General features: G+C 41.1%; 4 protein-coding genes across 8 annotated transcripts; 2 read left to right on the forward strand and 2 right to left on the reverse strand.

Moving 5' to 3' along the window:
- The first annotated feature begins 1036 nt into the window (after positions 1–1036).
- LOC139443971 (potassium channel subfamily K member 12-like) lies at positions 1037–60696 on the forward strand. Its single transcript, XM_071224860.1, has 2 exons — positions 1037–2072; positions 58788–60696. Exons 1-2 carry the CDS (start codon positions 1733–1735, stop codon positions 59663–59665), a joined length of 1218 nt encoding a protein of 405 aa, XP_071080961.1. The 5' UTR covers positions 1037–1732; the 3' UTR covers positions 59666–60696.
- Positions 60697–87545: 26849 nt separating this feature from the next.
- Positions 87546–95069, reverse strand: LOC139442974 (F-box only protein 2-like). The gene is made up of 6 exons (XM_071223899.1): positions 94949–95069; positions 92906–93235; positions 91475–91579; positions 90100–90229; positions 89178–89310; positions 87546–88533 (listed from the first exon to the last, which is right to left on the reverse strand). Exons 2-6 carry the CDS (start codon positions 93159–93161, stop codon positions 88336–88338), a joined length of 822 nt encoding a protein of 273 aa, XP_071080000.1. The 5' UTR covers positions 93162–93235; positions 94949–95069; the 3' UTR covers positions 87546–88335.
- A 489-nt stretch (positions 95070–95558) lies between these two features.
- On the forward strand, positions 95559–124373 carry LOC139442845 (protein farnesyltransferase subunit beta-like). Its single transcript, XM_071223746.1, has 13 exons — positions 95559–95674; positions 101276–101343; positions 102411–102486; positions 102963–103054; positions 104910–104959; positions 105304–105406; positions 106061–106144; positions 106746–106832; positions 109055–109184; positions 112848–112980; positions 113334–113445; positions 117654–117768; positions 118563–124373. Exons 1-13 carry the CDS (start codon positions 95573–95575, stop codon positions 118671–118673), a joined length of 1263 nt encoding a protein of 420 aa, XP_071079847.1. The 5' UTR covers positions 95559–95572; the 3' UTR covers positions 118674–124373.
- Positions 124374–128565: 4192 nt separating this feature from the next.
- LOC139444370 (protein max-like) lies at positions 128566–149293 on the reverse strand. Of its 5 annotated transcripts, none has more exons than XM_071225323.1 (6): positions 149179–149292; positions 148986–149063; positions 141890–142018; positions 139407–139427; positions 133701–133824; positions 128566–132578 (listed from the first exon to the last, which is right to left on the reverse strand). In XM_071225323.1, the coding sequence occupies exons 1-6, from the start codon at positions 149215–149217 to the stop codon at positions 132409–132411; spliced, it is 561 nt and encodes a 186-aa protein (XP_071081424.1). In that variant the 5' UTR covers positions 149218–149292; the 3' UTR covers positions 128566–132408. The 5 variants fall into 5 exon arrangements, with proteins under 5 accessions (XP_071081424.1, XP_071081426.1, XP_071081427.1 ...); XM_071225325.1 differs by having other exon boundaries at positions 141905–142018; positions 149179–149290; XM_071225326.1 differs by lacking the exon at positions 139407–139427 and having other exon boundaries at positions 149179–149293.
- Positions 149294–216286: the final 66993 nt, after the last annotated feature.

Consider the following 216286-nt stretch of genomic DNA (forward strand, 5'->3'; position numbering starts at 1 on the left):
AAAGTCTCTTCCGGTCAAATGAGTATCCTATTGGAGCCAGAGATAGACGACGATTTTGACGGAATCAGTCGTGCAGCCCGTAACTGCCGTTCAAAATATCCCGTGTTAACCTTTTCGAGGCTGCATGAAATGAAAACACATTTCGACTGCCACTTCCCTGATCTGGTAAGCGACAGCCTGATTGGTCGGATGAAAGGTCGTTCTGACGTGGCCTGTATTGGGATTTCCTCAGGTCTTTGTTTAGCGATAGCGAGAACTAAGATCTGTGTTTAATGAGATTGGTTTTTACGGATACATTTCCATAAACGAAAAAAAAAATTTGAAGTCTTTTCTTAAGTCCGTGATAGTTTTGTACGGGCTGTGCACTTTGTGTTTACGGCCTGGACATTTTTCTGATCCTTTCTCTGATTAGGTTGAATCATGCAGCTTCATACGGCAGAAAGTCAGTGTGACTAACAGGGAGTCTCTCACTTGCACAGCCTTCTTTTCATTTCCAATCAAGATTCCTGACAATTCCTGACAAACATATGGCCATTCCAGCAATGTTTAGGACAGGTTAGCAATCTATATATCTATCTATCTATCGTCAACCCACCCACCAATCCATCCATCCATCAGCCCACTCATCCATCCATCTGTTCAATTTAGTTATCTATCTTGCGCTTTACAATTGCAAATCCCAGCATTAACAGCATAGTGTAATTTGTTTTTCTGTGAGATTATCACATTAGCATTGACCCTTTGTGCCCTGGGTGGCACTGCTCCTCACGGATAACGCGCATCTGCTGTGACGGCCATCAAATGTTTATATTTTGATTGTATTCATCCCATGGCAATGTTTGCGTAATTACATGCCCTGCGCCGACACCAAAAGTAGCCGGTGTTCAATGATGGGAGTTATTGTCGCACATGTTGCTGTGTGCCGTTGATCAGGCAGTCAGTCAGGCAGGCCGCCAGTGAGCCTGATGCCAGGCGATGCTGCTTCACTCGCTCAGCCTGCCAGATATTGACGATAATGCACAGTTGTACGTATCGAGTCCCTGTGTAGTGACAACTGACAGAACCCGGGCGATGCCGAGTCATAAAGTCGGGATCTGTTGCTGGCTCAGGCATATCTCGAACGCAAGTAAAACTTGTCGTCAGTGTGATAGAGAGACGGCTAAGGCAAATGTCCATCAGTGATACGCCGAGGAATTGTCATGAGGAGAAGCAGAGGACCAGAGAAGATGAAATATACGGAGACGGGGATAATTGAGAGGGGGAGTTTGACAGTCTCTTGAGAGGTCCATGACGTGATTAGGGCAGTGACGTTCTGGAAGCGGGTCAGGATGAGAAACGGGTGTTTCACAGGTAACGGTGCCAACTGGAGTACGTGTTTGCCTTCAACAGGGTAAGGTTTAACCGGACATCTGACATGTCTTAATGAACTCGACCCTATAGTCATTCTATGCGGTGTACTAAACAATCGACACTATTGCTTCTGAGAGTACTAATGCAATGTGGACAAGGACTAGTTGACATGGCCTGGGTCACTACATTCAGTTGTGATGCGATGGACAAGGCTAATATATTCTACCTGACAACACAGCTATCATCAAATGTTGATCTTCTGACACCTATGTTTGTTTGTGTTGACATCACGACCGTGTGACGTCATCCCCCGTGGTGAGATCCAGGGTGTGAGTCAGCACCTGTGGGGGTGGAGTGGGTATCAGTCCGGGGTTGAGGCAGGATGAGCCGGCCAGGGAGAAGGGGGTGCTGCGCTCTCCTCCACCTCCGAGAAGACAACGCCCGTTTTGTCCTGCTGTTCATAGTGATGGGTATTTACATGTTGGCGGGTGCTGGGATATTCATGTTGTTGGAGGCAGAGAACGAGACCAAGGAGAGAAAGCACTACCAGGATGCTGTGGATACCTTCTTGAGCCAGTACCCCGAAGTAAACCGGTCCCGACTACAGGCACTCCTGGATCTGCATGGAAGGGCGGAGACCGCTGGTATAGTTGGGGACAAGCGTCCTCGCTGGGACTTCCCAGGGGCTTTCTATTTCGTTGGCACAGTCGTCTCAACCATAGGTAAGACTAGAAAGTTAAATAATATTGATTTTCCGTTATATATCTCACGCACACACACCCAATGACGGGTGTTATCTGAATGCTTAGGCTACCATGTGCACCACCAAACAACCAACCAATCTACCCCCACCTTTCCAAATTCCTAGACTCGCCCCTGCATCTCTGATTGCTGTCACGGAGTACGCCCGACTACAATGACAATGTAGATGCGTATTGAACTTTTCTCTCACCACAAAGACCACTGAAGACAAAGTGACCCAATCACAGCTGCTGCCGATACTGCAGTGCCAATGTCACAGTGCCAATGTCACATCTGCTACATATACTATGGTAATTTCGTTATATATAGATATTTGGCATACATATTCTCAGATACACATACATACTTGTATAAGAAATATATACCTTTGCCAATGGTATACTCGGATGACAAATACACACATTTACCACTGACACACTACACCACTGCGTATCATACCCTCTACATACTCTGTCCTACCAAACGTGTACAACAGACCTCCTACATGCCCTGCCACTATCCAACTTGTACAACATACACCCTACATACTCTACCGCTATCCAACTTGGACAACATAACCCTACATACCCTGCCACTATCCAACTTGTACAACATACACCCTACATACCCTACCGCTATCCAACTTGTACAACATACACCCTACATGCCCTGCCACTAACAAACTTGCACAACATACACCCTACAAGCCCTGCCACAATCCAACTTGTACATCATACACCCTACATACGTTACCGCTATCCAATTTGTACAACATACACCCTACATGCCCTGTCCCTATTCAACTTGTACATCATACACCCTACATACGTTACCGCTATCCAACTTGCATAACATACACCCTACATGCCCTGTCACTATCCAACTTGTACAACATACACCCTACATGCCCTGCCACTATCCAGCTTGTACATCATACACCCTACATACGTTACCGCTATCCAATTTGCACAACATACACCCTACATGCCCTGCCACTATTCAACCTGTACATCATACACCCTACATACGTTACCGCTATCCAACTTGCATAACATACACTCTACATACACTACCACTATTCAACTTGTACAACAGACTTCCTACATACCCCGCCTGACCATTATCCAACGTGTTGAACAGACTTCCTACATATCCGACCACAATCCAACGTGTTACAGCATACTTCCTTCATGTCCCATTGTACAACAAACCGCCTTCATACTCCACCCTGCCACTATTCAACTTGTACAACAGACTTCCTACGTGCTCTACCCTACCGCTATCCAACTTGCACAACATACACCCTACATGCCCTGTCACTATCCAACTTGTACATCACACACCCTACATACGTTACCGCTATCCAACTTGCACAACATACACCCTACATACACTGCCACTATCCAGCTTGTACAACAAACCGCCTTCATACTCCACCCTGCCACTATTCAACTTGTACAACAGACTTCCTACGTGCTCTACCCTACCGCTATCCAACTTGCACAACATACACCCTACATGCCCTGCCACTATCCAACTTGTAGAACACACACCCTACATGCCCTGCCACTATCCAACTTGCACATCATACACCCTACATGCCCTGCCACTATCCAACTTGTACATCATACACCCTACATGCCCTGCCACTATCCGACTTGTACAACATACACCCTACATGCCCTGCCACTATCCAACTTGTAGAACATACACCCTACATGCCCTGCCACTATCCAACTTGCACAACATACACCTTACATGCCCTGCCACTATCCAACTTGTACAACATACACCCTACATGCCCTGCCACTATCCGACTTGTACAACATACACCCTACATGCCCTGCCACTATCCAACTTGCACATCATACACCCTACATGCCCTGCCACTATCCAACTTGTACATCATACACCCTATATGCCCTGCCACTATCCGACTTGTACAACATACACCCTACATGCCCTGCCACTATCCAACTTGTAGAACATACACCCTACATGCCCTGCCACTATCCAACTTGCACATCATACACCCTACATGCCCTGCCACTATCCAACTTGTACAACATACACCCTACATGCCCTGCCACTATCCGACTTGTACAACATACACCCTACATGCCCTGCCACTATCCAACTTGCACAACATACACCTTACATGCCCTGCCACTATCCGACTTGTACAACATACACCCTACATGCCCTGCCACTATCCAACTTGTACATCATACACCCTACATACGTTACCGCTATCCAACTTGTACAACAGACTTCCTACATACCCCGCCTGACCATTATCCAACGTGTTAAACAGACTTCCTACATATCCGACCACAATCCAACGTGTTACAGCATACTTCCTTCATGTCCCATTGTACAACAAACCGCCTTCATACTCCACCCTGCCACTATTCAACTTGTACAGCAGACTTCCTACGTGCTCTACCCTACCGCTATCCAACTTGCACAACATACACCCTACATGCCCTGTCACTATCCAACTTGTACATCACACACCCTACATACGTTACCGCTATCCAACTTGCACAACATACACCCTACATACACTGCCACTATCCAGCTTGTACAACAAACCGCCTTCATACTCCACCTTGCCACTATTCAACTTGTACAACAGACTTCCTACGTGCTCTACCCTACCGCTATCCAACTTGCACAACATACACCCTACATGCCCTGCCACTATCCAACTTGCACATCATACACCCTACATGCCCTGCCACTATCCAACTTGTACATCATACACCCTACATGCCCTGCCACTATCCGACTTGTACAACATACACCCTACATGCCCTGCCACTATCCAACTTGCACAACATACACCCTACATGCCCTGCCACTATCCGACTTGTACAACATACACCCTACATGCCCTGCCACTATCCAACTTGTACAACATACACCCTACATGCCCTGCCACTATCCAACTTGTACATCATACACCCTACATACCCTGCCACTATCCAACTTGCACATCATACACCCTACATACACTACCACTATTCAACTTGTACAACAGACTTCCTACATACCCCGCCTGACCATTATCCAACGTGTTGAACAGACTTCCTACATATCCAACCACAATCCAACGTGTACAGCATACTTCCTTCACGTCCCACCCGACCACTATCCAACGTGTAGAAAACAGACTTCCTACATACCTTACCACTATCCAACTTGGTCAAGAGACACACGCGATTAATTCATACAGGAAATGAAGACGCTGCTTATTATTCCCGGTGGTCATTTCAGTCCGGGCTATAAAAGCCACACTTTGTCCATAAGTACTCCCGCGTCCCCAAGGACAGTATGTTGCCATAGCAGCAACATATTAACGTTCTTTCCTTGTTGAAACGAATGAGATTGTTCCTCCTATTTGTTGTTCGTTAACAGCTATAAAACACACACAATGAAATCTACTAATTCTGAGTAAGTAAGTATCTCCTAAATATTTCTGCAGTGAGCGAGACGTCAAGGGATTGGTGCATTGGTAAAATGATCTTGTTCTTGTTACGAAGACTCCTAAGTGATATAATGGCAGCAAATGTCCGTGCTTGTTTATATTCTATTTGCTTCATAAGACTTGCAAATGATATGCCGAAACCTTATCATATTGGCGTGATCGACTGTTGGTAGTTACCATACCATTTCAGAGGATCACTCTCCTTATCTCCCTGACACACAACATTCAATATTCTGCTGCCTGACGGATCTATGCTTGGTGATTGTAACCTTAATTTGCGCTGACAGTGCGATGCTAATATTATATCTTTGAACAATTTTTTAAGGATATCATATGGGACGGATCAAATATTTATAATCAATAATAAGTCAGTTGAAGTATTTAATAGCGTTGTGTGCAAGCCGGTTTTCCCCAATAGTGCGGCCGTAATGTAACTGTAACATTGCTGACAACAGCACCGCCGTAATGTAACTGTATCATTCCTGACAACAGCACCGCCGTAATGTAACTTTAACATTCCTGACAACAGCACCGCCGTAATGTAACTGTAACATTGCTGACAACAGCACCGCCGTAATGTAACTGTAACATTGCTGACAACAGCACCACCGTAATGTAACTGTATCATTCCTGACAACAGCACCGCTGTAATGTAACTGTAACATTGCTGACAACAGACCCGCCGTAATGTAACTGTATCATTCCTGACAACAGCACCGCTGTAATGTAACTGTAACATTCCTGACAACAGACCCGCCGTAATGTAACTGTAACATTGCTGACAACCACACCGCTGTAATGTAACTGTAACATTGCTGACAACAGCACCGCCGTAATGTAACTGTAACATTGCTGACAACAGCACCGCTGTAATGTAACTGTATCATTCCTGACAACAGCACCGCCGTAATGTAACTGTAACATTCCTGACAACAGCACCGCCGTAATGTAACTGTATCATTCCTGACAACAGACCCGCTGTAATGTAACTGTAACATTGCTGACAACAGCACCGCTGTAATGTAACTGTAACATTGCTGACAACAGCACCGCCGTAATGTAACTGTATCATTGCTGACAACAGCACCGCTGTAATGTAACTGTATCATTCCTGACAACAGCACCGCCGTAATGTAACTGTAACATTGCTGACAACAGCACCGCCGTAATGTAACTGTAACATTGCTGACAACAGCACCGCCGTAATGTAACTGTAACATTGCTGACAACAGCACCTCCGTGTTAGAGCTTTAACATTTCTGACAACAGCACCGCCGTGATAGAGCTTTAACACTGCTGACAACAGCACCGCCGTGATATAGCTTTAACATTGCTGACCAAAGCACCGCCGTGATAGAGCTTTAACATTGCTAACATCAGCACCACCGTGATAGAGCTTTAACATTGCTGACATCAGCACCGCCGTGATCGAGCTTTAACATTGCTGACATCAGCACTGCCGTGATAGAGCTTTAACATTGCTGACATCAGCACCGCCATGATAGAGCTTTAATTTTCCTGACAACAGTAACGCCGTGATATAACTGCAACATTGCTGACAACAGCACCATCGTGATATAGCTTTAAGATGGCTGACAACAGACCCGCCGTGATCGAGCTTTAACATTGCTGACAACAGCACCGCCGTGATAGAGCTTTGACATTGCTGACAACAGCACCGCCGTGATCGAGCTTTGACATTGCTGACAACAGACCGGCCGTGATAGAGCTTTGACATTCCTGACATCAGCACTGCCGTGATAGAGCTTTGACATTCCTGACATCAGCACTGCCGTGATAAAGCTTTAACATCGCTGACAACACACCCGCCGTGATACAGCTTTAACATTGCTGACATCAGCACCGCCGCGATCGAGCTTTGACATTGCTGACAACAGCACCGCCGTGATAGAGCTTTGGCATTGCTGACAACAGCTCCGCCGTGATAGAGCTTTGACATTCCTGACAACAGCACCGCCGTGATAGAGCTTTGACATTGCTGACAACAGACCCGCCGTGATCGAGCTTTAACATTGCTGACAACAGCTCCGCCGTGATCGAGCTTTGACATTGCTTACAACAGCACCACCGTGATAGAGCTTTGACATGCCAGACATCAGCACCACCTTGATCGAGCTTTAACATTGCTGACATCAGCACCGGCGTGATCGAGCTTTAACATTGCTGACAACAGCACCATCGTGATAGAGCTTTAACATTGCTGACATCAGCACCGCCGTGATAGAGCTTTAATTTTCCTGACAACAGTAACGCCGTGATATAAGTGTAACATTGCCGACAACAGCACCGCCGTGATATAACTGCAACATTGCTGACAACAGCACCATCGTGATATAGCTTTAACATGGCTGACAACGGCACCGCCGTGATCGAGCTTTAACATTGCTGACAACAGAACCGAGGTGATAGGGCTTTAACATTGCTGACAACAGCACCGCTGTGATAGAGCTTGGACATTGCTGACAACAGACCCGCCGTGATCGAGCTTTAACATTGCTGACAACAGACCCGCCGTGATAGAGCTTTGACATTGCTGACAACAGCACCGCCGTGATAGAGCTTTGACATTGCTGACAACAGCACCACCGTGATCGAGCTTTGACATTGCTGACAACAGACCGGCCGTGATAGAGCTTTGACATTCCTGACATCAGCACCGCCGTGATAGAGCTTTGACATTCCTGACATCAGCACTGCCGTGATAGAGCTTTGACATTCCTGACATCAGCACCGCCGTGATAGAGCTTTAACATTGCTGACATCAGCACCGCCGTGATAGAGCTTTAACATTGCTGACATCAGCACCGCCGTGATAGAGCTTTAACATTGCTGACAACAGACCCGCCGTGATCGAGCTTTGACATTCCTGACAACAGCACCGCCGTGATCGAGCTTTGACATTGCTGACAACAGACCCGCCGTGATATAGCTTTAACATTGCTGACAACAGCACCGCCGTGATAGAGCTTTGACATTCCTGACAACAGCACCGCCGTGATCGAGCTTTAACATTGCTGACAACAGCACCGCAGTGATAGAGCTTTAACATGGCTGACAACAGACGGATCATTCACCTATTAGTAAAAAAATGATATTTTCTGTACTTCATTGAATAAAGTAGTTTTTCATAAAATTTTAGAATTATCTAAATACAGCCAGAGCGTTAAGTTCGTGGAAACTCGTGCCAAAGTTTGTCAACTATGGGAGAACGACCTTCCCGCAATTCCGTACGTTAATACGCCTGCTCAGTCCTGTATTTTTATGACGCCGATGAGGAAATAGTCTATACACTTTGTAATTGCAAATAACCAGAATATACAACAGTTTACTGTGTATGGTTCTGTTTGATTACATGACCACACACTTAATGATGATCTATAATGAATAAATCTTCCTGACTGATATTGTGTCGGTGAAACTGAAACTGGCCAGGGTCGTCGACCGCTACCAAAACGCGGCGAGCGTCCTGCTATATTTGCTGACTCTGACCTCTGACCTCTAACTTGTGCCAGAACCAACGGAGTAGGGTAAACAATCAACAACCATCAGGGGTGTACCAGCTCAAATATCGTATGAAATATCGACTGAATAAGTACCATTTTGTACTATGCAAGAAAAGGACCTGACGTGACCTTGACCTGACGTGACCTTGACCTGACGTGACCTTGTTTGTACTTGTTTGACTTGCAACTGTGACAGCCGACCTGCTTGCATACGAACATTGTCAATTGAGTTGTGTGGAAATATCACGTTTAATTTCATATTACGTGATGCAATACCGTTTTGAGAAATTTATTGTTTGAAATTATGTTGTTCAAAAGAGAATGTAACAAATCGGCTGAAGCACTGGTATTCCTTGGCAAGGTGCCAGATGCGAGGGAGTGACTGCAAAACACTTCATGTTGACGAGTAACCTCTGTATAATAATTTTGAATTATATGTTTTCTTATTGAATGGCCCGTGCAACAACAGTTGGATTCACACCAAGCTCACAACACTGAGGCCGTTAAGAGAACGTAGCTTTGCTTCTTTGGTGATTTGTGAGTAGCACATGCCTATGGTAGACATGACATGGCCCGTGTTGGCTTACATTCTGCCGACCACAGCTCCACCATGTTTCAATATTGTTTTTAAGTATAACAGATGAATACTAAAAAAGTATTCCATCCTCATCTTTGTTCATGAATAAATGCATCTAAATCCGAGCGCGTTATATTTACGTTAAACTCTGGTTATGACAATGTACGTAGTGTTCGTGTGTCTTGTATATTTAAGAATTAACTTCAACAATGTTTGGCGTTTATGGATGTTTAAATGTAAACAGCGGTGTGAAGGAGGAAATGAGTGTCAACCAAGCGAAGAACCTACTCGTGAACATCCGGGGTAGAATAGGTCTTCAGCATCCCATGCTTGCCGTAAAAGGCGACTATGCTTGTCGTAAGAGGCGACTAACGTGAACGGGTGGTCAGGCTTGCTGACCTGGTTGATGCACGCTGTCGTATCCCAATTGCGTGGATCGATGCTCATGATATAAATCACTGGAATGTCTGGTCTAGACTCACTCGATTATTTACAGACCAACGTCAGATAGCTTGAATATTGCTGAGTGGGACATTAAACAAACAAACAAACAAACAAACGAAGTAGTGCCCTATGAAATCGGCACAGGCTCGGTTTTTCAAGGGAAGGCTCTCTGAACGACCATTGCATCGAGTGTATTTGCAGTGTGTTGTCCTTGGCTTGGATGAAGTCAGCTTGCTTGCAAAAGGAAAGCAGAAGACTTTCTGTTTGCTGCTCAGGGCCTGTTACTTTCCGCTCGAAAAACTGTGGTTTTGAATCAATATGTAAACATGAAACGTAGATTATACAATGGTTTAATAAGACTGTCCAACACATTGTTAATGGATGCACTGCTTTGGCTCAAACACACTATCTTTGGCAACTTGATTACGTGGCTCGATCCTTTTATAACCGTCTTTGCCATGTTTGTGCCTCTAACGCACCCAAGCCAACAAACCTGATCTTGTTCTTTTTCATAAATCCAGTGAAATCATTTATGTCATCGAAGTCGCTGTCCCTTCGAACACAGATGTGATTGACAAGATCCAGAAAATCATGGCAAATATGCGGACCTCCCTTACAAAATGTCACGCTTGAACCACATGTACGGAGCTGTTCGACTCCCCATTGTTCTCGGTGCATTAGGTTTGGTACCTCCCAATCTGTTGACTGACATTGGGAGAGTACCCGGGTTTGCTACCAGGAATACAGCCCTTCCAAAATCTGGGTAATGCAGAAGTGTGGGGAGTTTTCACATTCTCCGATAATCTGTGGGTCGGTTCGACTTGTCAGCGACTCCTGGGAGAAGTCCCATTCGCTCTCTGGACTGCTTGTAGAGGGGACAAGGACCCTGAACTGATGATGAGCCTAACCAGCCTGGCTGTGCCAGGATCCATACTCAAATATTATGCCCAAAGACAAGAGACGAGAGTTCAGTGGAAAGCTGTAGAGTAGTTAGGACATTCACAGAGATTTGGGGGTAGATTGTTCCATTCAGTGGAAAGGGAGAAAGTTCTTTGTCCATAACTGGAGAGATATGAACAGATATGTGGATTCAGGTCAGAGTGTTCGGATTGTATATTGGGGCAGATTGAGAGTAACATTGGTATGCAAGGCAGAGGTGTTTGAAGATGATTCCTTCTTTTAATGGGCGACAGAGAAGACCTCTGATGATAGGGGTGATGTGGTTGGACGAGCAGATATATGATGGATATGTTGTGATCGTCTGAGGAGAATTTTTACGTTCAGAACTCCATAAACTCAAAAACAAATTGCAGTCAGTTCTTATAAATAAATACGTCTATTAGTATAGCTTCACAGGCTGCTTATTTAAATTATTGACACACAACTGTAGACACCGATACGTTCAGAACTCAGGAACTAGTAGTCCATTAGTGGGCGTGGCCTATTATGCTTTTAAATACAAGCAATCAAATTCCAACTTCATTTGTAATTTGAGCTGTAATTGCGTCGTAACATCTCTTAAATATGTTGTTTATTATTCACACATAACGAAATTGCCGGGTTATGTCACACTTTATCCTTGTCATGCGAAAGCTAATACGGAACTGCCGCTTTGTCTTGTTACAGAGTCAGTTTTAAATCCTAGATTTATATTCTTCAGATTTTTTAAAGTATTGTTATCCCTAGTTACCGTAGTATATCAGTTGATTTGGCGTTAAATGTTTGAAATAACAATGACTGGTGGTTCGTGATGTCAGTAGAGAGATTGTATCATGTGGTCCCGTACTTTTTCAGTCGAATAATTGACTTCCGTTTGCGTGTGTTTGTGACGGGTATAACTGTTTGGGCAGGATGCGTTCATTTTTCTTGCGAACACATGGTATCATCACGTCTAGTCCTGTGGTATATAATGTTTATTTGCAACGCTAGTGCTCTGTCTATTGATGTGGCTGCACGTTTTATGTGATCTGTTGATTTTGATTTTTAAAACTGTGTGTTCATTGTGCGTAAGTTTGTTGTGTAAACAGGTGAACGTATAGAATGAGCTGCGTATTTAGGTGTTCATTATTCAAATAAATGATGCGTATCAAGACGTCCATTTTTCATGTAAGTGATACGTATCAAGACGTTCATTATTCATATACGTGATGCGTATCAAGATGTTCATTGTTCATATAAGAGATGCGTAGTGACATGCTTATTATTCTTTTAAGTGATGCGTATCAAGACGTTCATTATTCATGTAAGTGATGCGTATCAAGACGTTCATTATTTATATAAGTGATTCGTATCAAGACGTTCAGTATTCATGTAAGTGATGCGTATCAAGACGTTCATAATTCATATAAGTGATGCGGATCAAGACGTTCATTATTCATATAAGTGATGCGTATTGACATGTTCATTATTCATGTTAGTGATGGGTATCAAGACGTTCATTATTCATATAAGTGATGCGTATGAAGACGTTCATTATTCATATAAGTGATGCGTATGAAGACGTTCATTATTCATATAAGTGATGCGTATTGACATGTTCATTATTCATATTAGTGATGCGTATCAAGACGTTCATTATTCATATAAGTGATGAGTAGTGACATGTTCATTATTCATATAAGTGATGCGTAGTGACATGTTCATTATTCATATAAGTGATGTGTAGTGACATGTTCATTATTCATATAAGTGATGTGTAGTGACATGTTCATTATTCATGTAAGTGATGCGTAGTGACATGTTCATTATTCATGTAACATAAATTCTTTCCGTCAGTCTTCCCCATGTCCCCAGGAACTCTCTGTCCTTTCCCAAACGGTTGTTTGTGTGGAAGTCAAGGCAAGTCCTGGAGCAATTTGTATTTTTACGATCGAAATATATAGCTTTGGGCACGTAAAGTATCTTTCGTCAACTCCATTATAACCATGCGTATGATATTGACTTTTGTAAAGCGTCAGAAACAACATTTGTCAGTTCGATATTAACATGTCATGTTTACGATGGTATTTGAAGTTGATAGCTGCTATTATGTTCGTCTCAGTTACAATTTAGGTGATAACGAGATGTGTCTTTTAATATACATGTATCAAGTTAACATGTAGCCTACACATAAACATTAGAAGGATGCAGGTAATGGCATAGTAGACCACCCATTTCAATCCATATTCCAATGTCCTCCATGAGATGAACACTTATGTGTGGCTAATATACAAAAGTAACATGTTGGTATAGACTATTACCAAAGGAGCGACCTATTGTGCTGGGACCCACTGTGGTGCCAGCCAATATGCATTTGGTAGACAAAGAACTCATATAATTGTTATGGCATATGTCACAGGTTGCGATAACACAACATAATGTGTTATATTAGCGGGGAGCCGACAAACACAGCGTGTTTACAGTCTAGCATGTCGCTTTCAGTTCATACTGTAACAGATTGCAAGAACACGTGATGTCATATGTCTTTGACCGAATGATGTCTTCCCATTTATTACCCTTCCTCCACCCCCCTTTTGTTAATGTCACTAGATGTTCTGGCCCATAACTTGACTGACTGGTTTGTTTACAAACTGTTGTGGGGCGTCACAATTTTGTCTTTCAAATTGTGTGAGTGTCGGTTGCTTCCAACATCTGGTGTCATCACTGATTTTCAGTGATCCTTTCATAAAATTTTCACCGCTATGTTGCCTTTTTTGCAGCCGTCAGAAACAACAGAAAAGAAAGATGTTGTGGAAACCTGTCTATATTCAGATACACACAATATACAAATACATTTCAAAGTGCTAACTATTCATTACTCAGCAACTGAGTTAAATCACTAGAATGTTATTAATGCTCACTGTTTAGTACTGGAGTATTATTCTCAAACCCACATCACCTAAATCTACAATCATGTACAGAATCAAGATATATCTCATATATATATTTACATTTTACATTCCTATACAAACGAAAAGATATTTCATCCAACCATTTTGACAAATATATCAATTAATCGATACGTTGCTTTAAAAATGTACACTGGGTATTAGGTTAAACAGACTATAGATTTATCCAAAACCATGCTGAAACAAAGGGTGTTTTACATGTGAATATATAACCAATTTTACAGCATTAATACAGCACTGAAAATATTAAGTTTGTAATTATTTTAACCAGTATCATATTCTCCTAATATATCTAGGTCAGTGCAATACATGTGTTTGACACATAATAACCTATCAGTCAGTGTAGTTTGAGAAAGAGTATCCTTTCAGTCAGTGTAGTTTAAGAAAGGATATCCTTTCAGTCAGTGTAGTTTAAGAAAGGATATCCTTTCAGTCAGTGTAGTTTAAGTAAGGATATCCTTTCAGTGTAGTCTGAGAAAGAATATCCTTTCAGTCAGTGTAGTTTAAGAAAGGATATCCTTTCAGTCAGTGTATTTTAAGTGAGGATATCCTTTCAGTCAGTGTAGTTTAAGAAAGGATATCCTTTCAGTCAGTGTAGTTTAAGTAAGGATATCCTTTCAGTCAGTGTAAGTAAGGATATCCTTTCGGTCAGTGTAGTTTAAGAAAGGATATCCTTTCAGTCAGTGTAAGTAAGGATATCCTTTCGGTCAGTGTAGTTTAAGAAAGGATATCCTTTCAATCAGTGCAGTTTAAGAAAGGATATTCTTTCAGTCAGCGTGGTTTATGAAAGGATATCCTTTCAGTCAGCGTGGTTTAAGAAAGGATATCCTTTCAGTCAGTGTAGTTTAAGTAAGGATACCCTTTCAATCAGTGTAGTTTAAGAAAGGATATCCTTTCAGTCATTGTAGTTTAAGAAAGGATATCCTTTCAGTCAGTGTATTTTGAGAAAGAATATCCTTTCAGTCAGTGTAGTTTAAGAAAGGATATCCTTTCAGTCATTGTATTTTAAGTGAGGATATCCTTTCAGTCAGTGTAGTTTAAGAAAGGATATCCTTTCAGTCAGTGTAGTTTAAGTAAGGATATCCTTTCAGTCAGTGTAGTTTAAGAAAGGATATCCTTTCAATCAGTGCAGTTTAAGGAAGGATATTCTTTCAGTCAGCGTGGTTTATGAAAGGATATCCTTTCAGTCAGCGTGGTTTAAGAAAGGATATCCTTTCAGTCAGTGTAGTTTAAGTAAGGATATCCTTTCAATCAGTGTAGTTTAAGAAAGGATATCCTTTCAGTCAGTGCAGTTTAAGAAAGGATATTCTTTCAGTCAGCGTGAATTAAGAAAGGATATGCTTTCAGTCAGTGTAGTTTGAGACGGAATTGCCTTTCAGTCATTGTAGTTTTTGACAGAATATCTTTTCAGGAAAGAGCTAAACAATCAATCTTCAGAACGTCCAGCAAGTCTCCGGAACGATTTACTTCTTATTGGACATTACCATGGGGACAAGTCATTATTTCGTTTAGAGTAACCATTTAGAACCTCACGTGAACCAAATCAATTGCAAACGCATAACGTCGCTTTCAAATCTGTCTGGTGAACAGTTAAGCCATCAAACATTATCATTACTATATGATTTGCCCACGAAAACATCAGTGCCATTAGGTATAATGTAATAGAGAACAGACTGATTAAGATGTAACTACTTATCGCTGGTCTCAAGAGACTGGCTAGTGTAACATTGCGCCAATACGTTGGACCTGAAATATTGGGTGCTTCTTGGGGTGGACATGTTAGAATGTCGATGTGGGTACCTCATAAATTCGTTCAATTTGCAGAAGAGAATGTATTCTTTCGGAACGGTTATATTGTAACTGCACGAGTGCTGGATCGATTATGTTCGGTGTAGGAGACGGATGTATATTCGACCAGTTTTTTACTTTATAAATTGCCAAATTGTGTACGCTGGTGCAGCGTATTTGTACATAGTATGTTTAGATACATAGCACAGCCCAATTTTAACGTTTTTGGATATTATCTAATGTGGGTATTATGATGGACAGAATGGTATGTTGTCCATACAAATATAGTTCAGATTAATCGAAGAGGTTAAACACTTGGTAACTTCACTAGAGTGGAAATAAATGTATATTAAGTGAATCCTAGCCCTCATCTTCGTGGATGTTGACGCAGGATGTTGTTTGACGCGGACGCTGGCGTCGGTGCGATGACAACGGCTTGACACTGTGCTTCGCTGTTGTCAGTGGACAGTGCGGTCACTATTCCGACCCCGACAAGACTCTCACTCCTTATCGACCACTCTCTAATATGATTTACCCCTTAGAGTATTGATATTGTGCTTTCGGAGGAGCAGAGCACATGGTCAACCGCTCTAGGACAGTTTGTATTAGCCCTCCAACTCAGCACACGTGCTTGTAGCTACTTACGTAAAATATTCATGACAATTGGACAACGCTTTCCCGACAACTGCCCAGTTATGTATTTAGTCAACACGAGATGGTGCAGCAAGATCAATACTCAGAAAGCAGACTGCAATGGAGGTGTTTTGTGTCTAGGCGAAGTGAGTTAGGATAACAATCTTCGTCCAGTTCGTGTTACTGGGTCGTTCATGTGTGAGACCAGTCGTCGACCTGCGCGTCATGTGTGCCTTGAATAGCTGGTGTGTTGAACCACTCGGGCAGCAGGATTCCTGGCTCCACACAACACAGTCAGTAGATCTTGTGCATAGCATACATAATACAAACATATTGGTCACTCTGCTTTGCCACACTGGATCAAGATTTCTTCGGTATCCTGATTTTTCGGAAGATGTAAAGAAGATTGCTTAACCTTCTATAAGTGTTACATGTACAAAGTAGTATATGCCAATGCCATTTTCCCCTTCATCAATCTGTAGCCACTCTCCGACAACATCGGTCATTTGATATCTGGCGACTTGTTTCGAATCGTAGACAAGAATCAATGCCAGGCCCCACAGCACCAAGTAACCTGTTTCAGAGACTGAAAAATCACACCTTTCAAAATATAGAACATAGAGGTGAAGACACTATTGTTGCAGATACTGTAGCCACTTTTTGAAATCATTTACTAAGTTGATGATTGCTCAGGTTCCTCGTGTTCCCACCTGCGGGGTTAATTGTAGAACTAGCCTGCCGTCTTTTGTATATAGGAGTGTGTGAGTATTTTGTCAGCACTATTCCAGCAATATCAGCAGGAATTGGCTTCACAGGTTGTACAAACGTTGGGAATCGTACCTGGGCCTTCGGCGTGACGAGCGCGAACTTTAACCACGAGGCTACCCCGTCGCCCTAGTATATATGGGTGAGTCCACTATGTTGTATGCCGGTTTTGCACAACGTAGAACATACTGGTGATGGTCCTGTCAGACAGTCAGAACTTCTGCAGCAGAACCGTCTCCGTGGTTTAGTGGACAGAGCGTCTTCCCCGAGAGCGGAAGTTCGGGGGTTTCGATCCCCGGCTCCTCATAGTACGTTAAAAGATGGTACTTGTTGTTACCTAATATGTCTCTCGGGGATAAAACAATGACTGGTCACTTTGGAGTCAGTATACTATGTCTGAGTAGGTTATCCATGCCATGGGTGGTCGGGTAGCCCAGTGGTTAAAGTCAAGTCCCTGCTGCAAATGGGAGCAAGGAGATCTACTTTAAAAACCATTATCGTTCTATCGGCATCCCCATCAGCAGAGTAGATGCTGATTGATTCGGGCCCAGATAAAATCATGAAGATACAACCTTTTGAACTTACAAGACACGTAGATCGTGTTAGAAATCTCTAATCAGTATTTTCCAGATCAACACGGGATGGGACAGTATTTTCCTACTAACGATGTTAATACTGATCAGTTATCTAATTATGTTAAGGACTTGTCGGTGAGATGTCTGAGTAGTGGTCAGCTGACAATGACCAGTGTGTGGAAAGTGACAAGATCGATCACACCAGGATAAGCGTCCGGACAACCCCAGCGTGTGACTGTCGTCGTGAAGTAATTAAACTGTAGCTTTTACCATCTACGACCAACCCCGCATCACCACGCCCCAGGTCCATACACTGTGTTAAGTTACTATACTCTAAGTTACTCTGTATGGCAAAAATGTTATAAAAAAACGTTGTACACCACAAAAGCAGTACTGACCTATTCTATTTCAAAAGGAATTGAAAAGGAAGTATACCTTTGGATGCATGATGGAAATCTGTGGCATACATTTTACTTTCTGTTCGCCCCCTTGACCGAGTATGTCGCTGTTGTGTTGCTGAATGTGATAGAACATCAAACAGCATGTGCAACAGGCCGCCCACCATACGACGATAATAATGATCGTATCTAGCAAAAGGCGCCAATACACACCAATTAATAGTATATAATTATGCCAATCAAATACAAGTAATATAACAATCACAAGGAGTATTGTTATTAATTATATGCAACTTCTAAATGCCTACAAAAAATCTTCGTCATCCTCTGGGGGTAGCGTGTGGTCTTTGAGAGAATTGAATCTGTTCTGCGGGAATCTATCAAGAACCCATCACGCGATGCGCTACCATCAGTATATTTGTTTTTGTTCAAATTCGTACTTCATATCTAGTATCTCCAGTCACATCCCATATAGCATGCTTGTGCAAGGCATGTACCCCGTTAGAATTTGTCCTCATTTCGATAAACGACTAACGGCATCGGGTGGATGCATGTCATCGTATCCCAATTGCGTAGATCGATGCTCATGATTTTAATCACTGGGGTGTGGTCCAGACTCGATTAAATACAAGGCGTCGCCATACAGCTGGAATATTGCTGAATGTGGCTTTAGACAAACAAACAAACAGGTACCTTGTTTTTTCAACGGAATCGACACAATATCAGACCAGTCTAGCGGTTGTCGATATAAGAATTTAAAAGCGTATTGGAAGCGGCGGAGCACTTTGAATGTGGAAACTACTACAGATTGAAAACGGGAATCCATTTATTCACAGCCTCCCCTGTAACAGATGCAGAAGCCGAACAATGGATACTTTGCCTGTGATGCGACACGTTCTGTAACTGAGACCTGACGCAGGAGTTTGTTCGCCGCATGCATTGATCACTCTGCTATAACCGCCCTGTATACACTCAAATCGCATATACTATGGGTAAATATGGATATGTTATTCTTATATGTGTATATTGGTATGTTAACATGGCGTGCATACTGGATGTGATGGGTATATCTGTATACGGCTATGCTGGATATGGCATGAGAATATGAACTGTAAATATATAACGCTAACGCCAGAGAATAACCAGACTCGACTCTCCGACGAAACAAATTCCAAAATAGCAGAGGAAATTACACAAATCAGTGATGACACCAGTGATGACACCAGTGATGACATGAGGATATCATGCTCTGGTGATATTAGAATATCATGCCCTACTTATATTAGAATATCATGCCCTACTGATATTAGTATGTCATGCCCAACTGATATTAGTATGTCATGCCCTACTGATATTAGTATGTCATGCCCTACTGATATTAGTATGTCATGCCCTACTGATATTAGCATGTCATGCTTTCCTGATATCCAGTCTTAGTGTTGTTCTGTATCTCGTCATATCCATATTTGAAGCACCAAAAGTGTATCAATATGCCGTTTCCTTGGCAACAGATTACAGGTGAATACTATACCAGCATAAGGCAAACATCTGACTTAATTCAACAAAGATTCACTTTATTGCAGCATCTGATTATGCAATGATATATGGAGCGTACCACAAATTCAGATTTCAATTAGGGAGGGTAAATACAGGTAGGGATGTGTGCAGGAGAGTCGAAATAGTCAAAGGCAGATGTTGTTCAACAATATTATTACTTCATGGTTTACAAAATATTAGCAATAAATGGAGTAACATTTGTCATTCTAATACATGACCAGAGTGTTTAAGACGGCCATGTAATTTGACCATAATGTCATTTGGTCTTACTATAGAAGTAGCAAGGTGTATGAATGGTGTTGATGTCAGTTGTAAGAGGAAGTACACACTGGAAGCAGGCAATGCACGTTTGAAGCATGAAAAGCGACAAAACTCTTTTCCTAATCATAAGAAATCTCTGCTAAAAGCAGATTACATTTACGATTCCGACTTTATCATCAGCATGCGTTTATGAATCACCATCAAATATTAGGGAGTCCAGGTCTTCTAAAACACTTGCAAAGGCAAGTCAATTGTTCACTTGAAAACACACGTGAACATCTCAATATCTAGATATATAACAGATGAGGCAGTTTCTCTGGTCGCACGTATTTCTAGTTCAGGTGGGTAAATCAGGAAAGCAATGGAAGTGGTTATTTGATGGTCGTGGAACGATGTCAGATCATCGGTATACCTGAAGCGTAAGTTAAACATTTTGGTCAAATTCCCTTGTTTTGACTGCCAATCCGAGTAGAAATTCTGATTCATGTGCATAAAGAAACAGATGAGCAAAGGAGCCCACGGGGAATCCTACTTCTTTCCTAAATGCCCTATTGCAAAAGTTAAGACATGTTGTTTCCTTGAGGAAGTCCCTTTTCTCAGTAAATTTCAAGTGACAAGTGCCTTCACTTTATTTTTTACAAATTATTCTGAAATTTTGACGCTAGAGATGTAAGTAGCTCTATGGTCAAAACGTTTAGTGACAAATGTCACATGGATCAAGGAATGAAGCTTTCACTGAAGTTTGTCTTGTGGTCTAGTGGTGTACACAGTTTAAAAGTCAAATGTTTTCACATACATTGTAATTGGACTTTGTTCTTTTCTGAGATTGCAAAATGTCCAGGACATCCTTTGAGCTTTTGAGAATCTTCATAATATTAATTCCTCTTGTCTCAAGTACTTTCAGGGAATATAAAGAAAGTCCTTTTTTGGTCATATTAAGGATTATGGTTAATCTGTGAGACCGGGATTTGAAGGCACTTCTGCTGGACCATCATTGTACGGTTTTATGGAAATTTGAAATCCAGGACAAAAGATGAATTGATATTTCTTGACACGGTTGTAAAGTACAGCAGGGTATTGTGATTCAATGCATACCCTCGGGTTCAAGGTGGACAAACAAAGTTTCCATGCTGCTAACAGCAAGTGAAATTCAGGTTCAATGGAAACAAATGGTAGAGAAACGTTAAGACATTTGCCAGTGGATCGTGGTAGCGTGGATTCAGAAAATATTGTTGCGCTTCACACAACGAATTTTACATGTGCCCTTGTGTTGGCCTGTGTTACGCCATGTACGTTTACTGTTCAGTACTTTTGATAGCAATATCTGATTATCTCAACTTGAAGGGTCCGGTCACAAAACTATCAGAGGACGTTGTCTGATTATCCTAACCTAGAGGATCAGTTCACACCACCATCAGAGAACAATATCTGATTATCCTAACGTAAAGGATCGGTTCACGTCACCACCAGGGTAAATTTTGTCCTCCTCATATCTTAAAGGATGGGGCTTGTCCCTGCATCACTGTATGTATGTACGCTAGTGATCAGACTGCCGGTTGACACATCTGGACGATTTCCTCAGGGGAGCAAGCAAACACGAGGTGACCGAAACAGAAATTAAGGGTTATTCCGTTAACCAAATCAAATCAAAGCAACTAATCTCAGATTTATCGAGTAGAACACAATCAAACCAACATCTAATAACTGGGGTGTAAAATTTGTCTGGCTGCGGCGGCCCCAGGGACAAGGCCAAGCTCCAGGCTCCAAAACCGTCACCCTAAAACTTAGTCAATCTGCAAGTGAAGCATTTGCTTGGAAAACAAAAACATTTAAAGGCTTCCTCGGTAATTAAACAAGCATAACCCATTGTTGTTTATATTGTTCTCTGACGACTCATCCGTTAGTGTTTGTATCTGCTGTTAATAAACAAATGGTTAAAACGAGCCCTTTCTCGTCAGTTTGGCTCATATATGATTGTTGAATGTGTCAACACGATCGATTTTTACCCCTTGATAGGTGATGCCTGACATTGCCCTCCAGCACATGGCCTCAGAGACTGACCCTAACAGTGCCGACTATAATAATAGAAATCAATCATTTCCCTGGCTTCTTATTACGACCAAATCATGACTCGCCTCCTCTAGCTACAGGTTGGGTAGAACACCATATGTTGATACATTACCTTAGCGTCACGAGTAGCAATGCAAAATAACCAGGCTATCTATGTCCTCAATGACCCCACTGAGACACTGGTGTGGCTATAATACTCGTCGCTGCAGCCAGAGAGCTATCGCGATGGTTGAGTGTCTTGTAGTGGCTGTTCACTCTGCACTGCAAATACATGGCAAGTGTTCTAGCAACGGCGTTTTAGAGAAGCAGATGGATCTCAGGTTTAACTACAGTACACTGGCACTTGACATAGCTTCTGGCAATTTGACACAAAGTGCGCTTGTGTTCATCCAGTCCTTATTTACAGCCACTTGCTGGTTGTGTTGGCGACCAGGAAGGAATTATTGAGTGGGACGAGAACAGATCCGGTCCGGGTCTAATGAGAAATATTCCACCGGGCATGCCAGGGTTGACGTGACAACTTGACAGGTGGTGACATGTCCAGTTATCGCCATGTTAAACACCTACCCGATATACCCCTTTACGCTAAAGCCGAGTAGACGTTGCAGCAGGCTTCTGTAGACATTAGTAGACGTTGCAGCAGGCTTCTGTAGACAGTATAACTGAACAGGTTATGCCAGAGTTCTTGGTAATTGTCCACATATAGAATTCCACGTTTAGAACTGTTATTTTCCGCTGCTTTGTCCAAGACTATTCAACAACGGCCGATGTGCTATTATGTCTTTATATAGAATTATTTTCCTGTAGCCTCGTTAGGCAAAGTGGCACTCGCATGCCGCTTTAAACACATGAAACTAACTATACTACTCAACATTTGCTCAGGACCACACCTTTAACTGAAAGTGACTATGTTGGTCCTTAACAAATGTTGACTGGTATTCAAGCATATGCTGATAGAATGGGACGCAGACATCTGAAAGAGAATGCCATCCCTCGCTCTACACTCGAAATATGACCAGTCACGCCATAGAAATGTCTGGTGAACGTGCTAAATGTGATATTCCAGTGACGTTGTTCTACCCGTAGGACAGAATGATATGGAAAGTGTGTATCCCTCGGTTATCTAAGCAGGGAAGGTATCATTATTAAGATAAACGCGCTGTGGTTATTCGATAATGAAATCTCCATCACACTCGCTTGTCAGTGCTGACTTCATTCTCTGGGACGATTTTCTTTCCAGCGATCTTGGTTAATTCATTTCAAGGAGCCAAAGAAATTTCTGTTTTCAAATTACTTCAACAAGAACGGTTATTCCCCTAATTTCTACTATATTCAAGCATTTGATGGAAAATGTTATAAAAACAAGTCCATTTGAAAACACTTAATCCTCTTACTTGAATCCCTAAGTTGTTAGCGTCAAAAACTGTTTGAAGAAAGTAAATAATTTATCAAAATGCCTTCCTCCAAGTAGATCTCTGCGCTTAACCGGTGTTTGTTGGAAGCATTCGGGGCGCCGATTCTATTCCATTACTCGGCCGCAACGTCATCTCTCCAGCTTATCAAGCGGTCGCCATATTGGGATCAATCAAGCACTTGACGCACGCCATTCAGCGCTTTAAGGCAGATCCACACTATTACTATCTCCGCCTCTCCCTCCCTGCAACAGATGGCGTCTGTATAGATACCTGCGTATTGAAAACGGTTTGCATTATGATCAGGTTGTCACTAAAATACTCGAGTAAATATATTCTTGATGCAAATGGCGTTACAATGTTTCAGCTGATTTCAAATGTCTGAACGTCTGATTGAGCAGTGTGTTGTGTATGTCTAGTGGCAGACAAGCTGGGAATGAAAGCAGTGTGTTGTGAATGTCTTGTGGCAGGCAAGCTGGGAATGTAAGCAGCGTGTTGTGTATGTCTTGTGGCAGGCAAGCTTGGAATGTAAGCAGTGTGTTGTGTATGTCTTGTGGCAGGCAAGCTGGGAATGTAAGCAGCGTGTTGTGTATGTCTTGTGGCAGGCAAGCTGGGAATGTAAGCAGCGTGTTGTGTATGTCTTGTGGCAGGCAAGCTGGGAATGTAAGCAGTGTGTTGTGTATGTCTACTGGCAGACAAGCTGGGAATGTAAGCAGCGTGTTGTGTATGTCTTGTGGCAGACAAGCTGGGAATGTAAGCAGTGTGTTGTGAATGTCTTGTGGCAGACAAGCTGGGAATGTAAGCAGTGTGTTGTGTATGTCTTGTGGCAGACAAGCTGGCAATGTAAGCAGTGTGTTGTGTATGTCTTGTGGCAGACAAGCTGGGAATGTAAGCAGTGTGTTGTGTATTTCTTGTGGCAGACAAGCTGGGAATGTAAGCAGTGTGTTGTGTATGTCTTGTGGCAGACAAGCTGGGAATGTAAGCAGTGTGTTGTGTATGTCTTGTGGCAGACAAGCTGGCAATGTAAGCAGTGTGTTGTATATGTCTTGTGGCAGACAAGCTGGGGATGTAAGCAGCGTGTTGTGAATGTCTTGTTGCAGACAAGCTGGGAATGTAAGCAGTGTGTTGTGTATGTCTTGTGGCAGACAAGCTGGGAATGAAAGCAGCGTGTTGTGTATATCTTGTGGCAGACAAGCTGACAATGTAAGCAGTGTGTTGTGTATGTCTTGTGGCAGACAAACTGGGGATGTAAGCAGCGTGTTGTGAATGTCTTGTGGCAGACAAGCTGGGAATGTAAGGAGTGTGTTGTGTGTGTCCTTTGGCAGACAAGCTGGGAATGTAAGCAGTATTTCTTAAGCAGTGTGTTTTGGTTAAATATTTGGCTACCGCAGCCAGATCAAATCTGAAGTGGTTATTTGTGAAATACTTCTCCTTTCACGACTTACTTCAGGTATTCACAGAATAATTGCGTCAGATTAAACGTTGGACCGTCTTGCCCTCTCGGCAATGACAGGACAATTACTAACAGACCGGAAACAAATATAGGTCCCCGAAGGCAAGGAGTCATCTTCATTTGACCCTGAGATAGGATACTAGCTTGTCAGTAACATAGTTTCCCCCTTCAAATCAAAACACTACAATACATAAAACAGAAAGATATGCAATGAATTCACAGATCCACTGAATGTTATTGTTCAGACCTTAATAAACTTTCAACCGGTTAAGCTACAAACTGGCGCTCTGCATTTTATTTCCATTGGAAGAAGGGAAATGGCTCACTTGGGGCGGGACGTGACACCTTGTTGTACGCTGCACAGTCGTGGCAGTTGACTTTGATTAAATGGTATCACGTCAAGCAAATTGTTTTCAATATAAAGCTGGCTCAAGAGAAATGAAAACCAACCTGCCAGAAGCCCATCGATGAAGCTTTTCAGCGTAGTGAGCCTGTTGGAAAGATGCAGATGTATTAAGTGGATTAGCCTGGATTGCTTCGATACTCGGCGAAAAAAAATAATCTTGGGTCGCTTTCTCCTTTCTAATGAATCCACTGTAACGATCCGCGTCCTCCACCTCCTCGAGAGTCGAAGTTCACTCGATGGTGTCCAAGTCGTCTACGGCGCCGCAATTCTCTATGCAGAGTTGCGTCCTTTGTGCGCGACAGAAACCTATGATGGTGGGTTCGAATCCCGATTATGTTCCTAGGTTTGTCAGCACCATACCCGTGTTCGTGGGTTTCACCAAGTGGTAAACGTCTGAGACCTGCATCACTTCGGGATTCCCCACACCATAAGCTGACACGCTGTGATCATTTGAAATTTGTAAACAAGGGAATTGATCCAGGTTGTTCTATTGTAGGAAAGACTTGCAGACTTGGCAGCTCATGGTGTAAATTCAGTTACTGGTAACTGCCAAGACTCATTATACTGCTACCAGCCTCTATTATTGGCAATAATAACCTAACATTATATGTAAGCATCACTACATTGATTGTTTGATCAAAGAACTTAGTAGAAGTGGCACATCAAATAATGCAACATATTGCTTCAGTATGTTAAGTGAGAAAGAAATCTGAAAAAACATACATCGGTACTATCAACTTTTATCTTGACTCTAAATCCTAAAGACATATCTATTCCTCTTTGTACTGAATCACAAAGCGCCATATAAATCCGATATATTGCTGGGTCCAGCACATGTGCAAAAAAAACCTGTCTCAAAGATTAACCATAATCCTTAACACAATCAAGGAAGAACGCTTATTATATTTACAGAAAGTTTTTGGAAGTGGACATGTGGAATTAATACTGTTCAAAGCGGTGTTAAACCCATCTCACTCGCTCACTCACTCCCTTCGAGAGTCTCACTATGTGACGATCTATGCTCCTCCATCCCCAGAGTCGAAGCCCTCTAGGTGGCGATTTACATTCTCCACATGAGTCGAAGCTCACTTAGTTGCAATCCATCCTTCTTCATTCCCATGAGAGTCGAAGCTTTCTTGGTGGCGATTTACGCTCGCCATGTTCACGAGAGTCGGAACTAACTTGATGGCGATGTATGCTTCTCTACTGGAGTCAAAGCTCACCAGGTGGCAATCTATGTTCTCCTCTATGGGGTAAATTTAGAGATGCATTGTTTAACTGTGTTGTATTAGTGTCAAAATAAAAATGCGTTTAGAACTAGCACCGACTGTGCTCTGACAGAAAATCAATATAAAATTACACCATCAGAAGGAAAGGACGAAGATGGAGGAGCGTCTGATTGCTAAACAGGGCTGGAGATTGGAGTCTCTCAACATGTTCTCTCAGAATGTCGATCCAATTTTAAATACAACCGCCACTCAGACATATTAAAACTCTATTACTCAAACATTTCTGTATGTATCATGAAACTTTGCATTAATTATGGTATGCTGAGTAACATAAGCTATATTTTGACATATACGATTTTGTTACATCTCTATGTGACGCCCCTATGTGACACCTCTATTTGACATCCCCATGTGACACACGTGACACCCCTATGTGACACCTCTATTTGACATCCCGATGTGGACCGCCTCCGTGGTCTAATGGTAGAGGGTCCGCCCGGAGAGCGGAAGGTCCGGGGTTCAATCCCCGGCCGCGTCATACCAAAAGACGTTAAAAGATGGTACTTGTTGTAATCCTGTCTGGTGCTCGGCATTAACAAGGCTAAAACAAGGACTGGTCGGCTCGGAGTCAGTATACTGTGTCTGAGTGGGGTATTCATTTTAAACTGCGGCATGGTATCTCAGTGAGCTAGCACTATAAATCGGCATCAGTCCGGACTAGTAGCCACACACACATACACGTGCATGCACGTCGCTATATAAGTGCAATAATCTTGGACGCAACGTTAAACCCCATTTCACCTCACCTCACCCCGATGTTACACATGTAACGTCCCTATGTGACGCCCCTATGTGACACTCCTATGTGACACCTCTATTTGACACCCTGATGTGACACATGTGACACCTCTATGTGACACCCCTATGTGACACCTCTATTTGACACCCCTAAGTGACACCTCTATTTGACACCCCGATGTGATACATGTGACACCCCTATGTGACACCTCCATTTGACACCACGACGTGACACCCCTATGTAACACCCCTAAGTGACACCTCTTTTTGACACCCCGATATAACACCTCATTTGACACCCCGATGTGAGACCCCTGTAAGACACCTCTGTGTGACACCCCGATGAGACACCTCTATTTGACACCCCGATGTGACACATGTGAAAACCTCTTTGTGACACCCCTGTTTGACTCCTCTGTGTGACACCCCGATGTGACACCTCTATGCGACTCCTCTATGTGACACCCCTGTGTGACACCCCGATGTGACACCTCTATGTGACACCTCTATGCGATTCCTCTATGTGACACACCTGTGTGACACATGTTATTGGCACAATACTCAGACACGTTGCAAGTTTCCTGATAACATTTAACATCCAGTGGGCACGTGGTGTGCGCAATGACACAATACTCTCTGAGAAACGTACGTTGTAACAAATTTATTCACATGGTAATTTGTTGTTATTCAAAATCCTTTATCCTTGTTACCACAGGTAATGACCGCAGAAACCCCAACGTAAGTTATGCTTGCGAGGGGCATGACGTACCTTCATTGGTGAAGGCTACAAAGGTACACTTTGCACAAAGACAAAGACACCTGGGTCATACTTATGACGTAATATCCGGAACGTGAAATATACTGAACCACAAAAGAAACGTCACCCCAAGTAACATTGCATAAAGGTTGTCATTTAGAAATCTGTTTAATATTTTGCAAAGTTTCTAAAGTTTAACATTACCTTGTCCGGAAAAATGAAATTTGATGATAAAAAACGAAGCAGATAACAATAAAACTGATCGCCCAAACGCATAGCGGCAACGGCCGTCGTAACACGATGCATGTGAGTTCCGTGCAAATTGAAATGCACATGCGTTCCCCCATCACTTGCCCCATAAAGATCCACCCAGATCGGATAACATTCATTCGTTATTGAATTGCTACCACATGCCAAGATTGAAACGAGAACGAGAGACGTTATTGTATCTCAACAGCAGATGGCAGAGAGAGAGAGAGAGCCTGGCGATGCCGTGGGGAACGTTTTAGGATGATTGTGTTGTTGAGAGACACGTGGGGTGGTCCGAGCATCATGGTGTGGGGTGCAATTGGTCTTGCACAGAGGCGGGCCCTGTGGTCTTCCAGAACATCGGTCCAGAGAGAGGCAATGGCGTCACAGCAGTACACAGCAGTCAATGGCGGTACATTGATCAAGTCTTGAGACCACACGCCATACCTCATTTGGCACGTCGCCGGAACCACCTGTTTCAGCATGATAACGCCCGTGCCCACATCGCGAGAGCAACGAGAGACTTCCTCCAGCAGAATGGCATCAGAACCATGCAGTGGTCTACCCTCAGTCCCGATTGAAATCCCATTGAACACCGGTGGTACGAGATTCAAAGACGGCTGAATGACGTCCGACCAAGGCCGAAAACTGAAGCTGAACTGTGTCAGGCGTTCTTCAGAGTGTGGTCTCATGTGCCTATGGCCTTCATCAACCGCCTCATCCATTCCATGTATCGACGTTGCACGGCAGTCAGCAATGCACATGGCGAACACACGAGATACTGACTTGTGATGCCATTTTCTCAGAGACTTGTGTTGTGTTTCACTTTAAGAAAATTTGACACTTTAATTTCAACCTTGATGATCAGTTTTGCCAAGTTTCATCTTTTTAATAAGTCTCAAAGTATGTTTAAAGTGTTTGGACAAATATTATTTCTCATATATCTATCCATGGTGACGTTTCTTTTGCGGTTCAGTATAGTTCACATTTGTATGACTTTGCTGATTTTTTTTGGTAGTTTTTATTCAGCCAGTTATGAGTGTATCATGCTAAACTATAGGAGTGAGTGAGTGAATATTGTTCAACGCCGCATCAGCGATAGTACGGTTATTTGCGACGTAATAACTTAGCGATCGGAACTTAAAACAGTTAAATGTTGAAATATGGTTAATACGTGATATCTTGTATTCACACAGTTTTAACCCACAACACCTGAAGGAAAACGGACAAAATATAAATATTTTTATAAGGCATTAAAATCAATACCGACGTGTCAGCCCACAAGCAGCGTACATGAATCTTGAGACTCTTCATTAGTCATGCATTATGGTCGTCCATGTTGTAATCCAATTACTCGTCTCTATATGTATGGCGAGCCGAGCTGCTCTCACACACTGCCCCATCTCGTGACACACTGACCTATCTGGAAACGACCGAACATAATCCCTGACAGCCTTGTCACAGCCCCAAAGAGCTGCGTATTTTCGTTCTGTAATGTTATGTATGTATACGAGGGTTGACTGATAAGTTCTGAGCCTCACACAGAAGGAATTACGTAATAGTGAATTTTGTGGTTTGGACATGACATGACGTCATAGAGGTATATTCGTAAAAAAACACTTGAGTCGGTTGAGCCAAAGGTTTCGCCGTGACAGGTCAGGAAATTAACCACGGGTCCGTGACATTTGGAAAATGGACAAACTTGAGGAATGGGCAATAATCAAATACTAACCATGTATAAACGAGCTTTTTAAAAGATTAAAAGCCATCCATGATATGATATGAAAACAACATTAGGGAAGGATGCCCTTTTCTACGCCACCCTAAAGAGATGGGCAGCTGAGTTTGAGATTAGCAGTGAGAGCCTTGAACAGGACGCCCCATCCTGGGAGGTCTGTGACGTCAGCACCAGAAATAATCCAGATAATCCACGATATGGTGATGACAAACCGCTGACTATCTGAGCATCATATTGTTAGTTCAGTAGACATTTCCAAGAGAGAGTACATTTCATGAAGGAAAAGTAAAAGAAAGAGGAGTACATTATATTATCACCGAAACTTTTGCAATGAAAAAAGTATGAACTCGTTGGGTACCAAAGCTTCTGATTACAGAAAACGCACCAGGCACAACCTGTCTCGTTATAACCAGTTCTGTCTGAAGCTGATCCAAAAAGGTTCTTGCAACGATTTGTAACTATTGGTGAAATATTGGTTTCCCACTTCCAGTCCAAACACCAATCAAACAGTCCATCAAAACAATGGAATCAAAGAAGGCAGATATTGCCCTAATAACTGGAAAAATTATAACCTACGTGGTCTGGAATGCAGAATGTGTCATCATGGAGGACTATCTTCTATAAGGCAATGCAACACACGGAGGCAAGTGCGAGATGAAGTAAAGACAAAAGACAGGCTGTTGCCGAAACAATTTCCACTCGAACGATAACGTCATAGCGGCTGTGAATAACTTTTGGGACAGTCAAGTGGAGGACTTCTACTACAAAATTAGGATAACATTCCCCAAACATCGTTGGAAAACGTGTATCAATGTGGAATGGGCTCATGTTGAAAATAATTGATTTTATTGTCTACAGGCTACGTGTTTTTACTGTGTGAGGTTCAGAACGTATCAATGAACCCCCGAGTACCAGAGAAACGGCGTACTCGCGTTAATTACTCAGTTATACATGGAACCAGAGAGGCGGGTACTTACGTTGATTTTTATATATAGCCCGTGAGCAACAGCGTACTGACGTTAACTACTTTGTTTTTATAAACAACCCCAGAGAAACAGCGCACTTTCGTTAAATGATATGTTGTTATACTAGTATGTAGCCTAGAGAAACAGCGAAACTCACGTACTAATGTTGATTACCCCATTGATATGTATTGCCTCAGAGAAACAGCGTACTAAAGTTAATAACCCCATTGTTTTATATTGCCTCGGAGAAACAGCGTATTCAAGTTAATTACTCCGTTGTTATAAACTATATTGCCTCAGAGAAACAGCGTACTCACGTTAATTACCCCATTGTTTTATATTGCCTCAGAGAAACAGCGTATTCAAGTTAATTATTCTGTTGGTATATATTGCCTCAGAGAAACAGCGTACTCACGTACTAATGTTGTTTACCCCATTGATATATATTGCCTCAGAGAAACAGCGTACTCAAGTTAATAACGCCACTGATATATATATAAATAAATATATATATCTATAAATAAATATATATATATATATATATATATATATATATATATATATATATATATTGCCTCAGAGAAACTGTGTAGTCAATTTAATAACCCCATTGTTTTATATTGCCTCAGAGAAACAGCGTATTCAAGTTAATTACTCTGTTGTTATATATTGCCTCAGAGAAACAACGTACTCACGTTAATTACCCCATTGATATATATTGCCTTAGAGAAACAGCGTATTCAAGTTAATTACTCTGTTGTTATATATTGCCTCAGAGAAACAGCGTACTCACGTTCTAATGTTGATTACCCCATTGATATATATTGCCTCAGAGAATCATCGTCAAAGGCCCACAGTGTGGCTATGTATGTTAGAGAACTGGGACAGTCTGTACATATCGTCTCAGACCCAGGGATGGGTAATGCGGGGACGGTAGAACTGTAAACAGATGCTGTCGTCACAATCACATATGTTTGTAGTCCTGCTGTCACCGACTTGCCCTGTATCTGCCGTGCCTAGGACCAGAGGAATCTGGACACAAGTATTCACCAGGAAGTAATAAAACACTCTCATGGACTCGCCATGTCCTGCTGCAGACAGTCTCACACCAGAAGACAGATGAGCGTGACCAGCAGCCTCTTTACGTCCTCCAAACCAATTACCACTACATCCAGGGGCGGCAAGCGTCCCCTCACCTTTCAGTTACAACGCTTGCTCGGCGAACAAATTAACCTGCACCTACCCCGACTGGAGACAGCGCAGGACGTGGTGATGGTGTGGAGGACGTTTGGCTGGATACGTACAGCGACTGTTCTCACTGGGATAATTGTATCAACGCGCAAAACGGATCACACGATACTCTGTATAAATGTTATATGTCGACGTAGTTAAAACTGTTTGTACTACGTCGTAATATTATACTGCTTAAATGACTAACACCAGAAGAAAGAGAACGATGTCTCCTGAAAGTAATTAGTTCCGACATATGGAATTAATTCAGAGATTTAAATACGTTATTACGCCACGGAACGTCACTGCTTATTATGTGTTGCATCTCCAAATGTACACTGACAGCCATCAACGGCATCTCAGAGCGTAGCGGCGTTTCTGTTTTCAAACTGCCATACGGGCCTGTTTCCCTCTTTGTTGAATAACAAATAGGATGGGTATTTCTGTTCAGTTCGAACTAAGTTTCACTGCGTGTTAAGACATTGAACTAAACGGCGTCAAACTGTCGGACATGAAAATGGTTCTAAATTTGTGTCACTAAACGCGTGGAGCGGATTATCAGTTGATCGTTTGGGATTAATTTGGCGATCATTGACAGGTGATATCATAAAGGTGTTGAAAAGGTGAAATTTCAGGTGAAAAAGTAAATTCACAGATCATTACGGAAAAGTGTTGACTATCACTGTCAGTATGGGTAAGGAGTCAAGCTGCGGCGATGCAGTTAGAAACATAACTTTCAAGTTTAAAGTTCCCGAATGATGATTAACAATGGCTCTGTGTGCACGGGGCATACTCCGTGGATGCTGCGTGGGTGTGTTTACATCATTTCTAAAATACGGCATTTGGAAAAACGTATGAACAAGCCACTGACCTCATGTGTCAGAATCATATATTTCGTTTAATTTTCTTCTTATTTAATAAAAAAACATTTGTTTATGGCCCCTCCATGTTTGTGGCCGTGGTGATGAAATGCGATAGATGTTTATGCTTTGAGGGAATGATTAATGCAACCGCGATACAAGTTACACAAATGTTTATGCTTATACATTAGCACATCAGAATACACCACCTTGCTACCTTACGGAGCTTGTAGCACATCAGAATACGCTCCATTGCTACCTTAAGCTTGTAGCACGTCAGAATACACCCTGCTACCTTACGGAGCTTGTAGCACATCAGAATACGCTCCATTGCTACCTTAAGCTTGTAGCACGTCAGAATACACCCTGCTACCTTACGGTGCTTGTAACACATCATAATACACCCCCTTGCTACACTAAGGAGCTTGTAGCACATCAGAATACGCCCTGCTACCTTAAGCTTGTAGCACCTCAGAATACACCCCCTTGCTACACTACGGAGCCTGTAGCACATCAGAATACATCTCTTGCTACTTTACAGAGCTTGTAGCATATCAGAATACACCCCATTGCTACTTTACAGAGCTTGTAGCATATCAGAATACACCCCCTTGCTACATTACAGAGCTTGTAGCATATCAGAATACACCCCATTGCTACTTACCGAGCTTTAAGCACAGCACACTACACAGTGCTACTTTACAGAGCTTGTAGCACATCAGAATACATCCCTTGCTACTTTACAGAGCTTGTAGCATATCAGAATACACCCCATTTCTACTTTACAGAGCTTGTAGCATATCAGAATACACCCCATTGCTACTTACCGAGCTTTAAGCACAGCACAATACACAGTGCTACTTTACAGAGCTTCTAGCATATCAGAATACACCCCCTTGCTACCTTAAGCTTGTAGCACATCGGAATACACCCCCTTGCTACTTTACGGAGCCTGTAGCACATCAGAACACACCGCCTTGCTAAATTACGGAGCTTGTAGCACACTACGGAGTTTGTAGCACATCAGAATACATCCTGGTACCGTAAGGAGCTTGTAGCACATCAGAATACACCCTGGTACCGTAAGGAGCTTGTAGCACATCAGAATACACCCCCTTGCTACACTACGGAGCTTGTAGTACATCAGAATACGCCCTGCTACCTTACGGAGCTTGTAGCACATCAGAATACACCCTATTGCTTAACTACGGAGCTTGTAGCACATCAGAACACACCCTGCTACCTTAAGCTTGCAGCACATCAGAATACACCCCTTTGCTACCTTAGGTTTGTAGCACATCAGAATACACCCCTTTGCTACCTTAGCTTTGTAGCACATCAGAATACACCCCTTTGCTACCTTAGGTTTGTAGCACATCAGAATACACCCCTTTGCTACCTTAGCTTTGTAGCACATCAGAATACACCCCTTTGCTACCTTAGGTTTGTAGCACATCAGAATACACCCCTTTGCTACCTTAGGTTTGTAGCACATCAGAATACACCCCTTTGCTATCTTAGGTTTGTAGCACATCAGAATACACCCTGCCACCTTAAGCTTGCAGCACATCAGAATACACCCCTTTGCTACCTTAGGTTTGTAGCACATCAGAATACGCCCTGCCACCTTAAGCTTGTAGCACATCAGAATACACCCTGCCACCTTAAGCTTGCAGCACATCAGAATACGCCCTGCCACCTTAAGCTTGTAGCACATCAGAATACGCCCTGCCACCTTAAGCTTGCAGCACATCAGAATACGCCCTGCCACCTTAAGCTTGTAGCACATCAGAATACACCCTGCCACCTTAAGCTTGCAGCACATCAGAATACACCCCTTTGCTACCTTAGGCTTGTAGCACATCAGAATACACCCTGCTACCTTAAGCTTGTAGCACATCAGAATACACCCCATTGCTACCTTAAGCTTGTAGCACATCAGAATACACCCCCTTTCCACCTTACAAGGTTTTTAGCATTTCAGAATAACCCCCTTGCTACTTTAATGTGCTTGTAGCACATTAGTATACTCCCTGTTGCTACTTAACAGTCTAATTGGCTACACCAATCATACGTTCGGTTGAACATGTACATTTCGTCCTTACATCTGGGGCCTTGTCATTGCGATATCCCCTTATTTGTCTGATGATGCGGAGACCATTCACCGGGCACTTTGTACTTGTTATTTGCAATAGCTGTGTCCTCAGTGCCTGTTTAATCCTTCAGACCACTGCTGACAAATAGACGCGCACTAACAAAAGGGTTATTTGGTGGAAGCAAGTCGTCATCTGTAAACTGTAGTTGTGCTTTTCAGGTTACTGAGCCGAGAATGAAATTGACTGACTCATTCGTGCAGTGTTAAGTACTTAATTACAGCTACTCAGCTTCCAGTGGTATCCATCATACAAATCAGGAACCCATAGATGAGTAGCCATCATAGTTGTTCTTGGAGAGGTGCACTGGCCGTGAGACCTGCTCCAGTGCCGGTTTGAACCTCTTCCCTTGGCATGTACCTGCGGTGATCCGCGTGGCAGCAGTACAAGGAGTACAGGAAACATCTCCATTTCATCTGCTTCATCCGTTTACAATGTAACATAAGTGTTTTGTAGGGCTGCGGTAAATGTACTACATGTGAACTTCTTTAAGAGGCATTGGAGAAGCTGGAGTGCTAAGTGGGGAAAAGGTACCAGTATGTGAATGAATAAAATCTTTATTACAGAATTTGTTCATCCATATATCTTATCCTTACTCACATATATGCCTATCAGTCAATTGGTATTGTTATACCACTTTAAGAATGTTTTAATTTCATTGTGGATCCATATCACGTGAGGAAACAATAAATTTCAATGCTGAACCAATGAAATTTCAATGAAACCTGACCCGTAAAGGTCGATATCGACCTCCAACACTGACTCGTCACATTATCGCTATTGATCTGTCACCTAATTAATACTGACTTCGTCTGCAAAGCAACTGACGTCTGCGAGTTCCAATACACGATCTTTCTGAAAATTCCGACTGAATTGTGACTGAATTATGACTGTAATGAAACTAAGCTTTATATGAATGATTTTCGGTAAAAAGCAACAACTGATTACTCTCAACGAGATCCTTATGCAAAAACACGGAGCTGAGGACCCGGTCCATCAGGTGGACTGCCTCGGTCCGGTTAGGCTACCCACGGGTCAAGCCCTTGTGCCCTTGTTTTCGCATGAGTTCATACATGCTGTCCGTATAACATTTTCTTATCGATCTTTTACATGATCTTGTCCTTTTTATCGTGGTAGAATCTCTTATTTCTCATGTGACGTCTCCTTGGATACAACTGTGATCTACAACCATGATCACGAGGCTGTACATCGAGAAATAATAATCACTAATAGAACTCAGGAATACAGATAACGCATTTCAAAATGATGTCCGATGCAATTCCATTTGTACCATATGTGCCCGTGTTTTTTCGGGTGAACTATTGACTTACCTTTGCGTGTATTTGTTGCGGATGCGGTGCAGGATACGATCACCTTTTCGCGAACACCTGGTATTATCACAATTAATTTGATAGTGATTCATAAACACATGCCACCGTTTTGTTTGTTTGTTGTTTAACGTGGCTCTCAGCAATATTCAAGCTATATGACCAACGGTCTGTAAATAATCAAGCCTGGACCAGACAGTCAAGTAATCATCGATCTATGCATATGGGATACGATAACACACATTAACCAAGTCAGCGAACCTGACCACCCGATCCCATTAATCGTCCGTACGACAAACAAGGGATGCTGAAGACTGCTCATCTATCTGGTAGTTGTGTGTAATGTGTTAGTCTGTCTTACAGACCCTGGTACAAATGTATCAAATACAGCCCAAGCAAGCCTAGATTTCTGCAGTATCTGAAAATGAAGAGAGCCTCGGGAGTCCTTTTTATTCAATTTATATTAAGATAAATTAACAACTATTTTTTTCTGTACGATATGTTCATTTCAGAGACAAGATGTTAGTCTATGCAATGTGTGTACCCCCCTTGTAGTCTGGTGTGTGGTTTCGTGACCGTGTCTCGAAAATGGCTGAACAAGTCAGTATTACTAGTGGTGTCCAATCCTGTCAGTTGTCTGTGTATGCCTTACTTCCTAGGACCGGTAACATGACCAACAAAACACCGTTCACTGCTGTGGTGCCCTTCTGGATAACGACGTGTCATGTATCCCTGGCAGAGGTCTCCAACGGAGTATTTGCACTGGAAGTACCCTTGCTGCATCTCGCTGTTCAAAGATCAACATTCAATTAACATTGCTCTTTATCTGTTTCAAGATTTTTATCTTTGCTGCGTTATATTGAATTGAAATATAGCGTCGTCCAGGCTCGGCGGCAGTTGTTGAACGATTGACGTTGCTAAGATTGAGGATGACATTGTCCCTGTGCAGTACCCAGAAGAAACAGAAAACGTTTTTAAGAAATCTGTTATCCCATATATTGTTAGGAAGACACTAAGACTTCTGGCTTACAGACTTGTGATGGCATGCTGGTGTCAGTCAGGCTGTGATCATGAAAAGTGGAAATTTCGTCGTTTGAAACGGAAGAAGGCGTTAGAAACGTCTTTCACATCCATTCTTCACGCAGAATCTGCATATTTGATGTTTATTGATTGTTGAAAGTACAAACAAAAGTTTATCATGTATTTTATGTTCAGCATCCGTAGTGTGGTGTAGTTAAACATGCAAGTATAAGTTAAACATGTCAAGCCGTGGTAATGCCGACGGCACTGTGCGAATTTTAATGATCATTTCTGGCATTCTACAGAATAAAGTATCATACGTCGTTGGAGATGAGTGCAATAAGTGGTGGTCGAGTTGTCAGCTTTCCGATTGTTCATGAAGTTTAACACAGATCGACGGTATCATTATCTGATTGGATTGATGTCTCCTTATTTGTAAACCTACACGTGGTGGTTCCTGGCTCCTATAGACTTAGTCTGCAACTGACGCCATGTGATTCTGTCTGTTGTTGGTTTGATCTACCAGCCCGTAATCGCCACCACCAGGGCAGTGATACAAACAGAGAAATGAACTGTCGTCTCGGCTGACGTTGTGTGTTGTGGGCACACCAGATGGGAAAGAACAGGGGCAGAGAACTGGCCTGATGCCACCTATTAGAAACTTCTATAAGAAAGCTACATAGGGAGGGCTGTAGAAAGGCAGTTTTAAATGAGCGACATCAATTTGCCATTTCAATTTAAAAGCCAATTCTACTCAGAGCAGAGGGAAGTTACCCTGAATCAGATTACGTCCCAATGAAAACAACAGAATAGACGTGGAGAAGGGGTCGTGGTGATCTGCCACAGTGCCCTCACTGTACCAAAGAAAATGGCGTATGGATACATACAATAGACACTTACTTACAGACAAAATGACAAAACACATATCCATAATGATAAGAAAGCTCTGCTAAAAGTTAACTGTTCACATGAAAAAAAAACCGGGAACATATGGTAAAAATAGGGAATTGCATCGGACATATTTTTTGTCACTGATTTGCGTCAAAGTTTCCACATATGTACATAAAACGTTTTGAAACACCCTGATACACACACGTGTACCTCTCCAGTTAGTTCATGTTGAGAAAGGAGTGACTTCCCACTACACCCGGGCATTACTTACAGTCAGTTGTGACATGTAAACACCAAGGGATGGAGCTGAAGGAATATTGCTCGACATAAAAGGAGCATTTACTTTTGGAAAGTTGAAGTCATCCCTCTTGTCATATGCTGCGTTTTTTCACTCAATGCAAAGACGAAGTGGTCTCACTGTTCTTCTTTATTTCTAGGTCAGGTGGGTAAATCAGTGGAGAGGAATTGGCTACCTGATGGTTATTGAACGATATCGAGATCATGGATATACTTAAGGCTTCAGTTAAACGTCTTTTGACTTTGCCAACCCGAGCAGAAATTCTGATTCCTATGCATAAAGAAACAGGTCAGCAAGAAGGGGAGCACACTTGGTGTTCATGGGGTGGCCTACCTTGCATAAATGTCTTACCACCAAATTTACACGTTATCAATGAGAAAGTCCAGCATTTCACATATTGTTTCCTCAGGACACTTCAGATGGCATTTGCTTTCATTTTTGACAAACTGACCTGAACCTCTGAAGATAGATAATTAACTATATCTATTGTCACCAGGTTTTGTAAGCGAAGCCCCATGGATCAGGGAATGAAGTTTTTCCTGACGTTTGTCATGTGGGGTAGATGTGGGTACAGAGTTTAAAAAATCAAATGTTTTGACAGAATTGATCCTGTTTTTTTATCTGAGATTATAAAATGTCAAGCAAAACCTTTGAGCTTTTCAGAATCCACATTGTATTAATTCCACTTGTCCACTCCCAAATGCTTTCTGTAAATATAATAAGCGTCCTTCCTTGATTGTGTTAAGGATTATGGTTAATCTTTGAGACAGGGATTTGGTGGCACATGTGCTGGACCCAGCAATATATCGGATTTATATGAAGCTTTGTAATTCAGTACAAAGAGGAATAGACATGTCTTCAGGTTTTAGAGTCAAGTCAAAAGTTGATAGTACCGATGAATGTTATTTTTTCAGATTTCTTCCTCAGTTCAGATACTGGGCTTAATACGTGGCAGGGACAGAATGGGTTTGTTCCATTTCTGTTTCCGCTGTTTCAGTTTGTGCATTCTGCCATTTACAACAACACGCACTGACTTAATCCTCTCTGAAAGACATTCAACGGGTTCTTCTTTCTCTTGGTCAAGTTATTGGCATATGCTTCGACAGTATCCATAATGATTTTGATGTTCTGATCCCAATTCGCAGGAGGCTGCTCACGATATTTTGATCCATATTTGAAAAGCAGACGAAGGTTTTTATTGCCAATAATAGAGAAGTCATCTGTGTCTATATGACCTGCAGGCTGGTAGCAGTATAATGAGTCTTGGCAGTTACAAGTAACTGAATTTACACCATGAGCTGCCAAGTCTGCAAGTCTTTCCTACAATAGAACAACCTGGATCAATTCCCTTGTTTGCAAATTTCAAATGATCACAGCGTGTCAGCTTATGGTGTGGGGAATCCCGAAGTAATGCAGGTCTCAGAAGTTTACCACTTGGTGAAACCCACGAGCACGGGTATGGTGCTGACAAACCTAGAAACATAATCGGGGCGAACTGGTTTCCATTCAGTAATTAACTCAACCTGGTTCTTTGAAACCTTAAGACAATAAGATGGAATATCCCCTCACTGCCTACCTCCACGTCTTCGAACTTCAAGTTCAAGATATAGCACGATGGATGCTTGATATGCTGTATCACAAATCCATCATGGTTTAAAAAATAACGCCTACGGCACGTTAACCCTATCTGCCAAAAACCCAAAATCTATTCAAATTGCAATTTTCTGTTAACGCTACGTGTAAGCATGACGATGTTAACACCTGATAAAAAGGCATAGTAGGGGAAAATAATGACATTGCTTCACTGGCTGTACGTATCGTTTGTCACAAAAATGTCAATAAGGTTTAGATCAAAACTAAATATACTCAGCGCAACTATTAAAGGGTCACTCATATATATATTGATGGTGAAATAAAAGCCGTCTGTTGAAAACAAGAAATATATGTATATAAACATATTCCAAGTCGATGATGAGCGTTTTGACATTATTACGGGTATCAATATGTGAACAAGCGTAACTGATAAAAATTGTAAGATGGTAAACAAAGCAACAAAATCCTTTCAATATTCATAACACACCACTGCTAAACACACAAAGGTGAGCGTATCCTGCCCAACTGGTGGCACCTGTCACAAACACATGCAGAGGCAAGCCAACTGACCAAAGTGGTCGTACATTTTGTACTTAAGGGCACGAGGGCAGTGTTTAAGGGCAGGAACTTCCACAACTGTATGTGCAACTCATCTTCCCGAGGCAAAGGAGTTAACTGACTATAAAAGTCCAGTTTCCACCCTTGCCGAACTAGGCTGGTATTATGGAGTAACATTTTGGCTGGACTAACGAGTCGATGCATAGTCCAATCAAGATCGCGCACCGAAATCGAAATCCGGTTCGTAAACTGTCGTGCAGATTTCGGTCGATTGCAAGATTTGCAAAGCATGTGCATCGCCAACTCGTTGTCAGCAGATATTTTCCAAATCTTTTCATGTTTTTAATTAAGGTGCTCACGAGATTTGACGCATTTCGCGATGTAAGACCCCTTTTATCACAATATAGATCTTGATCATTGATCAGATCGTCCTGACTGGGCGCCACCATTTTGTGTGAATCAAACGCAAGCGATACAAGAGGTGGAATCTGATTGGTCCATAGGAGAGGCTTTGAAGAAACATAACTGGTAATAGCCACTGGTGGCGCTTCGATCGAGCCCAGTTATTCCAGCCTAGTTCGGCAAGGGTGGAAACTGGACTTTTAAAGTCAGTTAACTCTCTTGCCTCGAGAAGATGTGTGCAACTCGATGTATGGATACATTGTTTCCATCGTAACGGTTTCAACGGTAGCAGATGATAATAGACACTTGAAAAAATGTTGATTTTTTGAGAATTGAAAATGTTGCTCCTGACAGGCAGCAGCACTCTTTAACGCCACTCAGAGGGTAATTGACTGTGACAGCAGGGTCGCAACTGGTGCTTTGCTAACTCTTCCCTGCGTGGCAAGTTTCAGACATAGCATAATTTAAGGGATGGGCATTTAATGCCGGTCTCGCTGGGCAATTTGTCCACCACTGACCAAGTTACAGTTGGAATCAACATCATTGGACGTCAATTACGGTCTCAGATGAGAGCGGATTCAACATATTCTTCAATGGTGGGCGTAGGCGAATACAGACGGCGCGATGAACGTTTGAGAATGCTGTAGTTGTGGTTGTGCTTCAATGATAGTTTGTGGCGGCATTATAGCTACTGCAAGGACACAGTAACACCTTGTTGTTGGGAATATCACTGCACAACGATGAGATACTGACCACGTGTGCTGCCATTTTTAAGGATGATGCATCGCAATAAAGGCGTCCCGATCACCCACCGATGAAATGTGACCAAAGTCTTTCTTCCGCGACAAGGCATACGCAGGACGGATGGTCTTGCTTGCTCACAAGTTTCAGCCCATTTGGAATGAATGACGCCCCCTGGAATGGGCTCAGGCGTCATGTGACCCTGTGCCACTGATAGAAGCACACCGGAACTACGTCGCCTGACGCCTGGAGAACCGTTGTCGGCTGTAGCCAGGATATTCAGTCTTCCTTGGACCAACATCTCTTGACTTGGTATCGATACCAATTGCGCGGTACGTCACGTCGCCGAAGCAGGTAACCCCGTGTAACAACGGCTGTCCAGGGTCGCTTTGTAGGGCAACGTCATTTGTGGCAAAGGTGTACAGCATCCCCTACGGCTTCAGATCCAGGATTGCGGAGGATCTGGCCAGAAAGGGCGGAACTGCCTTCGTGATGTTGATCGCGGAGCCAAACAAAGGAAACGTTTCAGTACCCCTGCCTCCGACAAGGTGCACATGCAAAAGTAACTTACTGCAATTGGTTTGTATTGTCGGCCGTCGCTCGGTCTACCAAGGCTCAACGCACGTGTAAATCGTGCACAGTTCAGCACAGTGTTCAAAAATAAAATGTATGTTAAATATTGTTGATGAGTGAGTGAGTGAGTATGGTTTTACGACGCTTTTAGCAATATTCCAGCAATATCACGGCGGAGGACACCAGAAATGGGCTTCACAGATGATGAAATTGATGAAATAAACTGAATGTGTGAGTGTGGTTTTACGTCGCTTTTAGCAACATTCCAGCTTCACACATTGTACCCGTGTCGGGAATCGAACCCGGGTCTTCGGGGTGACGAGCGGACGCTTTAACCACTAGGCTACCCGACCGCCCCTATTGTTGATGAAATAAACTGAATGTGTGAGTGTGGTTTTACGTCGCTTTTAGCAACATTCCAGCTTCACACATTGTAACCATGTGGGGAATCGAACCTGGACCTTCGGCGTGACGAGCAAACGCTTTAACCACTAAGCTACCCTGCCGCCCCTGATGAAATATAGAAAAGTACGTTTAGATCATCACAGAAGTATATTTCAGGCCCACCTAAAAACAAATACACATAGCAAGTGCGGACATTATACCACACACGAATACAAAAATACATAAATAACAAACACAAATAAATTTTCTGTTTTCATCTGAACATAGTAAGTTATGTGACAAACGTTCATTACTAGTGTCCCAAGTTGGGGATTTAAGCTAAGATAGTTCCAGAAACACACGTACACACGCACGCACACATAATCGCAATGTACGTACATTCTTCAATGTTGACTAGAGGATCCTGATTCATAAAAAGAAACACTATGTGAAAACCTTTTGCCTATGCCTTACTGGGGTTGAAGCAAGATGCTTATTTGATGTTTTTCACAGCTCACTGTCCAAATGGCCGGATACACAGGGAGCACGATCTGTCCTTAATGTCTGTCACACTTCTCCTCGTTAATTCTGTCAATGGCAAGTCACGCAAACACTCACAACATTTGAGGTCATAAATTGCTGTTCAAAGATTTTAGCTATTCCCCCGACGGTATGTTTTATGCTATTGACAGGGACATTACACTATAAATCATAGGAAAATGTTTTCGAAATGTGCTTGCTATTAAACTACAGATTAAATGAACATAAAATACAATTATTAAACACGCCATTTTCAATTTAGGTCCACGTTTGTCTGTGGCAACTCCTTTATTTGTTTAGGAACTTGTCCATTAAGGTAAAAAGGGAAACGTGAGTGATTTGCAAGCCTCTCTATAAAGTATTTTTTGTGTTCACGTGAGTTATACAATTTGAGAGCGAAGAACGATGTGGATTTTCAGAATATCAACAAAAAGTTATAGTTTCAATGACAGCTTTAGACGGCTGAACTGACTTGAAACTTTACTGCCACGCTCCGTCCTCCTGCACTACCACATTCTGCTCCATCACCATCACCACTACCACCACCACCATCGCCACCACCACCATCGCCATCACCACTACAACCACCACCACTGAAACAACCACCACCACCACTGAGACAAACACCATCACCATCACCACTACCACTACTGACACAACCACCACCACCACTGACACAACCACCACCACTGACACAACCACCATCACCATCACCACTACCACTACCACTACCACTACCACTACCACTACCACCACCACCATCGCCACCACCACCACCACCACTGACACAAACACCATCACCATCACCACTACCACTACTGACACAACTACTACCACTACTGACACAACCACCACCACCACTGACACAACCACCACCACTGACACAACCACCATCACCACTACCACTACCACTACCACTACCACTACCACCACCACCATCGCCACCACCACCACCACTGACACAACCACCATCACCATCACCACTACCACTACCACTACCACCACCACCACTGACACAACCATCATCACCATCACCACTACCACTACCACTACCACTACCACTACCACTACCACTACCACCACCACCACTGACACAACCACCACCACCATCACCACTACCACTACCACTGACACAACCACCACCACCATCGCCACCACCACCACTGACACAACCACCACCACCATCGCCACCACTGACACCACCACCACCACCATCGCCACCACCACCACTGACACAACCACCACCACCATCGCCACCACCACCACTGACACAACCGCCACCATCATCGCCACCACCACCACCATCACCACCACCACTATCACCACCACCACCACCACCACCACCACTGCCATAACCACCACCACCACCACCACCATCACCACCACCACCATCACCACTACCACCACCACCACCACCACCACCATCACCATCACCACTACAACCACCACCACCACCACTACCACCACCCCCAACACCAACACCCCCACCACCACTGACACTACCACCACCACCAACAACACCACCACTGACACTACCACCACCACCACCGCTACCACCAACACCACCATCACCACCACCACCACCGCTACCACTACCACCACATCACCACTACCATCACCACCACCACCATCACCATCACCATCACCACCACCACCATCACCATCACCATCACCACTACCATCACCATCACCATCACCACCACCACCACCACCATCACCATCACCACCACCACCATCACTACTACAACAACCACCACCACCACCGCTGCCATAACCGCAACCACCATCAACACTGACACTATCACTACCACCGCTACCACTACCACCACCATCACCACCATCACCACTACCATCACCACCACCACCATCACCATCACCATCACCACCACCACCATCACCACTACCATCACCACCACCACCATCACCACTACCATCACCACCACCACTACCGCTGCCATAACCGCAACCACCATCACCACCATCACCACCACCACCATCACCACCCCCACCACCGCTGCCATAACCGCAACCACCATCAACACTGACACTATCACTACCACCGCTACCACTACCACCACCATCACCACTACCACCACCACCACCACCACCATCACCACTACCACCACCACCACCACCACCATCACCACCACCACCATCACCACTACCACCACCACCACCGCTGCCACCACCACCATCACTACTACAACAACCACCACTGACACTACCACCACTACCACCGCTACCACTACCACCACCATCACCACTACCACCACCACCACAACCACCACCACTACCACCACCACCATCACTACTACAACAACCACCACTGACACTACCACCACTACCACCACCATCACCACCACCACTACCACCACCACCATCACCACTACCACCACCACCACTGACACTACCACCACCATCACCACTACCACCACCATCAATGCTGACACTACCACCACCATCACCACTACCACCGCCACCATCACTGCCATAACCACAACCACCATCACCGCTACCACCACCATCACCGACACTACCACCACAATCTTCCTCCCCATATACCATTTCCCCAAAAACACACCCTCCACAAAAACCAGGACAACAACCTCGATCACCACCCAAGGATGCTAATTATGGTTTTGACCAAACAACTTCATCAGTGGTGCCCTTCCTAAAAGGGCAGAAGAAACATAATTTGTCGGACATCTTCTTTCAACAAAACGCTGTGCAAATATTTCGGTCAATATTTCCTGGTTCAACGTTAGAAACAGCACGTCTCTAACAGGAAACGAAATATTGAACATTCTTTAACATGTTTGAGTTAGTGAAACCTAAGTATAAATGTTTGCCTTGTATCGATCAAATGCTAAAGAGAAGTAATAGCGATGTTAATTGATTGACCTAGGTATTTGCATTTCTTAGGATGTCCGACCTGGTGTTGGCCAAACTTGTCTTGCATGAACAGGCGCCTTATATCGACACGCACATTAGCAATAATAATATTAGCAAGTTTTGGCTGATTTTTTTAACCTCATGATTTATCAGAGGAACACATTGCTGCTATAGTGTTTTGCTACAGAAGTGGCATCTAATTAATCCCCTTCTACACTGGGGAATAACAACGTCTATGCTACTAACACTCTATGAAGGTTCATACTCCAATGAACTCAAACAGAGTGAAAATTCTTACATTTTTTATATCATTATTTTTACCTCGAAGGATGTAGATCTACACACAATTTTATTTAGTAGTGTGACTACATGTTTACACTGACAGCCACACAACAGCCAGCTGTATCGCGGCATGAAGTAGTTCCTCAAAAGGAGAAGTGACGTGAGCGTATGTGTGCTCACAGCGTTCTACAGTGACGTCTTTGTAGTTTGTTTACAACGAATATATTCAAGTAATATCATCATTAGTAGAGAAAGTCTGTTAATAACTACCTCAGTAGGTGGCCCACAGTGACAGCGCGTCGTAATACATTTATATCAGAAACAAGACGTCAAAATGGCCGACACCATAAACGTGACGGGAGAGGTTTTTGAAGTTGTGGCAATTACAAGTGTCCGTCATCATTGCTCAGTTGGCCTATCATTGAAATGTGATTATAAAGATGTTTTAAATAGATACTAAGGTAAATTCATGGATTTACTGAAGACTGCCCCTGTCAGTCTAGATACGGATAGAGTCGATACGATAGTTTGGATATAAATGTCTTCGTTTTGTTCAGAAGGATCGGTCGTAGCGAGAATGCAGTCAAACTCTCCTACTTTGCTAAACGTATGCTGACACGCAGCGGTCAAAGGTAAAGGGTTCAGATTCCGTTTGTATCCGTGCAAGGGAATTCCCAGGGGTTTTCCCAGAAATGTGGAAGTTTTCGGTATTCATATATGACTCAAGAGACTACACAATATAGTAGGCAGCCCTCACTTTGAGGAAGGAATTGGGAGTGCCAAAGGTTTCAGCACACTGGGTTCCAAGGCTAACTCCTAATGAAAAAGGCCCCGGGTTCATCATATCATGAGAATTTAGAAGAAGACCAAGTTGATTTTGTTGAGCGACTTGTAACACTGGATGAGTCTTGGGTTCACCACTGTCACTCAGAGACTAAACAATAGTCAAAGCAGTCGAAACTTCTAACGTCTCCATCTCCAAGTCAGCTCGTATCAGCTGGCACGGGGATTCCAAAACAATCCTACTGGTGAACAACCTCCCGAAAGGTCAAACCATAAGTTGCCAATACTATGGTAATGTTATCAAGGCTAACAGTTGAGGAATATTCACTAAAGGTGTGTTCCATCATGACAATGCACCTGTTCATACGTCTGTTGTCCCCATGACCAGGGTACACAGTGTGTATATAGGACAAGCCAAGACACCACGGTACACAGTGTATTAGACTAGCCTTGCCACCACTTTACACAGTGTATATAAGATAAGCCCAGCCACCACGGTACATAGTGTTTATAAGATAAGACCAGTCACCACGGTACACAGTGTATATAAGATAAGACCAGCCACCACGGTACACTGTGTATATAGGATAAGCCAGCCACCACGGTACACTGTGTATATAAGATAAGCCCAGCAACCACAGTACACTGTGTATATAGGATAAGCCAGTCACCACGGTACACAGTGTATATAAGATAAGCCCAGCCACCACGGTACACAGTGTATATAAGATAAGCCCAGCAACCACGGTACACAGTGTATTATATAAGATAAGCCTAGCAACCACGGTACACAGTGTATATAAGATAAGACCAGCCACCACGGTACATAGTGTATATAAGATAAGACCAGCCACCACGGTACACAGTGTATATAAGATAAGCCAGCCACCTCGGTACATAGTGTATATAAGATAAGCCTAGCCACCACGGTACACAGTGTATATAAGATAAGACCAGCCACCACGGTACATAGTGTATATAAGATAAGCCCAGCCACCACGGTACACTGTGTATATAAGATAAGCCAGCCACCTCGGTACATAGTGTATATAAGATAAGCCTAGCCACCACGGTACACAGTGTATATAAGATAAGCCAGCCACCACGGTACATAGTGTATCTAAGATAAGCCCAGCAACCACGGTACACTGTGTATATAAGATAAGACCAGCCACCACGGTACATAGTGTATATAAGATAAGACCAGCCACCACGGTACACTGTGTATATAAGATAAGCCCAGCCACCACTTTACACAGTGTATTATATAAGAAAAGCCCAGTCACCACGGTACACAGTGTATATGAAATAAGCCCAGCCACCACGGTACACTATGTATATAAGATAAGCCCAGCAATCACGGTACATAGTGTATATAAGACAAGCCTAGCCACCACGGTACACTGTGTATATAAGATAAGCCCAGCAAAAACGGTACACTGTGTATATAAGATAAGACCAGCCACAATGGTACATAGTGTATATAAGATAAGCCCAGCAACCACGGTACACTGTGTATATAAGATAAGCCCAGCCACCACGGTACATAGTGTATATAAGATAAGACCAGCCACCACGGTACACTGTGTATATAAGATAAGCCCAGCCACCACGGTACACAGTGTATATAAGATAAGACCAGCCACCACGGTACACTGTGTATATAAGATTAGCCCAGCAACCACGGTACACAGTGTATATAAGAAAAGCCCAGTCACCACGGTACACTGTGTATATAAGATAAGCCAGTCACCACGGTACACTGTGTATATAAGATAAGCCCAGCAACCACGGTACATAGTGTATATAAGATAAGCCAGTCACCACGGTACACTGTGTATATAAGATAAGACCAGCCACAACGGTACATAGTGTATATAAGATAAGCCCAGCAACCACGGTACACTGTGTATATAAGATAAGCCCAGCAACCACGGTACACAGTGTATATAAGATAAGACCAGCCACCACGGTACATAGTGTATATAAGATAAGACCAGCAACCACGGTACACTGTGTATATAAGATAAGCCCAGCAACCACGGTACACAGTGTGCACATAGATAGGCGGGTGGCAGGGCTCATCAAGTATGTTTGGACCGACAGGCCACTCATAAAACATAGCCATTAGTCAGAAAGGTGACCTTCGGATAATTATGGCACAGGCAGTAAACGATCTCTGGAAGCCTGGCAGCATCTATGATTGCAGGACATGGTGAACATGTTACAACTGTTAAAATCTCCTAGAAATGACGACTTTCAGCAGCAGGACTTGTCGATTTAGGTTCAGTCTTTTCTTAATGTTTTTTTAGACAGGGACACCTACATGTATAATCACATAGATCTCCCGTGAAGTAATCTGGTGAGATTGAGGATTTTGGAATAAAATGGTATTGCTTCCTTTTCACGTGTAGTGCCAACACCGTTCCAGTTTCGAAAGCGGTTGACACTATGTATGTAATACTTAGAATGTCTTCACTGGACTTTTTTTTACAATTTTACGCTTTAAAATCATTGTTTAGGATAAAAAAACATTGCCCATTAGTCCTCTATATTTATACAAAATGTATTTGAATATAGAGTAAATTAACTTTTGTTAGTTGCTTGCTTTAATTTATTTATTTTAGTTTTTTTATGATATTATTTCATTTTGGAGTACACAAACAATAAGTTTACAGAAATAGTTCACGTACAATCTTAAATACATACAAGTTACAAAGTATATCTATGGGTGATAACAAACTATTCCAGTGTCATATTGTTGAATTGTGCAAGTTCGTTGGTTTAAACGAATAGGTGGTGACAGAGAGACGAAAGTTCATGAACTGTGTGTATTTACATATGATATATTTCTGTCGATGTAATATGAATCGGTTATTTCTTGTTTGATGTGTGGGAAATTTGGTATGGAGTCGGAAATGTTTGATTTGAATATGTTTTGCTTTGTTTCAGTTATAACATGATTTAATACATCATTTCGTTTTTGTTGATATCCTAATAAAATTGTCAATTTTGAAAATTCTAGTTCTATTCCAGTTTTGTCTTTGATCCATTTTGTAAGGACGTTCCAGATATGTTTTACAATTTTGCACTCAAAGAACATGTGCACTGAGGTTTGTTTTTCTCGTTTACAAAAATTGCAAAGAAATGATTCTGCATGTACAGTAACTCGTTTGTTGGTATAGTTCTATGAATAATTCTGTATTTCAACCATTTTTGTTTTTAGGACACATTATATCTGTGGGGGTTACGATAAATCGTTTGCCAATCTTTTCCCGTCATGTTAAGGCCAAGATCTAGTTGAATGTATTTTTGGGATATCATGTTGTTGGATACTTTATTTAATATATCATAAAACACCCTACACCTCCCCCCCCCCCCCCCCCCCCCCCCCCTCTCTCTCTCTACTAGGTTTTCAAGGACATATGGTATTAAGGGCAGATGTAACTTAGATGTTAGGGCTATACTCTAACGCTTCAGATATTGTTTTATTGCTTGGATAAGACTAGAATATTCCAGAAAATGTGTTTTACAGTCCTATACATGTTTTAGGTCTATAAGATCTAGAAAATTTCCCTTCTCGTCTATCAAATCATTTACAAGCTTAATACCTTTTCCCGAGTAATGTTTATAATATACCGGAGTGTTCCCGATTCTTATATTCGTATTTTGCCATAAAGGTTGTGATAATATATCTTTTTCCTCTTTGCTAGAATTTCCTTTTTTTCTATTAAGTTTCCCCATGCACACAGAACATCTTTCCAGAATGCATTGGTCCTATCATTAATAACCTTTACCGATATATAGAATTGGCATTTTTTGCAGAAAATCAATTTGTGTTAGAGCTGTATTATTAATCAAAAGAGTGGTTAGTTTAGAGTGTGGATGTGAATGGAACAAACGTTTAATCTAAGATATCTTTTGAGCATTGATTGTATTTTTAATATCAGGCACTCTTATACCTCCGTCATCATAAGGTTTCATCATAGTATTTCTACTGATTTTGTCTGGTTAATTTTCCATATAAAACGAAAACTCAGTGTTTCGAGTTCTTTTATAAACGTTACACTTGGATTAGGTAGGGCTGAGAAAAGGTGGGTTAGTTTAGGTAAAATAAGACTTTTGAGTACAGTTATTCTACCCAATGGAGTTCATGATGATTTTTAAACTTTTAAGTTTGTCGTTGTAATTTCTTTTTACCATTTCTGCCAAATTGTGAGTAAAAATAATACCGAGAAGAGTAAAACTTTTTCTTGACCAATCTAAATTCCAACTTTTGCACATAGTTTTATGAGAGAAGCGTTGTATATTAGCTTTTATTTTTTGCTTTTGGGCTGTGAGCTACAATGCAATGCCGTGGCACCGTATGACTTGAATAGTAACTATTACAGGACCATTCCATGGGACGTCAACGAATATTGTTGTCATGATTGGAAGACTGTCATATACAACGTGCATATTAGTACTTAATTAAGTAGAACTGCTTTCCGTGTGTTGCTTTAAACATATTTATGGGAAGTGAACGGGACTGGGGACAAGTTCTTCAAACTTATATCATCCTCTCCCCGTTTGTACAGTGGTGAACTAGTATTAGTTTGTTTGTTGTTAAACGCTGCTCTCAGCAATATTCCAGCTATATGACGGCGGTCTGTAAGTAATCGAGTCTGGACCAGACAATCTAGTGATTGATATCGTGAGCATCGATACACGCAATTGGGATACGATGATATACAACAGCCAAGTTAGCGAGCCTGACCACCCGATCCCGTTAGTCGCCTTTTACACCAAGCATGGTCGCCTTTTACACCAAGCATAGTCGCCTTTTACACCAACAATAGTCGCCTTTTACACCAAGCATAGTCGCCTTTTACACCAAGCATAGTCGCCTTTTACGGCCAGCATGGGGGAACTAGTGATGAAGTTCAACATTGACAGTGATGTATAACAAGAGGGATGGCTTCAACAGTAAAGCCTCCCTTTATGTCGAGCAATATACAACAGCTGCTCTAGCCTCTGGTGTCATGTTCGAGGCACAGTCGAGTATGCTCCTTCATAGGGCGTCATGCGAGTCTTGTTTACAAGTTCAAATGACCAGTTCACTTCCAAGACCTTAGTGAAGCTTTCTGAAACGTGTATGGTAGACATGTGTATGGTTTTATCGTATGAACAATGTTTTAAATGTGTTGTTCACCTTTTCGCGAACACCTGGTATCATCACTATTTCATAGTGATTCATTACACAGGCTAATGATATGGTCGGAAACGTACAATGAACTCTTTTTAGCAGATATTTCTAATGATTATGGAAAGGGTTCTGACACAGTTAGTCACAAACATGATATGGCGTTGGCGACAGGACTTGGCCTGGATTGAGACATTGTAGTGTTTACTTCAAGGGTTCTTTATGTCTGTAAAATGTTCTTTGATGAAGTTTGCTTTCGTGACAATGGATGTCCTCTATAGTTAAATGGAACCTCAGTACGCTGTGCAATATGATCCATTGTTGTGTTCGTAGTCGTGGGAAGATTCTATGTTAGTAGGGACGTGGTGTCTCCAAAGTGGTGATATCTATTACCTGCGTCACCTTCCCACTACACTAAGATGACATAGCTTAAAGACTGTTGAACGTTGTGTACAACGAAACTCATTCCTCCACTCAAAGAACATTTCCGGTAGGGCTGGGACGAGTATAAATGTACTACGTAGGAACACACCCCCCTATAACCCGACCCTACCCGCGTACCCACTGTAGGTCTCAGGAGATGTCTCAAAATGTCCGATTGGGAACATTTGTAGCATAGCCCTGGCAAAATGTATTAAGATACATGTGTTAAACAATCTGGTCATTCATGGGTGGTGATAGATATATCATTATCCCCACGGCATATAATGCAGGGGGATATAGCGATCAGCCAGTCTGTCTGTCCGTCCGTCTGTCTGTCCGTCCGTAATCATTTCCTTTTCCGGGGCAGAATTCCAAAACCATTCAGTGTATTTGATCGAAACTTGGCAGATCTATCAGGCACATACTGAAGTGGTGCCTTTTGATATTTTGGGATTTTTCTAATTTTTATTTTTTTAAATTTCTATGGAATGAAATTGGACATAGACTCAATTGGGGATGGGGTTCGTTTCCGGGCCAGAATTCCAAAACCATTCAGTGTATTTGATCGAAACTTGGCAGATCTATCAGGCACATACTGAAGTGGTGCCTTTTGATATTTTGGTATTTTTCTAATTGTTATTTTTATGGAATGAAGTTGGACATAGACTCAATTGGGGTTGGGGTTCGTTTCCGGGGCAGAATTCGAAAACCATTCAGTGTATTTGATCGAAACTTGGTAAAGCTATCAGGCACTTACCGAAGTGGTGCCTTTTGATATTATTTTTTTTTACGAATTTTTCTTTTTTACAATTTTTATGGAAAGAAATTGGACTTAGACTCCATTGGGGAACGGATTCGTTTCCGGGGCAGAATTCGAAAACCATTCAGTGGGTAAACAATGTATGCTTCTTAAAGAACATTCAACTGTTGACTCATTACATACAGAATTGCACATTTACTAGTGGTTATTTTACAGACAGCTGCCGGGGGGATATGTCATCTTTCTGATGACTCTTGTTCACAATACAGATGATCCTCCTGCTTGCGTCGAAAAGAATGTACGTGCGTTTTAAGTTTCAATTTACATGAATGGGGTGTAAATGAAGATTACAAACTGACATAAAAGAGTGATTTTCTCGTCCAACGGCGTCTCCCCCGGGAACTCGGTCAGATATCGCGTTATCATGAGCTGTCAACACGACTTTATACACAGATCGGGGGATTAATTAACCGAGTATGAAACCCGTTGTCGTCAATCAATACCCATTAGAAGCCGTCTCCCACTGAAGCTTATATGCCTTCTGTAACGCGGCGCACGCTCTGACCACATGTCCTGGTCACTTTGCGCTCCGGTTCTTCTGTAGAGCGAGGGTCGTGATTGCCTTCTACTTGCTTTCTGATTGCATTACCGTGGAGTTACTCGGACGAAGCTCTTTCGTGATACAGATGACTTTAACGTAGATCGAAATACTCACAAGCTAAAATACTCACAAGCTATCTCTACTGATACCGTCACATCGCTGTGTTCTATCTCTACTGATACCGTCACATCACTGTGTTGTATCTCTACTGATACCGTCACATCGCTGTGTTCTATCTCTACTGATACCGTCACATCGCTGTGTTCTATCTCTACTGATACCGTCACATCACTGTGTTGTATCTCTACTGATACCGTCACATCGCTGTGTTCTATCTCTACTGATACCGTCACATCGCTGTGTTCTATCTCTACTGATACCGTCACATCACTGTGTTGTATCTCTACTGATACCGTCACATCACTGTGTTGTATCTCTACTGATACCGTCACATCACTGTGTTGTATCTCTACTGATACCGTCACATCACTGTGTTGTATCTCTACTGATACCGTCACATCACTGTGTTGTATCTCTACTGATACCGTCACATCGCTGTGTTCTATCTCTACTGATACCGTCACATCGCTGTGTTCTATCTCTACTGATACCGTCACATCGCTGTGTTGTATCTCTACTGATACCGTCACATCACTGTGTTGTATCTCTACTGATACCGTCACATCAATGTGTTCTATCTCTACTGATACCGTCACATCAATGTGTTCTATCTCTGCTGATACCGTCACATCGCTGTGTTCTATCTCTACTGATACCGTCACATTGCTGTGTTCTGTCTCTACTGATACCGTCACATCACTGTGTTGTATCTCTACTGATACCGTCACATCACTGCGTTCTATCTCTACTGATACCGTCACATCGCTGTGTTGTATCTCTACTGATACCGTCACATCGCTGTGTTCTGTCTCTACTGATACCGTCACATCACTGTGTTGTATCTCTACTGATACCGTCACATCGCTGTGTTGTATCTCTACTGATACCGTCACATCGCTGTGTTCTGTTTCTACTGATACCGTCACGACACTGTGTTCTAGCTGTAGTGATAACGTCACGACACTGTGTTCTATGTGTAGTGATGCTGTTACAACGCTGTGTTCTATGTGTAGTGATACTGTTACAACGCTGTGTTCTATGTGTAGTGATACTGTTACAACGCTGTGTTCTATGTGTAGTGATAGCGTCACGACACTGTGTTCTAGCTGTATTTATACCATCAAAACGCTCTGTTTCATCTGTAGTGATAACGCCACGACACTGTGTTCTAGCTGTAGTGATAACGCCACGACACTGTGTTCTAGCTGTAGTGATAGCGTCACGACACTGTGTTCTAGCTGTAGTGATAGCGCCACGACACTGTGTTCTAGCTGTAGTGATAGCGTCACGACACTGTGTTCTAGCTGTAGTGATAGCGTCACGACACTGTGTTCTAGCTGTAGTGATAGCGTCACGACACTGTGTTCTAGCTGTAGTGATAGCGTCACGACACTGTGTTCTAGCTGTAGTGATACCGCCACGACACTGTGTTCTAGCTGTAGTGATAGCGTCACGACACTGTGTTCTAGCTGTAGTGATAGCGTCACGACACTGTGTTCTAGCTGTAGTGATAGCGTCACGACACTGTGTTCTAGCTGTAGTGATAGCGTCACGACACTGTGTTCTAGCTGTAGTGATAGCGTCACGACACTGTGTTCTAGCTGTAGTGATAGCGTCACGACACTGTGTTCTAGCTGTAGTGATAGCGTCACGACACTGTGTTCTAGCTGTAGTGATACCGCCACGACACTGTGTTCTAGCTGTAGTGATACCGTCACGACACTGTGTTCTAGCTGTAGTGATAGCGTCACGACACTGTGTTCTAGCTGTAGTGATACCGCCACGACACTGTGTTCTAGCTGTAGTGATAGCGTCACGACACTGTGTTCTAGCTGTAGTGATAGCGTCACGACACTGTGTTCTAGCTGTAGTGATAGCGTCACGACACTGTGTTCTAGCTGTAGTGATAACGCCACGACACTGTGTTCTAGCTGTAGTGATAGCGTCACGACACTGTGTTCTAGCTGTAGTGATACCGCCACGACACTGTGTTCTAGCTGTAGTGATAGCGTCACGACACTGTGTTCTAGCTGTAGTGATAGCGTCACGACACTGTGTTCTAGCTGTAGTGATAGCGTCACGACACTGTGTTCTAGCTGTAGTGATAGCGTCACGACACTGTGTTCTAGCTGTAGTGATAGCGTCACGACACTGTGTTCTAGCTGTAGTGATACCGCCACGACACTGTGTTCTAGCTGTAGTGATAGCGTCACGACACTGTGTTCTAGCTGTAGTGATACCGCCACGACACTATGTTCCAGCTGTAGTGATACCATCAAAACGCTCTGTTTCTGTAGTGATAACGCCCTTACGCTGAATTGTATCCCTAATTGTTTCCTTATGTCAGATGATACAAACATAACATTACGTCATGACGCGAACCCTATAAGGTCTATTTCGGATGTTACAAACCATATACGGTCTAAATCGGATGATACGAACGATCTACAATTTATATTAGATGACACAAACCCTATAAAGTCTACCTATGATGATACATACTCTCTAAGGTCTATCTCTGATGATACAGACTCCCTGAGGTCTATCTCTGATGATACAGACTCCCTGAGGTCGATCCCTGATGATACAGACTCCCTGAGGTCTATCTTTGTTGATACAGACTCCCTGAGGTCGATCCCTGATGATACAGACTCCCTGAGGTCTATCTTTGTTGATACAGACTCCCTGAGGTCGATTCCTGATGATACAGACTCCCTAAGTCTATCTTTGTTGATACAGACTCCTTGAGGTCGATCCCTGATGATACAGACTCCCTGAGGTCTATCTTTGATGCTCGTCACATGGCTGAAAAATTGCCGATGTGACGTAAAGCATTAACTCACTCACTCACCCACTATCTCTGATGATACAGACTCCCTGAGGTCTCTCTGATGATACAGACTCCCTGAGGTCTCTCTGATGATACAGACTCACTGAGGTCTATCTTTGATGATACATACTCCCCGAGGACTCTTTGATGATACAGACTCACTGAGGTCTATCTCTGATGATACAGACTCCCCGAGGTCTATCTCTGATGATACAGACTCCCCGAGGTCTCTCTGATGATACAGACTCCCTGAGGTCTCTCTGATGATACAGATTCCTTGAGGTCTATCTCTGATGATACAGACTCCCTGAGGTCTCTCTGATGATACAGACTCACTGAGGTCTCTCTGATGATACAGACTCCCTGAGGTCTATCTCTGATGATACAGACTCCCTAAGATCTATCTCTGATGATACAGACTCTCTGAGATCTATCTCTGATGATACAGACTCACTGAGGTCTCTTTGATGATACAGACTCACTGAGGTCTATATTTGATGATACAGACTCCCCGAGGTCTATATTTGATGATACATACTCCCTGAGGTCTATCTCTGATGATACAAACCCTATGAGGTCTGTCTCTGATGATGCAAACCTATGAGGTCTATCTCTGATGATACATACCCAATCAGATCTATCTCTGATGATACAAACATTTGAGGTCTATCTCCGATGATGCAAACCCCATGAGGTCTATCTCTGATGATACACCCCCCCCCCCCCAATCAGATCTATCTCTGATGATACAAACCCTATGAGGTCTATCTCTGATGATACAAACCCTGTCAGGTCTATCTCTGATGATACATACCCAATCAGATCTATCTCTGATGATACTAACCCAATCAGATCTATCTCTGATGATACAAACCCAATCAGATCTATCTCTGATGATACAAACCCTATAAGGTCTATATCTGATGATACAAACCGTATCATATCTATCTCTGATGATACGTGTTTAGTGAATTAGGGCCTGACAGTATATATTGTTGCAGCTCAATAACGCAAGCCGAAGACGTTGACGACCTACCGTTGGTGCTACCTGTCGACATACTCGTGTTAAAAACATCAGACTTGTTCCAAAACATACAGTCGGGCATTTCGCAATTAAAATAGTTTTTGGTCATTACATCCGCATGGATCACTAAAGGCTTCAATGAAACAGACGGGGTTGCCACGATACAGTAACTTTCCGTAAAGGCCGAACAGTCTCGATATGCTCACATTTGTTACCGTGAATGCTTTGACTCTATTGTTTTGTATGTTGCAGGATTCGGGATGACAACCCCACAGACTGTTCCCGGGAAGGTCGTGCTCATATTCTACGGATTTTTCGGTTGTGCGGGAGCTATATTGTTCTTCAATTTGTTCCTGGAGAGAATCATCACGTTCCTAGCCTACATACTGCGAGCTATACATGAGCGTGAGTTGAAACGGAAAGGTCTCATGAACGACTCACGGGACTCCAAGGACCGACGATCGTCACAGATATCCGAGGATGAAAATCTTGATTCATGGAAACCTTCTGTCTACTGGGTCATGCTTATTCTACTGTTGGGGGCGGGGATTGTCGCCTGTTGTGCCTCGGCTATGTACTATCCCGTGGAAGATTGGTCTTATTTTGAGGCTATGTACTTCTGTTTTGTGACCTTTGCTACTATAGGATTCGGTGATTATGTAGTAAGCCAAAAAGCCAACTACGTGAATGTCCACTTCTACCGTTTAGGCAACTTCATTTTCATTGTGATTGGGTGTTGTTGCATATACAGTTTATTCAATGTGACTTCGATTGTGATAAAACAGTTTCTAAACTGGTTGTTGCGCAGGTTGAACTGCCAGTGTCAGGTCCGAAAACCGACTAGAACCCGTCGTAATGCAATCACCCCAGGACACTTACACCGTGGGACTAAGCCCCCTCCAGTAACTGTGGCAGACCCGGATGGGGACAGTGACTCGGAATACAGACGTAACTCGGGGGAAATGATATCAATGAGGGATTTCTTGCAGGCCAACAAGATATCTTTGGCAATGATGCAAAAACAGTTATGGGAAACCTCGCAGCGAGGCGGGAACAGTTCCAGCGGGTTCCAAGGCGGTGTGGGGCCTCTAGCAATTCTCAACCGGAAGTTGGGACAGGATGAAATTTGATCCCGGTGTATGACGGGAAATGTAATTTTCCATCCCTCAGTGCCCTATTTATAAGTGTGACAGTTACATACATGCATATATATGCATACTTTTTTTTTTTAATTTAAACTTTTGTTAATCACGACCACTGTTTGTATTGAGTTTTGCTGTCACAAGTGCCATACATCATTCTTGCGTTGGCGCTCCTTGGGAAGTGTGATGCAACAAGCACATTGTCGGAGCAGACTGTTGATTAATTTCTTCACATTCATATTAGTCGTTCCCCCATTTCTTATTGCAACACAATAACCACAATGTACATACACATAGTTGACGTAAGTGCAACACAATATAACGCAATTATAAAACTTATCCCTTGATTGGGTCTCAACTTTTCTAATCCTAATTTCAATATGGTCGCCACGGTAATTTATGCAAGTGTCCGTGTGGAATTAGGTATGTAGAAACTCTGTGGTGGGTCTGAAGACATATTTTGACGTTTCTATCCGTTAATATCCTTTTCCTTCTCACATCCGATTTATTGTATTACTGTGTTATCATATAATGGTCATTTCTAGAGTCATTAGTTATAACCAAGTTGTTTCTACATCCAGTTATACAACATCTCTCCAGAGGCAAGGGGAGTTAACTGACTTTTATAGTTAGTTAACGCCCTTGCCTCGGGAAGATGGTTATACAACATCAAAAGGTCAAGTTTCAAGATGATTCATTAAACACACCACTTTCCCTGCAGTTAAAATAGTTTATAGACTATGAGGATTATTTAAAACGAATTACTACTAAACACATACACGATATGCAGATCCAAAAATTGAGAATTAGAACTTAGAATTAAGTGTACCTCGCAAGCAAAGAAAATGTAAGCTTGTCATACTTGTGTCATCAGTCTAATATATTGTTAGTATGTCCAGCTTATCATCATATGAGAAAGATGTATCTCACTAATATATTCAAGTCCCAGGATTAACATTGTTCATCAATTATTGTCATCCAATAAAAACTATGTGTATCACTAAGTTTCTCTTCTATGCAAACGGGAACGTAAGGTAAGGTAAGCCGTAACAAACTCTCTTTGTAATTAAAACTTATATGGCTTATCTTGCAAATGTCCAATAAAGCCTGTTGCATATATATAACGAAATAAATAGAATACAATAGACGTATGTATCTGAATCTTTATGAGTAAGATATTCCCATTGGTTGGGATTCCGATCTCCAACATGGCCGCCACGGAAGCCATGTTGAGAAGGACGTTTTGGGTCATCGATATGTTTACATATTTATGTGCAAATTATGTTCATCGTAAGTCTATGTTAAAACATGGAAGTTAGCATCATCCTCGTGCTTTCGTTGTAGCAGCGTAGTCATTTTAATAATATAATTTGGACTATTACATCGCAGTTTTTGAAGATATCTTTGCTAAGTTTTGTATGAGGCTGGTCTGAACATACATGTGCCATTTCTAAATATCTATATATGCTTGTTGTTGGTCTCATTTTCACCACGGAATTTACTGTAGACGTTTTAATTTTCTACAACCACTGGATTAAAGAATCTGAAGCTACACATGGCAGATGGTCTCGACACTCATCTAGAACTGATCCATTCAGTGTGCATGTGTTATGTAGTGGAATGCATCCTATTGCATCCTACACAACAATGCGGTTTCAAATAGCGAAGTAGGAAAAGGGCCCGTTTTGCCCATTGGAAATGTCAAATGTAAGAAACTTTGAAAAATGAGTATGGAAATTATGAGACTGTCAGTGGCGGACTCATAGCTTATGTCTTTCTTACACAATTCTGTAACGTTTTGCTCATGTCCAAAATATTAGAATACCAATTCCTGAAATCCTCTGAAATTAGCCCTTCCGATACATTTTAGCATCACCTATAAATGTGTTTAAATAAGTAAAAACAAAATGGAAGTGGTACTTAATAGAAGTTTCATTTTCTTTCGAATGAATACATCTGATAGCTATAAAGATTTGTAGAGGCTTTGCTAATTTCTTTATTATTACCGATCACGTAGTCCAATAGTGGCCTGTATCAAACTTAGTCCCTTATCTCTAACATTTCGTACACCAGGGCCCTGTTCCTCAAAGCGATCTTAGCGCTAAGGTGATCGTAAGTCCCATACTTTAACATAGGCTTACAATCATAGTAGCGCTAAGATCGCTTTGAGGAACGGGCCCAAGAACCATTAAATTCCCCTAGCTTTCACGACCCTGTTCTAACGTTCTAATACGAAAGTTTTCTCATTGAAAAGAATGATTTATTCGATTTTCACTCTTTTTATCTTCTGAAAGCTGAGCAACATGAGAAATATTCTGTGATACCACACGTTTCCAGGTCTTAGTAGTTATACAGCTGCATGTCGACACATCTGTCTGAATTTCGAACATGGGTCTGCACCATAGGTAACATATACATGATAGCATCTGCACAGTAAAGGCTGAAAACACCGAAACAGGCTAACCGAACGCTCCAACGCAGCCTACATACACAAAGAGGATGTACTGCGTGAACAACATGCATCCTCGCCTGTGTGTGAAATCATCTGTCTCAGACACCGTGACTTCCGGGTTAGAAATGGTCTAACAACCCATACTTGTCTCCTCCAGTGAAGATCCGGCTTAGAATTGGTCTTCAACAACCCACCCATGCTTGTCTAACCCCGTGAAGATCCAGATTAGAATCGGTCTTCAACAACCCATGCTTGTCTTCCCCCGCGAAGATCCAGGTAATAATCGGTCTTCACCAACCTATAATTATCGTAAGAGACGACTAACGGGATCGGATGGCCAGGCTCACTGACTTGGTTGATGAATGTCATCGTATCCCAGTTGTGTAGATCGATGCTAATGATGTCAGTCACTGCACTGTCTGGTCCAGACCGCCGCCATACAAGTCTTTGTCTTTGACGGGATGACACTCAGGGGAGTCACATCTATAGACGACTAACTTGTTATTTACTGCGTGTGGGATTAATGGATATACTGAAATAGACAATAATGAGCAATGGCATCCAAAGAAGACATGAAGGGTTGCCCACATTTCCCTTAATCAGGTGGCCATACAACGCCCAACCGTCCACAGTTTTCTATCGTCATGACTCCTACTAATAAGCCGTATAATACAGCCATGCTGCTGCCACGGACGAAGCCTTGTTACCGGCAAGCTATCACCATAACTCTGAAAGGTTTCCAGCTTTCATGTATGCTCCCTGGCTTTGAGGGATGTGCGTTGCAACAGCTCGTCCACACCATGTCCACATGTTGTGATAAGAAATGCCAACTCGTACCGCACCTCTGTAAATGCTTCCCGTCGCTGACAGACAAATCAGTTTCTTGTCTCATTCCATCTTGAGCCCTCGTGACCTTTCTTTAACTACGGTGCAATTGACATCTCAAGGATTATCAGTACTCGTTGAAAATTTGCTTTGTCCTCATTTGCAGCGTGTTTCTTAACGACGTCCCCGTTCCATTTGCCGCAATCACCAAAATTTGAATTTTCGCTGAAATCCGTGCTATGATCATTACTGCCGCGCTGCGACCTCATTCCCCATAATGTGGTTATCCGGACAATCAAGCCGCTGGCAGTACTGATTCCTGTTTATTTGGCTACTTAGTCACAGAGCGTACAGAAGACATTTGGACAAATACGTTTTTCTGAATAATAGCACTTCCTGGAGTAGCTGGAAAATATAGCCCAATTAACGCAGTGAGTAGTTTAACACGTGGTCTAACTTTTTGTCCTAATGGGACACTATAATAGACGGGAAGGGACACACTCACGTTTCACACATGCTGTAATGACATAATATGGTGGAAGTTTCCCCATTTTGGCACTGGTTTTCCAAACATTCACAGTGGTTCATAATACTAAAACGAATTTAAGGACCATCCGATTGTTTGTTATTACTATAGTTAATCTGTCGTGGCAGATGGCATGTATTATTATTAATATACAGTTTCATCTCATGACAGACTAACTATAGTTATATGCAGGAATCGGTGATCCTTAACTTCTCTTGAGTAGTATATACAGATTTGCTACCAGAACACTCTGATTTTGTATTAATACATAAAGGGAGAGTACGACGACACAAAAATATACTTTCAAGGTTATTCAGACTTAGAGTGTGTGTAGTTATTGTCAACATGTGGCGAATGTAAGGCCCGTCTTGGGCACGAATGTAGAGCAGACAGGTTGTTCATTGACGCGCATACATGTACTCATCTCCCCGAGACAAGGGAGTTAACTGACTATAAAAGTCCAGTTTCCACCCTTGCCGAACTAGGCTGGTATTATGGAGTAACATTTTGCCTGGACTAACGAGTCTATGCATAGTCCAATCAAAATCGCGCACCGAAATCGAAATCCGGTACGTAAAGTGTAATGCAGATTTCGGTCGACTGCAGGATTTGCAAAGCATGTGCACCGCTGACTCGTTGACAACAGATATTTTCTACATCTTTATATGTTTTTAATCAAGGTGCTCACGTGATTTGATGCACTTCGCGATGTAAGACTCGTTTTATCACAATATAGATCTGGATTATCGATCAGATCGTCTTGACTGGGCGCCACCGTTTTGTTTGAAGCAATGCAAGTGATACGAGAGGTTGAATCTGATTGGTCAATAGGAGAGGCATAGAAAGGACATAACTCGTAATAGCCACTGGTGGCGCTACGGTCGATCCCAGGAATTCCAGCCTAGTTCGGCAAGGGTGGAAACTGGACTTTTAAAGTCAGTTAACTCTCTTGCCTCGGGAAGATGACATGTACCAGGATGCTTACTGTTTCCATTTCCACCATCCTGAAAGTGAAAATGTGGGATGCTTAACATTACTTTCTGCAATCACATCTTGTACAATAATGGTGAATGTTTCCTGACTAAAAGGTGTATCTGAACTGAGATTTGTACAGCATTTTGTATTAAACTAATTTCGTAATATGTTTGTCTCATGTCTTCCATGATGATGTCATTACCCACATGCAGTCATTACCCACATACAGTCATTACCCACATACAGTCATTACCCACATGCAGTCATTACCCACATACAGTCATTACCCACATACAGTCATTACCCACATACAGTCATTACCCACATACAGTCATTACCCACATGCTGTCATTACCCACATACAGTCATTACCCACATACAGTCATTACCCACATGATGTCATTACCCACATGCTGTCATTACCCACATGATGTCACTACCCACATACTGTCATTACCCACATGATGTCATTACCCACATGCTGTCATTGTCCACATGCTGCCACTACCTACATGTCATTACCTACATGCTGTCATTACCCACATGCTGTCACTACCTACATGCTGTCATTACCCACATGCTGTCACTACCTACATGCTGTCATTACCCACATGCTGTCATTACCCACATGCTGTCATTACCCACATGCTGTCATTACCTACATGCTGTCATTGTCCACATGCTGCCACTACCTACATGTCATTACCTACATGCTGTCATTAACCACATGATGTCACTACCTACATGCTGTCATTACCCACATGCTGTCATTACCCACATGCTGTCACTACCTACATGCTGTCATTACCCACATGCTGTCATTACCCACATACAGTCATTACCCACATACAGTCATTACCCACATGCTGTCATTACCCACATACAGTCATTACCCACATGCTGTCATTACCCACATGCTGTCATTACCCACATGCTGTCATTGTCCACATGCTGCCACTACCTACATGTCATTACCTACATGCTGTCATTAACCACATGATGTCACTACCCACATGTCACTACCTACATGCTGTCACTACCCACATGTCAGTACCTACATGCTGTCACTACCCACATGGCATTACCTACATGCTGTCACTACCCACATGTCATTACCGACATGCTGTCATTACCTACATGCTGTCACTACCCACATGTCATTACCGACATGCTGTCATTACCGACATGCTGTCATTACCTACATGCTGTCACTACTCACATGCTGTCACTACTCACATACTGTCATTACCCACATGCAGTCATTACCCACATACAGTCATTACCCACATACAGTCATTACCCACATGCTGTCATTACCCACATACAGTCATTACCCACATACAGTCATTACCCACATGCTGTCATTACCCACATACAGTCATTACCCACATGCTGTCATTACCCACATGCTGTCATTACCCACATGCTGTCATTACCCACATGCTGTCATTGTCCACATGCTGCCACTACCTACATGTCATTACCGACATGCTGTCATTACCGACATGCTGTCTCTACCCCCATGTCATTACCTACACGCTGTCATTACCCACATGCTGTCATTACCTACATGCTGTCACTACTCACATACTGTCATTACCCACATACTGTCATTACCCACATACAGTCATTACCCACATGCTGTCATTACCCACATGCAGTCATTACCCACATGCTGTCATTACCCTTATGCTGTCATTACCCACATGCTGTCATTACCCACATACAGTCATTACCCACATGCTGTCATTACCCACATGCAGTCATTACCCACATACAGTCATTACCCACATACAGTCATTACCCACATGCTGTCATTACCCACATACAGTCATTACCCACATACAGTCATTACCCACATGCTGTCATTACCCACATACAGTCATTACCCACATGCTGTCATTACCCACATGCTGTCATTACCCACATGCTGTCATTACCCACATGCTGTCATTGTCCACATGCTGCCACTACCTACATGTCATTACCGACATGCTGTCATTACCGACATGCTGTCTCTACCCCCATGTCATTACCTACACGCTGTCATTACCCACATGCTGTCATTACCTACATGCTGTCACTACTCACATACTGTCATTACCCACATACTGTCATTACCCACATACAGTCATTACCCACATGCTGTCATTACCCACATGCAGTCATTACCCACATGCTGTCATTACCCTTATGCTGTCATTACCCACATGCTGTCATTACCCACATACAGTCATTACCCACATGCTGTCATTACCCACATGCAGTCATTACCCACATGCTGTCATTACCCACATGCAGTCATTACCCACATGCTGTCATTACCCACATGCTGTCACTACTCACATGCTGTCACTACTCACATGATGTCATTACCCTTATGCTGTCATTACCCACATGCTGTCATTACCCACATACAGTCATTACCCACATGCTGTCATTACCCACATGCAGTCATTACCCACATGCTGTCATTACCCACATGCTGTCATTACCCACATGCTGTCACTACCCACATGCTGTCATTGTCCACATGCTGTCACTACCTACATGTCATAACCCACATGCTGTCACTACTGACATGCTGTCACTACCCACATGCTGTCACTACCTACATGTCATTACCCGCATGATGTCATTACCCACATGCTGTCACTACCCACATGCTGTCACTACCCACATGCTGTCATTACCCACATGCTGTCATTAACCACATGCTGTCACTATCCACATGCTGTCATTAACCACATGCTGTCACTACCTACATGCTGTCACTACCCACATGCTGTCACTACCCACATGCTGTCACTACCCACATGCTGTCATTAACCACATGATGTCACTACCCACATGCTGTCCGGAAGATTCTCTCATGAACAGGCATCAGCTCAGAAATGAGAGAGTTAGTTTAACGCCGCTGTGAACAGTATTCCAGTTATATTATACATCAAAATCATTATAATTATTAGTTAGTGCATCAGACTGACTTTACGAAAGGCGTGTCACAAATGTTCTACTTCCTGAACAAGAGTCATTAGTGAATGTGCCACACGCTCTTTATAGCTCGTTTACTTTCGGCCCATATGAATCAGACATGATATAAAAATAATAATTACTCCGCACAATGGTAAACACAGGATATAATTGGAATTGTTTAACATTGATGATATTTCAGTCATTAAGTTCGGTTCGAAAGGGGGACAACATCAATGTGCCATTATTCACTCATCGAATGGAAATGTTACACGCATGTCTCCAGGGAACAGTAGCAACTCACCGCAGTGTAATTCAAGTAAATCATCCCATGGGCACCTTCTTATCAATTTCAATTTTCGTGTCATGGACAGGGTTGTCGCTGGCCCTGCTCCCGTTGGTGTAGTGAAGGAACAAGAGATGCAAGTGCAACAATCCTGAACAGGCCAGACTATAAAACCAGCACTAGTCCGCACGCACGCACGCACGCTATGTAAGTCAAATAATCTAAATCCCATGTCCCGTGTAAATCTCACCAGTAACGTTATCTGCATCGGCCACCGTTGCTACCTGGAGCGGTGAAGAAATACCCTATGCATTAACAGGTAAACGATTTGGGAAGTCGAGAGGATAACAATTCAAAGATAAGTAGAACGGCGCTTTTGAAGGCCAACGCAAGCATGAGAGATGACAGCTACGTCTCCACCACCGGTGCTCTAGTATAAGAGTAGCAACGGGTCTTTGCATCTATATGTGGTGAGGTGTCGGGTAGTGGGTGGGACTGCTTTGCAGCCAGCTATACAAAACAACATTCGACTCAGTGACCGAAGTAAACCCACCCCACAAAGGCGTGGTGTCTCAGGAACACTTGCTTCAATTATTATGGGTGTTTTTTTTTTATCTAAAGGGGTCATTGATTGTCTTCCCTGGGGAAAAGCACAATAGAGACTAACAGAATTTGCCAATCGACATCAGGAGAAGCATTCCTTTGGTCAATTTGCCTGAATCTCATGTAGCGTGGCCGGGGCGGCACGGTGTGGTGATGGCGGGAATCAAAGCGCCCCCGGGATTCCTCAGTCTGTCTTCACACCACACAATGTATGTAAATCCTATCATGTAGAACTGATGCATTTACTCATTGATAGATCCTATAAACACATTGTGGGAGCGGGATACAATGTCTCATCTGTCAGCGCTCATCAGCAGACCGCGCCATTTCAAGCCGGTCATGCTGCCAGCCGTTAGGCGCTGATCATACAGAAATACTAAATCTGAACCAAAGAACGTGTCCCGACCACCAATGTGTGGGGAGGTTCTCCTTCTCTGAAGCGGTGACTGGTTACACTATATTCCAATGTTTCATACATTTTCATTCCGCGTCTCCAAAAGATTCCGAAGTATCGTTCTGTCTGTATTCACAATATATCCACTCGTTAACACCAGTTGAGCTAAAGGTGGTTTATCTGCCATGAATATGTTTACTGAGCCGAATTGAATCACAGGTTGCATTATTTTTTACGACCAAACCGATTGCCGAGAGATGTATTTATTGCCCTTAGCGTATCGACCACAACGCTGGCGAAACGTGACCAACATGAACAAAACAGGTTTATTCAACAAAAGTGAAAGAATATTCTCCTTGAGGAATGCTTGTCGTTTCCAGAAATCACGCACTTGTCTAATTTGTTATAACTTTAAAGTTAAATCATTACATGCTGTTACTTCATAAACCATAATGTATTCGGGTTCTAAGACATTGACATGTTTTGCGGAATACACACCTGGTGATCAGAGAAGGCAGCTATTGCTATTTTGCGAACCTTGTTAGTGATTGATACAAACTGTTGGATTGTCTCACTTTGCCAGTGTCTGTGACAAGGCATGGTGGCGACAGGTATGCCGTATCAGTATATTATCGGCGGTGTCTGTAAGTCACAACAGCAACTCATACCTTGACTGAATCTATACAGAAAGTGATATTTTACTAGCGCCTCAACTGTGTGTCTGGCGGTGTTAGTTATACCCATAAATCGGCTCCATGGAATAAAAGAAACGCATAATATTTCCATAATTATGAGAAAACTTCATATTACGATTCAAACTATATCATAAGCATATGTTTATTAATCATTATAAAACAGTGATACCAGGTGTTTGCGGAAAGGAGAGCGTATCCTGCCCCATCGGTGTGCCTGTATGCGTGGGTGCGTATTCCCGGTCAATAATTCAAAACTATACCGAATTACAAGGTGCAAAGAAGCACCAAGCACCATGCTATTGAAACCTAGTGGTTGTGTTATGGTTGTAGTTAATAAATTCCGGCTTGACCCAACTTGTAAAACAACAGTATGGATCAGAACGGTAATATATCAATCTCATCTTTGAAAACTGAAATATCACAAGCAATATTTAAGCGCTTGGACGAAGTACGTGCGGTAGAGGACATCAAAGTGATGCGCACGCCATCCTTCCACACTACGTCCTCAGTGGCATCACCAATCGGTGCAAACAGTTTGAAAACTACATCCTGTGCAAATCACACAATCTGATCGAACTTCCTGCCGGATGAGCGCAGTATGGACAGCACGCTCTTTGTGTCCGAAGGTGACAACGAGGCAGGTGACTGTGGTGATTCTGAAGATCCACCATCATCAGGTGATGCCCCCAGTGGTTTGATTGATAAGCTAGCATCCCACAATGTGAATACAATCACCATTCCTGAGCGCCTGCTATTCCCACCACCTAGTTCGACGCTCGACATTTGCTGAACCACCAACACGATCGGGTCCTCCTTTGCGAAGGCCACCTATCTGTCAATTAAACCAGCCTCACAAATGGCTAGACAAGCGAGTGATGTCACTCTTTTGAAAGTCATTGGTGGAGCCCACCAAGATGGCCCGTGACAAACATGTCTTCACGCTAGACGCCCTCATTTATGAACGAGCTGGATGTAGACGTTTCAACTGGCACTCGTTTTTTTCTCGTTACTTATGACACTGCTACCCATCCAGCCTGTTAATGATTGGTGGTTCTCCGGTCATCCCGGATCGGATGAACCGCCACCTGGTAGAGAAGACCCTGAAAGACATACACAGGTCAGCTTGCATCAGCCTAACTGACTAGCGTACTGCCTTGTAAGTTATTTCAAACTGGAATACAAACTGATTCTCAACACCATATGGGCCATTGAGCCAAGACTTGTTAAGTCCTACGAATCTTTACCTCAATATTCTTCTCGACGCAGGGGAGTTGAGTGACTATAAAGGTCCAGTTTCCACCCTTGCCGAACTTGGCTGGAATTATGGAGTTATAATTTGGCTAGACTAACAAGTCTGTGCGATCAAATCGCGTAACAAAATCGAAATTCGGTTCGTAAACTGCCGTGTAGATTTCGGTCGATTGCAGGATTTGCAGAACATGTGTGTAGTCAAATCGGAGTCAGCTGATATTTTCCAAATCTTTTGATGTTTTTTATCAAGGTGCTCACCTGGTTTGATGCACTTCGCCAGGTAAGACCCGTTTTATCACAAAATAGAATCATTTGTGATTATCGATCAGATCATCTTGATTGAGCAGATGCAAGTGATGTGAGTGGCGGAATCTGATTAGTCAAAAGGAGGGACGTAGAAGTGACATAACTCGTAATAGCCACTGGTAGCGCTGCGATCGAGCCCAGAAATACAGTCTAGTTCGGCAATTATGGTCAGTTTAATCCCTTGCCTCGAGAACGACTGTCCTCCTACTCAGGACATTGAGTCGGTGGGATAAACCTCAGAATTACAATCTCAACCATGCAGTGATCCTTTGCTTTTCAAACGCAGTGAACATCTGGAGTAAGTACAATTGCCTCTATTGAGGAGTCCGAGATTGAACTCAACACGAACGACCATCAGCCCCCAGATCGGTATCTCCGCCATACATTTCACTTGATCCAGGCAACTGCTTGTCACTTGACCAGCGATACGTTCTTAAAACTAAATGAACAATATGATGATGTCTTCCATCCCAAAATGTCCAAATGCAATGGGGCTAATAGGTAAGAGGCTTTAGTCAACATGGTGCCTCCATTAACACAAAGAAAAGGGAGACTTTCACACTACAAGTGGGAGGTGGAGTAGCCTAGTGGTTAAAGCGTTCGCTCGTCACGCCCAAGGTCCGTGTTCGATTCCCTACATGGGTACAATGTGTGAAGCATATTTGCCCCACCCCCCTCCCGCCGTGATATTGCTGAAATGTTGCTAAAAGTGGCTCCAAACCGAACTCACGCACTCATTCACTACAACAGGGACATGCTGGTTTTACTCCAATAAAACAACCTTTGCTAAGGTTTATTAAGGTTACCTTAATAGGATGTTACACCGGTTTCACAAACCTTATCTCGATCTTAAATCGGAGTGCCAACCTTACCCTAAAGGTTGTTTTCTGGAACGGGACCAGAACACCTTTCGTTAAGCTGTAATAATTTGCGAGACAGTGCAAATCAATGACACAGCCGAATTTATCAGTTTATCCTTCCATGTTCGAAAGCCAAAGGGGAAAACTCGTTTAGTCATGTCATTTAGAGAGATCAGCCGCTACGTGAAGAGGCTGACAAAGTCTTGCGTGACATAGGCAAATAGAATCATGTTAACATGTCAGAAATGTTGAAGGCATGTACCAAATACCCCTGGCTTAAACGTGTATCGAAAACTGTGACCTCGTTACACCAGACAAGGTGCGCCTGTACACGCCCGGTGTGTATGCCCGGTTGAGGGACTTGTGTGGAACAACTTGGCTGTAGAGTCCTTTTCGTTTGAATGGAATGGAATTGCAAACCAGATGCAATGGGGAGTAAGTCTTGTATAGAGGGCGTCTGTATTGAGAATATATATATATATATATATATATATATATATATATATATATATATATATATATATACATATACACACACACATACATACATACATACATACATACATACATACATACATACATACATACATACGTGTGTACATACATAGCCTTAATTTTACTATAATTAGACGTTGGAGACGGTGTGTTGTGGACGGGCTCTTCGTCAATCGTCTTACAGTAGGATGCAACGTCCTGTGGCGCCAGAGCAAGTGAGTTGAGAGACTAATGTCTGTTGTAAGGAAGAGTTTATAGAATACGTCATACAATGCAAAGGCGTATGGTGTAGCCATTGAATGTCTTCGTCATGTGAGTGAGTGAGTGAGTTAATATTTAGAGTCACATCGGCAATATTTCAGCCATATCTCTTCGTCATGTACCGCGGGGGATGTACAGTGTGTGATTGTTGTTTGTGTCTGGTTTGTGGATGGGGGAAGGGAAGACGATCTTGTGCGTCATCGACTGAGAGAAGTTGGAAATCGTGCATGTCGACCTGTAAGACCCCACGTGAGCACGCTGAATGTCTACAGTGTTGGAGTCGACACAGTCTCAGGCCATGGATGTGGTGAAGGAGAGCAAAGCTTAGCCATGAGCGCAATTTATATTCAAGCTGACTTTCTGAGTTGGAATGCAAGGACGTAAGAAATCAGTGGACTCCCATTTATTCGTTTGTTATAATGCTTAAGCCCACAAGAACACTTTTTTCAGCTTTAAATCGTGTCTTCTTTTAGAAATCGGGAATGTAACATAGTTCGTTTTAGTTTAGTTTCCGAAATTTTTATGCTACCCTAAATCATTATTCATCAATATTCCACACACTAACTTTAAGTAAGAACTGATAAACTGGCTCCAGTTCATCCTTGGAAGGCAGAGCAAGAGAAGCGACACCAAGCGGGGGAACCGGGAACCAGTCTAGAACTGACAGCCATAATGTGTAACATGAACATTCAACATAGTAAAGCTCTGAAATGTCACCTGTGTTAGTTGTTTGTATTTTGACGCCCATCCATAATCGACCATACATGACAGGTAGGCGATAGAGCAAGGTTACACCTTCCGATATAACTTGTTGTGTGGCGCCACCAGTTTTTGGAATGCGATATGTTATTAATGAGACATTAGCTGGACAGTCGATGTACACATTATCATGTTTTAGATTGTGCCATGTGTTCGCGTAAGATTATCTGTCTGCATTTGTATGTAACGCTTCTTTCTTACAAGAGTAATTGATCCATTATCCAGCCCAGAGAGTTGTATTCAACAAAGACAGACAAATAAAACCCATTTCAGCAGAGAGGCAAACAAATGTACTCAAATTACTGCTTAAAATGCTAAAGCACAGAATCGCATGCATGGATTTCTATATCGTGTCCATTATCAAATGAAGTGTTGCTAAAAGCTTTGGGGACAAACAGTGGGGGAAAAAACATAATTGCATATGATAAAAACATAATGTAAACAGTACTATGATGCGGATTTTCTCTCCGAGTGAAACACGTAATCAAGCTTCACACATTCAAAACATTCATCATGTGACACAAATAATTGGTGTTTTTTTTCGGAAAGTCGATGTAGTGTCGATATCGGTGTACATGCAATTAGTTCCCTGTCTATACCCGCAAACATCGATCAATAAAATGTCTTGAGTGAGTTTAAGCTTATAACAATGAATCAAAGAGTAATGGATATTTTAACACTTTATTACCCGCCCGTTTAATGAACATACAACTCGTTTACACATTGTGTAATACCACAGCGCACGCTTATTGACTGCGGGAACAAGTTTCACTGACAAAAAGTCCCTTGGCTTATTCAACGACATTGCGTATCAAACCTGTTGATAGGCTAATGTCACATGGCAATGTTTCGCCGAATACCAGAGCTATTCACTGGTTTCATAAAATTGGTATTACATGGGACCTCTAAATAAGTGAAATGAAAGCAAATCTCTCGTTGGTCACCATAGTTTCGCGGTAGTTGGTTGGTTTGTTGTTAAACGCCGCACTCAGCAATATTCCAGCTATATGACGGCGGTCTGTAAATAATCGAGTCAGGACCAGACAATCCAGTGATTAATATCATGAGCAGCGATCCACGCATTTGGGATCGATGACATGATTCAACCAAGTCAGCGAGCCTGACCACCCGATCCCGTTAGTCGCCTCTTACGACAAGCATAGTCGCCTCTTACGGCAAGCACGGGTTGCTGAAGACCTATTCTATCCCGGAATCTTCACGGGTCTAGTTTCGCTGTAGAATGACGCATGCCAGCTGTACATTAAGAATGTACTCTCCGTTATATTCTATGCATGTAATTATTTCGTGCAAAAAATGACAAAAATCGTAATTTGGGGGAGGACAAGCGTAAAAGTTAAATTTCCCGTTCAGCTCAAGGGCCCACTCACACAAAGTCATCTTAACCCTGTGATTATTGTAAGCTTAGGCTAAAAAATAGTCCTGGTTCTCAGGCACCACCCGCATTATCATAAAGTCTGCCGCACGTTTTGTTTTTATTTCCATTTTCCAAAAAGTATAAACATCCTAATACTTAAACACAATGCACAAAACAAAATGGAAAATGGAAACAAAAACGAAACGTGCAATGAACTTTATGATGATGTGGGCAGTGCCTGAGAACCAAGACGATTATGTATTTAGCCTTATGTTAAGGTATGGGAGGAAAAATAGCTGCAGTGTTATTATCGCGTTGTTCAAGCATTCAAGTATACCTTTTTGAACACTGTATATACATTCAGACAAATGAAACATCTTTAGTTTGGGTTATAACAGAGAGAAACACATTGACTGTGTACGAATAGAAACACCAATGCACTGTTTATTTCGTGTTAATTTGCATACTTTGCACATACATTTATTTGTTCATTTTCAGTTGCGTTCGCGCGAGCAGTTTAGTTACAGAGCATCTTAATGTGATCCGTGATCATGTGACTTACAAATATAGACAGAGATCCATGTTCCTTCTTCTACACATCAGTGTCGCTTAATAACCAACAACCCTAGGCAGTCTAGTACACATTGTAGAGGCGTACATGAGGTTAACGTTGTCCCAGCTGTCGTCCGTATACTACCAACATACCATGGATTGTATACAGTATCCCGAAAATGTATCCACGAACAACCTGTATACAATAACCACATGGATATGTATACAGTATTTCTAAACTGTATCGATAAACAATATGTATACAATAACCACATGGATATTTATACAGTATTTCTAAACTGTATCCATGAACAACCTGTATACAATAACCACATGGATATGTATACAGTATTTCTAAACTGTATCCACGAACAACCTGTATACAATAACCACATGGATATGTATACAGTATTTCTAAACTGTATCGATAAACAATATGTATACAATAACCACATGGATATGTATACAGTATTTCTAAACTGTATCGATAAACAATATGTATACAATAACCACATGGATATGTATACAGTATTTCTAAACTGTATCCACGAACAACCTGTATACAATAACCACATGGTTATTTATACAGTATTTCTAAACTGTATCCATGAACAACCTGTATACAATAACCACATGGATATTTATAAAGTATTTCTAAACTGTATCCATGAACAATCTGTATACAATAACCACATGGATATTTATACAGTATTTCTAAACTGTATCCATGAACAACCTGCATACATAACCGCATGGATATTTATACAGTATTTCTAAACTGTATCCATGAACAACCTGCATACAATAACCACATGGATATTTATACAGTATTTCTACACTGTATCGGTGAACAATATGTATACACAAAGCACATGAATATTTATACAGTATTTGTAAACTATATTCATGATCAAGCTGTATACACAAATCACATGGATATTTATACAGTATTTCTAAACAGTATCCATGAACAACCTGTATACAATAACCACATGGATATTTATACAGTATTTCTAAACTATATCCATGAACAATCTGAAAACACAAAGCACATGGATATTTATACAGTATTTGTAAATTGTATCCACGAACAACCTGTATACACTAAGCAAATGGATATTTATACAGTATTTGTAAACTGTATCCACGAACAATCTGTAAACACTAAGCACATGGATATTTACACATTTTTTCTGAACTGTATCCACGAACAATCTGTATACAATAATCATAAGAATATTTATACAGTATTTGTAAATTGTATCCACGAACAACTTGTATACACTAAGCACATGGATATTTATACAGTATTTCTAAACTGTATCCATGAACAACCTGCATACAATAACCACATGGATATTTATACAGTATTTCTAAACTGTATCGATAAACAATATGTATACAATAACCACATGGATATGTATACAGTATTTCTAAACTGTATCCATGAACAACCTGTATACAATAACCACATGGTTATTTATACAGTATTTCTAAACTGTATCCATGAACAACCTGTATACAATAACCATATGGATATTTATACAGTATTTGTAAACTGTATCCATGAAGAATATGTATACAAAAACCACATGGATATTTATACAGTATTTCTAAACTGTATCCATGAACAACCTGTATACAATAACCACATGGATATTTATACAGTATTTCTAAACTGTATCCATGAACAATCTGTATACAATAACTACATGGATATTTATACAGTATTTCTAAACTGTATCCATGAACAACCTGTATACAATAACCACATGGATATTTATACAGTATTTCTAAACTGTAACCATGAACAACCTGTATACAATAACCACATGGATATTTATAAAGTATTTCTAAACTGTATCCATGAACAACCTGTATACAATAACCACATGGATATTTATACAGTATTTCTACACTGTATCCATGAACAATCTGTATACAATAACCACATGGATATTTATACAGTATTTCTAAACTGTATCCATGAACAACCTGCATACAATAACCACATGGATATTTATACAGTATTTCTAAACTGTATCCATGAACAATTTGTATACAATAACTAAATGGATATTTATACAGTATTTCTAAACTGTATCCATGAACAACCTGTATACAATAACCACATGGATATTTATAAAGTATTTCTAAACTGTATCCATGAACAACCTGTATACAATAACCACATGGATATTTATACAGTATTTCTAAACTGTATCCATGAACAATTTGTATACAATAACCACATGGATATTTATACAGTATTTCTAAACTGTATCCATGAACAACCTGTATACAATAACCACATGGATATTTATAAAGTATTTCTAAACTGTATCCATGAACAATCTGTATACAATAACCACATGGATATTTATAAAGTATTTCTAAACTGTATCCATGAACAATCTGTATACTATCACTACATGGATATTTATAAAGTATTTCTAAACTGTATCCTAAAGCATTCTGTAAACAATAGCTATACGTGTGTGCGCGCGCACGCGTGTATGTGTGTTTTAACATACAGTACACAGTAGCCAAATAAATTCTGCATAGATACTGGAACTTGAAAGAAGCATATACATTGTAACAATGCTTCTTTATACGCAACGCATATTTATCAATTTTTATTTTTTTATAAAGTAACTTATTCATTGTGATGATTTTATAACACTTCAACTTTATAATGGACACTAATTTTGTTCAACAGATATGATATGATACAAAACAGAGAAAAGCTTGTTTTTGCAGCATTTATCGAAGCTAAATTCCTCTCATGAAGCCTTGAACTTTCTAAGAACGAGTATCATGCACACAGTTTTCTAAGCTTTGTGGTTCTTCAGTCAAAAACAACAACATGGTAAATGTGTCATGCAACAATTGTAATTAAATTTAGTTTAACTCACATACTAAATATAACCTCGAATGACGTGCAATTGATGGTCATGGAAGTTCAAAAGGAAGGCAAGGCGTGTATTTTAATCTTGTGTTATCTTGTGTTATCTTGTGTATCAAATGAAAACGAAAAATTAGTTTGAGAAGTGAAATTGCTCTGGTCCAAATTCACACCAGAAGAGCAATTTGTCACAATATCTTCGCAAGCAAACTTTCGAGCAATGTCAGGGACAGGCTGGTGAGGAGGACTGAGCTCGCTAGTGCATGTTCTTCCTTGTGTTATATGGCAGTGTAATTAATTGTTGAACAATGATTGTAACTGTATTACATTGTTTCCTTTGTACAAGGTCATTGAATTGTATTTGGACAATGACTTGTTGTCAAGAATGTAGTACTATGTAATGTAAGCAGTGGTGAGGAAGTTATTATATTTCGATGCTCGATGCTGTTAACTTCCGGAATAGCATGACTGAATGTCAAGCGTTATAGAAACATGTGGAATATTCTGTGATGTTCTAGGGACACTGGGCTGGTCAAGCGCTGTGTGTTGGAAGCTCGTTAGACTATGTAAGTGGAACGGCGCGTGCCTGTCTCATCTCACATTTCATCCGACATTACATCAAGACCAGCTTCGTGTGAAGATCGCTTTTCGCCCTGATGTTCAGCCTAGGCCTATCTCGGCCCAGTTGCAGCGTGGTGATTATTATTCTTGTCATTGTTATTTCCACTGCTCTCGCATATAATACTGCCGTTGAATATTGCACTACCACTTCATTGTGTACTGCCATTGTAATTGATGTACAGTAATGTGTATTGATTTGTAAATATAATTAATTGTGTAATACAATTGTTGATTGTTGGTTAATTTCACACTACATTCTTTTACGCACAGATTTCTGGGTACACATATTGTTTAAACACGGGTATGCGGTCTTCCTTGTCGATTCATCCTGGAGCTGCTGCTGATGATGTGGACGTTCTTTTGCCTTAGTTGAAAGCAGAAGAGGTACGCCTGGACAATCCGGGTGGAAGGGGAGCTTTTAGTTGACACCATCATCAGTGTTGGTCATCTCATAATGCAGGTGTCCACTAGACGCATCCATGAGGTGTCCATATGATGCACCTGTTGGGGTGGACTATTTGTCAGTGTTGTGTGAAGTCTTTGTGAAGTAGGGACTTGGAACCAGTGCTCCAGACTATCCTCAACGCGGGGGTTGGTCATGTTAGTCTTTGACAGAACCTTCAGAAGATGTGGAGTTATCTTCAGAAGATCCGACTTCCTTTAATCTCGGCTGTGCAGTATCTACTGCCCCACTTGGACGAGCGACAGGTGAAGGAGGAGCATGTCGGGGAGGTATGTCTTCCGTAGGAATTGTCTCGACGGACACGGGTGCACTCGTTGCCTTGAGGCCAATGGAAGCAGTACCAGCTTTCAATACAGGAACATCGGAGTTAACCCTGATAACCCTTACCTTCTCTCCGAATGTCACCTTTTTCGTTTTGGAACTTCCTGGGACGTCAGCGTCCAGCCGTTTGAGGACTGACCGTAGTGATTTATCAACTGGTGTCTCATGCACTACCGTTGGGATGAGATGTCTAGATACGTGATGTAGCGTATTTCTATTCTTTAGTTTGGCTACTCGCATATCAACTGGACTTCCCCAAGCCCTTTTCTGCGTCTGTCTGTCTCCTGAAACCTGGATCACCTTTCCCATTACAAACCTGGTTGCTGGCTGATGTGGCGATCTTTTCTTCATCCTGGTTGCTGGCTGTTTTCGATACGCCTTTTCCTTGTACCTGAATAAGGGGACCTTCTCAACTTGCCGAGTTCCTGATATGATTACTGGTGGATATTTCTCCAGGGGCCCGAATACTGGTAGAGGTACCGTGTTTGTGTCCTGCGCCGACGTCTTCCTTTCGCGCGTTTTTGCCCACAAATGTGTCTTGTTCTTCTCCATGGACGTATTTCCGTGGACAGTCTCCTCTTTATGCGCACCAGTAACATTTGTGCCTGTCGAACATCGTTTAATCATTATTACGATGATGGAGAGGCGAGGGTGGGGATGGTGGTGAGGGTCCGGGTAAGTGCCCATGGTTTGGGGGTGCCCGTGTAGGTCGATAATAACTTCATATAAATTTCATATAAAATCTCGAACTTTCAATCTATAATTGTACATATAATTATTTACAATAGCCTACCCACAACGACTGAAAAAGGAGTACTATTCTATAAATATTAGCTTCCTTGGTGATTCGGTCGTCAAAACGGGAGTTTCAGAAGGGGTTAATTGTGATTTGATAACCTCTGATTGACCAATCGGAATCGAGTAATAATGGCATTCATGGAAGAATCCCCCGCAATGAGGCACATTAGAAGTTTGTTGGTTCATATGGTAGTGAACATAAACTATAAAAAAAAAGAGCCCCATAAGGCCTGAAGAAGAGATAGGCACTTGGGACGCTTTTTGTCATCAGAAAAAAATGATTAAATGTGAAATTAATACACACAAAAGACCCTTTCTCTGGCAAAAATAACTCAGTCTTGATAAGTATCTCTTAGGTAAGCTAACTTTAGTTGTTTCTGAGAAAACTTGCCCCCATTGCACAAATAACATGGATCGAAGGCCGTAACACTGTAAACAACTGATTGACGGGGCCAATTTTTGAAAGCAGTCTTATCTCTTAGAAAGTACATGTATCTCTTAGATAAGCATGCAAACTTTCTTTCATGTAGCTTTAGAAGCTTCTGGGGAAGCTTGTCCCCATTGCACACAATATGCTCAATGTAAAATAACATGTATCAAGGGCCATAACTCTGTAAACAAATAATTGACGGGACCAATTTTCGAAACTTCATTTCAGTAGTGTGCAAGTTGAAAATCACGGAGCAAGGACCATAGCTTTGTAAAAATTGAATGTACATCAATTTTCGAACTCATTTGAGATTACGACCAGTAACACCAGTGGTCAAAATTTGATTTCTCTGACTTTTCTGGTTTTTTGGAAAATTTGTCCCCTTTGAGAACCGGACGGACGGAAAGACGGACGAACAAACTCCGTTCCAATATCCCCAGCACCACTTCGTTTCGGGGGCTAATAACATATAACTCGGGGATCATAGTTTCTCTTCAAATGAATGTACATGTACTCAGGACACAGACGGCAGTGGTTACCGAGAAAAATATTCTTTTTCGGCGTTTGGCCTATGATATGAAGTTCAAATCCCGGTTCGCTCCGATTATGTTTCTAGGTTTTGTCAACACCATACCCCTGCTTGTAAACGTGCCTGCATCAATTCAGGCTTTTCTCCCACATCAAGCTAACACGCCGTGATATAACTGAAATACAACTCATTCACTCTTTCGACATTTGGTCTCAACGTTCATCTGCTTGGGGTCAGGATTTATATTGCCAATTAACTAAGCCGTTCATTCTGAATTCCCTGCGGATTTGTTTTAGTCAGTAGCGCTGTAATCAACTCACTATAATGTCCTGAAGCAGCTGTTGGTTTTTTTGCTGTTGTTGCTGACGTTGCTGTTGAGCAAGTAACAGGACGTGGGCTACCTCTGTCTTTCCCCCTTATTCTAAACAGCCACAGCCGACAAATCCTCTTCTTCTTCGATGCATTATCCTTCTGGAGATGCCACTGAGCTGATTCTCGCCCGACACACGCTCTCAACACCTGGTGGTGAAGTGGACACCGTCAATAATTGATTGCTGTGTAATAATCGTTGTGTTTGAACAGTATAACACGTTGTGTTTGAGCAGTATAACACGTGCTTCTATAGTTACACATATCAAAAAAATATTGTGTGAATACTACAAGGAAATTGTGAACACAATACCTGTATAGCGGATTGAGCCCATCTGGACATACGTCCCATGGTCACTGTGGGCAACTGTGATTCTGAAACCCGAAATCATTGTTTTACATGAACGCATCTAACAGGCGGAATAAATAGCTTGTTTGACATGCTTTGTTTTCGTTTGTTTGATGTTTAACGCCGCACTCAGCAATATTCCAGCTATATGACGGCGGTCTGTAAAATAATTGAGTCTGGACCAGACAATCCAGTGATCGACATCATGAGCATCGATCCACGCAATTGGGATCGATGACATGTATCAACCAAGTCAGCGAGACTGACCACCCGATCCCGTTAGTCGCCTTTTACGTTGTTTGACATGCGTGATATCAAAGATATTTGTGAATTAGTCTAGTTAAAACTTGTTTGACATGCATGATATCAAAGATGTTTTAACTAGACTAATTCACAAATAGGCTGACGGAAACGTTCACAACCCGGAATCAGTGACAGTGATAGGTGATACCCGGTATCCAGTAGGACGGGTGTATATAACGAGACAGTGATAGGTGATACCTGGTATCCAGTAGGACGCGTGTATATAACGAGACAGTGATAGGTGATACCCGGTATCCAGTAGGACGCGGGTATATAACGAGACAGTGATAGGTGATACCCGGTATCCAGTAGGACGGGTGTATATAACGAGACTGAGATAGAAGACACCAGGTCACCAGCAGAAGGGATCTGAATACTCCACGTGATTTCCTTTGATGTGGAGTAGCTGATTATCTGCGTGGAGAGCTTTTTCGCTAGTTTTCCAAGTTAAAACAAAACTCACTGTATCCAACTAACTTCATTTAGGTTTGTTGATCTTTCAGACAAAGGCATATAAGCGGGTTTATATACAAAACATATAAACACAATTATGTTTATTTGTTTGTAACTTATATGATGCAGTTGACAACGATGAGTGGGTGACTTTGGTTTAACGCCGCTTTTAGCAATATTCCAGCAATATCACGGCTGGGGACACCAGAAATGAGCTTCACACAATGTATCCATGTGGAGAGTGTAACCCGGGCCTTAGGCATGACAAGCGGACGCTGTAACCACTGGGCTACCCCACCGCCCGACAACAATGAAATGCAATGCCCATGAAAGTGCATGTGGTTTCCCACATTATCAAGAATGTTATGTATGTAGTCCTATCCCTTTGTGCAATTCCCCCACAATAAACAGTGGTTTTGTTGAGGGATGTAATTGTAAAGAGTTATACTATAAGAACAGGACTACTGCCGATTCAATATGTTCTACAGTACATCGTTAACTGGTATAATAAATGTGCTTTGTAAACCCAACGTCAGATACGACTATATTATGTTTGTTTGTTCACTCAGCAATATTCCAGCTATATGACGGCGGTCTGTAAATAATCGAGTCTGGACCAGACTATCCAGTAATTTACATCATGAGCATCAATCCACGAAATTGGGATACGATGACATGCATCAACCAAGTCAGCGAGCCTGACAACCCGATCCCGTATGTCGCCTCTCACAAGCATAGTCTCCTTTTACGGCTAGCATGGGTTGCTGAAGACCTATGCTACCCCGGATCTTCACGGGTCGACTATATTATGTACACCGTCCTATGGTACCAAGGGACAAGGTGGGGAAGTTGGGTTTGACGGCGTTGTCTAGTAATCGTTTCATGGCTTACCTACCTCTGCAGTTGAGTGTGATCACTATGGAAGACACGCCACGTCCGCGCCCTTCAGGTACTTGTGTCATCACTGAAGTGAGCGCTACGGGAACAGAAGGGTGACGTCATAGAACAGTCTGACGTCACATCCGTTACAGTGAACTGTGCAAGATTTTTGCCGTTTGGTTACGTGATCAAGTCTTGTGGTGTTGGTGGATTGGCTTAGTGTGTATTCAGAAAGTAGGATTATAGCTTAATTAACTTGTACAGCCTATGTGATATTTTATGGGGAACACAATAGTGCATTAATAAAGTTCACAACAGGGCTTGTCGGGGTCTTAGTTACAATAACCGAAATGAGGTATCTTTCCTTCAGTGGAGCCACGGAACAAAGCTAGTCTCAGTGTCGGTCGCAAGCATAGAAATCTGTTGCCAGATTAACAACTAAATTCATGCTTTAGATTCCCGTGATTCTTTATATAGCAACTTAAACGTGAGGACGATACAATTACTTTTACGTGCGCGTATTTACTGGGCTATTTTGTCAAAATCCAGGTGACAACTGAACATCGATCCTGCCCTGTCTAAATACAACCGTGATAGTCACCGATATCCCGCAACATTTTTAATATTTTTATTGTAGACTGGAGATATAATGCAATGGATTATGACCATACCCTTTTTACAAAATATTAAACTTTTGAAGAAATTTAAAAGGAACAAAATATTGTTTTCTTTTATTAAACCTTTCGTAAAAATGAAGAAAAAATGAATTACAATGATTGAATAGATTTAATTTGTATGAGTGCATCAGGACGCGCAGCGGCTTCTTTAGAAGCAGTTATAGGAAAGAAATTAAGATGCATTAAGAACTGAGATGGTTAATAATTAGTTTTTCGAAGTCCTGGTAAAGCATCTTCTCGAAGAAGGCTGGAAGTTCTGGGCTCGATCGCAGTCCCTCCTATCGACCAATAAGATTCCACCTCTTAGCATTCGATATCTCGTGTTCACTATTGGCGTGATCTGCCATGGCAATGTCAGCCCTCTTGTCTCGGGGTGCATGTGCAATCAGTTGCAGTGTCTACCGCCGCCATATAGCCGAGTGCGGCGTAAACAAACTTGCAGTGTCTGCAGTTCAGTGTCACGCTCTCGTACACGGCGATTCACCTCACCCCCCATAGGTGATCTATCGGTTTCAAACCTTGCGATTCAGCGAGCCACGGTAGAACTTATTCGTTTCAGTTCCATAAGAAATGCAGCTGCCCTACTTGTTGCATGCGACCCAGCTTTGTCATGCTGAAAGGTGAGTGATCGAGTTGGATTTGTGTCAACTAATGTGGAATGAAAGCTTAAAGTGATGCAGGTCTCAAGACGTTCACCCACGAACGAACAGTCGGAGAAACATAATCCGGGAGAACCGGGATTCGAACCCATAGGTTTCTTGCGTGTTCATGGGACGCGACTCCTTGGGAACCGATCATTTGATGTTCGGGTGGGGGGGGGGGGGGGGGGGGTGGGGGCGAGATATTGCCTAATTAAAACCTTGAAATTGTTGTGACTGACAATTTTTTTCTTCTGACAATGAGCATAATTATTCGGGGAAAAATTTATTTTTGGCGATAACAATTTGGATATGATGGCATCACACCAAGTCACGAGTCCAGTCCTCTTAGGTTGCTGGGGACCTATTCTAACCCGGATTTCCCACGGGGAACTCTCCTTGAATCCCTTCCCTCTCACTCAACTGCGTACCGGAATGCCAGTCCTCGCGTTCCAATTTCAAGATACGGGGCGACTCTGGTCAACTCCTTTACCTTTGGTTGTTCAATGTTAGCACAGTTTAAACTGATTGACGTCATACTTCGGTAGACAATCGTTACTTACTGAATCCCTTGGGTGCGGATCTCTGGCTTAGCAGCCTCCAGGTGATTGTTAAAACTAATCAGTTTCATATATTGATTCAGTCATGAATATAAGCATTTTAATGAATATATATAACTAGGTATTGATATCTGTACAATGTATGTATTCTGATATGGGTCAGGGACATTTCTTGTGTTTTTCTCTACATACAATTTATTTTCAAGGTTTTTGATGTCCAGATAAGTCCGACATGGGTGAAAATAAACTTATGCTCGCTCACAGAGATAGAATACCTCAGTTTAACATGGAATACCCCATTCAGACATACTCCGAGCTGACCAGTCCTTCTTTTAATCCCTTGATGCCAAGCAGGGTAAGAACAAGAACCATCTTTAATATTTTTTGGTATGACGAAACCAGGGATTGAACCTACAACCTTCCGCTTTTTGGCCGGACACTCTATCCACCAGTCCATGGAAGAGGTCTGTTCACTTGTGGTTGGTAATAAACTTTTAGTGTATATGGGCTCATGTGGGGTCAGTAGATCTGCTCTCTGATCGGTCAATCTCACTTTGAGGCATAAGGTTTGAGGCAGCAGTTGGATCAAAGGCTATGTCCGCCAGAAATTGATGTGTGGTCAGCAGAAAAGAGACCCAAGTTTGCCTCATGCTAACAAGAGTCGTCAGGAGATGACATGCCCCGGTCTCAGAAATGGAGTTTGGCTACTTAAACCCCATTTTTCATTTATTGCCATTGGATTCCTTCAGTTCAGTGAAGGAAAAATAATGCTGTTCAGTATTTTTCAAACTCCTAAATCATCAAAAGGCACCAGTTCACCACTAGACTGATCAGTATGGTAAGTTTCATCTAGAAATAGTCAACAGTTTTGGCGTTCTGCTACGAAATCGAGCACTTTCCTCATTTTCAGTTTAAGTCCACCTTGTCGCCATGAAAACCAAATGAATAAATCTCAAATCATCAAAAAGCACCAGTTCACTACGAGACTGATCTATGTTGCAAGTTTCAACAAGAAATATTTAACGGTTTTGGAGTTTTGCTCTGGACAGATGGACATGCTGATCGCTAATATCTCCATCCCCACGTTTTTCAAAATGGGGTGATAGAAATGTACTGGAGGGCAAGATGGTGTCAAGCTTTACAGAGGGTGTCATGACTATTTACACCAAAACATATCTCTGGTTAAGTCACATCACTGTCTTGTGTGGACTGGAGAGGGAGGAATGTCCGACAAGCATCACCTTGGACAGAGAAGGGGGTGAGCCCAATGACACACACAAATCTACACAAACCGTGAGATGAGACGGTGAACAATAGGATTGATTGACTGATTGAATGTTTAGTCGGTTGTTGTATGCCACACTCACAACATTCCAGCTAGATGACGGTGGTCTGTAAATAATGTGAACAGCAATCCAAGCCATCAGGGTACGATGACACACAGTCAACCAAGTCACCGAGCAGGACCACTCCATCCATCTGGTTGCCTCTCTACACGACCAGCGTAGTTTGCTGGGTACATATAACCTGATATAGAATCCCCACAGGGCAAACAGCTTCCAAGCCATCAGGGTACGATGACACACAGTCAACCAAGTCACCGAGCAGGACCACTCTATCCATCTGGTTGCCTCTCTCTTACGACCAGCGTAGTTTGCTGGGTACATATAACCTGATATAGAATCCCCACAGGGCAAACAGCTTCCAAGGAATGTTGATCAACGGTCGAGCAACTGTTCTCTTTCAGAAATTGGGGATAAATCTTGAAATTAATGTGTCTCCAAATTAATACGACTGCTGACCCCTAGCAAATAATGTGACTCAATATCAATGCGACTCCCCCCACCCCCAGTGGAATGATACATATCCTTACCTTAATCCAATCCAACAGCAAATGGCACTGCTTATTGGTGCTGAGTAGAGCACTTCCATAAAAACAATAAACAAGTGTTTTCCTGAAAACAACACACAGTTTACATGTTTATTCTGTTGACTGGCATTAAGGAAGTTCAAAGGCAATAAAATAATCAAACCAACAACAGTTCACTGACTGGTATGCGGAGGTGTCAACAAACTTGAAGGCAGATTACCAGACAAAGGCTGTAGATCTGAGGAGTGTGATGAAGCAAGTGCGCGTTGGGTCATGTCGGTCTTTGACGAAGGGTTGCATGGGTAGCGTCTCTCTGGACTGTTGGAGTGTTCAATGATGCCAAATTTGACTTGAGTGGGTAGAACTCACCGGATGCCTATTGTGTAATTCCTATTTTTTAAATGACGTTATATGCTTGTTACAACTGCTGCTCAATAAACCATGTTTGTGTTTGTTTTCAAGTTGGTATTTCAGCTATCCAAAGTGTGCAGTCTTATTGGTGATAGTCATTTTGAAGACATGAATGCAAAGCTTAATTAATTTGAACATAGACCACTCACATTTTTCGCATTAATTTCATGCTCGCGTTAATTTCAAGATTTACAGTATATCCCTGAGCAACAGTGAAACAGAATAGTTTTATTCAGGCTTTCCAACGTGACCATCTGATTCCCTACGGCACTGATGTCCAATTCACAAGGTTCTGAATACCATATTCCAACCTTCAATGACCAACCTATTCAAAGTTTCAAACACAATTCAATTCAACCACTCAAGGTCACGATACAGTTGGACTTAAGAGAAATTTGATAAGTGCAATACAGTTATTCTAGTGTGCAACTGAAGTTAAGTCATGAACCTCAGGTTGCTATGTAAACACTAGAAACATTGGGGAAAATTGGCCATCATTGATCCTCAGAGAGTTTAGATCTTCTTTGGTTATCTGGAAGGCTTGTCGTGTGGCTTTGTGTGAACTTCAATCGGACGGACGACAGGGTGAATTTGACTCCGTAATGTCCTGGCAGGAACTCCATGTCCTTGCCTCCATGACGGAAGTCAACATAGCGCACGCCAGGCAAGTAGTCCTTGAAAGTGTGGGACGCCTAGAACACAAGAACAAGCATACAGAGGATATCACACGAGTGGTTCTTGAAAGTGTGTGAAGCCTAGAACAAAAGAACGAGCATACACAGAGGTTATCACATGAGTAGTTCTTGAAAGTGTTGGAAGCCTAGAACACAAGAATAAACATACAGGAATCTAAAATGGTGTTTTCAAATATTTGTTAATATTTGGAAAATGTCAGAAATATTCCCAAATAGGAACTACAAATCTTTGAGGCATTTAGATGCTCAATATGTAACTAATAACAAAACTGTATTGATAATAAACTTATTTATTACAGTTGCAGCAACATTTTGATGTGGATTCTTACACTTCTATCACAGTTCCATACCACTCATACAATTATATGATCTATTTTTGTCAAGGCTATTTGTATTCCATAACAGGACCAATGAATACAAACTTACTTTCATATTTAGTTCTAAATTATTGCATTAAATGGACTGGTATAATAACTCTGAAAACATCTTATTGAAGAAAAAATGGAATCCTAATTTTGAACCAAAAAAGTCCCGGTTTGCCTGCAAAAGGCACTTCAAATACAATGTAGTTGATATACCTACACTATTCCACTACCCATGAGCACAGGGACACATGGCTGTAGAGTACATGGGTAACTCACCTGATGCCAGTCCCCTCCCTCCCCCTGTCGAAACTGTTTGAGGAACACATGGCTGTCAATCTGGTGTCCCATCCAATCCAATAACCGGACGGTCATTTCATAGGCACACCCGCTATCATGACGAGCCGCATACCTGAAACACAGGCAGATATAGAACTTAAGACGAGTCAGCAAGTCTGTACCAATTTATTTCATGTTAAACATTATATTCTATTCTATTGTATCACCCTCACCTGTCATCACTTACCAGTCAGACACCTGTATATGTGGCTTGACATGATCCATGACCCACTCCTCCACACCCTCAACTATCATCACTTACCAGTCGGACACCTGTATATGTGGCTTGACATGATCCATGACCCACTCCTCCACACCCTCAACTATCATCACTTACCAGTCGGACACCTGTATATGTGGCTTGACATGATCCATGACCCACTCCTCCACACCCTCAACTATCATCACTTACCAGTCGGACACCTGTATATGTGGCTTGACATGATCCATGACCCACTCCTCCACACCCTCAACTATCATCACTTACCAGTCAGACACCTGTATATGTGGCTTGACATGATCCATGACCCACTCCTCCACACCCTCAACTATCATCACTTACCAGTCAGACACCTGTATATGTGGCTTGACATGATCCATGACCCACTCCTCCACACCCTCAACTATCATCACTTACCAGTCAGACACCTGTATATGTGGCTTGACATGATCCATGACCCACTCCTCCACACCCTCAACTATCATCACTTACCAGTCGGACACCTGTATATGTGGCTTGACATGATCCATGACCCACTCCTCCACACCCTCAACTATCATCACTTACCAGTCGGACACCTGTATATGTGGCTTGACATGATCCATGACCCACTCCTCCACACCCTCAGCTGTCATCACTTACCAGTCAGACACCTGTATATGTGGCTTGACATGATCCATGACCCACTCCTCCACACCCTCAGCTTTCAGATCAACCTCCTGAGACTTGACACACCAGTAGTATGAAGTGGTCCACACCTTCACACCAGGCTCTGGAACAGGAGTTACAGAGCAAAGTGTAGTGTGATACTATTAACAGTAGAGGATGTCACATGTAAATAAAATCATTCCAAATTGTCAAATATGAAACAAAACATAGCGCCAAGGCACTGGGTTTCACCTGGATATGTTTTTTTTGTTTGGTATATTGTTTAACGCCGCACTCAGCAATATTACAGTTATATGACGGCGGTCTGTAAATAATCGTGTCTGGACCAGACAATCCAGTGATTGATATCATGAGCAATGATCCACACAATTGGGATCAATGACATGCATCAACCAAGTCAGCGAGTCTGACCACCTGATCCCATTAGTCGCCTTTTATGACAAGCATAGTCGCGTTTTACAGCAAGCATGGGTTCCACAGTCTAAAATGTCAAACAATGAGGACTAAACACTGACACTAGAATCAAATTATTTGAACAAAACATAATGGCATCACAAGGAGAAACATGCATCAGTCTAGCAATTACAATGCACAACAAGTTTACAAAACCAATATGCCTTTTGACATAACTGAGGAGCATGCTCAAAACAAGGTAAAACAATATCGGAAAACAAACCCCAGAACATATGCACAGAATCCCACACCTAACAAAACAAACACTAAATTTCTTTATATTTTGTATAAAAAGTTATGACCAAAAACAGATTTTCTCAATATAGCTGCTGTGGCACCCATATTGAAAATCAGCTCAACAAAGTGGGGCTACATCACGGGTGAGAAATAGCTGGTCCAGGGGTTTCGCAGGTGAGGATGTTTGCAGTACAAAGAGAGAAATTACGAGCATGGTCAAATGTACTGTGGGCCACAAATAACTACATGAATACCCAATTGCATCTCATTTTGAACACAAATGGCTGTGTAATGGCCAAACTGCCCATGCAGGTCCAACTTGGACATACTAGAGTAGACATTACTCAGCATGGTCAGTCACCACCATTTTGTAGCCATAAACACAGAGGAGATAACAATGTGTGGGAACAAAATCACTTCCGCCATTTTATCAATCAATATCGAAGGGACATATCATTTGTGAACTAATTTATGTATAGATGTTAGGTTAAACAGTACAAATAATAACAAAACGTGTCTTATTTTGTTTTACCCAATAAACAGGAACACAAAAAATATGGCAATATGTCTCGTTTGAAAAACGTATTGCAGTATACCGGTAATACTGGGCAGTCCTATTGCTCAGTGTAGAATGTGTAGAAGTTACTACTGAACTCACCTTCCATGGGCACAAAATCTGAAAGTGGTTTCACATCAACAGGAACATCCTCCACGCCGAATCCATTGCCACCATCCTCCTTTATCCTCCATTTAATGCAACCAGCTGGGTAAAATAAATCTAAATGAGACCAGGCATATCAACTTGTAACCATTTATCAAACGGTTGAAATTAAGGGAGAAATTAACCAGTTATTAACCAGGGGAGAGGACATGAAAAACTATTTGAGTATCTGCAATAAATGGACAAATGTGTGAACATGGTGAATGTTTTTGTACATGTATGATTAGTTAACAGAACATCTCTGGCCCAGCCACAAACCCTTCCATGATGATCAGAAATTGAATAAAAGCTGAAGGAAATTTATAACTTGGAACCCTTACCTTTCTTATATCCAGGTCAGAATATTTACGCAAAACCATACCAAGTGGACCCTCATGGAGAGAATGTAACTCATTGACTTGTCTCTGACACTTCTAACTCCATGTTTCTTTCCTTACATTATTTTTTCACACAGATTTCCCCAACACAAAATACTACATCAACCCAAGGTTTTAAAGAAACTGTACCGGGTAAATATGAAAATCAAAACATAACTAAATTTCTACAAAGCCATACCATTAGTTATTGCTAACATAAATTGAAACATTTGTAATTCCAATTTGAGAATTTGTCCTGATATTTGCGTCGGACTTGGGGCCAATTATCAGCCCCCAAGCAGATGTTGTTAAATCCCTAACTTACAGTGTTCCCGCTGGCTTTTGAAACTGCTTTGTGGATTGGCATCTCTAAAAATGACCAGTCTTCCCTAATTTTTTCCAGTCCCAACTTTCAACAAATAAAAAAACGTACGGAAATTATTTGGTTTTCATTCTTTCAACTTCATGTTCAGTGCACAGATGTCATCTCTGAAGTAACTTAGTTAGATCTATATGTCATTCACAAAACTTCAGTCACAATTTTCTGTTCTTTTTATATATTTTTCGAGACAATGTCGCTACACATGGATATTTATCTAGAAATAGACATGGGGAAACCCTGATGGTAACAGACAAGCTGACTTTGTTAGAAAAATGTACTTATATGAATATCACCGATGTTTTGTTCAACAACAAAGATTTATAAGGTACTTTATTTGCCAGTCCACAGGGACTGGCAGTCACATGAATTACCGGTCCAAGCCTAATTTTATTGTAAAAACCTGGTAATTACCAGTAAATAGGAATGCTGACTTAATCAAGATATTTTCATGAATAAAACACCTGAAGGTTTCACACATAGAAGGAAACACATCCAACACTGAACTGTAATTCCATTTGTCATTACTAGTTACCATATGATGATTACAGAATCTAACTATCTGCCTGATCAGTCACCAACTTACAAAAACCCAAGTCGTCACACCGTCCTGTATTAAACAACTTGTCATACCTTTGGCACATGAGTTTTTCAACAAATTTCTCCCATATGGATTGAAGAAATAAAGTTTCATGTAGTTGCCATCGTGTGGTGGAGGAGTGATGTTTGGCAGGAATTTTCTTGTCTTCTCACACTTGATTTGCCACAGATGAGTGCTGTTGATGACATCTCTCCATTTATGACACACCAGGATACAGCTTCTGATTAAATCAGCGCCAGACACTTGAACTAATATTTGGGCAAGAACTTCATTGGGGAGACTTTCCATTTAAAAAACGTCAAGTGTTTTGGATTTTTTGGATTTATCCTGATATGTGCACAAGAGGATGTAATGCATCGTTCCTGAAAATTAAATTTGAAACTCATTCGTGATCAGCATTATCACAATAATTTCACTACTTCTGCTAATTCTTTATTCTTAATCAGTTGATCAGGGTTGGTGACTTGGTAGAATGAATGTCACCCTATAACAAAATAATTACCGTATTCTACGTAATAAGTGCCCAGGGTGCTCTCAAAACTAGAAATAGGGGGCTCTTATTAGAATATTATTTTGGTGAAAAAAATACAGAGTTGAAAGATAAATTGCATGGTTTATACTGACAGCCTGAAATGTTTATATTCAAAAAATATATTTTTCCAAAATTTAATTACCAATAATAAAGGGTGCATATAACACACAAGTGCGTATTATATGCGAATTGGGGTCGGAAGGGGTGCTATTTGGGATTGTTAACTAGCCAATATATTAGCAAATCTCGCGTGGGTGCTTATTAGAGCGGGGCACTTATTACGTGGAATACGGTACATGATATTATTCTGCTCTGGTTTTTTTTGTTTATGTATGTATGTATGTATGTATGTATGTATGTATGTATGTATGTATGTATGTATGTATGTATGGCTTATGCATATATACTGTAAATCTTGAAATTAACATGGGCGTGAATTAAATGTGAAAAATGTGAGTGGTCTTGGCTTGCATTATTAAACATCGCATTTATATCAACAATAAGACATTTTGGATAGCAGAAATACCAACTTGGACATACGCTGAAAACAAACAACTATGTTTTCCACATCACTGTTTATTGAGCAGCACTTGTAACAAGTATATAAACAATGTCATTCAAACACAAATCACATCCTGTGGATTGTCACTGCTGGGGTCACAACATGAGTTCTACTCACTTATGTCATCACTGATCACCGCCATGCACCCACACAACACAGTGTCTTTGTTCTTTGCCACTGCGTCAAAGGCCTACACGAGCCAGCGCGCATGCATTGTTTTAGTGGAAGTACACTACTCAGTGCTAATAAGCGGGGGCCTATTTGGTGTGTGATTGGGTTAATGTAAGGTTGGATTAAGGTGAGGATTCTCCTATAAACCTGACAGAAGACATTTTCTTTAGATAACATATCCACTGATGCTTGAGATGAGGGGGGTGTCGCATTCATATTGAGTCGCAAGGGGCCAGCGTTCACATTCTTTTAGAGACGTATTAATTTCACGATTTACAGTATGTATATATATATATATAATGTATGTATGACTACATATCTTGTATACTTTTCCGAGTCAAATAGGCTTTCAATACAAGTTGAAAAGAACAACACATTCACCATATTTCCCATTGTATCATTTCACAAAAAGTTCAGATACCATATATGTGTCAGATATGCATTTATGATCAAATGTTTATGCTAGGAGCAAATTACCACGTGAGAGTGTTGTCGGTGTGCTCATATAGCCTATTTCTTTCACTTAAAAATTCTTTTACGATAACTAACTTCCCGGACGTCCGCATCTTGCAAGTGTAAGAATGCATAACAGGCTAGTTGTCACTCATATGAACATATCGATCATAATGTTCAAAAGAATATTTCAAAGTTTTCGGTAACTAAAATAATTGACATTTCCAGAAGCCAAAAACTAAAGTGACCGTTATCATATCGTCTTTTCGTGGAGAGAAGTAATAGGGCCTCATTTTGCTGCTAAAATGTAAGAGAGGTTCATATACAGATTTAAGGTTTCTACAGATACACACTTACAACTTTCTTTTGCCTCTGAACGCATGAAAAAGTCGGACGACCAAAAATTGAAGAGTGACAAGTATAACGCTACTGTGAGTTACCCTATCTTGAGTATTCACTGCAAGCTCCTTCACAGTGCGTGACACCTTCATTACCCTCCAGATTGACTGGGCTCCTTTATACCTAAACTAGTAGGTCAAAAGAGCTAAGCTTGCGGCGCGTAAACACAGTGGAACCAGTTTACCCACCCGCTTTTAGTATAGAGAGCTCCGCGAATGGGCTATCACTGCGAGGAGCTTGTTCTGTACTGTATTGGTAAATATGTTCATTCCGGTTTCGGAATTCTCGCCATTGATTGGATCATGGATCCCATAAACGAACCGAAAACGGTTTTGATGGCTGGAATATCATTCCGGATTTAGGGAGTATTTATTATAATAAAAAACAATGCCCGTAAACGATGGCTAATGATTAATCACAGTGATTAATTTATAGCTGATTAGATGCATAATACCCTGATTTCTTTTTTGAAATGAAGAATTTAAAATTATTTCTGTGATGCGTATTTAAATTCAATATGTATCTCAAAGATAATATATCTCATCAAGTACTCCCAAACACCGTCGAACAGAATCTGAAATCATGGAAGATGAGAGCAAACTCCGTCAAAGATGCACTTGGGAAAAATTTGAAAATGAAAAATTTGGAGACGATAAAGTATGGTCAGAAACATCTGACGAACAGGTACATGTGTAATCGATATAATGGTTAGAAAATTAACACAGCACTCACTATGATATTTTACAACACAACTGATCAAGCTACTCTTCCAGGTCATTGCACACTTCTGCCATGGATTGTCCTAAAGCTGATAATTGTTGCAGTGGAACAAATGTTTATGTCGTTGTCTTTAGTTACCACTAGACTTGCACTGTTAATTATATTAACCTTTTTTCTAAATTGTGCAAACGTTTCTGAAACCTAGAATAGCTGGAGATATGGAATGTTGATATGGTTTATCGTTTTATCATGTTGATGGAATTCTCACAAATATTACTTACCTTGAACGTGTTAGAGGTATATTCTAGAAATATATGGTGAAAATATAAACTGCTGGCATGAATTATACACATATGGCATTGTTTTACCTGTGCTGATTGTCTGTGATGTAGGAGATTAACATCATACATGTTATATGCTCTCAGACCAGTGGAGGTTAACACTGTTAATTTGGAGATAAACCTACTGTTTTTTAATTCGAGGCAGTCTCCCTATAGTTTGTTTAATCTTTGTGTATGTCTGAGGCAAAGACAGAATCAGCAGGTTTACATAAGACATTACGAACAGATAAGCATGTTTCATGGACATGATGGACATACTTTACTTTGCAGGGCAATGGCAGTATACAACAGTCGATTACTGTACACACAAAGATGTGATGACACACACATGCTGTTAGTAGTGAGACTTCTTGTCACATAGATTAGATACCTTTTATTTCGGTTTGGAACCGAGCGCTTTAGGTTTATGTCATTCTAAACTCTAACTCATTGGTGTTATCAAAGATATTGAATGAAACAGCATATGGGTTCAATCCGGTGTTTTGAGTAGTTTTCTTTCTGAATTATAGAAACAGCAAATGAAAACTTTTATAAAAATTATGGCGACATCAGTGATCAAACATTTTCTTTTCGCATCATTATCATGATTATACTTTACTTGGATATATGATACATTGAAAGTGTGTAGCACACCAACTTTATAATCCATCATGGAGGAGGCAACACAAAAGAAAATGAAGTAAGCCTCACTAGTGTCAGTTCAATACCTACAATATTATTATGACATCACACTGCAAAAGATATGATGTCACTTTCAACTACACAAAAGCTCCATATCTCAATCATGTCAATCACTCTTGTTGTCCATAAAACTTGAAATACACATTTTCTATCATGTTTTCTGACCAAAATTGAATTGTCACAAATACTTTAATATTGTAGTAACAGCAACTCTGCATTTGTGATCTAGAATTGTATACAATTATTTAATAATACCTACCGCCTATGACTGAGAACAAAGTACTTCTCCATACATATAAATTGATACAGCCATCATATCAGCTGTTTCAATCAGGGGTGGTAATTATGATCTGATACCACCCCTGATTGACCAATAATAATTAGATAATGAACTTGATAAAATCTGCAAATTGCCTGAATGTGATGAATTCAATTTATCATCAGCAAAAGACATGCCATGCTTTAAGGGACAAGACTTTGACCATCCTTAAGCTTTGTGTTAGTATGCAGTAGTTGATAACCCCTGAGCTTACACAGCTCTGCTTGTCTTATTACGGGACAAAATGTTCTGCTCTAGTGACCACACTGCATCTTATCACATGACCAGACTTTTCTCTCAAATGCATATATTCTCAAATAAGATCAGACGGGCCCGATGCATGCTTTTTAGTGCGCTTTGCATATTGGTTTGCTAAATGAAATATATATACTATTACAACTCCGATATTGAGGTGCATGACAGTATAGCTTTGCACATTAAAGTGACCATATCGCTCTGTTGGGCTTCAATGACAGCACATGGAGGATAAATACGCAAAATAGCTTTTCATATTTTAGGATATTTTCTCAATGAAAGTTATGTTTATCTAAATGTGTAGACACATCCAAAATAAAACAGATGAAAAACACACGAATGGACTGTGTAAGAAGTGACAATGTGACAGAGGGACTAGGCCTCTGCAAGGAATTCTAGCTAGGCATATTTATATTTTAATCTTGGCTTTGATAAATGCTGGCTTCTAATGTAATAAAGCTGGCTATTAGTATTTTGTAACTCATCCATTAAAAAAATACTCAGGATTTCTCTTCAGTTTGCCTCTGAATACAAAAATGACTGAAGCCAGTTTACTCTGTGCAGTGCTTATGTTGTCAGCTTTGCTGTTTGGAGCTCTATTGTTTTCGTTTGAGAATTGAATCGGACCTCTGATGTCACACTTGGAAATTATTTCATGCATCATTTGATAAGCATTGATAAGACATAGAGCCGTCGATTTACTGTCGCTATTATGACAGCAGTTTTTTTCAAGATTTTGTAACTTTAAAATTTGATATTTATCATATAACCCTAAGACATCAAAGTTCTTTAGTGCTTCCTTGTACAACATGTACGATGTTGTGACTAATCAGAAGTTTACAAGAGCATTCTTTTGTCATTCCATCTTTTCTTGGTCACCTGGTGTTATCACTATTTGATAGTGATTCATAAACACATGCTAAGATCATGTCGGAACTGTACAATGGACAATGTACAGTGGAGATGTCTTATGATTACCGAAATAGTTTTTGTCGCTTTTCATTATTAACATGCTAAATAAGGACAAGATCAAATATATAGTAACTAGCAGAACCAAAAATGTTACAAATTTCATGGTTTTATAATTTAATAAATATTTGGAGAATTTCATTCACATTTTGCACATATCTTTTAATTTTGGATGTGTTGGCGGTGATTATAATCTGTAGCAGTACCATTTCTCTGTAAACACTTGGGTAGGTTGTCCCAACTTTGGTGAATGACCCAGCACCATTCACTGTTATGCTTTTGGCTCCAGCTGTTTCACATTATGTTTCATCGCAGATGGTTGATGGCAGAATTTGCAAAGCATTTGTATTGTTAACTGTTGTTGACAGACATTTTTCCAAATATTTCTGTGTTTTTAATCAGGGTGCTCAAATAATTTGATGCGCTTTGCAAGGTAAGACCCATTTTACTACATATAGATCTGAAATCAGATTGTCTTGACTGGGGGATCTTCTGATTTGTTGAGGCACCACTGAAAAATCCCTTCTGAAACATCAGAGGAAGCTGGACTTGCAGCATTTACTGCTATATGTTTCACTGACCAGTTGTGTAACAAAGCAAGACACACTACCCGATGTCTTTCCTTCGCACCAAAAGTCAGCCAAGTCCCGATCCTGGCCTACACTTAGCGCTTCACCTGCTTCAAACTTCAGTTAACTAATGCTCTATGTAGCCCTGTCAGTATTGCAGTCTTCTTTGCCAATCAGGTGCCACGGGTGGCCCAGTCGTCTAAGGCACAGCGATTCGCTGTGCAGAGTTGCGTCCCTTGGGCACGCCAGAAACCTATAATTGTGGGTTCGAATCCCTGTTCGCCCCGATTATGTTTCTAGGTTTGTCAGCACCATACCAGTGCTCGTGGGTTTCACCGAAGTGGTAAACGTCTGAGCCCTGCATCACTTCGGGCTTTCCTCCCACATTAAGCTGACACGCCTTGATATAACTGGAATACTGTTAAAAGCGGCGTTAAACCCAACTCACTCACTCTTTGCCAATCGGATACCTGAATCATGTAATTCTCTAGTGTTTCTATTTACTTTGTTAGCCTGACTGAACACCGCCTCTGTGTTCTAGTGGTAGAGCGTTCACCTGGAGAGCTGAAAGTCGGAGTTTTGATTCCCGGCCACGTCATACCAAAAGACTGTATAAGATTGTACTCGTTGTTACCCTGTCTGGTGTTCGGCATTAAGGGACAAAATAAGGACGGTTAGGCTTGGAGTCAGTATACTGTGCAGGTTTCGAAACTAAGTTTATTTTAGGTGTGCCAATGGGCACAGTTATGCCAAATTAAGTTTGCCATCACATTTTTAGGTGTGCCAGGAAATACATTGGCTTCTAAACTGTTTTGATTATTAATCATAATTCAAATACAAGTCAAGTGACTGTCATAGTGTTTATTAAAGTCAAATAATACTTAGAATGAATATGATCAATAAGAAAATTTAAACACACATCACTCAAGTTACTCATTTCTGGTTACCTGTTGTCTTTGAATCTTAGTTGACTACTGCAATACCAATTATAATAGTCTCAACATTTAACAACTGGTAGTAGCTGTACACTGATCAGTTACAGTTGTAGCTGTTCTGGGTCTATAGGGTGTGGTCAGTCACTTTCATCGATAAATTAAGTGTGCCATAAGGGCACGCAGGTAAGGAATTCACCGTGCCATTACAGTTTTAGGTGTGCCCTCGGCATGACGCTATAATAATTTCAAACCCTGCTGTGTCTGAGTTGGGTATTCATGTTAATTGTGGCATGGTATCTCCGTGGCCTGGCGCTATAAAACTTGCACTAGTACGGACTAGTACAAGCAGCCACACACAAATGAAGCTGAAACTTTACATGCTTGTTCCGACCAATGATGACCAAAAAGTTTGAATCCAAATTTGAAAATGGCCGTCATGGCAGCCATATTGAAACACCTACTTATTTGACGCCAGGACAAAGGCCTTTTTTGTTCAATATCTAATGAAATTTGGTACATGTGTAGTTGAAATAAGATCATTGAAATAAGATCTAAGCTCTCGCTGCGGCTAAACAAAGATCTGAGGACATCCCATTACGGGTCACGTCAGAACGACCTTTCGTGAACTTTGACTAACCACTGAAATGACTAACAAGAAGTTGACATCAGCCAATTAGAAAGCAGCTTTCTCAAGTTTTACGGCACTTGTTTCAGCCTGGCGACTTCCATTTCAGACTACGCTTGAAAAACATGTTGATACAGTTCTCAATTAAAATTTTGAAAACTTAACAAACGAACATTCCCGAATGTCTAATATATGGTTGAGATTGTATGGCAGTGCTTCCCACGTACTGTGCAATGCCTCCTCCATTCAAATGTTTATCCCATGGAAGCAAGAGATAGACGTTATTTTGACAGAATCAGTCGTACAGGCTGTAAGTGTCGTTCGGAATACACCATGTTAACGTTTTCGAGGTTGCATGATTAGAAAACATTTTCCAACTGTCACTTTCATGATCTGGTAAGCGATGCTTTGATTGTTTGGATGAAAGGTCGTTCTGACGTGACCCGTAATGGGATGTCCTCAGATCTTTGTTTAGAGATAGTGAGTACTAAGATCTCACTTTAATGGGAATGCTTTGTTTAGCGATATCGAGAACTAAGAACTGATTTTAATGAGATTGATGTGTAGTTAGTAGTGGGGCTCAACACATATGTTCCACTTTTCATATTTCATATTTTGGTGTCACGCTTTGATCATGTTCCTATTTTCTCTCAAGTGAAACCTTGTAAGCCATCATGGGCATCCATATTTCAAGACAAACAGACTGTCAACATGGGACATTCTTGTCATCAGTGATTCTGCTGGGATCATGAAGTTACAGATTCAGGATTTTTCAGTTTCATCATTATTTACTCTGCACATGATTTATCATATGTAGAACATTTTGTCAGAAACAATACATGGAGGGTCACCATGGTGATTATGTTTGCAGATGCGAGTGGAGAGATCAATTGCTGCCCTATACACCGCTTTCAAGAACAAACTTGACATCAGCCCAGAGTAAGTAGAATTTTACCTGTATTCAATTACTCTCTTATCAAACCTGCATGAACTTTGACTTATCCAAATAACGGGGGTGTGGCTTTTTGAGATGATGCCCAACTGACAGGCATGGACATCACTGGAGTTTTATTTGTTTGGTGTAGGTGAAAAGAGACAACTGTATAAATTATCCACAATTTATGCAGCAATTATTGCTCTCCATTTGGAACTGCCCAGTAACATTCTTTTTGGAGATACAGAAAGCAGATATGTTACTCCTAATGCTTCTCTCGTATGTAGCTCCAATAAGGAACCTCCTTGCTGATTAGTTGATTAGAAAGGTCACCTGACATGACCTCCAATGGAGGGTTTGTTTTGATCTTGATGGAGCAGGGTAGCAAATCAGTGTTAAAGATGATTCTATTCTATGTTCTAAGACACTCATATCTGTCGGGATTCCAGGACGGAATGTGTCCACAGTATCACATACTTGTGTGAAATTTGTTACATGAATTTGTTAACAACCATCACATTACTGGAGGCATATACACAGTAGAGCATATTCTTGCTACCAATGAAATGACTTACAGGAAGGCAAAATAAGCCACTAAGAAAGCAGCTTTCTTGAGCATTGCAGCACTAGTTTCAAACTGGCAACTTCCATTCCACAATGTAACATACCAATATGAATATTTCCTTTTTTTATTACACCGTGTTTGTATCGATATCTATCGTGTAGTTGTCTAATTTGTATCACAACATTGATACTACTCGCTGTGCAGAGTTGCGTTTTTTAGGCACGCCAGAAACCTATTATCACATGTGGTATAATGAAACTACTGCTCAAAGCTGCAGTAAACCCCAAAGAAAGAGTGACAGTGTATCACTGAGATCAACAAATTCAGAATATTTTTATCACTACATTTCAGTTCTTGATATTTCTTTCTACTTACCTGCCAAGCATTGACTTATTTCGGTAATCTGAAACAAAGATCTCCATTTTTCCTTGCCAAAATATTTGCATTCACAGGAACTAATAAACTCTCAGCAACATAAATGTTATTGATGTTTTCCATGTTTTGCAGCATTCCAGAGTTGGAGAGGAACTCCCATAGAGTATTTTTGTGGAAGGGCTTGAAGAATTTGTCATCATCATATGAGGTGTGATTCAGTTATTCGATTGGTATTACATATAATTAGTGACTCTATTGCTGTCCATTGACCAGGAGATGCCTTATCATTGTATGAGCAAGTGATAAGTATATATTCCTAAACATACCAGGCACTAATTGAAAGATGTCTATGAGGCACATAGTAAACACACATACTATTTGCACTACATGTATCGTACACTATTTATTAGCACCATCTCTCCATGTGGAGTCTGAGTTAGAATAGGTCCCTAGCAACCTATGCTGTTTGTAAGAAGTGACTTAATGGATTGGGTCATTAGACTTGCTGACTGGTTGATGGCGTGGCTTGTTGATCACAATATCAATCACAGGACTGTCTGGTCCAGACTATTTACAGGCTGCCTCCATACACCTGGAATATAGCTGGAGTGCTGCATGTAATATACAAAACCACAAATATTACCAAGGGTGTTGACATGTTGACATGTTGTGTGTGTTTAACAGTGTTTAGATGCGAGTCGGCCATGGTTGTGTTACTGGATCCTGCACAGTCTAGAAATCCTCAACGAGCCTGTTCCTGAGGATATTGCTTTGCAGTGAGTGCTGGACTTTTATTAGGGTTTTAAAATTACCATTGCATGTCGGACAAATTTGTCCAAAACTGGTACTTGAACGTTGTCCCAAACTGGTACTTGAACATTGTTCCAAACTGGTACTTGAACATTGTCCCAAACTGGTACTTGAACATTGTCCAAAACTGGTACTTGAACATTGTCCAAAACTGGTACTTGAACATTGTTCCAAACTGGTACTTGAACATTGTCCCAAACTGGTACTTGAACATTGTCCAAAACTGGTACTTGAACATTGTCCAAAACTAACTGGTACTTGAACATTGTCCCAAACTGGTACTTGAACATTGTCCAAAACTGGTACTTGAACATTGTCCCAAACTGGTACTTGAACATTGTTCCAAACTGGTACTTGAACATTGTCCAAAACTGGTACTTGAACATTGTCCCAAACTGGTACTTGAACATTGTCCAAAACTGGTACTTGAACATTGTCCAAAACTGGTACTTGAACATTGTTCCAAACTGGTACTTGAACATTGTCCCAAACTGGTACTTGAACATTGTCCAAAACTGGTACTTGAACATTGTCCAAAACTAACTGGTACTTGAACATTGTCCCAAACTGGTACTTGAACATTGTCCAAAACTGGTACTTGAACATTGTCCAAAACTGGTACTTGAACATTGTTCCAAACTGGTACTTGAACATTGTCCCAAACTGGTACTTGAACATTGTCCCAAACTGGTACTTGAACATTGTCCAAAACTGGTACTTGAACATTGTCCAAAACTGGTACTTGAACATTGTCCAAAACTGGTACTTGAACATTGTCCCAAACTGGTACTTGAACATTGTCCAAAACTGATAACCTGAGGATTAAATCAAAGCCAATATGGATTAAAGATACTTTCTTTTGTAAAGATATAGTCTAAGAGCTTCTTTTAGACATCAATATTGACAGTAGTGGGTGACCTCGCCTAGATGATTGTTACTAAGCTAACTGTCGTTCACTTCCTGAGGAACGTCAGTATGTCATGTGATTATGTTGTCAATTGAGCGGAGAGATACAGAACTACTTAAGGGAAATTTCTCGATGTCTAAAAATAACATCAAACAGGAACGGTATGATCACATGACTATTACCTTCTGACAGATCATGAATATATGGCAGGTCATCGAAATGAAGCGTCCATTCAAGTTACAAATGAGGGACCCAAATAGGAATGTTCTACTTACCAAAACAAATCACTAAGCTCCACACTGCCGTGTATTGCATCGGAAGATCCAACTGCACCGCCTCAAGCGGCAATCCCCATCATCAGCAGCTCATCAAACCTTAGTGAGACTCCAACACACCAAGAGTTCACACAACATTCATAGCAATCAAGTAGGAAGTGAATGAAGCCGCCATTTTATGACTTTTGTGAGGCCAAGGGGCGTTAATCCCAATGGAATTTTTGGGATGGATGATATCACAAAAAAGCAACTCTCTGTGTTAATATAGTTTTCTTTAAGGAATTACATTGGGTGTTTAAATGGATTGTTGTGGTGTGATTCATGTCTCTGACAATATTAGGACTGAAGTTGAATTTATTGACGTGATGAAGACAGTGCCTCACGTTGAGCAACCATGAAGCGCAAACAACATCACTCCTTAAATGGATAGAGGAAAACTTGTATCTGGTTACTTCCAGTAGTGTATGTCAGACATCTTGAAAACACACAGTTTGCAGTGACACGACACGAAATTTGTGGATGTACACAATATGTAGTCTTTGGATTTCAGTTATTGTGTTTCCTATGTGACGCGACAGATTGCTATAAGCTGTTTCCTAGTAAACAGAGTCCCATTAACATGTGTATATATTTGTGTAGAGTCGTGGACTTCCTGAAGCGGTGCCAGTCCCCAACAGGCGGCTATGCAGGTAAGTAGGATGATTACAGACTGATGTCATAATGTTTGATGTTACTCACAAGTGTCACTGGACTGTTTGGCCTAAACTCAATTATTTACAGGCTGCTGTCATATAGCTGGAATATTGCTGTGTGCGATCTTATTCATTATGACATCACATTCATAAAGAAACTCATAAAGGACACCTGTGTTCCAGGAAAGTTCAAACAATAACTGGCTTTTGAATCGAGACAGGTAGTGTGATTAAGGGAGGTGATTAGAGCTACTTGATATTCAACCCAATAATAATATTGAATATAAATAAGTTCCTCCTAAAAAAGCTTCCAATAGTTACTGTATGTGGATGTTGTGCAGGTGGTCCGGGACAGAACGCTCACCTGGCTCCCACCTACGCCGCTGTCAACGCCCTCTGTATCCTTGCACCAATCACTGACGAGGCTTACAAGGCAATCAACAGGTAATTAACACGACAAATGGTTACTTAAAATTTTGGAGGGGGAACAGGGAGCCAATGGGTCTTAAGGCTCGCCAGTTTGCTGTCCAGAGTTGCCTTGCTTTGTCATACCAGGATCTGCTGTTTGTGGATCAGAATCCCGATTGGTGGAATAAACTCCTTACCATAGGAAATTGAAATAATTGTAGGATCTGCTCCCCCTTTTTTCAGAAACCTTACATGTTAACTGCACCCTCAGCCAGGTCACTTTGTTTGTCACCTAGGTATTATGTGCACCCCCATTTTTTTTCAAATTCTCAGTGTCTGTGTCTTGTATCATATTGTTACCTTAGTTTTGAGATAAATATTGTAGTGCAGCAAGCAGGTTTTTTAAATCACTATTCTTTTAAAATAGGACCTGACCATGCTGACAGCAGGACTCGCCATAATGCTTAAACTTCATCCTCATCATCATCCAAGATTTTTTCAACACATAAAATCTCTTTAACACCTTTTCATCCTTGTGTTATTACTGTATTAATGCAATTTGTTATCAAATGTAAAGATACAATAATTGCACATTGTTTGCAAATTTAGAAAAATATAAACAAAATTCATAATTACTACAGTCACATATTTTATATTGTACATCTCACTAAAATAACTTTTCTATTTTAGGGAGACATTATACAAATTTTTAATGCGGATGCGGATGCCAGATGGCTCGTTCAAGATGCACGATGGTGGAGAGGTGGACATCAGGTAATTGAGTCTCTATTCTCACGGCATTATAGATTGCCCTGTGACTATAAATGGATCAGAATAGGTCCCATATATGCCAGAGTCCTATAGTCCTAATGCCCCAGTAGACATTTGCCCTTTTTAAGGGTTTTCCTACATGTCATCATTATAAGAACTAGTGGACTAAAACTGTTAGTTATGTCACTGCAGACTGCCTCATTGGTCTATCAGACTGCCTCATTGGTCTATGAGGGCGAAGGTCGCCCTGTTGCATCATACCAAGAGACATTAAGAGATGGTACTTGTTGTTACCCTGACTATCTCTCGGCGTGTGCTTCCTAGTCCAGACTTGTCCTGGTCGTATAGTGCTGGTCCACCGAGATTCCATGCAACACTTTAACATGAATACCCACTCAGACACATTATTCTGACTCCAAGCCGACCAGTCCTTGTTTCATCCCCTACTGCCGTGCTTCAGATCTTTTAGCATCTTTTGGTATGAAGCCTGGGATCGAACTACTGACCTTCCGCTCTCTGGGTAGATGCTCTATCCTCTAGACCACAGATTAAATGACTTTTGACTGTATAAGCACAGGTCAGTGACATGAGTGGTTGTATTCAGGGGAGCCTACTGTGCAGCCTCCGCCGCACGACTGACTAATACAGCCACGAAGGAGCTATTTAAAGACACGTCGCTGTGGATTGCAAGGTGAGTGAGTGCCACTTTTGATAGTTCTCTGGGGTTGACTCAAACAGGTGTGTGGGGTCTAGATCCAGGTTAGAATTGGTCTTCAGCAACCCATTCTTGTCTCCCCCCTTGAAATTCCAGGTTAGAATTGGTTTTCAGCAACCCATGCTTGTCTCCCCCATGAAGATCCAGGTTAGAATTGGTTTTCAGCAACCAATGCTCATTGTAAGAGGTGGCTACTGGGATCAGTGGTCAGACTCGTTAATTTGGTTGATGCATGTCTTATCCCGATTGTGTAGATTGATGCTCATGATATCCTTCATTGGATTGACTCAATTTTTTACTGACCATTGTCCTATACCTTTAATATTTCCGAGTTTAACAACAGACAAACAAACTAAAGCTTCCTGAATCCTGTTAAGTTTACTGATGTTTTGTATCACCTCTCGACCGTTCTCTGCATGGCACTCAGCAGTTGTAGCTTGTAGTTGGGAAAATGCCTAACACATGTGTTGTTATAACTGCTTGCCATGCCTGGTGGTATGCCTATCATGTCTCCTATCCCATACCTGCCTAACACATGTGTTGATATAACTGCTTGCCATGCCTGGTGGTATGCCTATCATGTCTCCTATCCCATACCTGCCAGAAGGTGAGATTACCTGACAGATTGCATGTGTGGTGATTACCTGACACTATGTGTGGCGATTACCTGACAGATTCTGTGTGTGGTGATTACCTGACAGATTCTGTGTGTTGTGATTACCTGACAGATTCTGTGTGTGGTGATTACCTGACAGATTCCATGTGTAGTGATTACCTGACAGATTCTGTGTGTTGTGATTACCTGACAGATTCTGTGTGTGATGATTACCTGACAGATTCTGTGTGTGGTGATTACCTGACAGATTCTGTGTGTTGTGATTACCTGAAAGATTTTGTGTGTGATGATTACCTGACAGATTCTGTGTGTTATGATTACCTGACAGATTCTGTGTGTTGTGATTACCTGACAGATTTTGTGTGTGATGATTACCTGACAGATTCTGTGTGTTGTGATTACCTGACAGATTTTGTGTGTGATGATTACCTGACAGATTCTGTGTGTGGCGATTACCTGACAGATTCTGTGTGTTGTGATTCCCTAAAAGATTCTGTGTGTGATGATTACCTGACAGATTCTGTGTGTGGTGATTACCTGACAGATTCTGTGTGTGGTGATTACCTGACAGATTCCATGTGTAGTGATTACCTGACAGATTCCGTGTGTTGTGATTACCTGACAGATTCTGTGTGTGGTGATTACCTGACAGATTCCATGTGTAGTGATTACCTGACAGATTCCGTGTGTTGTGATTACCTGACAGATTCCATGTGTAGTGATTACCTGACAGATTCCATGTGTAGTGATTACCTGACAGATTCCGTGTGTTGTGATTACCTGACAGATTCCATGTGTAGTGATTACCTGACAGATTCTGTGTATGGTGATTACCTGACAGATTCTGTGTGTGGTGAATACCTGACAGATTCCGTGTGTAGTGAATACCTGACAGATTCTGTGTGTGGTGAATACCTGACAGATTCTGTGTGTGATGATTACCTGACAGATACTGTGTGTGGTGATTACCTGACAGATTCTGTGTGTATTGAATACCTGACAGATTCTGGGTGTGGTGAATACCTGACAGATTCTATGTGTGGTGAATACCTGACAGATTCTGAGTGTAGTGAATACCTGACAGATTCTGTGTGTGGTGCTTACCTGACAGATTCTGTGTAGTGATTACCTGACAGATTCTGTGTGTGGTGATTACCTGACAGATTCTGTGTGTGATGATTACCTGACAGATTCTGTGTGTGATGCTTACCTGACAGATTCTGTGTGTGGTGATTACCTGACAGATTCCATGTGTGGTGAATACCTGACAGATTCTGTGTGTTGTGATTATCTAACAGATTCTGTGTGTGGTGATTACCTGACAGATTCTGTGTGTGGTGATTACCTGACAGATTCCATGTGTAGTGATTACCTGACAGATTCTGTGTGTGGTGATTACCTGACAGATTCTATGTGTGGTGAATATCTGACAGATTCCATGTGTGGTGATTACCTGACAGATTCGTTATGGTTTTTTAAGGACAGTGCTCTGTGTGGTGATTACTGGCAGAATGCTCAGAAAACCTCAGAAATCTGAGCTTGATTTGATACATGTATGTACCACTGACAATTCTCTTTGCAGCTGTCAGACGTACGAGGGAGGCTTTGCAGGCTACCCTGGACAAGAAGCCCATGGTGGCTACTCGTTCTGCGGCCTGGCTACTCTGGTTCTACTCAATGGTATTCAGTACTGTAACCTCAAACAGGTTCTGGTGAGCACAAACTTAAACTCCAAATAGCAGACACAGTAATATCAATTCATGAGTGGTAGTTAGTTTCTTGTTTCAGATGTTGAAAGGCAGTGTTACAGTTCAAACTTTGTATAAAAAGGTTTTCATTTTGTAGACATTTTTCTGTGCCTTTCAATGCTCAAGGATTGTATGACAAAATTTAAATATTTGATCTCATAAACATAAGAAAACTTTTGATGCTCTGCATCATCATGGTGTCAAACTCTTTGTTTGTTTAATTATATCTACGTTAAAATAATTTCCCCAAAATATTTGATCGACACGGGCATGTTTAAAACTAAATGAATACTATTGTTTTCAATTCATTTAGTGTTTTACATCTTAAAACATGTTTTTGACTACAATGTGATTACCTCCCTTACATACTGAATTTGATAAACAGTGTCTTTCCACAGTAAATGAGCGCAGTAGCCTATTCAGGCCGAAACTAGGTCAAGTCGCATTCTGCTTGTGATGAGCTGGAACGTAGGCACTGTCTCCTCAGTATTGGGGTAAACTGTCTCACAAATGTCATGCTTTCCTGGGTTAAAGTAAAACTAAAACTGAACAACTAACAAAATATTGTTAATTTTAAGAACTACTAGACCAAATTTGACATGTTATAAACAATTTTTTAAAAACTAGCAAGTACTTTCTATTCAATTAACCATAAGGCGATGTTTTGATTACCCATAGATTTTTCAGAAAACGGAGCGGTCGGGTAGCCTAGTGGTTAAAGCGTTCACTCGTCACACCGAAGACCCAGGTTCGATTCCCGACATGGGTACAATGTGTAAAGCCCATTTCTGGTGTCACCCGCCATGATATTGCTGGAATATTGCTAAAAGCAGCGTAAAACCATACACACTCGCTCACTCACTTTTCTGAAAACTATTACAAATAGAAAAATAAAGTTTTGCAGAAAGTTACATGAACACAGACACATTTAGAAACAAAACAACTATGCTTGTTTGAATTCATTATTTGTTCACTGGTTCCACTTGTATATGTTTCACTTTTGCTTTGCCGCATGTACAGTTACCGTATTCGACGTAATAAACGCACCCACGGCAATATTTGCGAATATATTGGCTCGTGAACAATCCCAATTAGCAGCCCTTTCTATTGATCAATGGACAAAAGACATATTTTTTCGTGTTTATGCACCCTTAATTATGGGCAGTTGAATTCTTGAATAATATATCTATCGTGTATGATATAGAGATTACTACACGAGTGTCTGTCTGATACCACTGATCTTACAACCAGTTGTTTCAAAACGTATCTAACGAGCGAAAGCAAGTTAGATACGCTTTGTAACAACGAGTTGTAAGATCAGTGGTATCTGACAGGCGCAAGTGCAGTAATCTGTTTCTTACACACAATAAAATTGCACCTTTTTATCATCGAACCGATGAATTTTGTCTAGACTAATTCTCATGATCACAGTGGCGCATTAATACATAACACCACTGTCTTAAGTGACGTTATCCCATGTATTGCTTACTACCCATAAATAATGTGACCCTACACAAAAAGGTTTCCGCCATATTTGTGGATTATCAAGGCGATGACAAAACAAAGAACATGCTGGATGCCGAGTAAAGGTTCACACCTCAAAGAAATTACCTAATATGTACAACAATGTTTACTTCCGTATGACATCACTACCGGTGACCGACTTTTACAAAATGGCGTGTTCACTGACAACAGTACGCGGGATTTCCAGATTAGGGTTTTCGTTGATTGAGGGATCGTGTGTACATAAATGTGTCACGTAAGTAATCAGAAACATTCTGACAATACTGTTATTGGTTTACCATGTTTTCCAATGTAACAAAGAGAATTAGTCAGAAATGCAGATAACTACCGTCATCGTTGTGCGTGATTTAGCATCAGTCATGGCGTCACACAGGACAGAATTTACCACATCATTGTAATGTATATAGATCTATTTGAAATTCCATAATTAGTGCAACGATACTCTTCCCATGAATATTCTCAAACTCGTGATCTAGCCAATGTATGCAACAATTAGACGAAAGTACCTCTAAAAATGCTACACAGTGTTAAATCTGAATTTTGCTTGTTTCCATTTCAGCAAGTGCAGTTTTCCGAGCACAGTGTTTGTTTCCACACCTAATTTATTTCGAATGATTTCATCTAGATAATTTGCATTGGTGACATTTGTTTCTAAAATGTATGAGGACTTCAGGGATGCATGTAGAGCAGCTGAGTTTGAAATATACCTGATCGTATAGGCGTCTCATAACCGGCATTTTGTAAATACAATCCAATATGGCGGAACGTACGCTTCGGCGTTCGTGTACATGAGAATTTTCCAAAACATTCTAATCGATTCTAGGCTATCAGTGACGTTTCAAAATTACCACTACTGATTTGATACCCGACATCACTAGTATGCTATTTTTCTACATGAATTTTTCGAATAAATATCCGATATTTAGATTTCTAAACACTCTCTGGTAAATAACGCCGTGATTTGTGATTTGACCAGCTTTACGAGGTACCTAATTTTCAGAAGTCACTTTCAGTAAATTTGCTTTGCCTAAAATGACAGTAAATGATAAACAGAAGGGGGAATACAAGACTGTGATGTTTATTAGTTTGCGTGATGTGTTTTGAATTTTATTCGACTTCAAAGTGAGTGTTGAAGAGGAGGGACATTGCACTTTAAAAAACGACAACGTTGACATAACAACAGATAATGTTTATTATTATTATTATTATTATTATTATTATTTTTATTACTAATTACACGGTCCTGTAGTTCAATACAGACATAGGTGAACATTCGACTGAAGCACGAGCAACTTATGAATGACTTATACTCAGGAAAGTAGTCCGTCATCACCATGGAGTAGCCAATCACGGGCCTTGAATTCGATCTCACACATATGTTTAATACCAGTTATCTCAAATGGGTTTCGCAAATGGGTTTGAGAGTGACCTTGGCGCTTATTACGGCGAATACGGTACCTCCTATATTTACCAAATTCATAAACTCCATTGGAAACCTGGGAATTAGGCGCATCAGACTTTTCAGGTCACAGGTCTCCCTCTCATTATTGTGTCAAATTTTCTAAATCATTTGATCAATTTAGGGATTTCATAATAAATATTACTGAACAACTAACAATATGAATGTGTTAAACACATATACCAAAATGAATTTTCACAGACAATTGTAGACAAAATTACAAATGCATGAATGTCCTATGTACAAACCCTGTCCAACCCATGCCACCTCTGTGACGCCCTATGTCCAGAATGTCGAGCTTAAGTGACAGAGAACCATCAGGAATAACCATGAGTACAGAATAACCCCCCTTCATACCTCCCCTCAGTGACCCCCTCCGTGGTCGAGTGGTTTAGTGGTAGGTATCAGGTTCTAGCTATTGCCGGAGAGAGCTGGAAGTCACGTGTGTCAATGAGAAATGCTAGTAGTTTTATCTCTTATGGCAAAAATGTGTTGTATGTTTCCATAAACGTACACTGTTCAGAGACTCTGACCTGAATTCCAAATCAACGTGCACTTAAAAAGCCTTGGTTCTGATTGTATTGACGTGAATATTGTGAAAGTCCTATAAATATTTTCTACATTGCCTGAATAATTTGTTTCAGAGGTGGACGGCGAATCGTCAGATGAGATATGAAGGAGGTTTCCAGGGACGAACCAACAAGCTGGTAGATGGGTGCTATTCATTCTGGCAGGGAGGGAACTTCCCCCTGCTTCACATGGTGCTCTGCTCTCAAGGTAACCATGACAACAGCCCTCAAATAATCCTTTATGGCATCGGGTCCAAGCTGTTAAGATACTGGTCCAAGCTGTCAAAATACTGGTCCAAGCTGTCAAAATACTGGTCCAAGCTGTCAAAATACTGGTGCAAGCTGTCAAAATACTGGTCCAAGCTGTCAAAATACTGGTCCAAGCTGTCAAAATACTGGCCAAAGCTGTTCAGATACTGGTCCAAGCTGTTAAATTAGTGGTATAAGCTGTTACGTTACTGGTCCAAGCTGTTCAGATACTGGCCCAAGCTGTTCAGATACTGGTCCAAGCTGTTCAGATACTGGCCAAGCTGTTAATGTGTGTTCTCCTCTTGTTGCCAGATGACCAGGCCCTGAGTGCCCATCGGTGGATGTTCCATCAAGAGGCGCTGCAGGAATACATCTTGATCTGTTGTCAGCACTCCGGGGGAGGTCTCATTGATAAACCTGGAAAGTAAGTAAATGATCATCCAAATATGGTATTGTTACTCATTACTCAGCGGGTGTCAGGATTGTAGTGTTACAGTGATACCTGTGAAGATCCGGGGTAGAAAAGGTCTTCAGCAACCCATGCTTGCCGTAAAAGGCAACTATGCTTGTCGTAAGAGGCGACTAACGGGATCGGATGGTCAGGCTCGCTGACTTGGTTGATGCATGTCATCGATCCCAATTGCGTGGATTGATGCTCATGATATTAATCACTGGATTGTCTGGTCCTGATTGATTATTTACAGACCGCCATCATATAGCTGGAACAAGAACTGAACCAACCAACCAACCAACCAACCACTTAGGATATCAGTGAAACACTGTAGTTGCACAGGGCTCAGTGATATTATGCAGTCATAGACTTTGTATTAGGTCAATAACTGTTTTTATGGTCCCCCTAAAGCCCATTTTTTAACTTACCCTGGATTTCTCCTTAATGCATTTATTGCTTGTTCTTGACAGAGAGAAAGAGCTGTGAGACGTCTTGCTGAAGAAGTTGTGGTTTCTTTGTGATTGTTATTCATACTTACGCTTTGTGAATTCATATCTTTTACGTTTTTTATGCCATAGCATTAATATTTATCGCCTGGCGGTGGTGTTTACCACGGTAAATATCAGGTGTATTGTTGTTCCTGTTAGCCATTTTGAATTCACAACGTGGTCACATATTTTTGTGTCATGCCTAGCGATATTATTAAACTGGTGGTTTTTCGTATTGTTTGAGTAAACTTGTTCTTCGTAAACCCACATGGCTGGGATAAAAGATTAAAGCATACATAATCGTGTGGGGGCGCATTTTCTTTACACTCTGCTATCATTGCAGATAAGTGCCCTGTTGTACCAAGTGTCATTGATATAAGTCGGGAGCCTCATCTAAGGTATCTGAAATACACCACCATCTGCTCCCAGAGTACTAGGTGTAAAGATTGTCTGCTACTCTCCCCTACAGCTTTCTCCAAAATACCGACAGGTATCTTGCAATAGGTAGACACAGCAGGCATGGACAATTTCTGACTCATACGAGCCTGCCAACCACCACCCCCCTCACTAGCCATGACCATGTCTTATTCAGGCTGGATCCCTCCGGCGTTCACCTGCACGCCTGTATCTTCATCTGGGACGATAACCACCTCCTCTCCATTGATACAGTCTCTCCCAATCGTCGTTGACACCCATGAAGATCTGGGGTAGAAAAGGTCTTCAGCAACCAATACTTGCCGTAAAAGGCGACTATGCTTGTCATAAGAGACGACTAACGGTATCAGGTGGTTAGGCTCACGGACTTGGTTGATGCATGTCAAGTATCCCATTTGCGTGGATCGATGATCATGATCTCAATCACTGGATTGTCTGGTCCAGACTTGATTATTTACAGACCTACGTCATATAGCTGGAATATTGCTGAGTGCTGCGTTAAACAACAAACAAACAAAAAATGATACGTCACTAGCGCCGTCATCCACACCTTCTTCGTTAATTATCATCCCCATCCTAGTTCTTACTCTGCTGAGAGGCGGGCCTTTGAGCCACTCCGCTTGGCGTCTTACTAGAACCTCACCACGAAGAAGACTTTCCTCTTGGCTCTGGCAACAGTGGCACGACTGAGGGGAAATACACACTCTAGACATCACCTGTGTGAAATTTGAGCACTGCGTGCATGGAGCCGTTCATCTGGGCTGTAATGGGACTTCAAAGCCAAGAATCAACTCACAGTATAGATCTTTCAGAATCCTGCCTCTATCTTCGATAGTGGGGGTTGAAGAGAACCAGGAACTTCTACTATGTCCGGTGCAAGCACTGAGATGCTTCATTTGATGCTTCAAGAACAGTCGAGGACAACGTCGTTGCCTCTTCATCCCAGTATCGGGGCGATTGGGTAGCCTAGTGGTTAAAGTGTTCGCTCGTCACGTCGATTCCCAAAATGGGTACAATGTGTGAAGCCCATTTCTGCTGTCCCCCACCGTGGAATATTGCTTAAAGCAGGGTCAAACCATACTCACTCATCCTGGTATCTCCAACCTCCCAGGTAGAAGTCAGCTGCAACATGATCACCCTGTGTCTTCGTGCCAGCATTCTCCAGGCCTGTGAGGCCGCCTTTAATTTCTCAGGCCTGTGAGGCCGCTGCCATCATTCTTCAGGCCTGTGTGGCCGCTGCCATCATTCTTCAGGCCTGTAAGCCACTGCCATCATTCTTCAGGCCTGTGAGGCCGCCGCCATCATTCTTCAGGCCTGTGAGGCCACTGCCATCATTCTTCAGGCCTGTGAGGCCGCCGCCATCATTCTTCAGGCCTGTGAAGCTGCGGTTATCATTCTTCAGGCCTGTGAGGCCGCTGCCATCATTCTTCAGGCCTGTAAGGCCGCTGCCATCATTCTTCAGGCCTGTGAGGCCGCCGCCATCATTCTTCAGGCCTGTGAGGCTACTGCCATCATTCTTCAGGCCTGTGAGGCCGTTGCCATCATTCTTCAAGCCTGTGAGGCTGCCGCCATCATTCTTCAGGCCTGTGAGGCCGCTGCCATCATTCTTCAGGTCTGTGAGGCCGGCGGACTGGATCCTCCGAGAGCCGAAAACCCTAATCTGGGGCAGTCACCTCTACCATGGGGCTTCACAGCAACTGCTCCATCCTCGCCATTTTGGAAGGTTGCTTCTGGCACTCAGACACCATCTTTTTACCAGCCACAACCTGCGAGATGTCGCCCTTGAAGACATGGACAGCTTGGTCAGTAGGTCACTGCCCCTAGACGCCACTGATGCTCGCAAATGTCTGGAGCAGATCTTTCGACCTCTCCGGTGCCTGTCACTAGGTTACATGCTGCATATGTGTGTAGAAAAAAAAATCACACCCCTCTATATACATATATGTATATATTATATATTGATATATGTATATAGAGGGGTGTGATTTTTTTTTTATACGTATATGTTATCTTATATACGCTATCATCGAGTTCCTGTGGTTCTAGACTTTAACTCTGTTTAATTTCTATTATTGCAATGATACCTGTTTTTAGCAGTAATGTACTGATAAGTGATGTCACCCCTTTCATAGTCATGTGAGCTGTGGGATAGGGTTAGCCTGGGTCAACCAGTTGGAACAACTTCTTCAGCAAGACCTCACACAGATCTCTGTCAAGAACAAGCAGCAAATGCATTAAGGAGTAATGCAGGATAAGTGTACAAATATCTAGATTTTACTAGTATTGACCAAGGACTTTCTTTATATACAATTGTTTTGTTATGTAATAACTAGACAAAGGTAGATTCAACATCTCAAACTATGTTAGAAAAAACAATGTTAGGAGGTTCCTACGAACAGGCTTACGATTGGCTTAGGTTTGGGGAAACCACTTCCGGGTACTTCCAATTCTGTTTTTTAGTGACTCAAGTCAATAATACTGTAAATCATAACACAAGTCTGGGTGCAAGGTGGTCGGAGAGTGTGTTCAAGTGATTGTTCTAAATTGTTCTACACTATGATATGATCGAGGGAAGAAGGAATATTGCATTGTGTTGTATCAGGATAAGTAGGCTGAATAAATAAGGGGAATACCCTGATTCCCTACCATGTTACATGATCTAAATATAAGTACTTTTATTTGGAGTCAGTTGGCCTTGGAAGTGAATCAAGTTGCATATGTCGTTAGATCATGATGCATGCACTCTGCTGAAGCCTATGAAGTGTGATGCAGATTTGGATTTGGGAAAACGCTATGGGACAGGCCATGGCTCTGTGTAATGACATGTCAGTGTTGAAATCATTTACAGGGAACAGCATAGAACAGCTACCGTATACGGCTCATTGTGGTGGTGCTCTTGTACCACTTAAAGTGGTTATTGGAGAAATAAACAGGCTGAATCTGTACTTGGTTCAGCTTCAACATTAGTTTGGCGGGGCGGTCGGGTAGCCTAGTGGTTAAAGAGTTCACTTGTCATGCTGAAGACCCGGGTTCAATTCCTGACATGGGTACAATGTATGAAGCCCATTTCTGGTGTCCCCTGCCGTGATATTGCTTGAATATTGCTAAAAGCGGTGTAAAACCATACTCACTCACTCACTAGTTTGGCAACAAGATTTGAACTATTGAAATACTTTCTCAGGAAAGAGGTAGAATATCCAGAATAATTCTGTTGAAGCATTTGTTGTGTGTTCAGTTGAGCCATTGTCATGTTCACAGGTCCCGGGACTTTTATCATACGTGTTACTGTCTCAGTGGTCTCTCCATTGCTCAGCACTTCACAGGGGGCCACCTGGCGGACACGTATATTGTCGGACATACCAAGAATGAAGTAGTAAGTGCAGCCATCGCATTCACGCTAGTCTGCTAGCCCAAGACAACTAATTATATAAACTGTGCAGAGGACAAGTAAAAATCCAATGATGGTAGTCAACATGAACTGGTTGTATTTGAGGACTATAACTCTGAATGGAACTAAATCAAACTGATAGAAAATGCAAACATAGGGAATATTTTTGTCTTGTTCAAGCAGGACTAGCTACAAACTGTGAGGACTAGTTATATAAGGCTTCCACTGGGTCTCTGGCATAGTCCTAAAAAGTATTTCTGAGGCTGTAAGTAGAATGTTGCATAACATAGCACTCTTTGCAATTCAGCGAACCTTTCTTTCAACAGGTCACTTAAGTTATTGCTAGTCTGTAGTAATACTTGTTAACGTTTCCTTTAATAGGTATATATATATATATTATAAATGGTATATTCTAACTCCCTTGATGAAAAAATGCACACTTTGTTCTTATAATGGTAAGAGATAAAGAGACAAAAACACAGACACTCTCACTTGGTAGTCAGATTTGTGCAGTCAATGCAAAACATACAAGCAGACACACACGTCACCAGTTGGAGTTGTGCACACACACAACACTTAGTATATGCTGCTTAATGTGTGGATAATTTATAGAATTCAAGTACAGTTTTCTGTGTGCATGTTTAGGGCAGGAAACTGAGTAGGGGCAGTGTTGAAGTAGACATCACCTAAACATGGCACCCTTCATACAAATTCACGTCTACCCCATTCATACTTTGTGTATGAAGTTTGCAGCTGAGATCATTCTGTTTGTATTCCAGAAATCGGTGCATCCTGTGTACAACATCGGCATCGATGCCGTCATCCACGCTAATGAACATTTTAACCTGCTCCCAGTTCCAGGGTCGTCAGGGAAACACGAAGAGAAGTAACATCCAATATCTCTGTCTGAAACAATCTATTCTCTCGAGGGGGCAGGACTGTCAGTATTGTTTATTAAGACAACTACACCATCAAGACAAGCTACAACCAACTGATAAACTGATTTAACTAGTACTGAATGTTTGTTAAAGATTTCGTCAATGTTTTTTTATGGTTTCCAGCATAGATCTGTCTCCATGCTCCTACCAACTATCGAGCACAAGGGGACGGGCGTTGAATATTAACATGATAAGAAAATATATATGGACATAGTGTCCAGGGACGTTGAGGTGTGTTATGTATCCAGCCCTGTTAAGTGGTAGTCCAGATGCTCCTGGGCAGAAGGGGAGGTGTCATAAAAAGTTTATCTCTGTGGATGCCAATATTTCAATGTTAAAATTTCTTTTTTGTTCTTTACTCTTGCAAAGAGTGACAAATCAATCCACTATTTAGCCCTAAGCTCATGAGCAGGCATGGTCAGGCCTTCCATGTGGAAATCCCAGTCTGATTTACTTGTTCAAGCTGTGTACACTGATATGTGTCAATGGTCTCTATTAAATTAATAGACTACGTCTGAGGGCAGAGCACTCTCATGATTTGCTACAAATCAACAGAGGGTGCATTTGCTTCACACCATCGTCTGATACCAAGAGTTCTTAAATTGAATGTCAAGAGACATTAAGTGGTATGACGGATGGCTAGAGGTGTGGTGATGGCACCCACAGGATAGATCCCTGTTACATGATGTCAGAAGAGGCAACTAAGGTGGGAACCAGGTGGACACAATAGCTAAAGAGTATGGATTAACCAGAGACTCTCCGTCATAACCTGGCTGAATGAGGGACATTGTACACTGGTCTGGTCCAAAACTTGAAAAGTCTCCAGTATAGTATAATGAAGAGGAATGTTCTACCTTCCACACACAGATAACTCACAACAGTCACAGTGTGGGCGACAACAATGAATGTGTATTTATTTTACTTGGGTCTGTGTAACACGAGGCAGGAAGTAGAAAGCATAATGTCAGTGGTCAGATAAGTAAAGCACTCTATCACGTGTATTGAGTATTAGCCATGCATTTTTCAGATGTTGCTTGTTTTAGACTCTTGTATCTAACCATATGTTTAAAGTGTTACAGTCAAGTCCCGTTAATCCGACATTGTTGGTTTCATATGATTATGTTGGATTAACGAAATTAAGTAGTGTCAACGTTCGTGATCGAAAATTGGACAACTACGCGATAGATAACGATATGAGCAAAAAAGGAAAGAGGAAATATTCATATTGTTGTGTTACATTCATACATCAAAACACGAGGATGTGTACTTGCGGGCAGATGTCCATAGAGTAAGCTGATCACTGTGTCGGATTAACGAGACTGATTAATGAGTGTTTTCAGCAATTCATTGCAAATTACGTGTCGGAATCGGAGTGCGAGACTGTCGGATTAATGGGTCTAAATAGCACTGATTTAATCGGTTCCCATCATTTGTGTCGGATAAAGCCGATTGTCGGATTAACAAATGTCAGATAAACGAGACTTGACTGTATATTGTGTTCCAACCATTGTCAGTATTTTCATCAGATACACCTTTGTTATAACACCTGCAATTATTTGTTTTATTGACAAGTGATCCAATTATTTGTTTGGCATCCGTACATTCAAAGCCTTAGATAGGATTGGCAGTATGTGTCTTCCGAATCCTAAAGTGGAGGTAGATACTTTTTAATTAGAGTATTCACAGGTGCAGGTACTGTTGGAATACTTGTATAAAACCCTGTGAAGATCCAGGCTAGAATAGGTCCCCAGCAATCCATGCTTGTTGAGTATGTTGTATATGGTGAAAAGTGGTACTAGGTCTGACTGATTGAGAAAGAGCTTCCAGGTGTACTGCTTTACGAAGATGGATTTAGAGTGCTGGGAAAGAACCATTTATGTTTGGCTTTTTGGACATGCTGATCCTAAATAAGCAATAATAAAAGAAACAACTTTTGTTACAAAGGTGGTACTTGTTGTTACCCTGACTGGTAGACTCAGGGCCAGTATACTGTGATTGAGTAGGCATATCTATGTTAAAATGCAGCATATCAAAGTTGTTCAAGTACTCTAAAACCGGCATTAGTATGGGCAGGTACAAGCAGCCACACACACACACATGTAGCACTTGCCATGTAAGGGCAGTAATCTTGAACGTGATGTTTCGGCACAGGTGCTACTTGTGGTCTGTTGATCCAACAAGTGATCCCAGATGTGGATCACCATGTGATAAAGGTTCCAGCATCGGTACCACATTGAAAGAATGAATGAAGTGGAAATCCAAAAGTCAAGCCTGTTTCATTATAATGACAAAAGTCGATTAAAGTAGAAAAACACTCCAAGGCTTGCTGAGGACTTTTTTTCCTACTTTTTAATATCGTATTGATATATTTGATTTGACACAAAGGTGAGATTTTATTTATTATCCAATATCAATCTCAGTCATTAAGTACAAGACCAGTGTATTAGACTGATTACTAATTGGACATTTGAGACCATCGTGAAATGATGAAGATGTATTCCTTGCAAAAACATGCCATTGTTTTAACAGCACTACCAAAGTGTTATTTTTTGTAAGTGTTGTGTCCATAAATTCAAAACTCATTGTTAAACAAGACACGTTTATTTGACTCTATTGGTAAGTTGGTCAAGCATTTAATCTGCTGAGCAATACTGCCTGTCTGTAGATGTGGTGACATTCCCTTCTGACGTCACAGTAACAAAGTGGCGATATGTTGTAACATTACCATGAATACAGTGCTAAGACTATACAGCTATGGAGATGTGTTGCACCCAATCACCTCCTCACTAACCAAAGAGCTTGTTATTCTAAATGTAGTTTAAATGACGGGGAGAACGAAAGAAAATGTGTTTTTTAGTCAAAAGGTGGTCAAAAATAGAATCACTTGTGTTAGATTTGAACATAAAAACCTCCCACTAACGCTGATGTCAGTTAACCAGTGGGTGACCAGGAATGCAATGTTCCCGTGGAGATATTGCTTGGTCTCCTGTGGGTGTTAGAATTAGATGAATAAAAACAACCACATCCTGTTAAACAGAAACTGAAAGATTATTTCTTTAGGTAAATTTTGTCAAGTTTGAAATGATACTCTCAATTTATTCAGTTGGTATTATCAATCATTGTTGTTCTTGGATTGATTCTGAGCGACAGCATGTTGTGTTTTTGTAAATGCATGGAGTAAATTAGAAGAATTGAATCAATATATGAACATATCAATGCAGTTAAACGTTTTCATCCATATTCTCCACATTCTCCACATTACAGGCAATTGTTGGGGAATTTATGCATAGACATATAGAGACATGACCCATATCTATTTCCTATCTGGAAGTTTGGTTCATGTGGAAGGCTCTGGATTTACAGGGTTTTACTGTATCAGTGGGGGCACGGGTGGCCCAGTCGTCTAAGGTGCTGCTGTGCAGTGTTGCGACCCTTGGGCACGCCAGAAACCTATGATTGTGGGTTTCGAATCCCGGTTCCCACGTTTCTAGGTTTGTCAGCACCATACCGGTGCTCATATGGTTTTCTGGAAGTGGTAAAGGTCTGAGACCTGCATCACTTCGGGGCTTTAAGCTGACATGCCGTGATATAACTGTAATACTGTTAAAAGCGGCGTTAAACCCAACTCACTCACTCTGTATCAGTTTGTAGTGAGCACGGCCATAGATTATCATTTGTATTTTAAAGGTGTAAGGTTAGCGTTATTTTTTATCAAAGCTTACCTTTTCTGAAAGATGATGAAAATTTGACATATGTTTCTGCTGTATGGACAATCTCATTAAAATCAGATCTTAGTTCCCTCTAATGCTAAACAAAGATCTGAGGACATCCTATTACGGGTCACGTCAGAACGCCCTTTCATCCGACCAATCAAAGTGTCGCTTACCAGATCATAAAAGTGACAGTCGGAATGTGTTTTCTAATCATTGAACCTCGAAAACGTTAATACAGGAGATTCCGAACGACAGTTAAGACACGTACGACTGATTCCGTCAAAACAATTGTCTATCTCTCCCTTCCGTGGGATAAACATTTGAATGGAGGAGTCGTTGCACAGTACATGGGAAGCACTGCCATACAATCTCAACCATATAGTAGACATTCCGTAATGTTCCTTTGTTCAGTTTTCAAAATCTAAATTGAGAACTGTGTCAACATATTTTTCAAGCGTAGTCTGAAGTGGCAGTCGCCAAGTTGAAACGAGTGCAGTAAAGCTCGAGAAAGCTGCTTTCTAATTGGCTGACGTCGACTTCTTCGGTCGGTCGGTCAAAGTTCGCGAAAGGTTGTTCTGATGTGACCCGTAATGGGATGTCCCCAGATCTTTGTTGCAGCGAGAACCTATATCTGATTTTAATGAGATTGGCTGTATGGAAAAAGTATGGGCAATACCCTATTTAACAGGCATCAGTAGATTCATCAGAACAATTGCAAAAATAATCCATATCTGCATATTTTAGCAACAAAAAAATGAAAGAAATATCATTAAAAGCAAAGAAACCTTTTTGAGTGTGATGACAAAATATATGCTGTTCAGGATATAACATGTATTTCCAGTGTGAATTTGGTCATGCACCTTGGAGTTGAATTCTCAGATGCTCACTGATTATGATGCTTGGTTTGTCAGCACCTTCACAAGGTTCACAGAAGTGGAACAACCAGCTTCACTTTCCTCCAATATTTAGTTAACATGCAATGAAATACTGCTCAAAACAGCATTAACTCAAATCACTCACTATTGTGCATGTCATTCAAAGTGAATACAATGATGTGACTTTTTTCTTCTCAGAATTTATAATAAGATTACTTATTAAGGGAGCCTTATGGTTAAAACATACTCACTCACTCTAGTGCTCGTGGGTTTCACCGAAGTGGTAAACGTCTGAGACCTGCCTCACTTCGGGCTTTCCTCCCACATTAAGCTGACACGCTGCGATATAACCGGAATAATGTTAAAAGCGGCGTTAAACCCAGCTCACTCACTCACTCTATATATGCCTTTGTCAAGGTAATAGTATCCCTCCCCTCCCGAACCCTTACAGTGTTTCAAGAATCAGCCCTTACAATGTATTGAAAGTTGCCTCCCCTTACAGTGTGTCAAGAGTTACCTGCCTTTACACAGTTTCCAACAAGCTCCTTCCCAGCGCGTGACACCTTCGTTACACTCCGGGAACGTACTATCGCTGTGAGGAGCTTGAGTTTCCAAGCTCCTCACAGCGATAGCCCGTTCACGGAGCTCTCTATGTTATCGAGAGTGTAACTAAGGTGTAACTAACTGTTACAGTGTATTGAGAGTTACCCCCCCTTGCCATGTTTCAAGAATTACCTGCCCTTACAGTGTATTGAGTGTAACCCACAGTTACCGTGTATTAATGTACCGATATCTGTGGAACACAGTGCAGGTGGAAATCAAGAATTATGGCCCAATATTTTGTTGAGATGTTGTATATGTTTCTGCTTACAAGTCAGTAATGGAGAGCTTGATCTGACATTGAGACTGTGGTACTATATATTTGTCAATGTGATGTCGTCTGCTAGTTTTGTACCATGGATATCAGTAAGATGGATGTTATGTGTAAGTTATATCTTGACATTGGATGTATATACCGTCATGTTACTGTGAGTTTCTGTGTCACATTTGTATGGCAGATGATTCATTTCACAGCACACTTGTCTTGCAGAAGTATCATTACATTTCTGAAAGTAAAGTGTCATTTACTATTCCTGTGTTGTGTTGTTTTTGCAAGTACTAGATCCTGTTTACAATTGATCTTCAGCAACCCAGTCTTTCCGTAAGAATTAAACGACTAATGGGACGAGTGGTCAGGCTTGCGCTTGCTGGTTTGGTTGATGCATGCCGTTCTATCCCAACTGCCTAGATAATTGCACATGCTTATCTCTGGATTGTCTGGTCCAGGCTCAATTAAACAGAAATACTATGCTACTTACCTGTAAATAGAGATGATTAGGTGTTCGAGGAGTGGAAGACCCAAGGTCACGACCCCACAGGAAGACCAGTATTTACGGGTGCTTCACCTAAGGTCCGTGGCCCACTTGCACAAAGCGATCTTAGCGCTAAGAAGATCGGAACTCCCATACTTTAACATAGGCTTACAATAGTCTTAGCGCTAAGATAGCTTGGTGCAAGTGGGCCAAGATTCCTAACTGTGATGTCATCATCCGCAAACAGCCTTGGACAGCCAGTCAGCAGAAGGACCGTTGGTGGACGGCGGCGCCTGTATGGTCTCTGTGCCTATCGACCTTAAAGGGCATGACGTTAACGTGTCTACACCAACGTCACAGACTGAGATGGGCCAGAACTGTACAGCAGTGGCAGAAGAGAAAAAGTGCTTTTCAAGTATGATGGGTGGGTTCGAATCTACTGACGACGTGGTGAACGGACGGCACGTTGTTGCGTCCAAGAAGTGGAGGTTGTGGTGTGATGGTCTGGGATGGCATCTGCGGGCACCAGAAGACAGATCTGGTCATCATCGACGGAAATCTCACTGCACGTCGTTACATTGATGAGGTTTTGCGTCCTTTCCTGCAACGACACCCAAGGACGCTGTTTCAGCAGGACAAAGCCACCCCTCACACAGCTCGAGTCACTAGCGACTTTCTGAACGCCAACAACGTGACCATATTACAGTGGCCAGCCAGATCACCGGACCTGTCGTCCATAGAGCACTTCTGGGACCAACGTGGACGCCGGATTCGGAAACGTCAACAGTCGCAATTGACGAGGGATGCCTTGGCATGTGCCCTGCAGGAAGAATGGCGTGGGATCCCAAATCAGGATGTCAAGAGAATCGTGTAATCAGTTCGACGTCTTGTTAGGGCCTGCATCATTGCTGGAGGGGGTCACATCCAATACTGAGCCATGTATGTGGCACAGGACTTTAAAAGAGACCAACGTCGATTCTGCGGGTGTGATGGAATGCTGGACAGTCAACCCAGCATGAAAAACGTGTCTGCAGAACTTTAAGAACATGTTTTTTTATCTTGTCACTTTCAAATACCGTTTTTCAAATTATTTTTTTTCATAATGAAACATCACCTGTTACTAAATTGTGCGTCTGTTTTGTTTTAGACCAGAAAATTGTTTGGTGGCGTTTCTTTTGCCCGTTAGTTTACAAGACAAAGTAACTGTTTTCCCCGTTTGTATATTAGGACTTAAAATTGTACTATGCCAGCCTTTTGCAGTCCTAATACTCTAAATCATGACATTAATGCGAAAATGCGAGTGTCCCTCTCACAAATAAAGTGACATACTGGAGTTTATTGTCGTGTCAGATTCACTGCGCATGGACGCACCTCACAATATACAATGTAACTGAGCCCTTGATTGAGTGCTTCTCACCATATCTAGCGTAAATTGTGTTTCATCAAGCAGTTATGACAGTCACCATCCGTATAGTCTTTGGTCTTGGTAACCCTGTCAAATAATCTTACAATTAAGATTTCATTTTTCAGGTTCAAACTAACGACCCCGTGAATGCATCAACGTGCCGTTCGCTCTCCCCGTCGAAGGTGAATACCGAAGAGCTGGATTCTGTTCTACTGGCCGACGGACCGTGCCCACCTCAATATTTGAGGTCGATGTTGAGACTTCAAGGTTATGCTGTGGTATTCCAGTTTGTTGTAGTCTCCTCGATACATTTATAAGACTGACAGGATGTCCAAAGGCAGTTGCTGTTCCTCAACTGTATAACGCGTCTTCGTACGGAGTCTCTCTGGACCTGTCCAGGGTTTGGCCAGTGAGCCTGTGTCATCAACCTATTAATTTTCTCTTTTCTTTCGATGACCTTGGCACGGTCGTTGTGCTGATCTGAGTGCCACATAAAACAGATACCCTAACTGTCCAAATAACACCGTGTTGCACGTGCACCAAACCTTCACGGTAAAGTCATTTTGCAGGAGACCCCGTGACCAGAATTGCGACCTTACAGAAACAGTCGTGTTTGTTATGTTTAGATGGATAAGTTTTATTTTAATTACGAACAAATATAAGTTAAAGTTTGGTATAGTTTCTTTTGCTCGTAAGTGTATTTCAATTAACTAAAGCAACTTCAGAAATAGCCCAATATATACCCTTGTGCCAAACGTATTTGCCGCCATGTTGATTTACATGTCTCACACATCAAGAAACCACTGTCTATACTTTTCGGGAACTGGCAAAGGCAAAAGTAGTAAAATCGTAAATATCTTACAAGAGTGTTGCCGACATCAATACAAAATTGATACCAAAATTGAATTGGCCATTTCTGCATCGACTGGGATTGATTTATTGGGAAAGAATGAGGTTTTGCAGACATTTAGTGAAGAGATGGGATAATCGCTAAACACAATCACGTGAGACTCTGGTGCCGAAACACACTATCATGCACGTGCAACATCACTTGTTGGACTATAAAAACGTTGGGTTTGCATTTGCATGCCATTATAATCTTGCATCAAGTGAACAGCGAAAACATGTCACGACTGACGGAAACCCAACGCAACAACGCCATCGGCTGACTGCAAACTGGAGAATCATCTTTATCTGTAGCCAGGTTCTTCCAGGTAGCATCACATCACAACATCCAGGTTCTGCCATGGTCCCTCAGGTCTCCATATTCAAACCCAATCGAACATCTGTAAATAATCGAGTCTGGACCAGACAATCCAGTGATTGATATCATGAGCATCAATCCAAGCAATTGGGATACGATGACATGCATCAAACAAGTCAGCGAGTCTGACCACACGACCCCGTTACAGGCCTCATACAACAAGCATAGTCGCCATTTACAGCAAGCATGGGTTGCTAAGGACCAATTCTACCGTGGATCTTAACGGGTCGAACATTTATGGGACGCACTGGATCAACGACTGCGGGTACATCAGCAACAACCAGAACCTCCGACAGCTGTCAACGTTCTACAGGCTCAATTCGGGATCTGATTGCATCCATAGGAGGAGGAGGAGTCAGTTTTGGACTCTAATGGTGGCCATACAGAATATTGAGAACAGGTGACCTTCATCTAGAAAATCTGTTCCAAGTGTCCCATATAGAACCTGGATCAAGGACAATGATGTGTGTGGCATTTTTTAAAATTTTATTACTATCTGCTTATTATTTATATGACGTATAGTGGTATACATCTAAAAGCACTTTTGCGTTTCCTTTTTTGCCTAGCAATACCTTACAAAAAAATAGTTCCTGCTAGGTTACCTCATCTATCGCATCCTGATACCAAGTTGATGGATTCATTTATTGCATCCGTACACTATCAGTATTGAATTATGAACATGAAGTTGAAAATGTAAAATGAAAATGTGTTATTATTGGGTGAGTGAGTGAGCTTTCAGCAATATCATGGCCGCAGGACACCAGACATGGGCTTCCCACAATGTACCCTTGTGGGAAAATGAACCTTCGACTGACCAGTGAAGGCGTAAACTACAAGGCTACTTGATTGTTGATTTGTTTACGTGTCAGTGATATCACAGCTGGTGAGCGTTGTGTGGTAGGAAATTCCAAAGAACACTTTCAGGATGTCGCAAATGCTTATCAGCCAAGTATCGTATATTCAGTCTATCTGCAAGTCAAATCCGCAAACAGCAGATCCTGGAAGACAAGGGAAACAACTTGGCACAGATATGAAAACTGTCCATGTAAAAATAAATGGATGAATGAGAAAGATGTACATATGTATGTAAAAAAATTGAATATTTGACAATTCCATATATCTAGGCTGGCTTGTAGTCAGGTTACTAGCTTGACCCCTCAAGGAACTCTGGTTTAAAGAAGAGCCACTCTCCTACCTCATCACCACTATCAAACAAAGAACAAAGGCTAGTGTACAAGTATCAACACTTTAGTCTACAGTTTACAATACACATATGATGAAGACAATCTCATGGTTAGACCAGTATACAGAGCAGCTCACTGCTGTCAAGGGTAAAACATTGCACTCTGTGATGACTGCTTCACATTAAAAACTACTAAACCTGCTGCTGGAGGGAACATGAAGCCTACTGCAGTACCTTACAACATAGGCTATGTGCCCATACAGCCTAGTGGACACATTTCTTTTCATCTGTTCCCATTCAGTCTTGTTGCTCAGCAATATTGCATCCTTATACATTGGCAATCTTTAGATACTGCTCAAAACAAATTAAAGAACACTCACAATTTGAGGGTTACCCACCAGCCATGACAGATTAATTATGGTCATGTGAAAATCGGGTGTTCTTTTACTTCTTTTTGAGAAGTGTATAATCTGGACCAGACCATCCAGTGATTGAAATAATCCACGACCGACACCATTAGGGTAAGATGACATGAACCAAGTCACTGAGTCACCACCTGATCCATGTCTAGGCTCCTTTGAAGTTCAAACCCACAAGCCTCTAATCTGCTAATGGCTACCAGGCACAACTCTAGGCAGTGTCCAGCCCAGTCAGATAGGAGAAGTTCCAGATGGGATGAAGTTCAGCTGAAACATGCTTAAGACAACTGAAGGAAGTTATCATACTTTGAATATTGAGCACCAAGTCTATGTTGTCAGATGTAGAGCAGCAGCAATGTTAGTTATCAGCCTACAACAATTCTACAAGCAGGTCAACACATACACCCATAGAAGTAGAAGATACTGCATGGGAACATGGAGGTTAGCATCAATGGTTACTCAGCAACCTTCCATGTTGCGTACCAGTGTATCGATAAAGCTTACCAGTGGCCACAAAGGCAACACAACTAGGGACTGATGGTAAATTGGTGATAACTGTTATGCAATGTGTAACATGGTTCATGCTAGCATCATTCCTACATGATAAGGTCCAATGTTGTCGACAGGTGTAACCCTGGTTACACTATGTTGTCATTCTCATATGTTTGTGTAGTATACTCAAACAAAAAAGTAACATGTTCTTATGGATCATAATGTGAATTCTTAGAAGCATGATACTTAACGTTTCTTGTGTTTGGGGTGATTGATGTATTCGCTGATGAGCACCTCTGGTCAGTCTAACAATGTATATCCCTGTATGGAATAAGGAGATCATCAATCTTTTAAGTTACAGGCCACTTCTCCTTGTCCACATGCTATGGCAACCAGTTGTCCAAGTCATATCATGACTGGTTGATATCCATATTGTATCATGACCGGTCGATATCCACATTGTATCATGACCTGTTGATATCCACTTTGTATCATGACCTGTTGATATCCATTTTGTATCATGAGCTGTTATCCATATGTTTCATGACCTGTTGATGTCAACATTGTATCATGACTGGTTGATATCCACATTGTATCATGACCTGTTATCCACATTGTATCATGACCGGTTGATAGCCACATCATTTCTTGACCGGTTGATATCCACTTTGTATCATGACTGGTTGATATCCACTTTGTATCATGACCTGTTGTTATCCACATTGTATCATGACCGGTTGATATCTAAATTGAATCATGACCGGTTGATATCCACTTTGTATCATGACCTGTTGATATCCACATTGTATCATGACCTGTTGATATCCACATTGTATCATGACCTGTTGATATCCACATTGTACCATGACCGGTTGATATCCACACTGTATCATGACCTGTTGATATCCACATTGTATCATGTTGTTGGTTGACATAAGCAGCCTAGTTCAGCAGCAGCAGCAGTCTTGGGTAGGGGGTACATGTTCACCATGGATAGAGTTCTAAATGGAGTGGACAGTCACATCAACAAGGGATATTCTACAATGGATTTATTTACACATGACATATCTGATACAGTTAGTTTCACCATATCAGAATAATGAAGAGATGCAGTCAAACCCAACCCAAAATATTTCTCAACTTTTTTAACAAATATTTGTATATCCTACAAGGAGTTTAAAAAGTGCAACATTTACAAATTCCTTTAATCAATCATGAAATGTTGATTCAATCGTGTTGAAGGATAACAACAAGTCAGTTATCATACGCAATACCATACTGTTATCCAATACAATACCGTACTGTTATCATGTACAATACTATTCCGTATTATCATACACCTGAAGACCTACTTGGGAATGAAATAAATACACCTTGACTAAAAATCTTGTTCGTATAACATACATGTCATTTCTACAACCAAATTAAAATGTTCTTGCATGAACTCAACAATTAATACAATGTATACATAACAATTTAAGTATCTATCTACAGTTCACTTAAGATATAACAAACTCCGAGGGAACTTTAAAACGAGCTCTAGTATCTGAACTCCACCACTGTGAAGAGGAACATTCGCTAGACCTGCACTGATCACAACTAAAGGTAGCAACTGGTCATGTTCGTACCTAGTTTCATCAGGGTTTAGTACAATGCATCTACATTTCAACATCATCAAAAGCTTCTTCAATAAGAACACAACAGAAAATGTATGTTTATCATTTCATATCAAGTTTGCATACCACTCAACAACTGATAGGGGTACTGGACTTTGTTATCCTATCCTTGTACACACTAGAGGACAAAATATCATTGAATCATGTATTTTTGTTTAACTTGGAACGAAGCCACTCAGAATAACCTTATCAAAAGTTGAGTAGTTTGCTTCAAATACATCTCATAGCCTTAACTGCATATCACAGCCGTTATGTGAAAAAGTGCTTTTTTCATGGTTTGATACTTCATAAGATCATGAAGACAGAGGGCATTAGAAATATTTTTCTCAAGTTTTTGTAACAGATCTAATTCCAGTTATAAAAAAGGTTGACAAACACTTAGTAAAACCTGAAGTTGCTATCTATCAAAGGCAACATGTATTAGAAGCATTCATTAAGCTCCATGGTCCAATAACAAAGCACACATGGTAACTGCTTGTCTGTAAGTCGGTAATACCCTGACAGCTGGGGGGGGGGGGGGGGGGGGGGGGGGCAGGGGGAGGAATCAGTTTGAGCAACACTGGAGTAATATCAGAAACACCAACATACTTCTTCAAACATGACTGCCTCTAATGTGGCATATCAACTAGAATTATGTTTTACTTGGCATCTGAGCAAGCTGAATCCTTTTCAGGCATGGACATAACCATGACAACATAATCGGAATGGAAATTACTTCAGACATCAGCATCATCTTGTATGACAAGAACCCTTATGTTACTAATGTGCATCAGATAAGGTGGGTAATATATGGTCCATTTTGATGTTAAATTTGATTTTCAAGATGTACATTCTTCAAATTAAAAAGGTTTCCAGCAACATTTTTCTCACACTTGTTACAGTTGCATATTTTTCAAGTGATAAAAACATAAAACACAAATATACCAACCATATTGCTCTTTCTTGCAAACAGTAGAAAATCCATTCATGGAATTACCTAATAAAATGACCAAATTGAGATCTTTAGTTTGCCCATTTGAATCCACTGAAGTTACGATCAGTCCTCTCGAACTCACAAGTTACTCTCCGTCTTCTCCGGCACGGAGATCATTCCTCTGGCAAGTAAATGTCCTAGTTGGCATGAAGCTGAACAGTAAAATGATAATGAGTGTCAACCCTACACACAGCTAATTCCACGCAGCGATCCATCTCCTAATGTCCTGTACCAGACTGCACGAATCAGTTGTCATAGAGTTGACCTGCACAAACATGTGAAGGATAAAATCCCGAGCAATGATTTGCTGCCTTACGTCATATGACAGATGTCCCTCAGCTGGGTGCTGTCTTTAATTTCTTACGTCTACTCCCTGCTGATTTGTCCTCTACATCAGAGCTCTCTGATTCTGAGCCACCATCAAATGGCATCTGTCCTCCACGCAGATTGACCCCAGTCTGTGAGGCAAATGCTCCTGTGGATTTAGCTTTTTCTAGAGATCGAACTGAAATTCAAAGAAGAAACATGAGATTTAGTTGTTGTTTAATGTCGCATTCAGCAATATTCCAGCTCCGGTGGTCTCTAAATAATCCTGCCTAGGCAATTGAGTGATGGATATTGTGAGCAACGATCCAGGCCGTCTGGGTATGATGACACACAATCAATCAAGTCATCGAACCTGACCACCCAATCCATATGCTCAACCCTAACAACGAAACTAGATTTCTGGAGACCAATTCTAACCCGGAATTCCTATGGGGTAGACAAGTGGGAACATAGGGGAATTAGGTTTGATGCCAGTCAGTATTAAAGAGTACCTTCTGAAGCCATCTGGATACAATGACACACAATTAGCCAAGTCAGTAAACATGACCACCTGACAGGCCTCAAAGTTGTGACTAAAATGGTCACCAAAATGCGACCTAAATTTCAATTTGTCTACTGTCTAAAATTCAGAGGTAGCCAAATGACTACCTTGAAAAATATGTTGTGGCGACTAAATTCTATTGCTACACATATGAAGACACAAAATAAACATGTCTGCTACTAAGTGTACTCGCAAATAATTCCTCCTAAAGTAAACAATCAACCGAAATGCATAAATATTGATGTAATTAGTATTTTATTTTAGTTGGTAGTTTATTGGATAAGCAAGGATATACCTATATAATCTAGTAACAAACTGCATCGTTGTTCGAGTCACAAATAACAAAACTCAAGTTGTTTCCACGAATATACAATTCCAAGACTAATGCTATGACTTGTACATGAAATAGTTATTTGATAAAAGATCATTTCAAATGCCTTTGGCTACCTACAATATTGGCTTGACTTCTTGATTTTACCACTGGCTACCTGGAAAAAACTACTTGTAGCCATATGGCTTAAATGGTAAAAATTGAAACTTTGAGGCCTGCCTGATGCATTAGTCGGCTCTTGCAAGGCCCCAAAACCTAGAACCTATTTGATCCAGCATCCTTAGGGGCTTCACACATTACACCCATTTGGGGAATTGAACCACCGTTGTCTGTGTGATGAGTGATCACTTTAACCACTAGGCTACCTGAAATCTCTTCCATTAAACACACACTGTAATATGATGTGGTGCAAATCAAGCTAGACTTACTTTGTTGTTCAAGGATATTATTCTGTTTCTTGAGGTCCTCGATGTCTTGCTGGTGACTGTGGTTTTTCCTCCTCATAAACTGAATATAGTCTGCTGCCTTCTTCAGAATCTGTGCCCGGGAAACCTGGCACAAACATCACACTTACTAAGTACCAGTCAACTACTTGAGAAGAGATGATTGGTTGTGGTGATACTGGTTTTATGCCCAACTCAGCAATATTGCACCTACATCACTGCACCAAGCAAATCTGTTGGTCCGGTGAAGACTACCTCTCCTGTCAGGAAACTAGATGTGTTTGCAAGCTCTTGCAAAACACAAATCAGCAGCCCAATCACAACTATTTCTGCAAAGACCTTGAATACAAAATATACCCCCAAGGACATCCAGTCTGACAACACAAGTTTGGGGAAACACCTGACTACTTCAGATAAAACCAGATAGTATCATACCTCAAGTTGGCCCAATAAGGGACAGGTAATACACTTCCCCTCTAAATACATTAATGCTGGGAAGACCTGACCTAATGCAGCACAACCTAACATCAGAAAGTCCCATGCCTCTACCCACCTTTCCAAAGTATGTCATCAGTATCTCTAGTTCGATGTGATGTCACTTCCTGTCCAGGCACACATCAACAAATGAAGGTGACCCGCGAACAGATTTGTTTGTTTGCTGTTAAACGCCGCACGCAGCAATATTCAAGCAGCCCATAAATAATTGACAATCCAGTGACTGACATTGAGAGAAATGATTCATCTTTGTTCGATGACATGCAATCAACCAAGTCACTAACCCATTTGGTCGTTGCCTACGAACAACATATGTTGCTGGGGAGCAGTAATTTTTCTAACCCCAGAATCATGATAAATACAAATACTGACATGACATCTCAACCAAAGACCCATATCAACACTTTAATTACTCCAACCTTGCTGTGATATTCACAACTACCTTAACCAGTACAACTTTTTACTGTAATCACTGCCGAAACCTAGGATTGAACAATACTAACTGGCAATGAACAATGGAGTTACTTTTCACAACTAGGAAAGTGTTTGCAAGAACTTGGAAAAACAAAAGCAGCCCCTTCACCTCTGTTTCCAGAGGCCCCGGAGTTCATTACATACCACCACGGTGCCCACTAATACCATTTCCTTCAGTTGGGGCAAATACATGCCTACAACCTGAGCGCAATCAAGTACCTTGATATCAACCACATGCTTGGTTATGGAGTAGCAAACATGGGTGCTGGCTCATTCCATACCAACAATGTCCATCCCAGTCACCTTGACCTTCCATGAAGGTTACAAAAAACGTTAAAGCATCAATGCCCTCCTTTAAGGATAACTTGTACCAAATATCATCTTACCACAGTAAACGCTTGTTGAGCTATCATCTTCCCGTGGCAGGGGACTCAACTGATTATAAAAGTCCAGTTTCCACCCTTGCTGAATTAGGTTTGAATTTTGTAGTTATATTTTGGCTGGACTTACAAGTTTCTGGGTAGTCCAATCAAAATCTCATAACAAAATGGACATCCTGTTCATAAACTGCCGTGCAGATTTCAGTCGATTGCAGAATTTGCAAAGCATGTGTACCATCACCTCGGTATAAACAGAAATTTTCCAAATCTTTTCATGTTTTTAATCAAGGTACTATAATAATTTCATTGCATACGCAAGGTAAAACCTGTTTTATTACAATATAGATCTTGATTATCGAACTGATCGTATTGACTGGGTTTCTGCCATTTTGTCTGAAGCAAATGCAAGTAATATGATAGAATATGGTAGAATCTGATTGGTTAGTATGAGTGTCTAAGGAGGGACATAACTCATAATAGCCACTGGTGGCGCTACAATCATGCAACAAAATTCCGGCCTAGTTCCTGGAAAGGTGGAACTGGATTATCATGGGAGTGAATTTGAACTTCAATACCAGTAAGACGTATCTCAAGGACATTCCCAAGGGCAGTACAGTAGTTCGTATATTAAATGTCCCCAGGCAGAATTCAATTAAAACTAATTGTTGATAGAAATACACAAGTATTCAAATCTGATAACCACTAAAATGTTTGATTGGCATTCTTAGAAGTTGGTCAATAACTGTCAAGACAAGATACCTTATGGATGACAACTTCTTTATATTGTTACATGATATTTCAGTACAGATCCTTATCCAGGGTTTTATGCAACACACAAATGTGCATCAAGTACACACAAATGTAAAGAATATACATTGTACCTACAGCACATCAAGAGCAGGTACGGGTGTCTGTTATTTCATCCGTCAATCATGATCACTGTCTGCATGATCATTGATTCATTCTAAGCTCAAGTAATTATCTTAACCATTTCATTACTTTACAGAACCCTCATTTTGTCCGCAAGGACCCGTAAAATTCTTTAATGGGGGTCACTTTGACGCCTACTTTTGTATGTCATGGGACTTGAGACTGTAGTTGTCACACTATACCGAAACGTCGCATCATAATAGAATAAAGAAATTGAAATCCATAAAATATCTTGACATTACCATATAACTGCTAGTTGCACAAGACGGAAACATAAAAGCAGGGAAAGGTATTTTAGTGAAAATAACTAAAACTTTGAGAGTGACCATGACTTTATATGCAGGCATGGTTTCAAAATGTGCAGCATTGGCCTCCATCAATTGTGAAAACTCCTTAAGCATTCTCATTTACATGTGACTACTTAAAAACTACACAGATGCCCTTGACCTTTGCTAGCCATTCCACTTAATACGGACTGCCATGTAAGGTTTTGGCACAAGTACAGGGTGTTCATAAAGATTACTCACCAACTGGTCTAGAACCTGTCATGGGGCAATTAATACAGGGAATTTGGTATTATCAAATATTTTTTTTAGAATGTGTCCAGAAACAAGTTTGCAGAGCTCCAGATAACTTTTTGAGCAACTGAGTTTAATTGGGTTATTACATTTTTCATTGGGTAACCAATATTTTTTCACTCATCTATTCATCACTCTATTGGGTTTTTTAAGATTTAAAAAAAGGCAAATAATGTTTTAGATGTACATAACTGTTCTAAATATATTGGCTTGACTCAGAAAGTTAATTAGCTCATAATTGTGTTTTGGAAATTAGCTCCTTTGTACCCATGCTGAAAAAGTTTTATTGGGTATTTACGCATGCTGTTTTTATACATTTGAGTTTATCATTTAATGCATGTGTTTCTGTACGCATGTTAATTGAAAGTAATTGGGTTTTAAATATTTTGAGGGGGGTATTTTACGCAAATACACTGCTTATCTGCAGCTCCGAGTTTTTGATTTTTCTTCTATCTTGTGACCATGACCTTTGATCTCCTCAAACAAATTTCCCAGGGACATTTGGAAGAAGTCCATCAAAGGATATTCTCTTATGTCAATAATCTTTGAAAAGTAGCCATTAGAAATATCCCTTATGGTCATGGCGGTCAAATTCTGACAAAACCTTAAAGCCATCCTGTTTCATGACACTCCCCAAATATGTCAAAGCCATGGCACACTAGCCCAGGCAAACCCCCAAGAGCTACATTCCTTGTAAATTCCCAATCTTGGGCCATTTAACATCAATGTATGCGACCAAATAATCAACTTGACTAAAGTATGTAGGTGAAGTCAGTTTCTGCTTATTCACAGACATATCCAGACAGGAACGCAGTCTAAGGCATTTGCACCACAGCAGTTGCTTGCAAATTCACGTTCAAATGATTAGTGATACTTGTGCTTTGCATACTGTTATTTAACATCCATATTTAGAACAAAGTTGCTGAAAATAATAGAGGTTTTCACCTTCAGTTTACTCATATGATGTCTAACATTCACACACAAAAACTCCAAGGCACTGTTGCTCACCTGCTAGATTTGTTTTGAGCTCAAACTGATTTTTCTTTTCATACTAATTAGTTGTTTACCATGTTTAATGTATATGAAGCTGTTTCTGAGACAAAAGACATTCTATTTTCGCATACCAACCGTAACAATATGAAATTTCCTCGTTTTATCTGTCACATTATCAACCATTTGTTACATATTTGTCTGTCGTTTGAAGATAGCTCAACTCAAAATACTGAGATGGTGATACATATCCTTGCAGCTATCTGGGACTTGTGTTTTTGAGAAGGTTTATCCAGACATTTTCCAAAATTTGAATATATTTTGCATATAAAACTTAACAAACATTTGCCACTTGCAATACCACAAGTATGTCCAAATTACATCATCTACCTACATATTGGCGAAAATTCTAAAGTGTTTTCCAAGTTATTTTTACCGACTTCCTTCTTTGAAAAATATTTATTACTGGAATGAACAGATCTGCATCCAATTGTGTTGCTACACATCATACCACAGATTCAGCTTCCAAGGCCTTACAGTTAGAGGAGATTCTCCAATTTATTTTTCTATTTTTTTCTTTTAGCAAATCTTAAGTATGATGATGAAGATATACGACTCAAATCTTGAAAAGAAGCTAAAGAACATCCTAGTTTTTCATATAACAATAGTAAATCTGGAGTATTGAATAAGACACACAGTGAAGTCAGTGTACAAGCGCTTTAATTTCTAAAGCCCTAACATGTCAAATATTTCATATACTTTCCTAACCATAGAAATACTAAGTGTTTACTATATCGATTTTTTACTTAATTGAAGAGTGTTATGCACAGCTCCAGATAAGCTGCGTATCTGCGTAAAATATGCATCAGAAATGCAGAAATATGCAGTAAAATAAAATCGTATCAAATACACAACGAACATTACAGATACGCTACAAAAATAAAACTTGTTTGTATGATCAAAATATTGTGAAGTAACTCTGCATATTCAATTAGCAAATCAGCAACTTATTTTGAAATTATAAACGGGCATTCCGTCAACCTTGCCAAACTCCAGGATGACAGTTACATCATGATCATTTGTCATCACACTTTCTTGTGGAAGTATCGTGGTATTGTCCTATAAAGCTCTCAAACCCACACGACACCAGTTTGCAGGGACTAGATGAAAAGTGTTTTTAAATATTTAACTTAAATACCCACATGTGTAAAAACTAGTGGGTAACAGAAATTTGAATACCCAAACAGAATTTCTGATACCCAATGATTTTAAAATGCATGGGTAAAATACCCACAACACCAAAAGCTTATCTGGAGCTCTTTTATGTGATTTGATACTCAGTTTTTACATATTTTGAACAACTTAACTCAATTTAATACTCAGTTTTTACTTATTTGATCTATTTCACTTGATGATTTGATACTAAGTCTTTGCTTATTCCAACCATTTTACACAATGATTTGGAGACTCAAGCCTTTCCTTAATGGAACTATTTTACTCGTTTTGATTTTTATTAATTGAACAATACAACTTGACTTGACAGTCAGTCTTTCCATACTTAAAAAATTTAACTTGATTTAATACATATTTGAACAATTTAATTTGATCTGATACTCAGTCTGTACTTATTTGAACTTGATGATTTGAGTGGGCGATTGTTGGCTTACACCGTAGTCAGCAATATCACAGCTTTATCACGGCATCCTGTAAATAAAGAGCTTGGGCCAGGCAAACCAGTGGTTGATAGCATGAACAACGATCCACGCCACCGGGGTACGATGACACACAACCAGCCAGGTCACATATTGTATAACCACCTGATCCTCATGTCAGTTGACTCTTACCGAAGGCATGGGGGCTGTTTCCTGGAAAAGAATGCAAAAACGTCATACTTTTCTGTTTCACAAGCCACAGAGTAAAGACAGTGGTACAGAATGAACATGAAATCACTTCCTGACAAGACACATGTATCCCAAAAGTCACCAAAGGACAGGACAGTATTACACATCTTTCGTCAGTTTCGAAACAGTTTGATGGTAAGACATCCGGAAATTTGGTAAGTTTGTTAAAAAGTATTCACTGATGACTGGGCAGGAAGAAATGACTTTTCAGTTGCCAAATGGCTAACTTCAATTTCGTGGTAATTGCTAAAAAGTTTATTGTAAGAACAAAGGTTACTTGTCCAAAATTTTACGAACACAAAATATTTCAACTTGTGCGCTACAATTCACAACCAACTGTGTGTTAAAGCTGGGTTTGGACTTGTGGTTTCAAATGCTCTTCTTATGACAAATAAATAAACGTTTCAACAAATACCACACCTTGAACACCAATGGTAAACACCTCATAACAACCTACACATGGCTAGAAAGTTTCAGTAAAGGCTAACACTGCACTACAATGAGCTAAAATAAGAAATTCTATTCAAGTATAGTATTTCTGCACCAGATTTAGAATTTACTTTTGCACCTAGCTTACTGGCTGGATGCAGTGTCACTGGTTGATAGTGTAAAAGGCAGGTCAACTTGATGCAATGATTATTGTGACAGCAGGTAACTAACTGTTGTGAATGCTCTGACCACGGCATTACAGTACTACAGTCCATTACCATAGAAAAGTATACAACTTGCAGCTAGTCAGTGAATACAATGCTTAATGAAGTAGACAGCTACCAATATCATGATATATCAGAATCTAAACAGTTGTGATAAACTAATCATAATATACTGAAATTCTGTTGTCTAGAAACCCTGTTCTTCCAATGATTACTATTGGCAATATCTGCACAGTGAAACCCTATTAAACTGGATGAAACATCTCACTGACTCTGGATTAACAAGTGTGCAGAGTAGGTGAGGTGAAATGGGGTTTAACGCCGCGTTCCAAGATTATTGCACTTATATAGCGACATGCATGCATGCATGTATGCGTGCGTGCGTGCGTGCGTGTGTGTCTGCTTGCACTAGTCTGGACTAATGCCAATTTTAATAGTGCTAGCCCACTGAGATACCATGTTCAAGCTTGACACGAATACCCCACTCAGACACAGTATATCGACTCCCGAGCCAACCAGTCCCTTTAGCCCCTTAATGCAGATAACAACAAGTACCATCTTTTAACGTCTTTTGGTATGACTTGGCGAGTTATTGAACCCCCCAACTTTCCCCTCTCTGGGCAGACGCTATATCCACTAGACCACAGAGGCAGTGTTTGCAGGGTTAGTCCAATGTCTATATGTAGGTATTCCCAACAGTGATGTCAATAATGCAGCCCAAAATGACAACATTGTACAGAGTACAGGTAAAAATCCAGTGATGGTATTCCTCATGGACTAGTAGCATTTGAGGGTTTTAATTCTGAACCAGTTTTCAAGGATTCTATTTTCCTGCAAATTGGTACTGAATAAAGCATGTTCATCTTTTTCCAGCAGGACTAGCAACAAACTCTGAGGAATAATGAAAAAAGTCAACTAGTCCTGAGGGACTAGTCTAAAAACCTCTCAACCCTCCTGAATTTCTAAGGATGTAATGTGGTGCAGACTAATGAGGCTTCACTGTGTAGATACTTGCTTAACAAACATGAACCCTAATTTAGCAAACTATCCATCAATGCAGGGATAATTCTAGGAAGAGACAAGGCCAATTTGGTCCAAATTTTATCAGATACAAACCGATTTTGATTTCATGGATGGGATCCGATACAAGTCATTCTTATTTGTCACTGTTTCCACATGACTTATCAGTTTTGGGTAAAAATGGCATTCATTGTAAATGCATCATCACTGCCGCTTTGATTTCAATAATTACACAAAAACTTTCATATGTGTGTCACTTGGGCGCACTGTTTCTAACACCAAAGAGTCACATTGCACTGGTTGGCTAATGCCATGTTGGGTAGAGTTCTCACATAGCCTGATAGACAGTCATCTAACTTACAGGAATAGCAAGTGTTTTAAGACAATTTCGATTTCTCCCCAATAGAATATATGAAAAACAACAGCACATGTGGCAGTAACTGTCGAATTCCACAAAAAAATTTCTATTCAAAGTTCTGAAGATAAGCAAATCTCTGTTCCTTGACCAACTTTTTAAAGAGTGCCCTTGTGATGGTGGGACCATGGGGCCCCACTCTTTCCAGCATCGGATGGGACAGTACATAGACAGTAGGTCCATGGCACAATGTTTAAGACCTTAAAAGACCTAGGATTATCCCTGGAAATTATACTTGATGGATAGCACAATAAAACCCACATTGACCTCTGGTCCTAGTGGGCTAAACACACAAACAAAATAAAGATTGGGAATAGATTCCACAGGTTGCTCTGTACTTTGTTCATGCCTACCGAGACCTTTTCCCCTTCCAAGGCTGGGACGGAGTCACGGAGGCTGTGGAAACTCTCCTTGATGTGGTCCCGGCGTTTCCGCTCCAACGCATTGTGGTGCGCCCGCTTCTCCGCCTGAAGAACAACAATGACAATCAGAACAGGCATTCAAAGTTTACAAACATATTAACTAACTTCAGCTGTATATAATTCTGGGTAGCCATCAGCTCAGAAAATGAATGTTAATATTTTGTTGCAAGCTTCAGGGTCCCATCTAATATTCTAAACAAAGTACCCTTGGCAGGCAAGTTGATAAAAAATGGTTATTTTGTACAAATATTAGGATTGTTTAAAGTTCTTTTTTCCCAGACCTCTTTTAACACTACACTGTAACATTGTATTTGATACAATATATGCTGCAGAAATGGGTCAGATTACCACTGATATTAACAGCCCCATGCGCAGACATAAATCCCTTCATGTCATGTAGAGACTAGTTTCATATTCATAACATGTGAATTACCATTTGATTCATATTACCTTGCCAATACTGATTTTGTGATGAAATCTTTCCCAGTTCAGATAGTTTCTATTACCCCTTGGGGTAATGTCTTATTTCAAGAAGCTGACTTGTGTTTCAGTGAAAGGCAGTTACCATGTGCATCATCTTGTGACAGAGCAATGACTCCTGTTATTTCATGTGTGCAGGCTAACATGAATAGAATAAAATACTGTGAAGTGTTAACTAGTAATTCTAACATGACTATTCTACTGATACATCGCCTGATTGGAAAGATGATGGTGTAATTTCAAATCTAAATTCAGTCCATATCATGCTTGTGAGTTTCACTGAATCAAATTTGACCGGCACAATTACAGAGTTCCACAAATACAATGGTCCACAACTTGGCTAAAGACGGACAGCCAGCCAGCCCCCCCCCCCCCCCCCAATTTGTCAGTTAGGGGCACTTGGTTTCAAATCCTAGTTAAATTCCTTGACAGCTTTTTAGGACAGATATTCATTGCAGTTGCTGATCAACCTTATAGTGGCACTAATGGGTTTTCTGGGGCACTGGACCAGCTGAATCCTTAGACGAATTTCATTTGTCAACCATGTTTACACCTTGGCCAAATGCCAAAATATGTGGCTTGAGGATATGTGACAACTGAGCTATACACCACAATGAATGCATCACTGTGTCCAACAGAAATGCAAAGATGGTTTCACACAAACTTGGGTAGCTCAAAGTGTTGACTCAATATATTTTTACATAAGAGAAAAATTGACAGTCAATACTTCCTGAACACAACTGATAGATACATTCGTATTTATCAAAATTTGGAACTTTCTATATTTTTTACATGCTTCATCGCTTACTTGTTGAAAGTTAAGCAAGAAATGTAGTTTTAATATCTTTTTCTTGACCACATTTAATGCCCAATAAATGTTTACTTGTTTGGAAAACAATACATGTTATTGTTAAGGACAATACTTATCCCCCTCTAGGAAAACATACCGTATATGACCGCGGATAAGCCGATCCCGTAGATAAGCCGATAACTTGACCATTGAAATACGAAAGAAAATGATATGACCCGCAGATAAGCCGAACCAGGAATTGAAAGGCAAAAAACACTGCAAAGTCGGTCTGCGCCGATGTCAAAGACATTAAATTTAATAGTTTGTCAGTGATTGGCTAGCACATATCCACATGTAAGCTGTCTTTTCATAGAATTTGTAGTTCAGGTCTAATTTTATTCTTGTAAGATTGTACACGTAACTGAATAGCGAATTGGTTTAACTGAATAGGTTTTAAAAAAGGAACACTTAATTTCCAGACTTTCGTGACTGAAATACAATTCACAAACCAAAAATAACCAGCCAGAGTTTTATTTGTTGCAATTGATGATACAATGAAAAAATTATCGTGAGTATTATGCAAAAAAGCATCGAGCCAACAATGCAGGATTCCTGCACCTGTTGGGGGCTCTACTGTTAGGGATGATGTTGATGTCTTATAGCAGCAACAAACAATCTGGACAAAAATGTATAAATAACCCCCAAAATATAAAAATAAAATATGTACAAAATTAGAATTTCAATCTGATGCATAAATAGCGTGGTTAATAATAAAACAAGAATAAAGAAGAAATGATGAATTTCAAATAAATTAACACACTGTCAAGATCTTTTGGAACAACTTCTAACAATGGATTTATATCAAAACATATTCAAACATGCAGGACACCATACAAAACCGCTGAAAAAAGTGTACAAATGAAGTGATATTAGTAAATCTATAACAGCACATAACACAAGCAGGGACATCCTTGATAATGCAGGGTATTATATCTCCATTCAGTTACCATAAGCACCTTGCCATCATATTTAACGAAAGCCTCCTTAATGAAATTGCCCTTTTGCACCCCTCTGACGGTAACTTCTCTCATACGCAAGTGGAATTTGATTGGTGTGATATAATTTTATTAGTGTTGTCACTTTGAACAATATTTTTTTGAAAAGCCATGCTAGAGAATGGGTCCAGAGTGTCCATCATAACAGAATGAAGATACATAAGTCTCAGATGTAACGATGCACTTTGTGGCTGTGTACATTTACCTAAAGTAAGGTCACAACAGTCAAAAACAAATGATATTATCATACTGATGTGTCAAGAAATGAGATCATGTTATATTGCGCCAAAAATAATCAACAAACATTGATATTTCTGTGAATTGTTACGTCTCTTATACATGTGCTTTAAAAAAAGTAATATACGTTCTCCTACTAAGTGCTGATGACAGCAAGGCCCCTACTGGCCAGGGAAGTAGTGTATTATTATCAATTTGGTTGCATGACAACACTACTGAAGCAATAACACCAATCATTTCATTAACATACATGAATATGTCTTGGTCAGTATACACTGGCATAATGGGTGAATTGTTCATTCAATGAAACTGCATTCACTCAGGACAGACACAGACCAAGCCTCTGATTGTGACATGTTGGTGTGACATACATCACTATTGTGCCCGTCTGAATCCCTTCCCTGTTGATCATCATGAACCTACATGGCCTGATTAGCCACTGCAACTCGGATACACATGACTGGCCTGTGAACACAAAGTTATCAACCACACAAACCCCACTATCATATCCCCAGTTGCTCTCACCACACCCCATTCTTAGGAGATTCTTTTAGGTCTAGTAAGCTCATCTATTAACAGTACAATAAGAACATTAAAATCTACAGAAACCGGCCCTTATAGTCACATTCAGGCCAGTAGAATCAAATGTTTTTTAGCAGACTTATTCTTGACTTTTACTACGGGGCTAATATCTTTTGGGTCCATAGCAAAGTTAGACAATTGCTTTGTTGTTTTCAAAGAAACACAATATGATAATTATTATTCACATGCCATTTCTAGTTTCTTTTACAACTCTACTAAAATTTCCTGTCATGTTATCAAAAACTTATCTGATGAAACAAACTTAAAAAGACTACCGGTACTCGTAATTACCAAATCATCCACCAAAAATCTTTCAACATTTTCAAATCACATGACTCTATACCAGTAATTACATCTAGCCTATAGCTTTATCACAATCAACAATGAGAAACAACAATTGTTCATCATCATAACCTTTCCAAAGTTCAGTTCCTACTAACATAGTCAAAATACCGCTATTCTGTCCAATGATTATTAAACATAAAATATTACAACTTACTTTGCGATGGACAGGCATTTCTATATTCAATGTATATCAATAAAATCAGTGTGCGTGTTTAGTGCTGACACTAGTGGAGTAAATTTACCGGCTACTGTCAGTGTGAGTTGGTGATCAGATCTATAAATAGTCATTGTACTTGCCCACACTGGGCTGAGGGCCCATGTGGTTGTGGTTGTGCAGATACTGACTGCTTTATCCAATTGTCAGCCTTGCAGTAAACATAACCTCTATTCAAGGCATAACTTAGCATGAATCATGGACACAGGCATCAAGTTACGATTCATGACGGGAATAAATTGTTTGTATGGCTAACTACTGTGAAATAACCTAAATTCATTCCAAAGATAATCAGAAGGTCAACTACAAATACAGTCCGTGACTTAAACCACTCTTCCATAGCACGAGTCTAGTAAAAAGTTTTTTAGTCTAGTAAGCTTTGATGCTCAAGTCCAGCAACATTGAGATCAACTGAAAATGATGTCCAGAGACAGGTTCGTGGAAAGTAGACTGCAATTAGTGGTAACATCTTGATGGGATATTGATCCTAGTGAATCGTTATATTATAAATGATTTCTACAAGCCATCATAATTAAAGAGTGACTATTAAGTAGTCAGATGTTGCTATTAGTCTCTCTGACTTAAGTGAAAGTTTCCGCTCATTTTACAGGGCTACATCTTTCTTTCTTTCCCTGTGAAAAGTTATTTTCTGTATATCACAACTGGAAAAACCTGTTTCACTTAATCCATTATGCCAAATCAAATAAAGGGTAAAAATAATTCACCTCATGCTGCACAATCACCATCACAAGCTTACTTCAGTTAATCTACGTTGGAAGATGAAGTAGTGATATCAGTCTGCGATTTATACCACCAGTCAGAAACCTCAGTTTGGTTCTGTCTAGAAAGCTCAGCAAATAACAGGCTTTATAACACCAAACACTACTGAAGACTATGCTAAGATCCATGTTCAAGCCAGCAGACTCAAAAGTGTTTCACTCAGATAATTTGTAATTCTCTGACCCGTGAAAATCTGGATAGAGAATAGGTCTTCAGCAACCTATGCTTGTTGCAAGAGGCAACTAACGGGATCGGATGGTCAGACTAGCTGATTTGGTTGCTGAATGTCACTGTATCCCAATTGCTTGGATCGATGCTCATGATATCAATAACTGGATTGTCTGGTCCAGACTTGATTATATACAGACCGCTGTCATATAGCTGAAGTATTGCTGAATGCGGTGTTAAACAACAAACAAACAAAGAAATCATTTCCAGACTTGTGTTACATCTGTTACAGTCCAGTAAGACTATACAATCAGACTTAATCTGGCTAAAAAGATGCCCAAAGATGCATGTCTGGACAGGTACAAATGGCTGACTAACAATACTACAGAAGTTCAGACATGCTGTACAACAACATGTATTGTAGCATCAAGTAGGTATTGGGGTCAAATATGTTGTCCTTTTAGAACGTAGAGTTACTGGCATCAGTGAGTTAAGTTTGATGCTGCTTTGAACAATATTTTACTCAATGTGAGAGGAAACCCCAAATTTACACAGGTCAAGGACATTTCCCATTTTGGTAAAGCCATCAAGCATCGGTGATGTGTTACCAAACGAAAGGTAACACTCAGGCAAAATCTGTTGTTTCAACCCACAATCAGGAGGTATTTGCACTGCCTACTGGGACTGGGCCTAGGGCTCGAACTGTTACCAGGTACCGGGTACTCAAGTACGAGTGGATTATGATAACTTCTTGAGTGTATTGAATACTCGAGCACTTCCTTTTAATTATCTCCCTTCCTTAGCAGCCATGGTGGAATGAATGAATAAATATTGCTTGAGAAGATATGAAGAATTTCGCACATATTGGCGCTTTTTTGCACATTTATGCCGTTTTAGCAATATCATGGTATGGGACACCAGAAATGGGCTTGACACATTGTACCCATGTCGGGAATAGAACCCGGGTCTTTGGCTTGACAAGCAAACGCTTAAACCACTAGGCTACCTGACTGCATACTTAGGGTGTATGAATGCCGTATCCACACGTTCTATATGCACATGTTTCATGGTAAACTGATGTTGACAAGAAATACATGTGGGAGCATAATCTCCGTTTGAGAGGAAAGCCTGGGTAAAAGATGAGTGTCGTGTACAACAACAGTGTAAACCAACATCATCTCTACAGCATGTAACACAAAAATTGTGATGATTATTGACCGGCTGAATATTATGCAAATGTTTGTTATTTCGGGCAACCTCTCAACCATGTCAAGTGGCAATTATTTGAACTGTCAGAAGATAAAACTAACATCAAATGCATATTTTTCTCCATTCGATTCTCTTTAGGGAGTAACTACCTCCACAATGAGGAGCCACCTGAACAACAATTGAAACATTTGAAACTTCTGCACTTTGTATCCTCTTTGTCAAGTTTTGGAAACAAGACTCAGATTAGTTCTTACTACCGAGAGAGATCCAAAGGGCTTTATAAAGATGAAAATATCTTAAATTTGGTTGTAAAAGTTAGCATCTAGTATCAACAGTGAAGTACAAAATACAAAATAGAACAAATTTGATTGGTGGAAAAAAAAGCATGAAAGACCACACAAAAACATAATTTGTGACAATGAAAAAAGGTATAATTGTCATCTGTGAAATTCTACAAACTGCATTTTTGGTTAATTGCGTACTTCAATAAATATATGAAAAAAACTTTCCTTTTTATAATTTTCTTTTTTTATACCACTGAAAGGTTTTATTCAGCCTCAAACGCCACTATTACTGACAAAATTCTTTCCTTTTACTATCCCACAAGAAATATCACCTACTGCTTTAGTAGGAATAAATATGGGCGTGTTTCTTCTGGAAATATTTACCTTATGAACCACATTAAGTATGCAACAGTCCCCCCCCCCCCCTCCCCCCTCGTGAACTGTACACTGCATTGAGTTCATATATGTCAGTGTTTGTTCTGCATGATTGACAAGTGGTATAGATTAACACATGTTGGTATTTGTTTACATACAGATGTGACGTCACTGGATCTGTCACACAGTAAGCTGCACGAGTTGAAATAAAACGGCTACTATGCATATATCCATTTGTGCAGACAATCACAAAGGTGATGAACCGAACCTTGTAGGTGTAATATGCAACTAAACTACATTTGCATGCATCAATATACACATCTCCCGTTGCTCGATCACAAACTGACAGCTAGATGATCACGTGGTCTTGTCGCTGATTAGCTATTCACGTGCACTTCTGTCAAAACATAAGCGAATTTACCCCCACATTACAAATAAAGAAATTGACAGAAGCGAAGCAAGCATTAAATGTGTCAGCTTCCGTACAGACTACCTGACTCAAATATGGGCCAGAAGCCTGAGATCCCGACGTTGGCGAATCCAGGCAGATACTCCCGTCATCGTCGTCTTCCTGCAAGTACAAACGCGTACGGATCAGACTTTACCCTTCATCTGACCCATACTAGCGTCTTTAGAAATGCAAGGAATGGATTAATTGAAAGACGAGAATCTGTTTTACAACTCACGTCACTTTCAACGTCCACATCCCTGTCCTCATCGCTCATCCTTCGATCAGAAACCCACTCCGCCCAACACGGCCCTTCTTGCAAACCACAACAAAATGGCGAACTCTACACGCCACGCGGTCAAACCACGTGCGCACTGAACAACAACACAAGCTATGACGTAAAAATTATTTGCATTACTTCCCGAGATAAGTACTACATATTTATTGTACATATTACACAGATACAGTTCGAAATTAGCCAACGAGTCGAGAAATGTTTATTTTCGACCTTGACAAAATATGTAATAAGGTCAGAGTTCAACATGTGACCTCATCTGACCTCGCAAAGGTTGTGGGTGTGTGGCATCATCGACAACAGTGAAATCAACAAGGGCTTGTTCGCAAGCAAGGAAATGAACACTCTAGCACGTACACAGAGGAGCCAGATGACGAGAATTACGTTGAAAGTATCATTTGAGTATCGCTAGGACCGTTTGTGAAGAGTTAAGCGAACAGTTATATATAATGTGTTTCTTGCTGACATTTTTATCTGTGCACGTTCATAATTTTCAATCGAATTCTAATATAAAATATACACAATACGTATATGAATATGTAATTCATTTTCGATATATATTAGCCATATAGATTGGGACAAGAAGACTGGACCAACAGCTAAGCATGAGAGGAATCGAAACCGGTTCTTCGGTTTTGACGACCCATATATATATATATACCTGGTTCAGCCATTCGGACAAACCACCACCCAATACTTTTTAGACATGTGATGGGTTCGACTGAAGGTATAATTTCAACCAATCAAGTTTATTTCTTAATTCAGTCCACATGTCCAATTGTACAGTTGTAAGATAGATTATGTTTTAGGTCACATGTCCAGAGTGTTACATTTCTGTCGATCTAATTCTAAATAATTTACATAAATATGAAACTATATCAAGCTTAGTACATTAATATCACAGGAGTTGCAAACGTAATATTACCTTAATAATTTTTCTGTAATGAGGTAAAAATTGTATTTCTCAAGTGAATCTATTTCTTACATAGAAAAAGACATGTTATTCATCCTCTACTAAATGAAGATCACATTCCTTACATCAGAGACCATATAATATGGTCTCTGCTTACATATAGATTCTGTAGGAGGTTATATTTAACAATGGCTTTGTACGAATAATGTTGACACGAAAGTTGTGAAGCGATATTCGAAATTTACATATTGCTCTAACTAATCGTTTGTCTCTGTTATATATAACTCGGTTTCCAGAAGAGATTTTATATTAGCATAATGGACTAAAAAAGTAGACGATGATAAACGGTGGTACCATGATTGGAAATATATATTTCTTTAGCGTCTTCTAAATGCAGATAAAAAACATGTTCTTATCACCAACATCTTGGAAAAACGATACATACGCAAAACCGCTATTAAATAACATTGGTCTCACATACGATGCCCAATTGACTTTTTCATTCTCACCTACTACTTTAAGCATAAGATAACTTTGGAAGGGGTATCGACTTAATTACCCTTATTTGAGTATTTGTCCAGTTTCACCCAGAATAGCTTTGTTTGCTGAAAATCTACCCACACCAAGAAAACGTTTAAACTAGCATGTTTGTATCTTTTCAATTGTATCATAATATTTAACACCCTATTTTTCCGAACCACACATCAATATTTTACAAGCAGTCGACAAATCTATGAATCTGTTATTACTAAACAAATGAAACTATCCCTGTTGCCTTACGTGTTTGCACGACAAGAGGTTCGCATGCTTTAAGGCCATATTAACCGCGAGGAGAACATAATACCAAGACTCGCCCGAACAGGACTCTTATTTTGTCAGTACCTTACATGCAAGTTTTCGTGGTTTTCGCCAAATTAGCAAATTAAACTCCCGCGCACCCATTCGCTCATTTGTATGGAAACCGCAAGTAGGGAGATTTTATAACGCTTCGTGTGGTTTGGTGACGATAATGTGATAAATACTATGCTATGGATGGTGTTGTAATTACCTGCACGGCATGAACATCACTTGCAGCTGAGAAACATCCGCAAGATATATACATGCATGATTACTCTTAGGTGCAAGATTACACCGTGCATATTATATTAACCCCATGCATACATGAACAATGACGCACAAACAGGGATTTTGACGTATATCACGTGAAATTCATTGCAAAATTCTGGTTTTTAGTTATTATAAGAGAATCCTATTTTGCGCCGTCAAAAGTAGGTAATGCTTTTTCTGTGATAACCCTTTTATTAAGTATTTAGGATATAATGCACATGTAGTATTAGTGACCTGTACTCGACAACTGACTTACTTTCCTGGAATAAAAACAACCCCACGTTCTATAAGTTGATATATAGTTTGTTCAGAATAATTGAGATATACGTCATCAATAGTATTCAGTCTGTAAAGGTGATGGACCTTTCAAATTCTGGACAGTATATTTTCCCGTTCATTCACATGCTCTTGTTTCGGGCACCAGAATAAAGGGGAGCAACTCTTGTAATATTCTCAAGCAGATTGTTGTCGCAAATAGACCTCTGACCAAAAGTCTATACCACTAGTGCTCTTGCTCTCTTGCTGCAACAAGAACAAGAACAAGAACAATAACACCACCAACTACTACTACTGCTGCTGCTGCTGCTGCTGCCACTACTACTGCTGCTAACACATATATGCTGCTGTGAGTGAGGAATGACACCTCTATGCTTATGTGAGTGTAGAATGACACCTATATGCCTCTGTGAGTGTACAACGACACCTCTATGCCTCTGTGAGTGTAGAATGACACCTCTATGCTTCTGTGAGTGTAGAATGGCACCTCAATGCTTCTGATAGTGTAGAATGACATCTCAATGCTTCTGTGAGTGTAGAATGACACCTCAATGCTTCTGTTAGTGTGTATAATGACACCCCAAGCGTCTGTTAGTGTGTATAATGACACCACTATGCTTCTGTGAGTGTAGAATGACACCTCTATGCGTCTGTGAGTGTAAAATAAAACCCATATGCTTCTGTGAGTGTTGAATGACACCTCTGTGCTTCTGTGAGTGTAGAATGACACATATATGTCTCTGTGAGTGTACAATGACACCTCTATGCCTCTGTGAGTGTACAATGACACCTATATGCTTCTGTGAGTGTACAATGACACATATATACCTCTGCGAGTGTACAATGACACCTATATGCCTCTGTGAGTGTAGGATGACACCTCTACGTGTTGTGAGTGTAAAATGACACCTATATGCCCCTGTGAGTGTAGGATGACACCTCTACGTGTTGTGAGTGTACAATGACACCTATATGCTTCTGTGAGTGTACAATGACACCTATATGCCTCTGCGAATGTACAATTACACCTATATGCCTCTGCGAGTGTAGAATGACACCTCTATGCCCCCGTGAGTGTACAATGACACCTATATGCCTCTGTGGATGTAGAATGACACCTCTATGCCCCTGTGACTGTACAATGACACCTCTATGCTTCTGTGAGTGTACAATGACACCTATATGCCTCTGCGAGTGTACAATGACACCTATAAGCCTCTGCGAGTGTAGAATGACACCTCTATGCCCCTGTGAGTGTAGAATGGCACCTCTATGCCTCAGTGAGTGTAGAATGACAACTCTTTGCTTCTGTGAGTGTAGAATGGCACCTCTATGCTTCTGTGAGTGTAGAATGACACATATATACTTTTCTGAGTATGTATAATGACACGTCTATGCTTCTTTGAGTGTAGAATGACACCTCAATGCTTCTGTTAGTGTGTATAATGACACCACTATGCTTCTGTGAGTGTAGAATGACAGCTCTTTGCGTCTGTGAGTGTAGAATGACACCTCTATGCTTCTGTGAGTGTAGAATGACACCTCAATGCTTCTGTTAGTGTGTATAATGATACGACTATGCTTCTGTGAGTGTGTAGAATGACATCTCAATGCTTCTGTGAGTGTAGAATGGCACCTCAATGCTTCTGTTAGTGTGTATAATGACACCACTATGCTTCTGTGAGTGTAGAATGACACCTATATGCCTCTGTGAGTATAAAATGACACCCATATGCTTCTGTGAATACACAGTGACACCTATATGCCACTGTGAGTGTAGAATGACACCTCAATGCTTCTGTTAGTGTGTATAATGATACGACTATGCTTCTGTGAGTGTGTAGAACGACATCTCAATGCTTCTGTGAGTGTAAAATGACACCTATATGCTTCTGTGAGTGTAGAATGACACCTCTATGCTTCTGTGAGTGTAGAATGACACCTCTGTGCTTCTGTGAGTGTACAATGACACCTATATGCTTCTGTGAGTGTAGAATGACACCTCTGTGCTTCTGTGAGTGTAGAATGACACCTCTATGCTTCTGTGAGTGTAGAATGACACCTCTGTGCTTCTGTGAGTGTAGACTAACACCTATGTGCTTTGGTGTGATTCATATTGAATGTTAAGGTTCAATATATTACGATTCAAGATATCTAGAATTTTAATATTGCAGAATATCCGAACTGAATAATAATAATAATGATGTTGATAGCCCACAGCGATAACAACGTCATCGAAATGAAAAGCGGAATCGACAAGAAACAACTTAACACATCTGCATGCAATTCTCTGTGTCAACAACCACGAGTCGCCACCATGTTGTTTCGATGCATTTGTCCGCCAAGTGAAGATCAGCCTTGTCCCAGTTATTGAAGCCTGATAACAATCTACATCCCATGTAATGTACTCTACGCTGCGATGCGGCGGCCACGACCTTACAACTCCTCCGATAGCGTTCATCGCTGATAGCCATCATGAGAATTTTATTGCCCGCTTATGTTTTTCGGATTTTGCGTTTTAGATATATGATCACATATCACTTTCAGTTTCGGAATTAACTAGCTCATTAGGTTTTATAAACCGTTCATAGGAAACGACCAATATTCAATGTTTCTATGGAAACCGTAGATTATGTTTAACAGTGAAAGGTTAATGTGTTTCAAGATGGCAAAAGCAGCCAGTGATGGAACTAATAAGACAGAGCGTATATAGGCTTATCCAGCCTCACGGACTTACCGTCACCAAATACATAATCTTGGTTTGTGGAGACCTGACCATGTGTTTTAGTTGACTGTATTATTCTTCCGACTGTTGGTTTCGGAAGTGAAAACTGATGACCATGTTCCGTTGTACCCTAATTAGTCCAGACCCCAAAAGACCAACCCTCATTAGTCCAGACCCCAAAAGACCAACCCTCATTAGTCCAGACCCCAAAAGACCACCCCTCATTAGTCCGTACCCCATTAGACCAACCCTCATTAGTCCGGACCCCATTAGACCAACCCTCATTAGTCCGGACCCCATTAGACTAGACCCGTTAGTCTGAACCCTCATTAGTCCGGACACTCAAACCTCCTGTCGACTGCTGCTGGGACGTCTACATACGTGCTACAACCTGACGTTGATTCACGTATGTTTGGTGCAACCAATAGCTCTGGCATGATTTTCAAAACTCAGAAATCAACTTGTTTCAAGTGCCTATTGTAATATGCCCTTTGGAAATTGTTTTTAAATTGTACAGTCCCATGTAATGCAGTTGACAGTTTACTAGTATTGAGTATAGCTAGTTCCAAGGCACCATTCCTGTGACCCCAACTACTTCTAGCCCGTGATTAGTCCGTACGTGCGTCGTGTTGAGAACATCATCAGCTGCATTGATGGTAGATACAGACGGGTAGACCAACAGACACAGATGAGTAGACAGACAGACAAAGACACAGATGAGAAGACCAACAGACACAGATGAGTAGACAGACATACACAGATGAGAAGACCAACAGACACAGATGAGTCGACCAACAGACACAGATGAGAAGACAGACATACAAAGACACAGATGAGAAGACCAACAGACACAGATGAGTAGACAGACATACACAGATGAGAAGACCAACAGACACAGATGAGTCGACCAACAGACACAGATGAGAAGACAGACATACAAAGACACAGATGAGTAGACAGACAGACAAAGATGAGAAGACCAACAGACACAGATGAGTAGACAGACAGACAAAGACACAGATGAGTAGACCAACAGACACAGATGAGTAGACCGACAGACACAGATGGGAAGACAGACAGACAAAGACACAGATGAGTAGACCAACAGACACAGATGAGTAGACCAACAGACACAGATGAGTAGACCAACAGACACAGATGAGAAGACCAACAGACGCAGATGAGTCGATCAACAGACACAGATGAGTAGACCAACAGACACAGATGAGCCGACAGACAGACACAGACACAGATGAGTAGACCAAGAGACACAGATGAGCAGACCAACAGACACAGATGAGTAGACAGACATACACAGATGAGAAGACCAACAGACACAGATGAGTCGACCAACAGACACAGATGAGAAGACAGACATACAAAGACACAGATGAGTAGACAGACAGACAAAGATGAGAAGACCAACAAACACAGATGAGTAGACAGACAGACAAAGACACAGATGAGTAGACCAACAGACACAGATGAGTAGACCGACAGACACAGATGGGAAGACAGACAGACAAAGACACAGATGAGTAGACCAACAGACACAGATGAGTAGACCAACAGACACAGATGAGTAGACCAACAGACACAGATGAGAAGACCAACAGACGCAGATGAGTCGATCAACAGACACAGATGAGTAGACCAACAGACACAGATGAGCCGACAGACAGACACAGACACAGATGAGTAGACCAAGAGACACAGATGAGCAGACCAACAGACACAGATGAGTAGACCAAGAGACACAGATGAGTAGACAGACAGACACAGATGAGTAGACCAACAGACACAGATGAGAAGACAGACAGACAAAGACACAGATGAGTAGACCAACAGACACAGATGAGTTGACAGACAGACACAGATGAGAAGACCAACAGACACAGATGAGTCGACCAACAGACACAGATGAGTAGACCAACAGACACAGATGAGCCGACAGACAGACCCAGACACAGATGAGTAGACCAACAGACACAGATGAGTAGACCAACAGACCCAAACACAGACGAGTAGACCAACAGACACAGATAAGTAGACCAACAGACACAGATGAGTAGACCAACAGACACAGATGAGTAGACCAACAGACACAGATGAGTAGACCAATAGACACGGATGAGTAGACCAACAAACACGGATGAGAATACCAACAGACACAGATGAGTAGATCAACAGCCACAGACGAGTAGACAGACAGACAGACACAGATGAGTAGACCAACAGACACAGATGAGCTGACAGACAGACACAGACACAGATGAGTAGACCAACAGACACAGATAAGTAGACCAACAGACACAGATGAGTAGACCAATAGACACGGATGAGTAGACCAACAAACACGGATGAGAATACCAACAGACACAGATGAGTAGATCAACAGCCACAGACGAGTAGACAGACAGACAGACACAGATGAGTAGACCAACAGACACAGATGAGCTGACAGACAGACACAGACACAGATGAGTAGACCAACAGACGCAGATGAGTAGACAGACAGACACAGATGAGTAGACCAACGAACACAGATAATTGACAGACATACACAGATGAGTATACAGACAGACACAGATGAATAGACAGACAGGCACAGACGAGTAGATCAACAGACGCAGATGAGTAGACAGACAGACACAGATGAATAGACAGACAGACAGAGACGAGTAGACAGACAGACACAGATGAGAAGACCAACAGACACGGATGAGTAGATCAACAGACAGAGACGAGTAGACAGACTCGGATGAGTAGACAGACAGACACAGATGAGTAGACAGACAGACACAGATGAATAGACAGACAGGCACAGACGAGTAGATCAACAGACGCAGATGAGTAGACAGACAGACACAGATGAGTAGATCAACAGACACAGACGAGTAGGCAGACAGACACACACGAGGAGACCAACAGACACAGATGAGTAGACCAACAGACACAGATGAGTAGATCAACAGACACAGACGAGTAGACAGACAGACACAGATGAGTAGACAGACAGACACAGACGAGTAGACCAACCGACGCAGATGAGTAGACCAACAGACACAGATGAGTAGACCAACAGACACAGATGAGTAGACAGACAGACACAGATGAGTAGACAGACATACACAGATGAGTAGACAGACCAACAGACACAGACGAGTAGACCAACAGACACAAATGAGTTGACAGACGGACACAGTTGAGTAGACAAACAGACACGGATGACTAGACCAACAGACACAGACACAGAATAGTAGACCAACAGACACGGATGTGTAGACCAACAGACACGGATGACTAGACCAACAGACACAGTTGAGTAGACCAGCAGACCAGAAATCTATCTTAGTTGTGTGACTAATAATAAAATTGTAGGACACTTGCCCAATGTACATGTTGTACGGGCGGTGGGTAGCTTAGTACACGATGAAGTGCGTTCTCTGTTGAAGCTGGAACCCTGTATGCAGCCTATTTCTGGTGGCCCCCGTCGTTATATTGTTGGAATATTGCACAAAGCGGCATAAAAACATATTCTTTGGGAAAGAACCAAAATAGTTGTTGTGTCTCTCCTGGTCGGTACGGCAACCTCCTTAATTGGCCACATCACATCAATTACCATAAAGTAGATTCACGCCTGTGCAATGTGAGTCTCGAGCCTGGGCTCCTCGGCTTCAAACGAGAAAGGCTTAACCACAAGTCTACAAAATTGTACACAGAGCTAAATCCTAGTAATTAAAAGAACTACGTGCAAACCAAAACATAACGTTCTAAGGCACCTGGACTGCATGCCTCTCAGTTTGTGAATTCCTTTGACAAATGAATATTAATAAATCATTTCATGACTATAGTGACTTTGTTGCCTGTAAAATCCAGAAGTGCTTGAAAATTGCCATTTCCCCATCACCGCGTAATGGTATAGACTCAGTAACACGAAACTTATGAGAGAAAACATCTAAAGCAGTTATCTCCACTCGGCTCACCAGTTATTTTCCCGGAATGATACGCGTTGGTTACGAACGGAATGTCACCTTCCACTCCGAGAGTACCAGTGGCTGTTAGATGGGTAGGTGGAAGGTGGTGGAAGGTGGGGAGGCTTCAAAGGGTTCAACCCCCAGCTTGAAAATAACATACATCCAAGTGAAAAAAATACCCTCACCCACCCCACACTGCTACACATTCAAAAAGTCCCCTCCCCTCCCCCTTCAAAATCACGTCTATGTGTAGGTTCCGTGGCCTTCGATACATGACATCATATGCTTCTCTAACTATCCCCCATTCCGAGTAATGTCCGAACCTTACTCCTTGCATGATAACCACACTTAAGTGTTAATGACAGACTTTATAATTTGTCAGCGGTCAACTGGTGGAATTATATAATCAAGTGTGTAAAGCAGTCGATAACAAAGAGTTCTATTGTATGGTATTTTGCGATATTTCTAAAGCGTTTGACAGAGTATGGCACAGTTGGCTTATATATAAATTGTCATGTTATGTTATAAACGATGAATTACTAGAGTGGCTGGCTGATTACGTAGCAGCTCGCAAACAATCTGTATCTTTAAATGGAATATTGTCTGACACTGAAGGGTTAACAGCTGGTGTGCTACAGGGATCGGTACTAGGCCCTATCTTATTCCTTGTGTACATCAATGATATTACTGACCGATTGAACTGTGCAACAAGATTATTTGCCGGAGATATCATCTAATAACATTGAACATATAGAAACTACTATGAATAGCAAACTAAACAAAATTAATGAATGGGCTCAAGGCTGGTTAATTCTATATAATCCGAGCAAAACAAAATCAGTTTTCGTTTCCACAAAAGAGCCGCAGAGAACTTTGAAATTATTTTTGGATAATCAAAACATTGAAAATGTTAAACCACACAAACACCTGTGTGTTATATTGTCGTCATCGGGCAAGTGGTCATGTCATATTGATTCAATTATTAAAACAACATCAAAGATGATTCATTCAGTGAGAAAGCTTAAGTATATGCCCTGACGTAGTGTGTTGAATAAGATTTATGCAATGTTTATTGGACCACATTTTGAATATGCTTATATAAGTTTGGGACGGTTGTACCAAGGAGCAGAGTGACAGATTAGAAAAACTCCAACTGGAAGTAGCAAGAATTGTAACTGGTTTACCAACCTATACTTCCGTCAAAAAAATTATATTTCGAAACTTCCTGGGAGCCCCTATTAGAGCGCAGTAAAAAACGTAAATTGTGTTTATTCTTTAAAATGTATAACAATATGACACATTCATACCTTAAAGATCTTGTACCTCACTCTGTCGGGACAAACATAACATACAACCTTAGAACCGCTCACAATATAACTATGCCTCTATTACGCACTAAGTTATCTGAATCCTCGTTTGTACCATCCGCGATCAAATTGTGGAATACATTACATACTCAGCAAAGGAATATTGAAATATTCCCTCGATTTAAATCCAGTTTAAGAACAGATAATCCCACAGTTCAATCATATTTCTCATATGGTTTAAGGACAATTAACATAAATATACAAAATTAAGATATGATGACAGTGAATTAAAAAAAGACTTATTTAGAAAAAGTTTTAACGAGGATCCAAAATGCCGATGTGGCAGCCGATGTGAAAATTGATATAATTTTTTCATTGAATGTCCTTTATTTAAATCAGCTAGAAACGAACTGATACACTCACTATTGTTAATTGTGAGAGATACTTGTGATGTAAATATTGACCTGATGCTAGTTCGAAATGCAAGTTTACCTAACCATGTGAACGAAAACATTTTTAGGAATGTACATACATATATAAAGAAAACAAAAAGGTTTGAGTGAGCAGTGTGAATGTACATACGTTTCTCTATCTCTTTCCTTTCCTCTCTGTCATTTGATTTATCAACTGTAAATAAGAATACTTGTAAATCTATGGGAGAGGGCGTTCTAAGTTGTGTCCAATCCTTTTCATGAGAATAAAATATGTTTAAACACTGAATTTGTCAGGCGACATAGATTTGAAACAATCTTACTAAAAGTATAATTAATAGTTCAATATTTATCTTTGTTGAATGTGTCTAACACAGATTGTGGCGATAGGGCCGTGGTCCCACCGAATACCCGGGTTCGTGTCCCTCAGATTTGAGTGAACCATGCATTACTCATGACTGGTGTATGACGTAACACTCAGATCCCCACGGGGCTATTTTGACCCTACAGGACCCCGCCTTAGTGCCCTCTGGGCCTTTCAATATTTACAAAGTTTAAAAAGTGATTGTCCATTATTTCAAGGCTTGTAAATGCTACCGACATTCACGTACAAACAAATCCCCCGAATAATATATTGATGTTCGGGTGATTAACTAGACAAATACCCTCCCCATTTATCCCGTCTGGGGGTAACAACTGACAAGTCAGAGCCAAGCTCTAGAAACAAGGCTTGGGGGTTTATGGGCAAAATCGATAAGATATTTATCGATCTTCGTCAATCCTGAGCTCAGCATTTAGTTTGAGACATGTTGATGTTTCTGAGGTAGGTTTCGTAATGTTCACATATATCCGTAGGCATACGTAGTGCGACTTCATTTTCCTAATGGTGAGTGAACATCACCAGCCAAGTGAGGACCGCACGCCGTCATGAGGATTACGTGTCGGGTACTTTATCAGGCTGTTAAAAAGATACGCTGATGCCTTTCCATTACAAGGATTAAATACATCAAATATTAAGGCTGCGTTTGCACTTTTCTGACCCCACGGGATACATCACCTGACTGTCATGTCCCTATATATTTGTGCATTTGTAATATTGGGAACACATTAAAAAACATACGCTGGTATGTGCCAATTATTGGGATTACTGACATTTCTGCATGGGAACATAGCATTGTACATCGTGTTATTAGGACAGGGCAATGGGCCGGAGGGTGATAATGGTCAGATGTCTGGAATAAACCTGATTTAATTGAGACAAGTTCCAGGAGAGTGATTTAACTGATGCTGCCTTCTGCATGTCCTAAGATGTCGCAACGTGATGTGCGGAGTTGCGCTCCTTAATTGTCTATTGCGACTATCTTCCAGTCTTGGATGCAAAAGTACCAGGCTTACATATCGATCACGCTCACTTCCGGACTTTGAAACCTGGCGTACACGCTCACGTGGTGTGGTCTATAGCGACTTCCGGTCGAGTGAGTATGGTTTTGCGCCCGATTTTAGCAATATTCCAGCAATAGGATTCACACATTGTACCCATGCGGGGAATCGAACCCGGGCCTTCGGCGTGACGAGGGAACACTTTAATCACAAGGCTACCCCACCGCACCTCTTTGAATGAAACCTGGGGTACACGCCAACGCGGGGTGGTCAACACCTTGCCTGTAACTACATTCCGGTTAGGGAAAATAAATGTAATGCAAGATCCCTTCAAAACAGAAAGTACTATTCCTCTAACAACGTAAGGGGGCACTGGTGGTCCAGTCGTCCCCCTTTAAGCTGATACGCCGTGATATAACTGGAATACACGTCCCGTCAACCCAGACAGCCATTTTCGGTTAGTGCATCTACGGAATCGATACCAAACTATCCACAGCTCGGACAATTCATGGGTTGAGACAGAACCGTATGCACCGGTTGAGGGCGCACAACATTCGGCATACTGTTCACAGATGAGTCCAGATTCACATGGACAGCTCTGGTGGTCGTGCTAGGGTCTACAGGCGCCCAGAGGAACATCCAGGAGAAAGTTGCACGTTTCGCTTTGGGTCCAAGTGTAATATGGGGTGGCGCCTTGTTAATGGCGTTAAAGATAACGGGACGACGTCGCTCGAGGTCATGCTCTACGCTTAGTGCCAATGCAGAACGTTACATCACGTTGCAGCAGGATAATGCCCACCCACAAACTTTGCCAGGCAGCAGAACATTGCTGTACTTCCATGGCCTTGTATTGCCAGACCTCTCCCTTGTCTGGGATGAGATTGAAAGACGCCTACGACACCGTTAAAGCTAGCTCAGTTGAAACAACATCCGCTAGGCTGTTATCAATCATCTGGTGTTTTCCATGCGCCGCCGGTGCCCCGCCTGTGTCAACGCAAAGGGTGGTCACACCCGATATTGACATTGTTTGCTGACTTGTTACACCACCCCCTCTCGTAGGGCGTGTCTCTCTGTCTCCTGGTACCGGGTATAGGTTTTGTCAATGAATTTGTTATGATACAACATTGATCAGACGAATGACCAAATACTCTGTTGTTATTTACACGACTTTATACCAAGCACAGTTACTTTTTTCCGCTGGTGTATTAATAGTCCGGGCCTGTAATATGCACAGTGTTGTTTAACTTCTTTTGGGTAGTATATCACGATTTATCAAATAAATAGCATAGCATAGCATAGCATAGCATAGCATAGCATAGCATAGCATAGCATAATTCTTTATACATTATTGAGTGGTATAACGTGGTTGCGTTCACCGTGACACACTTGTGTATAGTCAACAGATATGTACTTCTTTTCTCCAAATTTTGATAGTATAGGTTGTAGCAGGATCTCTCGGGGTACATGAGGTCTTATGTGTCCCCCGTTAGGTATACCTCGAGTGATACCTGCTGCAACGAATTTATCTGATCGATATGTTTTAATATAACATTTTACGAAATTAAAACAATTTTTCAAAACTGATAGAAAACGGTTGTTTTGTTGAACTGAGGTCAACTTGTGCTACGTCACGTCACTATCACTGACTCGGAAAAAGCGTGCGACTTTTTTACTTCGTCCCGCTGGGACATACACGTGCAACCTGTTTTCTTGGTGGCGGTGTATAAGGGAGGAATTATCACGCTGAGAAATTTATTTTCCCCCAAGGCGGGATACAGTGTTATTGATTTTGTAATATGATAATATAATATTTTTGTTAATTACCTGTGAATGAGTCTAGACAGATGGATCGTGTCTACAACCACGTAAATCTTTCTTTGTTTTGTTTACACGTTATAGGACAATGGAGTGTTTACATTGTCTCCATGACAACAACCAGCTCGCTCAGAAGTTGGAATACATGGTTCAGCCAAAAAAATCACTCATCAATTAAACCAATCACAATTTACACCAGAAACAAAGCACGAGAAAAACAATGGTTGTTCAATATGGGCGATATCAAGTAATTATTCGACGAGCTTTTCCGTGCTTATTCGTAAGCAGGAATTTCAGTGGGCAGCGTTTCGGCACGGCATGGCTGTGGACCTGGCTATTGAATTTATGTTAGACAACGTCTGACTCTCGCCTCTCTGATATGACTTCGTCTGTGTGACACGCAATATCGCGGAAATTTAACAGTAAACACATTCAGTTTACATCGGCGTTGTCTCCACGACGGTTTGGGTTTCGTTTTATAAGAGTGCGATGTGATTAACGACTTGGGGATTATAATGCTCTGGAGAGAGATAAGTGGTTCCCCATTCGCTAAACACAATAGCCATCGAACTGTTACACGTACGATTCTCTTTCCACAATTACTTCCATAAATATTAATAACCTCCAATATGTTTTCCTCAGTTATTGAATTAAGGTATGGTGTTGACACCTGCCATATTAAGTTCGAGCCTTCATTTGAGAGGGTAAATAAAATGTCGTAATAAATAACGCTACTGACATTTTAAAATATATACGCAGTGTTTTCGTTTCTCTTATTAAATGTTCAAGTGACATTTTGTCATGAAATATGAAATATCAGTTGCATGTTTATGGACCCGGCTTGTGCAATAAGGGCAGGTGAGTCAATTCGTTTATAAAGTTTGTTTATTACGTTACCATAGAAACATAGTTCAGTCACCTCTTTTCACAATCGTAGGCATTAGGGTGTTATATAATCCCCAGGGAGACGATAATGCAACCTCTGTAAATAAGGTTGTTCTTTAACACGCGTTGTGGTAGCGTCGTAGTGATGACCTTCACAATTGTGAACTGTTTGGATTACTTGGAGAATAACCAAAGAATTAGGCATCATTGATTACAATTACATTAGCCGTATGGGCCCGGATATAGGTGAAATTATTGATGTTAATTCTCACTTAGCAATATGATATTGCTCGATGCAGATTGGCTAGTTCGTTCCAAGTCCTCCATTATTTTCAGTGTTCGCAAAGAGCTCCATTGTGAAAGAAGTCTGATGAAATCTTTGCTGCAAATAATTGAAAATGACGTCATCGATTGTTCATGACGATGTTTTGTGACATCGTTTCAAAAATTAGACTGGTAGTGCGGCGATGAATGCAATCGTTCAAGATTATCAAACCTATTCCAAAAAAAGGCCGCCTGAGCTAATGCTTGAGGCTCGGAAATTAATTCCCACTGGACAAATAATCCTTAACCAGTCTCAATTACGTAACTATTTGTTACGTGGATGCCATGTATATCTTACTTGTTCTGTTTCATTTGCCCCTCACTACAAAATGTCAAACAGCGAGGCTAAAATAGCACGATTATGTAAACCTCGTTTCTGGAATACGTCCCACGTGGAATGAGCTACCTTTTGTCCTAGAAACGGTACCGTTGCGATTAGCAAGGTTTGACAATATGAAAATGATCTGTTTTCATTTATTAAACGATAACTATCATTGTGTGTATGTGTATGTACTTTAAGTGGCGTAGAAACTGGTGTAAAAATATGTGTAGTGATGAAAGTGGCATCAACTGAGAGAACTAGGGGGGAGAAACATAGGACGTGTTGTCGTGGCCAGATGTGAACTGGAGCTTTCCAGAACGGTTTTGTGCTAAAATTAGGGTTATCTGCTCTTGTTGGGTACGTGAACACGACAGGCTTGATCGTTCACGTAGTTTCGGGTCAGGGCAGTTTCTGGAAGGCTGTCTATACCTAAAAAGAGCGAGAAGCGGGCGATTCGACGCCTTTTCGACCTCAGTTGTTTCTAGGTGCGGTTTGGATACTTATTTGGAAACACGCAAATCCTGCAAGTTTCCATAACTATTTTGGATTTAAAGAAAGAGTCAGGCCTCCCTCAAGACATTCAACTGTGACAATATTCTGTAATTTCGTAAGTGCAACAAACATTAATTTCAGGGCCTGTTAATATATTGCCGCTGTCATGCGGGCAATAATTGTTTGAAAAGTCTACATTAATACGGAAACCTGCCTTGCAGATAATAACTGTTTGGAAAGTCTACATAAGTACATATGTTACATAACTCCCTCGCTATGAGCGTCAATGCCAAAAGTAGTCTATCCGAAAAATATTTAGTGGCAAAGATGCTGCCCAGGCTAACGGGTTTCACTGTATCAAACTCTCCAATTTTAACACCAGGAGGAATGGTTACCAAGGTGGGTCCAGGAGTACTTTTCATGATCTTCATCATTGTAACTCTTACCATTGGTTCCAGAGGGAAAGCGTGGGTTGTTCTGGAATAGTAAATGGTAGCCTATGGAACCACCTATTAACAACCATCATTAATATGCAAGGTGTTTGTATCGACATTTTTAATATCGTATATTCCTGTCCTAAGGAGCAGTGTCTATACATTCTCCAAACCAGTGCTGGGTAACTGAGTTCAAACAAGAAATAGACTGTTTTATTGCAAGAGTAGCATTGAATATAGCCTTTACGTCAATAGAAGTTCATTTACAACAACATCGTTGTGAACGTCATCATGCCGTGATTATCCGACGACAAACAAGAACAGCGGATATGAACAATGAAAGTTTGATGATGTGCGTGACTACACATGGACTCTCTCTGTGCTTTCCTGGGATTCCCTGATGTGTTGAGGAAGCAGTGCGTCTTGGCGGCACTGATAATGCTGTTTTCAAAAATGTCTTTCCAGGTTCTGACACTATCGTGTAAAAACAAGTAGCGAAACTTGTTCATAGCGATCGAACACAGTTGTGCCTATCGGTCCACGTAAACTGCGAGGCAAAAGAATGTGTACACCCATGTTTGATGGTGGCTAAGAATTAAACAAAACGTAAATGGTTATTCTATGGTGATGTATTTGTATCACAGCTGTGTTTTTTACATATGTATTTATTTCAGTTGTGGCAATCAGGATCGGTCCACATAGACATCTATCTCAGGTGTCGTACTTACGGTCAACAGGTACTTGCTTGTTTGTTCTGTTTGTTTGTTGTATAACGCAGCTCTCCGCAATATGCCAGCTAAATGCCGAGAGTAAATAACCGAGTCTGAACCAGTGATTGGCATCGGTCCACGCAATTTAGATACGAAATGACATGCATCAACCGAGTCAGCGAGCCTGACCACCCGATTCCGTTACTCACCTCACACGACAAGCGAAGGCAAATTCTCTCCCGGATTCTCTACTTCTAGTGACTAAACGCTACGGACCTTGTTAACGAATCTAAACTAATGACATTGCCAAAACCTGGGACCACTTGCACAAAGCGATCTTAGTGCTAAGATGATCGTAACTCCCATACTTAAACATAGGCTTACAATAGTCGTAGCACTAAGATCGCTTTGTGCAAGTGGGCCCAGGGCCCTGTTCCACAAAGCCATCTTAACGGTAAGATTATCGTAACTCCCATACTTTAACATAGGCTTTCGACAGTCGTAGCGCTAAGATCGCTTTGTGGAACGGGTCCCAGATCTCAACAAAAACATAGCCTCTTTAAGACATGCGTCTAAATGCATGAATATATTTTAACTGACTACGTGGATTGGAGTAGACCCGTGGTTAAAGCATTCGCTCGTTACGCCGAAGACCTGGGTTTGATTCTGCCACCCGCCAGGATATTGCTAAAATCGGCGTGAACACCAACTCAGACACTCACTATTGGGTTGTTTAGTTAAATGGTAGGATGTAGAAGGTGGTGGGTTCTGGTGTAAGGTGTATACCACATTTGTGCTATTTAAATTCACATGCACGTGACCTAAAGTTTGTGTTTTAATTCGAACTTTGAACATCCGGAATCTACTTCCTGTGTTGATCTTGTCGATCTGGTATTGCTCAAGTGCCAGCTCTGTGTTTCAAGGATGGGTGGACACATTGTAAGGCTTTACACTCGGGCCAGCGACGTTCTCATACAAAACGTTCTGTTGGTTCGTTTAACACTGCTGTTATTTAACAACCCAATTAAACCCATATTGCATTTATCTGTCAATATACATAAATTGGACCATGCTGTTTGACTGTATCGACAACAATGTCTTCACGTTTCAATGGACAAAAGCTATAAAATTCTTATTATTTATTCAGATTGAAAAGAATCGAACACGCGTGTCACATTGTCAGGTGAGGTAAGGTGGAGTGGGGTTTTACGTCGAGTTAACGATTATTCCACTGATATAAGGACGTGCATGCACGCGCGCGCGTGTGTGTATAAGTGTATGTGACTGCTTGTACTAGTTTGGACTAATGCCGATTTTATAGTGCTTGCCCACTGAGGTACCATGCCGCAGAGACGCAGTTTACTGACTTCGAGCCGACCTATCTTTGTTTTAGGTCCTTAAGAGCGAGCGCCAGGCAGGGTAACAACAAATATCATCTTTTAATGTCTCTTGGTGTGACTCACCGAGCGGATGCTCTACCACTAGACCACCACATTGTCAAGTAACGTCATGACTGGGGAATACGTCTTTCAGAGGTGATGTGTAAACACACTGGGAACAGTGATGTATGAACACCCTGGCAACAGAGATGATGTGTGACACCCTGACAACAGAGGTGATGTGTGACACCCTGGCAACAGAGATGATGTGTGAACACCCTGGCAACAGAGGTGATGTGTAAACACACTGAGAACAGTGATGCATGAACACCCTGGCAACAGAGATGATGTGAACATCCTGGCAACAGAGGTGATGTATGACACCCTGGAAACGAAGATGTGATGTGGGAACACACTGTGGGAAAACCCTGGCAACAGTGATGTGTAAACACCTGGCAACAGTGATGATGTGTGACACCCTGCAACAGAGATGATGTGTGAACACCCTGACAACAGTGATGTGTGAACACCCTGACAACAGTGATGATATGTGAACACAATGATAAAAGAGATGATGTGTGAACACCCTGGTAACAGACATGATGTGTGAACACCTGGCAACAGAGATGATGTGTGAACACACTGGGAACAGTGATGATTGAACACCCTGGCAACAGAGATGATGTGTGAACACCTGGCAACAGAGATGATGTGGACACCCTGGCAACAGAGATGATGTGTGAACACCCTGGTACCAGACATTATCTGTGAACACCTGGCAACATAGATGTTGTGTAAACACCCTGGCAACAGTGATGATTGAACTCCCTGGCAACAGATTTGATGTGTGAACACCTGGCAACAGAGATGTTGTGTGAACACCCTGGCAACAGTGATGATTGAACACCCTGGCAACAGAGTTGATGTGTGAACACCTGGCAACAGAGATGATGTGTGAACACCCTGGCAACAGAGATGATGTGTGAACACCCTGACAACAGTGATGTGTGAACACCCTGACAACAGTGATGATATGTGAACACACTGATAACAGAGATGATGTGTGAACACCCTGGTAACAGACATGATGTGTGAACACCTGGCAACAGAGATGATGTGTGAACACCTGGCAACAGTGATGATGTGGACACCAAGGCAACAGAGATGATGTGTGAACACCCTGGTACCAGACATTATCTGTGAACACCTGGCAACATAGATGTTGTGTAAACACCCTGGCAACAGTGATGATTGAACTCTCTGGCAACAGATTTGATGTGTGAACACCTGGCAACAGAGATGTTGTGTGAACACCCTGGCAACAGTGATGATTGAACACCCTGGCAACAGAGTTGATGTGTGAACACCTGGCAACAGAGATGATGTGTGAACACCCTGGCAACAGAGATGATGTGTGAACACCCTGACAACAGTGATGTGTGAACACCCTGACAACAGTGATGATATGTGAACACACTGATAACAGAGATGATGTGTGAACACCCTGGTAACAGACATGATGTGTGAACACCTGGCAACAGAGATGATGTGTGAACACCTGGCAACAGTGATGTATTAACACCCTGGCAACAGAGATGATGTGTGAACACCTGGCAACAGTGATGTGTGAACACCCTGACAACAGTGATTTGTGAACACCCTGACAACAGTGATGATATGTGAACACACTGATAACAGAGATGATGTGTGAACACCCTGGTAACAGACATGATGTGTGAACACCTGACAACAGAGATGATGTGTAAACACACTGGGAACAGTGATGTGTGAACACCTTGGCAACAGAGATGATGTGTGAACACCCTGGCAACAGTGATGATTGAACACCTGGCAACAGAGTTGATGTGTGAACACCTGGCAACAGACATGATGTGTGAACACCTGGCAACAGAGATGATGTGTGAACACCCTGGCAACAGAGATGATGTATGAACACCCTGGCAACAGAGATGATGTGTGAACACCTGGCAACAGAGTTGATGTGTGAACACCTGACAACAGACATGATGTGTGAACACCTGGCAACAGACATGATGTGTGAACACCTGGCAACAGAGATGATGTGTGAACACCCTGGCAACAGAGATGATGTGTGAACACCCTGACACCCAAGAGATGGTGTATGAACACACTTACAGCATAGTTTCGTTTTGAATACATTGAGATCCTGCGTGAACACACTGCAAAAAGAGAACGTGTGTGAACACACAAGCACCCAACACACTGTCACTTGAGGTGAACACACTGTACACACCCCGAGTACGACAAGTGAGATAGATGTCTACGTGGACAGAACCAGAGTACAAGTGAGACAGATGTCTACGTGGACCGACCCCGGGTACGACAAGTGAGATAGATGTGTACGTGAACCGACCCTGAGTACGACAAGTGAGATAGATGTGTACGTGGACCAACCCCGAGTACGACAAGTGAGATAGATGTCTAAATGGACCGACCCTGAGTACAAGTGAGATAGATGTCAACGTGGACCGACCCTGAGTACGACAAGTGAGATAGATGTCTAAATGGACCGACCCTGAGTACAAGTGAGATAGATGTCTACGTGGACCAAACTTGATTACGACAAGTGAGATAGATGTCTACGTGGACAGACCCTGAGTACGACAAGTTAGATAGATGTCTACGTGGACCGACCCTGAGTACGACAAGTGAGATAGATGTGTACGTGGACCGACCCTGAGTACGACAAGTGAGACAGATGTCTACGTGGACAGACCCTGAGTACGACAAGTGAGATAGATGTCTACGTGGACAGACCCTGAGTACGACAAGTGAGATAGATGTCTACGTGGACAGACCCTGAGTACAAGTGAGATAGATGTCTACGAGGACCGACCCTGAGTACGACAAGTTAGATAGATGTCTACGTGGACCGACCCTGAGTACGACAAGTGAGATAGATGTGTACGTGGACCGACCCTGAGTACGACAAGTGAGACAGATGTGTACGTGGACCGACCCTGAGATGGATGTGTACAACAGAGATAGATGTGTACGTGGACCGACCCTGAGATGGATGTGTACAACAGAGATAGATGTGTACGTGGACCGACCCTGAGATGGATGTGTACAACAGAGATAGATGTGTACGTGGACCGACCCTGAGATGGATGTGTACAACAGAGATAGATGTGTACGTGGACCGACCCTGAGATGGATGTGTACAACAGAGACATAGTGTGGACACATTATTTTCAGGGATCTATAGAGATAACCATCCATGATGAATTCGAGTCCAGGTGTTGTGGACGTTCCTAACATAATCCGTCCGAAAGAGCGAATTAAGCGAGTAAAGGGGTTTCGATGAACGTATGGATGACGTATCGTCTATAGCATTACATATTCCGCTGTAATTGATTGCGGTTATATAATGATGTGCAGCCATATTAGGAACAAAGCCATAATAAACAAAAATACGTTCCCGTTTCCAGCTGATATCTCTTCGTATGAACTAGCTGGTCTAAATACCTAGCACCATGTGACCTAACACTTTGGGGCGGATGTAGTCGCCCTTCATACTTGATGGGCTCTCGATAACTGGGGTATAAACCACATTTGAAGGGATGGTGATGGTCGTAAAACATTTAATTAAGGAGTGTATTTGAACAAGATAAAAATCTCGCGTGATTCACGCTGAGATGCAGTTCGATAATCAATATACATTTGTTTTTATATCATCGATCTGTGATTATCAAAGTCATGGTGACAAACTGTAAAGTCAGAACTCACATTATATACACACGTAATTGAGTATATACACACTTCAAAAAAAGAAACGCACAGGTAGAATTTAGTAAATGTATTGTGCCTAATAAAGTCGATATATTTAATTTAATATCATAGATACAGATATGAGTGTTTGAAGCTCGATAGTCACATGTTGTCGTTGTACAAAGGTATTGACAACTATTCATTGTCTTGTCACATAAGGCCACAAGGTTGCGCTGAACTCAGTATCTCGTGTGACCGTCCACGTCAGCAATCACGGCTCTGGATCTCCTTGGCACTGACTGGATAAGTGTACGAATTCTGTCCGGCGGAATTCCGCGCCATTTTGCTTGGAATACGTTGGCCAGCTAAGGGCGAATTCGGACGTTGACCTACACGTCGATCGAGTTCATCCCAGAGGTGTTCGATTGGGTTGAGATCTGGAGATCTCGACGACCAGGGCAAGTCGTTGATGTTGGCATTATGAAGGTAATCTACCGTGACACGAGCTGTGTGCGATGGAGCGTTGTCCTGTTGAAACAGCTCCCTCTGGAGGTCAATGATAGGAAGGTGAGGTTAAAGAATTCAGAATTAATGTAGCGATTTGCTGTCAAATATCCCCGAACCACAAACAAGTCAGATCTCGTGGTGTAGGATATGGCCCCCAACACCATGACACTACCGCCTCCGAAATTGTCGAAATGTGGAGCAAAACGCTCATTTCGACGACGATAAACACGTTGTCTTCCATCTCGCCGGTGAAGAAGAAATCGTGATTCATCGGTAAACTACACTGGTCTCCAGTTTCTCAAATTCCAAAGGTTGTAAGGTATGGCACCAACGTAAGCGTCACTGTCGATAGATCGTTTGCAAAACAGGGACGATAACTGGTCTTCTGGGTCGGATTCCAGCCTCGCGAAGATGTTTCCTGACAGCCTCCTCAAACCATGGATGCGTCCTGCAGTCTCCGTAGCTGTGACATATCGATGACGTAGGTGGAACAGTCGAATGTAGCGATCCTGTGCAGGGGTGGTAACTCTTGGTCGGCCGACTCTCGGACGGTCTGCAGTGGAATTGAACTGTGTGTATCGGTCACAAAGGCGGCAAATGGTGCTGTGGTGGACGTTGAAGTGGCGTGCAACAGAAGACTGCGATTGCCCTCTTTGGATACGTCGGCGTACTTGAAATATATTGACAATTGAATGACAAATTATTGCCTTTTTATAACCACTACCACGAGTTACGAATGCCATAACTGGCACATGCATTTTGCTTTACAGTTTTCCTCCATGACATTTTTGAACAAGTGTAAAAACAATGCCGTTTGAGACATTGCAAATAAAAAAATGCACCGTTTTGACAAACCGTTTGTCGAATATCAGGCAACCAACATTTTCCAATAACATATATCCAATTTTTTATACCGGATTTTATGTGTAGTCATGTTCAATGAACTACATACTACCTGTGCGTTTCGTTTTTTGTGTAGCATGGTTACATTGTGTATATTACAGTCAATGTGTAAAACGACTGAAAGTTTCACTTCAATACATCAGTTATTTTACAATCACGTTACTATGTATTCTATTATGATAACGAATTCCAAACATTTTTGTGGTTTATTTCATCCCCCAGTGACTGAAAATGATATGGTTTAAAGAAAAGGAAAGTCAGTGTATAAGTTTTATTTTTGGGGCTTCTAATGCTAGCATTACTGGTCTAATGTGATGTTTTAAAGCTCCTTTACACTTCTTAATACATTTTAGTCAATCTCACGGAAAAAAGGTAGGGTAGCCTAGTGGTTAAAGCGTTCGCTCGTCACGCCGAGTTTGATTTCCCCACATTGGTACTATGGGTTGAGCACATTTCTAGCGTCCAGCAGTGATATTGCTGCAATATTGCTAAAAGTGGCACATTGTCACTCACTCACTAAATTGGGGTGAAGGAGTTTCCCAGTGCCTTACTGTCCGGTATATACGTGCTTCACTTAGCAAACGCCAAAGATAACCTTAAAAAAGTCCAGAGAAACATCTTGGCGGTACCGATCTAAGAGAGTTTTTTAGCATTGATACATTTCCTGATTACGATGAAGATAAAGTAGTGATATAGAAGTTTTCCGAAGACTTCTCCCGGAGAAAAGGTCTCCAGAATAACGCGGTCCTTACAAAAACATTTTCTCTATAAATCTTAGAACCAAATAATGATACATGCCTTGAAGATCACACACCATGAAGCAACTTTCCCCTTAAGTTGAGCAATATTCCTGCAGCTCCAGCCTTAAGTGCTTGCACTTCACAACGACTGAGGTACAATCGAGCATGCTCTCTCTGCGAAAATATCAAAATATCCGATGCTATTCTCTATTTTGTCTTGTACCATATGTTCGCGTGTTTTTTCGGGTGAACAACTGACTTGCTTTTGCGTGTGTTTCTGACTGGTGCCACCGGTGAATCAGATCACCCGCACCTTTCCGCGAACACCTGGTATCATCACTATTTGATAGTGAACACCTGGTATCATCACTATTTGATAGTGAACACCTGGTATCATCACTATTTGATAGTGAATCATAAATAGACTATTCTCCTATAGTAGGAAGAGTACAATCGACCCTGCTTTTGGCAGAGATTTCTTATGAATATGGAAAGGGTTTTGTCGCTTTTATATCTGTGTTATAAGGTCCTTGTGTAGTATTCGTCCGTGACTAAGAGGTGTTTATATATCATAATATATACACTATAACGCTTTATGGAATCATATATTACATTAATCGGGGCGAAATTAGGACCCAAGCCCATACGCAGCAGTTCCTGGTACATCTAAGGGGCGGAACTCTGCGTGGCGAATTGGGGCACCTGGGACCGCTTTACTATCGTTGCCGAGTAATTAGCTATTGTACCTGAACATGCATTGTTTAAACGGCTCGTGTTAATGCTCGGACAGCATATCGACATTGTAATCCAATAGATCAATTATTTGCTGTACGTGTCAGCGTACAACCGGTGTATGAACAACTGAATGGAGAACGACACTCGATATTTTTCGATGGCTTCATTAATAGGCACACTCCACCCGTCCTTGAAAGCCCAGACTCTCCACGGACCAACCACAACAGGAATTGGAGTGTACAATTTACATAATCTGCATAAAAAAACCCGTTGAAATTTCCGTTGAATGAGGACTAATACACAATGGACAAAAATGGGAAAGTTGTGGCATTAACAGTGCCAACTATATAAACACGCCCATAACGTGTAAGTAAATGAGTGAGTGCGTTAAAAGTGATTTTACATCATTAGTCAGCAGATTTTGACTCACAGCAGTCGGAAAAAAGATACATCCATAATCTTTTCCCTCTTTGGGTTCGATGTCAAAAAGTTGAATGCTACAACTGAAAACTGCTCCATCGGGGTGGTCACACAATGTAACCATGCTACATTTGGAAACCGCTTTATCAGGGTTGTCACACAGTGTAACCATGCTACAATTGAAAACCACTCTGTCAGGGTGGTCACACAATGTAACCATGCTACAATTGAAAACCGCTCTATCGGGGTGATCACACAATGTAACCATGCTACATTTGGAAACCGCTTTATCGGGTTGGTCGCACAATGTAACCATGCTACAACTGAAAACCTTATCGGGGTGGTCACACAATGTAACAATGCTACAACTGAAAACTTTATCGGGGTGGTCACACAATGTAACAATGCTACAACTGAAAACTTTATCGGGGTGGTCACATAGTCTCGTAGGAGGGGGCGTGGGACACTAGGGATATATTCTACTGGAATCTCCACCAGAACTAACACATTGATGTGAAACCTTAGAATGGGAATACCATGATAGATGACAAAAGAGACCTATTCTCCTAAAGCTTCAGGGGTTTGATGTTATTGGTTTCCGAATATGTGACTCCATTTTTTATGTCAAGACCAATTTCCTGTTCTCTTCTAATAACAAGTTACGTGACTGTTGAAACACATGGAACTCATGTTTGCGACCGAGCGCGAACATTTCGCGTTCGTTTTGACTAGTTGCAACCACCCAAACGTCCCCATGATCGCGACCGTGATGCGAAATGCCCGCGACCCAATCGATATTGAGGGGACTTATATTTTGAACAGTAATGTACCGCATGCAATTTTACCACAAGGGCTGATTGTGTCTGGGCCAATGCTATTATTGACGTAACACACAGAGATGAAAGAATGCATGGCGCGCTTGTGACTAGTATTGGTCCATGATTGATTCTCCACACAAATAGCGGGAAACACCTAGGTGTCACGTGACATTCCGGAAACAAGCCTCATAGCGGTAGTACTGTGTATGTCGATTTCGGATATGTTGAGGTGGGACTGCTCATGTTCCTTTTCAGTTCGGTACTTTAGGGTTAGGTGTCGTAGGGAGACACCTACAGGATGGTCGACCAGAGAGTTTGAGGTACACATGGATAACAAAAACAAAAATATAAAAAATTCAAATCATTTTTTTAAAATATCACCGTCGACCCGAATAAAGAAATGGAAGAATAATCAATTTCTTCCTAGAATCTTGCAACGCAGTATCGAAAGTCTGCACTGATTGAATCCATTGATGTGAGTCTGCACTAAAAGAATGCATCGATGTGAGTCTGCAATGAAGGAATGCATCGATGTGAGTCTGCACTGAAGGAATCCATCGATGTGAGTCTGCACTGAAGGAATCCATCGATGTGAGTCTGCACTAAAAGAATGCATCGGTGTGAGTCTCCATTGATGGAATGCATCGATGTGAGTCTGCACTGATGGAATCCATCGATGTGAATCTGCACTGATGGAATCCATTAGGCTGAGTCTGCACTGAAGGAATCCATCGATGTGAGTCTGCACTGATGGAATCCATCGATGTGAGTCTGCACTGATGGAATCCATCGATGTGAATCTGCAGTGGTGGGTTCCATTGGTGTGAGTCTGCACTGATGGCATGCATCGATGTGACTCTGCACTGATCGAATCCATCGATGTGAGTCTGCACTGATTGAATCAATTAGGCTGAGTCTGCACTGATGAAATCCATTGGTGTGAGTCTGCACTGAAGGAATGCATCGATGTGAGTCTGCACTGATGGACTCCATCGATGTGAGTCTGCACTGAAGGAATCCATCGATGTGAGTCTGCACTGATGGAATCCATTGATGTGAGTCTGCACTAAAAGAATGCATCAGTGTGAGTCTGCCTTCATGGAATGCATCGATGTGAGTTTGCACTGATGGAATCCGTCGATGTGAATCTGCAGTGGTGGATTCCATTGGTGTGAGTCTGCACTGATGGAATGCATCGATGTGAGTTTGCACTGATGGAATCCGTCGATGTGAGTCTGCACTGAAGGAATTCATCGATGTGAGTCTGCACTGATGGAATCCATCGATGTGAATCTGCAGTGGTGGATTCCATTGGTGTGAGTCTGCACTGATGGAATGCATCGATGTGAGTCTGCACTGATGGAATCCATCGATGTGAGGCTGAATTGATGGAATCAATTAGGCTGAGTCTGCACTGAAGGAATCCATCGATGTGAGTCTGCACTGAAGGAATCCATCGATGTGAGTCTGCACTGAAGGAATCCATCGATGTGAGTCTGCATTGATGGAATCCACTAGGGTGAGTCTGAACTGATTGAATCCATTGGTGTGAGTCTGCACTGAAGGAATCCATCGATGTGAGTCTGCACTGATGGAATCCATCGATGTGAGTCTGCACTGATGGAAACCATCGATGTGAATCTGCAGTGGTGGATTCCATTGGTGTGAGTCTGCACTGAAGGAATGCATCGATGTGAGTCTGCACTGATGGAATCCATCGATGTGAGGCTGCATTGATGGAATCAATTAGGCTGAGTCTGCAATGAAGGAATCCATCGATGTGAGTCTGCACTGAAGGAATCCATCGATGTGAGTCTGCACTGGAGGAATCCATCGATGTGAGTCTGCACTGATGGACACCATCGATGTGAATCTGCAGTGGTGGATTCCATTGGTGTGAGTCTGCACTGATTGAATCCATCGATGTGAGTCTGCACTGATGGAATCCATTGATGTGAGTCTGCACTAAAAGAATGCATCGGTGTGAGTCTGCCTTCATGGAATGCATCGATGTGAGTTTGCACTGATGGAATCCGTCGATGTGAGTCTGCACTGAAGGAATTCATCGATGTGAGTCTGCACTGATGGAATCCATCGATGTGAATCTGCAGTGGTGGATTCCATTGGTGTGAGTCTGCACTGATGGAATGCATCGATGTGAGTCTGCACTGATGGAATCCATCGATGTGAGGCTGAATTGATGGAATCAATTAGGCTGAGTCTGCAATGAAGGAATCCATCGATGTGAGTCTGCACTGAAGGAATCCATCGATGTGAGTCTGCACTGAAGGAATCCATCCATGTGAGTCTGCATTGATGGAATCCACTAGGGTGAGTCTGAACTGATTGAATCCATTGGTGTGAGTCTGCACTGAAGGAATCCATCGATGTGAGTCTGCACTGATGGAATCCATCGATGTGAGTCTGCACTGATGGAAACCATCGATGTGAATCTGCAGTGGTGGATTCCATTGGTGTGAGTCTGCACTGATGGAATGCATCGATGTGAGTCTGCACTGATGGAATCCATCGATGTGAGGCTGCATTGATGGAATCAATTAGGCTGAGTCTGCAATGAAGGAATCCATCGATGTGAGTCTGCACTGAAGGAATCCATCGATGTGAGTCTGCACTGAAGGAATCCATCGATGTGAGTCTGCACTGATGGAAACCATCGATGTGAATCTGCAGTGGTGGATTCCATTGGTGTGAGTCTGCACTGATGGAATCCATCGATGTGAGTCTGCACTGATGGAATCCATCGATGTGAGGCTGCACTGATGGAATCCATCGATGTGAGTCTGCACTGATGGAATCCATTGGTGTGAGTCTGCACTGAAGGAATGCATCGATGTGAGTCTGCACTGATGGACTCCATCGATGTGAGTCTGCACTGAAGGAATCCATCGATGTGAGTCTGCACTGATGGAATCCATTGGTGTGAGTCTGCACTGAAGGAATCCATCGATGTGAGTCTGCACTGATGGAATCCATTAGTGTGAGTCTGCACTGGTGGATTCCATTGATGTGAGTCTGCACTGATGGGGTTCAACGATGTGGGTCTGCACTGATGGAATCCATCCATGTGAGTCTGCACTGATGGACTCCATCGATGTGAGTCTGCACTGAAGGAATCCATCAATGTGAGTCTGCACTGATGGAATCCATTAGTGTGAGTCTGCACTGGTGGATTCCATTGATGTGAGTCTGCACTGATGGGGTTCAACGATGTGGGTCTGCATTGATGGCATCCATCGATGTGAGTCTGCACTGATGGAATCCATCGATGTGAGTCTGCACTGATGGAATTCAACGATGTGAGTCCGCACTGATTTGAATGCATTGATGTGAGTCTGCACTGATAGAATCCATCGGCGTGAGTCTGCATTGATGGAAGCCATCGATGTGAGTCTGCACTGATGGAATTTATTGATTTGAATTTGTGCTGATGAATCTGTGAGTACAGTAGATGTGAGTCAGTGTTGATAGATCCTATAGATGTGAGTCAGTGTTGATAGATCCCATAGATGTTAGTCAGTGTTGATCGATCCAATAGACCTGAGTCAGTGTTGATAGTTCCCATAGATGTGATTCAGTGTTGATCGATCCTATAGATGTGATTCAGTGTTGATCGATCCTATAGATGTTAGTCAGAGTTAATAGATCCCATAGATGTGAGACAGTGTTTATCGACCCAATAGATGTGAGTCAGTGTTAATAAACCCAATAGATGTGAGTCAGTGTCGATAGATCCCATAGATGTGAGTCAGTGTTGGTAAATCCAATAGATGTGATACAGTGTTGATTGATGGCTTGTAACAGCCGACTTAAAAATGAGGATCATTGTTCAATGAAAGCAAAAGTACGTTTAAGCATTAAGTCTGTGATGGGATTCCGGGGCAGAAAACACCCATTGTTGTATCCTATTGCTGAAAGGGTTAAACCGGGGATCGGGTGGTCAATACGTAGAATAGTATTGAGCACATATTATATTATTTCAAACCACACAACCAGGATGATTCCAAATAAATGCTTGGCATGGACGGTTCTTTGGCAGAATGAAGGCCTTGGGCCATCAGAACAGACTACATATGACACAATAATGCATATTACACAATTATAAATCAATACATAGAACACAATAATACATAGAACACAATACAAAGAACATTGAGCACATGCTATACAATTCCAATCCTCACAACCTGGCTTAATACGTGATTGATTATTAGTAACAAGCCTCGTGTCTATGTTGATGCCTCTCCCGATACGTGAAACACAAAGTCACACATGGCGATATGGGTATCATAATACAAGTATTCAAGAAGGAAAACATTATACAATTACATGGACAGTGTCATAGGTTTATCAGTGGTTGTCTGAAGTACATCTATATTTCTGCAAATTGAGGTGAGGTGACCACAACCTGATCAGAGGCGAGAGTGTTTACCCCACAAAACCGATGGCCATGGAATACATACTACTTGAAAGAAGTTAAGGGACACCGATTCATGTTACTGACAGATTAACCGAGTGTTCTGTTGAGTTCCTGTGGTATATCAAAAACACAAAGGAATGTCCTAGTTCCGGAGTATTGTGTTCTACTAAAACTACTTAAAGGTGGCGATAATCGTAATTCATCAGACAGTAACGAGGTCTTAACCAGACTCTGACACCACATACTGCGGTAAGACAACACATACACAGTGTCTATGACGTCAGAAATACAGAGGCGTAACAACAGTCCATCCCTGGCTTTGTACTGGCTGGACTCATTCCTGGTGCTTCGGCAAACACAGGTTTCTGTTGTTTCATTTATGTACATGTTTTAGCAATGTGGAATTCGCACAAATACAAACATGTAAAACAAGTGAGAAAACAAGAAATAACTTCAGCTTACAACTTAATGTTGAAGTTCAAATGTAATACGTGTGTAACTTTGATCTGACGCGACGCCCTGCGTAGTTATGTCCCTTATCGTGCCAGGATCTGCTTGAATGTTCAAATGCCAGATTCCCATCATCTCGCGCATTCAGATGCTATAAGAACTGAAATACTGTTCAAAATGACTCGCCCCAAGTCTACACTGACAGTTCTGGTTGTCACAATAGACGCTCACTGACCGCTCCCCACTGGCTCCCTTTCAATGTGCGGACCATCGATTAATCCAAGTCAGTAGGAATGTATGGGCGATCAATTCCGTAATGATAGACTGGACCACATGTCCTACGATAAAACTTTACCCGATTCCCCCAACTCTAGAGCGTCCGAAAGACGTGTGTGTAGGCTGTATATTCAGGTTTAGAATACGTTATATTTGAGTTCATGTGTTCAGCTTAGGGTAACGTATGTGTTCAGGTTGGGATACGTATTATGTTCAGGTTGAGATACGGATTTTTTAAGGATGAGTTAAGGATTATGTTCAGGTCGAGATACGGATTATGTTCAATTTGAAATACGGACTTTGTTAAGGATAGTGTACGGATTATGTTCTGGTCGAGATACGGATTATGTTCAATTTGAAATACGGACTTTGTTAAGGATAGTGTACGGATTATGTTCTGGTCGAGATACGGATTATGTTCAATTTGAAATACGGACTTTGTTAAGGATAGTGTACGGATTATGTTCAGGTCGAGATACGCATTATGTTCTGGTTTAGATAAGAATTATGTTCAGGCTGAGATACGGATCATGTTCTGGTTGAGATACGTCATACGTTCAGGTTGAGATGCGGCATACGTTCAGGTTGAGAGGGATAAAACTAAGGTGGCCCGAAGGGGACATCGCTTTTCTCGCTTTCTCGCCTTCTCGCTTTCTCTCTTTCTCTCTTTCTCGCTCTGTCTCTTTCTAGCATTATAGCAATATTCCCCCTGGCCACAAGGGGTCACATGTGTTATGTGTTTCTATGCGATAAAAGTATGAACGTAAAACAATATTTATGAACTGTTAAACCTGAACTCAGTGGGGCAAGGTTGAGGTGGGTTTTGTTTATAGAAGAGAGCTGAGATTTTCCAGTCACATTTAAAATTATAAAATGTTGACATTTTTTTCACAATCTACGTAAACATAATGTAACTGTACAGACGTCGGTGACTTTATAACAATCCAAGGATTTCTGCGTAAAAAGTAATTGATTGATTTATGGCCCTATTTAGGAAGTTGATGGGACCCCCGCCCCCAGGCCAGGTTATCAAAACAAACAGCAAATAACACCGCTTATTAGCGCTGAGTAACATACTTCCTAAAAAACAATAGCGTTTTCCTAAAAACAACACTTAGGTTATATCAATGTGTATTCTGTTTGCAGTGTAGATGTCATCAAACTGGAAGTCCTCACCCCAGCAATGATAACACTACCGGATGTCCATTATGTAATTTCTAGCGTTTGAATGACATTTTGTTCTCAATTGTCTGGTTTTCTATTCAAGTTGATATTTCCGCTATTCAAGGTGTGCAGCCGTCTTATCAGCAGTCATTTCTGAGACATAAATGCAAAGTTTAATTAATTAATTAACTCTCATTTTTCGTATTTATAATTAACTTCCAATTTTAAAGTACATACCAATCAAAAGAGGTTAAAGAACACCCGATTTTTTCTAATGACTGGTTAGTCATGAGAGAGAGCGATAGAGAGAAATTGAGAAAGCGAGAAAGCGATATTTCCAACAATGCCGTACACTGAAACGGGTTTTGCTGATATTCAGTGATCCATTCCTATAATTCCCACCGCTATTTAACCTCTTATATTGAGTTTTTTTCAAAATCTTGTAGCAGATAAATAAGTTACATATACATACATCATTTCTTTGATCGGCATTTAGAAGTTGGAGTACTTAGTAAGGATAATAATACATGGATGAACAACGTCGCTCTTAATTGTAATATAGAATAAATAATAAATCATCCATAAATTCTTATCCTTACTTACATACACAATGCACTTCATATCTTACTTACGTGTCCCTTAAACAGTACAGTAAGGCAAAACATGTATTATTTCGTACAAGGCTACGATTTAAATTCAATTCTAAATGGTAATTCAAATTCAACGACAGTAACAAATCTTGAAATTTTGAAATCGGTGCACAGTTTTATTCTATCTTCTTGCCGATTTAGAGATTTTGTCTGAGATGTTGGCTTTGCTATATGATACTGCGATGTTGTTGTGCTGAATGTAAATAATAATGTAACTGTAGTTATGGAAGATAATCCAGTAATTAAACACTTACAGAACAGTACTTATCTTTAATGCCAATTATACAATGTATGCTATTTCCCATGTCACTTTCCATACATTGCTATTTGTATATGCATCATGTTTGGGAGAGGCATTCAGATAAGCAAAATTTGCTTGTTTGCCAATCCCTCCACTTTATGGAAATAAATATGTTTATATCACATACACAATGCTGTCTCGTTTAGTTTGTCTACACGCATATGTTTATTTTCTTGTAGTGTAGAAAGATTCACACACTACAACAGAATAGTCGCTATTCATATTTTCATTTTGTTCATAATACTTTAAAGGATAAATTAAACTGGAACAAATGATTTACATATAGATAATATATTGACAAACAAATGTCAGTATTATCAACCACTGTTTGTATCGGTTTTTTTCTTATGTCCAAAGAATCTTTTTGTCGGTCAATGGATTACGAGTTAAAGCCGAATAAGTGCTCGTCCGATTTCGGGAAGACAATTATATTGATAAAGATGCATGTACATTATGCAGATAAAAGTTATACATGTACACTGTCATGTTTCCCTTACAAAATACAGATCGATAAGATATATGACTCTGCCGTAAGTCACATATACGAATTTCGAGAACGCCACTGACCTGTAACCTCAATCCTTGGACAATAGAAATAAAATGCGTTGTAAATATTGTTTAAAAACAACTCGTTTCTTATAATTCCTTTCGATGAAACTATCTTCGGTAATTAAATTTAAAGCTAAAGTTCTTGTAAAATAGAGTTTACCTTTCCCGCCAGGATAGACTAGATATCCAGTTGTAGTATAGGCTCAAGCAGGAACATATACTAAACCGCAAAAGAAACGTACCTATGGATAGATATATGAGAAATCTTATTTGTCCAAACACTTTAAACATTCTTTGATACATATCAAAAAGATGAAACTGGGCAAAACTGATCATCAAGGTTGAAATTAAAGTGTCAAATGGTCTTAAAGTGAAACACAATACTTGTCTCCGAGAAAATGGCATCACAATTCAGTATCTCGTGTGTCTGCCATGTGCATTGATGACTGCCGTGCAACGTCGATGCATGGAATGGATGAGGGGTTTGATGAAGGCCATAGGCACTTGAGCCACGCTCTGAGGAACGCCTAACGCAGTTCAGCTTCAGTTGTCGGCCTTGGTCGGACGTCATTCACCCGACTTTGAATCTCGTCCCATAGGTGCTCAGTGGGATTTAAATCAGGACTAAGGGCAGGCCACTGCATGGTTCTGATGCCATTCTGCTGGAGGAAATCTCTTGCCGCTCTCGCAATGTGGGCACGGGCGTTATCATGCTGAAACTCGTGGTTGCGGCAACTTGCCAAATGAGGTATGGCGTGTGGTCTCAAGACGTGATCAATGTACTGAGCTGCTGTGACACCATTGCCTCTCCCTGGACCGATGTTCTGGAAGACCACAGGGCCGACCCTATGTGCAAGATCAATTCCACCCCACACCATGGTGCTCGGACCACCCCACGAGTCTCTCTCACAAACAAGCATCCGAATAACATTCCCCACGGCGTCACCAGACTCTCCCTGCAATCTGCTGTTGAGATACAGTAACGGCTCTCGTCTGAGAAGAGGACTCTTCTCCACTGCTGGTGGCACAAATGCTGGTGCTGTTTTGCCCACTGAAGACGGTCCCGGCGATGACGTGGTGTCAGAATGGGTCCTAGGTGTGGCCTGTGACATTGGAGGTGTCTGCTCGGTGTCCGCACTAATGTGTCGCTGGTGTGTCCCCATGGTCTGTCGAGCAGTATCCGCAGCAGTAACAAATTGATCTTGAAGATGCTGTCGTACAATCCGACCAGCCTGACATCGGTTTTTGACCCTTGGTCTTCCACTACGTGGTCGGTCATCTGTAGTGTTGGTGGTCTGGCACCGTTGCCGGAGCCTGTATATGGTCCTTACGTGGACTTGAAATGCATTGGCTACTTGCCGGGCGGTTGGTCCAGCTTTCAATCGTCCAAGGGCTTGGTGTCGCTGATTTCTTGTCAGTCTTGGCATGTGGTAGCAATTCAATAACGAATGAATGTTTTCTGATCTGGGTGGCTTTTATGGGGCAAGAAATGGGGGAACACATGTACATTTCAATTTGCACGGAACTCACGGCAATCGGGTTACCATGGCCGTTGCCGTGATGCGTTCTGGCGATCGGTTTTATTGTCACCTGCTTTGTTTTTTAACATCAAATTTCATTTTTCCGGACAAGATAATGTTAAATTTTAGAAACTTTGACAAAAATTACCCAGATAATTAAAAGACAACTTTCATACAATGTTACTTGGGGTGACGTTCCTTTCGCGGTTCAGTATACATATTTACGTAAAAAATCTCTATTAACCGCCGTCATATAGCTGGAATGTTGCTGAGCACGGCGTTAAACAACTAACCAACCAACCAACTATATCTATTAAACTGTATGGTTAACAATTGTGCGTTCTGATATGAGTTATATAGTTATCTAAAAAGGTTTTAGCACAATGCACGTGCAAAGTGTTGGAAACAAGAGTAGAGACACTGACTATAAAAGACCGTATACAATTCATCAGTTCATTACGAATTTTCTGACGTGAACGGAGATCGAAAAATGCCAAGATTAACTACAGCTGACCGAAATATCGCCATTGGACGTTTGGAAGCCGGGGAGTCCCAGTCTGCCGTTGCAAGACACTTCAACATTCATCAAAGCACCATATTTCGACTATGGGATCGATATACCAGCACTAATTCGACTCAAGATCATCCCAGAAGTGCAGGACCAAGACTGACCACCCCTGCTCAGGATCGGTATATCCGGTTGCATCACCTTCGGAATCGATTTGCTACAGCAACGGACACTGCAGGACAAGCGCCTGGAATGCGAAGAATTTCAGACCAAACCATCAGAAATCGTCTGAGGGAAGTGGGAATTTGAGCGAGACGACCAAAAGTTGGACCTGACTTGCGACGTCTACACCGTCAACGACGTGACCTGTGGTGCAACAGAGTTCAGGCATGGGATCTTAGGAACTGGCGACGCGTTTGGTTCAGCGATAACAACGTTATTTATCCTCTGTTTTCTAAGTAACACGTTCTTCTTAAAGTCAACATTTGCAAGGAATCGCCTGAAATGTCGAGTCTCATCAAAACGGTGGTTGATAACAAGAACAACGACCCACTCCAACCGAATGCGATGACACACCATTCAGGTCACACATTGTGAACGCCCATTCCTCAATTTAGTCGGCTCTTACGCCAGGCACCTGGTACTGAGGACAAGTAACCGTAATGTTACATTCATGATATCATCCTACTGGAAACACAGTGCCAGGTGAGGTGAGTTGAGTCCTTGTTTTAGCGACTTAATGCGGAGCGGTAGGCAGGGTAACAACAAGTACGCATTTGTAACGTCATCTGGAATGACAACCACCGTTCGCCCCCCTCTCCGAGCAAACGCCCTATCTATAAGAACACGAAACATGAATCTTGGTTACATATTTCTGTGAATACATCTGTACTGATTCCAAGAACATCTACAAATAGTTCTCTATCGATTATAAGGTGTCGGTGACGTTGCTATGGAAGTATTGATTAGAATCAAACATTTTACAATCACAATTTAACTGTTTGCATTTGACTTCAAGCTTCTGTGACCATGTGCTGAAATTGTTTGAACGATACGGCAAATTGTTTACCTTGACTAAGTTCTGTGTGGAACATTCAACTATCGGGGTTCTGTCGTGTTATGCAGCATCCCTGGCGTTGCTGTGTATGCGTAGTATGATGACATTAGTGGAATAAGATAGTTTGAGTGATATTCACTTACACCCTGGAACTAGTTCCCATACACAGGGTGGTTGAGTGGTTGGTGCTTTCGTGCTTCACCAGGACAATTTGTTCGAATCCCATCATGGATACAACTTTTTTATTATTCAATATTGGCGTTCCCTGCAGTAACGGAATAACAAGGAAATACAATGATTCTCACAAAGATGTCTTTATATGAGGACATGATGTTTTATGCCACAATCGTCATTAATGTAGGAACAGTATGTGAATAATCAGATTTTACCCCTGACAAACCAGTGGTTGATAGCACGAGCAACGACGAACTACACCATCGGAGCACGTTGACACACAATCTGCACACATTGTGTCCCTCTTGTCCTCATTGCCGGCTCCTTTGACAAGCATGGGCTACTGTACATCCATCTTCGCCTCGGAATTCCCACGGTAACTGAGATGCACACATAACTAAAATTATACCACCTTCCTGATTTCAAGTATTCGGTGCAGAGAAAACGAAACTGTCACCTACAAATAATCGAATCTGAGCCAAACAAACCAGTGATTTATAACATGAACAACGTCCCACGGCGTTGTGGTACGGTGATACGCAATCGGACAGCCTCACCCTCAAAAGCCACTTAGTGCTGGGACCTATTCTAAGCCGGGTCCTCAGGGTGTCTACATTTCACACTTTTTGAGGCACAACTGGAAATGCTCTTTCTATTAAGCTTTCTATTAAGCTTTCTGAGCATACGACCGATGCTCAAAAGTTGTTTGATCATGGTTACAACATTCAAGGCCTATGTAAAGCATTAAAAAGTTTTATAGTAGACAAAAATTATGTCAGATGCAATTCCCTATTTCTACTTGTACCATACGTTTCCGTGTTTCGTCAGGTAAACAATTGACTTGCTTCTGCATGTGTTTGTGACGGGTGCCAACAGTTGGGCGGTATACGCTCACCTCTTCGCGAACACCTGGTATCATCGCTATTTGATAGTGATTCATACATACATGGTCATGATATAGTCAGAATCGTATAATGGACTTTGCATGTAGCAGAGTCTTTGATTATTGAAACGGTTTTGACGGGACGTGTTCCAATGGCTATCAACTAAGTGTTATTTCTTTGCATGTTCTTACTGAAGTAGAGGAGTATGACAAACTATCAAACTAAAGTGAGAAAAACTATAGAACATCTGTGAGGAAGGCACATTAACCAAGATGATCCAAAACCTTTTATCACATGTAGAGTCTTTGTTGGTTTGCTCAGGTTAAATATAAGATATGGCTCCTCTCAAATCAACCCTGTGATTATCCCATAACCTTAGCAAGTGGCGTTATTTGAAGACCAAAATATACACGTTTTGAAATAAAAGAAATAAAACCCTTTCTGCAGCCATAAGGAATTTCTGCTAAAAACAGTGGATTGTCCGATTCCGACGTTACCCCAAGCATGTGTGAAACCCTATCAAATAGTGACCAAAAAGGTGGGCGAAATGAACGTGTTCTGTTTTAATGCTTATAAAGACACCAGATAACTCGCATAAGCCAAAAGGTGAGCGAAATGAACTTGTTCTGTTTTAATGCTTATAAAGACCCCAGCTAACTCGCATAACTATTGCTAAATCTTTTACTCTTACGTAAATACTGAAGTTACTAAAGGACAGAAGGGGCTCTTTTTATACCTTTTCATCAAGTATGCTTAGCGTCAGCTGTGATCTGTGTGTGGAAACAATTGTCACCAACACGGAACACTAATTGCGAGGCCTCGTCACACACGTGCTATAGTCCCTGACATTCCAGCCATTGTCCCTGAGCCGGAACTCCGTCCCGAACATCAGGTTGTATTATTCATGCACATAAATGCTTAACACAATGTCTCCCAAAGAACAACGCATGGCTAACAAACGGCATGACACTATGCACCGACCACCATACATGATTGATATGCCTTAATCCTGCAGTGACGAGATCTGGGCTCCAATATAGGTCAAACGTTCTTGCTCTACGCGTATCCCAGTCCCGAAACAAATAAGGGTGTGAAACGAAATGAAAGCAAAATCATCACCACTTTCGCGAATTAATGTAAAGTTTACTGGATGAAGTTACGAACATACGCGGGACTTCCGGTCACATCTGCATTCGTGAAGGTGGTGGTCAACTCGGTACTCGAGTTCGGTTGGTATATTGCACCACCACCCACCCTGAAATTACTTTTGAGGCTCTGATTTGGTCAAACTTGACGAAATCGATTAGACAAATTTACTTGACATGATAACAAATACCTTTCACTTAACTTAACAATTAGTCTTAACTGTAATCAAAACATAGGATAGAAATGAGATTAAAATACTCAATATGAATGCGACGCCCCCCTCCTCTCAATCATCAGTGGATTTATATCTAAAGAAAACACAGAAGAATCCTCACCTTAATCCAACCTTACATGTCGGCCTTTGACGCAGTCGCAAAGAACAAAGACAAGATTTACAGTAATTGTTGTAACAACACATGGTTATCATTGCCATCAAAGAATCAGTGTTAGAATATGAAGTACAAAACTAGTTTTATGGTATCATGGGATCTTTAACAACATAACAATAGTGATGCAGCTTGCATATGCCTGATCGTCTGCCAGTCACGATGTCGGCGATGTTGGTGCTGTTTCCTTGGTGTAATCATGCAAAACCTGAATGATATAGATAAAGCGAAACCTCGTTAATCCGGATTGTACAGTTCTCAATTAAATCGGCCAGATATGGAATTATAGGTACGGAATAATGTCTGTATATAAGAAAACATTCCAACAGAAATTGTTCTGAATTTGAGATTTCTCGGACTGACGAGTTTTCGATATGTCCTAATTTCAGTTGTCAGTGACCGGTTGGTCCCTATCAGGAAAAGATTCGGAGCTGATTTATTACCGAAACTTATCAAATACATTCTGCTACAAGCCATGACCATGTAACATACAATGATCATAGAGCCGTTACGGTCGTTGATCTATGTTAAGTATAGTATTTAGAAAACCCAAAACCTTAGATCTTCTTAGGGCCACGATCGTTTTGTGGAACATGTCCCAAAATCTTAAATGAAGGGAATTAATTTAAGACACACGACCTAGGTGATTACATGTTTACATTCATACATTATATTCTACAAAAGCTTTGGGTGATGGCATTTTATATTCCACAAATGCTTTGGTTTATGACATTATATTCTAGAAGGTATTTGATTGATGATATGATATTCCACACACTCTTTGGTTGATGACATTATATTCCACAAACCGTTTGATTGATGACATTATATTCCACAAAACATGTTTTGTTTGATGACATTATATTCTACAAACTCTTTGGTTTATGACATTATATTCCACAAACCCTTTGATTGATGACATTATATTCCACATCATAGTCCGCAAACGCTTTGCTTGCGGTCATGATATTCTGCAAACTCTTTGGCTGATGACGTTATACTCCACAAACTCGTTGGTTGGTGACATTATGCTCCACAAACGCTTTGATTGATGACATTATATTCTACAAACGCTTTGATTGATGACATTTATTCAACAAACGCTTTGGTTGATGACATTATATTCCACAAACTCTTTGGATGATGTTAAGACGTCATCATACATTTTAACTTTAATAGGATCCATATAACAGGTCAGGTAACATATACAGTAGATTAAACTTGAATACTTGTATCGGCACTTGCGCGTCTCTATAAGTGCCATAATCTTCAGTGCGATGTTAATCTCCATATCACCTCTGGGTGGTCATAACATGTAATACATTGATCTTAACGCCTTGGTGATCAGCGCTTAAATCAAAGCGATAGAACCCTTCCAATAATCATAACAAAATCCATTATACTATTCTGACAATAGTATGAACATGTATTTATGAATCACTTTTAAATAGTGATGATATCACGTCTTCTCGTAAAGAAAACGCATGCAAAGGCAAGTCAATTGTCCATCTGAAAAAGCACGGGAACATGTGGTAATGTCAAAATAGGTAATTGCATCGAACATTCCAGCCTTTCAGCTCAATGTGTGAGGAAGGCCATACGTGATGCAAGTAATAGCCGGCAACTACTTTCTTGAAGCCCTTTGGTTTCAGTGTGTTGTTGTAAGAACTCGATGTGACACAGGGCACAAAAACTATTAATATATGCATTCGCTGCTAATTAACAAAATTGATTAGCATTTTCAAAATGTTACCTCAAAATCTATATAGTACATTTAACAATTTTAGCTGTTATATTCTCCTCTGCACTTAAGGCGTTTGCGGAACACGTTCAAGAATAGTACAGGCAAATGCAATCGATTTTTGGATGTGTTTCTGTCCCCTGAATACACAGAAATAGGCACTTATATTTCAATATTTCAAAGAAATGTAAACGGGCAATGTTTGACTGGCATTAAAGTTGCATTCACACTTTAAGATGGGATATTGCGTCTCAGTAGGAACATTTTCACACTTGCGGGGCGAGATGTAACGACCGTTGGGAAACATCCGTTGCTAAGTGTGATGATTGTATCACTGAAGTGTTTGTTTCTCATATTTTTCCAGACAATACATAATTGCAAAACGTTTCGAAATTCAAACAGAGCTCCCTGCATTCCATAGATTTATATGATAGTACAAACAATGTGTACAATGATATGTCACTCTGTTGCTATGACAACTGCTGCAGGCGTTGTATTAATTTTCTTTATTCATTCGCTTTGTTTGTATTTATAATTGGCATTTCTGAAACTTGACTTTTTAAATAGTTGTTATTCAGATAACTACATAAAAATGGGATTGAGTGTGTGGATTGGTAATAACTTTGGACAATTTTGACGCCCCGACTCACCCCGAAACACAAGTTTAAAACATATTTTTCTATGCATATGTCTCGCTTCACATCTTTTCATCTATGCATCTATTCATCTACGGGGGGCACGGGTGGCCCAGTCGTATAAGGCGCCGTGATTCGCTGTGCAGAGTTGCGTCCCTTGGGCACGCCAGAAACCTATGATTTTGGGTTCGAATCCCGGTTCGCCCCGATTATGTTTCTAGGTTTGTCAGCGCCATACCCGTGCTCGTGGGTTTCACCAAAGTGGTAAACGTCTGAGACCTGCATCACTTCGGGCTTTCCTCCCACATTAAGCTGACACGCCGTGATATAACTGGAATACTGTAAAAAGCGGCGTAAAACCCAACTCACTCACTCACTCACTATTCATCTACGCATCTATTCATCTATGCATCTATTCATCCAGTAGCGAGTGGGTACCCGGTAGGAGATGATAATGTGAAATCAACGCTCTCCAGAGACTTAAGGCAGGCACTAAAAACCTGGGTTACCTGCTATCATTAGTTTCACGTATTTGAATCGTGACCAACAGCTTACAATTTCACGAGTATCACGTATTTACTCACGCGGGATATGAAAATGGAAGATATTTGATTTTCCACGATGAAGAACGACAATATTGCCAGCTGTGGTTATGCACATTTCACACGTACAAACTAACATGATCTGAATACGAAGTTGAACTGTTCCTTTATTAAAGCAGCCTCGCTACAAATTCTGTGTTTGCCCACAGCTTTATTCTATATCTCCTCAACGTGAATGGACGATTGGTTGCAGTGATTGCCGTGCTTCGTACAAGACGCACCTACAATATGTATCATTGTTCTCCCCTGAGAAGTAGGTATATATATCATCAAGTTGGCACGATATGAGCAATGGTGTTCAAGTAGCACTACTCCTCATGGAATGGTATTTGTAATTTATTTATTTAGTTGGATTTTAGTACACAGCGAACACCAACAATACCGAAATACATTTGTTTAGTTTGTGCACCGCCATTGGAATATTCATGAATGACCTACCAATCTCATCTATTGCTCTGTTGGGAATCAAGGACAGATGTGATTGTTTGCCGATGGCATTGATCGACAGTATGATGGCTATTCAGACTACTAAATTTGGATTGGCCAGACTGATGTTACCGTATCAAATCATAATTGCATTTGTGTTTTTTTACAGCAAACCCAACTTACATTCTGCTGGAAGCCACGAAGGGACACGTAGTACTGTAGACAAATGTTTACTGGCGATCAATAACACTAGAATGTAATAACCTTGCTACGCACATTTATCATGCCAAAATGCTTTGGTTATAACTATGTTTTGTAGTTCTTAAAGTTGTTCCGTTCACCACATTTATCTTGTTCACTGTTGGACCAGTCATATGCTGTTAATTTGGGCCGATGGCATAAGGAAATAAACAACATTAAAAAATCCTTCTTGTCAATAAAACGTCACGCTGAGTGAAACTGATACATTCATTCCGCAGTCACCAAGTCACGGCTTAGGTCAGGGGTAAACAAGAATGTCATGCCGACTATATGACGTTTGTTTTTCCTTTTCCTTACTTATATCAATCAGTATAAAGTCCAAATTGTGAATATTTTCGTTACAACCGTTTTAGATTGTGTCGTTGTCAATTAGCTCAATGAAACTGTACCTTTCGCTAAAAGGCCCTGTTCTGTGTCTTGGCTCGAAGTAAAACGTTTACGGCATCGGGGATTATGTCCAGTATAAATTATGGCTGACAGTAATTAAATAATTCAGGGCATCAGCGATGAAAACGTATCAATGCTTTCAGTTGCAAATTAAATTGAGATGTATCAAATCTACGACTGAATAGCCAATAGGTCCATTTCCTTCTTACCAACCCTAGTTTGTACAAGGCCCAACTTGAACACTTCCATGCTGTAGATGATATATAGTCCAAGAGTCTTACGATGGGGTTTACTAACGCTTGAGTCTTGCATACATAGAATTGAAATATTGTCGTGAGCGTTCAAAATCTCCCCCCCCCCTCCTTTGCAGTTCAATACACTTCTTCCATCTCTTCTCCATGTCAGTTATTATTATTATTATCTACAGATCAAAATAAAAATAAAAAGACAGCGAATGGGACTTCTCCCAGGAAACGGTGCCTCGTCAAACCCACTCAAACCCAATTTTTCGGAGAATGTGAAGCCTCCCCAACACTGCAGCCTTCTGCATTACCCAGATTGTCAGAGGGGCTGTAGTCCTGGCAGCAAACCCGGGTACTCTTCCAATGTCAGTCAACAGATTGGAAGGTACAAAACCTAAGGCACCGAGAACAATGGGGAGTCGGACAACTTGGTACTTGGGATGCAAGCGTGACATTTCGAAAGCGAGGTCTACATATTTGCCGATTTGATATGGCGCTTTGCTTGGTTGTCATACTTAATACAACAGCGTGAGAGTTGCATACAAAATATAAATATTCTATTGTGATCTTAAAATATACCAGGGCTGTAGGTTATACGTCTGTTGTTAAAGCTCCAAAGCTATGTTATTATTGCTGAGATCTGACGCCAGTTTAACTTTACAAATATGTCAACAGTCACACAGATGGGCTTATGTGCTTAAACGTGGGTGTCTTTTGAGGCTCTGAAACAGTGGTAACCAATACAAACGGGGCACCCTTCATATGTTGACATGGCAGTCGCCTTATGTCTGCGTGTCAGCGTAAACCTGGCTGTCTGCCCTCACAACGCCGGTATCGATCAGCTGACTGTCAGCTGCCAGTCCCGCAGAATCTTCCGGAGCTCTCGCAGGTGGAAAGGCCCGTCCCTTATAGAATCTCCTGGAGCTCTCGCATGTGTACATGCCCGTCCCTTATAGAATCTCCCGGAGCTCTCGCATGTGTACATGCCCGTCCCTCATAGAATCTCCTGGAGCTCTCGCAGGTGGTAAAGTCCCGATGTGATAATTACACACAGTATGTGAATATAAAAACAGAAATTGTGATATTGTTCTTATCCAGTCTTTAGATGCTAAATAAAGGAAGCAAATCAACTCTTAAATGAAAATGTTTACAAAAACACTTCCCTGCGTCACTTCCTCCTGAAACATGGACACGCCATGTTATAACTGTAATAATACAGCGACCCTTCCAATGAACAGCTCATGGAATAGGAAATATTTAAAGTATTAAACGAAAATGCAAATTTGACAAAGCAGGCGAAACCTACACTTGTTGGGACTATCAGCTGTATGTTGTTACCCTGCCTAGAGATCGGCATTAACGGGATAAAACAACGACTGGTCGGTTTGGTGTAAGTATACTCTGTTAAAAACTGCGGCATGGTATCTCAGTGGGTTAGAACTATGAAACCGTTATACGTTCGGACAGGTACAAGCAGAACCACACACTTGCATGCAAGTCACTATATAAGTTCAATAATCTTGAAAGCAATGCTTTACCCAATTTCACCTCGCCTCAGCTATCAATTGTGTGTTTCCTGAGGTTCGAGAGAAGCGGAGTTACTATGATCGTTAATATGTGACTACTGTCATCGAGAACGTGGCTTTTGACTCAATGAGGTTTCTCTGTAGCTTTTTTATACTTTATAATAATAATACTTTATTGAATATAGAACAAATATGCACCGTAAATAGAAAAAATATATACACAGTGATATTTTGCGTTGACACAAACGCAATTCAATTGATCGGTAAATTCGCCTTTACAGAAAGTAGTTGATCGGTGAAACGGATCTAGATACAGCAACTAGTCGTGAAACATGTTTTGTCTTTCGACACACTGGCTATGCTTTCAGCTTTGCACATAAGAAAAAACCCAAATATGCTAAATTTTAAAATGCCTCTCTGATAAAACATACAAAATACAGCTCCGATGAAGACTAATAATAGCCAATAAAATTTGCCCGCAGAATTACATTACAGCCATTACACAAGAAAGGACAAACAGAATAGCTTTAACTTAAGTCAAATATCTGTACCTGTTTAGTTTTAACCAAAACAAACTGGTTTCAACGATTTCGAGCCTAGCGACCGCACATGCGCAGAACAGTCTGACGACGTCTGCTTCCAGTATTGCCATACAAGTCGGACATCGTCTGCTTCAAGCAATTGATCGCGGGACGGCGACAGTGCGGCATTAGTCTGAATGGAGTATGACATTTTCTGACAATTCACATCAACACTCAGCCTTTTAATCATTCCCGAAGAACAGATTTATATCGACTTTTTTCGTGTATTGAGGAATTACAAACATGGGTCATCTTTCGAGAAACTTGAAAAGATTCCTTCAGCACTGTCTGCTCACTATCACAGCCGCGGCGTCAATACGTGCAGGTGAGATGCTAAGGCTACCTTTTGTCAGTGATTAAAAACGTCAACAAACTGACTCGTTTATTCGCTGAAACAGAAGACGTACTATTTTCCATATTTGTTCTTTTTAAGATGTGATATGTGACACTTTCATTCTTCTCGAACATTGAGTGAAACATCTCATTACATAACCATCTGAACAACCAAATGGTGTTGATAACATCAAATATTTGATCATGTGTTCTTTTTTTCTCCACGTCATATCGTTTAGTAATATATACACACGCCATATACTATAACTATTAGTCATTTGCCACGTTGCTAAATAGATCAATGAATCATAGATCTAAGGATTATTGTTATTAAAACGTCGCTGAACCATTCCTCACATCAATATCCATGACGTTCCGTAACTTAAAATTGAATTGATCATGTGATACACACTGAAGTCCTTTCTAAAATTGAGTCGGAATTCTAAGTGCGGAAGATTTAGAAGTTTCTATTTTCTGATTTCAAATTCAATTTCAATTTCAAACAGAAAACGCGGTTTAATTAATTGGGACTATATTCATATTGAGTAGTACATAATTGAATCCTGTGCCATAATCACTTAAAGTACGCTCAAAATTTATCCTCGGAATATTGAAAAAAATAATTAGTGTTTGAAAATGAACTCTAGTGAAAAAGACGAATAACAATTGAAATATGACTACTTATCCATGGACGTGTCGTTTGTGGAAAAAAGAACAACGAAGAAAAACAGATGATATAGGAAACAAAATCTGAATGAAGAAAATAATCTTCATTGTTTTATGTTACAATATTACTATAGCTATCATATCGACAATATTAGATTGATGTTGATTAAAAGTCATTAACAGAAAATAGCTGAATTATTCACCACCAGGGAACCGCGTTCCTTGAGATGACACGATACGATGTGTGTCAGGTAGAGATTCTGTTTCATGGAGCACAGAGCCATCTTAGTACTATGACCAAGCCTGATGTTAAAACACAGGAGTACCCCTGCGACCGCGGTGTTCAGGTGCCACGCACAAAGCATCCTCGATAAACCAGTACATTTAATCTCCATTCTATTAAGATAAATACCCTGGAACCATTCGACATCATAGCTTCATTTTGGAATGGACGTCACCGTCGTACCATTATATATATCATAATGGAGTGGAAATATGATTGAGTGGATTATCGAGCGTGTGCGATCTCAGCCTCACAATATCCTTATTCTTAAGAAAAAGAAAAACATGTTTGCTATGTTTATATTTTTATTCAGTTTTATTCATTTCCAATTAAAAAAAATACTGAAAAACTGAGAACTAGTTCAGAGTTATAGCGCTCGAATACTACCAGTCAGTGAAGACGACCATCATTGGTTTCTTACTTGGCCTCAGAACAATTTAGTAGTCTCCCGCTAGCGGACTGAATTTCGAGGGCAGTGGTCTTAGTGCTGTGACTAAGTCGGCATCAAAGAAAACTATTAATTATCTCCATGTGGAAGGTACGAAGAACCAGAGTGTCGGCATCTTTGTTCAATATACAATCTTGCAAAAGTAGGTATTTAGCATCAATAGGGCGTTTCTCGCACTGGTTTAAAAAACCCCGGACGGTTGCTTCCTGACTGCGCAATAACTTTGAACGTATGAACAACACCAGGACTTACCACCGAATCAATGTACGACTCCGTGTTTCAGTCACATCGACTCTTCACCACATGTAGAATCTAGTTCTACTATAATTGTTCTCTAAAAATGACTAAAAACAAACAATTAATCTCCAGAAACCCCGTTTATCCGTTCGATTTTGTTTATTGCTTCCTGATGTAATAGTGAGTGTCCGTAATAGCGAGGTTGTGATTGGAAATGGCGTTTGTTAGTGTAAACACCCTCTGTTGCATTCGTTTGTATCAGAAACCGATGTATATTTTAAACGTGATGTGCATCCACCATTTATATGAATGCCTGTCTCCACAGGAAATACAGAACTGATACCATTATTAGTGGTATACGTAAATTGAATATTTTGTGAAAAAAACAACCTGCCTCGCATATTGGCGATCAGGCTGACAAAAATCAAATGATGGGATTATCAATGAATTATACTAGTCGTTAATAAGTGAGCTGTTATTCGAGTGGCACAGAGTCCTATTTTCCTCTTTATGTCTGAAATTGCGAATGACATTTTGTGGAATATGATTTGTTTCGTTGAAGCGTCAATTTATTTGGAAGACGAATCTACTGGGAAAAACCTTACTATTACCATAGGTTGTCATGAGGTTATACTTAATACTGTGAGCTGCACGAACTTATCGTCTTCACAACGGAAAAGGTTTTGGGTAGCCCAGTAGCTAATGCGTTCGCCTGTCACACCGGAGACCTAGGTTCGATTCCTAACTTGGATGAAAAGTGTGAAGCCCTTTCTTGGTTTCATCCGTCGTAAAATGTCTGGAGTTTTCTTAAAAGTGTCCTGATACCCAACTCACCCACTCCTCTCAGTAAAATAGAGGACAGGTAGCCACTTGGTGAAAGCGTTCGCGAGACACGCAGAGGACACGTGATTGGCTCCCTCCTTGTAGACACTGTATGAGACGATTTGTGGTTGAATAATTCCCAAAAATTAAAAGTGACAAAAAACATTTCAATAATCAAATGTCTATTTGTCTAGATATTTCTGCAACAAATACCCTATCGTCCAATGTGGAAAAGAAATAACAAAGCTTCAGTCGTTAAGAATGGATCAATTAAATATGAAACGCTTTACATTTTCAATCCCCTTTTGTCGCTGCAAACAGGATTTTTTTCATATACTTCTTTATCACTCGGCATGAACATGCGCATTTCATCGTTCTGAGTATTGATAACTATTCGTATATTTATACAGTGAAAAAACATCGATAGTTCGAACACTATTATCTCGATCTGTCGTTATAAGATGGTTTACCTTATGGTGTCAACATCTTATCGTGAGAATTGGATTTCAGTAACCCATGCCTGTCGTCGAAGGCGACTAGCGGGATCGGATGTAATCGTATCCCAATTCCGTAGATCATGATGTCAACCTGGATTGTCTGATTTACCGCCGCCATATAGCTGGGATATAGAATATTGCGGCGTTAAGCAACAAACAAACAACAAACACACAACCAAACACCTTATCGTCAATATGGCCTTATACACTCCTCTTATCTTGAACTCGAACTCGAACTATATCGGCGATGGTTCCCAGGAGTTACACTTTACTTTTAGAGAAAGTAGAAAGTAGAAAGGTTTATGTAGATAAAATCCACTACAAGTCTGAACCAGTGCTAACACTCTAGACGGTAATATGAGGGGTGAGTCAATGGAACTATGACAATCACCTGACTGTCCCACTATTGTCCCTTTGCAGACTGCTGTGCATGGCATACCAAACATAAATTGATCGAAAAGCTCCTCAATTATATATCAGCATTACAACAGCATGAATAGACGCGTTGCTGTCGATGAACTGTGAAATTTTCTTCTATTGTTTGTATGTGTTCTAGAATTTCATCCGCTCATGGTGGTGGAATTACCATGTTGTGTGTTTAATTGATGTATTATTACTTAGGAAGGGACAATTTACTTCCCAGTGTTTTTAATAGCGTTAATGAGTGAGAGACTCTAAATCACAATCATACGAAACTGTACAATTCCATGTACATGAAATATACAACTTCAAGGCGCTACTTTTGAGAGACATATGCGAGATATTAGAGTTAATGTTTTGGTACATGTTGGGCAAACGTCGGTCTGAACTATTTCAGTGAAACCACGGTGTAAGTCAGCGTTGGTGGGTGGTTAGGGTGGGGTTTGAAAAAAACATGAAAAAGGTGAGGCACAGTGAATATATCTCTCTTTGCTTGCTGTGCAGGCTTCATCAATTTGTCTTTAAAATTGAAGGCTAGTTAATTTGCATAATCTAAAGGTCGGATAATGGCAACCTGTCCATTAGGACAAATACGATGCATACTACATCATTTAAAAATAAAAAATGAGAATACGTTGTGTAATTGTGTGATTCATTTTAATGCAACATCTCGTTGTCATGTGGAGCTCTCTGAAAGTAGGTCACTCTCTGCTGGGCTGTGTGTCACTGTATGTTCATCCTCGCTCACGCCCCACTGTGACAGTTATACAAGTGTTATTATCTTTAGTGCCATTAATCATAGATATTTACTTTATTCGCCAATATGGCTTAAAGACCTACAAGTCAAGTCAACGTAGGAGACAGCCATGTTGCATTGGGGTGTCTGTTTTGATGGATTACTGTCCAGTACAGACATGGTGTGTCAATGGGGGGATGCAGGGATGTCATGTTAACCATCTCAGACTTCAGGTCTATTTCTTTGTCAGCTTTTATGTATTTATAAGTACACTGTGCTGTTTGGAGATGGCATGTTAAAGAAATTACTAAAAATATGAGTTCGGCCCAAGGCGAAATGTGCATACATCTTCTGAAAGGCTTTAAGTGCACTCTAAACAGAGACTGAAGCATAGACGGTTGCGAGATTGCTAAGCTAGTAAACATATATCAAGCATTAAGAAATCTATGTATGTCGTCAGTGCTGGTTGTGTGTAATTCAAGCTGGTCTATTCACTCTTTTTAGTATCACTGTAACGTTCACATCACGGTTGCAAAATGTTTATAATGAGTAAATATGCTCATGCTGTTTGACATTTTTCTAGCCTAAACAAACAGTCTTGCCATTTAAAACAATATTAAAAACGACATGCATTCTTGTTCGTTCTTGGCAACCACCCCAACAAACATCAACACTCCAGGGTATTGTATTACATTATCAGGATAAAACTCAGCCTTGGGAAGACAATAGATGCATAAAATATGGAACATGTTCAACAAACAGACATAAAGAAACTTGCATCGAAGTCAAACAGAATTTCGTTAATCAGTCGGTTTGTTTACATACAAGTGTCTGAACGTAGGTCCCCAAACCGGGCTTGTGATGACGCATTTTTGCTCTGCCACAAACTGACTTAAATAATAATAATATGTATTCAAATGAACGAACAATTCTGGTGATTGTCAACAATTTTCAAATAACTGAAGAACAGTGTGTGCAGATGAAATATGTCAATCAGATTTGTGTGTTTGGTTTGGATACGGGAATCTGCCAGAACCGAAGCAGTGTGAGGTTACACGGTTTCACTTACATATGTGTGTGTGAATGCTTGTCCACCTTTGCCGACTTTACAGTGCCAGCCCACTGAGATGCCATGCTACTGTTTAACCTGAATTACCTATTCAGACACAATATACTGACTCCGAGTCGACCAGTCCTTGTTTTATCCCTTTAATGCGAGCGCCATGCGGGGTTAAGACACCAGACAGGGTGCTATCTTTTAACGCCAAAGGGATCGAACCGCCGTCCTTCCGCTCTCTTGGCAGACGCTCTATCCACTACACCACATAGGTAGTCCACCGAAGCTACCTTTGCATGCAGATGTATATATTTACACTTCAAGATACGGTGTCATGTGATTTCTTGCCTGAGGAAATGTTTTCAAAGTATTTGGTTGAATTCTTGCAATCTCAGACAAGAACCAATTTTAATGATTAACTTTGTACACCACTGTCACGCACGACAAGCGTAAGGGAAAAAACTTTATTCCTTGTTCCACGGGGAATTTATCAATAATGGTGGTGACCATAGATGCAGTTACATCATCATCTGCAAAGATTCAGGACAATTTGTAAAAAAATAAAGCAAATGTCATGTGAAGTTTACCAAGAAAATAGTTTCTGAAATGATGGACTCATTGATAGCATCTATGTAAAACCTCCAAGGGCACGAATTGTGCTCCCCTCCTTGCCGATCTGTGTTCATGCACGCGAGTAAAACAATCTTCTCTGATTGGCGTAATCAAAGCAAGTGAATTTGGCCAAAACTTAAACTGCAGGTACATCGTTGATCTAATATCTTTCAATAATGGCCAAATAGACACTTTCCATCCTTCCATTCATTTATCCACCTGATCTAGAAATAAAAGAGGCCAATGAATCCGCCTCATCTGGGCATATTTAGATCTATGCATAAAGTGTCTGAGTGACGAAGAAACTATCATCAAGTCTGTATGAGAAGAGGGGTGGCTTCAACTTTCTAATAGTCAACATTACCGTTATGTAAAGCAATATTTCAGCAGATCCAGCCTTTGGTGTCAACAATTCAGAACTTTTGAGGCACAATCAAGCAAACCAATGAACTAAAATTTCAAAGAGCGTCATACGGCTCTTGCTCAAAAGTTGTTCGATCAGGTTTCCAACATGTACTGCTTTCACAAATGCTGTATAGGGGACATGGTGAGGGGCATTAACAGATTTGACGCATCAGTAACAAAACAGATGTCATTATTTGGGCTTTTGCCATATGTTCGCATCCTTTTTCAGGAGACCGATTAACTTGTCTTAAACAAACCCAACTCGAAGAAGATTTTCCGTGACAGTGCGGACATTAGACCATGGTGCTAGGGTCACACTGAATGAAATGAGTTGGAGAAATCTGACGCATCAGTGACAGAAACTGATGTCTGATGCAATGCCATATTCACTTGTACCATATAGTCCCATGTTTTTACAGGTTAATAATTGACTTGCCTTTGTGTTTGTGACTGGTGCCAATGGTGGGACAGGATACGGTCAACTTTGGAATCCCTGGTATCATCACTACTTATTAGTGATTCATAAACACATGCTTTCAATATAATCGGAATCGTGCAATGGATTTTGGTTTTAGCAGATATTTCATATGGTTATGGAAGTGGTTTTATCGCATATTGATATTTGCAAATGACAGTATTTAGTACCATGTTCTGGAATATGTAATCAGGACAATTGAAGTAGGAATGTATCGTTCAGAATAACTAAGTTCAGGATAACGTCGCCACATGGGCACTCGTTTATACTTCTTTTGTATGTTGCAGTAGAGTAATATAGTGAACTATTTGCATATTTTATTGAAGAGTAACAACGCAATCTTCTTTTGAATATAAAACGTCAACGCCGGCGAATAACAAGTCTTGATTTTCCGACGAAATAGATTCCATTGAGCTTAAAAGGCGAGAGAGCGGTGAAAATGTTGTGAATGGACACCTTTGGGTATAGGTTAATGTCAAAGTTATTAACGAATCAAGTGTTTTGAACTTTTAATATCTATTGCATAAGTAGAGTACACTTTGCATTTAACTTATTCAAGATCATAGCAACTTCGCAATTGATCTTCTTTTCAAAAGTCGTATATTGTAAAGCGAAAACACTTTGAGCTAACCGTAGTTTGAGACAAGCGAATTGCTGAAACAGACCATTATGGTGCTGCATTAGACCATTATGGTGCTGTATTTGACCATTGTGTTGCTGTATTTGACCATCGTGTTGCCTTATTAGACCATTGTGTTTCTGCATTAGACCATTGTGTTGCTGCATTTGACCACTGTGTTGCTGCATTAGACTATTGTGTTGCTGCATTAGACTATTGTGTTGCTGCATTAGACCATTATGTTGCTGCATTAGACATTATGTTGCTGCATTAGACCATTATGTTGCTGCATTAGACCATTATGGTGTTGTATTAGACCATTGTGTTGCTGTACTGATGATTCCACCAAACCATTAGGTTACAATGTGTTAAACGATATATCGAAATAGGGATCTGCTTCATAGGAATAAAAGCTATAATGATTTAAAGAAAATACGAAACCAAAACGCGTGTTGCAGACTTTGCGCGTTTTGCTCAGGCTCAGAGTGACTGAGTATGATTTTAATGAGCAGATGTATTAATATGGGTATTGCTTAGCCTCAGAGTGAGTGGGTATGATTTTATTGAGCAGATGTATTAATTTGGGTATTGTTCAGCCTCAGAGTGAGTGGGTATGATTTTATTGAGCAGATGTATTAATTTGGGCATTGTTCACCCACAGAGAGAGTGGGTATGATTTTATTGAACAGATGTATTAATATGGGTATTGCTTAGCCTCAGAGTGAGTGGGTATGATTTTATTGAGCAGATGTATAAATTTGGGTATTGTTCACCCTCAGAGTGAGTGGGTATGATTTTATTGAGCAGATGTATTAATTTGGGTATTGTTCACCCTCAGAGTGAGTGGGTATGATTTTATTGAGCAGATGTATTAATTTGGGTATTGTTCAGCCTCAGAGTGAGTGAGTATAATTTTAGTTCTTTTTGTAATATTCGAGCAATACACCATAAATGAGCTTCACACACTGTACTCATATAGGGAATCGAACCCGGATCTTCGGTTTTACGGGCCAACACTTTACAAAGAAGCGATCCCACTGCCGCCAACATATCAGCTGAGCGCGGTCGGTTCTATCGCCTTTCTGGGGATTAATAATTCGTTGTGGGATGTTGATACAGGCCAGTCGGATTAATCTTCTCTATCTGATAATATTAGCGAGAGGATAAAATATTAACGACTTTCAGCTTCCGAAGGATGATCTCTCTAGTCCTTCCCTATGCATTATACATACTCTTCTGGAATGCTCGTGAGTGTACAAATATGTGGCTGAGATTTGAGATAAGATATTAACTATGAAATGAAAAATGCGCTGGAAATATAAACATTTTACATGCAATAAAATGGCAAAAATGATGCAGGTCTCAGGCGTATGCGACTTTCGTGAAACGGGTTTGGTGCTGACAAACCTATACACATAATTTGGGTGGAGCGGGATTCGAACACACAATCAAGGGACACAACACTGCACAGCGACTTGCGACACCTGAAACGACTGAAGCCCCCCATACCCCCCACACCTCCCGTGTCCCCAACATTTACGAGTGACTTATTTTGTTAGGCCTTATAACTAAAACACCCTTTAACCCTGAAGCTACTGAGGCATTCTGGATAATAAAAGGCCCATTTACAGAAATAAGTCCTCGGATGATAGTTACAATGTTCTTTTAATCGTGTTTAGACATTCCGTAGAATTCGTCCTTCTCCCTACGTTGTGGGTTTGTTTGGTTGTTCTTTAACGCCGCACTCGACGATTTTCCATCTATTTGACGACGGTCTGTAGATAATTGAGTCTGGACCAGACATCATGAGCATCGATCTAAGTGATTGGTACCAGATGACATGCATCAATCAAGTCAGCGAGTCTGACACCCGACCCCGTTAGACGCCTCCTACATAAAGAATGGGCTTCTGAAGACCTATTCTGACCCGGATGTTCACGGGTTATAGAGCATGTCAGAAGCGACAAATTGGATCGGCTGGCCAAACATGGTGACATGGTTGACTGCGCGTCGTCGTCAGAGCTCGTGATGGCCACTGGTGTGTCTGCCCAGGCTGGTCTCTTAACGCCTCGACAGAGCTGGACGTAATACATACTGCTAAGTAAAACAATAAACAAACAAACAAACAAAAAAGACAGTAACTTCATCGAAAGCGGGTTTTCGCGAATACGAAAATTTCGCAACCACCAAATAAAAACGACGTATCGAAAACGTTATTGTGAAAAAACTTTACACGGTAAATAGAAGTAAAATTGATCCCCAGGACGCGTGTATGTTTAAAACGATTTGCTATATCCAGAACGGAAAAAGAAATGTCAAATGTTCACAGTTGCCCTTTTACTTTTTCAGACTGACATTGATTTTATATCAGATTATTATCTATAATGTAGTGCACCAGTTCACCCACTCGTAGAATCCATATTATCTGTTTATTGTTGTGTAGCATGTTGTGTGTCATGCTGTGTGTCATGCTGTGTATCACGGTGTGTCATGTTGTGTATCAGGGTGTGTCATGTTGTGTGTCATGCTGTGTGTCATGTTGTGTATCAGGGTGTGTCATGTTGTGTATCAGGGTGTGTCATGATGTGTATCACGGTGTGTCATATTGTGTGTCATGTTGGGTATCAGGGTGTGTCATGTTGTGTGTCATGCTGTGTGTCATGTTGTGTATCAGGGTGTGTCATGTTGTGTATCAGGGTGTGTCATGATGTGTATCACGGTGTGTCATATTGTGTGTCATGTTGGGTATCAGGTTGTATTTCATGTTGTGTATCATTGCGTGTAATGTTGTGTATCATGCTGTGTGTAATGTTGTGTATCATATTGTGTGTAATGTTGTGTATTACGGTGTGTCATGTTGTGTCACTTTGTGTATCACTATATGTGTCATGTTGTGTGTCACATTTATATCATGCTGTGTCACGTTGTGTGTCATGTTGTGTATCGTGTTGTGTATCATATTGTGTATCATTTTGTATGTCATGCTGTTTGTCACGGTGTGTGGCATGCTATGTATCAGTTTGTGTATCACGTGTATCTTGTTTTGTGTCACGTTGTGTATCATGTTTTGTATCATGTTGTATGTCATGTTCTGTGTCATTTTCTGTTCATAATATGAAATGGCGACATCCTGCCTTGGGCACTGATCACTGCTTACTTCTGTGTTGGCGCTATTTAAAATGACCATTGTCCATCCTGTACCCCTCAAGAACACTGTACCCTAGCTGTAAAAGGACAAAAGGAGTAATTTGACGACTGTACATTTAAGTGCAGCCCAGTGAACAGTACCTTTGACAAAAAACACACCTGCTGCTTCTGAATAGACGGGGAACTTTCAGCCGATTCGCGAACACCTGGTGTCATTATTTTAATGACCATGCATCGTGTGAGGGAAAGTATTGAATTGCTTTGTGTTACATGACGAAGCATAAATTCCCCCGGGCATCAATTATACACGACACGATCAATACGTGTATGATTGACTTGCGTAACGCAACCCCAGGCGGGGATAGAGATAATCATTGACTCACCCCGCAGTTATGTAGCTGGAATATAACAACAAACACACAAGCAAACATGTACTCGTCGATGTATGCATCTTCAGCTATGAGTGCCCTAAAATATATATAAACATCACAACATATGAAATAGGGGTTATCATAAAATACACTGCCGGGGACAAAGGTATACACCAATGTTTGATGGTGGCTAAAAATGAAATAACCAAGAAATGGTTATTCAATGGTGATGTATTGGATACGGGGATTATAGTTGTGTTTTGAACCTTAATTTGCTTTCGTGCCAAGTAAAGTTTTCATAACGTGTTCCCAGAACGAAGTTTCACTTTACAAAATACGACTTCTGAAAAAGAAATGAATCGCCAAATCGCATTGTTCCATCTGAAATTTTTTCCACGATACTTAGGCAATACGTATAATAAGTTCCAAACACTATTTTGTTTAAAAATCCATCACGTTTACAATGCTATAATTCACAGTAACAATATATTTATATTAACACTTTGGTATTAACCTATACCCAAACGTGTCTTCAAACAAAGAATGGGTTGCTGCTATTCAGTGAAATATGCACCATAAACCGTAACGATTTCCGAGGTCCATAGTTTGCTACGTTCTCGAGAAAGTGCTCCATATCATGATTGATTTGCCCCTCTGTTGTAACTATGTCACACACGCGTATGAAATAATCATACGTCTTAGCACTGCCGATGTGTGTCTGAATACCTAATAATGCTCTGGCTTTTCGTAAGCGCTTTGTCTGTTCATTCACGATGAAGCTTGCTAGTTTTAGCGCATTTCAATAACACCAGCGAGCTGGAAACCGATCGGGAAATGACATCAAGGTAAAGAGGGACAAATTGGAACGGATTCAGAGATCAGGTGCATTGTATGAAGTGAGGTCAAGTTGACAAATACCGGCACTACATGACACTGTGGAATATATACACGGGATCCATTGTATCGTGCGTAGTTAAAGCGTTCTTTCGTCACACCGAAGACCCGGTTCGATTCCTCACATTGTACAATATGTGAAACCAATTTGTGACGTCTCACCTCGTCATGTGGGGGGAAATATTGTACTGATTTGTTGTGGCAGATTCTCCTCTCGAATTGTATCATCCTTGATGCAGACCTACTACAGAAAATCATCAGAGAGCTATTTCTACTTTAAGTGTGAAGGTATTCCATAGATTGTTTGCTCTCGGCTGGCTGTCTGTGGTAGACCTGATGATAGCGAGATGTAATGGCAGATCATGACTGGGTATCCTCCACAACACATTCGGGGTATCAAACAATACTGATATACAGTGAAACCACATCGATCTCAAGGGTACAATTTCTCGTGGATACCAGTTGCTCCTTTGATAACACATATTATCATGGCCCACCTTTAGAATTCGGTACCACAAACCTTTCAAACAATACTCTATAACGTAAATACATCCTGCGGTGACGCATTCTGTAGCAAGTGCCAATTTATGAAAACATATTCATTTTTACTATATTGCTTTTTCGATTTAAACTTAATTCATAGGATGAAGGGACTATAAACGTGATCTTATTTACATAGTTTATTTTTTTCGTTTTACCGTGGTCCTTTAGCATCCGGGAACGGTGTTTTCAGACTGGCGGAATTTCGATTAACGGGATTTTGTTTCCCTCTGACATTACCGTAATAATATCAAGGAGGTTTCTGTTGTGTCTTTTTATAAGTTCGTTTCATTTGGTTTCATTTCTAGTATTTCCCAAGACAAAAAGTTGACACCTCATTAGTCCGGATCCTTTAGGTAATTAAAGGCGGCAAAACCCTTCTCAAACTTCACATAACCTTTTCGATTCTAAGATTACGACTATATCATGACCATGTGTTGATGAATCACTATCAAATAGTGATGATACCAGGTGTTCGCGAAAAGGTGAGCCTATCCTGCCCCACTGGTGGCACAGGCACAAACACATGCAAAGGAAAGTCAGTTTTTCACCCGAAGAAACAGAAGAAACATATGTCAAAATAGGGAATATCATTAGGTCACAGATGCGTCAAATTTGGAAATTGTCTTCACGTGTCTACTATAACACGTTTGAAAGCTTTAGGGGAGGTTGGGTAGCCTGGTGGTTATAGCGGTCGCCTCCCACCAGATTAACGAAGTCTGACATGTATTGAAGCTACATACTGTAAATTCCATGTGTAACGTTTGAATTTACCCGATTCTTCGTTAAAGGTTTACACCATGTTTCTATTGTCAAAAGTGGATGTGGATATGACGCCATGGCTCTTTCGTTTTCATAAATATATTACGATTTATCAATTATACCACAACAAAGGTATAAGCTGGTATATCAATTCCAATGTTCAGTTGCAGGTATAAGTTCAACATCTGCATTTCATTCATTGTAGATTATGTATATGCAACATGATACTAGGTGTTCAAAGAGTTGGAACTCACTGGAAAACTTTGGAAGTATATTAACTATTTAAGAAGCTGTAAAACATAAACAACTCCTTTCAATTCCACCTGACGTGTAATAATACTATCTGCCTATTGTAGAGACTTGGCAATAAGGTCCACGGATGATTATTGTTTATCGAAGTTAATAATTCAGAAATGAATCACATTGTGAATCTCCTCAATATGATCCTGCAACTAATTAAGATTACGGAGCTCAGGTAGACTAATGTTCACATAGAGGCAGGTGCCCAACAAACTCAATCTCAGTCGTATCTAGGTTATCGGAACCTTTAAACATTCATGAAGTCAAAGGGGCATATATTTCCTGTCATTGAAAATCTTGCCTCGATGAATAGTGCTTGACCTCAGTTGGTCTCTTATACCACTGAAGCGTTCCAGTCGGTGTTGTGTTTACTTTGATGCCTTTGCTCAGATAAGGGTCTTGGAATGACTTTCATGAATTATCATAAGAAATTTGTAATCTAAAATAATTTATTACGACCTTGGACTACTTTCATAGATCGACAGTTGAACTACGACAGCCGCACGCCGTGTTACTGGTACTGCAGTCGAAGACATTCGCTCTATGATCCTTGGTCCTTCAGAGCCAATTCTAATATATAACAGAAAAACGATTCAATGTCACTGTCATCGGACTTATAGTGCTTCAGGGTTCTTTTGTACGGAGAACTCTTTCATCCGGGCAGGTTTATTTACATAAGATAATGTGGTTAAAATGTATAAAGATACCTAACTTGTCAACAGAGTGTCACCTACTACACATCTACTGGCCGGGGTTCTAGCTCTGGACGGTATAATTGATGCGTTGCGTGAAACATTGTCTTTGTGCAATTAACAGCTTGATTGACCCAAGCTACCGGGGAAACACAAGAAATGGAACTTTCTTTTACTGACTGTAAAATTCCAGTTTCCACCCTTGCCGAACTATCCCGGAATTTCTGGGTTCGATCGTAGCGCCACCAGGTGGGTGGAGAAATCTTATCTGTTTCTGTGGAACACATGATTTAAGCACAAAGCTACCCCACCGCCCACCTATCCACTAGTCATTTCACTCAGTATAAACAAAGACTATGTGTACAGTGTCGCATCTATTTCACATAAATACTGACACCATGCACATCGCCATGGTTATCACTTTCATGGATAGAAATTAGGTGTGGAAAGCTGATACGATACGCCGTTGTAATCAAACATAATGGCTTGGCGTTTCAGCAGAGAAACTGTGGAGTTTACACAACAACGAAATGTGAGTCCATTCTCCCCCTTACAAACATAACTGGGATATCAATGATTCCTTCCATCAGGTTTCCGCCTTGTGTAGCCATGACAACATGTGTCAACAAAACCTAAGCTTCCGGTACCGATGGTATCGTTTCATGACATTGTATTGATAAAAGGGTATCTTATTTTTCGTTCAAAATACCTCGCCAGTATTGGAAGCTGCCAAATGTCCTAAAGAACAAAGCAGTTCCGGTTTTCGTGGGCCACACCGTATTATATGTCAAACTGGTGATGGTACTATGTTAACTGCGAATGTAAATACAAGGTTCCAGAGGATAATGCAGCGACTACTATTACAACTCATGATCGTATTTCAAATAATCTTTTTAATTTTAATTTTAATTTTTAGTTTTTAAAAAAAAAAAAAATGATATAATTATTGAACTGTTGAGTTCATGTTTATGTTTCTCAAATTCTATCGTAATAAATGTATATCACACTAGTCTTATGGGATCTTTGAAATACTTATCTGTCAACACCATATGTCACATGGCTATCGCCAGAGTCCACAACCTGTACCATTTTGGCTTTCCTTTCATATTCATCTGTTTTTCTGAAATATTGTTGAACACATTCGCAAACAAACAAAATCCACACAAACAGACAGGACAATCGCTTCTACTACTTATTGTACTACAACACAACTATTACCTCTACTACTACAAGTACTGAAACATATGCTACTGCTTATACTTCTGGACTTCTGAACATCCAGGTTAGAATTGGTCTTCAGCAACCTATGGTTGTCTCAAGGAGCGACTAACGGGATCGGGTGTTTGGACTCGCTGACTTGTTTGATCCATGTCATCGCTTCCCAATTGCGTAGATCGATGCTCATGATGTCAATCACTGGATTGTCTGGTTTAGACTCAATTATTTACAGACCGTCATGTGGCTGGAATATTGCTTAGAGCAGCGTTAAACAACAAACACGTCTCGAAGAAAAATAAAGAGCCCCCAACGACTGCCACTTATTTACAACAATAAATCCCACTTCAGCTATTACAACAACAGCTACTTCAACAGCGAAGCTTACAACTACTGTTTGTGCTCCTAAGCCAGTTAACAACGACAGAACTACATCTGTAAACAAGTTTTGTATGTCACGTATTCCTTCCCGACAACAGCGTTATTGAACAGCCATTTGCAGGTACAAAGACGGACCACGTTGTGTCATGTCGCCACGTGCGTGAGGTTCAATCACGTGACTGTCCAGTTAAAAAGATCAGTGATTTCGCACCAACGTGACCGCTACCACTCGCTAACTCAGAGTTCGCAGAGGTAATTGCCCAGGGGAGGGGGAGACTGGCTAATCGATAACCGATCAAGACTTGTATTGATGTTGGTCGTGTTTAGATGCAACACAATACAAGGGTTAAGCCCTAACATCCGGTGGGTGTTTGGTTTTGAGATGAATCACGACTGAATTCAGGTCCACTGTTACGTCTCAAATGTCATCTCCTGTTGCCACCGTCGTAGAGTTCAGAACGATCGGGATAACCGTGGAATTTTCGTCTCCTTTGATGTCTTGTGTAGGCTATAGTGCATTAAGGATGTAAAGCAGGTTCATATTTGGATAATTATGTAATTCACCAATTATGTGTAACATGAAATATATTTCAAAATAACTTTGGAAACACTTCACCTTTGTACTGATGGTCCGGCGTAGTTGGGAGATTTGACCTTAATACAGGCTAATTACACAGTGAAACTCGGACCACGTTAGTTGGGAAACCCTGTCAGATCGGACCACGTTAGTTGGGAAACCCTGTCAGATCGGACCACGTTAGTTGGGAAACCCTGTCAGATGCGACCACGTTAGTTGGGAAACCCTGTCAGATGCGACCACGTTAGTTGGGAAACCCTGTCAGATCGGACCACGTTAGTTGGGAAACCCTGTCAGATCGGACCACGTTAGTTGGGAAACCCTGTCAGATCGGAAAACGTTAGTTTGGAAACAACGTCTGATCGGACCACGTTAGTTGAGAAACCCTGTCAGATCGGACCACATTAGTTGGGAAACCCTGTCAGATCGGACCACGTTAATTGGGAAACCCTGTCAGATCGGACCACGGTAGTTGGGAAACCCTGTCAGATGCGACCACGTTAGTTGGGAAATCCTGTCAGATCCGACCATGTTAGTGTCAGAAACCCTGCCAGATCTGACCATGTTCGTTCGGGAACCCTGTCACATCCGACCACGTTTGTGTCGTAAACCCCGTCTGATCGCACAACATTAGTCAGGAAACCCCGTAATATCCGAACACGTTTGTGTCGGAAACCCTGTCAGATCCGACCACGTTAGTTGGAAAACCCCGTCAGATCGCACAACATTAGTTGGGAAACCCTGTATGATCGAACCACGTTAGTGTCGGAAACCCCGTCAGATCGCACCACGTTAGTGTCGGAAACCTCGTCAGATCGCACCACGTTAGTTCGGAAGCCGCGTGTTCCGGGCGGTTACTGTTTGACGTCTCTAAACACACAAGATACCCTACTTCATACATAATACAAGTTAATCTCGTGTTAATCCAGTGCCGTCCGGATTAACATGGTTTTAGCGTATAGAGTACACTCTCATTACAACTTTCGTAAAAAAAAAACATGTATGTTTTATAATGATGTAAGCATTATATGCATAAACTGAAAATATATACAGTGATTTGGATTTGAAATTGGTGAACTTGTATCGAAATTCCCAATACGATGCTCTTTCTGAAGCCTATTCATTGTTTCCCTCCACAGTGATATTCCAGCAACCGCCGCGTAAATTCTCATTCACTCAGAACAGTTTCAATAGGTTGGCCCCCTTCGAAAAACACATTTAGTTTGAAAATAAAGGAGACCGGTGTAACGAGACCACCTCCATGGTGTAGTTGACAGAGCCTCTGACCGGAAAGTTGAAGGTCGGAGTGAAACCAAAAGAAGTTAAAAGATGTTACTTGATGTTACCCTGTCTGGCGTTCGGCAATAGGGGAGTAGAACAAGGACTGGTCGGTTCGGAGTCAGTATACTGTATATGAGTGGGGTATCCATGTTTTACTGCTCATGGTATGTCAGTAGGCTAACACTAGACGTCCTGACTAGTACAAGCAGCCACACACGCACACACACGTACACTCACACACTCGCACACTCACACGCACACACTCGCACACTCACACACTAAGTTAAGCAATAAACGTGCATTAACGTTATGGCATAAATATGACGTCAGACCCGGATGTAGCACACGGTGCAGGTGTCCCGGGGCGCATGATAAAGATCTGTAACAGCGCGACATAACCGCCAGCAGCTGCTTAATGATAGGATACAATGTTCTTTGGCCGGGAGATGAAAGGGTGCCCCAAACAAAACAGTGTTAAAGAGCACCTAGCTTATTATGCCAACTGCTTGTAAGAATGGTAGTCACCTTTTTACGATTGTTTTAGATCGTTTGTTAAACATTTAGATTAGGAAAATATCAAACGAAAGTCCATTAATAATTCTAGCTTGGCATGCTCTATTGCTTCTGGCATCTCGTGCTTCTATTACACTGCATAGTATGTCCTTTTAATGCGACCTGAAGATTGTACGGATAGCGAAACGTTTAAGTCTGATGCAGACACAGTGCGTGCGGAGTGACGTCACGGCATGGTATTCTCGTATACCCAATAATCACGTCTCGGGAGTCTTTGTGTTATGAAGCGTTTGGTTTGCATTTAGCGATTCCTCTTTTGTCAAACCTCTGTTTAAATATAAAACGACTACGCCAGAGAATAATAAGTCTCGATTATCTGCCAAAACAGATTCCATTGGGCTTAAGAGGCGAAAATGGCAAAAATCATTTGATGGAGCAGTGAAAATCAATGATGACACCAACATGTCCCGCTCTACCGGTAGCAGCCGCTATTATTGTAGTAGTCACCCCACCTACCCCGTATACAAAATACAAGACTTTGAAGTCGACGTTCAACCCATAGTAGATGATGCTGCTGCTAATGATGATGATGATGATGATGATGATGATGATGATGTACACTGTTTTATACGCCGAAGTCAGAAGTATTCCATTAAACAGATCCTTTTAATATCACAGCGGTCTGTAAATAATGGAAATAATGCAGACTGGTCCACACAAACAAGTGGTTTAAAGCATGAGCAACGATATGCACTCCGACAGGGACTGACGACACATAATTAGCCAGGGCACACATTGTGAACATCCTGTGCCTATATTAGTTGACGCCTTAATTCAGTGTGGGTAAAAGAAGACCTATTTACCACGTAATCACTTTAGTGGTGTTATAATAATACATATATCGCGACAACACGTTTCAAAATGGGGTGCACTCCCGGATATCTTTCTGATCACATATGTATTGTCCAAAATCAATTTGCATCGAACATGTCAAGGTTATAGAATGTTTCTGAGTAACTTCATACTTCAAGATGGATATATACAACACACCACCAAAACCATGGGACCTGCAAAGTTGACATTTTTCACTCATGAAAATCTCGTGACCAGTAAAATTTACGTTTTCACTCGTGGCGGTGACACTCAGGGAGATATGGGCTTTGGAGGTAGCTCGGCGAGATAATCAGGTTATTTGCCAAGAAAAGGCAAATGTTTTATAAGCTTTGTATTTTCCTGCATGATTTCGTGATCTTACTCTGAAAACCACAGTGTCATTAGGGAGGATTGATTGTAATTTGGGCATAAAGTGTTATTTCACATGAGTGAAATATCGGGGATCATATTTGAGGCTAAATGCAGCGTTTCATAACTAAATACTTAATATATATCCATAATGCGTACATATGATCTGATATTCAACGAGGTTGTTTTTTATGAAATGGAAAATTGAAAGAACTGATGTTAAATCTGTTTATGTTTATTTAACCATCACTCCTTACTTCAACAGTTTGTAAAAAGTAATCTGTGACTGGTCAATTTTGTGAAAGATATATTGGTTCAAAGACGTGTGAGGTAAAAAATGAATTTGTAACCATATTGCCCCCTAACATGAAATTTGAAATGTTGTCTGAGATACCCACTATGTAGCCGTAGCCGATGTGTGTTATGCTAAATGTGTTTTTACACTGTTTATATTTTTTAAATCAAATTATATATTAAAAATTAAAACCACATATATGTATTCTTTGAGTGCTGACAAAGCGACAGAACAGTTCATGTTTTGGATATAATATCGCTCACTTAACTGAAAATCAAACATATGATAAAATTAACCGAGAGGCATAGTTCCTTCTGCTCATTAGTTTAGTTTAAGGAGTTTCACTGGATATCTACTTTGTATGTTTATATATGATATTATATTGTGCAAACTTAGAAATCTAGATATCACAAAGTATTCCCATGAAACGACAGACAACGTTAAGACAATATGTAACAAGAATGCTACAGTCAATAAACCCCCGAAATATCGATAATATCGAATATGTCCTATTTTCACCTGTGCGGATGAACAGACGTGTATGTGTTTGTACTCAAACATTGCCTTTTATAAAAGTGAAGATGAAACTATTTTCAGACAAGTAGAGAAAATTAAAGTGGATTGAAAAAAGGCTAAATTCAAAATGAAAAATCAAAACCGGAATATTGCAATCTTGATCTCAAGCTCAGAATATTTTGCTAGATCTGAATTTGCCGTCTGTAATCGATGAACTGACACAGGCTGAGAAGGTCGATTACAATATGTAACGCATTATGTAATCCGATAAATAAGCTTCAGATCCCACACGTCAATATCTTGCCCATGAAGTTGTAATGAGAAAATATTGACCTTCGATATATATATATATATGTATTGATCCAGAAGATCGATTTGCTCGACACATGGCAAAACCAATGTCTTCTGTAGTGTTTCTGCAATACAATGTCACCATGAAGTGGGTATGCCTAGCCCTT

This window comes from Haliotis cracherodii, unplaced genomic scaffold, assembly GCF_022045235.1.
Source record: "Haliotis cracherodii isolate W230 unplaced genomic scaffold, xgHalCrac1.p SCAF_5, whole genome shotgun sequence".
Taxonomy (NCBI): Eukaryota; Metazoa; Mollusca; class Gastropoda; order Lepetellida; family Haliotidae; genus Haliotis; species Haliotis cracherodii.

Excerpts from the sequence above, each read along its gene's own strand:
- LOC139443971 (XM_071224860.1), top strand. The coding sequence starts at position 1,733 with ATGAGCCGGCCAGGGAGAAGGGGGTGCTGCGCTCTCCTCCACCTCCGA. Across the intron at positions 2,073-58,787 it reads CACAGTCGTCTCAACCATAG|GATTCGGGATGACAACCCCA; the intron begins GTAAGACTAGAA and ends TGTATGTTGCAG.
- LOC139442974 (XM_071223899.1), bottom strand. The coding sequence starts at position 93,161 with ATGGAAAGTCTCCCCAATGAAGTTCTTGCCCAAATATTAGTTCAAGTG. Across the intron at positions 90,230-91,474 it reads AGATTTTGTGCCCATGGAAG|AGCCTGGTGTGAAGGTGTGG; the intron begins GTGAGTTCAGTA and ends CTCCTGTTCCAG. Across the intron at positions 88,534-89,177 it reads AGGGAGGGGACTGGCATCAG|GCGTCCCACACTTTCAAGGA; the intron begins GTGAGTTACCCA and ends CTTGTGTTCTAG.
- LOC139442845 (XM_071223746.1), top strand. The coding sequence starts at position 95,573 with ATGGAAGATGAGAGCAAACTCCGTCAAAGATGCACTTGGGAAAAATTT. Across the intron at positions 102,487-102,962 it reads ATTTGTCATCATCATATGAG|TGTTTAGATGCGAGTCGGCC; the intron begins GTGTGATTCAGT and ends TGTGTTTAACAG. Across the intron at positions 103,055-104,909 it reads CCTGAGGATATTGCTTTGCA|AGTCGTGGACTTCCTGAAGC; the intron begins GTGAGTGCTGGA and ends ATATTTGTGTAG.
- LOC139444370 (XM_071225323.1), bottom strand. The coding sequence starts at position 149,217 with ATGAGCGATGAGGACAGGGATGTGGACGTTGAAAGTGAC. Across the intron at positions 149,064-149,178 it reads ATGTGGACGTTGAAAGTGAC|GAAGACGACGATGACGGGAG; the intron begins GTGAGTTGTAAA and ends TTGTACTTGCAG. Across the intron at positions 139,428-141,889 it reads TCTCGGTAGGCATGAACAAA|GAAACAGCCCCCATGCCTTC; the intron begins GTACAGAGCAAC and ends ATTCTTTTCCAG.